The 235,937-nt window shown below is 42.7% G+C and overlaps 3 protein-coding genes across 6 annotated transcripts; 1 reads left to right on the top strand and 2 right to left on the bottom strand.

Moving 5' to 3' along the window:
* Positions 1-17,959: 17,959 nt before the first annotated feature.
* irx1b (iroquois homeobox 1b) lies at positions 17,960-161,673 on the bottom strand. Of its 4 annotated transcripts, none has more exons than XM_049602075.1 (7): positions 161,470-161,673; positions 134,472-134,545; positions 130,321-130,953; positions 20,185-20,427; positions 19,044-19,836; positions 18,818-18,878; positions 17,960-18,267 (listed from the first exon to the last, which is right to left on the bottom strand). In XM_049602075.1, exons 3-7 carry the CDS (start codon positions 130,321-130,323, stop codon positions 18,219-18,221), a joined length of 1,149 nt encoding a protein of 382 aa, XP_049458032.1. In that variant the 5' UTR covers positions 130,324-130,953; positions 134,472-134,545; positions 161,470-161,673; the 3' UTR covers positions 17,960-18,218. The 4 variants fall into 4 exon arrangements, with proteins under 4 accessions (XP_049458032.1, XP_049458033.1, XP_049458031.1 ...); XM_049602076.1 differs by having other exon boundaries at positions 130,321-130,950; XM_049602074.1 differs by lacking the exon at positions 130,321-130,953 and adding an exon at positions 128,331-128,413.
* Positions 161,674-181,669: 19,996 nt separating this feature from the next.
* med10 (mediator complex subunit 10) lies at positions 181,670-188,535 on the bottom strand. Its single transcript, XM_049602190.1, has 4 exons — positions 188,274-188,535; positions 188,102-188,185; positions 185,906-186,008; positions 181,670-182,479 (listed from the first exon to the last, which is right to left on the bottom strand). The coding sequence occupies exons 1-4, from the start codon at positions 188,393-188,395 to the stop codon at positions 182,384-182,386; spliced, it is 405 nt and encodes a 134-aa protein (XP_049458147.1). The 5' UTR covers positions 188,396-188,535; the 3' UTR covers positions 181,670-182,383.
* Positions 188,536-191,481: 2,946 nt separating this feature from the next.
* Positions 191,482-211,931, top strand: ube2ql1 (ubiquitin-conjugating enzyme E2Q family-like 1). The gene is made up of 3 exons (XM_049602150.1): positions 191,482-191,758; positions 192,345-193,253; positions 208,411-211,931. Exons 2-3 carry the CDS (start codon positions 192,549-192,551, stop codon positions 208,540-208,542), a joined length of 837 nt encoding a protein of 278 aa, XP_049458107.1. The 5' UTR covers positions 191,482-191,758; positions 192,345-192,548; the 3' UTR covers positions 208,543-211,931.
* The last annotated feature ends 24,006 nt before the right edge of the window (positions 211,932-235,937 follow it).

Below are 235,937 nucleotides of genomic sequence, written 5' to 3'. Positions count from 1 at the left end.
GGGATCCTTTGGAGGTTTGATGGTGGTGGAAGGAGCATGCTAACATGTTTCCTAACCTGGCAGTGATTGAATGTTTTCACCATCCAGTCAAAGAGACGTCCAATTCAAGAACGGAGAACCAGCTTCATGTGAGGGACTGGAGCCTGGGGGGGTTTGATCAGGGTCGCAGGACTTTTATTACGGGTGTGGCTTTGACTTAGACATAATGACAGGTAACAGGTTGGTTCTGGTACTGAGCTTAACAGGTATGGATGCAGGTTTTCAAAAATGGACCCGTGCAGGACTCTGCTCAGGTGTGATTTGCCAGTGTGGCTTCTTACACCTGGGTGTTCTAGCAATGCTGTAATGTTACCCTTTGTCCACTATCACTTTTGGCCATGCTGAGTCAAACAATAGTGTGCCAATTTGTCTTTGTCTTTCCACACCGCACCAGAGATGGACCTTCTCCAGAGCAGGGCCCAAAGCATACCCGCCTGTATCCAAGTGGGTAGCAAGGATGTCTCGACAACCATAGCCAACTCCCGTTCCCCCTGAACAACACATTCTCACTCCGACCTCGCCACGTATCGACATTTCATCATGGACTTTCCACATCAAGATATGACGTGCAAGGTACCCTGGGTGTGTTGGTTGTTGACGTTCTGTTGTGTTTGACTAGCCAATCTGGTCTCGCTCCGAAGTCGCTGAATACCAGCGCTTGGTCAGTGACTTCATGTCTTGACGTGGAAAGTCACTGACCAAACATTGATATTTGACAGTCGGAGTGAGAATGTGTTGGATTGGCAGTATTATTTTTTTGTAGTCCAGAGAAGATGTTAATAATGTTGGGGACAGTCTCTATTTGTAATAAAATTAAATATCAGAATAAGCCAACCCTCATCACTTCTGTACACTTCCGTTTATTGGAGGAAACAGAGAGGGGAATCAAAATGGGAAATCCGTGAAAGGTTTTAGAGAGAAAGAAGAACTAAGAGACAAAAAGAGAGTCGGGTAAAAAAAACTTTACATGCAAGAAACATAAAGAAATGAATGTGGAGAGGAGGGGAGGCCCACTGAGGCAAACCTGGGGAGCAGAAGGAACAGTTAATAGTCAGGGGATCTGAGATGGAGCAAGGGGATGTGGAGGGGTAAAAGGACAAAATATTCCCAGTGCACCAAGAGTAAGGCTGGAACAACAGAGCTGCATCACCAGAAAGCATCTCGGCCCCACCGGGGAGAAGGCATCTGTGTACCGGCGCTTGATTGACATTCCATTTGTCCCGTGAAAGGTGCTCATATACTGAACATGGACTAACTGTCTCTCCCTCATCTGTGCTCAAAGCTGGGAAATGAAGTTATCTCCCCACGCCGGCGCCGCACGTCTTCACACAAAACACGTGTCACTCACAGAGAATGGCAATTTGTTTAGCCACTGACAACGAACATGACTGTGTTTAATCTTGGTTTCATATAGTTCATGGGGAAAATAACTTGTGAGGTAAAGATGAACGAGCGGAGGAGAGGTTCAACTCCCCAGCTTTTGTTACCCTCCACCCTGGTAGAAAGATTGAATATAAAGTGTGCACTGTACACGGAGGGGCAAAGATTATGTTATTTCTCTCTTTTTGAATATTCAATTCACTAGTTACATATTAATATATGGTGTGTTTATAAATTTATGGCATTCCTCCAGTATATATTTCTTAAGGCTCTGCGTTCGTTAGACCGTGATTATATCCTTCTGATCTCGCTCCCCTAACATCAATCATTCATTCAAGATGCTCCTCTAGAAAAAAAAAAAGAGAAAGGAAACACATTCCTATTCTCTCCTTCCTGCATCCAGCTGCAGCTATTATGCAGTAGGTGGGGCGTGGGGGTTAATGATAGAAGCATGTTAATGTGCGAGGAGGAGGAGGGCGAGGCGGCGCACAAAGTGTTTGGATGAGGGGGCCAAACAACTCCAATCACAAGTTCTTTCAATCACAGTGCGCCGCATTTGAATATTTTCTCCCTTAAAGTCTGAAATCTATGCAACTTTAATCACTGTTTAACATGTAGATGCTTTTTGAGCCTTCGTCTTGGTTTAAGCTATTTTACCTTGAAACAATATCTCAGTGGGCGGTGCTGAAGGGCCCACAGTGGAGCGAGAACGCTTCAACAACCTGAGAGAAAACACAACTTTCTTAAACCTTGTTTGGTCAGAGTGGAGAGAAAATAGTTCCCTGTATATTCTCCTGCTTAAAAATAGAATTAAAGGACAAATTTAAATTTGGGGAAGGACGCTTATTCGCTCTCTTTCACTCTCCAACCCGTTCTCATTCCCATCTTGTCAAATACCACAGTTTTGTCAGTGATTCTGGCGTCAGACATCAATTCAAAAAGGTCGTGCAGCCTGGTATCATACTGCTCTGAAAGGTGTGTAAGGCTGCTTTCACACCTGCCCTGTTTGGTTCAGTTCAATCAAACTCAAGTTCATTTGCCCCCTCAGTGCGGTTTGTTTGTGCAGGTGTGAACACAGCAAAACAACCGGACCAAGACCTTCTTGAAGAGGTGGTCTCAGTCCGGTTCCAAAGGAACTCTGGTGCGGTTGGTTTGTGGTGAGAAGGTGTTGCGACCTGGATGTGAAGCAACTGCAGTCACATGACACATTGTTTGGGTTAAACATGAGCATGTTACAGTCCTGGAGGATTATTAATGTGCACCTCCTCCTGTACTGCCTTAATATGCACATTCAGCACATCCAATGCATCAAAACATTGTTTTCTAGTTGGAGCCGCGTTTGCCTCGTTTTCAAACTGTATGCTTTGACTAAAATGAACAATGACAGCAATATAGTCCACGATGAGCAGCGCTAAAATCAACCTGCGTAGTTGTCCCTCCATTGTGACATTAGAAAGTGTCACATTTATCTTGCAAGTGTACTCTTCTTCAACGTTTGCTTTACTTCCTGGATTTTTCCCACATGGAAATTCTGACCAATCAAGAGCAGCTTTCTCACACAAGGCATTTGATCTGGTCCTCTTGTAAATGCTGCCGTGAGAACACCAACCAACTCTAGGCAATTATACAACTTTGGAACAACATGAGTCCCTGATTCAGACCAGAGGAGACCACTCTAGGGCTGACAGCAGCCTTAGTTTCTAACGGCACAAGATGGTGTCAGTTTGAAACACTGCTGATGATAGCATAATATAGGGACTGGAAAGTCCCTTTCAGGTGTGCAGGAGAGGTGGTGGATGGGTCAAACAAACCTTGGACTTTTATCCGGGAGGTTGCTGTTTGGTTCCTGAGTAAACGTTTAGCCAAACCATGATGTTTTTTTTCTAAACCTAACCACATGCTTCTGTTGCACAAGGAAGAATACGTAAATAAGAGATGTTTTTGTCACGTTTCAGTTCAGAGGACCCAAATGCAGACCAACAAGCAGGCAACTCAAAGTCCACATGAAAGCAGAACAAAAACCAAACTGAAAACCAACTGGGAAAAACATGATGAACAGGGATGAGAACAGGATGAGCATAGAGAAACTGACAAAGGGAAACACACAGGTATATATACACAGAAAGCTAATCAGAAGAACGAGACACAGCTGGAGGAGGAGGACATGGGCAAAGGAAGGAAATGGGGATTGGCTAACAACAAGGGTGGAGCAGACAAGACTAATACAGAACAGGTGTGAAGGGAAAACTCTGGGAACAGGGAGGGACTAACGAGACAGGTGTGACAGAAAACACACAAAGACAGGAAGTAAAACCAGACACGACACATGAGGAGAGAACCTACAAAATAAAACAGGAAGCAAATTAAATATGAATAAAAACATGAAACATGGGAAACAAGCAGAAAACTCAGAAACAAAGTTCATAGGATAACAGAATACAAACAAACCAGGATCATGACAGTTTTATTGACATTGTAAGTCAACCCATCCTCACTGTGACCGCTGATGGCTACTTCCAGCAGGATAACGCACCATGTCACAAAGCTCACATCATCTCAAACATGACAATGAGTTCACTGTACTCCAATGGCCTCCACAGTCACCAGATCTCAGTCCAATAGAGCACCTTTGGGATGTGCTGGAACGGGAGATTCTCATCATGGATCAACTGTGTGATGTCATCATGTCAATATGGACCAACATCTCTGAGGAATGTTTCCAGCACCTTGTTGAATCTGTGACACCAAGAATTAAAAAGGGGGTCCAACCTGGTACCAGCAAGGTGTACCTAATAAAGTGGCCAGTGTGTTACATTTGGACACAGCCAGGCTGTTTCCCGCTGTTTCCAGTCTTTGTGCTAAGCTAAGCTAATCAGCTGCTGGCTGTAGTCTTCTCAACTAACTTTTGATAAGAAAGCCAATTAAAGTATTTTCCAAAATGTTAAACTATTTATCTGCGGACTGGATAAAGTTGTTTGGGTACTATGGGATCCTCTTTTTGAAATGCTGTTAAAACCATTATCTTAAGGTTCTGAAGTAAAGCGAAACAAAATGGTGAGAAAGCTGTTTCCATGAAAGACTTCCTGTCCTCAGAGTGATCTACCATCAGACACATGAACATGGAGGTAACACCAGGTAACTTTCCACCTTTTTTCAGCCTCTGCTGAGATAAAGAAGAGACATTCAGAGAGAAGGAGGAGGACAGAGGAAGACAGGCAATAAATGGATCATGAGGAAAGAAAATAGCCCTTTCTTTCCACCATGAGACACAGCCCTACAGCGGCTGCCTCTTGTTAAGCACAATAGCACCAACCAAGTACAAGCGCAAACCAGGCAGGATCTGATCCACAAACAAGGCTGCCAACACCAAGTGCCTGTCTGACCAGCGAGCAGCAGCCATGCTATCCGCCGCATCCTGTGCTCCTGTCTAATACGAGCCTCATGGAAGATCTGGAGCTGCTGAACTCTGAGTGGGATACTATAAATGCCCTGGTCTTCCTCATCAATGATGTAGGATACGGGAACAGAGACAAGCTAACCCTCTTAGCCGCTGCGCAGTGCGTGTGTGTCAGTGTGTGTGTGAAAGGAAGTGGACGGAGACAGACAGAGGCAGAGAGGGAGACAGGTTTAGGCTACAGGCAGCTCTTAAGAGTGTGCACAGTTTGCGTTGAGCCCTGGGAGGCCAGCCGTATTCCTCCCTATCACTTCCACTTCATTACTCCGGGAGCGGACATACATTATTCAGCTGTTCAAGCCACAGTCCACAGGGACCGATAGAGCCTTTAACAAACACTTTTAACCTGCTTTAACTCTCCCACTGATCCTTTGTCTGGTACTCTTTCTCTTTATTTGGTTTTAATTTCTCTTGATCTGCCGACAATTTAATTTATATCCTCTCTCTGCTCCCAGAACTTGTTTACTTACCAGTGCCTTTTCAGTTTCTTTATCATGTCTGCTAGCTTTCACTTTTCCTCTTAAGATTTATTCTTGCACTTATCATGCACTGTTCATACGAATACCTCAACACGTTCTCATCCCAAGTCGTCACATATCGCAGCTTTGTCGGTGGACTTGCATGTCTACATATTACATGCTAGGTATCCTCTACATTCTGGGACACCGCAACCAACCACAGGACATCAACAAAAACACATGATAAGGTTTAGAAAAAACACACAGTGGTTTGGCTCTACATTCATACAGGAAGTGAACACCGGGCTCCTGAGTGAAAGTCCGGGGTTTGTTGTACCCATCCCAAGCTAATATGTTAGCTATCAGACAAAAAACATTCTACAATTTCAAACACGTTTTCACTCCGACCTCGTCACATGTCCACGTTTGGTCATGGACTTCCCACGTCCACATATGACGTCCAAGGTACCCTGGGTGTGTTGGTTGTTGACGATCTGGGACGCCGTGTCAACTTCAGCCTGTTACATGCATTGTCTGTTTTCAACATACACTTCTGTTTTCACAGGAAATGTACAGTTTGCATACAGTCTCTTTCAAAATAAAACGTGGTTAGGTTTAGGGAAAAAGAACAGGGTTTGGCTTTAGAATCTTATGGGACACGAATACCGCTCTCTCGGGTGAAAGTACTCGGACTTTCACTGCCTTAACTTTCATTCTTGTCCCCCTGATGCTGCTGAGCACCATTAAACTATAATGGCAGCCGGCCACGTATCATGCCAACGTTAAAGAATGTTTTTTTTACATCACTGCCCAAACGCCAGATTTCGAAGATTTCAGAGTGAGACTGGGTTGACAATTTCTACAATCAGGCTTCCACCTCACTATCTGCATCGCCATTTTCCCGTCTCCAAAATGTTCGTACACATGGATCAAAGTTTCTATCATAAAGTCTGTTTTTATAGAGCACAACTTTTTGCGTTGGAAGTGGAGTACACCTCGTTCAGGCCGCGTTTTGTGCGTATGCAATGTTTATAAATGAGACCCCTGGTGTCTGATGCTTTTTCTTTTTTGAATGCAATGCAACAAAAACAAAAACATTATGATGTATTGCTGTAGGTTAAACTGTGAGATTAGACTTTGTTGATCCGAGGGAGGAAATTCACAAAATGGCAATGTAAATGTGCCCCTCCTGCAACATCAGTGATGACAATCCAATAATTATAATCCAATTCTTTCCATTTTTCTGCACAGTGAGGACTTTTACTGAAGTGAGAGTCAAAATTTGGGACTTTTACTTGTAAAAGAGTATTTCTACACTGCGAGTACTTTTACTTAAATGAAATAGTATTTCTTCCACCACTGTCTGACACATGCCGCCAGTCACCAAGTCATACTTACATATTTGTACTCTGAGTTATTGCCTTCTTTGAAAAGACAAAAGATAACCAAGAATTATTTTCATTTCTTCATGTAAGAACTTCAATAAACAGAAAGGAAAGCACAAAGTGAGGACCACGTCTAATCTCAGATCTTTACACCAGAGGCCACTTTAGATTGTTGGATTGGGGAATACCATGAAGAGAGTGAAACGTTTCACATGACCACCTCAGCACCACTGCTTAGACCTCAGCTGCCATCCTCTGGTGGTTCAGGGAACTACAACCTCTCTGTCGTGGTGATTGAGTCTGTGTGAGGCTGCAGTGGGCTCAACTTGCATTTGTCATCGACTGGGGTGAAAAGGTCGCCCACAGTTTTGTGACTAACCAATGACGGTACAGCAGGTCTGCTTGTCTCTGGGTGTGGTCGTCATGTTCCATCTCTGACTGGACCTCCCGGCACTCTTGGCCACCAGCAGCCTAACGTCCCACCCTGTTGATTTTGCACCCTGTGTCTCTGTGTTTGTTGCTACATCTTAATCAGCATGTGATTTTTCTTTGTCACATTCCTGCAGCATTTGCATCAGGACAGACGAGCTGGATGAAATACTATAACGTTCTTTATAGATTATAGGATGATTTTCTCCTTGTAGCACAAAGAACATGGTCTAAAAACGCACAGAGGATCCTCAGCATTGTATCACTCTTCATTCTCCAGTGATTATGTGTCTGTCACTCTCCCAGTAAACGCCGCTGAGCGTCTGATCTCCTGATTCCACATCTAGAGATCCCTTCCGAGCCTTTCATTGTGTGCCATGACTGATCACATATCATCACACGCCATTTCACAGAGTATTAATCCACAGCAAATGCTCAAAAACTCATGCTCTGCGGCTGACAGAGAGTTGCATGTGATAGCAGTCGATTAAGTGCTTCTTTCTGGAGCGCTGACATTCCCCGGAGAGGAGCGGGGCAATAATTTCCTCAGATTGCCCCTGTGGGAACGAAGCTGCTGGTTTTCTATGTCCACTCCAATCACATCACTAATGGAGAGGCGGGTAAGCATCTGTGACAGTGGGAAACTAGATCTCTGCTCCCCCAGTGAGTGAGTGTGTGTGTGTGTGTCCCTTGCAGATAAACAGTTGGCAGGTTTCCCCTTTCCCTGTTCACGTGCATGAACACACACACACACATCTGAGGGAGGGATGCAAGCTGGACAGGGTTAATATACTCCATTAAGCTCTATTACCCTAAACGACTCGGGCAGATGAATGAGGACTCACATTACTCTGCAACTGTGTGTGTAGAGTGATAGTGTGTGTGTGTGTGTGTGTGTGTGTGTGTGTGTGTGTGTGTGTGTGCAGCTCATGTGTAATTACACTGTGAAGATATGTGACCCGTGAGTCATCTATCACCATCAGCAGAGAGAAAGGCAGCGCTGGGTTACTGTACACTGACAGAGCCTTAATCTTATCTTGTAATATGTGTCACTTGTTATCTCTTAATCCCAAAAGTGTCCCTTTAATACAACAAGTGAAAAAAAAAACAGTTTTGTGAGAAATTAAAATTTGTTTCCATTAAAATCTGAAAGAATTTCCATTTTATTTTCATCACTTCAGCGCAGCATCCTGCTTTAATTTGTGTTTGTTAAAGACACCAACACTAATTTCTAAAAATAATTATTTATACAAATCAGTTTGTGTTTGAAATATTTTTCTGCACTGGCAGATTTGTTTTACTTGTTAAAACACAAGACAAAGATTCTCTGTGACAGCCACGCTAACATTCTCACTCCCAGCTTGTCAAATACCGACACAGTGGCCTGTACTGTAAACCCCAATTAGCTCACTCAACTTAATTTTTTCTGGACACAGCTTACACTCAGAACTTTTAGTTTACTTCAATACAGTAACACAAAAGTTTTGAGTACACCAGGACAGGACAGGACTTTCATATCAGCTTTATACAACTGTCATTGTTTAATGTCATATGAACATAAAAACATTGAGCACACATTTTACAACCATTCTTTTTAAATGATTAAACTCTAAAAATATATTCTGGTGAACAAAGGTTTCTCAAATGCAAGAATGAGGCAAAGAGATGAACTCTGATCCAGGAAGTGCTCTATATTTCACCTCAGCACAACTTTATGTCACACACTGATATCCTCACAGGCAGGAGGTCTCTAGCTTAGTGTACGACTTAACTCCTGGTGCAGCATGTCTTTTACCACATTAAGTGTAACCTGTTAGAACCATTGTCAAATACATAAACATGAATCACTGCCTAATGGGTAACGTGAGTGATTTAGAACACATTTAAACACAGTTTTCTTCGGCTTCAGGCTTTAAACACATCGTCTCGCAGCACACTGGGAAACTCTGCTCATTAAGTGTTGTTTATTGGCCATAAATTAATCAGGCTTAACATTAAAATTTTGTGTCATGCATGGATCGGGGTTTACAGTGTACACGTCGAACAATGATGCCCTGGCTGCACCTCCAGCATCAGTTAGGGCTGCTTCACTATGGAAAAACATCATAATCACGATTATTTTGGTCAAAATTGAAATCACAATTATGCAGCGCACATGATGACTTATATTGTTTACATGACAGCATGTCATTTCTGTCTCCACGTGGTCACGTGTTTACAGTTCTCCTCTGCTCTCTGAATATGCACGGTGGAGTTCGGCTCTGATGCACACACACACATAGACACAGACCAACCTCTCTCGCTCTCCCTCAGCCATTTTCCGCACGCTGTTTTTGAAATCTTCTGTGATCGCCTGCCCTTCGCATTATTCGTAGTAAATAAATAGCATCTCCAGACGTCCGTGACCAAAAATTATTTACGCTCGATATAATTAATTTTGAAATCGTTTGACCTCAAAATCGTAATCCCGATCACCAGACGAGTATTTGCACAGCCTTAGCATCAGTTGGACTTTCAGGGACATTTGAGAATTTACGCTTGTGACATGCAATGTGTCTTTTCAAAATAAACTTCAGCCAAACGTAACCATGTGCATTTGTTGTTGAACGGAAAAAAACATCAATACAGACGTAGTGCTTTTATTTTGAAAGAGACTGTATGCAAACTGTACATTTCCTGTGAAAACAGAAGTGTATTTTGAAAACAGACAATGCATGTAACAGGCTGAAGTTGACACGGTGTCCCAGAACGTCAACAACCAACACACCCAGGGTGCCTTGGACGTCATATGTGGCGATAAAATTTGCATAAAAATGGGGGATTTTTTTTTTTCCGTTGGAGTCGAACTGATTTGTATATTAACATGAACTGGCTACAGCAGTACCAGTAGCTGTGTTGTCTGTATTGCCAGTTGCAGAAGTCACACAGGTGTTCTGTTGAAGTCTGTTGCCTCGTCGTATAATGTTAAATAATGTTTCCCACCTGTTAAAATGCAGAACAGCCCCCTTTTGTGGTTATGTGAAGGAAAAGGTTTCATTCAGATGTCGGTACGGGGAAACACCTATTGACGGAGAAACCATCTTAGGCACAACACCGGCATGTCGGGTGCTGTATAACACGGTATGTTAGCCTAACAGATACGTTTGGTTTACTGTTCACCAAAGGCCTGAGCACATTCAGTTAACACACTCTTTCAGCGTCAGCATACACAACACTGGCCCCAGGCTAAACAAGACACTGAGCTTTAATTGTTGGATGCTTCTTTGTTTTGTTTTCCAGACCCAGTAAAACACTGTGAAACTTCAGCTTTTCACCAAGTTTGTGTTAATATGGGTCAGTCAGTATCTACACACTTCAGCAGGCTGCATAATGGATCAAGTTACAAAGCAACAGCCAGCTGGAAGTGATAAAAGAAATACAGAGCGGGTGAACAAGACCCCACAGTGGACGTCCTGTTTGACATAAAGTAACTGGCTAACCTACTTATCAAATACAACTATAAACAAACTGATTTTAAATTACGGTATTTTATTAACTGGTCCAGTGTTGAGTGAGAATGCTGCAGCCGGCAGCAACGAAACAAGCTGCAGTGTAATCCCTGTGGGCATTTCAGCACCATTAATTGAAGTCCATTAACATTGCTTGTTTCTGTCAATGACAGGCTCAGATTGTGCCAATGTTATTGAAGAGATCTCTACAGAAGTCGACCTCCTTGTTGATGAGGGACATCCTTTTTTTAAAACCAGAAACAGCCCCACAATCACTATTGTCAAACACACCAGACTCCATTCAAATAAACACTAATTTTATTATCATAAAACACACTTCATTCAGAGTCAACAGGAGCAAAAGTAAACTCACAAAAGCCGTCTTAGTTCGTCTCTCCACCGTTCCAACAATCACCAACTCAGGTTTGGTAGGAATAAAAACATAATTCACCCAGTTAGATGTGAAAACATGCTGCCTCTATACACGCTAAAATTACTGTTTGTTTAAATGGAGTCTGGTGTTTTTGGTGGTGTGGGCTGTTTCTGGTTGAACAAAAAGGATCTAACTCTTTAACAAAAGGTTAACCTGCGTAGAAATCCTTTGCACAAGTTGTCAGACACTTAGACCAACAGTCTGAGCCTGACAGTGACACTTTTAGTGGAGGTAAATTGACGATGCTCAGTTGCCCACTGGGATTACATTGCAGCCATTTTGCTGCTGCTGGCTGCAGCGCTCTGACTCAATACCCGACCAATGTAAGAAACTGTTGTTCCTTTGAGTCACTTAGACACAAATGCATGAGGAAATAGAGTCCAGGCTGGAAAATGCCGAAGTTACCTTTTAACTTGTTGGTCATTTCTGGTATATTAATAGTTTAACTTAAAACATGTGAGCACTTACAATCAATATCTGTGTAAAAAGGTTGTTTACTGCTTGTGTAAAAAATATAAATGTCTGTATCAAGACTGTAGTCACATTGTTAAGCTCTGTAAAGCCGAGGGAACAGCAGGTTCAGGAGATCATGCTCTGTAGGTTCATCACTTTAACTGACCTCTTTCATCTAAATATAAATTAGAGCTGCTTTAAAGTTACTGACACTATTTTCAGCTCATGAGAGAAGAGGTCTTATAAGAATGCGTTACTTTAGGGGATTACTGATAAAGGACAGTAATTGATAGAGACATATTTCCTGCAGTTGAAATGCCACACTGGTGATTTTGGTCCCTAAAAGTCAAGCTGAGATCTGACTGTCTTCCTCAGGTGCAAACACTGGCTGCATGAACCTACACTGTGACCATGATGAGCACATTCCCAACAACATTTCGCAAATATTTCAAGGCACAAATTTCAGAGATGGCCGAGATCATATATGAATGAATTTAGTGCAGCTCCTCCGCCCCACTCTAACACACCAGCGTGTCTCAATGGACGCTGGACAAAGACGCAGTGAGTCCTCAGCCCCCTCAGGACTCTCACAGCAGTACACTAAGCTAAGTTGCTGCGCTATAACAAACCAGTGGATAAACATTGTTTCAAAATGGCTGAAAGGAGCCAGCGATGCGAACACTCAGCCACGAACCCTCCCTCCGTCCTAATCTGCTTCTTCCCTCAGATTATTGCCCTGAATGGGCAGGCAACAAGAGAAAAGACTTCTCACTCCCACCCTTTCATAGTATTTGTTGTGTGTATTTTCCCTGTATATTAAATTTGTCTCCTTTAAAAGCCATTGACAATGTTTGCTATTTGTCTGTACGCTCCTCGCAGCTGCAACGCCACAATAAACGCAGGCTAAGAAGCAGCGCTCGGTAAACTCCGAATTGTGGAGCTTGTTGAATTACTCATGAGTTTTGATACTTTGCTTTTGTGTTAAACGCTTAATTCCACTAATCCCTGTGGAGGAACAGTGAATGGCGTAAATTCCCTATGATATCTTGTCTCGGCTAAACATTTGCTCACTTACGTATACATTGGGTACAGAAAATTATTCTTTTGAGGACATTACAACAGATTTAACCCAGTGCCCTGCTTATCCTGCAGTGACATGTATTAGCTTCATTGGGAGGTACATTTCCATTTCAAATTACAGCTCAGCCGCGAGCACACACACACCGATCAAACATCTTTTTCTGTTGGCGGTTTGTTCGTGTACATAATGGCGGGTTGTTTTGCTGCGGAGAAATGTTACGTTTCTACATTTTAACTGCATAAAATCTAAATGAAACATTCAGGAAATATTAACTGGCATGTTCATTATTTCTCTAACTGTGTGTCAGGCCTTTTCTTCTCCGAGCCCCTCGAGGTCAAGCTCTGCAAAGCCTATTTGGCAATCAAACACTGTCCCTCCCTAACCCTCTTTTTGCTCCTTTCTCCACACACACCTCTCTTGCCCTCTTTCTCTTCCCTCGGCTCTTTCTCTGCCTCATCATCCCCCCTTCTTTCTCCTCCCCTGCCCGCGTCCCTTTCTGTCCGGCTGGCCCTCTCAGCGGGGCTATAGAGTCCTAACTTGTCTACATTTACCCCCTGCGTTGGCTGACCAATGGGGCCGTTGCGCGGAGAGTCCCTCCTTTAGCGCCCCACCATTCTCCCCGAGTCAGCTCACGCTCTCTGTTTTCCCAACCTCTGACCCCAGGCCATGGCAACAGGGGCAGGAATGTCAGGAGTGATTGGCAGGATAAAGAGCGCAGCCCCTCTCTCCTGCACAAGCGGATTTGAGACACTTTGAGGGGCGAACAATGGCGGATTTGGGCTTGATTGGATCACTGATGAGCTGATGACTGTCAAAAGAGCACGTCGTCTTTACATAAGCCTGATTATCTCTGCGTGGCGGAGGAGCGGAGAGGAGTAGGAGGGGGAACCGCTGAGGTGGGAGGCGGGGGGCGGGGGAGGACACTGGCAGGGAGCTCACCCCCATGCAGAGTGCCTCGAAAGGGGATAGATGTGCACACGAGGGCCAGGCTACGGGGCCCGGGCCTCTCTCATCCACTGGGGGCCTTTAACAAATCCATTCAGGCGACCAGGGGCCCTCACACATGTGGCCATAATCACAGGAGGATGTCTGAGGGTGGGAGTGTGAGGGGGATGACACATGGAGGCAATCATTGTTCAATCCCTGACCATCCCATCAAGACAGACAGAGAAGCAGAGAGAAAGGAAGGAGGGAAGGATATATATAGTGAGAGCGAGGTGCTGACAGAAAAGAGCAGTGGGACAGGCAAATCAAAGACAAATCCCCTCCATAATCTACCTCTTTAATAGGGATTAGAACTCACCAAAGAGCCTATATCAGAATACCAAAGCGCCAATGAAGACTCTATTCACAGTGAGAGTTTGAGAGGCTGATACGACTCGAAAAAACTCCACAGACAGAGCGCCGGCTTGTTTCCCTCTCTCGTGTACCAGCTCTATTTTTAAAAAGTTTTGGGGCGGCTTGGGTGACAAACAACCAACATGAAGCATAAACTTTGAAACTCTGAAGAAGTTTCCGGCAGCACCCGCCAGAAAACACTAATCATATTTTGGATCTGCTCACTTTTTCCCACTCCTTTCATAACGAAACACGTTTTGGACACGCTGTGTAACTGATTAAACAGCCATTTGATGTCATTTTCAGCCCCATCATGCTAAGCTCACTGATATCCAACTTTGAAAGAATAACATATTGTTTGGGGTACTTGGAAGAACAGTAGCGTGATCTGGCTGGGATGAAGTGTGGAAAAAGTGAAGTGTGTATAAGAGAAAGAGTGGCTGATATTCTCCTCAGCGGTGCTGATGGCAGTCTGTCAGAGTTGGCAGAGGAAGTGAAAATGGCCTCAAGTGTCTGGCTTCCTTCCATGCTGTTCTCACATCAATGACAGCTCTCACTGCATCATCTCTCTCCCTCCCTCCCTCTCTCTCATTTGCTCTCTTTACACTCCAGTTTGCTCTTTCTATCTCTTGTTTTCTGACTCTGTCGTTCTCTGTGAAACGGCCGATTGGTGGATGAATTATGAGATACAGATTTTTTTGAGCGATGAGAAAACACCAACAAAGTCGCCACTCTTATTTTCCCACACCTCGCGCACACGTGTCAGCATCTTATCAATTATTTGTTTTCTTGCTGAGCTGATGATTGATGTCTGTGCAGAAGTTACAGCGAGCAGCCCGTTAGCTTACCTCAGTGATACTCAGCTTACAGCCTATGGGCCAAATCTGGCCCGCGATAGGGCGCCGTTTGGCTCGCTGACCATTTTCTAATTCACAATGAAAATAACTTGATTCATGCTGGGATTTGTTTGCACTTTAAATGTAAATAAGGCACCAGAGGGCAGAAATCAAAACATGCTTGTTGGGGCGACCTCCAGCTCACCTGATAGAGCGTGCGCCTCATATAGGCTGAGTCCTTTGAATCCACGCAGTGTTTGATTCCACCCTGCGGCCCCTCGCTACGTGTCATCCCCTTCTCTCTCCCGCCTTTCCTCTCTGTCTTCAGCTGTCCTATCAATGAAGCCAAAACACCCAAAAGATTATCTTAAAAATAAAGTGCCATGGCCTCTGCCGGGGGATCCAGGGATCCTCCCCTGCCACTTCGCCCCCAAGGTCCTCAAATCCTACAAACACCCCTGTGTACACCTGACCTGTGTGGGGCTGCTGCCACTGCTTTACCTCTTGGCAAATATGATTCAGGTGATTTATTTATTCTATATGCTGATAAATATTATAGATGCTTGTTTATTAACTGGCCTCTGGCCTCCTGTCATTTCCCAAGAGCGGCCCCGGGCAAAGCAAGCTGAGGATCCCTGACCTAGCTTAACACAAAGGCTGCAGAAAGCCACCGTGGTTCTGTCTAAAGTTGAAACAAATCTCCTCCTGCCTGCACCTCTAAAGCTCACTAATTAACACTTTATATTCTATATGTTTAATCCATAAAAAAACAAAGTGTAAAGATGGTATTTTGTGTTTTTTTACGGTGCCGCAAGAAAGAAAATGAATGCATTGCCCAAAATGTCAAAATGTTCTTTCCAGGTTGTTTATAGCTACTCAGACTCCAGCGTTACAACAAGAAATAAATTATACTTTAAGAAAAATATTTCAGTAACATATCTAGCATCAGTTTGATCCTGCAGCTGTAACATGCACTGCATATCTGAGTCATGGATCATTTTAGAAGCAGCACGATTTATAGCTCCGAGGTTTTTAAAATCATGATTCACAAATATGAAAGTGGTCAAATGTTGAAGCATATTCGCAGGTGTTTTTAGGGTTTAAAGTTAGAGCAGAAGCACAGTCTGTTGAGTGTATTTTCACACATTTGTAGTGAATGTTTGTCTGATCTTGTATAAAGACACAGATAGTTTGTGGCATGATAACCGCACATTTGTACTAATAAAGCTGAAGTAGGTGGAGCTGGAGCAGGCACTGCAGTGTCTCTTGGTCATATGGGTTCAATTAATCAGTCATAAGTCAGTATGTGTCTCCAAATTGTTGATGTCTCATGAGAAGAAGCAGTTTTGAACTTTCTGATGTTGAATTTTTTAAAAATAATCCGCTAGATTTTTCTTACGTTTTGCTCCTTTTTAAGAAGTGTCTGTGGATTTCAATCCAAAAGAAATCAAATTTAGGTATAAATGGTTTTCAGAATGCAGCGACAACATGCAGTTTTAGCACCGTCTCTGAGCTGGTGTTGATTTTCTCAGCTTTCTAAATTAAGACCAATAAAAAGCCTACAATTTTTTACATTAGCAGCTGTTAAGAGTGTAAACGTGTGCTTGCAGAGAGCGTCAGTGTGTTGTACCTCAGCGGGGACACAGATGGACTCCATCAAGTAAAGTTCTGCTTTACTGTTTCTGAGAGTGAGGTGGCAGCATTGAGTTAATCTGCAGGTCCATGAACTTGGTGGCTCTGATTCTGTCGGTGTGTGTCATGACTGTGTGCTTTACTGAACTGCAGTCTGTTCAGCTGCCCGGCCAAGGCCACACCCAGACAAGCTCGTGCTATATTTAGGCAAGCAAAAATAAGTGAACTCAAAAGTGCACCTAACGAAAAGCTGTTCAACACATTGCTATAAACGTAGTCACTGTGCCGCTGCAGACCGTGTACGTTCACCTAACCTGAGTCAAGATTAACCTGATACAAACCAGTTCACTGGTCTAATCCAAACAGTCTTCAGCAGCACCTGAGACTCAACAAGCACTTTACTCAGAGGCCATCAGGACGCTGACGATCAGCACTGGACTGTCACATTTAGGTGTGAACCTAAAACAGCTGTTTAATGCAACTTTTAAAGATTTCTAGCTTCGTAAATGTGCAACAATAAATCTACATTTTGTCTGCACATGAACCCGAGGCAGCCCAGGCCCTTAAAGAGGCCAGAGGACTCAGATTATATAGCATGCATGACCTGCTGCTAATCCAAGCATGTATATAGGAGCACAGCTTTGAGAAACACTCACTATTAACAGCCCTGAGGCCCCCCACCGCCCACACTCTCTCCCTTTACCCCGTCTTTGGGCCTGTGAACGTCAAGGATGGCTCAGAGTGACACACACACCCCTCCTACCCTCCCATCCACCTCCCCCTGAGCTGCTGCCCCCATACTGGCTGCTGGCCTTTCCTGCCGTCTGATCCATATTTCAGAGGCGGCAGTGGTGGCACTGAGGGGGTATAATCCAACATTAAAGCAAGGAGGCCTGGGCTGAAAGCACAGGCGCAGGTTCATAAGGTCCTGGAAATCTTCAATTTCAATTTCCGCAGCGTTTGCAGTGGCTTCCAAGGCGCTGGCATAAGTCTCCCAGTTTTGGCGAGAGTGCAGATTTCAATAAGGGTGAGAGTTTCCTTGCTATAAAAGGGCTGACAGGGCTCGAGTTAGCTGGCAGGGAGAGTGTGAGACAAATGAGACACGGTGTCGAAGGGGTCAGTGAAAAGGTGGGTACACTGTGATCTTAATTAGACAAGTGGAAATCAATAATATTTTATATATATATAATGTTGTATATTCACATCAGTGTGTCCTGTTCCCCTAAAACACTGTGACTTTAACTTCATTTCTGAGAGGGAAGAAAATAAAATGAGAATTTTAAGCTGGAATTAATTATAATTTTCACATTAAAACCAACGTCTGTCTGACAAAATAATAAACTGTGATAATAAAAAACTAAAAAGGAAGAAAAACAACCTCTGAAAATTTAAAAAAAAATCACTGGCCTCTGAAGCTCAAGTCTTCACTGCACCTTTTTCTCCCTGATTTTCTGGACATTTTTCACACCACATGAACACGTTCCAATTAGAAAAGGAGAAAAAAGTCTCCAATAATAAATGACTATAATGACATTTATTTAGTTCCCCAAAAATATATTCTTTAAAGACAAATTCATATCCTGTATTTACAAATTTTTCAAGGTTTCCATTCACAACAGAAGAGGCGAAGAAGAAACGTAGGACATAAAAGAGAGATACAAGCAAATCTGTGACAAAAAAACAACCATCTCTTTTTGCATGGAGAAGCTAAACAGTAATACTATGACAGGCAGCACTGTCAACAAAAATAGCCTTCGTTAAACTGTTCTCCGTTAAATAAAATTATTTCTTTTTTTTTTTCCCTTTGTCTTCTCATAATGTCGTTGTCAGAACTCGCTGTGGTGCTGTCCCATGGTGAGGTCTGAGGGGAGGAGAGAGGACAGGAGAGGTCAGAGGTGAGATAGGTGCAACAGTGGAGTCCATGTCTTTAAATAAATATGTGTACATGAAATACTTTAAATAACACACCAGTTATAAGTTTCATTTTTACACCTTATCTTAAACAAGTCTATTTATGCAAATTAAAAAACACTATAGGTGAATTATTTTATGTCTCTTCACCCTCCACTTCATCCCTGATGTTGCTATCAGCGTTTCCTTTGACATACATTAGCTGCATTCACTGAGGGGGCGTGAATAAATGGCGGCAGATTATTTAAATGATATAGGAGGTGATAACTCAACGTTTGGGGGGGGGGGGGGGGGTCGCAGGATATATTAGACTGCTGCCTGACGAGGCGTTAAAGTGGAGACTCAATCACATGATTTATGTGCTGAGGTCTGCCTCCCGCCCAGTCAGGTGTGGCAGTGTTTACCTCCGCGTTAAGGTTCATTTAGCGGAAGACATGTGGAAACAAAGTGAGGTTGATAATGTCCTGATGCCAAATTGATTTCAAAACGCACGAGGTTACCTGTCAGTGATCAGCTGGAATGGGGACTTGAGGGAGTCCGGCCTGTGGTCGCTCTCTTCATCTGTGAAAAGGAGAATAAAGCCAAATTAATGTAAATTAGTTAGTTGGATTTATCTTTTAAATTTAAGGTTATCTTGTGTAATTATTTTTGTTGGATCAGTTCTTGTGCATCACAGTGCGGCCTGTTCAGTGAACATATCAATTACAGGCGATTTAAGGTCCATACCATCTCTTTTTGGACTGAAGCTTCCCGACGACTCCGCATCACTGTCATCCTCCGTCCCAGAAGTTCCGGGGCCCGCCGCCGCCGGCCGTGCGTCATGACGCGCAACCGGCACCGCGCCGTGGAGAGGCAGGTGTCCGGCCGGCGCCCCTCCGAGGAGCGACCTCATGTTCAAAAGAGAGTTGGCATTCAGAAAAGCCGCGTTGGCCCAGTTGTGCAGTTTGCCAATCTGGCATGTGTAAATCCCATGACCCGGGAGCAAGGCCGGGTGGCCGGCGGACGCCAAAGCCGGGTGGTGCGCATGGGCCGCGGGGGGAGGTTTGTGAGAGCTGTCGGGGGCCGTGGCGGTCTCAGCCAGAGACCAGATTTTAGGTTTGCTCTGCGGTGGTCTCTGGCACTCCTGTCTGCTGGGAGAATGATCCACTGCGAGTTTGACAACAGGCGATCTGTTGAGAGAAAGAGCCGCGTCCACTCCTCTCAGGCCCTCCAGCGTCCTGCTGCTCTCTGAGCTCTTCGGCTCCGAGGCCTGCTCTCTGTCAGCCAGGCCTGCCTCTGCCTCCGCCTCTCCCTTCCCGGAGCCCTGCTCCCCCGCTCGCTGCTCCTCGGGTCTCTCGATATCGACAGTTTCCAAATCAATTTCCTCCTCTTCGTCTTCGTCGTCGCTGCCGTTCTTGCCGTGCTCGTCCTCGTTGTCGCTGCTGAAGATGCGGCCGTCCCGGTCCTCGGCGCTGCGGCCCCAGGTTACCTTGTTCTCCTTCTTCAGGCGTCTGCGAGCGTTTGCAAACCACGTCGACACCTGGAGACAGGACACAGATTTTTTACTGATTATAAATCATAATAAAATCACACTTTGTTGAACAAAGCACGGCTGCAGAGTGGAAATATAAAGTGATCAAATATGTAAAAACCCTCATTATTCTTCCACATAATTCATTAAACGAGCTTTGAAATCAGAAATATCAGGAGACGTTTCTCCCTCAGGCTGAAAGTGTGACTTCAGATTATCATATTAAGTAATGACCTAATATTCTGACAGGAAGTGACACAACTTTTGATAAACAATCATTATCCTTGTGTATGGAGATGATGATGATGATGATGATGATGATGATGAACAGCAGGCCGCAGCTGCACCACCACCCACCTGTGTGAGTGTCATCCGGGTGATGATCGCCAGCATGATCTTCTCTCCTTTGGTCGGGTACGGGTTCTTCTGGTGCTCCTGCAGCCAGGCCTTCAGGGTGCTGGTGGTCTCCCGGGTGGCCGTCTTTGCCCTCGACGGGTCCCCGTACGGGTACTGGCCGTACGGGTAGAAGCCTTGAGCGGCGTGGACAGGTAGGGAGGCAGGGTGGGAGCCCGGGCTGTCCTTCAGCTCGTACTGCGAGCCCTGAAATGTTGTTGGAGACAGAGAGGTGACAACTTGTTGAGCGGAAATGATTTCTTCTTCTTCAAGTTCAAAGGATGCGTAAAATCATTTGAATTATTTTTGTTCCGCAAAAAAAAAGTTTGTAAAGTTCCAGTGTGGCACAGTTTATCTGGACATCAGGAATTACACATATCCTGAATTAATAAAATTAATATTATTTATTGTTTTATTTTTTAAAGTGGCTGCCTTTTTAAATTATAATTAAATTATAAGCCTAAATAAATTGTTTCGATTTATCACACAAATAAGGAATATAATTAATTTCAGTCTCCAAACATAAATATTTTTACATTATTAATTATTAATTGTTTCTGATTAATAAACATGTTTTTAATACACATAGCCTACAGTGCAGGGCGTCTAAATGAGATGTTTCTCTTCAGATTTCCATAATTTACACACAAAAATCTGAGCTGACAACTGCAAAGTTTAATTTTACGCATTTCTCCTCTGCGTAATGATTCAATATTTTTTACCATACAGAGCCCATACACATATATTAAGCATTAAAGCATAAATATAATAAAATATTAACTGACAATATGAGGTTTAGATTTTTTTTTAAAAAAAATATTAGCGATAATAAAGGCATAAATATCCCAGAAAACAATGATGTGTATTTAGATCTCTTAATGACTTTAACCTGTCGGTAATTGCGCATTAGATTACAATAAAAGGAGCTCAGTAATGACAGTGTGTCATTGCCATGTGAGCTGCTTCAGTCTAAAGTATCAACTCTCACCATCTGGGATATGAGGGCGAGGTCTGTGGCTCCGCTGTACGGCAGAAAGGCACTGTAGTTGTGAGCCGCCCATGGGCTCCCGTACATCCCCAGCATGGAGCCGACAGCCGCGGCGGTGGCGGACGAGCTCACGCCGCCTTCACTGCCTCCTTCCCGGGCAGAGGCCGGCCGCTCGCCCCCGTACACCTCATGGGAGGCACTGAGGAACTGGGGATACCCCAGCTGAGGGAAAGACATGTCCGGAAAAACGCGTACTGTAAATCTCTCTCAAAGCCAAAGTCACACAACAGCAAGAGGAGGCAGGAGGGAAAAAAAAGTAGCAATCCCCAGAAAGAAGTAGAGGAGGATGAAGGGGGTGTCTAAATCACCAGAGTCCCCCTTCAAGAAACTGTCAAGCTTCTCCACTTCCACCGACCCGGAGTTGTATCAGAGCCGCAGTTTGGCACCTCGAGTGCGGAGTGATGCGTGTATCTGGCCGCAGGAGCTTCTGGATGTGGAGCTGACTGACTGATTGGCAGCCTACTTAAGCACCAAGCTCCTCCTATGCCCGGGGCAGGCGATTAGTGCATTGGTTAGCCTAGGTCGTGTGTGTGTGTTGCTGTGTGTGTGTGCGTGCGTGTGTGTGTGTGTGTGTGTGTGTGTGTGTGTGCTGGTGTGTGTGATCTAATTTCTGCAGTCTTCACTGTGTCTATACAGAAAGGAAAACCTGTAAAGTGTGTGCAAGTGTGTACGTGTGAGTGTGCACGCGTGAGCAGTGTATATTTGCCTTTTTGTGGCCAGCATGACTTTAATTAACAAACAGTCCGCACAGACACACAGCTCCTTATTGTTTTACTATAGGCTAATAATAGCTGCACCGTCTAATAATAATAATAATAATAGGTTTAAACAGCTGTTGCAGTTTTAACCCCTAACTCGCATATTTTCGGTGACATTTTTCCGCCCCTCTCTGACAGCTCATCCGCAGGGTATGCCGGGACATTCTGTCCAGCAGATGGGCCGCGAGGCATCGATATGCTCGGCCACATCCGAGAGGAATGTCCGTGATTATCGACGGAAGTCAGCGGAGCATATTTTGAGAGCGAAGATAAAGGAGTCTGAAGGTAATGACAGAGATCGAGGAGGATAAGAGATAGCAGAGATATGGAGCACACAGGGAGCTGTGGAGTGGAAAGTGACAGATGTTTGTGGAGAAGAATGGACTACTGTACTGTGTGAGGGCCTCGGTGTGACATCACTGATGCTGCACAGTCTGTTTGGTTATTTAAAAAGAGGAGATATAAGTCTAAATTAGAGATACGAGATGCAAGGAAGTGTAATGTTTTTGGAAAATTTGGAAAAGTGTAAAAAGTGAAGGATGCATTTTGATGTTTCCTCTTTGACAAGCTTAAAGGGATAGTTCAGATATTTTGAAGTGGGGTTGTATGAGGTGCTTATCCAAAGTCAGTCAGTTAAGTCGAGATGGTTAGGTCATCTAACTGGCCTACTGTCCTTGTCCCAGTACACAAGCACGGGAGGGGAATCCATTTATTGAGCCAAGTATGTGCGACTCCTCTACGATAGGTGGAGATATGCCCCCTTTCAGCTTGTTAGTATTGGACCTTTTTCCTGTTGACCTGTTACGTCACAGACCAAACAATCCATGTGTTCCTAAAAGTATCTTAAAATATTTAACTCTCTCAGCTGACACATCATGAACTGTATGTCCTCGTCCGTCCAAAAAGTCACAGCTCTGGATGTACATTTCTCCATGTTGTTACCTGCTTCTTCTTCTCTTACACATTTAATGCTGTTGGACTTCCAGGTCAAAGCCCGGGGTGGAAACTGTGGAGCATGCTCAGAGCGCCTCGGCCAGTTTGGGTCTGATTGACTGTATACATGCAGGAGGGATTCAACTCCTGCGTTAGTCCAACTTTGAGAAATTCAGTTTAGTACAATTTCAGTTGGAGGAACATGTTTACATGTATTTTAAAAGTCCAGTGTTTATCTGACACACTAAATCGATTTTCTCTGGTGCCGTAAACGTAATGAGTGTATTACATTCAGCAGACGTCAGTCGGCATGCCTTCAGTTTGGAGAAGCAGGCTGAAGTCTGACACTGAAACTAAAACGTATTTTAGCACCTAAAAAAAGTCCCACCTTAAAAAGAATGAATATCATTGTAAGTGTAGGCTATATAAAGAGGATTTTTACCACTTTATGTTTCCATCAGACAGCCTGCTCCGACAGGAAAGCTGTAACGACTTCAGTTCCCCTCTATGCTCTCGTCAAAGCCACCAGACTCCATTGACAAAAACAGCAATTTTAGCTCGCTGAACACGGGAGCTGCTTGTGTACTACAATTCAGTCAGTTGTGTTATTGTGTGACTTTGGTGAATCCGAACGAACCCTTTCAAACAACAAAGTCACACAATAACTCAAACAAATGTACTGATGGAGGCAGCTGTAGACCAGCAGCTCCTGTGTTCAGCAATTTTAAATCAACGTTTTTCTCAATGGAGTCTGGCTTGAATTTAGCGGCTTCATTTTCCTGTTGGAAATCACTGTCTGACATTAAGGTGAAGCATCGAAACCACTCTCAATATAGCGTACACTTACACTGATATTGATGTTTTTAGGTGGCTAAAATATGGTTTTGTGGTTGGACCCCATCCACAACAGCACATATCTTAGCTTCCATGTCAGACTCCAGCCTGTTTCTCCAAAGTGGAGGCATGCAGACCAACATCTACTGTTTGTACTATACTGTCTGTGGAGAAGAAGCTCATGCAACCCGACTTAAAAAAATGTGAACTATCCCTTTAACTATCAAAACAGCAACTCTATTTCAATCTGCTACTTTGAACGCACACACACACACACACACACACACACACACACACACACACATGCACATTCGGGTAGTGCTAATGAGGTTGAGCACCCTGCGCCCTGCTCGGTGGCCCTGTGGCCCTCCTGGGTTCCCTCAGAGGTTAGCTGTGTAATTACTCCATCCCCATAAATACAGATTCATCATTTCACACTGGAGCCCCTGATGAGCTTGGCTGAGCCGAGAGAGAGGAGAGGAGAGGAGAGGAAGGGGAGGTGGGGGGAAGAGGAGGAGGGAGGGAGGAGGGGAGGATCTAATGATTTAATTACAGTGCTTAAAGCCCACTCTGGCTAAGTGATGGTCCTCTCTGTCTCTTTCTCCCGTTCTCTTTCCTCCTCAGCGCTGGCACCTAAAGGGCTTTACTCATGAATCTCAAAGCTGTTTTCCTAAACACATATTATGACGAGCACCGCCGCCGCCACCACCGCCACTGCTGCTGCTGCTGCTGATGTGTGTGTGTGTGTGTGTGTGTGTGAGAGAGTGTGTGTGTGAGAAACAGAGAGAGGGAGAGGATGCTTAATCTCCATGGCATTTTAAATGGCATTCATGGAGAGCGACTCTATCCTCATTGCCAAGGTAAATGGAGCCAGGGGACTCTCCATTTCAGCTCGATAAAAGAGCAATGTTAAAGACCCTCACCATTTCTGCCTCTCTCCATCCCTCTCTCCCTCTCTCCCTCCCTCTGTCTCGTTTCTCACTTAAAATTAATGTTTTTCTCATGACAGGGGAGGGAAACGAGACATATCCACCATCTAATAGGATAATATAGCCCCATTCACCACCACCACCACCACCGCCGCCGCCGCCACCACCCCTCCCTCTTCTCTCCCTCCCTCTCTGCCTCCCTCTCTGCCTTTGTAGCTGCCTGATTTCCATAGTGTCTCTGTGGAGAGGCAGTTAATGAATTCCTCTGAGCTGGAGAAAGGGGGAGAATGGTTTGGCGGTTTAGAGAGAGAAAGAGGCAGGGATAGGGGGAGGAAGGCTTTGAGCTATGCCATTCAACTTCACAGCCTCGGCCTGCTTGTGCATTCACCGTGTGTGTGTGTGTGTGTGTGTGTGTGTGTGTGTGCTGTGTGCGTGTGCGTGTGCGTGTGTGTGTGTGTGTGTGTGTGTGTGTGTGTCTTTTAACATGAACCTGCTAAGACTACCAAATATTTAGACTGGCCTCAGACCTCTTTTTATGGCGACGGTGGATTGAGGGATCTCAGGAGGCAGCTTGACTCTATTTGAATCCCATTCCCTGCTATTAGCTCGGCCCAGACAAAGGAATAACTTACCGCAGGAAACATTCAAATAAAGTCCCACAATCCACTTGCACTGGCCGTTTCCTCCTGGGTAATTTGCAGTGAGGTAAATGAAGAAAACATCATAAAGCCGATTTTTTTGTTTGTTTGCTAACACTTCAACAAAGGAGGGATGATGGCAGTAATGCAATAATGATTAAATAATTGACACTGACTCTGTTACTCTGGTTTAACCTGGATTTAAAAATATAATATGTAACATTTCTGTATTAAAATGACACACTAGTTTATACAGTGTAATGCAGCACAATGCACATATTTGTATATTTCTACACGCTCACATTCAGCCCTGCAAACATATTTTTGTTCTTAATATTTTAAGCACTACACTGTGAATTATTTCCAGAAAATTACAATATGTTCCTGTAATATTTCACAATAAATTACATTATTATTATCACCTTAAAGGCTACAACTGTAATATTTAACTGTATTCAGAATTTAATTTTGAAATTCATGCAGGTAAATGTAGTAATTTTAGAGAAGTACTCAGCTAAATCACAGTAATATATGGAGTTTAATTGTTACAGGAAATACAGTAATTTACAGGAACAGACTATTAGATCACACTAATGTAACGTGCTTTATCTGTGAGCTTACAGTTAAATATGGTCATTTTACAGGAGCATATGGTTATATCACAGTGATATGCAGGCATAACTACTGTGAGATCAGTATACAGCTGTCACTTCACAATAGCTTACTGTAAAAATGACTTACCGTGAAAGAATAGAATAGAATAGAGTAAAATAGAAAACTTTATTGTCTGGAACCAAAAGGCAACAGAAATTTGTCTTCGACAGGGCTCAACACCAGATTTACACACACACACACACACACACACAGAAGACAATTAAAACACATCCAAGACATTTACAGGATCAAAAAACACACAAAAAAGGTACATCAGATGATACAAAACACTCAAAAGAAAAGAAAAGGACCAGCAGCAAGTCATGATCAAGGCAAGTGATACAATTAGCCAGTAATTTACTGTAAATGTACAGACAAATATTTCACAGTGTTGTGTTAGTGCACATTTTTATTTCTAATTTATTTTATTACTATTTATATATGATTATTTGTTCTTTACATCAAGATCAATAAATATTTGATTCTGACAGAACTATGTTGTATATTTTGAGATGTCTACTTACTCTAAATGCAGAGAAATCTGTAATTACATTTAATTTTGTTGCCTGTCAATGGCGTCATATCCTCTTTACTGAGGATGCTTTATATTAATATAAATACTGTGCGAGTAATGTGTGTCAATATATGTGTCAATACCTGTACTCCTGATGAAGGGAAATCCTGATTTGGGTACTTGTGTTTAATGTCTTACTCCTTTGATTAAAAATGACCTGATGCTCAATTTTGACATTGTTGTATGTAAAAACTTTTCTAACAGTTAATTAATATAGCAACTTTTGATCAACACATATCAGTTTCGGTCTGAATATAAAAACATCTGATTAAGTCCAACCCAGTTTCAATTTAAACTCCACCCACTTCTGGTCCAAACGTCGTCCATTTTGAGTACAGATACAAACTAGAAAATCACTCGGAGAGCGCAGACCTCTGCCAAGCAGCTCGGATTTCCCGCCATTTTATTATTTTATCCACTTCGCTTCAGCTGATCACCACCAAAATGTTATCATCTATTCCTTGTCCCATTATCAACCTCTCCTGAAAATTTCATCAAAATCCGTTCAGAACTTTTTGAGTTATTTTGCAGACAAACAGACAAACAGACCAACGCCGGCGAAAACATAACCTCCTTGGTGGAGGTAATAATTTAGTTGGGTAAACAAGTACAGACACAGATACACATAATGGTGTACTTGCACATCCAAGTATTACAGCATTTTTTTTCATTAACTGGGTGTTATTTTCCAACACAGTAATCCAGTAAAAACCTAATTTATTTTTATGATATTTCAAGATCGATCCAGCTCAGTACGATGTGTTGTCATGTGGCTCATGCCAGCCACCAAGCTAACGGTACAGTTATAACCAGAATACATACCCAAACAGAATCTGCACCAGCAGATTTTAGGAATATAGATGCTGCTTATAAAACTCAGAATGTTGCTGTCTCCTCCACCTTCTTGTGCATGTGTGTAAAAATCATATTCAGTTAGCATTAAAATCAAAGTCAGTGGTGTAGTAGAAGAAATGTCACAAATATGATTTAACAGATTGTTAATAGATTGTAAATTAATTGTTGTTCTCTCTGCGCCATATTCAACCTTCCATTTTAATGACCATGTGTCCAACATTTTGTTGATTGACTCTTCCAACAAATGTTTACATTGTTTCCTGAAGTGTTCATGATTAAATAAAACTTATGATTCAAAGTTTCAACTAAAATCTACCAAGTGATTCTTGAAGCCTGCTTGAGATCATTGTTCAAATCATAAATTAATATTGTCTGTCTCGTAATTATTCTGCTAAAATCAGCAGATTTTGAATCACAGCTGAAAATTTAAAACTCTGCTGGTTCCATTTGGGCCTGGTTTTAACGTCACAACAACATTCGACACACAAATGTACTTTTAGTACGACTGCTGTGACCATGGGCTCTGCCGTCACTGAACTCGCCACATGACGTTAGCTACAGTAGCTGCATGCACTGACTCATCTAATGCTAACGGTGTGATAGCAAGTTAATGTTACGTTAGCTAACGTTACTTGTGGCTATTCCATGAGAATAAAATGACTCAATGTGAATTAAGGTGAGTGAATGTAATGTGACAAACTTTTATGCACTACCTCGTCTATGGACATGACTTCAGCCTGAGGGGCGTTAGATAAACTTTTATCAACAGTGGTGTTTGTTCAACAATAAAAACAGCAACTCCCAAGAACCCATGCTACTTCACGACATCCTCATAGCCTGTCTTTTGTTATTGTTTTTATTTGGCTGCCGTTAAACAATAACACCAACCGGTCGTGTATCACATTGATGTGAAAGGATTGCTTTTTTTGACAGTGTCTGATGTCGGAAGTCACTGACCAAGCGCAGGATTTTGACAAATTCAGAGTGAGACTGGGTTAAAACTTCTCATGCAATTGATCCTTTTTGTACCCAGAGCTAGAAAAAAAAGAGACATTGTAAGGGTAGTGTTTTTGGAGGTACCGGCAACAAATTGCTAAAACAGTTGCGGCCAAAAAATGATGATAAATTGTGTTACCGTGATATTGGTAAAACCCACTGAAACACTAATGAAACTCAAAAAAGAAGAAAGTCCTTTGTGGCTCATCATAATAAATCTGCTAATGAAGGCTGGAACACTGTGATGAGTTTCCTCTGAAAACAGTAGTTAATGACGTGTTGTTACCATCAGAGTATAAAGTATAGCAGCACACCTGTAGTGTGTATTACACAGGGAATAGTGACAAGGGAGTGATGTTTATTTACATGTTGCGTCTCTTTAACTGCCTCACTAATATGAGAAGCAGAAGTGAAGTTAATTCATATATTTAAGGGTGAATTACGTTGTGTCCCAGACTTGTTGCTGCACCAGGACATCCCCTAAAAACAAAAGGGTTTCACTCCGGAGTCGTCAAATACCAGCACTTGGTGAGTGACTTTCAGCGTCAGACACCAATGAAAAATACTGTCCTTTCACATCGGCATGATACGGCACTGGTCTCCGTTATTGTTTAACAGTACACGGTGGTGTCAGTGGTTAATGTGGCGGGACAACAATTTAAATACAGCAGGTGGGAGGGGCGGTGGATGGGTCCAACACCCGCTGACTTTCACCTGGCAGGCAGGTGTTCACCTCCCGTAAGACTGTAAAGCCAAACCCTGTTCCTTTGTCCTAAACCCAACTACGTGTGTGTTGGATAACGTATACACGTGCGTTTGTTGTACCAAGGTGGTCAGTGTCAGAAAGTAGCAAGGGCCACAGGCCATTTGACCCACAATTTATCCAAGAATGCCCCCAGAAGCCACGTTCCGGGGGCCAAAATTGCCCCCAAGTTTTCGAAACAACTATATGTATTTATATTTTTAACAGTATTACAATCTGACATTAAAGTATAATTTTATTTTCATTAAATTAATTTACCGTCACGTCTACAACTCATTTTCCAGACATAATCAACGAGATTGCACTGATTACATGAGAGTAATCTGACAGAGAAGGGGAGGAGGCTTTGCTGTACCATAAGTATAAATTAACCATTTCTTGGGTGATCTGTGTCGACACAATGACAAATTGATGAAAAATTAAGGTAGAATGAATGTTAAATTTTAAATTAACTTACTTTCAGGATTGCATCTAAAGAATTTATAGTAATTTGGCCTTTTTAACAGTAAAAGTAACTCTAATGTGGTGAAACATTAGTACTGCTATCAGTAGATTAATGGTTAAATCATCACATTTAAACTGATTGAATTATAGGAAATCTGAGTTATATTTTGCAACCATAACTTTATGTAACCCATTATTTATTTCATTTATAGTGGTTTCTACTGAAGAGTGAAGACACTATCTTAGTTGGTTTTGCTTTTCATGTGCTTATTGTTAGAACATAATTACAATTTTTTGATGGCCCCCAAACATTATGAAAATGCCCCCATTTTTTAGACCGTGGGGGCCAAAATTGCCCCCAGGATATTTTGTTAATTTCATACCCTGAACGTAGTGCTTTTATTTTGAAAGAGACTGTATGCAAACTGTACATTTCCTGTGAAAACAGAAGTGTATTTTGAAAACAGACAATGCATGTAACAGGCTGAAGTTGACACGGCGTCCCAGAACGTCAACAACCAACACACCCAGGGTACCTTGGACGTCATATGTGGACGTGGAAAGTCCATGACCAAACGTGGACATGTGACGAGGTCACAGTGAGGATGTGTTGCTAAAACCCCTAAAAAATATGGCTTTACTTGACGGATGCTAATAGATAAGTTTTCAAACTAATCTAGCTGTAGGTCACTCTGCGTTGAAAGTTACTAATGGTTACAACCTCGTCTACCACATGTTAACATATATGACTTCAACTCAGCAACTTGTGTATAATCATTTTCGCAAATTTTCGAAGTCGTTGCTCTGACTTGAGGGGGCGTTTACGTGAATTTTCCCAAGCGAGAACTCAGGGTTGGAGGTGGAACCTCGTTCATTCCTATGAAAGTTGCTCAGTGGCCCATGAGGCTAAAAATGTTCAACTACCATGTATAAAATTAGCGGGATGATCAGCTCCCACGTCATGGGGCCCATAGTGCAAGTCCAGTGGAAAATTCTGCTGGCCAAGCCGACTATTTATGGTTGAGCGCTCTGCTTACTTGAATAGGGATAAAATGATTTAATTGTGCTGTCACGTTTCAGTTCAGAGGAGGACCCAAATGCAGACTAACAGACAGTTTGAGTTTTAAACAAAAAGCGAGCTTTAATGCAGCTGAAAACATCCAGATACAGGGAGGCAACTCAAAGTCCAAATGAAAGCAGAATAAAAAACTAAACTGGAAACCAACCGGGAAAAACACAATGAACAGGGATGAGCACAGGATGAACAACAGACGAACTGACAAAGGGAAACACACAGGTATATATACACAGAAAACTAATCCCAAGGACGAGACACAGCTGGAGGAGGAGGACATGGGCAAAGGAAGGAAATGGGGATTGGCTAACAACAAGGGTGGAGCAGACAAGACACGACACATGAGGAGAGAACCTACAAAATAAAACAGGAAGCAGATTAAACATGGATGAATAACATGAAACATGGGACACAGTGAAACAAGTAGCCTAATTTTGCAGCTCTAAAAACATGTATCCACTGATTTAAAGACTTCTCTTTCAAAATTTAAGTCTATGGGAGCAAGTCTTTCTGGGCCCAGTGACATCACGTGACGAACCTGGAAGTTGGAATTCTACTGTTTGGCTGCTACAAAAATTGGCTTCAAAGCTCAGCACACTTCCTGAGGGCCTAGTAGAGAAGAGAAAAATGCTGCTCAAGAAAGTTACCTGTCCCTACCAACCACCACATAGCAAACCCTCATGCTACACTAACATTAGCCATGGTTTTGTGGAATAATAGACGACTGAGGCTACGTTTATCACTCTTGTACCTACCGTATGGTCGAGGAGGCCTCAGGTGCCCCAGTCCACTTTGGTATTATTGGGCAGCTCAACTGAAGACTATGATGCATTATTTTACAGATAAGTCCCTCCCACCTTGGATGAATATTGAAAACTGCTCAGTCCCTCTCCCTCTCCCTCAGTACATATACTCAGCAAAAGTCGAAATGCTGAAAAAAAAGACAAAAAATCCTATAGTCAGAAATATGATTATAATTTGGTATCAGGTTAAGAAGTATTTAGGTGAATCCTCCTCTCCGTCATGCTTCAGCCCGATATGGGGTAACCAATTTTTCCCTCCAGGCAGAGCAGACCCTGGTTTTAGGAGGTGGGCTGAAAAAGGTTTGAAGACAATAGGGGATCTCATGGGATCAGATGGTGGGATTTTGATGTCATTTGAGGAGCTGATTGCCAGGTATGACATTCCAAACAAACATCAATTTAAATATCTACAGGTGAGAAACTTTATTAGATCATCTCAAAACCAGTGTTTGTCGATCCCCCCGTTGTCCCCTTTGGAAACGGAAATGAAAAAAGATTGCTTTGGAAAGGGAATTATCTCCAAACTATATAACATGTTAGCAGAGGGTTCCTCTGAGTCTTCTTTACGGAAACTCCTGGAGGGAAGATTTACAGGAGGACTTGCCCTCCGAGGACTGGGAAAAAGCGTGTGCTGAAGCACAAACACAAACTACCAATACTTGCCTCAAAGTACCGCAATATAATTGGCTAATGAGGACATATGTGACGCCAGAAAAGCTTAATAAGTATAATGATGCCATCCCAGACCTGTGTTTCAGGTGTGGAGAGGAGAAGGGGACGTTCTTCCACTGTATCTGGGAATGCAATAAAGTCCAACAGTTCTGGTGGGAGATTAAACAAGCTTTAGAGACTATACTAGGTATAAAACTAGTTTTTGACCCTAAACTATTTATTCTAGGTTTATATCCTGATAGACATCATATGTCTAGAAAAATAATCACTGCCCTGGATTTATGTTTACTGCTTGCAAAAAGACTCATGGCACTCTCATGGAGGAGTACCAGTAAACCAAAATTCATTAACTGGATTAAGGAAATATCCACAACTTTACCTATGGAGAAGATTACTTACATCATAAAGGGGAAACTATCACTATTTCAAAACATTTGGGGTCGTTTTATGGAAGAGTGTGGATTTAAGTAATGTGGGGAATGAAGCGGACGAGGCATAGTTTTCGGTAGTTCTTTGCAGTGTCCTAAAATAATTTATTTTCTTTTGATACTTGATTTCTTTATTCTGTGTGAATTGTACATCTGAGTTTGTATTTTTGAACCATGCACAATAGTGAAATAATTTGGGCTAACTCTTGATAATACAGAGAAATCTTTGTTGTTCTGGTTGTTGTTGCTTTTTTATACTTGTACTTTCACCTAAGTGTTGCTCTGTGTTATCTCATAACCTGACTTGCAAAGAAGGACGATTTGAATGCTGGACAATAATTTAGCTGCTCCTGACGTCCCCTTTGATGTGAGAGCACTCTTATCTCCGTATATTTATGTACTTTTGAAGCATTTTGAAAACTCAGTAAAGATAATGTTGGGAAATATTGGGTCAGGGTGTCTGAAGCCCACAGCTTCATTATGACAACTGGACTTCTGAAGTTCTGCTGTATGCTGTCAGCGGGGCTGTTGTTAAGCTAGCATTGATGGAGATGTGGATATGGAGGATTTGGAGTTCATTAAAGGGACCTGGCTTTAACAGAGTTGGGCCGAGTGACAGAAGTAACATAACAAGCACTGAAACTAATTATATTTGCTGTTAAAGGTTCAGTGTGTAAGATTTAAGGGGATTTAGTGGCATCTAGAAGTGAGGATTGCAGATTTCAAGCAGCCCAAACTTCTCACGATTAAGAGTTTCTTCAGTGTTCATTGTTCAGGAGGTTTTTACTGTGGATATAAATATCCTCAGAGGTCTCCTCCTCTCCAAAACAAACAGACCAGGTGATTAAAACCAGTAATAACACTGAATAAAGCTGTTTCACCTTAAAAAAAAGTTTTCTGACACTGCATGTTGCAGAGAGGCTTCTAGCTGTAGTTGCTGATGTGAAAACGTGAAAATGTGAATACCTACAGTGAGTGTTTGATTTGTCCATTTTGGGCCACTGTAGAAACATGGTGGTGCAACATGGTAATCTTTGTAGATGAGGACCTGCTCCTTATGTAGATATTAGGGGCTCATTCTAAGGTAACAGAAACTCTACGACCTGGTGCCTTTTCCTCTACATTTTGCTGAGCTTCAGCAGCAGTGGCTGCCTGGAGTCTAGGCTGCTAGCTAGGCTGGCTACGAATGCCAAATCCAAAAAAAGGAAATATCTCGTGGGAAAATAAAGGATTTAATAGTGTGTGGACAGATTCATTTGCTTTCACCACCAACACTGCAAATTTGAAGTACTAAATAATTATGAATAGCCCATTCATATTAATGAATGCTCATTAAGACCTGTTAGTGATGTTGATGGGGGCTAATTTAGACTAATTTAGACTGTTACCTTTATTTAAGGCTGCGTCCACACCTGCCCTGTTTGGTTCAGTTCAGTCAGCCTCAACTTCCTTTGTCTTAACTTTGTCTGGATGGACGACAAGGTGGAGTTGCTACAGTGACGCCAGGGCCACACTGCCTGCAAAGCGCAGCACATCGAAATTCTCACGCGAGCCGGAGCACCTCCGTTCACATCAGACATGCATTTCTCCGCGCCGGTCGACAAGCGATTCTGCTCCCAGCTGTTGTTTTTCCATCATGGGTAACTGCCCGGTTTGACACATTCGCTCGCAGCTCGCTCAGAAAATAGACCAGACGCCGAAATGATCGCTGCAGGGCCGGCGGCGGAGCTGCGCGGCGCGGCCGGTGTGGGTGACACAATTGGTTAACATGGGCGCCGAAAGGAAACTGGCTTCACTTCTCGGCGCTTTGAGGCTATATGTGGTGCTTCCGCGGGCGGTGTGGCCCTGGCGTGACAGATCTACACTTCACTTCAAATCAACAGGGTGAGCAGCACAAACAGAGCTCGGCATTGTTGTTGTGACGGTCGGCATGCATAGTGACTGGAACCGTAATGCGCATGTGTGAAAAGTTTCCGTTTTCAGAGGAACTGCATATTGCAAGTTTACATGACAACGGAGACGCTGCCATTTCCAAAACGTTACACTCTGGAACCCGTTTTCAGAACGTTGCGTTTTCAGGCACCCAAAACGCTGCTGTCGTGTAAACGATGGGCCAAACCGCAACTAAAGTTTACTTTTTTCAGTTGAAATTGTTGTCGTATAAACGGGGCCTGAGACCTGAGACCTTCTTGAAGAGGTGGTCTCAGTCTGGTTCCAAAGGAACTCTGGTGCGGTTGGTTTGTGGTGAGAAGGTGTTGCGACCTGGATGTGAAGCAACTGCAGTCACATGACACATTGTTTGTGTTAAACATGAGCATGTTACAGTCCTGGAGGATTATTAATGTGCACCTCCTCCTGTACTGCCTTAATATGCACATTCAGCACATCCAATGCATCAAAACATTGTTTTCTAGTTGGAGCCGCGTTTGCCTCGTTTTCAAACTGTATGCTTTGACTAAAATGAACAATGACAGCAATATAGTCCACGATGAGCAGCGCTAAAATCAACCTGCGTAGTTGTCCCTCCATTGTGACATTAGAAAGTGTCACATTTATCTTGCAAGTGTACTCTTCTTCAACGTTTGCTTTACTTCCTGGATTTTTCCCACATGGAAATTCTGACCAATCAAGAGCAGCTTTCTCACACAAGGCATTTGATCTGGTCCTCTTGTAAATGCTGCCGTGAGAACACCAACCAACTCTAGGCAATTACACAACTTTGGAGCAACATGAGTCCCTGATTCAGACCAGAGGAGACCACTCTAAGGCTGAGAGCACATAATGGCTCTTTTAATAGTAAAAGCTGCTGACCCCTGTCCTAAATCCCACATGCTGGACCTTTAAATAATTATTAATGTTACTTTTTTTCAGTAAATAATAGGTTGAGATTGATTAGTTGCATTACATCACAGCATGTCCAACACTGCTCTCTAGTCTCCAGTAAATTCAGTCTTTGTGAAATCAAAGCAAAATCTTGACAATAAGGTAAAACAAGTTTTTACGGTTGTTTTCCTAAAACAAATGTTAATTTCCTGAAAACCGTCAGTAAATGACACTTGAAGAGCTGACATGCTCTGCAAAGACGCTAAATAATCTCACTTATTTGCTACATTCCTTCCAGTGTTGTTTTATTTGGCTAAATAAATTGTCTTCCACAGGCTTTGTGATCAGTTTCCAAGATGTCAGAGATAGTGTGCAGAGGCAGAAGCAGGGAAGGAAGGACGAGCGGCAGAGATAAAGGAAAGCCTATCCTCACCTACTTGACAGCAGAGATAAGCAGTGATAGATTCAGCTCTGACCTGATGTTAAAACAGATGGATCACTCTGACGCATAACAGATAAGCCTGCCAGCCTGAGGTAATACACTCAGCTACCCAGTGTTTTATTCCCCCTCACACTGAGCTCGCATTTATTTTATCACTCTAACACTTTTTTAATCACGATGATATCTGACATAGAGCACGGACGATGTCATTCATAGTCTTAATGGCTTATATCGCCTGTTATATTGGTGGCAGTGTGACCTGACAGCCACTCGCCTGGAGATGGATCCTTGAACGTTTTGACCCAGAGGGGAAACGCCAGACAAAGAGACTATCATTAGTAATTAACGGGCGTGCCAGTGTTTGTTTGTTAATAGCTGCTTTAGAAGTCCAATGGGACTCATTTACAGTGGATGGGGCTGATAACAACCCCTGACCTCCGCCATGGGGTCTGGGTCACGTTGAATCGCTCAAAATGGTCGCCCGTGCTCGGGAAACTCAAACACGTTGGGTTTTTATTCGCCGACGGCGGCTGAGAGCTGCCATTAAATACAGTTCCATCATTCCCCGTAGAGAGAGCGATGAAAACAAGCGGTGTTCAACAAGACTGCTGACTGAAAAAAAAAGGTGAATTCCCTCCTCCTCCTCTTTACAGAAAGACTTAGCGGGGGGCTTTTCTCATGGTCAGGGATCTGATTGTTTTCTAAACGGATTATTAACTCTTTTGTTACAGTAGGGGTCACTTCAATGCTTCTTAGGGCCCATTAGCATTGCTTTAAAGAGCACACACACACACACACACACACACACACACACACACACACATTGCTGCGTTCTAGGACTTGGTGTTTCTTGTCTTTGTTGTTCACAGTGGGAGCGGAATGATACCGTTATAATGCTGTCAAAGACAATACCTCAACTTAAAAGGGGGAGTGTGAGGGAAGGGATGTGTATGTGTGTGTGTGTGTGTGTGTGTGGGTTGTGATGAAAAGGTGCCCTTAGGAAGACCAGTAAGCTTAATGCAATAGTGCTGACTTCAATGGATACCTCAAAGAGAAGTGGCATTACACAGTCCTCTCCACTGAAAATCCCCTACAAGTCCTTGACTGAGAGAAGGATCAGCTCAGTCTTCAGGACTGGCAGAGATCACCGGGGCGAAGAATCCAATCGAACCTGTGACAAACATTGTGCAACTATGTCTTTAAATGCAGTATTTGTTTCCTGTTCATTTCAGCCATAGTTAAAGCTTCAGATACCCTTGGGAAAATCAAAGACGCCCAGGTCAAAGCACCACGGGGTCTCAGAGCACTGAGGTGTTTGCTCTTCAGCTCATATTGACCACATGAATGTGATGCTGCTGGTGGTGGGGGGCCCCAGGGACCCGTGGAACCTGGCTGGGTGCCTCCCCCAGCTTTGAGTTCTGTTCTGGGGGAAGGATAAAGAGGGTATCCCTTACAGGCCTGACCTCCAGCCACCCCCTCCATCAGAGCTCGGGTCAGAGGTCAGATCAATTGGCTCCCCTCGGCCCACTGTCTGCAACAGGGCTTAATCACCTATTAACTGCTGTGAGAAGGAGAAGGTGACGAGCTGTGTGTCTGAAGCTCCTGCTTTATATAATGTCACATTTTTATTGTGTGTTTCCAAAACTTTATGCCAGTAAAACCTAATTACAGTGTGACTGCAGCTACAGCAGGAGAAACTGAATTATATAAACCAATATTGATTTGCCAATACAGATGGGATACAAGCTAATAGTGTCATCAACTGATGATATGATGACACACATATGTCAAACATACATCTTTCCTGCCACAAATGTCATTTGACCCTGTCCTGACGAGAATCACGTGAAGGTCTCAATGGTCATGTGGAGGTTGTTGAGGTTAAATCAAGCAACAAAATATGGTTTCGTTTTGAATTTCACCCATTCTTGAGAATCGGGAAATAACTGTATTTTGTGGTGGGCGGGGCTTAGCTGGAGGCAAAACAGTTCTCCACAGACGTTAGCTAGCGCTAGCTAACAAGTTCTGTTGTCTTGTTTTAGACGATGGAGGAAGATGATGTGAGTGGTGCGTTCAGAAACACTCATTGTGAGTGTGGGAGCGCACTCTGACACAAACTGGAGCGTTGATAAATTGGGAGCGCTGTCTGAATGTAGCGTTGGGTTATCCAGAGCAGCGCACTCTCAGAGTGGCAGAGCGCACTCTGGACACTCTGTCTGTGGAGACGGAGCAGCAGAGCGCCGAGCGGAGTGAATGTGTGATTAACTTAACCGTTGGTTCATTCATGTAGAAATATAACGCTGCGTTTCTTCCACCAACAGGGCTCTCATTTTAGTGTAGAGCGTCAGACTGAATTTACCAACGCACCATGTCAGATGTCGGCTCTTCAGGTGAGTAAGTTTAATCAGTGGATGTCCACACATGATTTTAAGTTAACGCAGAGGTGGAAGAGGTACAGATCTGTCAGTAAAAGTAGTAATCGCGGGGTGTCGGTGGCTTAGTGGTAGAACAGGCGCTCCATGTACAAGGCTGTTGCCACAGCGGCCCGGGTTCGTGTCCAGCCTGTGGCCCTTTGCTGCATGTCATCCCCTCTCTCTCTCCCTTTCACACTTAACTGTCCTGTCCATTAAAGGCAAAAAATGCCCAAAAAAATATCTTTAAAAAAAAAAAAGTAGTAGTAATAACTTTGTGAGGTCATCTGTTAATAAGCTGCAATGCAACGCGTCCAGTGTGTGCTAGGGACGGCACTCGCGTATCACATGATGCACCACAGTGAGGCGATGTTTCCAGTTTAACAAGTAATTAGCATACCTTAGGGCCCATCATAATAGTGTGCACTGGGGCCTTTGTAACTGTCCTACGCCCCTGACCCAAAACCAATCGCCAGAAAAAATCTTGACATTGTATTTTTCTTCAAACCACGAATACCTCATATGACAGATATGAAACATACATATGTAATGTATTTGTGGTTTGCAGTAACATACAATGCCAAAATATTTGGTGGCTGGGCTGCAGGACTAAAGCGCATAACTTGACAGTAATAGATCACTGTGTATCACTGCTGAGAAGCGTCACAAACGCAGTGCTTTCAATGAGTTGCACGTGAATCAAATCCCGTCCAAGGTCAGACTATAAATCCTGTTGTTTAGTTACCTGGTTCTTACCCCTTTATTACTCTGCACTGTGGAAATGTTGGGTTAAAAAGTCGTCCTCAAAGGGTAAAACAGTTAATCTGTACATCACACGACACCCTTCATCCTTCACCGTTGATCCAGATAAGGAGGAAAAAAAACTCTTTGAAGGGGAAAAAGGAAGAAACTTCAGGAAGATCAACCTGTGAGAAATCCTTCCTCCAGGAGAGACAGGCATGCAGAAGATGTTGAATGAACGGAGCAAACTGAAGTAAAAACAACAAAATGGCAGCACAGAGAAGCAGAATGGGTTAATAAGGTAAATACATTGCAAACATACATGAAGCAGCTTCAGAGGCACATTTATTTAGTTAAAAAGCTAAAAGAGGTCAGATTACACTCACACTGTAATTATTAAGGGTGTAACAATAGGTATTTGTTCGGTACGAGGCTTTTGGTTTGGTACACATTACAAACCAGATGACACACTGAAGTATCCTATTACATTTGGAAAATAAAAAATACAGCTCAGACTGTGTTTAATTAAGGCTGCTTCCACACCTGTGTCAGATTCTGGTGACTGAGGAGTTTCTGCAGCAGCACTTTAATTCTTCTAAAGTATTTATGTTCTCTGGTTTTACAAAGAGCTCAGTGACACACACACAGAGACAGGATGAGAAGAGGGCGTCTCATACAGAAATGATTCAGGGTTTAATACTGTGGGATCACTGTCACACACTTTTTAATGGACTTAATGAACAGACAAAGTACACGGAGTATACCCACACTGATGTGCATATGTGTTACCATGGTTACATGTATGCATTCGCATAAATAGGTTATATACAGGATATACTACGTGGCCTTTATCAGGATCAGTAATGAGATCACAGACAAATCTTACAATCAGCAGATGGATTTATCATTTTAGCTGCTGATATCCTGCTAACATCACATATCTGCATCATGAAATCCTGTGGTTGGTTAGTTTTCTTTCACACAATGAACAAACCGCACCAGAGTCCATCCAGACTGAGGCCCACCTTTTCGAGCGGTCTCGGTTCGTATTTTGGTCTGCACCAGGGTTCAGTTGACAGCTTTCACACCAGCTCAAACGAACTGTACTAACTGCGCAATCACGGACTTGAGTTCATTTTAACCGACCCAAACAGGTTAAATATCAAGCACCCATAATGTTCTCAGTGCCACTGGCAGAACAAGCAACATGCTGTCTGCCCCTCCCGCCGCCAAAACTACAACAGTCTACTCCACTGAGACACACTGGGAGGCAGCTAGCTTGTTACAAGATGGTGAGCACTATTACCAGACCAGAAATAGAAGATCCTCCGATAACCCACAGGTCTGGTGTTAGGAGCCAGACAGACTCTCCTCAGCAGCTAACCCAGTAGCACAGTAACATACATGACCCCCGAGCTGAAGCAAGAGCTGCTGTGCACTTTAGCAGCAAAGCCAGCAGCACAAACCCCCTTAAACCGGGGAACGAGATGCTGTGTGGCTCCAGCATCTCGTTCAGCAGCTAATAACAGTTAACGTTAGCATAAAGCACACACCATCAGCAGTGAGCAGTACCTGTTGGCATGCCAGGTAGCAGACTTGGTCGTAAAGACTGAAAGATACATCAGTGATGGCTGTTAAGCTTCTGTTCATATGACTATGGCATTTAACAGAGATGTTTATTCATGTGTTTATTACAGAAACAGCTCAGAGAGCTTTAAGGTGCTGACACACCAAACCGACATCAAAGAACTAGCGCCGATGAAAGCCAACTGTTGCGTTGTCTACGTCGCCTCACGTCGCCCTGTGTCAGTTGCATTTGAACACACTACACGGACTACATCCGACGGCCAAGTAGCACGTACGTTCTGCGCCTGCGTGAGAGAGAGCGGAGTGAGAGAGTGGTACATCCTGTCAGCCGAGGGGTTTCCTATCTGTGCAGCCGAGCACCGCAGCACCTCCACGGACTATTACATCCAGACGGTCCCGGTGTTTCCTCCGCAGGCTCCACTTCACTCAGCTGCCCGATAAACCCGCTGCTTCTTCCCACTTTAACCTGAATAACAAACCAGGGCTCGGTGCTCCGGTTGGATCCAAACGGAGAGCCAGGGCTAGCTCAGAGACTAGCAGAGGCTAACTGGCTGTGCTTCCCTCCGGTCATGCTGCGGCTAACGCTCCGCTAGCCGCTCCCAGCTAGCTCCGGTTTGTTATTCAGGTTAAAGTGTGAAGAAGCAGCGGGTCTGTGGGGCAGCTGAGTGAAGTGGAGCCTGAGGAGGAAGCACCGGTTAGCCCCGGTTTCACTACAGGCAGATTCACTCGCTACAGGGGCGAGGAAATAAAACCTGAACAGCCAATCAGAGTGATCTCTCTCACCGACAAGCTCCGCCGCCGATTCAACATGCTCAATCAGCTGAAAAGCCGCCGACGCTGAAGGGCCAACAACGCGGGACACACCGCAAAAACTAGGGCGACAGACGCTCACCGACGGCCCGACTTTGGTCGACGGCTGACTGTTGGCTTGGTGTGTCAGGGCCTTAACCCAGACTTCAACGAGCCCATTTCAGCCAGACTGTAATTCCTGCTTCATACAAAAAAGAAAACCCAAATTATGTCAGTTTTCATACATTTAAATTTCTCTGGCATTTCTACTTTTTTGCTGTTGAAAATGTACTGAACCATGAATTCTATGAACCAGTACAACTGTAGTTTTTATAGGTAGATAAATCTATGTGGATTACATACATTGATTTTAGCAGAATATCTTTGACTGCTGGAAATTTCTGTCATGAAAATAGTCAAGTTTGCTCTGAAATTGAATCCAGCACTCATTCCATCTAAAACCCGTTTTAAACAGGTATCGTTATCATCAGAAATCCACCCATGATATCCATATCATTAATATCTTTGTCAGAAATATTTGCACACTCCCTCCATAAACCCATCATACAGGAAAGCAAACAGACACATGAACTTGAACTAACTACAGTGATGTGTTGGAGGATTTTTTTTGGTTCCTTTCAGGCTTTGACCACGAGCCATTTGGGTGTGCTTCCTGTCCTTAAGCTCTATCAACTTCCTCCTAAACCCTACACTCGCTCCAAACATCTCCACCCTGCAACAACGGTGGGTCTGACCCGCAGGAGAAGCCTTTGGGTGAAGCCCTGGCTGCACGAGTAGCCTGAAACACGCCTAAATACTTCAACGTATGAGTCATACCATTATGAGAAGCTTTTGTGTTTCCCAAAAGCTCCATATACGGTGTAAAATTCTAAGATAATAAGAGAAGATGAAACTTTAATGATGCATGTAGGGAGAGTGAGATGGTGCAGCAGCAATATTAATTAGATATAAGAATGCAAATAAACGCTGATGAGGAAATATCTGCAACATTTCATATAAATAAATGTGTGTTTGCAAATAATATAAATCAGCTTACACCAAGTTTATGAATCTTTGCATTCACTAATCTAGACACCTGCTGTCTGGTAGGGCTTTCCTGGGCGAAATCCTCTGGCACACAGGAAGTGATGGGCTTTATTTGTTTGTTTGAAATAAACAGAAGAAGAGAACGGGGTAGTTAGCATCAGTGATAGCCACTGAAGCTAAACACATGAAGAGAAGAGCAGTGAACCTGCAGGAAGTCACTCTATGTGGCTGAAAATCCAAAAAGAAAGACGACATGACACTGGTGGCAGTGTTTGATTGACAGGTGATTCATGGGAAATGAAGTGCAATAAAAAAACTTTAGCTTCAAGCTGTGTTTTGAATAATTTCAGCAATCACATCATATCAAAATGCATTTAAATAAGTAAATAAAGAAAAAACATCAATAGTAATTACAGCGGAAAATGAAATAAATGAAGCAGCAGCCTACAGTGACTCAGTGCATGTATGGATGTACACAGTCACGCCCAACAGAAGGCCAGACTGTCACATATCCGTGCAAAGACTCAATAACAGAGAGTCTGTCTTGCTGCTGTCTGTCAAGCCTTTGAGAAGCAACAGTGGAGGTGGGGAGCGCACATTCCTCACAGCAGCTCCATGCAGCTCGGCCAATTAGCAGCTGAGTGGTTTGTTTAAGTCCAAGTGATGATGAGATGTTGTGCTGGGAGGCAGCCCAGTTCATTAAGCACACTGTTGTCTCTGGTTTACCCAGCTTGCCGGCTTTAACAGCCTCTCAGCGCTTGTTTACCAGCCGCAAATATGACAGACTGTATGTCTATTTGACCGTCTGTTTGTGTGAGTGTGCATGTGTGGAGGTGATGGAGGAGGTGGTGAGTTTGTGTGTATGTGTGTGTGTGTGTGTGTGTGTGTGTGTGTGGAGGGGGTGCGATTTAAGGTACTGTATGTACAGGAGGTGGACACAGTAACACCTGTACAATATATGCAATATAAAAACTCAAACTGAAAAATTACCATAAAGTTGAATCAACACCTGTCTGACTGTTTCAACAAAAATACGTTTTAACTTCACAAATGTAACTGTGGGGCTGTTCTGCACTGGATTGTATAGGGATTCATTTTAATGTGTATGAAGAGTGATAGTGATGCATCTCGACTGAAGACAGATCTTTGAGTTGGATCATTATCATGCCAAATAAATAAATAAATTAGTGTTTTCCACAGTATTTTATTCTTGTTATGGTGAGGGTGCCTTTGAAACAGAACGTAGCGTCCCTATCGCCAGAAAAAGAACATTAATATTGGAAAATTCTGCAAAACCTTGGATTATGTCCAATGTCAATGTTTTAAATTGACCTCCTTCGACAACATCTATGCACTAACTGTGGTGTGGTTAAGGCCAGGAGAAGATCATGGCTATTGCAAATACACTGTGGTTAAAGAAACAGTTTGATATCTGAGAAAATTCCCCTCTTCCCAAGAATTTTATGAAGAGGTCGATATTGTCGCCCCCTGTGTAAGCTTATCGTTATTAAACCTGGAGAGGAGAGTAACAGTTTGGATCAATACAGTACAGTGGTTCTGTACATTTTCGATACAGCAAAAAACTAGAAATACCAGAGAAATTTCCTTGATTTTGAAATGTATGAAAACTAACCCCCAAATTCCACCAGATGTGTGTGCGTTGCATCTGCGCTCTGGAACGGCAGCGGAGCCAATATGTTTCAATTCTAGTCAATGTTTGTGCTTCCACTGGCTGCAGCTGCGGCTGCGTTCCAGCGGCGCTCTGGAGCTCTCCGCAACAGATTCGCACGGATTCGGACTTCTATTTTTGCCAGACGCCGGAGCACAATGCAGCAATTCAGCACAGAGCAGATTGGGCGGGGCAGGAAGTCATGCACAGAAACAAAATAAATCATCCGGTTAATTTTCAAAATAAAATACACAGTGTTCACGGCGGATCATATTTCCCTGCACTACACCTTGAAAACGTCATAATGGGCAGAGGCAGGCCTGAAGTCAACAGGTCAGAGGTTTTCAGATGACATTTCACCCCGTTGACACCATGGACAAGGAGATGTTAATCATGGAGGTGCACCCAGATGTCTTCCTACTACTCCTCTGGTTTTGTGGTTCTGTTTATAGAAACTACATCTTGTCATATCGTGCGATTATGCGTGAATTCGTGAGATCTCGTGGGTCCTCGTGACTCCTGCTGTCCGGCGGAGCTGCACCGCTCCACACAGCAAACGCAGCCAGTGGGTGTTGACGGACGGCGGAGCACGCAGTGGATAACCAGCGCAGCCGTTCTGCAACAGACACGCATCCAGTGGAATTCCGGCGTAATGTAATTTGGGCTGTCTTTCTTGTTCAAAGCAGGAATTACAGTCTGGCAGAAATTAGTTCGTTAAAGTCTGGGTAAAGTAAAATCAGTGATTTCTTTCTCAACACATTATACATGTTAGAAAATACTTGTTGAAAGCATGTGAAAAGACTGCACTGTCGTACTGAACTGTGGAGTTAGACCATAAAACTGTTTTTAAACATTTCTGTGTCCTACTATATGAGTATTACCTTACTCCTGACAGAGCGAATGGTATAGTCGTTTCACCGTGTGTTGGCGGTGAGCTCACTATGTCCCACAAGCTCTCTGAGATCTTTTACTCTAATGAATGAATGAAAACATCTCTGCCACAATCATACAAACACAAGTTAACAGCTGTTACTAACGGCCTATTTCCACCAGATGCGTGTTGGTTGCGTCTCCGCTCCGGCAAGGCAGCGGAGCCGATAGCATGCAATTCTAGTCAATGTGTGTGCTTCCACCGGCTGCGGCTGTGCTGCGTTCCGGTTCCGTCTCAGCTCTGGCACTCCGGAGCCCTCCGCAACAGGATTCAGATATCATTTCACCCCGTTGACATCATGGACGAGGAGATATTAATCATGGCAGCGCACTGAGATGTCTTCCGGCGGAGCTGCACCGCTCCGCACAGCAGACGCAGCCGGTGGGTATTGACGGACGGCGGAGCACGCAGCGGATAACCAGCACTGACGTTCTGCAACGGACACGCATCCAGTGGAAATCCGGCGTAACGTACCTTTTAGTCTGTAGGGCGAATCGGCTACCCTGCTCACTGCTGTGGATGTGTGCTTTATGCTAACGTTAGCTGCTGAATAAGAGGTTGGCTGGTTCAGAGGGTTTGTGCTGTGCAACCATGTGTGTGCTGCGGAGAGTCTGTCGCTGTGCGGTGGTTCGTTCTTTGGCTCGATGTCTTGTTATCCATCAATCTCTCTCACCATCACCATCATAATTCACAGCGAAACCGAAGTGGCTCCAAACACCAGACCTGAGGGTTATCGGAGCATCTTCTATATCTGGTGTGGGATTGGTGCTACTAACCATGCTGCATCGAGCTAGCTTAGCATAGCTGCCTCCCAGTGTGTTTCAGTGGAGTACACTGTCTAGGTTTGGGGGCAGACAGCATGTTGCCTGTTCTGCCCTGTGGACAGTTTTGTTGATAATACAGTGTCATCTGCAAATTTGAGTTATAGTGTATGTTAGTATTTGAAAATATTAATTTGGTTGTTTATATAAAATATTTCAGACGATGTGATACTACCCTGAGAGTTTTATTATATTTCTGTATTTTGCCCCTATTCCACATTAATGCTCAACATCCATCCAGCGTGTGCAGCCATTCAGTGCAGCTCTGTCCAATAATGACTCCTAATCAATGTGACTAATGTCTCTTTTCAGCACTTGGACAAATATTAGTCCAATAGCAGCAGTTAAAGAGCAATTATACCTCCCCTTGCCCCTTTGTTTTCTCATTCAACACCGTGTGTCAACCACGCCAAATAAGCTACAATATAAGACCAGAGGATGTTGACCTAACGAGACCCGAGCTCACTCTACTCTTACTGATAAAACAGAGCCAGAATCAGGCGCTACACACTCGGCAACACTCGCACTCTTTCTCTGCGATGACAAAGAGCGATTATAAACGACGGAGAGGAAGAAGAGAGACGTGCTGTGTGTCCTGCTCCTTTGGTTTTTCTCCCTCCCCCGAAAAAAATTTCGAAGGGCAGTTTATTCAAGATGTCACAGCTGTGTGCGTCTTAGTCGGAGCGTTCAGGAGGGTCACGGCTTTGTGACCGCGTGTGTGTGTATGTGTGTGTGTGTGTGTGTGTGTCAGAGCAGTTCTTAAGGCAGTAATGCAGTGGGCGATGACAGATCACTTCATTCACGCAAGACGAGGGCAATTACTTCAACCATGACAGATTGCCTCAGCAGAACTGAGTTTAGGATAAAACCTTTCACACACACGCACACACATGCACACAAACACACACTCTTGGTGTCTCTCTCGCTCTCTTTTCTCCTCCTTCTCCGTCTATTTTCCCTCTTCTTCCCCCCGTTCAATAAGGAATCTTATGGTTTTCCCAGCTAATGACTTCCTCCTCACTGTTACACTATTGTGTGTGTGTGTGTGTCTGTGTGTGTGTGTGTGTGAGCAGGGGGTGACAGTACCATCTGTCTGGCTGCTGTAGCCCTTGCCCCTGCCCAGCTGGTGGGCACTGAGTAATGGGAGAGGACTTCCTCATCTCGCCCCCCCTGAGAAACACACACATTAGTATGCAACACCTACTGTCAGAGCGAGCGGGAGAATAAGACACAGAGAGGGGTTTTTTTTTTCTATTTGAGCATTGAAACCGGAGCAACTCGGGGTGTCAAGTGATGAGCACCGAATGCTCCGAGTCTTGAAAAACTGGCACATACAGCAACAATTTCTGTGCGAGTGTGTGTGTATTTGTGTGTGTGTTGTGAGTGACAGTTTGAGGAATGTAAATGAGCTTATACGAAACCACTGGATCGCTTATTGAATGGGGAGGTGGAGAAAAGGTGAGGGGAGGTGGAGAAAGAGGCAAAGATGTGAGCTGTGTGGTTTGAAATTTCACATGTGAAAACCACACACGCCTGCATCATGTGAACTTTGTCATGTGTGTAATATCCAAAAACCACACATGCCTAAATATGAGGCAGTCACGCATGAAATGCAGTCGGTTGCAGGACCCTGACTGCACATCACTCCTCTCTGCGCTCAGCTCCTGTCACCTGTTCACTGTTGCTTTTCAGTAAAGGTATAAAGCACCCAAAATAATTAGGACAAACAATGTAATATGAAAATCTTGTGCCTATATCATTTGGAGCGACGGCCCACTGTTAAACTGAAAAATAGTGTAGCTGCAGTTTTTTTGTTTCCCAGAGCCCAAAGTGACGTCTTCAAAGCATTAGTTTTGTCTGACCAGCTGCCTAACACCCCCAAATCCTCAATTTACAATATCATTAACCAGAGGAAAGCAACAAATCCACACATATGGGAAGTCGCCTTCAGCTGCTGAGTTAAACGATTCATAGATAATCAACACTGCTGTCGATTAAAGGGAAGCTTCACCAGTTTTACCTTTCACAACATGGTCAGCATGTGACAGCAGCTGTATAATGAAAAAACAGCCATGTCTCTCAGAAACGATTTGAAACCCTTGGAAACATTTCCAATGAACGTATCTGCCAAATCAAAAACATTCATCCTGTTTCCCACCAATACGGTCCTCTGTCATATAACATGCACTCATGGCCGCTGGAGCATGACTGAACTTTAATGGTTATGTTTAGGCACTCACAGCACCAGAGGTCAGTTCAGCTTACCCAGAATATGTTTTCATTATCTGATTTGACTAACCCGTCACATTGGCCGTCTGGACACCCAGAGCTGGTTATCAGCTAGTTCAGTCAGCTCTGGGTTTTCCTTTCAGCCACGAGTGTGTTCATGTGAAAAAGGCGGGGGTGGTTATTACGAGCGACATCATCAGAACCATGAATGAAGGCTGCTTCAAATCATATGAGATGAAATAATACTGAACATATCTGCAACTGCGAGGGAGAAGTCGTCGAAATCTGGCGCTTGCTCAGTGATTTCCTGCGTCAGACACGGACGAAAAAAGCCGTCCTTTCACATCAACGTGATTTTGGTTGACGGCGTCACGGGGATACATTTGCGGGACAGCAACGAAAGTTAAAGTGACGTAAGTCCCCAGTAGGCTGGGCAGGAGATGAGCTGATGGATGGGTCCAACAACCACCAACTTTCACCCGGGAGGCCGGCGTTCACTTCCTGTAAAGTTTTAAAGCCAAACCCTGTTCTTTTTTTCTAAACCCAACCATGGGTAGTTGTTGAAGGAAAAAAAAAACATCAATTTGCAGTGTTGTACCAACGTAGTGCTTTTATTTTGAAAGAGACTGTATGCAAACTGTACATTTCCTGTGAAAACAGAAGTGTATTTTGAAAACAGACAATGCATGTAACAGGCTGAAGTTGACACGGCGTCCCAGAACGTCAACAACCAACACACCCAGGGTACCTTGGACGTCATATGTGGACGTGGAAAGTCCATGACCAAACGTGGACATGTGACGAGGTCACAGTGAGGACGTGATGTTTTTTTGTCTTTGCTGACATCTTGACTGTAAGGGAGGCAGCTCTCTGCGTTCTGGCTACACGGCGTCACATCGTCGTGGGAGTGAAGCATTTTGCGTGCTTGATTTTGTGAAATTGATATTTGTGCTTCGACCATAGGTACGTAAACAGGCTGTGCAGTGAAACAGTTTCTTATTCGTCTGTTTTCATCATGTTTATCGTTGTTATGTCCGTCTTTGCTGCGCTGTAGCCCACAGACAAAATGAATACCATTAAAAACCCAGTTATAAATGACATGAATCACAGATTTACGGCAGTTTAAGTTATTAAAAATACATCCTCATAATTATATCATGACTTTATTTCACATTCAGTTCTTGTTAACAAGAGATCTCCATCTGCTCTGTGCAAAGCGCCGCAGAGCCGTCAAAAATAGACGAGGCGTGTGTTTTTATTAGTTTCTGGGACGCTGCTGAAACACGCTGCGCCGCGTCTGCTGGATATACAAAGATTGTCAAGAGTGGCTGCATTCAGCTCGGGCAGCGACTCTACTGAGGGAACTTTTATGGTTTTTAAATGTCCCCAAATTTTATGAACATGCGACACAAAATTCATTTTTTTGTCAAGCAACTAATAATGAATCAGTTCAGCCCTACAAACTGGCAGTGAGGGCCAGAATAGATTATCATTTTATTAACATTAACAATGAATAAACATTTATTGTTCAATTGAAGTCTAAAGGTGTGAGTCTAAGTCTGCCTTTGAGCAAGGCACTGAACCCCAGCTGCTCCACTGACTGGCTGTACTGGGTTTCTCCCAGTCTGAGTTTCTCGTCTTGTGATTTGAATCGAGATGCTGCAGAAAAAGACAACAGAAATAAAGGTAAAAGAAGAACTTGAGTTAAACATGTTGGTTTGGCATTTGACAGGAGCCGTCCTGAATTAGACTCCTCCAACATGGCTGATTAATGATGTTTCTTTATCTCCTCGCTGGCTTCAGGCGCTGGGTTGGAGCCGCAGTGTGTTGGCCCACAGAGTGTGATACCATCCCACACTGTGGCAAAAACCTCCTCTCTCTAAATCTATCTCTCTCTGTTTCTCTTTCCCTTCCTCACACTCCGTCCAGCTCTCTCTCTCTCCTCCACCGTTTTTTGTCTCGGTATCTCTATCCCCGTCCTCCCTCCCTCCCTGTCTCTCTGTTTCTTTCTCCTTTCAAGCGTGGAATCATTTAATTATCGCCTATAGCTTTTTTGGCAGGCTGTTGAATGCCCACCTCTCAAAGCCTGGAGGAAACAATTTACCCTGGGATATCACACACACACACACACACACACACACACACACACACACATGCACTCTCACTCACACACGCACATGCACTCTCACTCACATACACTTCAAGGAAAGGATTTATTACAGCAGGTCCATCCGCAGTTCACAGAAATCCATCACCAATTCCAGATTGAAGAAATATTTTCAGGGAAAAAATAAGATATTAGCCGAACCAAAAATGTGTTTGGGCATTTCTCGGATCCTGTAACATTTTTGCATATGTCCTGAATGTATTTGTTCCAGATAAGGGTTGTGTTAGAGGCAACAGTTTGTGTGTGTCCGTGTGTGTGTGTGTGTGTGGGACTGAGCCTGTGTGAGGTAATGATTAAATGTCGTAAGCATTTAGAGCGTTTAACTCCCCATTATAGGAACAGTGGGAGGTGATTCATTTAGGACTCTTGCCTACTCCTTGTGCATGTGTGTGTGTGTGTGTGTGTTTGTGTGTGTGTCAATCGGCCCCCTATGGGATGGAGAAACCCATCCCTATAGAGCTGGAGAGGGCGAACAAAACGGAGCAAGCTGAAGAAAGGATGGAAGACAGGAGAAGAGAGGAAAACAACTGGGATCCATTGAGAGGAAATTAATGGCCCATCTCATATTGTCAGCATTGTTATTGTATAAGGGTCTCCAGAGGGAGGGGAACCCTTTAAAATGATGTCTGTTCAGAAAAAGAGCCCTAAAAATGAAGACAAGGCAAAGAGGGGGATGAAAGGAGAAGGCTGTAAATTTTCGACAGGGCTCTCAGTTCATTACAGGGTGATCAGAGACGAGGCAGGGCCAGACAAAGGGCCTCAGTGTTGTAAGCCAGCTACGTCAGTGTTACACCGGGGTCAGCTCTTTAACTCACGGGCAATGAATAACTGGGCTTTCAGCTGGGACAATGGCAAGCCAGCTCTCCCCAGCTCCGGGTAGGACCTGCCTATTGTCGAGGAGTTGAACCGGGGAAGTCACCAATCTGTAGGAACGCTGAGAAGTTAAAAGACACGACGAATGAGTCGAGGAAAGGGAACTGCGGAGATTTAAGGTGTGTGTGTGAGTGTGGGGGAGATGTGTGTGAGCAAACCTGGAGGTCAAGAGTACTCTATCATCACCATGTCATTAAAGATTGAAGTGCACAGTGCACAGGGGGCCCACAAGAATCCAGCCGCCTCAGTGTGTGTCAGCTGTGGTTTCTTTTACAGGTAGCTGCTCAAAGTCTGAGACAATACAGGAAATAAATGAGTCAGATCCTTTGGTTCAGTCAGCAGACACTCTCTAAGATGCCTCTCAGCACAGTGAAGCAGCAGAGCCACATCAAATTAGTCAAACATCATTAACTTTACAGTGTAGTTTAGGATTTGGCTGTGTGGGCTGCGTCTGAGTGAATGTGAACAGACAGGGTATCATACAGTGAGGCCTGCTGGGGAGATGTTTGCTCAGTGCAGGTGATGTTTGAGTGACAGGTGAACTGTGAACTTACAGGGAAATTTTTCTAGTTTTTTAAACCTGGACCCTATTTGTCCATGTTCTATGAATGCCCATTTACCACCTAAATTAGCATGTGTATGTGGGTTTTTTAAACAAGTGAGCCTGCTACAAACAGGCTACAGACTGCGCTCCATTTGCCAGACACAGACAAGTACACACCTATCTGTGTGTGTGTTTTTCTGGTGTGTCACCACTGATGTCAAAGACAGTTCAGAAAACAATAGGAAGGAGCGTGGAGGCCTGTGGAAACTGGCTGTTGCTTCTTTTAATATAACTCCTCGTCACATGTCCACGTTTGGTCATGGACTTTCCACGTCCACATATGGCGTCCAAGGTACCCTGGGTGTGTTGGTTGTTGACGTTCTGGGACGCCGTGTCAACTTCAGCCTGTTACATGCATTGTCTGTTTTCAAAATACACTTCTGTTTTCACAGGAAATGTACAGTTTGCATACAGTCTCTTTCAAAATAAAAGCACTACGTCAGTCCAACACTGCGAATTAACATTTTTTTCCTTCAACAAAAAACTTGGTTACGTGTAGCAAACACATGCTTGTGGTCTGGTTTAGGACAAAAGAACAGGGTGAAAGTCAGTGCTTGCTGGACTCAGTGACCACCCCTCTCACCCGCCCTACTCTGACTTTCACCCCCTTAAAGGGAAATTTTGCTTTATTTCAACCTGTCTCCTATCGTCCTAAATTTGTTTCAAGTGACTAGTGACATAAAAATAATAGTTAGCATGTTAGCCGTTAGCCTAGATACAGCCGGGGCGCATAGTAGCGTCAGACCTGTTAAAACGTAAGTGAACGGGCAACCTTCAAGTGCAAAGTTAGTCCACTAAACAAGCTTTTTTTCCACAAAGACCGCCTCATATCGTTAGGATAAATGTCAGAGAACATATAGAAAACGACATGTAAACGTGTTGTCTTACCTTACCGGTGTGCTGCCATGTTTGTTTACCATCTAGCTCTGCTTTCCAAAGCGTGCCTGAAATCTTGCGAGAACAAGCAGCGATCTCATACCGTGCCTGAAATCTCGCGAGCTCTAGATAAAGCCCAGCTGGATACTACTCCAGGTGGAAGTGTCTCGTCCTCGGTCACATCCAGACCTTGAAAATATGTCACTAGTCACTTGAAACAAATTTAGGACGATAGGAGACAGGTTGAAATAAACCAAAATTTCCCTTTAACTTACATCGTTGTTCCGCTGTGTTTCCACAAAACAGCCATTAGTATTCAACCTGTTTCCAGTTGACCTGTTATCTGTCACAGATCAAACAATCAACAAACGTTAGCTAGCAGTAAACTGGTACAATCGTGGACAACTTTACAGCTCTGTACATTTCATACGTGCTGTACACTTTACTTTTTGTACAGATGAGATGCGCTCTGGATGTAGATTTCTCCATGTTGTTACCAGCTTCTTCTTCTCTTACACATTTAATGCTATTGGACTTCCGGGTCACTGGAAACAGGAAACTGTGGAGCATGCTCAGAGCACCTCGGCCAGTTTGGGTCTGATTGACTGTATACATGCAGGAGTCACATGATCTGGGTGTTAGTCCCACTGCGACAAATTCACTTTAGCATGATCCCAGTCAGACAAACACCGTAACGTGTTTTAAAAGTCTGGTTTTAGTTGGACTGACACAAACAATCGATTTTCTCTGATGTCATGTTAAAGCACTGATTGACCGACGGCCTTAAAAATACTAAGAAGCATAATTGGTCCCCTTTAAATGAAAACTGAAACATTTCAGCCAGTTTTTGATGATTTGATATTTAAAGGCAAATAATTCCAGTGACATGTAGACCTACTGATTCATCAAATTTCACTAAATCAGACTAGTGATTGCTTTCAGTGTCTTAAAATGGTAGCAGTGGTTCTCCAACCTGGTCTCACTCCAAAGTCATTGAAAACTGGTGCATGGTCAGTGACTTCCAGCATGACACACTGACCAAATAAAACGTCCTTTCATGTCAGCATGATACGCAGCCAGTGGTCCAGTGGCGTCAGGGGGAAACGCAGTGAGACAACAACGAAAGTTAAAGTGGCAGAAGTCTGAGTAGGGTAGATGGGAGGGGTGGTGGATACGTCCAACAACCACGACTTTTACCCAAGAGGGGGCTCTGTTTTTTTCCCCTAAACCCAACCACATGCATTTGTTGTTGAAGGAAAAAAAACATCAATTTATGGTGTTTTATTTTGAAAGAGACTGTATGCAAACTGTGCATTTCCTGTGAAAACAGAAGTGTATTTTGAAGACAGACAATATGGCGTCCCAGAACGTCAACAACCAACACACCCAGGGTACCTTGGACGTCATATGTGGACGTGGAAAGTGATATGTGACGAGGTCACAGTGAGGATGTGTTGGATTCTCTGGAGCTCAGTTAAAAAGTCATCAGTGGTGTCTCCGATTTTGTGGCTGATAGACGGATGAAAACTAAAATAAAAATCAGCAGTAGAATCCTTTGTTAGGAAGCTACTGTCATTTATTTGCAGCCATCATATTTTTGCAAGACGTTAAAGTTTTAGAAAAACAGAAAATATTAGAAAACTTTCCCAACAAAAAGCTCAAATTCTAGAAATATATTTTTCTCTCAAATAGTTTTGTTAATATGTGAAAAATATCTGCACAAACCATAAAAGCTTATTTTTCTCATTATTTATCTCACATGTGTCTCTTGTGTCACCAGTTTTATTTCAGCCTGGTTCTATTTCCTGCAGGTCATTAGATAAAACACTCTGTTCTGGCTGCTTCATTTAAATATGTAAATGAACAGAGCCGACCTGTCACAGTGGAGCCCCGTTTGAACCTGCAGCGTCCCTCACTACATATTATGTTCTCTGGTCTGATGGACACCTGCCTGCTGATGATTACCTGTCAGCCACATGATGATATTTACAGTATATCAGTAGCCAACCCACACACACACACACACACACACACACACACATAGACTTCAATACATTAAATGAAGAAAGGTCCTTTCATACGTCCCTCTGATTGATTGACTGCACACTGCAGTGTTACCTCTTAACACCTGATTTAATCCAGCGTCTTAAACCCTGAGTCTTAAAATCGAGCCATTATTTTTGCCAACAGCTGTGAGATCATTTAATTTGTTTTCTATGCAAATCAAGTCATGTGTGGGATACCACCTGAAAACTGATGCCTGAAACATTTGACGGACGGGTGGCTGCACACACACAATTACCACACCCTCACGGGCGGAGGAATAAAAAATGATTTCTTAAGCTGGGCATCACTCACAGTGACTGCACACACACACACACACACACACACACACACACACACACACACACAGAGCAGCTGTCTGAGGCAGGCAGGGTCAAACGGTGGTTAATTAGTCCCGTCACCTGCTCAGGTCATCACACCTTCAGCTCTGCTCGGCTGAATAATAATCCTGCAATATTAACACTGTCACGTTGGCTGGGGTGTTGGAGTGAACCTGTTGTTGATATAATACATTACATCCCGCTGTCTCGCCTCCCTGACACACACACACACACACACACACACACACTCCTCTGCCTCCCCAGCTGACTGAAGGGCCACCAGAAACTGTCACTTTGCACTAATGACTGCTACAACGATGTGTGTGACAGGTCTCCTCTCCGTCTCTATCCTCGCAGCAGCAGCAGCATCACATGTGATTACTCAGCCTCTCGCTTCCTATCTGTTGCTGCTCTCTGTAAATTATATCAAATGTGAACCACCGGCGTAGTGGTCTGTCAAACTGTGAACCGGTTTTGAAATTTACTCTCTGAAATGTGTCTCATTAGCTCGATCTGTCTGCAAATTCCGGCAATGGGAGTTAATGATGCATTGAGAATATTCTCAGGTTGTGAAAAGGTAGATTTCTGCATCAAAGCGTGTGCCGGGAGGCTGTTTAGTGTTTGTTTCTCAGGGAGAGTCCCTCCGTATGGAAAACAGACAGGTGCTTCACGGACACAGGGAAAAGCGGGAATGATTTCCCATCTGTCTGTTCCGTGGAGAGATAACGGGGCCGTCTTATCCGAGGTGGAGCGCATCTCCCAGCACTGGGAACCTTTTAATGGGGCGGAAAACCTGCCTTCCGCTCCTGAAAATCCACCTTGGAATTCCCATTTCCAGCAGCCTGTGACTACCTGTCTTTCCAGAGCAGTTTTCCCATTGACTTCTGCCCCTTTTTTTAGATTCTCTGCACCCTTATCACTGCATTAATTTGTTTATAGGTGCAGTTTATGTTGATATTTATTTTGATGCAGACAAATATCACAATAAATCTGGCCTGGAGATGCTTAGATTGCTCACACACACACCGACACACACACAGGGGGATAGAGGGCTGGATAAACGCCAGCCAAGCCTCATTAGCTTCTTGCTGCTTTTCTGGAAAGACAGGCAGAGCGAGACAGGAGGGGGAGACAGAGAGGGGGGAGGTTAGATAAGCAGAGGGGAGTTGAAAGAGGAGCGAGAGGAGGCAGAAGGAGAGGAAAACCAGGTTTATGAGGGGCGGCAGAGAGGCAGAGCCCAGCACGGTGACCTGTTGGATTAAGACTATTAGATACCCATCTGGGGCTGCTTGACCACTTCACTGGCGGATCCTCCCCCAGCAGCCGCTCAGCTGACCCCCACTGACACAATGCACCCCTGGGACACACACACTAACACACACCAACACACACACACACACACACACCTTTCCTGATGGAACAGATGAAATGCTTCATGTCAGTCCCGAATTGCTGCATGTGAGTATATCTGTGACAGATGGAGAGGTGACCCACAGTTCAAATATGGCTCATTTTATGATTCTATATAAGAGTGTTAAAATACTGAGCCCACAATACCTCCTCATGTGCACTCACACTGGCTGCATGTGGACATATAGACTCAAACACTGACTCTACTGACAATCAGACTGAATTTCCATTTTGTTCTGCTTCTGTCATTCACTCGAAATAAGTGTGTTCCCTTATGCTGGAAAACTGCAGGTGCAAATACCTTAGACAGGTAAAATATATTACAGTATTTACTGTTTGTGTGTGAGATAATGTATGGCAACTGCAACTGAACTTTGCACACCTAAAGGCAACCCATCCTCACTGCGACCTCGTCACATGTCCACATTTGGTCATGGACTTTCCACGTCCACATATGACGTCCAAGGTACCCTGGGTGTGTTGGTTGTTGACGTTCTGGGACGCCGTGTCAACTTCAGCCTGTTACATGCATTGTCTGTTTTCAAAATACACTTCTGTTTTCACAGGAAATGCACAGTTTGCATACAGTCTCTTTCAAAATAAAAGCACTATGTTGGTACAAGCTTTTTTACAATTATACGGGAAGTGAACACTGGCCTCCTGGATGTAAGTTGATGATTGTTGAACCCACCCCTCCTGCCTGCCCTACTCAGACTTCCACCCTCCCAAATTACGCTGTTGTCCTGCTGCGTTTCCCCGACACCATTGGGTGCCATGTCACAATAACGGTGCCCAGCAGCATCATGCCAACATGAAAGGACGGCTTTTTCGTCACTGTCTGACATCAGAAGTCACTCCGATATTCGGAGTGAGAACAGGTTGCAAAAGCAGTTGAAGAGTCAGTTGAAACCGATGAACTAAAAGGTGTCTGTTTAAGAGCTGAAAGCAGTTGAAGTGTAATCACTGAAAGCAACTGAAAATACAGTCTTAAGTTTCAGTCCTGTTTGCAGGTGAGTTGTCAGGTTGTACAATATGTGAGCACTGACAGTGTTTGACCAGTTGCAGAGTAGCCTAATGCTGCAGTCACACATACAGACACAAAAGCCACATTTAGTCAGTACAGTGGTGTAGCGGTAGTTGATGAGGTGTTTGCTCTACGAGGTGAACCTATTGTCATCCCAACTCGTCACATAATGCTGCTAGGTCGGTACCATTCATGTCTACATATGACCTGACATATGGCCTTAGGCAAAGGTGTTTCTACTGATGATGAAAAAATATCCATACTGTTATACGCAGATGACATTGTTTTGATTTCTGAAACTGAGGAGGGGCTTCAGATGCTCAGTCTCATCCATAGCTGGTGTCAGGACTGGAAACTGAACGTAAATCCTGATAAAACCAAAGTGGTGCATTTTAGAAATCCATCAATGCTCCTGTCTGAGTTTAGTTTCTCCTGTGGCTCGTTTTCTTTGGAAACTAAAGAGTATAAATACCTGGGTTTGATGTTAACAGAATTTCTAGATTATAATGAAACCTGTCAAGCATTTAGTAATGCATGCAAATAGAGCTCTAAGTGCAATCATAGCCAAATGTAGATGTATGGGTGGTTTTCTTTTTAAATGTTACACTAAATTGTTTGAATCCCTGGTCCTACCTATGCTGCTGCTGCACAGATGCTACTGTACTTTATGTATTAATGGCTCCATTAAATCAGAGGCTCATGTTTTACACTGTGACATTTATGTGGACATCCGCTCTGAACTATTTACTACACTTTCTAAGTGTATTGTTAATTTTAATGATCTTGATGATACAAATAAATTGTGTGTATTTTTAGCTGGTAAACATCAATGAATGTGCCAAAGCCTGCCACCTCATCCGTAACGGAAGATTGTCTTTCATGAGTTCCAGTTTATAAAACAACTGTTTTGTGTTTTGTTTTCATGGTACCATAGTGTACATTTTTATAATCTTTTTCATGATGTTTTAGTTGGTGTCTCACAACTCTTTTTTTGAGTGGTCTCCAACACTTTTAATTTTGTCAAGGGGGAGGGGGGTAAATTATTTTGAATATTGTGTTTTTATAAACATATTTCCTCTGTACCCTCATGTATTTTTAATGTGAGTTGTGGAGTGACACTGAAATAAAGTTTATCTGTCTATCTATCCTGCATTTGTTGATGATGTTCCATCACGGTGTGTCAGTTTATGCTTGTTACATGCAAGTCTTTTTCAATATAAACTTATGTTGGTAAGATACCTAGTATTTATGTTTATGTTTATTTCTTTGGACAACAGAAGCGTGTGGTTAGGTTTAGAAATAAATTTCATGGTTTGGCTCAACATATATACAGGAAGTGAACAGTGGGCTCCTGGGTGAAAGTCCAGGGTTCATTGAACCCATCCACCTCCATTCCCACTCACCCTATTTATATTACATTATTACTGGCAGCATTTCAAACCAACGCCATCCAGCAGTGTATCATACTGCAGCGAAAAGTGCCATTAGACGGCGTTATTAACTGACACCACCTGTCAGTGTATCAGAATGCAGCTACAGTGCCGTCTGGCTGACCGGCGGCATATCGTAACACCACAAAAGGTGGCTTTTGGTGTAGATGTCTGACACTGAAATCATCGATAATGTATGGGGATCTGACGACTTCGAAAGGAGAACAGGCTGACTAGATAAGTGTGTGGGTTACTGTCCTATACTCTCCTATATGTTCCAATGGCTTTTTGTCTGATAGGTGGGTATACTGTACATGGGCCGAAAAAGAGGTGGTTACACCCCGTGTACCTGCGAACATCCTCCACTACACCGCCGGTATGATACCCTCAGAACTACTTACTTCTAATGCTATTTTGTGGGAGCTTTATTGTCTTTGTGATTAACTGTGAAATAAAATTAAATAAAAGCTTCCATTCCACTGGGGGAAATGGTTTTCAGTTTATTAAAGTAAACAGGAGGTCTGCGTGCTAACGTCCCTACAGGAAATATCTAAAAGGCTGGGGTGATGTTGTCGTACAGTTTCCACGGCAGCGGATCGCTCTGTGTTCCTATTGGTCAAAGTGACGGCTGTGACGGGAGAAGTCATGAACGACAAAAAGAAAATCAAACGTGCTAGACTTTCTCTACGCCTACGATGACACACTACTTGAGATAAGACGAAGGATTATCACGTAGAACACTCTTTGTTGTTCACAATCCGAGCCGACACCGTACGACACCACGTCAGGCTGTAATTGGGTTAATATTGTGTAGTGTTACCCAGCGTTAGTTTGATAACCATAACTACTTTTCTTAATACGTTTATGCTTCTGATTTGTGTGCGTTGATTAATATGGCTGGTCTCACTGGTTATTGTAGTTAGTCGCAGTTTTACAGCTAGTTGTCATCGTGGGTGATTCTGAAATTAAATGTTTGAACATTCCACTTCTTTTTCAAAGATCTGACGAGATTTCTTTGCAATCTTTGTTTTCTAAAAAGCAGCAAAAATTCAATATGGACTCGCAGCTCCTGACTGTATCTGTCTGCTCATCACTCTGTCTTCTCACTGTCATCTCATTAGCCCATTTTGCGTCGCTGAAGGGTACCATCCCTTTCGGGAAACTTTTGTGGGTGGTTTCTTTGGTTTGAGTTCATCTTCGGCGGCTGTAGAATATTTTCAGCTGGCTTCAGTCTCCGAGTCGTGAAGAGCCTCGCTACATGAGATTATGAGCTGTGGGGCTCAGCGCAGACAGACGAGCTCCCAGCTGAATCACTCCACATCAAACCCTTCAATCACTTACCATTTACTGGGCTAAGCACAGATGAGAGGGCTCCCCGCTGGTCCATGCACACACACACACACACACACACACACACACACACACACACATTTGTGTCCACACAAACCTGCTGCACAAATGCTCATGCACAAGAGAACCAAATTGGGGATGCAGAAATACACTTGTACACACAGACGCGCACATGCACACGCACACGCACAGAATTAGATCAAATGCACTACACACACAAATGAGCCGCCTTTTTAAATATGCACCACGTCTTTGAAAAAAAAATCAAATGCAAAAGAGAAATATTTATTAGGTTGATATCAGTGTTTCTGTGTGAAAGTATAGGCTGTAATAGTGAAAGTGTGTGTGCGTGTGTGTGTGTACGTCCCAATGGTGTCACCATAGGGATGAGGTGATTAGTGATATCTATCCGGCAAATCATGTGCAAGAACATCATTACCATACCTCCCTCTCCCCCCCCCCTCCCTCCTCTCCTCTCATCTCCGACTCTCTCTGGGGTGCGTTCGCTCCCAGCGCTCCTTAAGTGTTTTAACGTGTTAATAATCATTAGGCACTGTGCAGTCAAGTGGGAGAGGAGCGGGCGGTTGTGGTGGCGGTGGGGTGGATTGGGGGGGGGTGTAATGATCGGCTGACCTCTGACCTGTGACCCCCGACTCCCCTCCCCACGTCTCCCCCTCTGTGTTGAGTGGCTGGCCTCTCATCTTGGGGGTCCATCAGGGACCTATTAAGGGCTGTCTCACACTCCGCCACCTCACTTAACTCTGCCTTGTCAATATGCTGCAGCATGTGTGTGAGGGACAGAGAGACAGGGAGTTTGTGTTTATATTCACCTCCCTGTCTAGGAAGCCAGTCTCCTCTCCCCCCGTCTCTCCCCCCTTTTTCTGTCGATCACACTTATTTTTCTCTCTCTCTGTATTTCTCTGTGGCTCTCCCTCACTCTTTCCCTCCCTCCCTCCGTCCCTCTCGCTGCGTCTGTCTTTGGAGATGCTAATTCCTGGTCCAGGGAGACTAGATGAAACAGAGCTGAGTTTCTCTCATTAGCTGACACAGATGCCGAGGCGTGTGGACCTGAATAACAACACTCTGGCAGGCTGCTGCCTCCTCTTCCCTTCCACATGCTCTGTTGACGATCTCACATTCCAGCCATATTCCCCACAAAGCTCAGTGTGTGTGTGTGTGTGTGTGTCTGTGCGTGTCAGTCTGTTTGCTTATCTGTATTGCAAGTTTTCTTGAAAAGTTGCGTGTGCTGTAATATCATTTTTATAAAAGATCTGGGAGATTTCTTTGGGGAGTCTGACTAATTTTTAAAGCACCTTGTGTCGCTATTTAACTTCAACAAGTATTTATATTTTTATTTTGACATCAAGACCGCCACAGAAAATTGGCAGCCCTTATGCAATATTTCACAGCAGCTGTACAACCAGGAAGAGGTCCAATAGAGGTCAAATTATTTCAGAGCAGGATTTTTTTTTTTAAACTGGGAGCAACTGATTTTTCCTTATTGGGAAAATTCAGTTTACCAACTCTTCTGGACGGAAGGACAAAAACCTGACAGTGCAGCACACACAGATTAACGCACCTGTATAACTCATCACCTCGGATGTAACCTCTTCTCTCATCCTGAATTTGTCTTTGTTTGTATGATATCCTACAACTTAACGCCACATGAGTGACGTTACATCCTTAATGTAAAGTTACGGAGGTTAGGTTCAGGGAAAGAAACATGGCTGGCTGTCGTTAGGTTTGGGTTTAAGTAACTGTGGTTGTTTATGAAGAAAAACATGGTGAGGACGTACCTTTACATGACTCAAAGTTGACACAGTTCCAAACTCGCGCCCTGTGTTTTGTGACCCGTCCACCACCCCAACCTGCCTCCGTCTTCACTGCCATCAGCACACTGGTCACATGACCACAGCCTTCAAAATATGTAGGTTATGCACAGAAAACGTATGAACAGTGCGTGAGAGCAGCCTGCCGTGGGACCTCCTGCGCCAACAAATATTAGGGTTTCAGTTACACCAGTTTTTCCCTGTTTCCCTGTAATCTTGTTTTTAGGTGTTGTCCATGTTTTTGTGTTACAGCTTTGACTCTTTCACAGTGTCTTTTCATTTCATAAAAGTTAACTGTAACACTTTGGTCACCTTAAAACGTCTTGTTCCGCATTCGTTTATTTTGTTTGCTTAAGCGTGTTTCGTGAGCCAAAATCAGCACCCAAATTAATATCACAGGTGATGTAAATTAGGGGTGCACCTTGCTAACCAAGCTGGCTAGTTAGCACTAGTGTTAGCTGATAACTTAACATTTGCGAGGGTCCTTTGCCTTTCAGTCAGACCCGCCCCTAGCTCCTCCACAGCTCCACCGTCTTCTCCAAATATGGTCACTTCTGGCTCCAAAAAAACAAGATGTCAATAGCTAAAGCGCCAAGCTCGAGGCTTCAATATGGAAATTCAAAAACTAATGGAATGGGGCAGCACGGTGGTGCAGTGGTGCTCTTGTCTCATAGCAAGAGTGTTCCTGGTCGAACCTGGGTAGCGGGCTTGAACCCAGGGTGTGGGTTTGCATGTTCTCCCCATGTCAGCGTGGGTTTCCTCCAGGTGCTCCAGCTTCCTCCCACAGTCCAAAGACATGCAGGTTAATTGGTGACTCTAAATTGTCCATAGGTGTGAATGTGAGTGTGAATGGTTGTCTGACCCCTGCGACCGCAAACAGAACAAGCGGTTACAGAAAATGAGTGAATGAATGTCAAACCAGTTTTATACAGTTTATAGTTAGCATTAGCAGGTAGCATTAACAGTTAGCATTAGCAGGTAGCAGTGACACAACTTCCTAAATCAAACCACCTGTTGTGTTACTTTTTCCATTGCTCTTGTTTAATTTTTTATCTGAATTTCCCTCACCGTTGATTTTATGCAGCTGTTTCTGCTTATTCTGGGCTAAAATTGTCACCGACTGTTTTAAGGCGGACCCTATTAGCTCCCAGGTGCTGATAGCCCACATGGAATAGCCATGATGCTTCACCCAGGTGTATATGGCTTCATGGGTTGTGTTTGTAGCAGTGGAAAGACTTAGTTTTGCTACCTGCAGCAACAGTGTTCTTGTCATATTTCCACCCCACAAAATCAAAGTGATGGGAATATTTCCAGCCGTTAAGGTGTTTCTGTCTTCAAAATTAGCGACGATTACAAAACTGAGTCAGCTGATGTGATGATTTATTTCAAGTCAGTAGTGATGTGATAACAAAAGTAACGTTGATAAGAGTTGTTTGGTTTTGGAGTAACTGTAACGTTATTACTGAAATTGTATTAGTGATTAGTTACACTACTGGTCACTGGAAACAGTAATATTTTTACTGCCCAACACTGATCAGGTCAGGTCATCCTTTCTTCCAGCACAAACAGAGAAAATCTTCCGACTGGTCATTTCCATTCTGTTCATCCCGCACAGTAAAACCAGAGACTTAAGACACGGTCCTTTATCATGAAATGCCACAGTGTCATTTTTATGCAAATAATCCAGTGTATATGGGAAACATAGCCTCAACTGAGGAAACACCAGCACTAACAATAGCACTGCTGCGTGGAGGCTGTCAGTCATCGTCACCATGGTCTAATGTATTTACAGAACTTAATTAGCACACTTAATTTAGCAATTTTGAAAGTATTGAGTCATCATATTGTCTGGTGTACGACTGACGTTTTTACAGTGTGTCTAATCCAAGCCGTTCTTCTTAGATTTATTTATTTTTAACATGGCATTTTGTGGAGATTCCACATATATATATGATTAAACGATATGTTGGTAATTGATTCTTGTGTCAACCTAGAAATTACTTCAGGGTAACTTCCCAGTAAAACCTGGAAGCTGCTCACAAACCTGATAGAAAAACCCTGAGTTTATAATCTCACAGTGTATAAATGGTGTGTTAGAGGCTCTTCTGTCATGAATAGTGAGTACAAAGCAAAGTAATCCTTTAAGAAATTACTTTAAAATATGACAATAATAGAATCAGACGTTGAATGACGGCACAAACACCATGGGAAGTTTTAATTTGAAGACTTATTGGCATCAGTCTCCCAAACAGCTCAGCCCTAATAAAGAACAGGCCACAGAGAGAAAACACACACACGCTGTACTCGGCACTGAAGACAGAACAAAGAAGACTGAGAAACACAAACAGTGTGTAGCAGCGCTGCGACAGGCGGTAATCCAGTATTAAACCACATCCACATGTTGGCCAGATGATGCTCTCTGGCGTTTGAGGGGTTCTGGGGGGCTTCCCTGAGAGTCAGACATGACCTCACCGGCCAGTGTGTGTCATCGTCACCATCGTGTCCTACCTGATCTCCACCTCTCCAGGAAGGTCTCCCCTCTCACGCACACGCTGCTTTACATAATTCAACACTCATTTATGGAAGACCAGCTCCTACCTCCCTGCATAATGGATCAAAGAATAATCTGGCTTTAGCTGTGAATTTAACTCTATTTCTATTTCTACACACACACACACACACACACACACACACACACACACACACACACCTACACACACAGGACTCTTTAACTGAGAGATTGGTCTGAAGTGACAGTAATGTAATATTAATAGCCAGGGGGGATGACAGTCTGTCCCCATTGTGTTGATACCCGCAGGCTTGACAGAGCTTTGGTCACACATCCCACTGCTGTACATCTGCTAACACTGGTACAATAAGTCCTCTCTGTCTCTTTCAATCTCTCTCTCTCCAACTCTCTTTCTCTCCTTCTGTTGCTGGCTCGCACATTTTAAGATTTGTGGCCTAAATTCTCCGCCCAAGAAATTTCTGCAAAAAAAAAATAAAAAATAAAAATAAATAAATAAAATAAAATAAATCCCCTACTTTAAAATGACCTTAATGCACTGTGGTCACCTGTACACAGAGAACATCTAAACCTCCCCACCCCAATATTTTGGCAAAATATCACACCAGTATTCACCTTTCACTCTGCATTGTTTCTGTGACAGTAGGTGTGATGCTATTCTATAATTTATTTAATTTTGTCAACAAATCATGAAAGCCTCATCACTTAATGTACATTGAATCTATAAGACAGTAGAGTAGTTCCAGCATGGTGTATCTTTTTCCTCTGTGCCCTTTTAGCTCTACCAGTGTCCAGCCACCACCCTGACCTCCATCTTATGTACTGAGTTTTTATTTTGTTGGTTTAGCTAAAGGTGGAGTTATACTTGTGTGTCAGCTCCATGCAGACCCTACGCCGTAACTTACTTATGTGTCATGCTGTTGTGAGCATTTATACTTGTGCAATGGTGTGTCTGTGTCACTCTGCAGTTACACCTCCACAACACTCACTTTCTGTGAAGTGCTGTTAAGTTTAGTTGATTCAAAACACACACTAAACACACATTAAACACACACTAAACACACATTAAACACACACTAAGCATACATTAAACACACATTAAACACACACTAAACACACATTAAACACACACTAAACACACATTAAACACACACTAAACAAACATTAAGCACACATTAAACACACACTAAACACACATTAAACACACACTAAACACACATTAAATACACACTAAACACACATTAAATACACACTAAACAAACATTAAGCACACATTAAACACACATTAAATACACACTAAACAAACATTAAGCACACATTAAACACACACTAAACACACATTAAACACACTAAACACACACTAAACACACATTAAACACATTAAACACACACTAAACACACATTAAACTCACATTAAACACACTAAACACACATTAAACACACACTAAACGCACATTAAACACACACTAAACAAATATTAAGCACACACTAAACACACATTAAACACACATTAAACACACTAAACACACATTAAACACACACTAAACACACATTAAACACACATTAAACATACACTAAACAAACATTAAGCACACATTAAATACACACTAAACAAACATTAAGCACACATTAAGCACACATTAAAAATGGCTTAATTTTCCCCACAAATACAACATGCTAACGTTATTAGCACAAACCTATGGCATTCTACATTGTATAAATTAGCCTAGCAGCTAGCAGACTTTTCTTCTACTCATATGAAGCCAGGGACAACAGCAACATTTAACAAAGGTAACGTTACAATATTTGGCTCCATTACAGCTCACAAGGTTCACTGACAAAACAACTGTCTTATACTAAACATGTTTTCCAAACAAATTCAACATGCTAACGTTATTAGCACAAGCCTATGGCATTCTACATTGTATAAATTACACATTAAACACACACTAGCAAACTTTTCCTCACATTAAACCAGGGACAAACAGCACATTTAACAAAGGTAACACAAAATTCACATTAAATACACACTCAAACAGGTTCACTGACAAAACAACTGTCTTATACTAAACACGTTTTCCAAACAAATACAACATGCTAACGTTATTAGCACAAGCCTATGGCATTTTATATTGTATAAATTAGCCTAGCAGCTAGCAGACTTTTCCTCTACTCATATGAAGCCAGGGACAACAGCAACATTTAACAAAGGTAACGTTACAATATTTGGCTCCATTACAGCTCACAAGGTTCACTGACAAAACAACTGTCTTATACTAAACATGTTTTCCAAACAAATTCAACATGCTAACGTTATTAGCACAAGCCTATGGCATTCTACATTGTATAAATTAGCCCAGCAGCTAGCAGACTTTTCCTCCTCTCATATGAAGCCAGGGACAACAGCAACATTTAACAAAGGTAACGTTACGAAATTCTGTACAAGAGTATGAATTTATTTATAACACGTGTGTTTACATTTTATTAAGGCCCAAAGTTAAGCATAACAGGTGTGGGGTGCTTGAGTGACAGGCCGTCTGCAAACTCAACACAGTCTGTGAGTCAGATTCACCCCACTCTCTTCCATGGCTCCACCCTCTTGTCAAAAAATGGTCAATTCTGGCTCCAAAAACCAACATGGCGACGGCTGATACGTCAGACTTATAGCTTCAAAGTGGGAGTCAATGGGTGACATCATGGTAGCAACATCCGTTATCTATACAGGCTATGGTCACTGCAAATGAATATATATTTAGAAGCTCCTCATAATAAATAATAAATCTTAAGAAACAGTACAGATGCACTTTTAACCCCAGAATATAAAGGCTAGCTGCAATAATAATCACTTGAAGATTGTGTCTTTCTCATGTGACCGCTGCACCAGACTTTGCACAATACTATTGCTTATTTGTTAAAGATGTATGTTCTTCACCATATGGTTGCCTTGTGCGTCACATATTTTAAGTTATGTCATATCCTTTCTATATTCAGACATCTGGCACATGGAAAAAACCCTTTCCAATAAAAACATGACACCACAATATGCATCAAACCAGATCGAGCAAAAGGTCCTGAGAGGGATCGTTTACGGGGTTCTGGTATAGTAGGCAAACACTTTATTTACTGTAGTGTATTTAAAGATAGTGTTGCTGCTAACAGGTCTCACTTTAGTCTTCACTGTACATTATGTGTGCTTGAACTGATATTTACAATACACAGGTTGGTTCAGTGCCATGTTCAGTGCACACGTTACAGTGAGGGGGCCCCAAACCAAGTCCTGCTTTGGTCCCTCAAAGTATAAAATGATGACTAATATTATTTTTTGGAGTGAAAATGGAAATTTATTTCAGTGTAAAAACATTTGCAAACCTCTGGAAACACTGATACTTAATATTGTTTTGTTTTTCTACATGTAATGTTTCCATAAGTGAATCAAGATTCAAGGTGTCCTGTGTTGGGGCCAGTTTTGAGCAGTGTGAATCAAATTGAACTGATTTAATATAGTGAATGTACAGTGAGTTTAACCTGATCATCGTTCTCCCTCAGGTGACATCCTGTGTGCAGGGTTTTAGGTCCTCAGCCTTGATGTGCGTGGCCACAGCGTCCTGGCCTGAAGGAGGAAGACTCTTTCTTATAGAGGACTGAGGAAAGAGAGGCAGCCGTTCTATGTTTGGGACCGAAGAAAGGAGAGGGAGAAAGATGGAGTCTGTCCGGCTTCAATCAGACGAGTACAAGTCAAAATCCCCATCTGAGACACAGATGCAGACGAGTGGTGGTGGAGGGACGAGGGGTGGGGTGGGGGGGTGGGGGGTGAAGAGAGGACGAGGAGAAGAGAGGGAGAGCAGCAGGGGAAGTCATTATCACTTCCCAACCTCACTCGCCGTCTAATGTATTCAAGGGGAAACAGTTAGATTTGGTCCCTTTGGCAGCCGACCGTAAGCAAATCGATTTGAATGGGAGAGATATAAAGAGCTGTTTATAGTGCCCCCGCATCTCTGAGCGCGTGTGTGCGTGCGCATTGTGAATATACATTTGTGTGACACAGTATGGAAATGCCATTATGCACGCTCACTGTTCGGCTTTAGCGTCTGCTGCAGCTTTGAACTGTATATTTCATGAAGAATAACTCATGCAGCACCTACATTCCCGCCCATGCGTGTGTGTGTGTGTGTTTGTGTAAATTCGTGCGCGGCCCTCGTGTGTTTTTTCTTCTTCTATGTGTTTTTCCTTTCTGCAGCACCAGTGGTGGTCTGCTGTCTGCTGCGGCCTCTTGTTTGAGCTGCAGTGAGCCAGCGTCTGGTTTAATCGAAAGTTCGAAGACTCCCAGCTCTGCTTCCAGATCCGGACTGAGGGGGGATATTGTAATGACTTAAGAGGACGCTGGTGTGTGTGTGTGTGTGTGTGTGTGTGTGTGTGTGGGCAGGGGTGTTGTCCCTTGTTGAGTGAAGGTTCAACAGCCTCAAACCCGCACAGGTAGAGGGAGCTTTAGCGGCCAAACATCCGCACAGGGCGCCGCTTGTCCCGATTTGATTTCGGACATATTTGGGGATCCATCAGAAAACTGATGAAAGGAAAATATAGAGCTAATCCTTAAAATTGAGGGTCTTGCAGTACACACACACCCACAGGCATGCAGGCACACACACACACACACACACACGCACACACACATATACATATACAGACACACACACACCCTGTAGGACATGTGTAACCTAAGTCTGTTGTGATTCCTTTCCCGGTGAGGCCTGGAGGAGTCTAGGAGAGGTTAAAGAAACACTGCACAGTGTGAAAACACACTCCTGAGGTGTGCGGCCTGAAACTTGACACACACACACACACACACACACACACACACACACACACTCACAAGGCTTTGATTAATTGCGTCTGCCTGTGTTTGCCAGTGAAACAGTATTCATTCAGGTTAGGGACCCTCTCTTAATAAAAGGTCAGTGGATAAACAGCTCGGTGAGGCGGCCATTTTGGGGATTAATCCTCAGGTTTGGCCTCAGTTACCTCTGAGACGCTGAGGTTCAGAGGTGAGGGTTATGAACTATTACAAGAGAAACACAAAATGGCTGCACACATTCAGTGACTAATGAACAGAGCGGCTTTCGGATTCAGTCTCTGCAGCAGTTTTCAAACTGGGATTCGGGGATAAAGAGCGAGAGGTCACCGAGGGGAAGTCGGGAAAATGATGTTTAAATTCATTATAATTGCATATGTTTAAAATAATCCCACAAGGAAATGAATAATTTCTGAATCACTAAATCACCAAAGTACATGAGGGAAAATAGTCACCAAAATTTCGTCAAATTAGAATCTGTATTTTAAAGGATGAGGCTGGTTATATTTTTTATTTTTTAATTGTCAATAAATTCAATAAAAACAACATAAACCCTGGGTCTTCAACAGGGGGTCCACAATCCCTAGGGGTCCTCAAAGTTACTGCAGGGGGCGCCAATTACTGCTCAATAATTTAAGTCTTTTGTTTTCAAAAATTAAAGTGTGTGTGAAAATAAACATTAACATGAATCCAAGATATTATTGGTGCAGATAAATTAGCCTATTCATAAACCCTATTTACTTTACACTATACAACATTAATGTTAGGCTAACTGTTTTGCACCAATTTTGCAATCATATGAGCTAGCTAACGCTAAATCACTGTGCAGCACTTATCCATAACGGCAAGATGATCTAGTTAGCTAACATTACGTACTATCAGCTGTATTATTATTATTATTATTATTCCACGTTTACAAACAGTCTTGTGAGTCACAGTGGATGGTTTTGTAAATTTTTGGGCAATTGTCCACCTCAGAAACCACCGTCAATATTTCAGAGGGGGAGGCTAACACACCTAGCCATGCTACAACTGCTGCTGACTTAGCAGCTACAGGCAAACGCAAACGACCCAAAAATATTCAGAGAATAATCTGAAGTGCAACTTATTTTTATACAACATATGTAGTAGGAGATTCCAGCTCCTACTTTCCTTCAGCTGAGGCAGGGGGAGGCAACCTGCGGCTCCAGAGCCACACGCGGCTCGTTAGCTCCTCTGAAGTGGCTCCTTGTGGCTTTGTTTGTTTGTTTATTTGTTTGTTTATTTGGATCCCCATTAGCTACCACATTAGTAGCAGCTACCCTTCCTGGGGTCCACACACGAAATTACATTACATAGCATTAAAACACATTACATTACTTTGATAGAAAATTATATGGAAAGGAATAACCGTTGTTTTTTTAATGTTGTCATTTTTTGCTGTAACCCTAAAGTGATTTTTACATTCAAATGTTTTAACATTTCATCAAATAAATGTGCGTCATACGTCTGTGGCCTGAAGCCTTTTCCTCTAAAAACATCATGGGCGATTGCTGCAGTAGGCCTAGTGCTGAGTCTTTGTAGCAAGGCTAACTGTGGATTTTGAATCCCAAAAGGGAAACGACTCTGGGGAAGATAGAGAATTTAATAGTGCATGGACAAATTTGTTTGCTTTCATCGGCAAAAAAAAATAGCCACCTTGTGCTAAAACTATAATATTGATGAATGCTCATTTAGATCTGTTAGTAATGTTGATAGGCTAAAGTCAATTTAAACATCTGTGTTACACATATTAAGAGGTTTAAATATGATTTGCCGCTCCAGACAGATTTCTCTTTTCTTTTTTGTTTGTGAAGGTTGCTGGCCCCTGAGCTAAGGGGTCCTTGAAGACTCCTGCCATATACCAACAATACATTGATCTTACTTACAAGTTCTGTGTTTGTTTCCAGAGCCACATTACGCCTCTGTGCCGCTGAGCTCCACTGTTGTCCAGAAACAACTGAAAACAAGCTAAACTCAGTTTGTGTATTCATCCACTGCTGAAAATAGTTCCAAACATTTACACGATTTACTTCAATTTGAGATGCATTTGCTAAAAACTACAGTGCCCTGCTGGGTCAGATCCTTTGATGGAATTTATTGACAATATGAAAAATAGAGAATAATTTAAGCCTTGTTCTCTTCTTTTGTTTGCTTTCTGTTATGGACAATAAAAAAAAATACATTCGGGAACTCCTGCTGTTCAGTAATGATTCTGATTAAATGGCATTTTACTGGCGCTGATTACAAGAAAATATGAATTTTATTTTTACATTAAAAAGCCTAAATTGTGTGTGTCCGGCTGTAATGGGCGCTCTGTGTGGTATGATATCAGTATAGCTAATAATGGCCACTCCAGCAGGTGTGTGAGCTGCTCCTAAGAGGTTTCTATCTCAGTCTCTTCCTCACCCACACACACACACACACACACACACACACACACACAGCAGGAAGGCTGACGCAAATGTTACTTCTCAATTATTCAACCGCTTTAAATGGCAATCTGCACGAAGGTAGCACTGGAGGAGGAAGCAGCAGAGCCAGTAGAACACCACGCCGTATACATCACACAGATATACATGCACATACTGCACAAACTACTTCTATAGTTTGACTTTCACCACGGGATCAAACAAGCAGAGCTCGACCATAAACAACACGCAGCAGCACATATTTAAACAGTGACAACAACACTGCAGTGCTGTGTCATTAGATTGTCACTTTGTGATTTAAGGAAGCATATTGAACACATTTAGGAAGACACCGGCATCAGCAGATTTCCTGTGTGGACAGCAGTCGTCGCTGGGCGCCTCCACTCTCACATGTTACTGATTCAGAGAGCAATAGGAGAGCTTTTCATATTCCTACCGTATGCATTCTTTTGTTCCACACCACATGTTTATTTAGGATGATAAACAATCAAACCCGGCGACGCTGAGGCATCAACAGATGAATAGTGATGAGGTCAGGGTAAATATTAGTCATGTGCTGATAACAGAGATGATAAACAGGGAGAATACACACACACACACACACACACACACACACACACACACACACACACACACTTTCACTGGGCGCTGCTCTGTAGCTGAGATCACTCTGTGGCTCCGCTGCAGGCCAGCTCAGCTTGGAAGCTGTGGTGACAGTGTCAGCAACGTTTTGGGAACACTTGATTATTGAGTGTCGAGTTCTGACTTTGCTTCATTTAATGTTTTAATATCAACTTTCAACACAGACTGTGCAGATGAGTGTTTTACATTTTATGTGCTGTTGCTTTAAAGAGATTTTGCTTGATTTTTAAGGGGAGAAAACATCAATAAATGCTGTGTTAAAACCATTCAAATGTCCCTGTGATCAGCATCACTTCAGAGCATGATCTCACCATGATTTAATGTTTTTGTCAATAACCTTTAATTAACTCTTGACCTTTGTATTGCCATGAAGATTTTGAACCACTTCGTGAAAAGATGTCATTTATAACGCGTTTATAAATGGTAAAACATGCCTTTATAAATGGTTAACAAATTATTAATTAATGTTTTTTGGATCGGTAATAAACCACATTTAAGGAAAAGCCAAAAGAACTTTGGTTGTTTATATATAACACACAAACACTTGGTAAATTAGAGTTGAGAGTCGTCTATTTTATTTTTTGTTTGGGTTCAACCCCATAAAAATACCACATAAAATTATGCATCCGTCCGTCTCTCAGTACTGTCCTACCTCCCTACCCTGCCTGTGGTTCTTGGCCAAATGACCATTGGTTCCTTTTGAAGAGGTAAATCTACTGGTATTAAAAAAAGTGGTGTGTGTATTTTTTCACTTTTAAAAAATGCCTAATATTTCCTAACAAACCTCGGCACTGTAGTTTCTAGCAAACGCTGCTCAGACTGGAGTTAATAATGGGTTTGTGTGGGACTGTTTTCAACTGTGGATTAATACACGTGGCACTAAAGTGAATATTTGTGTGTGTGGGATTGTTTTAAAATAAACAACAGTGCCCAGTGTGATGAAGGAACATGTTAGGAAGTGTAACAGTGTAACTCACTGAGGTGTTTTAACAGAGCTGTCATGCAGTTAAAAGATTAATCTGATTAATTAATGCTCTGTGATTAATTAATCACATAGATCAACTTTTGCTGTGAAAATATTTTAAAAAATACTTGTTGTAGGAAAGTTGCTGGATTTTGGACACAGTTGTCCTCGACCATGCACACTGGTCTGCAGTCCATTCTGTAAGGGAGTCAGTGAGTCGGTCACAGGTAGACTGACTCAGTGTGGCTTGGCGAGGCTGACTGCTAGCGTTAGCATCAGAGGCTGCGCTAGCTCGGACTCCTGGGTTCACTACTGAATGCTTTGCGTTGAGGTGATGTTTCAGGTGTGTACGAAAATTCCTTCCTGCAGAACCTGCAGAGAACAGTGCTCCTATCAACAGTTTAGTCTGAGTGTTTTTAAATGTAAATGTTTCATTTAAAGGGGCCGAGCAGCGTCGTCTCGTCTGCCTCCATCATGTGACAAAGACGCTGTGGCCTTTAGTGATGCACCGGGTCACATGGCACCACAGAGTGTGATTAATCAGCGTTAGTTTTTTTTTAATGATTTATTTTCTCTGCAAATAATGAATCAAAATGAATGTGTTATTTTGACAGCCCTAATTTTAAATAGTTTTTGGTCAACAACGGCGCTCGCTCTTCAGGTAATACTTGTTGTAGGATCAGTGCATTGATGCTTTGGTCTTTTATTGGATTTGTCCACAAGAAGAAAAACAGAACACGCATTAATAAAACGCCTAAAATACGCCTTATTACAAAGTGGCAGCAAATGATCCGGTGAGGATGCATCGTACTGTTTGCAGCACGGCAGTGAAACCTCACATGATGCAACGACTGTAAAGAGTGACAATCCAGGTTGGCTGTAGGAAAGGTGAAAGGTTGCGGTCGGGGCGGGTGCTGCAGCACCTGGTTAACGGGCCTACCATCCCTGTCTTTGTATTTAATACAGCGCTGATGGGATAATCCTCCCACTTCTACACGATAAAGATGTCTCCATCCTCTAGCCCTTATCACACACACACACATACATGCAGAGACATCTGAGGCACAGTCTGTGTGTTTGAGGTACCAATCTCATAGGAGCAGCTGTAGCCTACAGCCTATATGAAGATGGAGGGGACCCAGTCACCCTGACCCCGTCACCCCGCACACACTGCACAGTTCTCGCAGAACAAGAGGCGAAGGCTGGGGGAGGGCTGCAGTTCACTGGAGCTACTTCAAACGGCTCACTATAGAGACTTAGAGAGCATTATCTGATCTAGGTGTCTGCACACAGAGATGGTGAGACGGCTCTGTCCACCACCGCGTAGGAGGTGGGGATAAAATAGGTGGTTGTTGAGCTCGTTTAGTGTCTGTTGGTTCTTTAAAAAGCTTCATGCTTTGTTTGAATTGTTTTATATGAAGCTTAAATTAATCAGAAGAATAGATTAAATTATTCTGACACCTCAAAGTTAAAGAAATAAGAGCACGAGTCATCCGACTGCTGTAATCTATTGTTGAAACATTTGGTTTGTGTTTTTCAAAATAAAGACCACGTTTCCCAAAAACCTAAAAATTTACTGCAGAACAGAAGATGCATGAAACTGTGTCACCTCCTCCTCTGTGTCGTTTGTTTTCTCAGTATCTGAAGATAGTAAACACCTTGTGTGTTTTTACAGTTCAGTTTAATTTATAAAGCCCAAAATCACAAATCACAATTTGCCTCGGAGACGTTTACAACATCAAGATGTTTTTTTGCTGCTTTTTTCGCTATTGTCTTCTTCACTCTGTCCATCAGCTGCTGACAGAAACTGGACATTTTAGTAAATTTACCCAGAAGGCCAGGGGCGTGGGTTTCATTTTAACATGTTGTGCCTTTTCTGCATCAATTTATGGTGTAAATGTTTTTAATTTTATCAAAACAAATACTACTACTCTACTACTTTCATGTGTTACGGGGGGTGGGGGATGCACATGCACAATCAAAATCTGCACCTATGCATAAAGCACAGCACCACCTTCCTGTTCTATACTGGTTTAAATTTCTTCTGAAGTCTCTGACACAAATTTCTCCATAGTTAATAATGCTGACGTCTCTAACTATCACTGTAATGAATTCTTGCTACAGCACTACGTGTAGCAGCTGACAGTAGCCCTACACACTGGTTTACTGTGGAACAAAAGATGTATGAAATTGTGCCACCTCCTCCCCAGTGGCATTTGTTTTTTCATTTTTACTGATTCAATTCAATGTATAAAGCCCAAAATCACAATTTACCTCAGAGGGTTTACAACATAAAGCTGCTTTTTCGCTTCTTTCGCTATTGTCTTTTTCACTCTTTCCATCAGCTGCTGAGAGAAACTGAACATTTAAGTTCAATTTACACATAAGGCCAGGGGTGTAGGATTTGTTTCAGCATTTTGAGGGTGGAGGACAGAGAACCTATGAAACAGAAAATTTGACCCTCAAACTCTTAATTTCCTGCATTCTGTTTTTTCCTTTTCTTTTTCCATGCTCCTATTTCTACCTTTTCTGCATCAGTTTATGTTGTAAATGTCTTTAATTTGACCAAAATAAATGTCCTCGACTACTGTCATGTGGAGGATGCACATGTTGTAAATACTGAGGGGGATTGTCCCCTGTGACGACCGCCCACCTCCTGAAATCTACACCTATGCATGCAGCACAGCACCATCTTCCCTGTGATGTTTGCAGCACTTGCTATTGGTTTAATTTACTTTTGAAGACTGACACAATTGTTTTAATGCTGACGTCTCAAACTGTCACTGTAATGAATTCTTGCCACAGCGCTACATGTAGCAGCTGAAAGTAGCCCTACACACTGGTTTACTGTTTCTCTAAATAAAGACCACATTTCCCAAAAACCCCCAAATTTACTGTAGAGCAGAAGATGTATGAACTTGTGCCACCTCCTCCTCTTATCTCATTTTTTTCAATTCAATTCAATTTAATTGAAGAGGGGTTTACAACATAAAGCTGTTTCGCTGCTTTTTGCTGCCTTTTCGCTTCTGTCGCTATCGTCTTTTTCACTTTCTCCATCAGCTGCTTCTGAAAGAAATGAACATTTCAGTACATTTACCCAGAAGGCCAGGACTGTGGGTTTCCTTTCAACATTTTATGGGGTGGAACTGGATAGTTTAGGTGTCCTCCACTGGAAAATTTTGAGCAACATGCACCTAATTTCCTGCATTCTGGTTTATTTTTTCTGCATCAATTTATGGTGTAAATGTCTTTAATTTTATCAAAATAAATGTCCTCTAATACTCTCATGTTTTATTGAGTGGGGATGGAACACACATGTTGTACACATGTTGTAAATATTGAGGGGGATTGTCCCCTGTGTCCACCACCCACCTCCTGAAATCTACACCTATGCATGCAGCACAGAACGATCTTCCCTGTGATGTTTGCAAAAACTTAATATTGGTTTAATTTCCGTCTGAAGTCTCTGACACAAATTTCTCCATAATTGTTTTAATGCTGACGACTCAAACTATCACTGTAATGAATTCTTGCTACAGCGCTACATGTAGCAGCTGACAGTAGCCCTACACACTGGTTTCTGTTTGTCTAAACGAAGATCACATTTCCCATTAATCGTTGTTTTTTAACAGGAGACTGCAGCTTTTCAGTCCGTCACCATCAGTCACTGATATGAAAAGAGTTTTGCTCATTTTGCAGAATAAGAGTGACATCTTCCCAATGTTTAGAAATGTTCATTAAAAAGTTGCTATTATTTTGCAGATTTTCCCCCAAATGCCGAGATGTAAGACGTCATATAACGGCCACAACTTTTCTCAGCGATGATCTGGTTTTGATTTTTTATTGTATTTGTTGTGATGTTTCAAATTAAAACTTTAATACAGTCTTGATAAAATTCTGCAAACACAAGCTGTAGGTGACATATGAAGTGTGATTTATCAGAAAGGCCAAATTTAAAGAGAATTATCATAAAAGAAAAATCATAAACCATTGTTGCATGTGAGTGTATTCACTCAGTATCCCATAATGCAATTAAAAGTTATCTGGCCCCCAGTGATGCGTTCAGATTTCAGCTGATTGTCGGTGTGTTCTGGTGCTGGTGGAGGAGCTGATGTTAGCAGCAGGTGCTGGAATCATGTACCTGAGCACAGCTCCAGCTAGTGTGTATCACAGCAGAGCGGTGACTGTTGATTATAAGGCTCTGCAGTAGGGATGCTCATTAATCACCTCGCTACTGATAATCTCATTTAGTGCCGCCAAATTACCTCCGGCTATCGCATGTGTGCGCTCCTTGTGTGTGTGTGTGTGTGTGAGTGTGTAAACATTCACCCCTAATTATGGCCCATTACTCGCAGTCAACCTCCCATACCCTCACTCTCACCATGAACACATCCACGTCCATATGCACACACACACACACACACACACACACACACACACACACACACACACACACACACACACACACACACACACACACACACACACACACACACACAGTATTGATGTACAGATAATAGCGTGGCTCCACAGCTGAGGAGGATGCTTGAGGTTTAATGAATATAATTACTAGCATAAACAGCAGAGGAGATCAGTCCCTGGTGCCACTCACATGATGTCACATGTTGGTCTCTGCTGCCACCTTCCTGTCAGAGTGGACAGTGACTGAATGAAGACCTCACTCCCTCACACAGCCTGCAGAGGGCAACACTGAGGTGACTAAATGTGGCATCAGAGAGGTTAAAGACGTACTGGGTAATAAAGCTGCAGTGTCAAAATACTCTGTTAGAGGTAGTATCAGTAATATATATCCTTATTAGATAGATAGATAGATAGATAGATAGATAGATAGATAGATAGATAGATAGATAGATAGATGGATAGATAGACTACATTTAGATGTGTGACAGTGCAGGTGTTGCAGTGTAAGGTGATTACATTTTTGATTTGATTTCTTTATTTAAGTGTCATGCTTCTTATGGGCTTATAAGACACTTTATCTCAAAAACAGAAATAATGATCAAATACACAAGTTGGAAACAATCAAGATACAAAACAAATGTACAATCATACAGATGTACAATAGCACAACGTAAACACAACAGTCCTCATGATTAGGACAGTGAACCCTAATCTAATCCATTGATATATCTCACTTAAAGAGCAAGGATTGCCTTCTATTCCAGGCTTTGAAAATAAAAAGCTCAGTCTTAAATAACCACTCCAACTTCTGACCGTCATCCGCCCAGAATAAATCAGCTTTTTGTTTTTGCATTTCATCAAACAAGGGAACCCTTAAGTCCTCATACGGTGAACAATAAAACATAAAGTGAAATTCATTTTCAACCTCTTTCAGATCACAGACATTACATATCCTACTGTCTTCGGGCACCGCAGTGAACCGCCCCACTTCAATAGCGAGGAGTAGGATACCAGCTCTCAGCTGAGCACACAGTGACCTCTGGCTTCTGGTTAGAAAGGAAGTAACGTAGGGTTCAGGGCCAAAACTCTGCTTCATTTGAACATATGATCTAAGCTTGGGCTTAGATCATATGTGATTTAACCATTTCTCTTTATACTGGAGAATTAACTTTTGTTTCAACATATTGACGTTGCAACAGAGCATGTTATGAAAAATGTACGCAAGGACAGCCTCCCTAAAAATACTAAGAATTTCCTTTGTCCAGTGGGTGACTGTGAGCCTTATCCCAGTTGAAAGCCCTTTTTGTTAATCTACTCTCTGGCATATTAATAAAGCGATTCCACAGCCATATCATTTCTCCCTTTTGTTTAATTTCCATAGGCTCCCACCCCATATCTCCCTGTATTGCAAGACTGGGGGCAAATGTATGTACCCCGAGGAAACATCTTATTCTTACTCTGTTCTGAATAGAATTTACTTTTTTACCATCCTTGTTACCTCATACTCCAGCTGCATAAATGAGAATTGGACATACACAACATTTAAGTGTAAGAGCAGTGTAGCTGGAGTTAATGGATGATATGAATGCAGTGAAAGATAAATATTTGTACAGGTACCAGTGCAGATACAGATTTTTATTTATGTAGCATGTGGTAAAAATAGGTGTTTATATAAACATTATACAATATATTTATAAAGCATCAGAGACAATCAATAAAATAGAATTATATAAAGGTATAGAAATATAATGTTCATACATATTGTTATGATTATTATTGTTGTTGTTGTGATCAAAGTAATTTTACCTGCTTTATATACTGTTTGGCAGAGGTGGGACCAAGTCATTGTTTAGCAAGTCACAAGAAAATCTCAAGTCTTTGCACTCAAGTCCAAATACGAGACTGACAAGCCCAAAGTCCTAACACCTAACCTCTGAGTTCTGAGTCCTAAACAAGTCATAATGTGCTCTTCACTGAGTGTAGTGCCATGTTAACAACAGAGTAATAATAAATAAATACATTTAGATTGAATTTAAATATAATTTTTTGACCCGGTTTTATGTTTGTTTGTTTGTTTGTTTGTTTGACCAGCCACCATTTTAGAATGCTAACAACATTTTCTTTGGTATAATTTTTTCCATCTGATGCTGAGTACCATAACATTAGTTCTTCTTTTTTGCTGCAACTTGATTTAATGCTGTTACACTGGTTAAAACAAAGTGGATCATTTAGAGAATGAAGTGTCGACTTGCTGGGAATGAATAGTGTTCATGTTAAAACAGGAAATGAACTGACTTGTTTCACACTTTGTAAATAACATACTTTCTTATCTTTGGGTTTAAAAGGAGTCATCAGGTATTTTCAAGTCAAAGTGAGGTCACAAGTTGTTGGTGTTCAAGTCTGAGTTGAGTTTTTTATTTTATTTTCTCAAGTCAAGTCTAAAATCATCAAATTTGTGACTTGAGCCTGACTCGAGTCCAAGTCACATGACTTGAGTCAACACCTCTGCTGTTTGGTAGTTTAATCTACACTGTGTGGAGATGCATCATATTCTCATTCATGTGTTCCGTGAGTTAAATCTGACAGCAGTGAAATAATTGTAGTGAAGTGAAAAGTACTTTATTTCCCACTGAAAAGTAAGGTATTATTGGAATTATGTAGCATAAAATGGTGATGCTAAAGTGAAGACTACAGTACCTGAGTAAAAGTATTTAGTTACTTCTCAGCACTGAGATGTAGTCTGCAGGAGGTACAATTCAATTTCTGTGCAGCTTCATTCTGACTCATCAGTGTATCAGTATCATTTTTGCCCTCATTTCAGTTTTGGGGAAATATTCAAGAACACACATTAACATATTTGTGCCATTATTGTTTACTGAATACACACACAGGAGATATACTTTATTAATCCCTGAGGGGGGATTACATTTTCCACTCTGTTGTCACACACACACACACAAGCCTGAAATACACACACATGCACAAACAGGACCTATACATGCATTGCATGTAGAGATGTCAGAGCGAGGGGGGGGCTGTCCATGGACAGGCACACCGAGCAGTTGGGGATTTTAGTGCCTCCCTTAAAGGCACCTCAGCAGTGCCCAGGAGGTGAACTGGCATCTCTCCAGCTCCCAGTCCACACTCCATGTTTGGGCTGGACAGGAACTTGAGCTGTGACCCTCTGGTTCCCAACCCAAGCCCCCACAGACTGAGCTACTGCTGCCCCAATTTTCCTTCATGTATTCACTGCTCAATAAAAATATTAACCTCATTTTGGAAGATCTTTTAAATCAATTAAATTAAATGATTGTGTAAAAGAGCTCTGGATTAAATGTCATGCACCTACAGTTTAACCTTGTTTGACTGTCAGATCAGTGCAAGAAAATATCAGTATTATTTCCTTTGACTTCTTATTTTGATCACTTGCGGGCCTACAGCTGATTATTGATTAGAGGAAATCCTCCAGCATGTCTCTAGTGTCAGATGCATTCATTTTGCACTTGCTATTATTTGACTTTTGGATGTTATTTTATTTCCGTATCATGTTTTTTATAGGAACAATATTTGTATTTGTTCAGCACAGATTTTATAACCCATCTCTTTCCCCTCTTTATCTTTACAATATGCAAAGGTACATGAAATTCTAAATGTCCCGTATCACAGCCGTATAGTGACATTCCCTTTCAATTCCCCAACCAATCTCAAATCTCACCTTCATTATAATTCTCGCTCGGTGTCATCCAGGTCTGCTGAATATCATTACTGACTTCAAAGCAGCAGACAGAGGAGGACTTTAATCAGAAAGTTCCAGCGATAGTGAGGCTCTGTAACCCCAGGGTAGTCTAGTGCAGCTGATTCCAGCCAAATGAATATGGAGATGAAGTCCTGTACATGTGGGAAGACTTGTGATAAGTGGAGGATGAAGGTGTAACAGAGCCCAGAAAGTGAGTGAGTTTGTGGTGCGCTTCATCGGCTAAACTTGGATGGACAGGAGTTGTAATTCAGAGAGTTTAAAGGGGCAGTTCACCCCAAAATCAAAAGTGTATATGTTTCTCTTACCTGTAGAGCTGTTTGTCAGTCTAGACTGTTTCAGTGTGAGCTCTTTAGTGTCAGAGATATCAGCCATAGAGAGTTGTGCCTTCTCTCTGATATAATGGGACTAGATGGCACTCGGCCTGTGGTGCTCAAAGTGTCAAAAAGATTTACACTCTTTATAAATACTTCAGCTTTATACACATCATGAGTTTACTGTCTGTCCTCACATGTTGTTTCTTGCTTTTGTCATATATTTTACTGCATATTTTTCATTTCCTGTCACTTAGTGTGCAGGTCTGTCACAATATACAACAAATCTTACATCATTTTAACTGTTGTTTCTTTTTATTTGGCACTGAACCTTTCTTCTTGTTGCTGGATATGTAAATTCCTTGTAGTAAACATTTACTTCATTTTCATGTGCATTTTCTTTCAATGTGGTTTTTGTCTAGCGGGGCTCACATGATCCCCACATGAGTTCTTAAATTGCACGTCTGATTCCAGTGCATTTTACACTCTGATGAAGACTCTCTAGTCGATACACGGTGGTTTATCCATGTATTTTGGACTGCCTGTACCATGGACTGCTTCACTGAGTCAGCTGGCCAGTTGTTTTTAATCTTTATCCAAAAAAAAAAAAAAATACAAAAAACTCAGCAGCACTGTCTCTCAGAAATCATAACCCTGTTACTCAAGATGTTCCACAGACCTTGTCAGCACTATCATGTAGGAACTGTTTTCTTTCTATCGAACTACACCCACCAACCGTATCACCACGCAGAAGGAAGTGTGCATCTACTCATGGATGAGAGGCTCAAGCTTGTGACAGCGTCATGGGCTACACTTGATGTATTTTCGAATGTATATTGTGCACCTCTTGTGTCTTCTGTATTGTGTCTCTGTCTTTTGTCGCTGCTGTTCACTACATTGTTACATCAACCTGCCTGTAGGGATAACAGATGGAAATTAGCTGTGGGCTACAATCTGGTGTGTATTTACAGATACTCGTGCATTTGTTCATTATTAATATTAATATTTTACACTGGTATCATGGCATGGAATAGTCTGCCAACTGCTACAAAATGCCTCTCATCACAAGGGATTTTTAAAAGACAGGTTAAGCAGGTTTTATGGAACAAGGTGGATATTTATTGGTGAACTAGATAGTTTTTACAGCTGTTTTGTTTTCTTATTTATTTTTGTCTCTTATTTACTGTATGTATTTTTAGTCTGAGATTGTCTGCTTCTTGTTTATTCGTTTCTTGTGTGTAAACACCAAGGACCATGGTGGAAATAAGTATTTTGCTTTCGCATGTCATCCTTAAGATTACTGTCTTATCGTCTTCCAGAAATAAATCAAATCAAATCAAATCATGCATTGTCCCTAATTCTAAATAATTAATAAATAAATAAATAAATGTAACATCAGACTGTAACCACACACTGTATATGAAGATTGATGACGCCTCTCCTCTCACCCCTACCGTACAAAAACAAAGCCATATCCCAGATACGGCTGCTGCCATCTTGCGCACACAACTTCGTTTGAAAACAGAGTCTGCACGTTAGCGTGACAACATCAGTCTCAAGCAGTCTCGAGTTCCCGCTATTCACCCATCTGACTAGTCGCAAGCAGTGTCACTGACTGCAAGCACACTGATTGTCTCACACAGCTGTCAATCATAATGCCACACCCCCTTTTTTTATAGCATCGAATAACTAATTGACTACCTCAGATTATGGAAACTGTATTTTAGTTTGGCCCTTGTTCACTAACATGGAGAGGTCAGGGTTTATGACCTATAGCAGCCAGCCACCAGGGGGTGATCCAGATGTTTTGGCTTCACCTTCTGGGGAGCTGTCATGTCGTCCATCTTTGCAGTCTATACAGTCTATGGCTGTAACATTAGCTAGCTCAGTGGAGCTATGTGAGCTAGCAGTAGATGCACTCTTCCTTCTGCGCAATGATACAGTTCAGTAGAAAGAAAATAGATCCGACAAGGTCTGTGGATTATCTTGAGTGAACGAGTAATGATTGCTGTAAAGAAACATTGCTGTGGAGTTTTTCAAATGTAGTTTTTTGGCGCTAGTGCCATCTAGTTCAATTATACTGGATACTCAGCAACTCACACTGAAACAATCTCTATTGATAAACAGCAGTACAAGAAAAGGAAAAATATCTGCTTCTAATTTTTGGGTGAACTGTCACTTTAAAGTATGGGGTTGAAATAAATCCCACTTATCATGAACTGAGACAAACATAAAGAAAACAAAAACAGAACACATCAAAACAACCTCCTGTTGTAAGCGACCACCAGGGGGCACTCATGTCACATCTCATAAGCTGTAAACCTGACTTTTCAAGGCCAAAGAAGGACTTATACTTACTGCTTTTTCAGGAGGATTTCAAAACACGGCAAAGAGATTAGACTTCTTAATTAAGAGCATTCAAGCCTGACCTGCAAACCAAGTGTGTAGGTTGCTTGAGAGCATAGACACGTCCAACATGAGTGTTCTCACCACTGCTGTGCATCTCATTAGCTGAAGAGCAACACTGAATATCAAGACGCCCTGACATTTATTAAGACACACTGAATGATCAGAAAAAGAAACAGTGAAACAGTTGGTTGAAGGGCAGCAGCATTTTGGGAGTTCCTCAGTGGCTGCAGAGGGAAGGACATGGAGCGGATAAAGAATTAAAGGAATGAGGGAATAAAGAGACATGAAAGCTAGAGGGAAAGAGAAAGAGCAAGAAAGGGCGAGACAGAGTGATAAGGTGACAAGTTGCCCTTGCATGGTGGACCGTGTCTACAGCGTGTGCCCGTCCCCCTGGCAACTCAAACACAGACCTGATAAAAATGCAACAGGGCATGGTCCTCCCTCCCTCCCCTCTCTCAGCTCTCCTTGCACGCCACGTCCTTCCCCCTTCTTATCTATTTTCACGCTTTACTCTCCAAACACGCACTCGCCCTCCTTCCTCCCTCATCAGCCAGATAAAAAACCCCACAATCCTCCCTCTCTCCCTCTCTCTCTCTCAGAGTCTGAGAACGCTGCAGTTCCTCTCATCCACGCTTTCCTCTCACCCTCCTCTTGAGGAAATGTGACCTCGGGGGCTTCATGAATGATCTCATTTCTGCTATGCAAACAACATCATGTACACTGAGGCACAGAAGCTGCTTTCAAAGAGACTACCTCTCTGTGAGCATGAATACAAGCGTGTGACTGTGTGTGTGTGCATAATGGAGTGACAAATTGGTTATTTTGTTCTAATAATAACATATCGCAATGATTTTCCACACCCATCTGATTGATTACCATGCCAACATTGGCCTGGCAACCACACAACTTCCTTCGGCTGGCTGAAAATCACATGCGACATGATTACGCTTTACTCGGTTAACCTTCATTTAACCACAAACTGACTACAAACACATAAAAAAGCGGTACGTTAAAATCAATCTGAGTGTAAGTCAGTTTAAATAAAGATGTTGCCTTTAATCCTGGAAGTGTTGGAAGTGCTTGATCTCTAGATTAGCAACCACTTCATTAAAAATATTCAACGCGGACTCACACAGAGCGGAAACCTGCTGCTGCAGCGCTCTCGCTGGGCTGAAACTTTCAAGCATGTTGCACTTTTCACCACACCCCAATCAGTGATGTCACAGCGGGGGCTTTCCATCAGCTGTCAAAGGCAAAACACCTGCTGTGACATCACTGATTGGAGACACAAAGTTTCAGTTCACAGGAAATAGAGCAGCAGAACTTTTATGTGTTTAAGTCCTGGTTTGCCCTTCAAAGCTGCACTTATCCATATTATTAGATATGACACTGTGTTTATGTCAAAGGTGGCGCTCATTGTGACAAACCCATCCAGAATTAACACCTGACTCTGCATATGTGTAACATCTTAACATCTAAATCACTGTTATCAAGCTGCAGCTCCTTTTATTTTGAAAGTCAGTGACACCAGTGTAACCTTTGACCCCGTGGTCACATTGGTCACCGACGTGGAGGACTCCAGCCATGACACTTTGCAGCCCGAGGATGAGGTGGCAGCCTACATGGAGTTGGGATCCTTTGGAGGTTTGATGGTGGTGGAAGGAGCATGCTAACTTGTTTCCTAACCTGGCAGTGATTGAATGTTTTCACCATCCAGTCAAAGAGACGTCCAATTCAAGAACGGAGAACCAGCTTCATGTGAGGGACTGGAGCCTGGGGGGGTTTGATCATGGGGCAGCTTTGACTGAGGCACAATGACAGGTAATGTGCAGGACTCTGGCCTGCATCTTTACAGTCTCACCACTCTCATCAACCTTGTTTCTGTCTTCTGTTTTTGGTAAAACAGCCCATCATCACGCTGCAGACAAAGTTAGCGACTAGCTGGTGAACAAAATGGAGCCTCTAGCAGGCTACAGCTCAGAAAGCAAATATTGGAGAATCATCTGGTCATCACAAACCCGATAATGTTGTCCCATGTCTGGTACATCACAGCAATATTTTTCTAAACTCAGAATCAACTTGGTAAGAGCATCATATCTTAAACATTGTCTGATGTGCAGCTTGTTGTGGAGGGGAGAGCCTGAGGTGTGTGTCAGATCACAACGTGAGAGCATTTCTTGGAGACAGTTTAAGGGCTCAATGTGAAATTCAAAGTGTATGAACTGTGGGTGGGAAGTGGGATAATGGCAGGGAAGCAAACTAGGTTGAACTGTTTGGACACGGTTCTTCACATTAGGGTGGCTGAGGCGGCAGCCAGCAGCTAATGGTGCTAAGCAGCGCTAAACAACGACGCAGTGCTGACAGAGCTAATGGTGTTACCCTGGGGGAGCTGAGGACAGTGGGTGCATACAGGGAGGAAATGCACCGATCAGCCAAAACATTAACACCACTGGCAGGTGAAGTGAACAACATTGATCATCTTGTTACAGTGCAGTGTTCTGCTGGGAAACTTTTGGCTCCAGGCATTCATGTGGTACACCCACCCCATTAGCAGCAATGCACCTTGATAGCAGTGGCCCCCCAAGCAGAGCAGTGCGTCCAATCATCACTGCAAAAACTGGTCAGGAGTGGCCCGAAGAATGTTTCAAATGTTTTTATTGTGAAGCAGCTTTTAAATGTACAAGGTACAAACTGTGTTTACATGCTTCTTTTCCAAATGAGAAAATAGAGGTAGAAAAACAGTACAGTCGAACCGCACCCTTGCTCTCGATAACAACAAAGAAAACATGAGAAAAATAAAAATAAAATATAAAACAATAAATGAGCACACACACAAAATAATCCCTCCCAGGGCTGCTAGGGTCCTGTGTCTCCCGCTAAGTGGGAAACCAGAGGATGCCAGATCTTATTAAAATCTTCCAATTTATTATTGATTGCAAATCGGATTCTTTCAAGGTGAAGCGTGTCCATTAGTTCTGTGATCCACATTTTCAGTGTTGGGGTTTCTTTATCATTCCAAAATAGTAGAACTAATTTTTTTGCAGTAATAAGTCCATATGCTACGAATTGTCGTTGGGGAGGCCTTAGCTTCTTTATGTCCTTGGATGATCCAAAAATTATCGAAATTGGATCTGGGTTTATCTTGACTGCAAGTATTTTGGACATCCAGGTGAAAATGTCAGTCCAGAGTCCCTGTAATTTTGTACAGAGAGCATAACTGTGCAGCAGATTCCCTTCTTCCAAACTGCATTTGTCGCACAGCGGGGAGACTTCTGGGAAGATTCTGTGAAGCTTTTCCTTGGAATAGTGTAATCTATGTATTATCTTAAATTGGATGAGACAGTGACGTGCATTTATAGAACAGGTGTGGATGTATGCTAGGCTCTCTTCCCAAATGTCATCTTGGATCTGTGTGCCCAATTCTTTTTCCCACTCACTTTTGATAGCATTTGTCGTTGGACAGCTTATATGCTGTAGCGCATCGTGTAGACGGGATATCACATGGTCAGATCCCAAGACCCCTTCTAAACAACTGTGCAGCCTGTCAGGCTCTGCATTTTCAAACTGGTTAAGATGTGTTTTTACACAACTTCTGACTTGCAAGAATCTAAAGAAGTCATTCTTTGACAGACCAAATTTCTGTTGGAGCTGGTGGAAGGATGCAAATGATCCATTTATGCACAGATCCCCAATATTACGTATGCCAGACTCTCTCCATGTATTGAAGGTTCCATCTAGGGTGGAGGGAACAAAGGAAGGGTTTGCTGATATTGGTAGATTGAATGAAAGTTTTCTAAGATTAAAGTGTTTTGATATTTGTTTCCAAATTCTAATTGTGCTATGTATTACGGGGTTGTTCTTGTAATATGTTTTGTTAAGTGGAGTTGGGGATAGCGCCACTGCACCCATAGAAAACGGCAAGCAATCCTCCCTCTCCATCTCCATCCCACAAGGAAGTAAAGCAGTATCATCTAGCCACGAGCCAACTGAAGATTGACAAGATAGAGGAATTGTGGAAGAAAAATCATTTTGACAACATTCACTCTACCTATTAGAGAGATAGGGAGTGTTCTCCAGAACTGAATGCTGTTTTTAAGTTTTTCTAGCAGAGGAAGGAAGTTTGCATCATATAATGAGTTATAGTTTCTGGTAATCACAATTCCAAGACAAGTAAATTTTTCTAGAGTGATTTTAAAGGGTAGAGTTTGCAGCCAATCATGGTTGTCTAATTTAATGGGAATTAGTTCGCTCTTATTCCAGTGGCCCAAAGAATGTGACAGAGAGAGTTCAACGCATCGACCTGGCCTCCAAATTCCCCACATTCCAATCTCAATCCCAGTGGTCTGCAGCGGTGTTTGGATGAGTGAATTGCTTCAAGTGGCATCCACATGAATGCCAGGACCTGCATAACAAGATGGTCAGTATTGTTCATGTCAGTATTCCTGAGGACCTGAGGGCAGCAGAGAGTGTTGATATTTTTAAAAAGCAAACTTAAAACCGACCTTTTTAATTTGGCTTTCAGTTGAATTTTACTCATTTATTTATCTGCTTTTTGTTTTCTATCTTAGCCTGTCCTGTTGTTTCTTCTTCGTAACCCACCGTTTATGTCTGTTTTACTTCATTACTTTTATTCTTTTACTTCTAATATCTCCGGTTTTACTTGTTTTACTCACTTTATTCTATAGTACTCTTTCCTTTTATATATTTTTATTCTATCCTCTAATGTATTTTTAAATCTTCATTTTATCAGTTATGACGGTGTTTCCTGAGTTCCTATTTTTGATTATTTCCAATGCTTAATGCTTTTTTTTGTTTGCTCTGAATATGTGAAGCACTTTGTGTTAGATTGTGATGTATAAAAAGTGCTAAAGAAATAAAGTTTGATTGATTGATTGATTGATTTATGTATATGTATATATATAATAATAATAATAATAATAATGAACTTCCAACATCCATTTTCACTTTTATGTAACAACAGGTGAACTTCAATACTGAAGCCAACAGTCAGTGTGGGTCAAACTGCCATAACAAACTTTTATTAAATTCAGGGTCCATAACAGCAAAATTATAAAAGCAGTTAAAAGTTAAAGCGTCTTGCTGCAAGGGTGTGGCGCACCAGGCTGATGCACTGGAAGTATGATATACGTCGATTGTTACAATCAACAACGTGAAGCCAAACGCACAACAGAGTCAGAAAGAAAGTGGTAAAAACAGGGGTTTATTGCCAGGATGATGAACGTGGCCGTAGGGAAAAGTCCAGAGGTTTTGAGGCTGAGGAGAGTGGGTTGATGGCAGGGAGGCAAACTAGGTTGGAGGGGTTCAGCTGGCAGAGGAACAAACAGGCAGGCAGGTGGAAAACGCAAGGTAAGTAACCACAAAAAAAAAAAGGTACACAAGCAAAAGTCACAATTCAACAGAGGCCTGAGGTGTGACAGTACCTCAGTGGTAGACTCAACAAAGAGAGGACTGGAGAGGAGAGCTGGTGTTTTATACTGCAGGGCTTATTACTGGATGGATCTCAGGTGAGCAGCAGAGAGCAGGTGAGTTCAATGAATGTAACCAGGAACCCAGGAGAGAGGAGTGTTCACAGAGAAGAAGAATGAGGCTCACACACCTGTGCTCCAGGAGCCTCTAACAGCTCAGGTGCTCTCACCTTGACTGGCCACATTTCACCTGGGTCCTAGTGTCCCCCTGCTTCACATGGTTGAACCCAAAATCTCCAGCAGTCTGGAGCTGAATGAGGGAATACTGTGGTGTGTAGTTAGAGAGGAGTGAGTTTTGGACTCATTAATTGTCTTAATTGGAAAATCATGATGTGGGTAGTTAATACTGTCGGATCCCACTGATCAGCAGATATGGAGAAGTTCCATTTGTGGATGAACCAACTTATGTGACACTGACTGCACTGTGCGGAAGTGAGTGTGTTTAAGTGATGTCACTGAGGGAGTATTTTCAGCCAGCTTGCCCGGTTCACAGCAGCACATGAATATAAAATGCTTTTGCTCTAATTATCTCCGCCGACATCGATCCCAGCCGTACAAATCACCATCATTTCCTTTGCCGGCGTTGCTAATGCAGCTAATCTGTTATGATACCGGAATGGCAGCAGGAGAATGAGAGGGCAGCCGCGAGTGCGTGTCTGAATTAGCCCTTTATTTTTGTCAGCTACACTTGTTTGAGCTAATGTTCTCACGCTAGCCCAGAGCATGTGGAGGAGGGCGAGACTACGCCGGATGGGTGCACACCTAATGGGACACTGAGACCTCGGTTCATCCAGCGGCTTTACTGCCTATTGGCTGTGTGACTCTTATGCCCTTGTGCTCACCGGGAATAAATTGCCCTGCAATGTATCGCGGTCCACAGAGAGCAGAGTAACATTCATTATGTACCTGCCGCAGGGTAAGTCATCAAGGTTGGAGGGAGAGGGCCGAGGCTCAGGTTTGAAACAAGAACTGTAGAAGAAGAGTTTTACATCCTCAGTGTGCAGCGGAGGAGGCGCTCACCCCTTCTCACCTTGTGTTCAGAGCTCTTCTCTCTCCTCACATTTATTTTCTATTACTCTCTCTTCAAGTCTACTGTTTATCTTCACTTCTCCACCAGCGCCTTTCATCTCTTCTTCCACGCTGCCTCCTCCTGCTCTTCTCTTCCTCCCTCCCTCCCTCCCCCACTCTCCTCCTTTGGTTTCTCTTCCCAGACAGACCAGAGACGGAGAGAGAGATCCCCCAGACACACCAGATCAATGGCGGTGATAGGAGCCTCCGAGAGTCAGGAAAGGAAATTACACGGCTGTGCTCACCGCCAGCAGATTTCTTATTTCCAAAAGCCTCTCATTCCAGCCTCTCATCTTGATTTCTAGAGCTCTGATAAGTTCCACTGATGCCGACTTAAAAGGAGAAGCTGGTTGGCAACATGACGCGTCTCTCCCTCTCATTCTCTCCTCTGCTTTGTGCGAACAATATCCACTTAATAAAGCTTTCACTCCCGTCCGTCTGCGGCCGACTGTTATGAAGCATGGATATGAGTCATTGTGGTGCAAAGCAGCCTTGGTGGTGTTTGGAGTGAATGGAGCAGCATTTGGTTTGTGCAGAAGCAAACATACTGTCTCCACCGTGACCTTGTGTGACCTCAGGACAGGGTGTGTGCATGTGTGTTGGGGAGTGGTGTGTGTGTGGGTGTGTGGGGGGGTGTGTTAGGCTGGATGAGTGACAGAAGAGAGCATCTGTCAGAGAAACACACCAGCAGACAACTCATACATTATTCACTAAGTGGAGGCATAATACAGGCAGGAGGCGTGTGCGTACATACTCGTGTGTGTGTGTGTGTGTGTGTGTGTGTGCATGTGTGTGTTTGTGTGTTTGCAGGCTGAGTTGTGTTTTCATGACCCGTGTTCAAGTGAAATGTGAGCTAGAGACCAATGAATGCGGAGACATAATTGACATGAAAACAAAAGATTAACTAACGAGGATAATGCCGACACCAAGACCCAGCTGAGATGAAAAATATTTAATTTTTAAAGGCAGATAAAACATTTGAATCTACTGTGTACTTTTGATTTAATTTTCCAAGAACCATCTGAATGTATGAAAAAATGTAATATTCAACCTGTAGGGGAGAGTGGGGTCAGTTGGGACACTTTTGTATCAACACAAAATAACCCTCCATTATTCAAACAAACAACAATGAAAATAATTTGATCCCTAAACAGACTGTACTCCAGTGGGGTGATGTTTATAAAATGTCTGTCTGACCTATGCATGCCCTCGTAGACAATTATTGTCTTGCTAACCTAAATTACATAAAATAAAGAATATATACAACGGACGTTTTCATAGATTTAAAGTAAGCATTTGACACAAGTGACCACAGACTCTTAATGAGCAAACTGGAGAGATATGGGATTAGAGGAGGAGCACACATTAGCTACCTTGAAAATAGATATCAGTATGTGCAAATGACTTGTCTAGGATTATATATGGGGTCCCACAAGGGTCAGTGCTGGGTCCAAACAAATATGTAAGGGAATGATATTTGTAATGTACCCAAGTTGTTTAATTTTGTTTTGTTTGCTGATTCTATTCTGGTAAAAAACACAAGCAGCTTCTGGATACAGTGGAAACAGAATTAGATCATTTAAAAGGGTTATTCAGCATTAACAAGTTGTCATTGAATGTAAATAAAACTAAATATATAATATTTGGATGTTAAAACACAATAACCAAGTACAAATTTTGACAAATAATATTGGAATAAAGTATATGATGATACATTTTTGGGAGTTGTCATAGATCACAAATCATGCTGGAAACCACATGTTAATCATATTCAAACTAAAATATCAATATCAATCACAATACTGTACAAAACAAAAGACATCCTTAACTTAATTTCATACAGATACTGTATCTGCCTCTCATACTTTCATACATTATTCACTGTCTAGAGGTTTGGGGGAAAACATATGAAACAACCCCAATCCAATTTTCTTGCTTGAAAAGAGAACGATCAGAATCACAAACGGAGCTGATTTTTTTCGTGAACTGACAAATAAATTATTTATAAATTCACTCAAATTTAGTTTGAATTGAACTTGTAGATTTTAAAGTAGCATCACTGATGTACAAAATAAACAACAGCACGTCAGCAGACTGGATCCAGAGGTTGTTTGAAATAAGAGATGTCAGTTTGACCTGAGAGGAAACTGTTTGTTCACAAAATGATAATTTGTGGAATGGGTTAGAAATGTGAGGGAAAATGTTTTATACACGCAAAAGATTTAAATACAAAACTGAAGTATGAACACCAGAGTGTACATGAAATGTGTCTGGCATACTTGGGGAGACAACAGGCCTATATATTTATTTTCTGTTACCTTCTTCTATTGCTTTGTATAATTCAAAGGGAATGTTAAAAGGGTAGATGTGAAAAGCTACAGCTTCAGCTTTCGATCCTATTTTTTTTGTTTATTTTTTGTTTTTGATACTAAAAATGCATTGATTTAATGTTTATTTATTGTCTCTCTACCAATGTATCTAAGTTTTATGAGTTGGAAAATGGCCTACATAAACATAACTAAAATGGAGAAAAACTAACGAGTCGTGCTGAATGGAAAAATTACACAAAACCACCTGAAAACTAAAGTGAAGAAGCATTTTGAAATCGGAGATGGAGAACTCGTAAATAAAGGTAAAGCTGTCAGCTGGACATCCTCATGGTAACATAAGTAAGAATTTAACAATGTAGTTTCATATAAGGCTACATGAGCTGCGTTCATATTATCCCGAACAAATGATGTGTTAATTTAAATTCATTATAACATTTTTCTAACAGCTCTTATATGTTTGAAAATGTTAGCTAACTGTTCTAACTGTTTTTATTCTTCTTAACAGCTTCAGACTTTTACACTTTACACAAAACAGTTTCACAAAAAATGTATCAAACTAAGAAAATGGCTGCTTTAATGAATTCTTGTTTCAAAGTGTAGATTATATTTCACCATCTAGTGATCTGTTTACAAAATCTGAGAGTCTGAACTGGTTCATTTAAAACTGCATTTATCAGGAGCTCCATGATCAGTAGCCTGGAATAAAACACATTTCTACTTCCATTCCTCTTGTAGAAGAAGCAGCATGATACTAACTGTGAGTCCATTATCCAGGTCAGTGTGTTGTGATGCTAACAGGTATGGATAGGTGATGCATCCTCGCCATCTTTAACCGACTGTCCGTTCCATTTCTTCCTCTCCCCAGAGACAGGCTCACAGCCCCTTCCTCAGCATTCCTCAGACATCGTGCGGGGGGTCGTGGTGACATTGTCACACTGACCTTTGACCCCATCCTGTCACTGAACACATCTCCCTTTCTGCAATTTAGAAGAGCTGCTGGTTCGCTTTTCTTCCTCTTAGACCATCCCCCACTTCCCCTCAGCAAGAAGGGAAGTCTGATGTTCTGCCTGTCCGATCTTCTGGGGGGGATTTTATGTGCTGTTAAAGTCTGCGTTTCATTTCTCTCAAGTTTAGTCTAGCTTCCTAACTAACATAATTTACAATCATGTCTTAGTGTTAACGAAGCAGCAACCTCCAATGCTGAAAAATTAACCTAATGCGGAAGTGCTAAAAACTGCAGTTCCTCTAATGTCCACTTGAGGCTGGCTCCAAGAGTGAGTCAGTCCTCACAGACCCCCATGTTAAAATGTCCAACTTTACAGCAGAAATAAACATGTTTACAGCCTGGAGCAAAAATCGGTTTTGGTCTCTTTAAGTAATTTTATCACTCATGACAACTGTTCAGGGGTGAAATTTTTACATAAATCACCTGTTTAAATGTTATTAAGTCTTAAAGTGATGCATTATGAGGGGCATGGACTTTGATTGATAGGTGGGTGCCATCCACTGACAAGTTGCTACCAAGGCAGCAATGCTGGTTAGGTAATGTAACCATGGATTAACCCCATGTGGCTGGCACTGGACATCGATATGACATCAGAAAGACGTCAGACTCTTGTGTAGTACAGACGTTAAATTTTGGTTGGAATGAAAATATGAGTGAAAATATTTTATGTCTAACAACGATACAGTTCCACATTGTTTGGACATCATGCTGTGATGTTTTGCAGATGTTGGGTTTTCTTTTCCATACCTTATGACTGAATGTCGTTATACTATGTCAAGATGACGTTGGCATGTTCGGTAGAGATATTAATAACGTCATCTGTCGTCAGAATTCTTCCTTAAATTGATGACGGCATTAGCTGTCCTGACATTGAATTTTGGTCACGTGACATCACAACCGAATAACCAAAGATCAACATCTAACAACGTTGGTGGGCAGATTTACAAAGTAAAGTCGCAGCTGTATTTCACAAAGGTTAATTGTAATGTTTTGGTCACCTAAAGAAGTCTTGGTTGTAATAAAAGGTCCTCTCAGGGGTCGGATGTTGAGTTTTTCTGGTACGTACATTTTGTATTGAACGATCTCCAAAGCTATAACTCCCCAGGGAACATCTTTTTGGCCATTGTCTTTATATTAACCGGATTGTGAGTTGTTTAGCTCAGGGTATTTCTCGACCTCAACACAAGTCTCTCTTCATCCAGTCTTTGTCGCACATGAGACAGCAACGGCTACAGAGTTCTCTTCATGCATCCATGGTAAGGAGAGGAGTCGAGCTGCCACAGGAGCAGAGAAGAGGATCTGCTAGTATAGCTGGTATATTCACGCAGAGAGTGAGTGGGGGGAAAGTGCATTTAATATCAGGGACGGTGAGGCTGGAAATAGGGCAGTGGTGTGAAGTGCCGTGGGGTGGTGCGTCTAGCCACCACAGGTGTGTGTGTATTTTGACGCATGGCGTTCGTGTGTTCCCGATGTGTTTTGGCCTTAAGTCCACCAATTCAGTGCTTCTCGTAGATTAAAAAATAAAATCTGTGAATCATCACAGCTGCTGTCTGTACGCATGAGTACACCGTCTGTGTACCTCCACTGATAGAAGAACGAAGTGGAGAGAAGCTGGTTCACAGCCGTCAGATCAAAGATGCCAGTCACTCACTTCACTCTGAGCTCTGTGAATATATGTGTGGCATTTTTTAATGTTAGATATGTCTATTACAGACGTGGTTACCATTAAACAGACAGCACTGTAAAAGTCCACACAGATTACAGATCTATGATTCTGTGACTGATTGCAGAGACACCACATTGACTTCAGTGCAGTTAATAGAATTAAAATTAGATTCATCCGCTCCAATACAGTTTCAAAGATCCCGATTATTAACTGATTATCTTTAATTAAGGCAGCAGCTCTGTGGGGTTTCTCCCATGTGATTAAAATAATTGTGTTTTCTGGGGGGTTTTGCCACTAGTAATCAAATATCCTGCTGCTACCGGGTTTCATAATCAATTCTCACCAGTCCATTACACCAGTGATATGTTGGATGTGAGTGGCAGGGAGCGGAAGCCTGTGTCAGTCTGCGATGATTGAAAACATTACAGGGATTTCCATGAAAAAAAAAAAGCTTCCATATTCCCTGATGTCATTCTGGTGTGGGCTAAGCCAGTGTCATTCGGTGGGGGCTAAGCTGTTAATTGAATTTGATGGCGCATCTGCTGCCTTATGAAATGACAGAAGACGCCACGGCCTATTGCCTGGTGCCCTCATACTGTGCGCCGTCTCATTTACCCTCCTCTCCATCCTCTCTGTGTCGGGACATGGAAACAAACCATGTGATGGATTACACAGCAGACAATCACACGGAGCAGTTTGACCCAGGTATGAACTGAGAGTCATTTGCAGCTGGTTATAGAATATGTAAAACACACCCTGGCAGCCACACTGGAGGTCCTCAGCTCTTGGCTTATACAGTGACAGTGAACAGCTGGTTGCATTTTCAGATTTACAAAGACTGTGTCCGAAATCATTCACTATCCATCACATAGAAATTATGTAACGGACTCTATAGGGTCAGATGGTGAATAAAACACTTTTTTTTTTTGACTTCATCAGATCATACCTCTAATCTACCTGTTCAAAATTAATCCTCTTTCCTCTAATTCTTATTAGAAGGTAAAATTTGGGATCTATACAAATATAGAGAGTATAATAATGTTCATAGGCACACCTGTATTTATATCTGTGCACAATAGACTGTGTGTTATCCTCTTACCACAACATAAATATTTGTTTTTATTTACTTAAATCAGATACGATTTGACAACCAACTATGACTCGTGAAATATTTATTAACAAATTATTCAAGAATTCATTTTTAACTTTTTAAAATGACACCAAAGCACCAATAACACATCCATTCAAATGGCAAATAATGTGCACACCTATAATTCCCATGTCCGAATGGTGAAAAATAGGTTTCCTGTGAAGGTTTAAATAAAACAAAATAAAATAAAATAAAATACAATTAAACTAATTAAATAAAATGACACAAAATTAAATTAAATTAAATTAAATTAAACTAAATTTTAAAAAAAATAGGTAGAAAAAATAGGTAGAGTTTGCCTCTTTATTAGGAAATGGGTGCTCAAAACATACTGATTAAAAATTAAAATAAAATAAATAATTCATCCATAACTTTTTGTTTAGGCCCAGTTGAATATTGAAATAATAATGTGTGGTTATAAAAATCCCACAACACACCTGGATTTGCATCATGACACACCAGTGCACCATTTGAGAACCACTGCTTTAGACGTTCAGACAACACTTCAAAATGATAAACACAGTAAACAAGAGGATAGTGAATGATTCTGGAAACATACACTGCAGGAAAAATGGTCCTTTCACAAAACGACGCTGCCTACTACAACTACCAGAATGCACCGCACCGCACTAATGAACGCTCCTGCTGGTGGGTGATGTAATGCTTGTTGGCTCTTCTGAAACAATATTGCAGCTGGATGATGGTCTCAGCGTTTTCAATGGATGTATAAACAGAGCTGGATACAGCGACGGAGGCTGAGCCCAGTTCACTCTTATAAAAGTTGCTGCTGTATGAAATGACGCCAGTCCTGCATGTCGTGGGGCCCATAGAGAATGCAAACTAACCTTTGGTTCAACCGTCCACTGACCTGAATGGGATGAAATAATTTAAAGAGGCAACAGACAGCATCTTTTCCTAAATATATCATTATGAAAATAATGTGGGTTGCACAGGGTAGTGTCCACAGTGAAATCAGACTATCAGCGTTTACATAGGTTACTTAGTGGCTGTGCAATCTTTGCAATAAGCTTCTGCCACCGGTGCTGAAATTTCTCTGAAAAATACGGTGCAATGCACCGACTTTGCACTGCAAAGACCACAACACAGCACATTGAAAAAAGCGATGCAAAGACCACAACACAACACATTACAAAAACGCGCTGCAAATAGGCTGCAACACAACGGAAGTGTTTCCAGGGGACACTTAAATGTGATGCACACGTCTGGACAGGCTTGTTGTTGACGCGGATTTCGAGTCACAGCTCAGTCACCGTGTCTTTCCATCAGTGGTGTTGGAAAATGAGATAAAAAGTAAGTGTTTTTTCATTTATTTTAACATCGTGATCGCATGATTCAGCCTATTGCAGTGATCTGCTGCTAAACTATCGTTAGCCTTTTGCTTGTAATTAGCCTGCCAATTCTAATAACCTGATAAAATAAATACACACAGTTAATTCATTGTCAAACCATAGACTAACAGTGTGTTTCACACTATTATACAGTCTATGGTTTGACAATGAATTACAGCAGGAATAATATTTATTTTATCAGGTTCTATAAAGGCAGGCTAATTACAAGCAAAAGGCTAACGATAGTTTAGCAGCAGATCACTGCAATAGGCTGAATCATGCGATCACGATGTTAAAATAAATGAAAAAACACTTACTTTTTATCTCATTTTCCAACACCACTGATGGAAAGACACGGTGACTGAGCTGTGACTCGAAATCCGCGTCAACAACAAGCCTGTCCAGACGTGTGCATCACATTTAAATGTCCCCTGGAAACACTTCCGTTGTGTTGCGGCCTATTTGCAGTGCGTTTTCTAAATGCTGCGCACGTGTTGTCAAATAGATGAAAATGTTTTCTCAATTTGCTTGTGTTTTTTCTTTTTGCATGTGTTTTCTTAAGTTGCAGTGCTGTGACCTTTCAGGGCCACCGTAGAAAAAATCTGCTTTACGGCAGGAAACACGTCATGTATTGTGAAACTGGTCGGTCAGCCAATCAGGGACTGGAGCTGGTCCTTATGAGGAGTTGGGCATGAGTTAGTTGAGTCACGAGCACAATGGCAGACGGACAAAGTTTGGAGACAAGTGAAAAACGGCCTAGCGAAAGAAAAGGAGCTCCTCTGTGTGAGGAGGCAAAGAAGAGCAAAAAGGAGAGTGATAAAAGAAGAGGAAAAACAAGAGTAAACCTCAGTCAGGCGTTCAAGAGATGGAGGGAGCTCCGTGACCAAAGAGGCTTCAAAACCCATGTCCAGCTAGCTTTCTTTCTAATGGATCAGTAAGTAACACGGCTAAATGTTAGCTAGACCAGAGAGGACTGGACTGTACTGGCTGCTAGTTCATTCCTAGCTGGCCAGCATCGCAAATCGCCGCAACCAGGGAGCGGGTAGCGAGTGTTGGTCGGCTGACATCCTGGTTGCCATTCTACGGCAGCCCTCGGACAGTGATACCCCCCTCCCTTCCTTCTGTTCTCTTCTCACGGAGGCAGCTATCCACGGACATCGCCCAGCTAAGTTACGCCCAGCTAAGTGAACACTGGACTTTGTTTCCCATTCAATTTGAGCTCAACCGGCCGCATGGTTTCCATACGGTAGCGTTTATTCTAGAATGGGGACTGTTTACATGTGCATATTGGTATAATTCCACTGTGTCTACTGTTGTTTGTACTGGTACTGTACATATTGGTGTCATTTACTGTGAGCTGTTTGTACTGGTACTGTACATATTGGTGTCATTTACTGTGAGCTGTTTGTACTGGTACTGTACATATTGGTGTCATTTACTGTGAGCTGTTTGTACTGGTACTGTACATATTGGTGTCATTTACTGTGAGCTGTTTGTACTGGTACTGTACATATTGGTATCATTTACTGTGAGCTGTTTGTACTGGTACTGTACATATTGGTATCATTTACTGTGAGCTGTTTGTACTGGTACTGTACATATTGGTGTCATTTACTGTGAGCTGTTTGTACTGGTACTGTACATATTGGTATCATTTACTGTGAGCTGTTTGTACTGGTACTGTACATATTGGTGTCATTTACTGTGAGCTGTTTGTACTGGTACTGTACATATTGGTATCATTTACTGTGAGCTGTTTGTACTGGTACTGTACATATTGGTGTCATTTACTGTGAGCTGTTTGTACTGGTACTGTACATATTGGTGTCATTTACTGTGAGCTGTTTGTACTGGTACTGTACATATTGGTGTCATTTACTGTGAGCTGTTTGTACTGGTACTGTACATATTGGTGTCATTTACTGTGAGCTGTTTGTACTGGTACTGTACATATTGGTGTCATTTACTGTGAGCTGTTTGTACTGGTACTGTACATATTGGTATCATTCCACTGTGTCTACTGTTGTTTGTACTGGTACTGTACATATTGGTATCATTTACTGTGAGCTGTTTGTACTGGTACTGTACATATTGGTATCATTTACTGTGAGCTGTTTGTACTGGTACTGTACATATTGGTATCATTTACTGTGAGCTGTTTGTACTGGTACTGTACATATTGGTATCATTCACTGTGAGCTGTTTGTACTGGTACTGTACATATAGGTCACATGAACTGTGAGCTGTTTGTACTGGTACTGTACATATTGGTGTCATTTACTGTGAGCTGTTTGTACTGGTACTGTACATATTGGTATCATTTACTGTGAGCTGTTTGTACTGGTACTGTACATATTGGTGTCATTTACTGTGAGCTGTTTGTACTGGTACTGTGCATATTGGTATCATTCACTGTGAGCTGTTTGTACTGGTACTGTACATATTGGTGTCATTTACTGTGAGCTGTTTGTACTGGTACTGTACATATTGGTGTCATTTACTGTGAGCTGTTTGTACTGGTACTGTACATATTGGTGTCATTCACTGTGAGCTGTTTGTACTGGTACTGTACATATTGGTGTCATTTACTGTGAGCTGTTTGTACTGGTACTGTACATATTGGTATCATTTACTGTGAGCTGTTTGTACTGGTACTGTACATATTGGTGTCATTTACTGTGAGCTGTTTGTACTGGTACTGTACATATTGGTATCATTCACTGTGAGCTGTTTGTACTGGTACTGTACATATTGGTATCATTCACTGTGAGCTGTTTGTACTGGTACTGTGCATTCTGCTATAATTATCAAAATTATTTGAAGATTTAAATGCAGCAAAGAACTCGGTGCAACTTTCAATATCGACATTAGCATCAGCCTTTAAAAACCTGTGTAAGATGAGAGATGAGAGATAGCCGCCTGCCTGTCTGTGTGGATGGATTGATGTGAGGGAGGTCAAAGGCAGCAGCACAGGGGAAAAGACCAGGATGTAGAGAGGAGACGAATGAGGCCGAGAGATCGAGATAGAGCAGGAAGGAGGGAGAGATGCAGAGAGATGCGGGCGCTTTGCCGTGGTTCAGCGAGTATTGATCTGGTGTCAGGTGCTAGAAGATGGATCATGAACCCTCCTTCTGTCTTCTCCTCCACCTTCCCCCATGTCTGCTCCTTCTTCCTCCTCCTCCTCCTCCTCCTCCTCTCCTTCTTCATGCACCCATTCATTTCAGTGCTCTTTACCCAGCTCTGGCTGTCAGCAGAGCTTAAAGAGGTAAAGATTTTCATTCCTGGGCTCCTTTGTCTCCTCCCGATCCTCCTCAAGTCCCTGATCGTCTCTCCATCTCTGTCCATTTACATCATGCCACAACTATCCATCTCTCACATCCTGTCCCACCTCGCCGGCTCCATCCCAGCCTCGCGTCAGCCTTTCTTTTCTCACCTTTTCTCATGACAAAAGCAAATCACTACACACGCACGCATACACACACACACACACACACACACACACACACACTGAAATGAAAGACGACAGTCAAGGAAAAACAGGCCCATTTATCATGAGGGCGTGTGAAAAACAGAATAGAGCAATATGTCACTCTGTGGTTGCCATGGTAACCAAACACATCTAGAGTCAGACAGTACGTTTGTTTCCATTTTTCGTTCACAACACTGCCTCGTTGTGGACAAACTGCCATCCACGTCTCTGTCTTGTTACCTGTGTCTCTCCCCCGGCCTCATGTTCATCACGCTCTGACACTTACAGTGAAGTACTAATGAATGATGATTATGTCTGCCCTGTCCTCCCTCGCTGTCCCTCTCTCCCCCGCCTCATTTTCTCAGGACTCTCTCTTTATGACCCTGGTCGTGCAGCCGGGGCTTGCTCCTGTTATCGACCGGCCGCAGGACGAGGAATCTCCTCAGAGGATGCTGACTGGCTGCAGCCCCGCCGCTCCCAGCTACCCCTGCTGCACTCACGTACGGTTAAGGTCACAAATGGACTCTGACAGAGACAGATGGACCTGAGGGTGAGATGGAGGCATAACCAGCAGAGGCAAAGTCAAATTACTAATGCTTACAAACTGAAAATTGAAGGTGGACACATATTTGAAACAGGCAGTGATGTGAGTCTTACTGTCTCTAAGTCGCAGCTTGATATAATCAAAGACAAATTAATTTTCCATACGCTCTTATCCTGTTGGGGGTCACAGGGGGTGGAGCCTATCCCAGCTGACATTGGTTGAGAGGCAGGGTTCACCCTGGACAGGTCACCAGACTATCACAGGGCTGACACATAGAGACAGACAACCATTCACACTCACATTCACACCTACGGACAATTAGCAACGCACCACACGTCTGAATCTGACACTGATTTGGTCAATACGTTTGTCGATCAGTAAGAGTTGTTATCAAGGTATGACGCTTGTGACTCTTTCTGACAACTGCACACACTGCACACAAGTTTTTCTCTTGGTCATGCATGGTTTGAAATGCCCAACCCGGTCTGACTCCGAAGTCGTTGAAATCCGGTGCTTGGTCAGGGACTTCTTTGACGTTGGCATGATACTCTGCCAGTCGCCGTTATTGTTTAACAGCGCCCAGCGGTGTCACTCAAGGCAGCGGAAGTCCAAGTAAGGTGGGCAGGAGGGGTGGTGGATGGGTCCAACAACCACCGACTTTCACCTGGGAGGCCGGTGTTCACTTCCTGTAACTTTGTTCAGCCAAACCCTGTTCTTTTTTCCTAAATTGAACCATGTGTGTGTTGGCTAAACGTAACCACGTGTGTTTGTTGTTGAAGTAAAAAAAACATCAATTAGCGGTGTTGTACAAATGCAGTGCTTTTATTTTGAAAGAGACTGAATGCAAACTGTACATTTCCTGTGAAAACAGAAGTGTATTTTTAAGGTCAACAACCAACACACTCTGGGTACCTTGCACGTCAGTTCTTGTGGTAGGAAGTCCATGATGAAATGTGGATATGTGACGAGGTCACAGTCAGAATGTCTTAAAATACCAATAGTAAGACGACCACACAGAAGCAGTGGCTACACGCAGGAAGTGAAACCATTGCGACCTACCTCAGTGAGGCAAATGCCATGCCATGTGAAATGGGCAGCTCAGTAAGGCCCTGTGTGTACTATCTGCCAAAACACAGCCAGAATTTTTGATCTATGGACTATTTTATTAAACAGTTTCAAATATTCTTTGTTTTGCTGGATTTTGGGAGTCAAAACATAATTTTTCCTCTGCTGAGGCACCGTCCATGGTGTTGAAACGTGTGTTCAGTAGGTGTGCTAAACGCTGAAGTAACTGTCACTCATCTTGGTGGAAACATCTGCTTGCATTGGGGCAATCATGCGTGCATGCATGGATGTACGGTACATTTTAGGGTTCCTACGCCACAGTCACAGTTTGACAGTAGCATCCCAGAGATCTGTCAGTTAGTGTTCCTTGACCTTGGAAGTAACGATTTGTTAGGTTAGTAATAAACTAACTGGCCAGACATGTTAATGTTTGCAGTGTTTATCAGAGCAGATTAACACGACGCAGTGTAATCCATTCATTACACTTTTGCTCTTGTGTTTTTGGTGTTGGAAAAAAAAGAAACCACCCACCTCTCTTTGCATAGCAACTATCACTCTTACTACACTCCCACACACACACACCACTTCATACATCCAAAGCTTGACAAGCTGCCTGCAATTTACAGTTGCTAAGCTATTATTAGATAGTAGATGTGTGTGGGGGAGGGGCCCAGCGAGCACGCAATTCACATGCACGCTCATATACATACATACATACCCTCAAAATAAAATATAATCCAGCTGTCACGGGGTATTTTGCATCTGTATGTCTGTGTGTCTGCCAGTAATCCCACGGGAGACAGTGCTGATATGAGAAATTACAACATACGTGTAACCTTCAAGAGATCTGCAAAGTCAGAGTGACAGAGAAAGAAAGAAAGAAAGAAAGAAAGAAAGAAAGGGCTCTGTGGAGATAAGGCAAAGAACACAACACACACATATGGATGCAGATACACAAACAAACAAAGTCAAAGCTCAGACCCTGAGCACACGTTGTGTCCTGCAGAGGAGGCTCAGCTCCAGATGACACGGGGGGAGGAGGTGTATGGAGAGAACTAAAAAAGGAAAGAGAAGATGTGAGTCTGTGCAGTTCTGCCCACACAACAGACTGCTCTGCATGGCTGCATGTGTAACAGGACGAACAGGAGGGAAGAGAGGAGAGGAAGAAGAGCAGGTGGAGGGAGGGCGAAGAGGAAGAGACGTCCTCTGGATGTTAGGACATAAAGGCAGCATCTGTGCATGTGTGTGTGTGTGTGTGTGTGTGTGTGTGTGCCTGACATTATCAGTTACAGAGTGTTTGGTTGACATTCAAGCAGTATTTCATCAATTTGCGTGTGTTGTTTCCTGTTAATAAAAGTGTCCGTCATAATCAGCTGTGCCGGCTCACAGTGGCAGCAGGAGGAAAAAGATCGTTTATGGACTGGTGACATAAGACGGTGTGACACGAGCGCCCTTTGTCACGTTCATATCCACAGCACGAGTTAATAAAAGGCATGTGTGCAAGTGTGTGCTCGACTCTGCTCGTTCATTTACACCACTCTTTGGACTCCATCCACTTCCTGTGTGGTGGTGGATCCGGACGTGCAATATGCCACATTCATGTCATATAGAAAAATTATATGAAAATTCTGCCACCAGTGTTAACTTTGACAACTATTTTAGATTTAGTCGAGATGAAAATGTTTATATATGTCATTTTTAACCTTCAGAGTTTTAGTCGACGAAATTCAAAATGTTTTAGTCAACTTATACTCATTATGTTTTCTACGTGTTTTTTTTCTACAACTCCAAATAATTTCTGCACACTTCCAACACTGTCAGTGTTAAGCCCCGTCTCCACCAAACCCTTTCAGTCCAGTCCCTTTGGAACCAGCAGTAAGCCTTCAGACATGGTACCTAGACCCTCGGTGTGTTCAGACAGTCCTCTTAAATGTGGGCGGGGTTGTTGTCACTCACTGCTCCGTCCAGCACTCGCTGTATTTCCTCATCAGCGGTGACACAGATGGAAGTCTGCACCTGGTCTATCGTCCACAGAACGAGGCTGCACGCCCACATTTTCACAACAAAATAGAACAGGCTGCAGTGAGAGTCTCTCTCCATGGGATATTTCAAAATAGCAGCTTTGTGCATTTAGTCCTTCTCAGGCAAGCTCAGGGGTTTAGTGTTGCTGTAGCCCACAGGAAGTGAGGATTAGAATATATGACCTTCACATAATCCGCTCCAAATGAATCTATATTTTTAAAGTCATTACTAAAAGTGTGTGTCATATAAAAACTAAAGTGATGGTCAAAGTTGTCACAGTGAAATTTAAGGTGTGCTGATGGATTCACGTCATCAACTCATGCATTGAGTAACATTACAAGTTAACGTTCCACCTTAAAAGTTGCCGGCAGTCGGCCCAGTGAATGAAGTTATTTTTTTCTCTTTCATTTTATAGTTGTAGTTTACTGATGTATGAACAGAGGTTACATAAAACCAGAGTGAGCGTCCTCTACTGACCAATCAGACTGCAGTGTTCACAGCTCCACCTTTTAGTACCAGATCTGTGTGCTAGGTACCCCAACAGAGGGGGGACCAAACATGGGGACGCTAAGGAACGCTTCTGTTGGGACCATCCACAACTTTTCACTGTGGAGACGGAAACAAAGCGTGCCGAACTGAACTGAACTGAACTGAACTGAATCGTACCACTCAGAGCTTTTGACAGGTTTAAGGACTAATTTACGAGCACACACTTACTGCAACATCTCTCTATTTTTGCTCTTCAAAACTTTTACAGCACTACTGATGCATCTAGGAGACACACCAATCGTCAGTTTACTGCGTCCTTCTCGATTTTACGCAGAACGTGTACTTAGCAACATCACTGCAAGAAGCCTGGTCGCTAATTCTTTATTTAACATTATTTCCGAACTTCACTGATGCACATATACAAAACATCCACCAACCAGATGAATAACAATGTAAGTGTTTTATATTTGTGCACAATAAAGGCACGTGCTGTTGAACATTTGGTGTCGGCTCATATTTTGCATGTTTGTTTTTCCGTGCATGTTTATGCTGTGTTTGTCACTGAACGTCACAGCCATGCGTTCTATACGCACACACACACAGAAGGTTGAGTTTGAGCTCGTATTAGTGTTTCTATATGTGGAGCGACAGTATTTGGACAAAAAAGCTCAGCTGCTCTCTGTGGAGTTAACATGATAACAGTCAACATGCCTTCAGTGAAAGCACACTGATGTTTATATTCTGTGCGCACACACACGGAGAGATTTAGTTTTAGGCAAAATGACGCACATTGGCAGAATCATATGTACAGCGTGAGCACACATCGTTCATATGGTCATATGTGTCACATGTTATGCAATAGTTCTTCAGTGACAGCATCACACATGAGAACTGAGTTTTGTATATTTGAATGGTTGCATGTGCTTGTTGTGCTTATTTTAAAACAAGCTAGTTTGATAAAGAAAACAACTTGTTTATCAGCTGAAAAAGTCCAAATCCCTCAGTGATCCATCTACTGAAGGCAATTTTGGAAAAGAAAGCCAAATCCACAGCTATCTGCTTTGTTGCATTTGTCTCTGTTACACCTAATCGTGCTCATCCATCTTCCTGACGTTAAGACAGGAAATTAATTATGAGGCCAACTTCCTGTTTAATGAATCTGCAGACACACAAACACACACATGCATTATCGCCAGGCGAGGGACAAAAATGCTCGGCCCACGTGCTCGGCACATTAACACACAGCACGCTGCACACGCCGCAGACAGATTCAAAGCCCATTTAGCCACATTGTGACGGAGCTTTTATGTGCAACAGGAAGGCACGAGGTGGAGGGCTTGATGGGGGCACATGTGCCGACACATCAACAAGAAAAGGCGACAGCGAGACAGCAGACATGTGCACGCAGAGAGAGAACGGGAGGGAGACAGAGAGCCTTACATAATGACACATCAAACTATGAATAATGGAGGATCTGTTTTTACTGTTTTTATGAATAATGCACCGTGTGTGCGTCTTTGTGAGTTTGTGAGTGAATGTGTGCTCTTCTGAGTGGTGTCCCCTTGAGTTGGTGGATATTTGGGCATGTGTTTAAGTGTGTGTGTGAGTGTGTGTGTGTGTAACAGAGATCAAACAAACCCAGACAGACACTAGTGAGGCAGGGTTCTTAGGATTCGCTTTGAACTGGCAAAGTAAAGGAGAGCGAGCCGTAGAAAGAGGAGCGTGAGTGAGACAGAGACAGAGAGAGAGAGAGAGAGAGAGAGAGAGAGAGAGAGAGAGAGAGGTGAATCAAAGAGCCGTCCTTCACTTTCCATATTTCATTTTCTCCCCCTGTGATCTTTCTCTTCCCTTGTTAAAACTCCTCATTTCAGGGTCACACCTCCAGGAATCTGCACCCTATAGGTTTTCGTAATTAGAGCTGCTCCACAAGCTGCTCTGCATAAAGACGACAACACTGAGAAAATGAGGCTAACCCTGTATTTTCCAAATAAAATCAACATTAAAGCATCTTGTCCAATAAAGGCTCTGTTTCTATTGTGGCTCATTCAACTGTGAAACTGGAACTGGGTCAAACCTTCACTGACTGACACATAAAATCGTCCACGAATAGAATCGATCACCCAGTGGACAACAGAGTGGCTCATATTTGTCAGTGAGGTGTCCAAACAACTCTCTGACTGAAACTGGATGTTTTGATTCTGCACCTGAGCAACTGAGCACGGCAGAAACACCTGGGCTGCTCCAACGTCACGGTTGTGTGGTTTCGAAGTTGCACCATGAAAAAACGTTTGTTTTTTTTTTCAAATCAAGAAATGACAAAAGAGAGTAATGTTGTCCCAGCTGTTGATTTACTTCATTCTGAAGAGAAGCCAGTCTGTTGTCCTTTTGATTGTTTCCACGTTTCTCTCTGTCAACTCATACGTTCACACCAAAAGCTGCAAAATAGCTGAATTCGCTCTAGCAGCACCGCTGGTAAAATATCTGTGGCAGCCAAAGCAGCTCAAGTCGCTCATGGCGTCAAATTCTGAATGTTCGATTATACTTCTCAGTTTAAAGGAGCCAAAGCAGGTTACTGGCTGGAGCACTGAAATGTGACTTTGTGCATTTGCCTGAGTACAGAAACTTTCACGTTTGGACAATGAAAACAGAATAAAAGTCTAAACAGGTCTGACATTAAACATTAAACACTCACAGCCTGTGTTGCGTTCAGGCGTTGTCACGTAAATAACAAATTCCAGTACTTGAATCCGCCGTAGCACAACACAGCAGCATGTCAAGTGGGCCGAACCCGAACCAAATATGAGCAACATTTTTAGATGTTATTCCTCCCCAAAGCTGTGAACCCAGGGGAAACACTGTCAGTGGTTTGGGTTCAAGTGCCTACAGTGTGATTAGTTAAACTGGCGGTAAGGAGAGCAAATGAATTACATTCCCGCTGATAACAAGCGCTCCAGAACACAAAGAAATTGTCCACACTTGTGTATCGATTCAACGTGGAAGAAGACACACACGATATTCTCCAGGGCCGTGAACAGCACAGGGAATATCATCAACATATCAGTTTGACAGCTTGCTGCTTGTTTTGAAGTAGGAATGAACATGTGGTAGGAACTAAAAGTTTCCGAGGATGTTCTCTGTGTTCCACACAAGCGATGGACATCTACTTTTCGATTGGTGCCTGGTCATTTGCAGCTCAAACGCGTCATAGCTAATTTGCATAAAGTTAACCAGTGTTCAACTTTCAACAACTCAACAACTCAACGATGCTGCTCATCGCCTTTGCAGCTCTGGCAGCTTTTGGTGTGAACGCACAGTAAGTTTACCTCCTCTGGCAGAATTTGTATGTGTACAAATCTAAAATTCACATTTCAATTTGTCGCTGTTCTTCAACTGTAAAAATGTGCAGCCTATACATCAAATTAAAATAAGTTTTAATGTTTCACCAACTATAACGTGTGTCATACGTCGACGACCTGCTGCTTTTTCCTCTAAGTTTTGCTCAACTTCAGTAGACATGGCGACATGGTCTGGAGTCTCTCCAGCAAAGCTAGCGATGGACTCCAAATCCGAAAAAGGAAAAGTCTTGGAGGAAAAAAGAGGATTTAATAGTGTGTGGACAGATTCATTTGCTTTCACCACCAACACTGCAAAGATAAAGTACTAAATAATTATAAACAGCCCACTGCAGAGGAGCCAGCTCGTAGTGAATCATATTAACGAATGCTCATTTAGACCTGTTCATAATGCTGATGGGCTCATTTAGACTTAATGCCTGTTACCTTTATTCAAATATGTTTTGCAGCTCCAGACAGATTTCATTGTCTGACCAGTAATGGCTCTTTTAATAGGAAAGGTTGCCGACCTCTGAGCTATGGTGACAGACTCTCATTGTGGGCCCAACAGTGACCAACAGCCAATCATTGTCTTGATGTGTCAGAGCTTTAAGGCTCACAACTCAACACTTCCTGTTAACATTTTAATTTGAAAAGAAGGAGGAAGTGTGGACTTTGCATCAACAGCAACACAAAACATATGAAATATGAAATATATAATAGATATGGTAATGGATCAGGCCTCAAACTACAATATAACCACTGATTATAAAACTGAACAATTAGACATAAAGGCGTGTCACAAGCATGAAGAAGAAGAAAACCCGACTCATCGATTGGCCAGGACCAAAAACAGAAACATCCCCATCTCTGCTTCTCCTGGTCAGCACTGTTGGCTTTGTTTGTTTTTTTCTACCCAAAACGCACTGCGTTCCATGTCACTTCCTCTCTTTGGTTCACTTCCTCCCTTTGGTTTGCTGGATAGTCCGTTTGCATTTCCCACTGTAAGCGAACCGCACCAGGGTTCACTTGCAAGTGAACCGAGACCCCCAGTTTTCAAGCGCACCAGGGTTCGCTCGTTTGGTTCGAATGGGCGTTCATACCACTCCAGACGAACCAAACTATCCATGGAAGTGGACCAGGGTTTGTTTAAAGCGGACCAAATAGCACCAGTGTGAATGCGTCCTTAATTTCTCCGTAGCTGATGGACTTACACAGTTGCACAGAATCCCTTAAAGGGTTTCCTTAGTTAAGGAGAAACATTAACTCATTTACTGTGTTGAAAGAGATTTTACAGCGGTAAAAGTTTCCATGGAGATTGTTTGTTTGTTTGGACCCAAGATAGTGAAAAAATGGCAGAAGAAAAGAAGACAAGTAAAACCATACTGGTCAGAGGAGGACAAGATTAAACTTCTGGAGGAACGAAAACGAATTCAGTCAAATCTTAAGTGTAAAATTAAAGCGTATCTGTTGGGTTCTCCAGGTCGCAGAACACTCCTCTCGGTGTGTGTTAATTTTTGCATTCATCACCATAAACTCGGTCATGTTGCAGTTAAGATTGAGTCAGAGATACCTTAAGTTTTTTTAACCTTGCTTTGGTTGTTAAGGTCTTTTGTGCAACGGTTCAGGGATTCCTTAAGTATAAGACCAAGACAAGTGGAAAGTCATAAACACTTAAGTGAACATTTTAACCTTAAGGAGAAGGCCTAAAGGTGTTTTGTGCAACCAATTTGAGGATATCTTAATTAGGACTTAAGGGAAATCTTAACTTGTGTTTTGTGCAACCGCCCCTGGTCCTCTCTGTAGTTGATATATAAACCCAACCACCATTCAATGATTTCAGAACTGCATGGTAATAAATATATTCTAGATTTTTTTTCTGTTAACATCAGTCTGTGGCTCTATGAACAAACCCTTCATCTCAGGACATTACACATTACTCCTACATCTTCAGCACGTATGGTAATCATACATACAGTTGTATATCACATATCAAATCAAATAAAAGTGGTGCAGGCTGCTATGGTAACAGACAGTCTACACACGCATCAGAGTCATTACATGTGATCCTAAGCCCTCACAGACACACACAGAGCTCACACATACGCATATATATATATATATATATATATTAAGGAGCACACATGTTCGTCCTCCCACACGTGCAGCAACAGACGCACAAAACACACACGAGAGATGAGCAATGCTCGTCCATCTGGACCGCAGACTGCTGTGAGTTGTAATGATCACGGGACGATGACGTGGACACAGAGGGACACAGGGAGAGACAAAAGGGACAAGGCAAACGGAGATTAAGGTGAGAGAGCAGAGATGTGTCTTGGCATGAGGAATCTTCTCGCTCCATCCAAAGGCATATTTAATCTCTCTCTCAGCTCGTTCCACAGCAGGTGCAGAAACATGTTTTTTTCTCCTCCCTTCCTTTGTTTCGTTTGCCCTTGTTCTATCATTTCTTTTATTGCTGACCTCCCTTGTTTCCACGCTCTCAGATGCTCTGGCCGTGCTGAAAGCAGAGAACAGACACATCTGCGGAGCTTTTTCCCTTTTTCTTTTTCTCTCGCTCTGCTCTGCTGAAAAATACAAAGACACAGACCTCAGATTCGCTCTGCGCCGTCACCGCTCAGCTTTTACTCTCACTCAGAGCTACCGTTGAAGGTCTTGCAGTATGAGGTGTTTTATAGAGGCTGTAATGATGAGCTAGTGAGTGCTTCAGCTTCACTACCTGCTCCATCAAAATGGGGACAAAAAGGAAAAACCCACACATGCACATAAATAGAGAAAATAGTCCCACTGTGACCTTTATGTGCCCCGACAGTACAAGTGTGGATTGCAGATGGGGGCATTTTTCACGCTGCATGAGCACATAAAACCAAACACACACACACACACTGACACACACACACACACACACACACACACACACTGGGTTCACGCTCAGTAGGAGAGCTGGTGGTTGAATACGTCCAGCTGAGGAAGTCACCCCAACGCCATATGTCACACCCAAACCCCCGATAACAGATTCTCATTAGTCACCCAGCCTCCCCCGTCCCTCACCTGACATCACCCTCATTCGCAAAACCATCTCGTGCCACTCTCGCTCTTGCCTCATAAAACTATTCACTGATGTGGTGACATCATCTTCATGCAACCTCATGCTGCACCGCAGTATGACTACTGTGCATAAGCAACCTGAGAGTCTGACTGTTGCTGACACTGAAAACAGGAGTCGACCTCTGATTCAACTTCCCATTTACTCACTGTTGGTGAGGAGGGGACCTCAAATACAGAAATGTGACTTTTCTCAAATTTAGCAGAAGTGAAAAGGTCAAAAGGTCATTAAATAAGGCTGACTTAGAGTTAAATATTAAAACCAAATGCCAGTTGAGAGTGGCTGGAGTTGTAATGTTGGAGGCTTTTGTTTTAATCCAGAGTAAAGGCCAGAGAGAGTGTTTTAACAGCCAGGAGTCAGTCATGTCAAGGGTTGGATTAACTACAGACAAACAAATGGGTAGATGTTTGTTTATTAGTAAGTAATAACAGTAAGTAATAACAAGGTCTTTTAGTACGACTAAATGTGAACAAGACTTTTTTTAAGCAACTAAAACGTTAGCATAGATGTCGTCCTCTGGAAGCACTCCTTTGTTGTTAAGAGTCAGATAAGCATGATGTGTGCTCATTCTTCAGGGCAATATCCACGAGACTGTTTGATTCATAAGATCAGAGACTCAACAGTGTTCCATACAGGCAGAAATGCTGTTCGGAGTGCATATGACATGATTTCAATGGCAAAAATGTCAGAAAACACATGACATATGATCTGTTGTCTATAATGTATTTAATTTAAATGATTGCTCACAGGATGACACGCAAAACTACACAGGAGGATTTAGGGTCACGTTAAAGAAAAAAAAGTAGATTTCTTGAATAAAGTCATAAATCTACAAGAATAAAGTTGAAATATTACAAGACTAAACTAGAAGATTGGAAAGTTAGTAACATGGTGTAAAAAGTGTGTACAAACAATGTTGGGGGTGACAGTAATATATACGTTTTAGCAGCAGCAATAGATTTACGACTATTCTCCTAGATTTACGACTTTATTTTCTTAGATTTCTGACTTTATTCTCGTAGATTCATGACTTTATTCTCGTAAAGTTAGGACTTTATTTTCGTAGATTTACGACTTTATTCTCATAATATGACTTTATTCTCGTTGATTCACGACTTTATTTTTGTAGATTCATGACTTTATTCTCGTAAAGTTAGGACTTTATTTTCATAGATTTACGACTATATTCTTGTAATATGACTTTATTCTCGTAGATTCAGGACTTTATTTTCATAGATTTACGACTATATTCTCGTAATATGACTTTATTCTCGTAGATTCAGGACTTTATTTTCGTAGATTCAGGACTTTATTTTCGTAGATTCATGACTTTATTCTCGTAAAGTTAGGACTTTATTTTTGTAGATTTACGAGTTTATTCTCCTAATATGACTTTATTCTTGGAATAATATGACTTTATTCTTGTAGTTTTATAACTTAATTCTCGGAATATTATGACTTTATTCTCATAGATTTATGATTTTATTCTTGTAGATTCAAGACTTAGTTCTCGTAAAATTAGGACTTTATTTTCGTAGAGTTACGACTTAATTCTCGTAATATGACTTTATTCTCGTAGATTTATGACTTTATGCTTGTCGATTAGCGACTTTATTCTCGGAATAATACAACTTTATTCTTGTAGTTTTATAACTTAGTTCTTGGAATATTACGACTTTATTCTCAAAATGCAAGATTTTTTTCCTCTAACATGGCCCTTATCCTCCTTTCTACAATACAACGTCTGTTTCATAGATTTATAATAATACTGGTCTTTTTTCACAGACTTGCAGCTACAGTTTAGTGAAGTTTCACAGAAACAAATGTTGTGTAATTGTCTTGCTGATTAAATGAAACACACATTTTATTTATGATCTGGAAGTATTAGCTCACCTTGAGTTCAGGTTGTTGACGTTCTGGGACGCGGCCGTGTTTCAACTTCAGCCTGTTACATGTATTGTCTGTTTTCAAAATACCCTCCTCTCTTTCACAGGAAATGTACGCTAACAGTCCTGTCAAATTAAAAGCACTACATCCTAAAAATATCTTAAGCCTAAAGTCTAAATCAAGTCAAAATGTGCACCTTCATTGCTCCTAGGAAAAAGAACAGGGTTTGGCTTTAGAATCTGAGGTCGAGGCTGGAGTCTCTTTTTGTCCTTGTCCTGTCTCATTACCAGACGCTGTGGGTGCTGGTAAAGAAGTTTCACAGAAACAAATGGCGTGGAGGTGTCTTGCTTGGTTGGAAATGAAACACGTACATTTTATTTATGATCTGGAAGTATTTACAGTTGAGTTCAGGTTGTTGACGTTCTGGGACGCCATGTCAACTTCAGCCTGTTACATGCATTGTCTGTTTTCAAAATACACTTCTGTTTTCACAGGAAATGTACAGTTTGCATACAGTCTCTTTCAAAATAAAAGCACTACATCAGTACAACACTGCAAATTGTCATTTTTTTTTCCTCCAACAACAAACACTGTCTGTGGGGATGGACCTGCTCTGGGAGCCTCGAGTGGCCATTAGATTAGATTGGCTTCAACTTTAGATGTTGCCACTGATGTCTACACTGTGTTCTGCTCATCTGTACATCATCATTTTAATTTAATACTCCCATTTTAAAAAAAGTACAAGACTAATTAGGTAATAGCTGACGATCCGTATGTAGGTCTCTGTACAGGAAGGGTTCAGCAGGCTAATCTAGTGAAGGCCAGTGAAGTGTGGCATTGATGGGGCTAAAGTGAACATTTAGAAGTAGCTGGCAGAGTGGAGCCTCAAGTGCCGTACTTGCTTTCTTCTCTCTTTTTGTCCCATTTATGACCATAATTCATTTCAGCATCACTATGGAAACTGAGAGGCCATAATCAGCGAGTGGCGCCCTAAGTGGTGCCTGAACAAAAAGACAGTAATGAAAGTAAAGGCTGGAAAAACACTGTTGACTTTGGTGTGAGAGGGAGAACGAAGGGAATAAAGCAAGCAATGATTTTCTATTGTTCATAGTGAAAGATGGGATAAATTAAGTATTGAATTTAAGTGCAATTTAAGTCCTTGATAATTTGAGAGTTATTATCCTGGAGACAATAAATATGAGGCAATCAGTCATCCCTAATGAGCGAGTGATTGGAAGCACTTTAGTGAATAAACGCTAAAGCAGCTTCGCTCCAATGTCTTTTCATTGGTCGGGGTGATTTCAGGGCCAGTGTCGCTTTGTGTACGGCTTTTACAGCACGCTGTGTATTGTGAAGACAAAACCTGTCGGCAATTAGACTCACACACACACCAACACTTAAACACTGCCTTCATCGCTAGGCTTTCACCTCTCAGACAGAAAGAGGCTGGATACACATCATGTAGTGTGAGGAGGAGGAGGAGGAGGAGGAGGAGGAGGAGGGCGTTTTCAGGTAATGAGGCATCAGCTGGTGTTGAATTAATGCATTCTTTTGGCATTCAGGTCTTTCAGATTAGATTATTCAGATAAATGTCATTTACTATCTGAATTATTAGTTTAAACCAATGTGTTATTCAGACATGAACAGACACTAACGAGCTGTAAACAGATATTAAATGTTTGCAGTAGTATTTTTTCCCTGTCAAAAGATTGACACGCTTCTAGTTTTTCTTTAGATATTCACCAATATTAATCCTCAGTAACGTTTCATCAGGTTTGACGACATTTGTTGTGACATGCAGGATAAAGTTTGACTGATGATTCTTGATTTGATCTTAAATCTGGTAACTTGTTCAACTTGACTTTAAAACAGTTCATAAACAGCTCAGACCAACTTCATCCGACCTCCTACCATTGTATAGACACCACCAGCTTTTTTCCCAGATAATGCAGTGTAGCCCACTGAGATATTATGGACTGGTTTTAGCCATACTAGCAGGATGGCAATGTCAGTCTGTCCAGCCAGCTCTCACTCCCAACTCAACAACAAATACCACCGCTTTGTCAGTGATCTCAGCTTTAGATATCCATTCACCTTTTGCAGCCGTCACAGCTCTGCACTCCTGTTCACCTGCTCTTTTCTGCATGTCCACTCGCTTAGCTTCCAGCCAGCGATTTTTATTTCACCCTGGTTTTTCTTGCCTCAGCACTAGTTCATGCCCACCTCATCAAGGCAACTCAGTTCACCTGTTCCTCATTACTCTCAGCCAGTATATACACTCATTACCTGATTGTTCTTCGCCACTCCTGCAATACTCACCAGCAGATGTGGGTAGAGTAGCCAAATATTGTACTCAAGTAAGAGTACTGATACTTTAGAACAATATTACTCAAGTAAAAGTAAAAAGTAGTCATCCAAATAATTACTTGAGTAAGAGTAAAATAGTATTTGGTGAAAAAACTACTCAAGTACTGAGTAACTGTTGAGTAACGTCTGATTTATTTGTAAAATAAGAACATGAATGTAATCAATCAATCAAAAATTATAATCTGCAAATTCATGTATTTTAAACAATACCCTAAATCAAGGCACAAGAAACACAAATATATTCTTATATATCCTGCTGTACATACATACATATATATATATATATATATATATATATGTATATATTTATATAGATATAGATAGATATATGTAATTATGAGGTGGGTAGAGTAGCCGAATATTGTACTCAAGTAAGAGTATTGTTGCTTTAAAACAATATAACTCAAGTAAAAGTAAAAAGTATTTTGCATTAAAACTACTCTGAAAAGTACAATTCATCCAAAAAGTTACTCAAGTAAATGTAACTGAGTAAATGTAACTAGTTACTACCCACCTCTGCTCACCAGCACTTTGCCGATCCTGCCTGCTTCATCTGATTCCCGGTAAACGACTCAGCCTTCCATCTCCGACCACAAGACCTGCTTTTGCGTCCTTGGGTTCTGTTTGCTTGTGCCAGTTTTTGGTGGGTATTAAAGCAGTGTTAAGGTGGAGGGTATATTCAGGTATACGAGATATACTCACCTCTTTTTTTTGGTTGTTTGCAGTATACCCACCTATCACCAGTCCTGCACCAGGTTGGGTACCCACGGTTAACCCACAAAAAGCTGTGTAATGGTTATGTACATCTATATATAAAATCACGGGAATGGTTAAAAATGAACTACACGCAGGCGGGCAGTGAGTGAGAACAAAAATATATTTTTTATTTTTCAGAATAAAACGCAGTAAAAAGCTGTGCAGTATATGTGTAATATTCTAACATCTAAATCACTGTTATCAAGCTGCAGTTGCTTTTATTTTGAAAGTCAATGACACCAGTGTAACCTTTGACCCCGTGGTCACATTGGTCACCGACGTGGAGGACTCCAGCCATGAAACTTTGCAGCCCGAGGATGAGGTGGCAGCCTACATGGAGTTGGGATCCTTTGGAGGTTTGATGGTGGTGGAAGGAGCATGCTAACATGTTTCCTAACCTGGCAGTGATTGAATGTTTTCACCATCCAGTCAAAGAGACGTCCAATTCAAGAACGGAGAACCAGCTTCATGTGAGGGACTGGAGCCTGGAGGGGTTTGATCACAGGTGGAGGACTTTTATTAACAGGTGCAGCTTTGACTGAGACATAATGACTGGTAACAGGTCGGTTCTGGGACTGAAAAATGGATCTTTGCAGGACTCTGCTTCATGGTTGCTACGCATATTATTTTATACAGTCTTTGCTTATTAATAATGATATAAGTGATGACATTTTCCTCATCTTCAGCTGCACTGTGTGTTTAGCACTAACTAGCATGATGGAAAAATAAACTGAGATGGTGATCATAGTCACCAGATCGGCTACGATTCTACACCATTGTTTGGAATTACTGTTGGTACATTTTTGCATTAGAGATTATCAGCTTAATCTTTCATATCATTTACAACAGAGGTAATGACCACACCCTAACCCAGGTCAACAGTGGGTTGCCAGATACCCAGAACCTCACCCTCTCAGCTGAGTGGGCAGAGTGATGAAACATGGACAGACGCCCCCTCACCTTGGTGAGCAGATCGGTACCACAGCAGGACAGAGGGATGTCCAGCGCACCCTGGGGAGGTGTGTGTGTGTGTGCTGTGAGTTCATGTTCGGGCATGTGTGTGTGTGTGTGCACTCACTAGCAAGACAGACTGGCAGCTTTGAGCCCCCTATAGAGAAAGGAGATGGAAGAAAGTGCCAGAGAGAGAAGTAACAGTGGGTGAGGGGCTCAAACAGTACAGTATAGAGACAGAGAGCCCCAGAGAGGAGGAGGAGGAGGAGGAGGAGAGAGATGGATGAACCTTGATGATGAAGGAGGGGGGATAAATCCTCGATGAGGCAGGGTCTGAGGTGAAGAAGAAGCAGATGACAACAGAATTAGGGCGAAGGGTTAGAGAAAGATGAAAGAAAGATGAAAGAGGAGCTGTACTGTTGGGAGGAGGGAAAGAAACGGGAAGGGGGAGGTGTAAAGTGTGCGGACGGCTGGATGAGGGGGTTTAGTTATGGGGAAGCCTCTGAAGGAGATGACTCCCCCTCGTCTGCGCTTTTGTCTGGGTTAGAACATCATCGCTGAAGAACTCCTTGTTGAATTATGAATCCAGACACCGGCCAGGCACAAAGTCAGTTTGCCCACCTTTTTAGGCCTGGAGTGAATCTTTGATGATTTAAATCACAAGACGCAGACGCAGCAGTCTTTTAAAGGAACATAAAATATATCAGAGTATATTAGGTCTTTTTTTCATACTAAAAGGTTTGTGCCTCGCAATGACACCAAAGTTACATGTACACACACACGCACAGTCATCCCTCTGAACTAACAAGGCCGCTGAGGGACAATGACCTTATGTTCATATCACACACCCTTTAGGTCTAGATAGCCTTTATGGCCAAATGTCATTTTTCTTGCTTCCTGTGTGTGTTTAGTTTTGCTGCTCTGACCTTCTGTGACCGTGTTTGTTCACTTTCCACATCAGTGTTGACTCTGAGATTAATATTATTATCCTGACACCACGCTCCACGCTTTGGGCTTCACCACCAGGACTCTTGTCTTTGTTGTGTTTACAATCTTATAGTCTTATTAACCAGTCAGTCAGTTAATGAGTCATTTATTTGTCACATGGAATCACACAAGGAACAACTCCAGTGAAACGTGACCCCATCAGCTCCTTTACTTTCGTCATTTTATGCATCGTCTGACGTTGTTGGCTGCTGCTTGGTTGTGGTAATCTATGGTTTCTGGTTGTGGAATGATTGATCTGTAGTTGTGGGTTCAGTTGCTTCTGCTCTTTTACACATTACAATCCACCTCAGACTCAGTGAATCCATTGGTGTCATCGGTAAAGTCGACCTTGGTGTTCTTGGCTTCAGTGTCACCGGGGGATGCATCGTCGTCTGTCCACACACCTCGACCCCAGCAAGACAGCCGCATGGTTGCTTCTCCTGAATAGGTAGAGTACCGCTCTACGCCCACCTCTGCGTGGCATACATCTCCACTGTCACACCAGTCCCCACCCACCACTAAGCACACGCCTCCTCCACCTCCTCTGCCAGAGTCCCCGCTCTGCTGGACCAGGACACAGAAACAGAGCCGCCTGGTTGAACAGGATCCAGCCAAGCCCAGGTGAAACAAAGGACACTACAGTTACTGGCATCCTGCTGGAAACCGATGCATCGGGGAGGCCACCCAACCCATTATCCAACACCTGTACAGTGTCTAGCAGGGTGCTGGTTCACCTGGTGCCTCTCCTTTTTATCCCCTCGATGTTTACTGATGTATTTGAGCAAGATACTGAACCCCAAATTGCTCCTGATGGCTGCTCCATCTGTGTGTGAGTGGGTTAAAAACTGAGTAGCAGGTGGCACCTTGTATGGCAGCCTCGGCCACTAGTGTGTGCATGTGTGTGTGTGAATAGGTGAATGTGACTCGTAGTGTAAAAAGTACTTTGAGTGGTCGGAAGTCTAGAAAGGCACTATACAAGTGCAGGTCACTTTATCAATCTTCTCCTGTCTTCTCAAGCATCCTGATTTATGTACAGGTCCGAGCATAGCAAGGAAATTCAGTCAGCTTTCCCCTCTGCACCTCTGTGGATGTTTGCTGGTGAAACTGCATCACAACTGAGCCAGTGTGACGCGCTGCATTGTGTAAAATCAAACCAGATCCAGATAAATCCTGTCTCAGCTCTGTCCACCTCGTTACATGTGAAACTGTGGCAGCACGTGTGAGTGTATGTGTGACTGATGTATTTTGGATTGGTAGTGATTAACAGGCAAAGCAAGCACAGTATCTGTGATCAAATTGCTCCTGAAGCCAATCACCTCCCACCACACTGGCAGGAGTTCCTCCACTGTGGCTGGGCAGCAATTAAAATAATACACACACACACTGACACTGATGGTGTTTTCACATGGCGAGCAGCATGACTCATACTGTGTTCTGACCAGTTATGGACAGTGTGAAAGGCTATTATTGCCTCTATGTTGTGATCTGCAGCTGCAACATTTGGACCTAGAATAGCAAGTATTTGTTCTAGGAAAGTATCATTTAGCCGATCGTTATGTTAACCTCGCTACCAAGTATTAAAAGATAAGTTTTCTCAAACCAGAAAAGAAGTTAAACTTTAAGATCTCAGCGTAAGGTCCACTTACTAGAAACTTTCCAGAACTTTTAGCCTCATCTCATGGTCATCATTAGCAGGTAGAGTTTGCGCAGCTTACACGGAGATCTTGGTTATAACGTGACCAAAATTCCAATAAGAGTCGAGGAATACACTTTGTTGGAAACATTCATTCACTCATTTTCCATAACCACCCCAGCTGACACTGGGTGAGAGGCAGGGTTCACCCTGGACAGGTCACCAGACTATCACAGGGCTGACACATAGAGACAGACAACCATTCACACTCACATTCACACCTACAGACAATTTAGAGTCACCAGTTAACCTGCATGTCTTTGGACTGTGGGAGGACTTTCTCATGTTATTGCAAAACAGTCGCTAAAATATGTTTCTGAAAACATTTGAGGTGAGAAATTGGCAACACGGTAAGAGAATCTTGATTCATATTTAATCAGTAGGGATGCACGATATTGGATTTTTTGCCAATATCCAATCCGATATGTCGATATACTGTATAGCGACTCATTTGATCAATAACAGATACCAATATTGATATATCCACTTCAGAACAACAAAGACACACATCAGGAGCAGAGTCCTCAGCACCAAACATAACTGTATTTCCATTTGTTGCAATAAAACGGTTAAATCTATGACAAAAGTGTTCCTGAGTGAAGTGTACGTTAATTTGTGGGGGGAAAAAATTTAAGGTACGTGGTCACCATGTTTCTTTTCCTAAACCTAACCACAGTAACTTTTATTGCCTAAACCTAACCTCCAGAACTTTACGTCAATTACTAAACTGTACGTTAAGGATGTAAAGTCATTCGTGGGGCGAACATACAAACTTTTGTGCATGCATTTTTTTACAAGCCGCTGCTCCTCCACATTGAGAGGAGCCAGTTGAGGTGATTCGGGCATCTGGTAAGGATGCCTTCCGGACGCCTCCCTTGGGAGGTGTTTTGGGCATGTCCAACCAGGAGGAGACCTCGGGGCTGCACCAGGACACGCTGGAGGGATTACATCGCCCAGCTGGCCTGGGAATGCCTTGGGGTTCCCTCGGAAGAGCTGACGGAAGTGGCTGGGAAGAGGACTGTCTGGGCTTCTTTGCTGAGGCTGCTGTCCTCGCAACCCGGACCCGGATAAGCGGAGGACGATGAGTACGAGTACGAGATCCCATAAGAACCGTTCTATGAGAGTACGTTGCACAGTTTGACAGTTTGTATGAAGTTCACGAGTGGTGATTGACGAAGCTCCTTGGCTCTGATTGGTTGTTTTCCATGAGCTGTGGTTGATAGCAAATGCTATTCGAAACACAAGGGATGGAGGAACCTGATCTTTTTCACAGATTATCTGTCTCATGAACTTCTGTGTTGGATGTAGAGACAATTTCAGCAAAATTATTTTTATGAAAGTTACCAACTGTACCTTTAATTCAGTCGCATTGCTCAAAAGGAAACATGACTTCACCCATAGTGGGAGATACTTAAATTACCCATCCATCATGTTTGTTTTGTTTTTGGGTGGTATTCCTTTGAGTTACATCCGATCTAAAATGCTTTGACCGCCAGATATCATCTTCTCATCTTGGCAGACCGAACCATCACAAACACAATCAGAAGTTGTTGATGGCTGACGACCAGGAAAAGTTTAGAAACAACAGCTGACGGGCTTGGTGACTGTCCAGATATCACTGAAGTTTCCTTGTTCTCTCAGCCAGTGCTGCCAACTGTTTCTCTTGTAAAGTAGCTATTGGCTGCTGACAGAGCTGGAAGTATTCAGACCCTTTACTCTGGAGGAAGTGGCAATACTTAACACCTCACTGCAAGGAAATCAAATCAAACAGCAAATGGTTGTTGTAGTATTATGAGGGCCTATTACATTAGTGGATGCACACACATGCAGGGGGGTGACTGACAGCTGATGAGAGGAACGTCATGAAAAGTTGTTTTGGTGCCTGAAAGCAATGGATGGAAAAACAGGTGGATAGTTTTACAAAGTACCTGACAGCTCACACTGTTGCTGTGTGTAATGGCATCTGAATGAACTGTGCAAACATTTGTCAGGCTCTGTGATCAGTGCTGATCGCTTTGACATGGAAGTAGAGTTTGAGCGTGTGACCTGACAGCTGATTGAGGCAGCGACTCATGGCTTTGGATAGAAAATGCATCATATTTCTGCTTGGACTTTTTCACAGAAAAAAGTAAAGCAGTCATGCACAGTCTCTTCCTGATCTTTGGGCTGGATGACACTTCTTGTTTTTATAGTTAAGTTTTGCTTGTTTACAGTGCAGTTTGGCTCTAATGTACATCGGTGTCTGGCACACATGCTGATATTATTCCTGCAGAGGACAGGAGGTCGTGTGCTTTGAAGTTTTGCGGCAGACAAAACAGCAGAAGTTTTATATAGTTTATACTGAGGTTATTTTTTTATGCTAACGTTATGCCTCCTTGTTTCGTTATTGGTACTTTTTTAACGCTAACATAACTTTTTTTATGCTACTGTTACTATTTTAACAATGTTAACGTTAATATTTTTAAACTCTAATGTCATTTGTGTGAAGGGGGTTTCTTTGCTTTCAATCCCGTGTTGCTGGTCGGTGTTTCGGGACACTCACAGTTCATTTGTCACTGCTTGCGGAGCTAAATTCATGTGGTCCTGGTTAACATCATCATTATCGTGAGCTGCTGTTTCTCACTGGAATCCCGAAGCCAGGCCTCCAGGAAGTGCACTGGGCTTTGAAGCCAATTTTCATAGTGGCCAAACAGTGGAATTACAACTGACAGGTCCAGGGATGCCATTGGACCCAAAAGACTTAAATTGTGACAAGGAGATCTGTTATTCAGTAGATGCATTTTTTTAGAGCGTCACAACCTGCAAAAAATGATTGTTTTATTTTTTTTTTTACAATCAGAATTTGATCCATTCAGTCCGCCAACACTTCATAAGTCTAGAAGAGCTGGACGATTAAATCATTTAATCCTCATTTAAGTTAGCAGAGTTCCAAACTGGAGGAAGCTATCAGGAGTATCTAGTGTGCTTGCTCTATGGGCCCAACGATCTGTAAGCAGCAGCAATCATCCGGGTAAATTTACACTTGGCAGTTGAATATTTTTGGTTTCACTGAGCAACTTTTATAGGAATGAAAAGGGTCCTACCACCAACGCTGGTATTATGCCTTATATATCCATAGTCTGAGCCACAGACTGTATAATAAAGATTGATGACATGACAGCTCCCCAAAAACAAAGCCAAAACATCTTGATTGCCCCCTGGTGGCTGGCTGCAGTATAGCTCATAAACCCTGCTCCCGATCATGTCCCATTCAAACATGGAAAAAGGTTCGGTTTTAATTTGCTAATAGATGCCATAAAAAGGGGGTTTGATGTCATGATTGACAGCCGTGTGTGACATCAATGTGCTTGTGATCAGTTGCTCTGCTCACGATCGGGTCCGATGGCAGGAACTTGAAATCGCGGAGATCCCCACTGTGCAGACTCTGGCTCCAAATGACGTCACTGGCTCAAGATAGCAGTAGCAGCAGTAGCCAAATATTCTTGCCTCACTTTTGTACAATGGGAGGAAGTGGAGGCGCTTTGTCCATCTTTACAGGCAGTCATTGGTCTGAGCTGACTCAGGCTGAGACTGGTGTGTGAGGTAAGTTTTGAAAAGACAAGGACAAGTGCCACGTCGGGAGCTCATGTTCTCATGTTCCCAGCCCATTGTCCTCTTAATAGAACTTATTATAAAGACTTTTCAAAAGGTTTTTTGTTCTCAACATTTTTTCAAGGCCTGTTTGTTGAAATCACCCACTTCAAGCTAACTCCTTGAAGCCTACGCCTACAACTCTTTTTTACTTCAGACACTCACTACTACTGTCCTTGTCCCAGTATACAAGCACAGGAGGGGGTCGATATACTGACCCAAGTATGTCAGACTCCAGTACGATAGGTGGAGATATGCCTCCTTTCAGCCTGTTAGTATTGGACCTTTTTCCTGTTGACCTATTACGTCACAGACCAAACAACTGAGTGTCGTCCAGCTGTTCTGTCACTTTTGTGAAAAGGTTGCTGTTCCATGTTTTCCTCCCATCCATGTATTTTAAAATATTGAACTCTTTCAGCTGACACAGCGTGATCTGTGTCTGTTCGTCCGTCCAAAAATGCACGGTTCTGGATGTAGATTTCCGCAGGTTGTCACTGGCAACATGGCGAAACCGTCATTTAATGCTTTCGATTTCCAGGGTGAAAACTTTGGAGCATGTCCAGAGCTCCTCGGCCAATTTGGGTCTGATTGACTGTATACATGGGGGAGTAATGCGATTCCCAATCACATTATCTGGGTGTGTTAGTTCCACTTTGAGAAATTCGATTTAGTACAATTTCAGTCGGACTAACATGTTTACATGGATTTTAAAAGCCTGGCTTTTGTCGGACTGATACAATAAATCCATTTTCTCTGATGTCATGTAAACGCACTGACTGATATCTCCAAAGGGGCTGAATGGATTTTTACTATTTCACTAACAAAGACCACGCCAACGTAGATTGCATATAAACAGTTTATTGGTTATGATGGATTAAGGAGAGCTTGGATGTTGAAGTAGCGGTCTGGAAGAGGGATGCAGGTAATGAGGGAAGGGGTTAGGGTTTGAGGGATGGTGGGATGAGGGTTGTTGGATGAGGGATGCATGGAATGGGAGAAAGTGGTGGGGAGGATGTGGGGTTTAAGTCTGGATGGATGGATTGGTTTGGTGTAATCGGCTGGTGGCTGCAAGACTGGGAGGAACCAGGTGGGGTTGAGACTCTGGGTGGGGGAACTGTCTCTCACAAGCTCCTGGTGTGCGAAGCCCCCCGTTTCTTGTATTCAGACAAGGACAGAAGTAGAAAATAGTGGGTCAGGGAGGGAGGGATGTGGAAACAGAGTCAAAGGATGAGGTGGGCTTACGTACTCGTAGAACAGAAATGAATCCGTCAGAGGCATGGTCTTTGTTCCTGAAACATCATTTAAACTGCGTTTGAAATGACCATTTCTTTTCAGTCTTTTTTTTTTTGGGTTTGTTTGTTTTTAGTTATTTGAACTGCATAGATAGCCTTGGCCAATCTCTTACAATTTTAATATTACAATATTAAAAATAGGTGTGTGCGAACTGTAAAAAATATTTAGGGGCACATGTGCGCATAAAAAAAATCAGCCGAAGCAGCCTATATTTTTGTCAGTAAAAAAAATATGATAATCTAACCGCAAATGTTGGAGGAACACCAGCAGCCTTCCCTCTTCCCCGTGTGACATGGTTATGGGCGGTTTTCCAAGCCACTGTCGGCACAATGAATATAAGTCCCACTGTCTGCAGCGTGGAAATAAGTCAAAGTGTGGCGGAGACAAGGGACTGGGAAAAGCGGCGGACCTCCGGGGAAGCCTGCTCCGTTCTCCCCGCAGTTAGGGACCGTTGGCCACGGTACCGCTGCTGGGCAGGGTGGAAATAAGTCCTGCAGTCCTGAGTTTCAGAGGACCTGGAGAATGTTTTAGGACAGTAATAACATTATATAAGATAATCATATTGCAAAGATAATATATATAAGATAATAACATTAACGACAAAATTAAATTGCAATGCTTTTTCAAAACTTGATGATTTTACCTTTCTGTACATTTTGTATACAAATACATTAAATAATTTTTGCATCACGTTTATTATGGAAAACACATTATTTGATCAATTTACATTGTGCCCCTAAAGTTCTTTGTGCGCTCCTTACTTTTTCAACTTAGGAGCACGTGCTCCTTGGGAAAAAGGTTAGCGTCAAGCCCTGAGAAACATGCTCAAGACTAGGGTCTTGGGAACACCCTGTGAACACAAGGATGACCCTGCCACACCCAGTACAATGCCTGCCACATGGATGTAATGACAACAGGAATGCAGTAATGTATAAATATAAAATAGCATCAAATTTAAGTACAGTTTGTTGCAAATGTCACTTTTCACCAGCTCAAAAACTGTCTTCAACAGTTGTCACATGATGTCTGCAATTATTACTGACGCAACTGTCGAAGCCCCTTCTTGACAAAACCAGCAACAACAGAAAAGAAGAAAAACTGCTCCCCATCATCCAAAAAAGCATCCAAAGTCAGAAAATACTGCAAAATACACCAGTGTCTGTGTCACAGTAAAATGCTGCTCACTGGTTCACCTGAAATAAAACACTCTTTCAGCCATTTCATTACGAACAAGATGAAATTGATTTTCTCGCCTTCAGGAAACGTTTGAAGCAGACCTGGATGTAATATAGTGTTGAATTATAGACATCCGTCTATAAGGTGCAGTTTCTTGCTTACACACACACACACACACAAAATGGTGGGATGGTGTTACGCTGTACGAACCTTTTACACCTTTTTCCCTTTCTCAGCTCAGTTAATGGTCTTATCTAACAGAAATCAAGACAGGCAGGAGGGAGGGTGATTCAAACCTCTCTGAGAGTGTGTGCTACCGTCACAAGGTTGAGTCTGCTTAGATTGCTCTGATCAATAATGCAGAGAGGGAGAGCACCGTCTCTGATTCAGATGACTCACATGGATACACTGGAACAAAAGACAGACTAGGAGACAGAGAACGAGGACAGGAAAAGACGAGAGATCAAAAGTGAGCAGACCGAGCGAACAGGAAGCAGAGAAACTAGTGTGACGAAGAATCACTGAAACACACAAAGATAGTTTCAACATAATTAGTATTCCATTAGGACACAATGAGCTGAATATTAATGACTCTGTTATCACTGTGTGAACTCACTAGGGCGACCCACATGCTGCTAAATGGTAAATATTCACTTTATTGTTTCTCTGTTGGGTTTTCATCCCGACACACACACTCACACACATCATTTTGATACAGCATTGCATGGCCACATTGGGACACATCATGTAGAGACAAGAAAGGAGTCTGCTACAACTTTGAATTCCTACCAGAATATTGCTTCATGCCCACAAGAACATGAAGCAACATAAGGGTCATTTGAAGAACTCAAACTTGCTCACCTTTTGTCATCTAGGCTACATTCACACACACACACACACACACACACACGCAACAGGGCTAACTGCTAGCATCACACGGCTAATGCTACCTATCGATAATTGACAGAATTGACAACAGAGTCGAGTCCTTTCAGTGTCTGGGTGAGTTTGTTGGAACCGTTTAACGGCTCAGTGTTGGAAGTTAGCTGCTGCTGCTGTGTTGGGTTTTGCTCACTGGGCAGCTGTTGAACTGACCTTTCTCCAGGCGGAAGGCGGTGCCGAAGACATCTGCAACAGATCTGATCTGGCAGGAGTCGGGACAGCCCGGGATAAGACCCCTGGTGCAAAATGGATCGAATGCAGGCATTGTTACTGCTCGGCTGATATTTTAAAGGTTGCAAATACCAATACCCAGCTCTAAGCACATGGCTAAATATTATGCTGATAATGAAGGTCTGATGACATCATTCTTCGTAATTATTGTCATGCGCTTCTGTTAGGGAGAGTGCTGCCAAATAAACCCTTCGTAACAATGGGCAGTCCCCTTCTTGACGTGACAAAGATTCATCCAACTTCTGTAGCAAATCATTCAGGAGGTGAATGTTTGCACCGTTATGTCATTCTTCCTTTTTACCCAAAAGTCTGTGTCTCAAAAATGTGACCTTACATTGTTGTTAATGTGCATGTATGTGTGATGTTTTTGGTTGCACGTGAAGCGTTTCAGTGCAGAGATCTGCTCACACTGCTGTCACACATGGGTCACTCCAAATATGACTGAACAGTTTGGGCAAAAAGATCGGAGCTCAAGAAAAAATTGGTCATGTGAACGTAGCCTCAGTCAAAAGGCAGAATGATCTGCAGCTAATAACTTGAAGTTGCCCAAATTCTTACTTTCTTTATGATGTTACTGCGCCCAAAATGTGAGTATGAACTATTCACAAAAGCAGTTTAAATATCAACTTGATGGAGTTGATAGTTTTGTTGCACTCCTCCTTCTCTGCAGCCCCCTCTGTTAATTTTCTTCAAGGATTTAAAAGTAATTCTTCACCCAAATTTCCCAAAACACTCCTTCCCGTCGGCTGGCAGGTGGCTCTAAAATGTTTTCTCACTGACAACAAACAGCAGCTGAAGTCAGCCCAGATTCGTGACAGTCTTCATGCACGGTTCAATGATGATGTCAAACATGCAGAGCAGGTGCACTGGCTCGCTCACAGCAGAGCACCAGAGCTTTTCATCAACATTTCATCATTTATTTGTATGAATTATTATATTAGTAGAGCTCCCAGGTAGGTCACCAAAACAATTACATTCTCTGTTAATGAAAATAAAGTGGCTGTGGCTCAGGAGGCAGAGGGTTTGCCTATCAGTCCCTGTTCCCTTCAGTCAAAGTGTCTCGGGCAAGATAGAGAACCCCCAAAACACCTGATGGCTGTGCAAGCTGAGTGTGCACCTGATGAGCAGGTGGCACCTTGTATGGTAGCCTCAGCCACCAGTGTATGAATGTGTGTGTGAATGGGTGAATGGCAGAGGTGGGACCATGACATTGTTTTGCAAGTCGAAAGTAAGTCTCAGACTTTGCTCTGAAATCCCAAGTCAAGCCCGAACACAAGACTGACAAGTCCCAAATCCTAAACTTTGAGTCCTAAACATGTCATGATGCGCTCTTCGCTAATGAGTAATTATAAATTAAATTTACAAAAATCACAAATATTCATTCATCTTCTAACCGCTTCATCCTCTTGAGGGTTGCGGGGGGGCTGGAGCCTATCCCAGCTGACATCGGGCGAGAGGCAGGGTTCACCCTGGACAGGTCGCCAGACTATCACAGGGCTGACACATAGAGACAAACAACCATTCACGCTCACATTCACACCTATGGACAAATTAACCTAGTCCCCAATCTGCATGTCTTTGGACTGTGGGAGGAAGCCGGAGTGCCCGGAGAGAACCCACACTGACATGGGGAGAACATGCAAACTCCGCACAGAAGGGCTCCCACGCCCGGGATCGAACCGGCAACCCTCTTGCTGTGAGGCGAGAGTGCTAACCACCACACCACCATGCCGCCCAAAAATCACAAATAGGTTTTTAAAATTAATATTTATATGCCAAAACATGTTTGTTGGAAATTGTTGCATCTCCATTTCTAATTTTTGACCCACATGTTTTGCATGCTGTAGATTTTATACACCAGTGAAATATTTTTGATATCATTTTTACCATCTGGCACTCAGTAACGTCATACCATGAGGGAGCAGACAGGAGGCGATGTCAGATGAGCAGAAGGTCCAGTACCAGGCGAACACACAAGGTAAGCCAACACACCTGTGAGGAGCCGGCTGTAGGTAGGTCTGAACTGGCGAGGAGTCGAGGAACCAACGATGATGATGAGTCAATCCCGCGGTGCACACACAAAGGCAGAATGTGCAGCCACGCGGCGAGGTAATCCTGGCACAGGAAAGCAGCAGAGCAGGTAAACTCACAACGGAGAGCTGACTGGCTGTTCCCTCCACACAGCTGAAGGGAACAGGGGAACAGAAACCAAGAACGTAGAAGCAGAGCTCTTAGTCAGGAACAGAAGGCCGAGTGGTTTACTGGGGAGCAGACGAAGCAGGAGAGTCAGAGACAGGCGAGGTCGGCAACAAGGAAGCAGTCCGGGAATAAACTCTGGAAAGTCTTGCTTGAAGTGACAAAGAACAATCTGGCGACAAGAGTCTGTGGAGCTGGAGTCTTAATAGTAACAGGGAGTAATGAGGCACAGGTGAGCAGAGTTGGCTTGATGAGGTGGGTGTGGTGGACCGGCAGGAGCGGGAGATGTGTGGACGGGTGATAGGCTGGCAGGTAGGCGTGTTGGAGAGGCAGGGAGAGTGGAAATCTACTGGGAGAACTGAGAGAGAGGCGCACTGTGACATTTGTGTTGTAAAGCACTTTAAATGGTTGATAAGGCTAGAAAAGTGCTTTACAAATGCAGTCCATTTAAAGTGTTTATCACTTCACTTCCCTTCATTTATTGTCACACGTGTGTAGGAGTCACAGTCGTGGTTTGAAAAGTATCTATGAACTTGAAAACCTTGGAAAGCCTTGAATAAAAGACTTTATTGTACCCAGCAGTGAATCTGAGCCGGCCACAGCCACTCTTGTGCAGGAAGAATGGAACTACAAATCTTTCAAGCCTTCAGGAATAAGTGTTTCATTCTCCAGTGATAGATTTGGGGTGATGCATCACTTTAAAACCATAAAAAAAAAAAATACTCAGCAGGATTTTGACAGAGGTGGATGTGAAGGAGGCAGAGGCGTTCACCTTCAGTGCACCACAGCACAAAATATTCAAATATTCCAACAATGGAAAGTTGATATTTGAACAGCCTTGGGAAAAGTTTTCATTTGCTTTCAAAGTAATTTTTAGGTTCTAATGAGACGAGGAAAGCAGCTGTGGTTTCAACTTTCATTTTGGTGTGCAGCTACCGTATCTCTGTATGCAGGTAATCATAGCAACTGTTCAAGAGGTTAAGCTGGTATCTGTCACAGCGGGACATCACTGTGTTATTGATGAACACTGCTGGTTGCTAGACATCTTACCGAGCACTGTCTTTTGATCCATAAGCCAAAGGTTTTGTGAAATATGTTTAGAACAAACACACAGTGGATTCAGACACAGAGTTTGCGGCTCAAATCCTGATGGACCTCTGCAGACGAGCCACTCATCCTTAGAGGACAGGGACTGAGAAAGAAATAGTTTTCTAGAAGAAGTGTGTCACAGGAGCAGTGAGCTCTGTCCAGCCTGCCAGGCCAGCGGTGGGCAGTTACACAGACACATACATTTACACACAAACACCAAAAACACTTGTGAGTCACCGTGCCTCCTCACTGTCTGTCTATCGCCCTGACCCAGATACAGTAGCTGAAGGAACAGAGGGGGCGGGGGAGCCCTGCATCCACACAACAGGAACGAGAATCTCTCTGGGTCGTGTACATTATCATGGTGCCTGAATTTAATTTCAGGAGCAGCTGCATCGACACTTGTCTCCTTTCACTGAAGCCGCCTCTCAGTCGTAGATTTTTCACACTGCAGAGTGAATGTATGTCTCTGTGTGTCATCGTCTTTTTTACACCAAACCTGATTTGAAGTTTTAACCAGACGCTGACTTGTCCGGGTTTCTCAGCAGCTGGGGAACATGCAGTAGGGATGAATACAAGCAAACGTAACAGGCTCATCTAAGGACTATTTGTAGGGCGAAGTTGGCACACAAATGTGAACTGCTAAGAGCGGTTTCTGGTGCTTCTGAGCAAGAAGGTCCCTCTATTTCCTCTGATGTGGACTCCCTCCTGGGATTTTGTTATTAGACCTGTGCATCATTTCATTTAATAAAGAGTAACTGAAGATTAAAAAAAGCAGTTTGTCTCCAGTCTCATACTTCTGTTCTAGACAATTAATATTTTGAGTGCACAAGTGCACAGCACACTGCATAGTACAGGAAAATGCACTGTGCTAGTGGTGCACTCAAAACGGTCCAAAAGTTAAGTGTGGAATGATGAACATTTCTCATCCTCAACAGATGGTATCTTTGTGTTGACATGGCGGCTGGGGACAACAAGAAGCCTGAGTTTGCTACAGTGAACACCGCCGCGTTACACAGATGTTATTTATACGTGTGTTTTGCTCTAAGTACCAACACTGTTGTCGAATAGAAGCTGATAGGTCAAATGTTGCGATAATGCTCCACCGTCCAATTGCAATTTGCTGTTTCAAAAAGAGGACAAAGAAGATGTGGCTGAAATTAAAGAGAAAAAAAAAGCCATCATCACTGCCAGTGAGTGCAAAATGACAGTGTGCGATTCGAGACAACACTACCTTGTTGAAATTAGTGCATCACACAAGAACTACGTAGTGTACGTATATTACAGGGTCAGTCATACAGCAGTAACATGTGTAACACAGTCAAATGTACATTTGTAATACTAAGTATTATAGTTACACAGAATTAGTTTCAGTTGTTATTACCTGACCCTCTCAGGCCTCTGTAGTCAATATGTGGAACGTCTGATACTCAATTTCTGTACGTCTGCGCTCACCTTTGGAGGTACCCCACCTATACAGGGGTGTCTCCCTCTTTACCTCTCCTCTTTTGCTGTTGTGCTCTGTGGGAGACGTAGGCAACATTGCTCCTGTATTTTAGTGCTGTTAAGCTGTTTATAAATTAATTTTAAGCTAACATAATCCCGTGTCACTTAATCTGTGTAGGGACTCGAGTTTATATGGTTGTAATAGACGGAGGATTTTGTTTTTACCTCTTGTTGTCAGGAATAAACGGAGATCGCCTCCAAAGAAATCCACGGTCTGGGCCTCTTCATGTCAACACAATGCAGACAACACTAGAGTCCACTGGTTACACATTGTGCGCTACGTTGAAGTGTACTAACAGAAGTATGCGATTTGAGACACACTCAATCTCTCAGAGCTAGCTGTCTGTTAACTGCGCGAGCTTGGTCAATACATGCACGCAAACCACAGTTGAAAATGTTTTACTGGGGGCTGGGTTATGCACTGGACTTTATCTTGGTCACAGCATGGATGTATTAAGAGACCTGGATACATCGCTGATGTTAGGATCCCATTCATTCCTAAGAAAGTTGCTCAGTTTCACATGAAGCCTAAAAAGCTCTATCTCCATAGTATGAAATTACTTGCACAATCGACTGTCACATTAGTGGGACCACAGAGCAAGCACACTAGTGACCTCCACTGGAAGAACTGGCTGCTTCGGATTTAGTGCTCTGCTAACTTGAATGGGGATAAAATGATTTAATCTAGACTTAAGAAATGTTAATAGATTGAATTGATTAAGTCCTGAGTGTGAAACAAGACATTTTATGGGGGTTGTGACGCTGCAAAAAAATGTACTCACTGATTTATAGACATTTTATTCCCAAGGTAAGTCTATGGGAAAATGTCTTTATGGGCCCAATGGCATCACATGATGGACCTGGGAGTTGTAATTCAATGATGTGGCCACTAAGTTCATACAGACACTTTTACTTCCTCAGGTTTTATACACCAAAGTTTTTATCAGTTCTTTTGAAAGTTGTTAAAGCACTTTTTAGCACTTTATAAATAAAGATTATTATTATTATATTATTATTATCATAGCCAATGAGGTTTGAGATTGCATTTTGGCCAATACATTCTGCCTATTGTCATGTCCACACAGACTGTTCACCTGCAGGCTCAAACGTGATTGGTCGATACTACTCAGACTACAAACTGAAACAAGAACACTTTCAGTACCAAATCTTGTACTGTTGCTACTGATCCTACGCAGATATCTGTTTAAAGAGATTAGCCAACATTTAACACACAGATATGAAAGATATTGAAAAATATGAGAATAAACTTACCGAAAACGTTAAAGTTTTGCTTCAACACACTCACACACATTTCCCAGTTGCTGCAGACCGAGTGGAGAATCCACCTGTTCAAACAAGACGAGATGTCAAAACAGGTGAGTGGCAACCTCTTCCCCTCTAAATCCCCTCCCATCCACTCCTTGTATCTCAGTCTGGCCTGTCTTCCACCTGCTGGCTGCTGTGTTGCTCCAAAATACAGTTAGAGGGGTTTAAACAGCCAGGCGTGAGATTAGGTTCAGAGGGATGATTATTGCGCGCCCTTGTTTCCGTAGTCTCCATGTTCTCACTGGCCCTGGGGGTCAGGGGTCACCGGTAACCCACGGCAGTATTGTGACACCTCATTACTCTTCCCCCCCTGCAGCCTGGTCACCACGTTGCGTTGCTATGGCAACAACAAGACAGAAAGCTTATCTAGATGCTGAGAAAATTGCACCTAAGCACTGAACCCTAGGGTGTAGCATGTGTGTGTGTGTGTGTGTGTGTGTGTGTGTGTACGTGGCATATGGTGTCCGCTGCATGGGGAGGTTGTGGGCAGAGATGAGAGGAGAGTTCCTCTCATGCTGTGTAATGTTCATACGCCCCCACAGTGATGGAGGTTTCCCAAATTATGGGGGTGAGGCGGAGGAGCAGAAGGCAAAGCCTGGGCATCAAAAAAAAAAAAAAAAAAGAATATTCATGACCTGAGGGCAAAGAGATTTGGAAAGGTGAAAAGTCGTCTTATCATAATCAATTTCTGTGAGGTGTGTGCCATTAAATATCTGTCCACCTGGTGCCATGGTATACTATTAAATTTACGACGATTTAAGACACATCTCCACCATCAGCAGTGCAGTAGTGGTAGTAGTGCATAGACTAGTATTATTGAAACCAATTAACTGTATCCAGTGAGGTCACTGACTGAACGTCTTTGACACACACTGACGCCAGGACTCAGGACAACCCTTCATTTGCCGTCGGTATGAAAGGGTCAACACTGCTTTATACAACCTGGCTCCACAGCTCTGCTCCCATCCTGGGTTCAGTGACACTGGTCAGCTTTGGTATGAAGCAGAGACCTCAGGGAGCAACTGCTGGGAAATTGCAGCTGTCGCTCATGAAGGTGTTTGAACAGGACCGCAGAAAACAGGTTGTAATAAGGTTTTAAGGTGCTACCAATCTGCAGTGGGCTGCGTTGAATCTCACAACAGACACACTGCAAAAATACAGTTATACAATCTGATAATTATTTTTGTTGTGGTGTGTGACATGGTAACATCCAGATGTTTATCTGTGACCTATGATCTGTTAAAAAAGGAGAAGTCAGGTGACATAGCAAAGCAAACACAGGCCTTTGACTCAGGAGGCTGGTGTTTGTGTCCCTTTTAAATCCAAAAGTTGAGTCAAAGTTGAGTAAATATAACTACATAATGTGGAGTATGCACAGGAGCCGAGAACAGCTGTGCTTCCAATTATTTTTTTAATCTCAGAATAATGAGTTAAATATTCTGTCAGCCACCGCTAATTTAGGGAACACTCCCGTGGGTAATATTAGAGTGTAGGAACAAACAACTTATACTGCATGAATGGAGGACTTGTTGAAATAATTTATTCGTTATCCTATGTACATTGTTTTGGGGTTTTCTGCTTGTGTTATTCAGTCATGTTTAATCTGTTTCCTGTTTTATTTTGTAGATTCTCTCCTCATGTGTTGCGTCTGGTTTTACTTCCTGTCTTTGTGTGTTTTCCCGCCTGTTTTCGATCAATCCCCATTTCCCTCCTTATGCCTGTGTCTTCCTCCTCCAGCTGTGTCTCAGTCTTGTGATTAGTGTTCTGTGTATACCTGTGTTTCCCTTTGTTCTTTGTCAGATTGCCTTGTGCTCATCCCTGTGTTCTTGGTGTCGTTCCCTGCTCGTTACCTGCCTGGTATTTCAACACATCCTCACTGTGACCTCGTCACATGTCCACGTTTGGTCATGGACTTTCCACGTCCACATATGACGTCCAAGGTACCCTGGGTGTGTTGGTTGTTGACGTTCTGGGACGCCGTGTCAACTTCAGCCTGTTACATGCATTGTCTGTTTTCAAAATACACTTCTGTTTTCACAGGAAATGTACAGTTTGATACAGTATACAAATTGACTTTTTCCTCCTTAAACGTTAAACTACGATGGCAACCGGCCTTGTATCATGCAGATGTTAAAGGATGCCCTTTTTTGGTTTCTGAAGATGCAAGCCACTGCCCACGTGCCAGATTTTGACAACTTCAGAGTGAGACCGGGCTCGGTATCTTGTGTTCGGATTTTTTAACCTGAGTTTGTCGTATTATCCTGGTGTATCAATATCATAACCGATAAAACTGATGGCCTGACTGACCAAAATAAAACCAGTTCTTTGATTTCATTTAAACTGTCTTTGGTCAACTAATAATGAACAATCATAGTAATTACTCAAGAAATGTAGTTATTATGACCAATCAAGCATATTAGAACTAATCCAAAAATAACTGACTCTACAAATCAAGATGTAGGTCGACTCTCATCACTTATTTCATGTCCTGTAGTCTCATTAGTCGACACAGAACGTAGCCCATCTCTCCCCGACCTTGTAGACAAACACACGTGATGGTAGTGACGCTCCTTTTATAGCAAATCCTTGTGTGTCTGACACTCTAATACATCCTCTCCCTTCAGCTGTGTGATTTCTAAACAGAAACACTTTTGGATGGTCGGTCACAGATAAGGAGCGGGGCAGCCGAGAGCGTCCACCTGTCTTTGTCTCCCTGTCCCTCCCTCCGTCTCGCTGTGTGACAGTCCTCTTAATGTGCAAGCTGATAACTGATTGTTGAGGTAGACAGTTTAAGGAATCAATGTTCATTTACAAGTCTGTAAACACCCATCGCGCACACACACACACACACACACACACACACACACACACACACACACACACACACACACACACACAAAGCACATGCTCAGTGTGATGTAGATCTAGATGTGAGTCAGACCCAATGGATAGCTATTCCTGTAAGGACTATTGACTCTGCTCTATTTCCCCGCTGAGGAGATAAGACACGCCCACCCAGAATAGTTTGGCCTGGGGACGAAATCAGCTGATAGCGCCAACGACCTGTCCGTCAAACTCTAATGTACCAGTCAAGCCTCTATTGAACCAAAACCAATCAGTCAGACAGATTGAAACACAGCTGGCATGAGGAGAGGGACTGAGTCACTCCTCTGCAATATCTTTCCATCTCTTATCCCTCCCCCTCCTCCTCCTCCTCCTCCTCCTCCTCCTCCTGTCTGCTTTCTTTCACTTTTCATTATTTCATCAGGTGGTTTCATTCAGATTGCGATCCTTGTCTCGGGAGGAACATGAACACAAAAAAATCCATAAAAATGATAATCAAAATAAACAAAACAAAGCAGCAGCCAAACAGCCAGGCAGGGATGTGTTTTATGAAAAACAAATTCACACCTCAGAGAAAATGTGAGATGTGAGTTAATTTAAAGTGATTTTGTTTCCATTTATAAGACGCAGAGCACAAGAGGCCTGTCTCGCCACGCTGAGAACTTAGGTGTGTAGTGTTTGAATCTGACTGTCAGTGAGATCTGAAACTATGAATAATGGAATCTGGAGCAATACAGTCGTTTGAAAACAGTCAAGGCTGCTGGATACTTTGAATCTGATGCAATTCATTTCCCTTCTGGAGCCCTTAGTTTTTGATAAAAATCTCCATGGTGACTGTGAAAAGCTTTGCCTCTAATAAAAGACAAGGCACTGAAGGAAACTTCCTCCACTGTCTTCAGACTGCAGAGCAGCATGTGAACAGAAATAATCAAAATCAGGGATGTTGCCTTTTTTCTTGACATGAAAGAAAAAAAATCATCATTTTGGAAACAAGAATTAAAGCCTCATGGTTGAATACTGGATCGAAGGTCACAGTGATCTTGACATCTGACCAGCAAATTCTCATCAATTCATCCTTGAGTCGAAGTGAACACAATTTGTAAACATTTTCTCAAGATGCTCTGGAGATACTGCAGTCACAAAAATGAGACAGAAGAGGTCACAGTTACCTTGACCTTTGACCTGTGACCAAAGTCTATTCAGTTTATTGTAGGGTCCAAGTGGATGGATGGATGGATGGATGGATGGATCTGGTTAGCTTAGCTTAGCTTAGCTTAGCTTAGTATAAAGACTAGAAACAAAGAGAAACAGAAATATCCTTTAAATAAACTCTTGTAAAGCTGCAAATTTTGTGCTTATTTTATGTTTGTACTTAAATCTGAGCCAGAACACAGTGTTGTTATTGTTCACAACTGATGGAGCTGTGACCCCAATGAAAAGTGGGGCAATTTGACCCCTCCCAAACAGTCCTTGCTCACTTTTTACTCTTTTTACTCTTTTATATACATGCATTAAATTTTATATACATGCATTAAAAGTAAAAATATTAAATGTGAATTCGTGGGTATTCAGAGGTGCTGATGGGCAGATTTGGTTACCTGTGGACGGAACAAGTCTAGCTTCTCTGCCTGTTTAGACTCTTTTTGCTAAGCTAAGCTAAAATCTGCTGGCTGCAGCCACATTCCATTTCTAATTTTGACCACTACTTCTCTTTTCTGATTGCACATTTTTGCCCCACATAAAAAGTTACAGGGTGCAGTGGTTGAGGACAACCATTCAAAACCATGATATCGTCAGTAGTTGCTGGTGGCATTTATGTAAATGGACACGACTATGACAATAATGGTGTTACCATAATGACATTTGGCATTTGTCTGATAAAGATAAAAAAAACCACGTTTGCTTGCAATCCATTCACAACTTTAAGTTTCACACTACTGATCGATAAAACAGGTCATCAAATAAAAAAGAGCACTGCATCATTACCAGGCCACCAGTGATGCTCTGTAGGCTAACGTTAGCAACTCATGCTACTACCCTGCATATTGATGACATCATCATACATTAATGGAAGCATTAAAACTGTGCTGAATTACATTATATAGCCCATCATCGACAAAACATTTGAATGACATGAGCGCTATGGCACATACGTATACGATAGTGCACCGTGTTCTCGTGCTTCCAGTCCAGAGAGCAGCAGCATCACAAACAATAGAAACTCACTACAGCTGAACTCCCACGGCAAATGGCATCTCCTCTCCTCCTGCCTGCCCCATACCCACTGCACCAACGCTGATGGCAGAAGAGCTGTGGACTGCGATTACTCTGAGCAGCATGCTTTTTGCCCCTGATGGTCTAAATAGCCAAGTTAGCAACACTGCTTGCCGTGGAAATATGTCAAAACATGGGACAGTCATGCACAAATCAGCTGTGACAATGTAACGTTAGCCAACTACCTAGTTAGCTAATGAGTCATCAGCATACTACCTACAGTGTTTTTGTTATGCTTGTCATAATGAAAAAGGACTGTAATACATTGAAACAACATTAAGATAATACGATGGGTCATCATCATTTTTTAATTTTTATAATGAATACATTTCAGGGTTTCATTTGTTGCTTGTGCGGCCATCTTGCAGGTGATTTCTCATAACACTTGGTTTGGATTGGCTTCTAAAGAACCTCCATTTGGAGGGCAACAAACACTTTGCCCTACTCCTCTATCCGGACTAGAGTCAGGATACACTCCCTACACTTGTAAAAACAGAAGGTAGGGGCTAAGCGTTGGGGGCAAGAGGTGTATTGAGATTGAGCCTTATGCTGTGTTCGAAACCGCATACTACATACTACATACTGCCATACTACATACTACATACTGTCATACTACATACTACATACTGCCATACTACATACTACATACTGCCATACTACATACTCCATACTGCCATACTACATACTACATACTGCCATACTACATACTCCATACTCAATCTACAGACAGTATGCAGACCGTTTACACTGTAGCATACTACAAGATAACCCACAATGCATTTTGCTCCTGCCCGAGCCGAAATCAGCCGGCCTTAAGCTGATTTTGCTTAAGCTCTAAACTATGTAAATATATAACTTTAGCAACATTTGAAACATTTTTAGGCGAGAAAGTAGCCGTTTAGATCCACAACGTGTTGAACATCTGACCAAATACCAGCTGTTTACAATTTTGTTTGGACGATTTCGGAGATTTCGGCGCTACTCAAGCTAGCCGTAGTGAGCAACGCACTTCCGGTTATTTTCACAAAATAAAACATCCGTTGCCCTTTCTTATACAGAAAACCATAATGATAAAATTTGTGCTTTTACTTTGAAAACGGGAGGCGAACCTACCCTTGATGTAGCTAGCTTGAAACCGCCGTTTTGACCGATCTCGTCCCGTTAATGGAATTTGACCGTTGAAAATGCCTCACCGGAGAGTCTTGTCTGCTCTGAGAAGAAGATCGGCCCGCCGTCTTCGGTACATCATGCTCGCAATCAACTTGGGATTGTTCTCAGATGTAAGTTTCCTTTTTAATCAACTATAAATCTAATCATAATATACAATGCAATATAACATACCTCACAGCCAAAAATTGGAGGGAAAAATGTACATCATTGAACAACAAAGTCATTGTGAATTGAATGATTTCATAAAGTTTCATAAGTTATAATATACAGTAGCAATAAATAAAAATAAATAAAATAACTTCTTCTTCTTCTTTCTTTTGTCCTGTTCGCGGCAAGGAGGTGACAATCGATGACGTCACGTTACATTGCATCTTGGGTAATTTGAGTGTGAGTAGTAAACTCATGATGTATACGAATCTGGCGAATCTAGTATGCATCCGGGAACTTCTCGCATACTCAAAATCGCATACTGCGCGGTGTAAACACACTACATACTCAAAGAGTTAGTATGAGTAGTAGGTAAGTATGCGGTTTCGAACAGACCCTTAGTCTACAAACATGAGATTGTTATCGATCTTCTCATTAAACTCATTTAATGACAAGAAGATCACGTCTAAGCCGTTTCTCTGTTCCACACCTCACCCACCTCTCTGTGCAAAGTCTTGACAGCGTTTCTCCTTCACCAGGAAGCACTGGCTCATTGTCCTCTGCTGTGCGTGATGCTCATTAGCCTCTCCTGAAGCAGACTGACCATAGTTGCCATGGAAGCGAGTACAGATGGAAAGAGAGTGATACATACAGAAGCTACAGGTGCAACACGCTGAGATGTAATTGCATTATGTCGGTGTCAGTAGATACTTTAACAGCGCACTGCACTGCGGTCCTGATTTTACTGTAAGAGAGGCTTCGTGTCGAATTTGAGTCACGCTCAAAAGTGGTGGATTTCTTTTTTTCTAACTGGGGAGCGAGGCAGAGTGAGGAGTCAGGCCTTGAGAGCTAAATAAATATTTTATCATCTCCAATCCTGTCACATTATTTTGACTCAGCCAAAAAACAGAGCAGCACTGCACCGGCAGCCACAGCCAATGCACTTTACTGCTAAATTGAACATTTTCACTTTCATTCCAGGTTCTCCACAGCACTACAGGCTTATCCCTGAGGTCATCAGGGATGTCAATAGCCTGAGTAGATAGAAATCTTTCATTAACCTTTCATTTCGTTGCACCCTCCACGAATATTCAACAGAATGCAAAACTGCAGCATCCAATTTGTCCTTCAGGGAAAGAGAAAATGGGAAAAATATAATGTATTGGAACACGATTATGCTGTTTGAGCTGTCATGATGTTTGAGGGGGTTTGAAAAAGGTACTGTGACAACATTATTGCTTTATTTAAAAGCAGCACAAGGTACTCTATAGGGCCTGGAGGCCCTTGGAGTGGGCAAACAGAGACTATGAATCATGCTGTTACAGTGAGTACAACAAATTGGTGCATTGCATCTTTCTCCAGTGAAGCCTGTAGTGCTGATGTACTGTAGAGCCAGTGATTATTACCAAGGCCAGAGTGGGGAAAGCAAGGTAGGTGGTTTTCACACACAAGGAATTTATCTTTGGTGTTTTGCTGCATTGACCAAACACATAGAAATATAGGAAAATAGAAAACATCACAATAAAAATGTTTTTAAAAATATTTTTTTATCTGCAGCGTAACTGTTTAAAATGACAGAGCTCGGCAGGATTGTGCAAAACTACAGTATATTCTATAGGAGATGTGCAAATATATAATAGTTTATAATATCGAGAATGAAAGGAATTTGCAAAGATGTGCATTAACCTCCTGAGACCTCACTTTCTGTTTGGGATCGATTTTTAATGTCTCCGAGCTATCTGGGCTCAGTAGGACCTGATAAGGATAAAAAACTAAGGATTGTCTTTGAATAGGAACTAGTTTTGGAGAAAAAGAAATGATGTCCTCATTTAGGGACGATGGGTTTGTCTTAACAGTCACAAGTGTGTAATAAAGTATAAAACTGTTCACCTGAAGAATGCTGTGCACCTGATTGGTCCCTCTGTCCTCAAACGAGACGATTATAAAATCTTGCTGCTGTTTTTAAAATTGGTCAAATTTGTTGCCATATCAAACTCCAAACATTATTAATCATAAATAAACAAGTTTCAGCCATAAAATTTGATCAGGTTTTGGACCTTGTCCATTTTTGTGTCGGGATCCAGACTGGCCAGGCAGAGATGGCCGCCATCTTGTTTTTACATGGATCAGAGTATTGTCCTTATGCTTCTATTAGATGGCACAAAAAAAGTGTCCACGATCGAGGACAACAGGTTAAGTTGTTGCAGTATACGGTGCAACAAACCAAGAATGTGACGTCCTTATATGAGGACACATGTAACACACTGGGTGCATTGGTTGTTGTTGTGTCAACTTCAGCCAACTCATCCTCACTGTGACCTCGTCACATGTCCACGTTTGGTCATGGACTTTCCACGTCCACATATGACGTCCAAGGTACCCTGGGTGTGTTGGTTGTTAACGTTCTGGGACGCCGTGTCAACTTCAGCCTGTTACATGCATTGTCTGTTTTCAAAATACACTTCTGTTTTCACACGTACAACACTACGAATTGACCTTTTTTTTCCTTCACCAACAAACACATGTGGTTAGGTTTAGGAAAAAAGAACAGGGTTACAGAACGCGAACACCGCGCTCTTGGGTGAGTGTTTGTTGGACCCATCCACCACCCCTCCTGCCCCACTCACCACCTTAACTTTTGTCCTTCTCCCACCATGTTTCCCCCCTGACGCCACCGGGCGCCGTTAAACTATAACTGCAACCAGCCACGTATCATGCCGATGTTAAAGGACGGCTTTTTTCATTGGTTTCTGATGCTGGAAGTCACTGTCCAAGTGCTGGATTTCGACAACTTTGGAGTGAGACCATGCTCACGTGGGATATGTGCGAATACTGAGGCATTACTTTTTGTAGGAAAACATGCAAACAGTTTATGAGAACAGCCCGTATGAAGACGTGTGCCAGGACCTTAATGTGGCGTGAAGTGTAGTCTATGGGCGGCGGGGTTAAGAGTCTGTGTTAGTGGGTCCTGTGCCTTATTGATGAGCTGCAGATGGGAAGGAACTGTTTTTGTGGCGTGAGGTTTAGAACCACAGGGGAATGTGTCAAAGAGTTCGTGTCCGAGGTGGGAGGGGTCGTCCACAGTCTTTCCTGCCCACCCCAGGGTCCTGGAGGTGGTCAGGTCCTGGAGGGACAGCAGATTGCAGCCAATCACCTAATCTCCAGAGCGAATAATGCGCTGCAGTCTGCCCTCGTCCTTGGCAGTGGCAGCAGCGTACCAGATGGTGATGGAGGAGGTGAAGCTGGGCTCGGTGTAGAAGTGCACCATCACTGTCTTTGACAAGCTGAACTTTTTTCAGCTGCCTTCAGGAAGCACATCCTCTGCTGTGCTGCTCTGACGGAACTGAGAGGCTTTGAACGCTCCGACAACAAAATAACAACAACATCATAAATAGCCAATATGTGGTATATTTTATTCACTAGCTCTCAGTGAATCCATTAAATCACTGGGGGTCGGAGCATCCATTGTGTTGCAGAGATGAGAGCAGGGTGTGCATTGCTGTTCCCCAAAACGACTGTCCGGATAATATTTACAGTAACACAGAAAACACAGCAGCAGACGTGATTTTTCTGGTTCAGACTTGAATGATTTCCACTGAGTTTTGACCCAGACTGTGAAATAATCTCAGGGCAACTTCTACTCGCAGGTCATGAAATATTCACCTCGTATCAAATGAATTATATATCCAGTATTACTCACTTTTACTCAAATGCTGTTCCAGTGCTTTGTCCCCCCCCATGGTCTATTGTCACAACAGGACAAGAAATGAAATGCATCTAATAATATATGCTGCTGACTTGTGAGTTATATAAGCAATAATGCTGATCAGGGCAGATGGTATAGTTTTTTATTAACAGCATGAAGTGATGATGACATACTCTGACACTGAGCATGTATTCTTGACGTTTTAGATGAAAGCTCACTGTTTCCAAACCAGTGCCCAACACGGCTTCTCTCCCAGTTCCTCTGCCAACCAATGACAGCATGCTGATTTGATTAAATTTCCTCTCCTTTACTCTGCGTGATTTTGAAATAATTTCAATATTGAGTGCTATAAATGGATAACCTTAGTAGAGAACATATAAAACGCTGCACTCAGCCCCCCTCACCTCCGCGTGGATCCCCCTCTTTGCTCCCTCCACTTTCATTCCCCCTAACACAACCTCTATCTCATCTGTCAGTCACCACAGCGAGCAGCAATTTTTTCTCCCTTCATGCCTTCACTCATCCGTCCTTCTCTCCATCCATACAGGTGCCATCGATTTAGAGAGAGCATTAGTGGGAGACTCACGCAAGGGAATCCAACCTTGGCTTCATCTGACACAAAGCATTATAACAGACGCAACGACGAGCACAGTTGGAGATTGAATTGCTCCAGGAGCAGGAAGTGTTACAGTAGGAACATCATGAAGGCTGTGGGCTCTACTTGCGGGTAGATGATTTTGGTGCTCTCTGTACCAGTGTTAATTTCGACAGCTATTTTAAATTTAGTCTTCAGTTTAAGTCTTGAAATGAAAATGCTTATCATGGTCACATTTTTATCCTTCATAGATTTGGTTGAGAAATTCAAAATGTTGCACACACTTACTGATCATCATCTGAAAAGCTCAACATGTCTCTATTTATGCTCTCAACAAATAACTAATGTGAGCCAACTAGGATTTGTCCCCAGGTTCATTGTAAACTCTGACTTATCCATGTGACTGTTAAGAAGCAGAAACATAACTTGTTTCTTCATGTGCAACATGTTAGTCTGGAGGTTTAAACTGGTGTCCTCTCACAGAGTTGGTGATTCAAACTAAACTTTCATCTGAGTTCAGACTGTTTACTTACAGCACAGCTACACTCACAGATAACTGAGCCTCCTACCTGCCTGTCAAACACCATCAACCCACAAACCTTCTCCAGTCCGGACTGAGTGGAGTCCTGCGGGGTGAAGCTGTGAAGGCTGCGAGCGGAGCTAGCTGCTAACTGCAACTAACAAACTCCACAAATCCATTCAGCAGCTCCACCATCCACAGTCAGACACACACGGCTGATTATTTACTGCTGAATTACAGCTCACAACTCGCACCACCGGCTGATGTTGCTCCGCTCTCAGTGTTTCTGCTGGCTACTGAAACAAAATGGCGCAGACCATTTACTGACTCATTACAAACATGACTGTTCTTGGCTTTCAATGTCCGTTAGGCCACCACTGACATTTTTGTCACGTCACATCAAAAAAATGAAACATGGATTCTGTCTTAGTTTTTATTATCAAGATCTATTTTATACTCGTCATTGTCTCATTTGCATTATAGAAAAAAGGTCGCTGACAAACAAATGACCACCTGTGGGTCCTGGGAACCCACTAGATTGAAAACCTACCTGCATCACTGACAACGTTATAATATCCTATTGTGTGTTCATCACAGTTCAGTGTGCTGCTGCCAAGGGACCAGTAGGACCAAATGGATCAATGCTGTCATATCATATCACAAGAAAATTTTGAAAATTGGAATTTACACTAGGACAAAGTACCTCAGAAACCAGCCTCTTTTAGAAGTACTTAAACTAAGGCCATGTTTACATGAAAACGATCCACTGAAAACAGAATCGTTTCTCATTTTCGTTTTGAAAAAAGTTCCATGTTTAGACAACAACATTTTGATAACAATCGCCGTGCACACAGATCCGCAAAAATGACACTTATGGTTTTTTCTACAGAGCGGCGATGTATAAACAAACAAAATGGCAACTGCACGAACGTTTGTCTGGACGGACGACGAGGTGGAGTTGCTACAGTAAATCTACACTATGATGGGGAAGCGCTGATAAATTCAACAGGGTGAGCAGCACAAGCAGAGCTCGGGAGGCCGCCATTGTTGTTGTGATGGTCGACTTTCTCACACATGCCTAGTGACTGGCAGCGTAATGAGCATGTGTGAAGTCTTCGTTTTCAGAGGAACTGCATATTGCAAGTTTACATGACAACGGAGACGGTGCTGTTCCCAAAAAATTGCACTCTGGAACCCGTTTTCAAAACGTTGCATTTTCAGGCACCCAAGCGCTCCTGTCGTGTAAACGATCGGCCAAAATGCAAGTTGACCGTTTTCAGTTGAAATCATTGTTGTATAAACAGGACCTAAATATCATATGCCTGTACCTATAGCAGTGCATCCAGTGACTCAGTGAGGCCATGCTGTGGGACATTCCCACACCTTCCCCTGCCCCACTGGTCCCCTGGGTCCCCTGGTAGGTTATATAACTGGTCCTGTCCTCTGCTGTTTCATCCCATCTCACCCTGTTCCACATCCCATCCTTTCCTGTCCTGTCTATTTCCATTTCCTCTTTGCTGCCTCCTTCGCCCACTCTCTCTGTCTCCTGTCTCCACAACACCCCCACAGATATCTTGCATCATTTAGTGTAATCATGGGCGGAGTCTTGTCGGGGGATGGTGGCGCTCCATATGGCCCATTAAGAGTTAAAAGACCTGACAGGTATTTGCCAGAGTGTTTTTTCCTCTAATTAACGCACTCCTCCCTCACGTCCCTCTCCTCCCTCCCCCCTTCTCCTCCTCTTTATTGTTTCTCCGCCCTTCTTTTTTGTCCCTGTTTTCCTTGTTCATTCCTAAACAATCGAACACATTAATTCCTCCAAGGACCCTGACAGCGTGGCAGGAGTTCACTGTATGACAGCCAATCAAATGTTAATCGCTGTCTCCGAGGAATGCTTCTCTCCCCGGCCCGCCATTTCCTCCCTCTCTTAGTCCCTTTATTAAGCCATCCTTTTCTTCTCCTCCAAGGGTGCGCTTTCAGACTCCCTTTGTTCACTTATATTAACGCTGTGCATCACAGTGGGCACGAACGCCGCGGCCCTCCTCTGACAGGTTGAGTGGTTTTTGACAGTCAAGGATGGTGCGAGCGTGTCATTGCGCCACTTTAATTCTCAAATAATTCACATCTTCCAAACAGCACTGGAGCTTTATTCGTGCTTTTAATTCACCAGAACAAGGTGGCGTTTAATTCTAAGACACAGTTTTGTGGTCGCTCAATCACAACTCTCCCAGTTTGTGAAGGGTTTTATCTGCAAGATGCTCATTTGGATGTTGTTTATTTTGTTCATATTTGTGCTGGGCTCGTGGTGTTTTCGCACGGAGCTTCACAGAGATCATCTGCACATCAAATACTCTGTGTGAATGCATCAGCACACGAGCACCAAAAAACTTTTCCCATGAAAGACGAGCCAAACACTGACAGACCAGACAGCAAATTACTTTCTGAACGGCTACAGATAGGAAACACAGAGTTAGATTTGAAAATAACAAATGGCCTCATAGCTCATGTTTTACCAGCAATTAATTGTTGATTTGACCATAAAGTCCTCCGAGTGTTGTCACAGCAGCAGTGTGAATCCCCCGAGGTCAAACCAGAGGGAGGGAAAACATGATTCACAGTTTACAGCGTCATAACAACAAAGTCAGAAACCACAGATATTAGTTTTTGTTTGTTCTCTGTGTCACTTTCTCTTTCTCTTCCTGTCTCTCTCTTGTTTTTCCCCTTAATGCTTTACTGAAATGAAACCAAGGTCTAGATAGATAGATAGATGGATGGATGGATGGGTGGATGGATGGATGGGTGGATGGGTGGATGGATGGGTGGATGGATGGGTGGATATGCAGACGGTGTGTCTGGCAGCACCATGTCTTCCACTCCCCTGGGTGCAGTGTAGACTAAATGGAGTCCACGGCAGCCGCGGAGCAGAGCTATGATAATGATATGATAATTGGGAGTAAAATGGGGTTGAAACTGAACATCCGGCTGATGCACAATCACTGAGGAGTCTCAGACTGTTTGATCTGATGTATGCTAATTCAGGACATGTGAAGCATGGTAATTTGATAGCATTTCATATTCGGCAGGCCCGCCTCCCACCCCCAACGTCTTAACCTTTCCTTTTTGCATACCTCAGCACTGTCAGGATGTCAGGACTATTGTTTGCTCAGGACTGCACAAAAAAACAAAGGCAGTTACTTCTGATCTTCTGGAGAAGATGGGAAATGAAAATAAGAATGTAAATGAAAAGGAAAATGCAGAATTTGATCATTTTTCATATGAATCAGTATCAACACACTCTGAGATACTGCGATGATTTTTGGTCTCTTTATTCTGACCGACTGAGGCTGATCTTAGAGACTTTGGATGCATCAATGTGTAGTGACTAACAGACAAACAACAGGAGAATCAGGAGATCATGTGTTTTGTGCTGCCTTGATACTGGTTTTTATAATTATTTTAATGAGCAGCGAGCAATAATTGGGTTGGGCTGTTCTGTGTTTTACAGGATTATTGTCAACTCCGAATAGGAACTCATTCTCCACGCTCCCTTTCAGAGGTGTTCTTTGTTTCCATGAGATCCAGAAAACGTGGCTGTGATGAACTGATTGTCCATTTTGAATCCTTACAGACATATTGGTATATTTAGTTGGCACAAAGAGTTGTGCAGTAAGATTCTGTCATCAGCTCACTGTGGCTGTTACTGCTCGTATTATTCCTCATAAAGATATTTAAAAACTGATCCTTGGACTAAATAATGCTGAATATTTTGATGTTTTGTTGTCTCACCAATTTTCCTGTTTAAGAACAGCTTTGCTAATAAAGTTCTGGTCATTCTGTGATAAATAATCCCAGTTGCCAGGAGAAATTATTGACATTGTACATCTCTACTAACTATGGACTTTGTCATCTGAAGGAGGAGGGGATGGTGGATGGCGTGGCACCAAGGTGAGACGCCTGCCAAGCTGCAGACAACTGTTTGAGATCAACAAACAACAAAACAGTTGTGATTTAGCAAATAACTTTTGCTGTCTTTCCAGCAACATTCTAGCCATCAAACAAGCATGTTTGGTGACCTGTAGCTATGTGTTTCCACTGAGGATAGTTTCATGAATTTGTTGTTGTTTTTTTTACAGATAAAGTTTTTGTTTTCTACTGCGATACTGCTGCATTAACAAACAGGATAGTGCCACAAAAGAATTTGTTTTGTCCCAAAGCATCACTGTGTTTCCAGCCAGGATAGTGCTAGCATCTTTTTTATTTGATTTGATTTTGTTTTATTTCGTTTCATTTCATTTATCTTATTTTATTTAATTGTCACAGATAAAGTGGTTGTTTTTTACTGAGTAAATCTGCAACTGAGATAGTGCCACAAAAAGTGTTTTTTTGTTTTGTTTTGTTTGGTTGTTTGGTTGGTTGTTTTGGTGGTTGGTTGTTAGGTGGTTGGTTGTTAGGTGGTTGGTTGGTTGGTGGTTGGCTGATATTTTAAGCCAAAACATGACCTTTTTCAAACCAAACTCAAGTGTTTTTTTGTGCCTCAACCTAACTATTAAATACTGCCAATATGAAGTTTTAACATAATAACATAAAATGTAACAAATCTGTGGTTTGCAGAAATGTGCAGTGCCAGTACTTATTCGGGTGATTAGGTTGGATGAATACAATATATCGCATGTATCTGCATCTCTTTCACGGCTTTTATTTTGAAGCAGCAGGAACAGGAAATACTGGGTCTGCACCAACAGTTACTCAGCTCTGATGACTGATTATGAAACAGTACATATCTATGATATGTGCTGATATCTGAAGGTGTGAACAGACACATTGGAACAAAACTGAACTCAAAAATTCAAACAATTTAGTTAGAAGCTAAAATATTGGCAGAGAGAGTTGTAAAACAGGAGCATCATAGTGTTGTCATGTTGTCGCAGCCTTTGCAGAGTGTTCAATCTAGATAACCAAATGGAAACCTCCAGGGCTGAAGAGTGATGCCAACGTGGAAGTGCCAAAAACTGCAGTTCCTCTAATGACCACTTGAGGCTGGCTCCAGAAGCCAGTCAGTCCTCACAGACCTCCATGTTAAAATGCTCAACCTTACAGCAGAAATAAACATGTTTACAGCCTGGTACAAAAACAGTTTGGGTGTTTATAGTTAATTTCAACATTCATGACAACTGTATGTGGGTGTATTTTTATTTAACTCGTCTGTTTACATTTTATTAAGGCTAAGTTATGTACATAAGGGCAGCGCAGCTTTGTGTGACCGGCTGTTTGTGAGGTCAGATCCACCCCTCGCTCCTCCGCAGCTCCAACCTCTCTCCAAATATGGTCACATCTGGCTCCAAAAATGATGTTGAAGCCAAACTTGAGGCTTCAAAATGGGAGTCTACAAACCAGTGGGTGTTATCAGTCTGTGATAATTACACTAAAAGTCTTGTCAGGATTTGCTATGAGTCTCAAATATTTCTACAATGTTAACATTTTCCTTCACAGATGGAGGGGTGTGGTCAGGGTGACGCCTGCGCTTGAAATCTGATTGGCCGCCACTAAAAGTAATGTTGTTGATGAACCATCAAGCCAGTAGGTTTTCCAGGACACATGTCCTTGCAGCCATGGAAAGTAAAAGCCTAACTCACTGCTCCTGTAATGTGACAGACTCCACACACTCAGAGCTCTGATGCCTCTCTGTTACAACGTGTGCTGCCTGGACCTGTCTGTTCACAGAGCTGCATGATCAGTTGTCTCTGTTTACATCTCCCCTCTAACTCACATGCACCCCCAAACTGCACAAACAGCACAAAGCCACAGTGATGTCTGCCTTTTCACACTCGCATACAGACATTTATTAAACTCTGGTTCACTTGTGAAGCTTTTTACTCGCCGGGGCCTGCACAGAAACACAGATTAAGCAGCTATAAACAGATAAGGAGGCAGACAGGCACTCTCACTATGAAAAACACACAGGCGCCTCACGAGGAGCCAAGTGAGGATGTAATCTTAAAATAGCCAATGCAATGACACGGCATGGCAACAGTAGTTTTTTGCTGTGTCACCCTCAGCCGTTTGCCAAATAAGGGGAGAATCACCGGCGACTCATAAAGTCCATTACATAAGAGCTGCCCTGGGGAGGACTGTACCAGAGCAGAGGCAGGTCACTCTAACATTTCACCGGCTGCCACAAGCCGCTGTTTCATAGTTATTCATTTGATTGAACTGTGTGTTTTCTGTTATGTAAGGGGAAATCTAATTAACCCCACTAAGGAGTTTTTAATGTTTCTATTCAGAGAAATAAAATCATTAGGATCACTCGCAGAAACAAGATCGTTGATGACTCTGTCTCATGGGAAAAAAAGCTTAGCCCCATTCAAAGATCTGGAACTCTGTGTGTGTGTGTGTGTGTGTGTGTGTGTGTGTGTGTGTGTGTGTGTGTGTGTGTGTTAAGCCCCTTATTAGGTCTATTCCTGTCTGTGCCGACTGTAGCACACAGGTGCTTACATAAGCTTAAGGAGCTCTGAGTGACCAAAACATTGTGTGTGTAGTGACCTCACACAGTGACAGTCAAACAGAGCAGAAAGCCAGATGACGCTCACATTACGAAGTCATTTATACGCTCCAAACCTGCACCCGCCCATACCTGTAAAGCTCAGCACCAGAACCAACCTGTTACCCGTCATTGTGTCTCAGTCAAAGCTGCCCTCATGATCAACCCCCCCAGGCTCCAGTCCCTCACATGAAGCTGGTTCTCCGTTCTTGAATTGGACGTCTCTTTGACTGGATGGTGAAAACATTCAATCACTGCCAGGTTAGGAAACATGTTAGCATGCTCCTTCCACCACCATCAAACCTCCAAAGGATCCCAACTCCATGTAGGCTGCCACCTCATCCTCGGGCTGCACAGTTTCATGGCTGGAGTCCTCCACGTCGGTGACCAATGTGACCACGGGGTCAAAGGTCACACTGGTGTCACTGGCTTTCAAAATAAAAGCAACTGCAGCTTGATAATAGTGGTTTAGATGTTGAGATGTTACACATATACTGCACAGCTTTTTACTTTGTTTTAGTTTGAATGAAAAATATATTTTTGTTGGGTCTCACTCTGAAGTCGTCGAAATCCGGCGCTTGGGCAGTGACTTGTGGCATCAGAAACCAATGAATAAAGGCGTCCTTTAACGTCGGCATGATACGCGGCAGGTTGTGTTATAGTTTAACGGCACGCAGTGGCATCGGGGGGAACGTGGTGGGACAAGAACGAAAGTTAAGGCGACAAAAGTCCAAGGGCTGGGCAGGAGGGGCGGTGGATGGGTCCAACAAACACTGACTTTCACCCGTGAGAGCAGTGTCCACGTCTCGTAGGACTGTAAAGCCAAACCCTGTTCTTTTTTACTAAACCCAACCATGAAGGCAAAAAAACGTCAATTGCCGATGTACCGACGTAGTGCTTGTATTTTGAAAACAGACAATGCATGTAACAGGCTGAAGTTGACACAGCGTCCCAGAACATCAACAACCAACACACCCAGGGTACCTTGGACGTCATATGTGGACGTGGAAAGTCCATGACCAAACGTGGACATGTGACGAGGTCACAGTGAGGATGGGTTGGTTTGTTCTTGTTGCCCACCTGTGTGTACTTCATTTGTACCTGTGCTTGTGAATTTTCTCCACACAGTCTGACTTCACTGCACTCCATCTGCGTCATCACACACACACACACATGTTCATTAGGTGGAAATTATAGGCGAGGGTGTATACATGCGTACATACAGGCCTGCTCTGCAGATGGAGTGTGACTGGCGATCATGGATTAATTAACACATATAGCAGGCATGTGCACACAAGCCCATCAATCAGCATGCAAATGATCCCAGCAACACTCACTGGGTGGAGTGATATGGCGCTCATATTCACAAACACACACACACACACACACACACACACACACACAAAACTAATCATGCAGAAATTATAGTCAATTGAGAGGCTCTCTATGAGTGTGAGAGCCATTATCATGAACCGAAGAGTGCAAATGTGTGTGTGTGTGTTTGTGTGTGTGTGTGTGTGTGTGTGTGTGTGTGTGTGTGAGACAGATGTATTGCAGTATTTATCATGCCCCATCTCCACCCCAGCGGCATCTGTAAGGCCTAACTCTGTTAACCTCCATTACAGAGCAAACTCCCAGCGGCGCTTTTCCCGAAAACACACTCATTGGAAATGTGATTTGGGCACACACACACACACGCACACACATATCAAGTGAAATGGTCCACAAACTCAATGTGTCCAGTCACTGGCTCCCAAAGTGAAAGACAGCAGGTGGTCCATTATTTTTTAGGTGGCTGAGTTCAAAAGCACCGAGGGAGTCTGAGGTTCACAGCAGAGGCTGCAGTCGAGCTGGGGACCCTCACATGTCTCACTTTAATGTTGCCACATCAGTTGCAACCAGATGGCTGTATGTGGTCCGTTTGTTCTGTATTTTTGTCTGTCTGTGGCATTCAAACCATCCTCTTTTTTATCGCAGTGTCAGCATCCGTACCTGAGTTTCTATCCACTGTGTACAGTTTAGCTCACAACATTTTGGGAAACCCGCTTATTTGCTTTCATGATGAAAGTTAGATGAGAGGACTGAGACCAATCTCATATCTGTGCATGAAATAGGACGCTATAGTCAGCAGACGCTTAGCTTATCTTAGCATACAGACTGGGTAAAGACTTTCTCCAAGAAATGCTTCATCACATGAACCTCCATAAAACCACGACTTTTTACACTTTTTTTTTTTGTTTTTGAACTGATCAAACAAAGAAGACATTTTAATTTGTGAGCTTTAGAGGTGTTTGTGCAGATCCTCATGAGATTTCCTTCAGCACCACCATAAGCTTAAAGGGACAGTTCACCCAAAATCAAAAATGCAAATGCACCATACGCCCGCCGCAAGCCGTTCAGCACCGCGGACAGTCGCACTAATGGGATGTCAAACCAATGACACGGACCCATCTTGAGTAACCGAGTCATGATTTCTGGAAAGAGACATTGATGTTGAGTTTTTCAAATGTTTTTATCTGGCCATTTTAAGCACCACAAGCCAAGTGCCATCTTTCATGATAGCATGATACATGGCCAGTATTATTGCTTAACAGTGTCCAGTGGCATCAGAGGGAAATGCAGTGGGACAACAACAAAAGTTAAAGGGAAATTTCGGTTTATTTCAACCTGTCTCCTATCGTCCTAAATTTGTTTCAAGTGACAAGTGACATAAAAATAATAGTTAGCATGTTAGCCGTTAGCCTAGATACAGCCGGGGCGCATAGTAGCGTCAGACCTGTTAAAACGTAAGTGAACGGGCAACCTTCAAGTGCAAAGTTAGTCCACTAAACAAGCTTTTTCTCCACAAAGACCACCTCATATCGTTAGGATAAATGTCAGAGAACATATAGAAAACCACATGTAAACGTGTTGTCTTACCTTACCGGTGTGCTGCCATGTTTGTTTACCATTTAGCTCTGCTTTCCAAAGCACGGCCGAAATCTCGCGAGAACAAGCAGCAACAGCTGGAAGGCAGAACCGGACAGTAGCCTGAAAAGTTCATTCATTTATTTTATGAAAGATTTATAGAATAATGGCTGACTTTTTGCCAGACTTTGACTTTGTGGAGGAGGAATTTGATTTTGCACAGTTTGATGGCCGCCCTTATTTATTTAAGCCAGAATACACTGACGAAGAGCTTCGTGAAATTGAAGAACGGAGGAGGAGAGAGAGAGAGAGACGCAACAGGTAGAGGACGAGAGAGGAGGAATGGCTGCTGCAAGGGCTAGCTCTGGAGATTGGTGGTGTACCTGTGAATGCTGTGCCCCAGTGCCCACAGAAGAGGAATGCCTCTGTTGCAAGGAATGGGACCGGTTGCAGCCTTATTTTCAAGGTCTGGATGTGACCGAGGACGAGACACCTCCACCTGGAGTAGTATCCAGCTGGGCTTTATCTAGAGCTCGCCAGATTTCAGGCACAGTATGAGATCGCTGCTTGTTCTCGCGATATTTCGGCCGTGCTTTGGAAAGCAGAGCTAAATGGTAAACAAACATGGCAGCACACCGGTAAGGTAAGACAACACGTTTACATGTCGTTTTCTATATGTTCTCTGACATTTATCCTAACGATATGAGGCGGTCTTTGTGGAAAAAAAGCTTGTTTAGTGGACTAACTTTGCACTTGAAGGTTGCCCGTTCACTTACGTTTTAACAGGTCTGACGCTACTATGCGCCCCGGCTGTATCTAGGCTAACGGCTAACATGCTAACTATTATTTTTATGTCACTAGTCACTTGAATCAAATTTAGGACGATAGGAGACAGGTTGAAATAAACCGAAATTTCCCTTTAAGGCAGCGGAGGTCCGAGTAGGGTGGCCAAGAATTGTGGTGGATGAGTCCAACAGTCATGGACATTCACCTTCCGTAAGATTGTAAAGCCAAACCCTGTTCTTTTTTCCTAAACCTAACCACATGCATGTGCTGTACCGATGTAGTGCTTTTATTTTGAAAGATACTGTATGCAAACTGTACATTTCCTGTGAAAACAGAAGTGTATTTTGAAAACAGACAATGCATGTAACAGGCTGAAGTTGACACGACGTCCCAGAACGTCAACAACCAACACACCCAGGGTACCTTGGACGTCATATGTCAATGTTTCCACGTCGAGATATGATGACGTCGGAATGAGAATGTGTTGTTAAGTTCAAGGTGAGGAATGGGTTCTCTCCTCTCTCTGTAGCCACAGTCGAGGTGCCCTTGTGTAAAACACCTCCATCATTCTGTGGTAGAAGTAGAAGACAGTAACAGCACTACAGAGCTGCTAATGTGGACGAGAATAACTTTGAGAAGACGTCTGTTGGAGAGCAGCGTGCCAGCCAAGTCTTCCTCTGTGACTCTGGAGAGTTGTCCGTCTTAGCCTCAGAAATCCCAGAAACAACAACACAGGAGTTCTGGTCATTACAATTAGCACAAGTCTCCCACTGATGCCAGTGCCAACAATGCTAGTGAGACTAATGCTAGAATGAGCTGAAGAGGGTTTGGTTTAATTAATAAAGATTAGCCTACTTTTCTGGCCCAGACACAAGGCCATCCAGTTCGAGGCGTTTGACTTCAGCTTTATTATTCCAGGAACCTCATGGTAAACTTTTCACGGGGGCTGACATTTTCCCAGAGCATGAATTCATGACATCACCATCTAATCCATCTTCATCCCATCCTATTCCTGTCAGGTGAAAGGCATGGAGTGAAGGAGCGAGGGTGACCTATGCTTCCAAATAAAGATGCAGAACCTTTGACGGCTCTTTACATAGACCTCATGGCGGCACATGTTGTTTGTTAGGACGTCTCTGTGAATGTCTTACTCATGTCAGAGATATTTGCAGGTCTGTGCTGCTTTAGCACCTCAGAGAGACACTGCTGATGTTTTATTTGGAGGCTGATGAGAAACAGAAGCCAACACATCAGATCAGAAAAAGCAGCAACGGGTTTATATGAATATTTTTTATTGCTAGTGTTGAATATGTATGATGAAGATGTGTTTGTGCCAAGTGCATGCATGCCCTTTGTGTCTGTGTGTGGGTGTGAATGCACATGTGATGTGAGAGAGGATTACAGTGGGCTAAAGTAGGCAGAGAGTCAGATATGAACAACAAATACAAAATGAACATCCTGAGAAAATCACCTGCATCCACTGTAGTACAGTCTCCACTCTGTGGGAATTAAAAGCTGTAAACCCAGACAGATTAATTGTCTTAAATAAGCTTACGGACATGGATAAGAAAAGCCAGAGACATTCTTACTACAGCACTGCTCTTGCTTTGCATTGTGTGGCGGCATGAGGAGGGAGAAAGTGGGTTAGGGGGAAAGAAAGATGAAGGCAGAGGGGCTGAAAAATTAAATGCAAAGCTGCTCGGTCTTTGGTAAGGGATTAGTCTATAGTCCCTGCACATTCACAAATGATCCACAACGCCATTTAAGTCCAAGCTATCACACGAGAGTTATTACAGGGATGAATAGATTGATGTACAAAGGGCTCTGATAAATTTTTGCTGCTGACTACGTTAAAGGGGAGTGATTGCTGATCTGACATGTCCAGCCTTGACCTCAGCAGCTCACTAATGTGTCAGATGAACATTTAAAGGGATAATGACAATTTTTACTGGGATAATAATCCTGCACTTACACTATATCATAGCAAATCACTTCACTAACCTTTATGTTCTACCAAATTAAAGTTTTGGTCTTTGCAATCAAGGACCACATGCTGAGTAGCTCCTCCGCTGGACTCTTAAAGGGGCGTCCAGAGATGTTTCACAGGATAAAATAAAATACTGAGCTGATAATGGCGTTGGATGAAAAGTTAAGGAGTTACCGAAGTCATTAAGGTTCAGCCTCTGGGTCCAATAGATATCTGTACCAAATTTCAAATGTGTGAAATGTGTCATGAGCTGTTGAGACCAAGTGGCAAGCTCAGGGGCTGAAAAATGGAGCCAACGCCTGAAGCCTAGTTCACATTACACGATTTTCACCCTGATTTTGTGTCGCAGAGACTGTCATAATCTTTTGAGTGTTCATACCCAGCGACGTGTGTTTCTGTCAGCGAGAGTCTCGCCAACTGTGTTACGACCTGTGTGTGCACACCACAGGATTTCTCCACCGAGCCCTCGCCAACAGAGCCCCTGATAATGCGGTGACATCACCAAACTTGGAGACAACACATCGTAAAGGCATGGATATTCTTTATTTTCCTGGGTCCAAACACAACACGCTCCCAGTAATCCTGTGGACGCCGCCATTGTTGTTGCTTGCCGGCCGGCTTGTCAGTGTTGCCAGATCTTGGGAAAGAAACAAGCAACCAGGGCTGTGGAAACAAGCCCAAAAGAAGCAACTATCATCATGCGTTTAAATAACTAGACGGATATATATAGAGGAAGGCGACATTTAGAAACAAGCCCAAAGCCGCAGTTAATAAGCGGACCTGGCAAACCTGCGGCTTGTCCTCCTCACATTTCTCCCGTCCTCCTGCGTGCTGACGTGGGACGTATCCCGCCTCTCATTGGCTGATGCTCTTTGTCAGTCGTGTCACACTTCTCCAGTTTTCTAGCATGCCAGATATCCAGTCCCAGTCACAGACGAGGGGGCGACTTGCTCGTAGGCTTGTTCACACATGAGGACTCGTCGTGGCAGACTATCTGCCGACTCACCTCCGACCCAAGGTGGCTCTCAAGATCCTCTGCGACGTCAAAATTGTGGTGAAAATCTCATAATGTGAACTAGGCCAAAGTGCCAAAAACTGCAGTTCCTCTAATGTCCACTTGAGGCTGGCTCCAAGAGTGAGTCATTGCCCATAGTCCCTCATGTTAAAATGTCCAACCTTACAGCAGAAATACATGTTTACGGGGCGCCTGATGTCTTAGTGAGAAGAGCAGGCATCCCATATACGAAGGCACTGTCCTTGCTGCAGCGGCCGTGGGTTGGATTCCTGCCTGTGGCCCTTTGCTGTCATCCCCTCTCCCTTTCCCCTCCTCATGCTTAAACTGTTCTATCCAATTAAAGCAAAACTACAGAAATGCAAAAAGAAATAAACATATTTATAGCCTAGTACAAAAATGGTTTTGATCTCTATAATCTCGTGTCTTAGTCGTCCTGTAAGATTCACCTGAAACACCTGTCCAAGGTATTCCCAAAGTAAACTGAAAGCTGTTCCATTTTTGGTACACGACAATAAAAAGGCCAGGAGCATGTTTAGTAAAGTTAAGTATAATCAAAGGCAGGCCACTTTGAGTGACACGCTGCCTGCTGATAGTGTCCTTGGGCTCTTTGTCAGATCCACCTCTCGCCCCTCCATAGCTCCTCCCTGTTCTCCAAATAGGGTCACCACTTGCTCCAAAAAAACAAGACAGCGATGGCAAAAATACCAAACTCGAGTTGACAAATCCATGGGTGAAATCATGGTAGCTATTTTATACAGTCTATGCTTGAGACCTCATGGAGCCTGTTTATTCTCGGTATTAACATGCGTCTAGTTTGATCTGATCACAAGTGGCGTACAAATATAAACCAGTACCAAGATGCATCATGATGCAATCGCTCAAACCACTGTCCGAGGTGGACTGGGACAAATTTGACCTTGTATTTTTAATGGCGTAAACGCTAATGCACCCTGATGTGTCACTGACAAGTACGTAACAGGAGAATACGTCATCAGCGCAGGACGTGGAGGTGGTTTGGTGACAACATGCTAAAACTCGCCCACTGTAACTTGCCCATTTTACAGTGAGTTGAATGAAGTGTTGCAGGACTGCACAGCATTTTGCCCTATGGAGAGAGACATGTTGGATTCTGCTGGCAGCGATATCCCCAGCTGTAACATCAGTAGCGAGCATGCTAACCAGCAGCTAGCAAGAGTGTGAATGTAATAACTGTATGTGGGGCCCTTTGTCTTATAGTGTAAAAGAGTGGAGATGCACTGAAGACACAGGTGTGAACGGCAATGTGTCTCAGCTGCGTACTTGCGTTCAGATCACCACAACACATGTTACCATATACCAGGTGTAAGATGGCTGATTGTCTGGACCAAGCCGCCATGGACCAACCGACCGACCAACATCACAAGTCATGCTGCTAGAATGGCCAAAAAATTATGGTCAGAATCAAAGCAACAAACATACGTGCTGGATCCTACATTTCCCATGATGCAAACAACAGTATTTTGATTAGACTCTCCTGGTAATCGCCCACCTTCATGTCCCCAGTTTGTGATTCAGGCTTTCTGTTATAAATTAGATAATGTAATGATGTCATCAGGGTTATTTTTTCAGACTTGACAAAACTCCTCCAGAGCCACAGAAGACTTAACACAACTGTTGGCAGGTTGAGTCGTTCTCCTCGTGACCAGTGAGCTGTGTAAAATCCGTGAAGTGTAATTTTCTCCAGCACAGAGCGATAACGGGAGGATCTTTGCTGATTACGACGAGCTTGACGAGGTTTCTTTCTAAAAACTGCTTTTTCCTCAGATCTCTTAATTTCTCGGCGTGTGTCTGCCCTGAACGGACAAATCGCTGACGCTGAAGGAAAGTCAGCAGTTTGCCGCCAGTCTAAATTTGGCCGGCTTCAGGACTGCGCACTTTAAAATAACCCCCTCCTCTCCTCTCCGCCTCCCCCCACCCCAACACTCTGGAGACTGAAGCCCAGGCAAGGCAATTATAAATTTCCTCTCTTGTAATTTCTAAACGACACACAGGTAGAGCTGTCAGTCACACATGCATGTCCACAGATGGACGAACACACACAAACACACACACACAGTCCCTGATTTTACTGCACTGTGGTGTTCTGTGTGCAGCAGGCATGTGAGGCAGCATGAGGCCCACTTTCAGCTTGTCTGGAAGGATTGTTTTGGGCATGCATCATTACTGTAAGCAGGTGTTGTTCCCTCTCTGCTGCTTTGCTAATTTACAGTCATTGCTTTCTCTAAAAACCTGCAGGAGACACTTTCACAGCCACAGCTATAACCATACATCGAGGAAGCAGCAAAGATAGATGTCCTTTTAACCATTTCCAATCCTCAGCCCGCACAAACATAACTTATTCATGAAGCTGACTGAGTGCATTCTCTCTTAAAAGTGTTTGGTTTGAGGCTTGAAAGGTGAAAATAATCCAACTTACATGAGATAATCTTAAATATTTGACGACGCTGCCTTTGCAGGTTTTTCTCAGGTCTAATGAGTGAGGCTGTGATTCACCACGACGCTCGCAGAGGTTCCCCTGAGGACAGCACAAATCTTCCTTTCAGATTAACTTGTCCAAAGGCTGAATGCTGCCATAACATTAGAATTATGTCTCATGGTTCCAGGAACAGTCGTCTCCCAGCTGTGAGCCACACAGAAAGGCCACGTCCAGTTCCATGACGTAGTGTTATGTAACTCTGAGCCAGTGTTGCCACTGACAGCGTGCCAGTCAGGACAAGCCATTAAGCTGTTCGCCCTGTGAGCACAAGTTAACTGGGTCTAAATTTGACAGTTTAGGCTTAGCCAGGCGGCGATGCACTGACTGACTGAAGGTCTGAGGGATCACCGGAGACTCTGTGTTTTCCTCCGGGCACGAGCTCGCTCTGGCTGCAGCCGCAGTGTGAAAGTGTGCGCTGTGTGTTTGGTGAACAGCAGGTGTGGAGGGCGAAGCTCAGCAGCCGTGAAGGTAGCACGCAGCAGGGTTTAGGCGTTTGGCACTGAGGCCTGTTGGACGCAGCCAGTGAAACTATTATGTGACATGCTGATACCAGCAGCGTTTCCTCCCTAAGCTGCGACCGTTCTGGCTGGCTTGGTGTGATTCCAGACTAAGCTCTCCTCGGTCATGTCCCACCAAAAACACTCCAGTGCCTTCCAAGAGGCTATTTCTACAGCAGTAACTAATAACAACTCAGACAGCGCTGACCGGCTGTTAAATAACTATTAAAGCTTCTTCTATGTTCTCGAGGGCTGAAGAATTCATTCAGCCAGAGGAGGAGACACAGCTAAGTGTTTAAATGGGATTACTAATTGTATTTAAATTATCAAACACTGTGAATGGATTCATTTACTTTCTGCAGTTGGCTACTAATGAAATACATGTTTTAATCAGTCAGCAGCACTTTACAACCCCTCACATACCCGTGCAGATCATCAGCTTAGGGTTAAAGGAATGTGTCAGCTTGTAGGGGGAAAAAAAGTGGTAACTAGACCTTCACCTGGTTTGCCCAGTTTGCCAGGGTTTCCCCTGTGTGTGGGAGTTTTTCTGCAAGTTGTGTTCTGCTCGTTCCTCTTGTACGTACCTGTTTGAAGACAGATTTGTGAAGGAATCCTTTGTTTTAAAGGAATACATCACCCACAAGATGACAGTCTCAATTACTCAGAAATATTATTTGCAAAAGAACAGATTTGAAATTCTCAAGGGGAGGTTTTCACTGTATGCCCCTTTGGGTTTCTTACCTCACCTGCACAATCCCTGTCATCCCCTATTTCTATATAGTTTTTTTAGTCACATCTTGTTCAAATTCAAAATTACTCACAACGTGTTACAACTTTGCTTTTCTCACATCCATGGTGAACGGAGAATTCAAAAAATGCAAAACTTCCTCATGAATCAAAGTAAAGGGGAGCAACATTTAACTACAGCAAAACTGTATCAAAGCATCAGTTTACAAACTCTCACACAACTCCTGCAGGATAATCCAAGTCTGATTTATCCAGCTGTATGTTCAGCACGTTCCAAACACAATCAGTACAGACAGGTGAATGAAGTAAAGATAGTTGTTTAGTACAGATTACAGGTGTCGCAGCTGTGTGTGTTCTCTGCTGCTGTCCCTTTCCCCTCCACTGCAGATCTGCCCAGGTGTGCTGCATTACTTAACGAGGTGTGGTGCACCTGGCATGGAGGAGATGCTCCGAAGGAGAGAGGTCCTGCTGCCTCTCAGCCTGCTGTTGTCTTGTTTGCTTGTTTTATTTGTAATAAATGGATTTGAGTGTTTAAAGGTGTTCATGTGGTTATTTTGTCAGTGCTGAAGTTAAGGGTGGGGCATAACAACGGGTGTACAGATTAATAGATGATGTGATGATTGAGATTTAATAGAAAGTCTTGGCGCTTGGACTCCTGAGGCAGGTTTATAAACAAGGGGCATCTGAGCAGCAGAAACATAAATCCCCCCATGGAGTCCAGACACTGGCGGTGGTGGTGGTGGCTGATGACTCTGAGACTGATGGCTGATGAGACTGATGAATCTGCAAAGACTAGGCGGTGATGGGGAGGTGGAGGGTGTGCACAACCGCAGCATCAAAGAACTTCAGGCAGAAAAAGAACCATATTTAAAACAAGAAGCAGTGAGATGAAAGGCTGACGGAGAAGGTGTGTCACTGTGCTGTTGGTTCACTGTGATCAGCCAGCAGAACAGCTGATGTCTCAACTGACAGCACCTCATAGAGACAGCAAGAAATTATGAGTGAGCACACGTTCAGTGAGTGAATGGCAGATTGTAAGAGGAAAGAAATTGCAGACTTAAGCATACAAACGTACAGTCCTCCTAACTGAATTTCTCTGTTCGCCATGGAGGCATATAAGAAATACAGATGGTCATTTTGCAGATGAACAACTCCTTTAAGGCGTGCCTGAGTTTAGACCTCTGGTAGAAACATCCAAAAAGTCATTGCAGATCAAAAACACTAATGACATGTGGAGGATCAAAATTTGAACTGAGAAGAAAACTGATTCTGCCCACTGTGCTCTTATACTCACTTTATTTACTTTAAACTGCCAGGACACTATTGTAATCCTAGGTATTCTTCTTCTTCTTCTTCTTCTTCTTCTTCTTCTTCTTCTTCTTCTTCTTCCGAGGAAATCATTCTTCCCATGGGTGAAAACTCACCAAACTTTGCACAAAGGTCCAGTCTCATGCCAGATATCCTCAGCTGTAAACTCAAGCCAATAGTCCTGATGGTGGCGCTACAGCAAGCGTCTAAAGTTCAAAACTTTGAAAATTCATCACAAATCAACCATACGTGCTACAACTTCACAACTTTCATCAAACGGTAGCCCCAATACTGAAGAAACTTTTGTACATTTAAACCTATTAAAAATGATGAAGTTCATCACTCTGTTTTTTTCAAAAACTGTAAAACTTCTTAAACCTATCTCCTCCCACAATTTGTGCTCAGTTGACACCAAACTTGCTACAGAGCATCTTCAGACTGTCCTACACAAACTATGTTTCTCAGATTTTTGATTTATCAAAAATTGAGCCTACAGTGCATCAAAATGTTTGACTGTAAACGGTACTGTAAACATATACATGCAAATTCTTGCTAAATGAATCTTCAGTGTTCATGAAAAAATGACAAAATTCTAGAGTCATGGTAGATGATGTGTGGCAAATTTCAGAATTTTATCTCAAAAACTGAATTTTTGACAGCATTTTGAATTTTGCTCTAATGTGAACAATTGGAGTCAATGTAAAAATGACAACGTTAAACATCAGTTTTTCACTTATGAAGCAAATCAATCATTGTTACAAACAAATTACCAACATCTCTATGCTGTCTAGATGCAATATGTGTATTTTCAGATTTTTGTTTCGTTAACTGAATTTTTTTACAGTGGTTTGAAATCGGCTTTTCCATGCATGGACGACTGCTAAACCTGCACGTCTGGCTTAAGCACTATTCGGACGGGATTAGTTTTAAATGGGCACGTGGGGTAATGTCACTTTACCACAGGACGTCAGTAATATTAATGGCCGATTCGCATGGGATAAGAAATATCAGTAAAACTACCACAAGTGGGAGGGGTAAATCTATTCACGCACCGCCGTCCCCTCCTGTCGTCATGTGCGTATGATAGAACTGTCAAAAGCACCATGAAATTGAGTTCGAATATTTTCAAATTAATTTAGTAGAGTTCGAATAATATTAGAATTTATTATTATTATTTTTTTTTTTTTTTTTTTTTTTAACAAAAAAACCCACAAAAAATAAGATGCTTATTGCTGACGCAATATGAACGTGACACTCGGATGAAAACACCCGTTCTGACCTCACTGAAGTGCCAGGTATGACCAACTTCTGCCTCGCTATCTGAGCAATGTTTGGATACTTCAGTGCGTAGTTTTCCACCATAAGAGTGGATCATGGTCGGCTCGTAGTGGTGTCTCATTCTGGTAACATTTCATCTCTTCTTCAAAAAGGGTAGGCAGGGAGGCAGCAGGTGCAACACTCTCCCTGTATGTCTCCCCGAACAGGTCACACATCACGGACAGCGCAGTGGGTGGTGTTGGTGCAGCGGGCTCCTCCGTCGGCGCCTCTCCCTCCCTCTGCGTCCCGAACGGGATTCGCCGTGATATACAACATTATTGATAGTATTAATTAATTATTAATGATATTCGTATTATCAAATTTAGGTTCGAACTTATAAAAAAATATAGGTATATATTCGAATATATTTCTAACTTCGATTTTTTTTTTTTGACAGCCCTAACACACATGTTTACTGCTGGTCTATTCACACGGGATTAGTATTACCTGAGGTCCCTATGTAAAACTAATCCCGTTTTTTAGGGCTTTAGTCAGTTTGTGAAGCTACACATGAATTGTCACTGACTAGCTCAGTGAGATAGAAACTGATTCTTAGTCTCAGAAGTTGTGAGTTCAAGCCTCAGCTGATGCAAAAGGCAGATTGTGTTGCTAAATTCCTAAATGTCTTCCAATTCTTCTGCTTGTTGCTCAGAATTGCCTAAAAATGCCCGGACCCGACCCATCGCTGCGCAGCAGCTATAATGTAGTTATGACATTTCAGCTGATGGACCTTTATCTGATAAGATTTTCATCTCATCAAGTCAAGAATTTTACCTGATAGCAATCTGCCAACTGAAATGTCAGAAAGTGGGAGTTCAGACTGGAAAAACTGTGGAAAAAAATAGAAATAAATAACAACAGGGCTGCACTAGTGGAGGAGCATTGTTTGAGATATCGGTGAGACGATGAGATATGATCCAGAGAGTCATTTTGGAGTAAAAGGTTCACTAGTTTGAGGTGTTATCACATCAGTTGGAACTAGGAAAATCTCCCCCACACCATTACACCACCAGCAGCAGCCTGAAGCGTTGATACAAGGCAGGATGGACCCATGTCTTCATGGTGTTACACCAAAATCTGACCCTACTATCTGAGTGTCGCAGCAGAAATCCAGGTGTCGCTGCTACCAGCTAATGAGTCATTGCCACCAACTACTCAGGTGTGACGTCAGTGCCGACCCTGCCTCCTCCCACCTGCCTAAGCCACACCCACATCTACACACTCACACTCACTAAAGTACCACTAAAACTATCATAAAAGTGAGAGGAATCGTGACCTTGAGCGATATTTACAGCCCAAAATGAACAACATCATTCAACACAACTCTCCCATTCATTCCCATGGAATGTGAGGACAGCATTAGACATCCAGGGTGGAAATTAAACTCGTCCATTTTGCTGTGAAGTTGAGCTACTGAGCCCGTAAGCCAACATCTGGACCTCCTCCAGAACCATTAAGACTTTGATGAATTCTGCTGGAACATCTTGATCAAAAGTCATTAAGCAGGCCGTGGGCAAACATCAGCGCGATCCTCCCACTTTGGACGAGGACAGAAAGCCGATGCCGATGAAAAACACAAGTTAGAGGAGAGGAAGAAAAAAATGGAGTGGGAGACAGAAAGAGACAGATGAGGGATGACTGTTTCTTTTGTCCATTCACTACTTCAGAATAATTCAAGTGTAGGCAGCAGGTGGGTTCAGGCCGTGTGGGTTTGAGTCATCCGCGAGGAGGTGTGTGTATTTGTGTGTGTAGGCAACACAACACGGCGTCCTCTGACCTGATCAAATATCACACCGAATTAATGGGAGGATGCAGAGAAACAGAACAAAGTGAATTGTGTTTATCAGATTACCACAGGTCGATCTGCACCTTCTACCGGCTGCAAATAAAGAAGTGTGTGTGTGTGTGTGTGTGTGTGTGTGTGTGTGTGTGTGTGTGTGTGTGTGTGTGTAGAAGCAGAATCAGAGAGTAGAGATAGCTGCTACTACAGTTTTATGATGTTGGTGTCACATAATCGCCCCCCAGCTAGACTTTAAATTAAACTACGATGAGGACCCACCCTGTCCTCACACACTCACACACACACTCACACACCTGGGAGTTAACACACTGCTTCACACTTACGTTCTTTATGCCGCTATGGGATCAAACTGTACGCACAAGTGGCTGTGCTTGCAAATATTCACGCACAAGCACACACACACACATACACACACTGAAGACAGACAGAAAAAAATATGCAAACATGCAAAACAGCCGAGCAGAACAAGAATCCACACACACAGACACACACACGCTGCAGACAGTGATTAATGAGCTTTTGTTGTTGCTGTGTAACACCACATCTGCTGCCACGGGGACTTCAGCACGAGCCGGAAACAATATGGCCCACTTGGCCCATTATACAGTGGCCGGTCAGATTGAAACACACACACACACACACACACACACACACTTCTGCCCTCATTATGCTGGTGGTAAGCTCATTTTGTCCCAAACCACCTCCTCCTTCTCACACACATGACCCCTGCTAACACACACATATCCCCCCACAGACCAGGGCGACCTGCAACCCTAAGAACTCCCAGAATGCCTCATTCAGGGTTTTTACAATGGCTCCCCTCTGACTGTGGCCTGCAGACATCAGACCTAACACACTGCAGATCACACCACAGACAATACCAAACAATAAGACTTGTCACTTTTCATGGTGAATTTTTTGTAAGGAAGGATTTTTGTAGGAAATTCTGAGCTGACACCAATGTTTTAAATTAAAATTTGTCCGATAGCTAATAACAATGTTTTTTGATGTTGTTTATTTAGGTGTTTTTTGTTTTTCTTTTGGTTATTTAGTCCCTCTTTTGTCCCAGGGAAACAAAGACATCTTCATTCTGAATAAATAACTGAACTGCAGCATCATTCATACACATTTAGGGAACTCTAAAATAACCTTTTACATGGAAAACATTCTATAAAATAGCTGCTCTAAAAGCCTTTTCACTATAGAAATATCATTATTTCCTCTCTAATATCTACTTTATATTGCTTTGAAAACAACAAATTCCTCCTTCAAACAGCTGTATTTATTCAAGTTTTTTGCTAAAACCTACATTTTACAAGATTACATTGAGCACATCACGAAAACGTTGTAATTTACCTTTGCCCAGTCCTCATTTTTACTTGGTAGAGATTGAAGTCATCATAATTTAACTCAGTGCAACCTCCATTAGCAGTTAGTCCTGGCAGTGATTTTGCCTTTCCTGGGATAGTGAAGTTATGACCTGCCCTACACTGACTTAAGGCCCAGACATACCAAACCAACTTTAGACAGCTAGCAGTGACCAAGGCCCCCTGATGCGACGCCTGACGTTACAGTGCCTTGGCCAAAAAGTTGCAAATGAACGCACCACAAAGACTACAGCCGACAGCCAACCAGCACGTACGTACATGTTGCACCTGCGTGAGAAGAAATAACTCTCCACACCAGCAGGAGGTGGTCATCTGTATTCGTCATTCGAAAAGGGAAACTAGAAGACTGTCATGATGCTAGTTAGCCAGTTAGCACATTAACAACACAATCCAATGTCGAGACAACAGAACATATTTCCTATGCGCCGGTGAACAATAACACAAACCATCAGGAAACTTTCTTTCTGCCAAAGAGCTCAGCAGATAAAGAAAAATAATCTGACCTTATGTAACAACTTTGTTTTGGTCTCACTGCTCTTGACTTTAGCTCTTTGTTTACTTTCCTCACTTCTTTTTCTCTTCTTGTGCGCTGAACTGAACTGCCAATCAGAGTGATTTCATTCATCGACGGGCTCATCGGCACACCAACGGAGGCCAAAGGTGCAGGACATGCTACACGAACTGGGGTGACAGATGCTCACCAGTGGCCCAACACTGGCCAGTGGCCGACCGTTGGCTCGGTGTGTCAGGACCTTACTCTGCCTGTGATTGGCTTACCCAGTGTTCCCAGGATCAAAACCAAACAAGGTGAAGCAGCCTTTAGTTTCTATGCTCCCCGCCTGTGGAACAAACTTCCAGAATATCTGAGGTCGGCTGAAACTGTCAACTCATTTAAATCAGGGCTTAAAACATTACTATTTACTGCAGCTTACCAGTGAACTAGATATGTAACTTATTGTTAGAATAATCTGTAGCTATTGTTTTTATATTTGTCTGCTGTTGTTGTTGCTTTATGTTTGCTTTTTAAATGCATTTTCTGCACTGTTTTTAACTATTTATTTTCTTGCTTTTAGCTCTTGTTTTTAATGATCTATTGTTTTTAATGTATTTCTCTTGTAAAGCACATTGAATTGCCTTGTGTATGAATGGTGCTATATAAATAAAATTGCCTTGCCTTGCCCTGATGTTCTTACCTGAGCCCTAACCAGTCTCAATCCTCTTGCCTAAACCTCACTGTTCCAACCAATGAAGGCAACAAGTACAAGCCAATCTAAGGAAGAATGGGGCGGGTCTTTCTTTCACTATCTTTGGAAATGAAAATTTGCGTCCTGGCCACTGGCTGCTAACAGCTAACAGCTAATGTTCACTAGGTCTCCTCCTGTTGACGTCAACACAGATTTATTGTGCACAATGTAGTATTGTCAGGGAAACGATAAGGTGCGTCCAGTGACCTGCCAACGTTGAGTTTACTGCGTCCTTTCATCTCAACTGCATCCACATCTCAAACACATTTACTATTGTCCCCGGGATGACGGGCTGCATTAGTCTCAAGCTCTGCTTTTTATTCAATTCAGTTTTATTACAAGCCCAATATCACAAATCACAATTTGCCTCACAGGGCTTTACAACATTCGACATCCCTCTGTCCTTAGGACCCTCACAGCTGATAAAGAATAACTCCCCAAAATAACCCCTGTAACAGGTAGAAACCTCAGGAAGAGCAATTGAGGAGGGATCCCTCTTCCAGGACGGACAGATGTGCAATAGATGTTGTACAGAACAGATCAACATAATACATTTATGGTAATTCATATGACAAAATTGATGAAACAACATAAATCGTCGGGCTCTATAATCATAAACTAAAAAACAAATCAACAGAGAAAGCAGTAAAAGTGAGGAAAGGATGACAAAGGCTGGACAAAAACACAAGGCTGACCCACAGACCACCTCTTGTTTGTAACTGAGGAACTGCTGCTCCTGTGTGTCTCTGTCTGGATCCTCTGGAGATACAATCAGTTTCAGTAGCAGAGAGTTTCTCCTCTCCTTCTTTTCTTTCTTCGTCTTTCTTTTCCTGGCTTCCCTGCAGCCCTCTTGATGTGTAGGGCTGGCTCATGGTCAGATGTGTGTGGGTGGGTGGAAGTTTGTGTGATGTGCATGTGGCCAGGTCACCTTGTGTGTGGTGGGGTGTGTGCTGCATGTTTGTTGTGTGGGGGGGTTCGACCAGCTTGGCATTTATGTGATGGCCTCTGTGGGGGTCACATCAGAAGGCAGAAGTTGAAGCCAAATGGCGAAACAAAGGCAAGGCGTGGCTGTCAGTTTTATGGAGCCTGGCGTGTGTGTGCGTGTGTGTGTGTGTGTGTGTGTGTGTGTGTGTGTGTGTGTGTGTGTGTGTGTGTCCATAGGGATAAAAGAGACACCCTGAGGACAATAGAGGTTGTGTGTAGCAGCTGACTGTAGGGGAAATTATTCAAGAAACAAATTAACATTTCACTCGACCACTTGGGACACCGCCTATTAATCTCACACAGCTATCTTAAAACAATCTGCAGCATTTTCCTTTAAATACATTCTGTTTCACTCATTCAGACTGTTACGATTCAGCTGTGATTCAACCTGGTTCAATTAAAATATGGCATTCATAATTTTACTTGGAAGAGAGTGATGCTGATTTTTATTATTTTAATTTCACAGTTAATCATCTGGTGTACAAAATGTCAGAAATTAATGAAAAATGCCCATGACGATTTCAAAGAGCCCGACATGAGATCTTGAGCTGCTTGTTTGTCCGACCAACAATCCAAAACCCAAAGCTATGAAAGACAAATAAAAGCAGTACATTTTACACATTTGATAAACGTAAATTAAATCATGTTTGCATTTTGAAAAAATGACATAAATAATGACTTTATTATCAAAACAGTTGCTAACATCTTATACGTTGTTGGATAGTTACACAAATATGTTTTGTGCGTATCATAGGCACGTGATTTTTGGTGTCACTGAACAAAAATCCCATAATTAACTCTGAGAGAAAAACTAGACTTATGCAGCTCCTCTTGGCTGTTTTCAGACTTTAGAAAATCTAGCCCGTGACGGGAGACTTTGGCCAACCACAGATCATTTTAGAGAGAGGGTGCTTCAGTAAAGGCTTGATTAAACGGAGGAGAGTCCTGCAGAGAAAGTCACTATTACAGCATTGGCAACCACTGCCTACACTGTAAAGCAACACAAAAAAAGGAAGACACACTTATCACAAAGAGAATCTAAAGCTCAGTTCAGACCAAAGATTCACGACGAGACGAAACCCTTTTATAACGTTGCAGAGAAAAGTAGCAGCAGTTTGAACTGGCCGGTCTGAGCTCGACTTAAGCCGGCTGATGGTGTCACCTGCAGCTCAGCTGGTAAAATCACTGGCAACTGGTTTTAAAGCACGTCACCTGTTTCAACAGCCAATCAGCTTGTAGTGAAGTCCGCTGGTCGAGTCAAAATGACACGAGCTGTCTCGTCGCAAATCTTCGGTCTGAACTGGGCTTTAAAGAGAGTCTGATAATAAACCAAATAAAACCAGTATCTGTAGAGTGTTTCAGAGATGGAGAGAAAATGTTGCTAATAGCTTAGCCTTCTGCTAACTGGAGAAGCTCACGGCTTAATGTGGCTAACACTAGCTAGAGCCTCGCATTACATTAGCCCCTTTTACACTGCCTGTTCAAGGGAAGAATGTCAAACCATTGTCCTGCCTCACTGTTCTGTATAAAGGTACGATTCCAGAATGGAGGGACAGAGCTGTCTGGCCTTTACGCTGGCAGCGAAGGTATTAACAGCCCTGTATTGGATGGACGAGGGAGACGTTATGACATGTCATGTGTGTGACCCACTGTGGGGAGATTTAAAAAGCAGCTAGAAGCAGTTAGCAGCTAACTCAAAGAAGAGGATCAGCAACTGAAATGTTCACAAATTGGGAAAACAATGAGGTCCAGGAGCTCCTTACCCTCCGAGCAGAGGACGACATCAGCCGCTATATAACAGGGGCAGTAAATGATTTTTGTTTTGCCATGTCATGACGTTGTTAATGTTTATAAAGTGCTGTTGACATGTATTTTTTAATCACACTAGAGGCCGACCACTGTTGTGTTACGTCATGCTCGTCACACCTGGGATGTCGGCACGCTGTCTAAAATCACACACTGGAGCGGCATGATGTTTGCTGTTGTTTGGTTCTGTGGGTGCATAAAGAATGGACTTTGTAGCGGCCCTGTAGCACCATCTTTGTGTGAAAAGGGCCAGTAACTCCTCCACCTCACCCCCCACTGCCACCGACCACCTCACTGGGAGGATAGCAGGCAGCAGCTCTGCAGACAGACCCTCAGTCAGCGGCCGCAGCAGTCTGAATCCAGCCAGCAGAAAACCCCAGCTCTTGGGGCCCGGACACCTCCTGCTAGATCAGCAAACTTTCTGTTGCTGCTGTTACACAGGTTAGACCTAGTGCTACTGCTAGCCACCAGCCCACTGTGACACTCTGGGGGTGTTTGTGGTCTGATAAACAAAGATAGAGAGCAGGGCAATCATGGGCTGAGTGAATGTGCACCTCTCCAGTAATTTAAGATTAAATAAATCAACGTGTAGGAAACACTGAGTTACTGTATGAAGCACGTGCACATGCCCATGGCTGTCTGGTGGGAGCTGCTTTGGCCTGTAGAATAAAATCAACTATGAGACATACATTATGTGAAACAAAGAGAACAATAACAGCAAATATAGAATGAGGAATTCCCCCAGCGCTCGTCTTCATATCCTGGAAACACACGGCCTCAGGCCAAAACAGCCTCTGGCGAACACCAATATCACAATAACAGTTGTAAGAAATGTGAGAATCTCCGCTGATTGTCTTCCCATGCATTGTTTAAAGAGGCAGAATCATTTACAGGTCTGAATCATACACGGTGTACCGGAGCGAGCACTGCACACATGTACAGTAAATCCTAACTATGGATATGATGGCTCATTGACTTGTGGAATCACACGGCGACAGCAGGTGATGAAAATGATCGATTTCCTCTTTTCACTGTGTAATGAGCAAGGTTTAGACATTACAGCCGGTGAGGGTATTCCCTGCCCGCCACTGCTGCTTTGTTGTGCATGCCATTAACACGCACAGGGAAAAGGATAGCTCATACACAGATACACACACAGGCGGCTCACATTCTCACCTCTAACATTTCACGACAAGAGAGAAAGAGTGGGGCTGTCTGCAGGCTCAGATAATTAAACCAGAGGGAAATTATAACAACTCTTCCCCTCCTCCCCCCCGGCTCCATCTCTTTTCGCTCACTTTCTGTCTTGTTCACTCCCACTCTTACTGCTTGTCAGCAAATCAGCCTGGCTGCAGATGAAAATGGCAACACAAAAAAGGAGCAAGAAGAGAGAAGAGGAGGGAAGCACACATGCCGGCATTTGGGCCACAAAGCGGAGATGAAAATAATATTTTCCATCTATTAACTTCCATCTGTGGTGGGGTTTTTTTTTTTAGCTCAATAATTCAACTGCTGCTGTTGACGGGTGCTTTGCAGCGGCAGGTGGAGGAGCATCATGCAGCAGACATCATTTGGCTAATTTATAGCTTTCATTTAGCGTCTTTATCACCCCATTACTGCCCAGCACACACACACAGACACACACATTGAAACAGACACCGTCACTCCTGACAGGGTCCAAAAGGTATAATAGTCGTGCTCCTCTTGCCTTTGTGTTGTGTGTCTCATTACTGTTTGCAACACAATCAGGCCCTGCTCACCTCCACAGCAGGGCGCTTTGACTTCACACTGTGTGTGCCTGTGCCTGCATACATGTGTGTGTGTGTGTGTGTGTGTGTGTGTGTGTGTGGGGTGTGTGTGTGTGTGGAGTTAATAGATGTGCAGAGAGCAGTGCGTAGGAGTGAATCTCCCAGTCTGATGTGTTTTACAATTCATATCTGAGCCCTGAATACTGTACAATCACTGACACAAATCAGCAGTGATGAGACAGGGCCTATTACCCAATACACACACACACACACACACACACACACCCCTAACATAAAGCACTTAGACACACACACATAGCAAAGGCCATTGTCCAGAGAGGGGAGGGAAAGGGTGGGTGACGGCGATTGGGAGGGGTGTTTCCATGGTGACCAGGGCGACAGAAGGAAGAGGGGGTCCGCCTCCTGACCTTCATTGAGGTGAATGACTGTCGCTAAGCTGAGGCAAGACGGCCAGTGGTCACAATGCTGGAGACGAGAGCGAGTTAGAGCGCGATCAGCAGCCGTGTAAGACCGTGGTGGCTGTGGGCCGTGTGAGCTGCAGCGGTCAGTCGGAGGCTCTTAGCATTAGCATCAGAAAGACATTATGCTAATAGCATCAAAGGCAGCAGCCCCCGCCTTTGTGTTTCCTGGGCCGACCCAAGGGCAACGGGGGGATTTTACATTTCAACCGCCGTTCCAGATCCTAAACTCCCACAAGCATTTGCATGAAGATAAAATAAAAAAGGGGGGAAATGTGATACATTACACAAACGATGAAGCACGGCCGAGCTTCTTAAGGTCCACAGAAGAGGAGAGGCTTCAAGGCTGGAGGGTAAAACAAGATGAACTCAGAACACCGTGCACAGAAGAGAGTTTAATAACCCGTCTGCACCAAAATTAGCATGTATGTTTGGTAAAGATGGTTTATAAACGTGGAAAAATGCTACAAATAGGCAATAGAGTCTGTTTCCAATTCCTGTAGACCGAAGCTGTGTTATATTATCTTTCCTTACCTCTCTAAACATATTTCAGCTCTGTCTTCTACAAACTATGTTTGTATGTTACTGAAACACTTTCTTAATCACGTTGTTGTCGCAATGTAATCGCTGCCTATATTCAGTTCAGAGACCATGTTTCTTTCAGGTTACAAAACACTACCACATAGGCTTCAGATAGAGGTGCCGGGGGAGGACAGTGTACACTGCAAATCACTTCCAGAAAGTCACAATATATAACTGTAATATTTCACAATAAATTACATTATTATCACATTAAAGGCTACAGCTGTGATATTTAACCACAATCAGTATTTTATCATGAAATTCATGCAGGTACATATAATACTTTCACAGACTGTTAAATCACAGTAATATGTGGAGTTCAACTGTGAGGTTACAGTGAAATACAGTAATTCTGCTAAATCACATTAATCCAATGTACATTCACTGTGAAGTTACAGTAAAATATAGTAATTTTACAGGAGCTTGCTGTTAAATCACAGTAATATGCAGGTATAACTACTGTGAGATCAGAATATACAGCTGTCATTTCACTACCTGATCGATTTGAGGTCCTCCTCACCGACCTGAAACCTCATCCATTTAATAACACTGATAAGATAATAAAGTAGCTACATTTGGCTAACTATATTGCTATGAGCCTAAAATGTGTCATCTGCCCATTTTTCACCAATAAAGAGTGATTGCAGCATGTCAGTGCCCTTTCCATTTGATTCCCAGTGTCCACATTATATGAAAAAGTGGCTTAATTTGTCTTTGTATGTTGTCTGGTTTAGGAGTTGGCGAGGACATCAATTCAAGATGGCCGTCAAATGAACCCCATGGGCCATGAGTTGACTTTGGCAACAAGAGATATTCTTAACTAGACACCATTAGGGTCCTAAAAACCAGGTTACAAAAAATGCCATTAAAAGCTCTCTCAGCTAAGCAAAAAATAAATGCCTGAAATAAATCAGATTTCTTAAACGTCTTGTGATGATCCCTCGCTGCATGCTCATTTTTAAGTCTTTCTTTGACCCAAATTCATGTTTTCAGGGAACTGAATTAACTATTTAGAGGCTGCAGAGGCACCAGATAACCTGACACTACACCAAACACTCCTTCACAATGTGATACCTGCAGGACAAAGACAGCGGTGCACTGCGCTCGTGCAATTTGTCAAGTGTCCCTTTTACAGCATGAAATTGGAGAATGGAGTGAAATATCACAGGATCTGGCTATTACAGTATTTACTCTACCCAGAGTGTTATATGAACTCTGTCCCTCTGCGTTACAGCACCCTTCAAGCCGATGAGAACAACTAACAGCAAAGAGGAAGAGAGTCCACCTCCACATGAATCATGTCAGTCAACATGGCTGACTTTGTTCCAACACACGACTGCTCCTCTGCTACACAGAGAGAGATGCCACAGAGGAAGAGAAAGCGTTGGCCACTGACAAAGAGAGAAGAGGGTAAAGGAATATGATGCTGGCCTGAACGCACAAGAAGATAAGAGGAGAAAGACTCAGTCACCTTGGATGAGTCATGCAGCACACCTCAGCACTTCATACTGAGACATATTTACAGCACAGTGCGCTCTCCCTCTCCTTCTGCGGTTAGTCAGGCATCACGACACACGTCCCCACACACAGTCAGAGTGTCACCCCGTGAAAGAAATGTCATGGTGAGCAGACACAGTCACAAACTGGATAAAAACAGCATTTAATTTGATTTCTCGTCCCTCTGAATTGGCTTGTGATTGGATTGAAAGGGTGCCCTTGACCACCGCCGCTGTGGCTGGATGCAGCGAGGATGTTCGTCATCCAGAGACAGAGGAGCGTGGTCAAATGGTAAAAATAGGCTAGAAATGAAGAGCAGAGAAATAGAGGTGGCTGACGGCATCTGATAAATGATGCTGAGGGTGAGTAAAACACAGGAACGTTTGCAACCTTACTGAAGGACAGATGCTGTGAGGTAATTGCCACTTTAAGTACAATGACTTTATCCTGCTGATGGCGTCATGGGTTTCCTGTTTCCTGGCTGAAGATGCTAGTTAATTAGTGTGTCTCTTTCTGGGTCTGTTCAGGTTGACCACATCCGGGACTGGGTCTAATTTTCCCTGGGTCACTGGGACCAGGTCTGACTGTCCTGTGGGCATTTGCTGCCAGGTCATCAAAATTATTCACAGGTTGTCAAATACTAACACTTTGTCACACCCCTTTGTGTGCGGTATCTATGCCAAAGGCACACTTTGGTGTCTTTATGAGACACATCAGGCTTTTAGATACCTCTAATTTAAACCCATCTGTGGTGATACTAGATGCTGAGAGCAACTGACGTGATATAAAGAGCAAGAAAGTCTGCATGGGTAGGGAGGGAAGATGGATGGGTCAAACTAGGGCTGCACCCTGAAAGTTGGCGACCCCTCGGTCCACTGAGATTACTTCAAGTCAAGAAGTCAGTGTGCTGTACAGTCTACTTCTGGGTTTGTTTTGGTCCCCAGATTTTGCTGCAGAGTGAGTGTTCTTGACTTTCACGCTACTCTTTGGTGATGCAGTGGCACAGAGGAGGAAAAACTTTCCACGATAAGGCTCTGAGATAACATTGTCATCTCTTCTCTGTCACAGATACCTAACGACACAGTCTCTGGTTTTTGTTTGATATCTAGTGTCGGTGAAAAATGTTGCACATTTCTGATTCGTCTTTAGCGCCATTAGCTTAGCAGAATGTCCCACTGAGCCCTGTTAAAACTTCATTCATTCATTCATTCATCTTCTAACCGCTTCATCCTCTTGAGGGTCGCGGGGGGGCTGGAGCCTATCCCAGCTGACATCAGGTGAGAGGCAGGGTACGGGCACCTACGGACAATTTAGAGTTATCAATTAACCTAGTCCCCAAATCTTTGGACTGTGGGAGGAAGCCGGAGTGCCTGGAGAGAACCCACGCTGACACGGGGAGAACATGCAAACTCCGCACAGAAGGGCTCCCACGCCCGGGATCGAACCGGCAACCCTCTTGCTGTGAAGCGAGAGTGCTAACCACCACACCACCGTGCCGCCCCTGTTAAAACTTTATATGGAAAAAAAAAAACAAATCGACGAATATTCATCCATCCATCCATTTTCTAACAGCATATCTTCTTGAGGGTCACGGGGGGGCTGGAGCCTATCCCAGCTGACACTGGGCAAGAGGCAGGGTACACCCTGGACAGGTCGCCAGACTATCACAGGGCTCGAATATTCATTAAATGATATTAAATCTGATGTGACTGACAAAATTCTGAGTCGGATACAGTTCAAGGTCAAACAGATCAGGACTTTCACCCAAGAGACTGCAGTTCATGTCCAATATGAAACCAAAAGTCACTGTTGTAAATAATTTACAGTACATTGTTGCGCACTAACATCACTCACCTGACATATTTATAGGTCGGGAGCCAGGTCAAAGCCCTCGTGATGTTTTTACTACATTTTTTTCATTATTATTTCCTGTTAGCCTGTGTATACCTTGGGCCATCACAAGATGATAACAAGTACATCCAACTTGGGGCCATTTAGTCACAGGGGGCCCAAATGGGGCAAAATGATGTAAATGCAAATATTAGGGCCCTACGATGGAATAAATAGTCATATGAAAGTAGTCGTATGAAATTTGGCAACAAGTATTCTGACAAAAAGGGGAAAGTAGCAAAGCTGCCATTTCATTTCAAAATATCACAAACAACATCCCCCAAAAAACAAAAAAAATGACTGTCCGTTTGACAAATTCTCATCAAAAGTGACAAGTTTTCATCACTTATGTTTAATATCATTGCTTCACTTGTACATAGAAAACTTCCCAAGCTGTTGACCTTTCTATTATTTTAACCCATAACATGATCTTTTTTCTAAATCTAACCACAACCGTTTCACAACATTAGCCACATGTTACAAGAATCAAGACACTAAATGGTGCTCTGTGCGTCGCTATCAGTCACGGGCCTGGGAATAAGAACCAGCTGTAAATACACATCATCTGGGCAGTGCCCCCTGCCTCACTATATTGATGCTGGTGCACCCTTTAGCATCGGTGTGAGACGCACCGGGCTTTCAACCAGTCCCAATGTAAACCCTTACACGTCATTATTAGATATTCAGAGCAACGGATGAGTATAAAAGCATAAAAGTCGAGGTGGAGTCGAGGTGGATGGGTCTCACAAGCACAGGACTTTGACCCACGAGACTGGTGTTTGTGTCACATGTGAAACTAAAAGTCAACGCTGAATTTTGTGTCATCGTTTATTAGTCACGTGAGTCACTGGTCACTTGTTAGTCAGTAAATATCAACCACAATCTCTTACTAACCCCAACCAAGCAGTTTTGTTGCCTAAACTTAACTGCCAACCCTTTCCTAGTCACGTGAGTTGACTCACCACCAACCCCTTCTGCGTTATGGTAAAACGTAAAAGGCTGCCCCCAGCATTATTTTAATGATGCCTTAATGTCAAAATATAACATGTAGGGATGAGATCATGTTGTATTTTGGATCAGCTCTTTTGTTGTAGAATGAATTAAATGGACTCAATCTATACAGAGCATTTAAAGATACTGTATTAATAGCACCACATGAGCATGCTCACGAATGATGAATACAAAAGAAAGGTTCCTGCATGTTTGAATCATGTGTCACTTAAGCTTTTTGAGCAAACTGAATAACGCTGTCTTTTATATTCTCGTTTTTTGTACCTCTCCCATTCAGGCTTTGTGGCTGTGCACACAACTGTCCTTGCCAAAAGAATTCAACTGAGAAAGTGTGTGCTAATTGCGTATCATACAGGGAAGTGTGCCCATAGTTCTGAATAGTTTAATATTTTGGGAAATGTGCTACATGAGGAGATTGGTTCCACTCTCCTGACACGTGTTTGGAAGCCCTCAGGGATGAGTGACAGCGAGGGAGGAAGGCTGTCTGTATGACTTCGCTGCATAGATCACAAACCAATAACAGGGCTCATTTCCCTCCTCCTGTCCCAGAGGATCGGCCTCCAGGGTCAGAGGGGCGTGTCATTGTGGTTAAGCCTGAACAGGCGGAGGCGTGGTGGGCCATAACCTGCCTGATGACTCAGCCCTGTCTGCCTCCAGAGCATCTGTCCCTTTCTTAGAGACACGCAGACACACTTACACAGGCTGTGTACTGTAAACTTACACTGCGAGACGCTTGAGCTGTGACACTTGAGGGACCCTGGACGTGTCACTGATCCGTCCTCGTGTTCATGCGTGTCTGCAGGCAGCCCACTGACACATTTCCCATGTCGCAGTTCTTTATTTTGACAATCATCTTGAGTCGTGGGCTTTTGAAAGAATTGCATATAATAACCATTTTTAAACTTAATATAAATATCAGCACTAGTTTGATTTGGGATATTTTACAGTATTTTTTCCATCCCTGAAAATAATATTTTAGGGGGAGACATAATTAATAAAAGGACTCTAGTAGGAAGTATAGTAGTAGTATTAGTATTTTTTAACCTGGACCCTATTTTGCCTCGTTTTTATGTCCAGTGGACTCATGGAGACAATTTTGTTTTTGATTGGTCCAACATTGAAAACAGCGAAACCAACTGCAATGTAATCCCTGCGAGCAATTGTGCATCCTCAATTTACATCCACTAAAAGCACTTGTTTTTGCCACTGACGGGCTCAGATTGTGACTATAATAAATAATAATAATAATCTCAACCTACTGTACATGTACACTCACCGGCCACTTTATTAGGTGTTAATGCAAATAGCTAATCAGCCAATCACATGGCAGCAGCTCATTAACACTTAGTCATGTGGACATGGTGAAGACGAGCTGCTGAAGTTCAAACGGAGCATCAGAATGATGAAGAAAGGTGATTGAAGTGACTTTGAACGTGGCATGGTTGTTGGTGCCAGACGGGCTGGTCTGAGTATTTACTGGGATTTTCAGCACAACCATCTCTAGGGTTTACAGAGGATGGTCCCAAAAAGAGAAAATATCCAGTGAACCAAAATGCCTTGTTGATGCCAGAGGTCAGAGGAGAATGGCCAGACTGGTTCAAGATGATAGAAAGGCAACAGGAAGTCAAATAAGCACTGGTTCCAACCAAGGTGTGCAGAAGAGCATCTCTGAAGCAACAACACCTTGTCCAACCTTGAAGCAGATGGGCTACAGCAGCAGAAGACCACACTAGATCATTCTGTCATCAAAGAATTCAAACACCAGAATTACTTATTTGATTCAATCTGTTGCTAAAACATTGTCTTTACATCAGTGTAATAAAACAAAATTAAAACGCATCATCAGTCCAACAAGGATCATTTATTAACAAAAATTCTTATAATATAAACAAGTTACAAATAAAGAATGGACTCATTTCTGACCATGTCGAGCGATCAGGCACAGAATTATCGAGAGCAGATAGCGTTTGCATTCAATAATCATGGAGATTAGAAACCTGAGCTTGATACAAAATGTCATGTGTGGTACAAATGCATGTTGCACAATGACAGGAAGCCTTACAAAAGGTAGAGAGTATAAATATACTGTATGTACAACTGATGGAGTCCTTAATGCAGAATCAGACAGGTGCCTCGCAGCTCTTGAATATTTTCTTCTGTACAGTTGGGAGTTGTAGAAACTGCTTCTGCTGCGAGCTGAGTGGATGCATCAAAAGGGACGTTAAACACAAATGTGTCTCCTGGTAACAAGCAGCTGAAAGTGATGTGCTTCCTCTCTGCTCCTCCCAAACACCTGCTAATAATCTGGATTCCTTAAAATGAAGTTGAAATGTAGAGGAAGGACAGGATTGGCTGAGTCAGCACATTGAGCAGGAACAAAACCTTCCCCCTCAGGGTACCAGTCAGCAACAGCATCACGATATTTAACAAAAATAATAATGGGTTATTATCATATTCCGCGGGCGACCACAGAGGAACCTGCTTGATCAAACTCCACTCAGGCTTTCATTTCAAGGGTCACAGGTTGGAGGTCAGGGGTCATGGTGCAGCAGTCACTAGGAGGGGGCATCCTCTCCATGAATCGCCTTATACTTCACCATCTCCTCTGGAAACACTTTGCTGAGCTCGGAGATTAGAAGGCTCTTAAATTTCTGTAACAAAACACAACAGCAGAGGTTGGTTTATTATTTATTCACTGCTTCTCATTTTATGTGGAAGATAATTAACAGGGGCTCCTAAACATTTTAACTGATGCATCTTTAAAACTTTTCAACAACACCTTACCCCATCTCCATAACTTCATTTAAGACATTTAAAATGCGGAGGTCTTTAAAGACATACACCATTTAAGACACACTTCCAGAATTTGCAGATAAGCAAACTGCTAGCACTTGCTAACTTTACTCGTTCGTTACACATTCCCACCACCAACGGCATGCTGCATGTGCCAATTGACCCTTTGTTAAGTCCCACCCCTCGAACACAGATTGGCCAATCATAGTGCAGCATCAGCCAGCTCCAACAACACAGCTGATCTCCATGAACTCTTTCAGATTTCCTTCATTTTCAGGCTGGTTTTGTGGATGTGGAGCTAAATGTTGTGCCTGGGGCACGTCGTGTATTAATGATACTCGTTACCTGGAGAGGTTGGAAAAAGATATACGTTTCTTCCCTGTTCCAAAACCAAAATCAAACCCTGAAAAGTGTAGGGTTAGCTAGCTAGCTACTGAAGATATAGCCTACTGAATGTATACACATGCTGCTTTTGCTTTGTAATGATTATAACAGTGAAACAAAGAGCGACCCTGCTGTACAGGAACCAGTGAAGGGAAGCAGGGAGACTTTCCCTTTATATTCATTGTGTTGTGTGGCGATCAGCAGTGATGTGGTGGTTCACTTTTACACTGTGATCTGTAGCCTATAGTTCGGCTTCAGCTTCTAACTATCTTTGTCTTTTTATCCTGTTGTTGCTGCTGAGTCAGTTTGACATCCTGGATATATCCTTCAAACACAGACTGTAGACCCCTCTGTCTGCTGCTCTGTCTGCTTCTCTCTGACATCACTCTTTCATTTGTCCAAAAATATGATAATATTTCTTCAGGGAGTGCAGTTAGTTACAGTGTGGGCTCCGTGCTTACTCTGACAGCTTGTGGGACCATCACAAAGGGGCGGGGCTTAGTGAAAGGTCAATAGATTGCACCAGCACATACTGGTACTTGACGGAAAGTCAAAGCTGCGCCCCTTTTAGGAAGACAGAAAACCAAAGATCCTGACGATGTCGATGCAATTTGACCTGTATGTCGATTAAAATTTGTACACATTTATTTCTTGTTAACAACCGTTTGTTTTACAGATATGTCTAATGATTGTTTTGCAACCTTACCTGAACCTGGGCGTTAACATAACTTTAATCAATCACAACTTCATTCACCATTAATGAATGAATGTCCAGCTCATGATACTGTTGATTTAATCAAATGTGTATATTTGATTAAATCAACAGTATTGTCGGGCTAACTGTTGTCTGTAAGCAGAGCCACAGTCACCTACTTGTCATTGGGGGGCATTTTCAAACAACACCCTGTGCAACCAAAAGCCTCCAGGGGAGTTGGTGGGAATTTCCCCCATGAGAAATCTTTGGAAATGTAAACGTTAAACAGGCCATTTTAGAGTTTTCTTTAAACAAAGATCACAGATCAGAGGTTCTCAAAGTTTTGATGACTGAGAGGCACGGTAAAGAGCCAGCCAGCCACACAGGAAAAGTGTCCACGACTGTTTTATGACTCCTTTACGATATATTATACTGGGACATTTTCATTGACTTTATTATGACATCCTATATTAGGATGTCATAATAAAGGACATCCTATATTAGGACTTTATTATGGCCTTTTTTATCACAAACTGCCACTTTACAAAAACTTGAACAGTCAACAGTGATAAAGTCCACACGACACTTAAAAAATACTCTAGTTTTCCACTTTTTTAATACATTTAAAGGTGTTGAAATAGACAGTATGGTGTTTGACACTAAATCTACCTACATAGCAGTGGAGCAATGTCTTCTGCTGGGCTACAGCGACACAAGTACTAGGGCATGCATGTCCAAATTTCGGCTCAGGGGCCAATCGTGGCCGATCCACAGCTCGTCTTTCAACATATGTGGCCCACCACACACTATTGGTCCGTTCACCACACAATGGCAAGGCTGTCATGAAGTTTGTAGACATGCACCAGGTAGGAACTACGCACCTGGAGCTAATGTTTTTACATAAACTGACAGTAAACAAGTAAACAAACAGTTCCCAAACAGCAGACATTTCCTGCAGCTGTAGGTAGCCGACAAGGCCACTGCACAGAAGGGGAAAGTCGACGGCAACAGACACTGCTTTCAGGAGTGGTGGAAAATTTTTTCAATAATCCATATGATGAAAGAAGCAGCTGGCTCTCAAGTATTTTACATTTACATCATCTAATCTGGCCCCCATTCAGAAAACTTCAGACACCCCTGTACTTTGTCCAGTGGTAATAATACTGGCTGTTAAGTGTATTTATGATAATGATCACATTTGCTAATGATTATTTTGGATGCCGGTGTATGTTCACACTTCGTAGCATAGCAATCTTTTTTTCTTTAAAGCCTTAACAATATATATATATATATATATATTGTAATTACAGGCTAGTCTGTAAATTACCAACCTGTTAATTGCCGACAGTTTACAGGCTGAGAATTAGTCAGAGACAACAGTCTGATGCTGCAATTCAGTATGACTGTACTGCAGCAGCTTACCACTCAAGCTAACGTTAGCTATCCATCAGTAGTAACATCATTTAGACATTTACCACACTGACAGTGAATATTCATGCATCTTATGTGCCTCAGATCTCAGTGTGAAAGCCTTGGTTAACCTGCTACACAACAAACTTTTGGCATTTCCCTGTTTCTCTCCTGATGTGACAGCGCTAGTTCTTCCAGGGCCTTGGCGACGCCACAGTGCTGGTGAGGTCTATGTGTATCACGTGACACTGGTGGCATTTCAGTGGTCACTCAATGCAGCCCTAGATTTTAAATTAGTGATACAAGGATTGTGTGACACGTAACGCTGGACATTTTACACATTAGATAAAACGATGTTTATTCACAAAACATTCTGCTCATTCCAGACCATTTCCAGGCCTGGAAAACTGTTTTTCTAATTCCATAAATTCTTCAGGAATTTCATGGCCATGGCGGCGGTGATAAACTTGCATGTCATTATAACACTAGACACGTCTGAATATAATAAATATATCAAACAACTGATTTATGGAGCAGAGCTTCTCCTGAACAACAGAAAGATTTGTCCAAGGACAATTAATTCATCATCAATAAACGAGGCCACTTTAACAGAGAGGGCTGACTCGAGTACATGGCTCTCTGTATAATGACGATGATCCTTGAAAGAGACATTTTTATCTTTTAAGAAATTCCTAAGTATGCTCGGGAGCATTTAATCAGTGAAGGAGTCTGTTGGCTCTTTGTTTTCGCGGTCGCATTGGTGGGAAATCTCAGTGACCCTGGAACTATCTCTTACCGTCATAGTGTCGATCTTCCCTTTGACCTGCTCGTTCCTCGCCAAGGCTCTCTCCAGACATTCCTTGGTATACAGCTGAGGGTTTCGACCTTGGTCGATGTATCTACAAACACAAGGCTTAGTATCAGTCAAGGGAACAGTGAAGCTGTAAAGCACATATAAGGTATTATGAATTCCAGCACCTACATTTGGTAAGCCAGCCTTGTTTCCTGGCAAAAACACTCCATAGTTTATAATGTGTCTGACCGAGGACACTAAATGCTGGAAATGTCTTAGAGAAATTGGTACATGTCTCCATGCTCTGTGGGTCTGTCCCATGGTGTTGGCTTTTTAGAAGGTGGCACTGAAAACTCTCAACCAACCTCTACCAGAATCCCTAAAAATATGTCTATAAGGAGATTAATCTGTTGTGCCAGCAGGTCTTACTTAAAGAGAGTTTGGATCGACAGTAACAGGTCTTATTGTAGCGTTGGCTTGTTCAACACAACTGGAAGAGTCCACATGAGCCGGAGTTTACAGAGAAACTTAAACTCATAACAGAGACTGCTGCCTTTGGAAACATGACTGCCCGGGGAAATAATTCCCCAAACAAGACTATCGCAGATATTTCTGGCTCACATTGGAGGTGCAACATCTTACACGTGGTGGAGGGTACCAGGTGACAGAATGTACATGATGAATGGTAAATGGACTGCAGTTGTATAGTGCCTCTCTAGTCTTCTAACCACTCAAAGCGCTTTTAAACTACGAGTCACATTCACCCATTCACACACACTCACACACCGATGGAACGGCCACCCAGAGCAATTTGGGGTTCAGTATCTTGCCCAATTATACCTGGTCCAATTAGTGGACGACCCGCTCTACTTCTGAGTCACAAGCCCCTTTTACACTGCCAGATTTTCAGCGAATGTTGGGCCATTTTGCCGGCAAGCTGCGAGCGTTTAGACACACAGAGCCGGACTGGCGAGTTGATCCAAGGTGCCCAATTTTACGCCGTGTAGGGTAGACATATTGGTGGAACCTTTTTGGTTTAAAAAGAACGAGGCAACCTTCCGCCACGGGAGGGGCTGCTGAAGACTTGTGGGAAAACAAATTTGTTTAATTTTATTGTAATTATTGGAATAATTATTATTATTGACTCTGACTCCTCTTGTATCATCTGAATTTTTGTATAAAATCAGCGTGTTAGAATGATTATGTTAATATAAATAAAAATGTAAACTACAATGGATATTCCAAAGTTATTCCAAATCATTTAGGGTCACTTTTTGATTTGCTGTGTGATATTTCAAGTTTTGATTGCAAAATAATGAGACAGAATATGTTGAAACACAGGCACCAGTGGAACATTATTTAATGTCAAAATGATGTGCATATATATGATTGTATGTATGATATTTGTTTGTTTTTGTTTTTATCCCCCTCTCTTAAGCCACTAACTCGCTTGTTCTGACATGAACTAAAAACTGATGTCTTTCCTTTGTTGGTGTTATTCTATAAAGCCGAGAGTTGCTTGTTGTTTGTACTGTGGGATGAAGTGCAAAGAGGAGAGAAGGATCATGATGGCGATTGAGACCAACACTGCTTGAAGAGTACTTTGATTAAGGACAGAGGATGAGGGCAGGGTTTGGATGTGGAGGTTAGACTTGAAGGGTTAAGGGATTATGGGATTTTTCTTTATGTATTTTTTTAATTGTCCAATTTGTATGTACCTTGTTTGTTTTGTTTGTATTCTGTCTGTTCATTTGTAAATAAATGTCTTCAAAATTAAAAACTGAATTAAAAAAATAAAGTTTTGGTTGCTTATTTCTTATCATTATTTCAGCAATCCTCCCCCCTCCAAAGTACACTTAAAAAAGTGTCAAGACAAAGGGTGAACAAAATTTGGAGACGTTTAAAATGTAATTTTTATGATTTGTGTTTGCCGAATTTTAAAGTGGGTCTGAGCTATGCAGAACAACAGTAAAATGTAGCATGAAACATCACCAGAGGAGGGGACGAGGACTCAAACTATAAAATCATCAGATTCTCGATTGAGGTATGGTGTTGCTTTAACGGAAAGCGACATTTATTGTCTTAACACAACAAATACATTAACAGAAATAACAGACAACAACACAGGTGTAAAGAAAACATTATATTCATGTTATAAAGCCAGACAGGTATGATAATATAACAGCTAATGTTACTCACTCAAAGACCTCCAGCGGCACATTGATCTCATGCAGTTGCTGACGGCACTTCTCGATGTCTTGCAGACCGGATATCATGAAGTTTCTGAGACAAACAACAACAAAACATGTAAACACGGTCATTATTTACAGATTCGTGTCGTTATATCGACCTCAGTAAAAACCTGACTCACAGTTTCTGGTTGAGTCCTGCTTGGCTGCTCGGCTGGAAGTCGCTGACGATGATTCCCAACTGTCGAATATTCTCGATGAATTTCTCCAGGTGCTCCTCCAGGTTGTCAAACTTTTCCGCCATCTTGATTAACAGCTACTAAACTGTTAAAATAAATAGAAACGTCTCCGTTTACCAGAATCCTTCTGTCAAATAACCGTTGACTATTAGCCACCGACTCCACGACAGTCACAACGCCGAAGTGCTTTGCGGCAATGGCATAGCCAATCGCTGTGGGCGCTGTTGCGTTACCTCGGTAACAACCTGTAACAGCCAATGACAGATTGCCGTTAACCAACTCTGAAGTGTCGTGCTTCCGGACAGGAAGATGCTCTTTGTCAAGACGAAGAACTGTCTTCAACACTGCAGAGAAATGAAACCAGTAATAAAGAGTTAAAATAGTAAATGTTAATGTTTATAGTTATTGAAATCATATTAAGAATATATGTTTTATTTCATGTTTAAGTATGTGCCATAAATCCAAGACTAAAAAAAACATTAACACACTGTTTGTGTCAAAGCTAGAATTTCTCCAGCTAGACTGAATGACTAAATATACAGAGCACAGTATTTATTTAATGCTGATTTACAAATATGTTTGAATGTTGTATGCTCTATGTTATAAAGCATACACCTCATATAAAAATATAACCCTAGGTCTGACAAATGTAGAGATACTGGCCTACTTTAGTCTGGCACTTGGGTTATTAGGCTCTCTATCTCTTATTATCTTATTGAGGCAAAGGCTTTAATACATCCTGTATTTCCCAACAGACACAGTATAGGGCCCTGTTACCCAGCCTGGGGTCCAGACCCTGATTACAAGTCACCAAAGGAAGGCCCTCTTTATTTTCAGAAAAATGTTTTGACATATACATTAAGTATTTCATCCATTACCTTAAAGAAAACCAAAAGAAAATATTATTTAAATTTAGATTATTATACAAGATATAAACTTAGGAATGAATGCAGTTAAAACAACCAGTGCGCTGGTAGAACAATGGCCGAGCATCAGGGAGATGGAAACACTGAATTTATCCAAAAAAAAGAAGCATATAAAGTGTGTGTGATTGTCAGAAATTAAAAAAAAAAACACAACAGAGACAGAGAATTGTATAAAAAGTTCCTCAAAACTCATCTCTTGAGACACATTCACAGGATATAATCAGCTCAAAATGAATCCAAATCACTCACTTCCTGCAATTTCATGCAGTTATTGCATTCTGTGTTTGGGTCATAACGTTTATCAGTTCTTCTGTGCTGTTACTGATGTGTATTAAATATAAAATAATGTTAAAATATGTCACTTAGTTGTGGGTTGTCAGTTGACTCAGTCATGAGGGATCTCTTCGGAAAACCTTTCCTGTGTGTACATACATGTGCTGACTGCAAATGTGTGACTAAAAGTGAAAGTGACGTGAGATTACATTCTGCTGGCAGCTTCCTTCTTCTTTTAGGTAGACACAGGAACACAAAGCTGCAGAGAGTTGGAATTAAACAGGAAATATACCACGAACCTTCAAAATAAAAGTAATGTTATATTGCTTATATGACACCATGCACAAGCCAAGAATGATGTGGTCTCTAAATCTAAATATTTAGGTACTACAACAACGTTTTGCATGTGGGATAGAGTTTTAAAATGACTTCTGGCCTTTTAATATGTAGTCTATGTTTCTGAGAGTCATTATAGATTAAAAGTGATGTTTTTTCTGTGGCACTGCTCTCAGTGTTGTAACACATTCATGCTTCCATTCTTTTTCTTGCAGCACTGATATTATTGGTTGTATGATGTGTATACTGTAAACCCTGCATTTTATTATCAGCAGGGTGTATGTTGTAATATTTAAGGGGCCTACCAGGCACAGGCCCAGGGGCCCAAAGTCTTAGGCCCTCACCCTGGCCTTCAGCTGCCAAGTATCACTCAAATTAACATGTACCAACCAGGAAGAGACTCAAAATGACCGCAAAAATACAAATAAAGGCCACAAAGAGATGACTGCAAAGAGACACAAAATAACTACAAAGTGAGGCAAAACAACACAAAGAGACATAAAACGACCAAAACAGACACACAGTTACCCGCAAAATGGCTGCAAAAAGACACAAAACCACATCAATCGAGGCAGAACAACACAAAGAGACAGAAAATTATTGTCTATTTTCATCAGGATATACACCCAATAATTATGAAGTTGCTAGTGACTTTTTTTTAAAATTATTTTTACTGTTAAGCTGAGCTGTCATGGTCCTAATTGTAACTGTCATATGCTGTAAGGGACTGTTTGTTATTTTTGAGGGGAGGGGTGGTGCAAAACAGATGATGCATGTCAAATCATTTTTTATGCACTGGGGAGGGACTTGGGTTTTTTATTGCGGCTTAAAAATAAATAAAATTGGGACGTCTGGTAGCTCACCTGGTAGAGCAGGTGTCCCATGTACAAAGGCTACGTCCTTGCCGCAGTGGACAAAGGCTTGATTCTAATGTCATTCCCTCTCTCCCCTCTTTCCCACTATAGCTGTTCTGTATAATAAAGGCCATGAAGCCATAAAAATGTCAAAATTAAACACAGCCAGAAACTGTAAAAACAGAAATTATTGTTGGATTTTCACATTTCTGACAGTCCTTGGACACATCCTGTACGATGAACACCTCAATCAGAAAAAACTCATAAATGTGAAACACTATATTCTGTACTATGTTGTAAAGTGTACCTTTTTTAGCTGCAGCATGGGCGAAGAGCCCAGGACAAATTTCCCACGATAAACTTAATCTTGATTCCTGTAATCTACATCTCATTTAGAATTTGGCCCAAAACAAACCGTTTACACAAACAAACCAGCATGCACAACAATGAAAACATGAAGGATTTTGTCTTCAACTTTTAACTTATAACTTTTGAACATGAAATGGGAAGTTTTAAAAATCTAATCACTAATTTACGGTGGTGATTCATTTTCTGCTGGTCCCTCAGGGAGGCTTGAGGAAAAATATTTGCAGCGTCAGCAGGGAGGATCCAAAAAACCCCAACCCCCCTCCACTGATAAATAAAGAACAGTCCCTGATTTCACACAGCATATTTCCACATGAATGTCCCCGCTGTGGTGCTTGGTTTGCTTTTAACATAACCTAACTCCAGGGCTTTTATTTTGAAAGGGCGTCTCCGTTGCAGCTCCACCGGTGACAACAGCCTGGCTGAGGAGGATTACCGGGGGCTGGCTCGTCCTCGGCTGCATTAAAGCTGGAGCTGCCGCAGCTGCACACACATCAAAGGCTCTCCTCCTCCTCCTCCACCTCCTCCTCCTCCTCCTCCTCACTGCAGCTCCTACCGACGGAGGCTCTCCTGGATGGTGGAGCCATTTCTTCTTTCACACACAGAGGGATCGGTGTCCGGTCTTCACAACGGGATATATAAACGGACATACGGTGGATTTCAGCCGTCTACGGTAGGCACCGGGCTGCTGTCGGTGTGCTGCTGTAACACCGGGCTGTGTGGGCGGGAGAGGAACATGTATGATGGGTTTATGATCAGGACTCAGTGTGGGTTAGAGTGTGTTTGAGATACATATTGATCTGATCGTGACTGTGTGGTAATTTAATCCTCTATAATGATATAATCCTTCAGTTTATCCTGTATTTATTACATGTTTTATTCTCCCATAGCCTTCTCTGTATGAGTCAGTGTGTCTTGTATCATTAGAGATAATTTGTTATCATAACCCTGTGATGCATTGTGGTGTTTATCCTTCAGTCATCATCCATCATGGCTCCTTCTATATTTTTTGTTCTATATTCCTGTAACCTGTGTCTCCGCTGTGAGAACACGTAACGCAGCCTTGTGTTAAAATGTATTATAACATCATCAGCTCTGCGTAACGCATCGTCCTATCATTGGACCACTGCAGTCACAGTCATCATGTCGGTCAGAGAAATGACTGGATTCCATCGATGTGTTTTAAATAAACTGTTTAGTGTTGTGTGAAGATGAATATTAATCTGAACTGGCATTAATGTGATGTTTTTTGTCTCCAGTCGAGACGATGCACTGAGGAGAAGACTGCACAGGCTCCCCGGTTGTGTTGATCCTGAGGCTGCAGTGAGCGGAGGGGGGATTGCGGTACAAGGTTAATAATCGGCATCGGTGCAGGTCCTCTGTGTGAGCGGGGACCGGCTGTAGAGGGTGATTCTTGCCCCTGTGCGGGGGGATCGGCGGAGAAATATAGATCTGTGAAAATTATGGCCACTCTACTGCGGAAGATCGGTCTGATCCGCCTGCACGACCGAGACACCGAAGACCCAAAGCACCATCAGGGCTCACTAAAGGGGACCAAAGGGAACCAGAAAAACAACGCCAACAAACACTGTCAGACCGCCAACGAAACCAACATCCTGAGCACCCCGGAGATTAAGGCGAGGAAGCTGGACCAGCTCGGCAAGGACAAGCCGTCCGGCAAGGATAAGCAGGGCAAGGATGCAAAGGAGAAGCAGCAGACGGGAGGAGGCGGGAGTAAAGCGACCAGTGCCTCCTCCATACCACCGCTGGCGCCTCACCGGCAACACTGCACCCAGGTCCGGACGCGGAGGCTGATGAAGGAGCTACAGGAGATCAGGAGGTTAGGGGACAACTTCATCACGGTGGAGCTGGTGGAGGACAACCTGTATGACTGGAACGTCAAGCTGCACCAGGTGGACAAGGACTCGGCGCTGTGGCAGGACATGAAGGAGACCAGCACCGAGTTCATTCTGCTCAACGTCACCTTTCCCGATAATTTCCCCTTCTCGCCGCCGTTTATGCGGGTCCTGACGCCACGGTTGGAGAACGGCTACGTGCTGGACGGCGGGGCCATATGCATGGAGCTGTTGACCCCCCGCGGATGGTCCAGCGCCTACACGGTGGAGGCGGTCATGAGGCAGTTTGCGGCCAGCCTCGTAAAAGGACAGGTGAGGGGAGGAAGGGCTGGTGGGTGAGGGTCCGTGCATGGAATATCATCAACCATACGGCATGTTAATCATCTCTAGTACATTTAGTTTCAGCCATGACACGCACTGGATGTGAGCAATCCCATTAGGCATCCATGCGTCATGCGTAATTAACGCGTAAAACTGCTTTTACGCATGTAAAACACATGTCAGCCATGGCGAGGCTTTTAGTGTAATGTGGGTGTTTGAGCCAGGATTTAATTTGATATATTCCAGAAAAAAATTATGAAAATATGCTTTTGTTAATTTCATCTATTTCCAATGATAATCAAGTAGCAATTACCATGTCCTTTATATAAGCGTCAGTTTTGGACACTAGTGGAGTGATCTCTTCCTTCCTTCTCTCCTTCCTGTTTTTAGGAAAATTCATGAAACAAGTGTTTAGGAAATATTCCCCAATAGGAGGCAGTTTTACTCTTTATGGTGTAAAAACAAATATCACAACAGTGCCAAATTATTCAGTAAAATTGATGTATTCCTTTATGTTGAGTCTATTTATAGCCTTCACCAAGCTCTGTGTGAGCCATAGCTGCTGTAGCCATATCTCAGGCCTGTACTCACCCCCCTCCTGTCTGCTGAGAGCAAACCCATGATTGTGAATATTATTAATCTTTATGTGACTTTACGGCAGCCATTTCATGCAGTGCAAAGCTCAGTATCTCCTTGATGCCAGCTCCTCTCTGCAGTCCCGGTTTGCTCTCCTTTTATTGCTCCCATAAATCAGCATCCTTTGACAACAAAGACCTGCTGCCATGCAATGGAACAGTCCCTGCACGGGCTCTGATGGAGTCTCACAATATATCTGCACTCCCACTAGATTGTTCCAAAGGAGGAATGACACAGTTACTCAACATGTGTGGTGATGGATAGAAAGGCAGATGAATAATGGAGACAGCAGGTAGCCTACCTACCAGCAGTCCTCGCTGACTTAGACTGACTGGATTATGTAATCCTGTCAAATCTGTTTTTCACATCCTCAGTGCACTGCAGCAGCAGCAGCAGCAGCAGCATGGAAATGGCTGCATCTCCAAATGCACTGCAGGCTATAATCATTTCAACTCAGAATAGATTTTCTATTTTCCACCCAGATCAGAATTTCTAATAGTGTTTTCAAATGCTCACTCTTGTGTCCGGCTCTTTTCATTCCACCCGTACACTCTGCATCTCCCTCCTCACCGACTCTCAGTCTGACGTCAGCAGCATGACAGCGCTGTGGCAGGAGACCTTACGTAAACTGTCACTGGGTTCTCCCGCCCTGCCCCCAACACTTGGTGCTTTTTTTGTCTTTGATGATATAACTGAACATTATTCCTGAGTCCTCTGTGGTCATTAAGCATCTGTTGCCAAGAGAGGTCATGCAAAAAATGTACCCACAGCAAAGACACAGGGAGAAATGTGTGTGTGTGTGTGTGTGTGTGTGTGTGTGTGTGTGTGTGTGTGGGTTTATCTTGATTTGCTGCTTGAGGAGATGAGCTAGCAGCTCCGCAGTGCTCCCTAATTATGGTGCAGTGTCTTCCCTCTCCAGTTTGCTAATGGAAACAATATTGATTAATTATTCCTGTGTGTGTGTGTGCACCCATCTTTATCTCTTTGTTTGCCTCCTCTGTGGATATGTGCCCACACAGGCGCTTGCATGCTTATGTCCTCATTTTTTCCGGGAGATGTACCCGTCTCTAACGCATCATGACAAACACACAACTATATATAACCCTTCGCACACAGGATGTATAATTATCAGTCCTTGGGCACCAGTTTGCTGTGACAATAGTGATGCGGCTTGTTTAGAAGCTTCCTACCTATTCTTAGTGCGAGAGGATACACACAGTGACGGAGTGATGAGGTGAAAGTCAACAGAGCTGCACATGTCTTCACCAGCAGATGTGAGGGAACACACACACACAGAGTCACACACAGGCTGAGGTGAGGTGATACCAGTCTGGTCGTCAGATACTTAACTTCCAGTTTTAGGACAGTCACTGGCACAGAGTCATCTGTCTTGTGTAACAGTGAGTTAAGCCTCACAGCGCTGTGCAGGAGGTGGAAACAGTTGTCGAGTGGAGACAAACTCTGCATCATGTGCAGTAGGTGCATCTGTGGTGTGAGCAGATTTGGTAATCGATCTGTACTGCTGTATTGTTGTCTGTACAGCAGTATCATTTAGGTTTATACTCCTGGCTTTAACCTGTTCTCCATTTGCACAGCTGATTAGATTTCTTTGCAAACATTTCTTCGCTATTCATTACTGTAAACTGTCAATCACTGGTGCTCACGCTGACGCTCCAGTCGTCAGCCCTTCGCTGAGTTAAATATAGCTCTGTTAAATGTTAGCTGTTCATCATTCATTTGAAAATACAGACGTGTTAAATGTAGCTTGAAATTAACTGACAATAGTTTTGATAATTAATTATTCCTTACGAGTCATTTATTAACAGAGTGTCTGCAGGCTCTCAAAAAGTCTTAAAATGTCTTAAATTCAAATGTATAAATATTAGTCCTTAAACATCATAAATAGTCTGCCACAAACTGTTTATCTAATGTCATGTATCCATCTTTTAACTTCTTTTCTTCAAACTAAGTCAAGCTCTTCTGTGCGAAAGTCCAAATTCCTGGTGTTACACATCTTTAAACCTCCCACTGACCCTAACACTGTCTCTTTACTTTACACCTGCACTTATCTGTTGGCAAAATATTTATCCGAACTGACTCTAATATAAATAATAAACTAGTAATAAACCATAATCACACAGAAAACCTGCCTCTGCACAGGACCACATTACTTACCTTTACACGCACCTGCATAGGAAAAAGATGATTTGTCCAAAAAGCAGTCTTAAATTTGGTTCAAAATTATTTTGAAAAGGATTTTAAAGTCAAGTCAACACCTGAAGACACCCTCATTAAGCAAAAGTGCACATTTGCTGGTTCCTCCCTCTCAAATGTAATAACCAGCTGCTTTTCTTAATAATTGAGACTAAAATATATATATCTATATATATATAGATATATATATTGTCATGAAGTTGTTTTGGACTTCAGAAACTTGAGTTGGACATTTTTACCTTAATTTATTTCATTTTATGCTGAGCAGTCTGTTGATTATTAAAACTATCATTGACAGATTCATGGTAATGAAAATAGTCATCAGTTGCAGTTCTGTACATTTACATTATTAAATAAGGATCAAACCTGACCAAACCAAATTAAAGGGGAATTCCAGAGGCTTAGTATCACTTTCATTATGTTTGGAGATTCACAAGAGACAGATTAAAACAAAAATGGTCAAAATGAAAGCAGCAGAGGCCGAGATATTCAGATGTTTAGTCTCCACTGTGGGTTAAGACTCACTCGCACTAGAACCTACATTTCCCATAATGCACCTGGATAATGTTTTACAGTACGCTGCGTTCCTTAGACTGAGTTGCGCTAAAAACAACAGTCACTTCCAGGTAGATAACTGGCAGCTGATTACAACTGTGGAGACGTGTAAAACTGTCGAACTTGCTGATTTCTGTTGTTTAAATATAACATTTAAATATTTATAGTTCAACAGAACGGTGCGACCTTATCTGACTTTTCTGCTGTGCTTATTTTATGTAGTTCCTTGCTTTGCTGGCATCTTTGATAAACCAAATCTGCTGGCATACTGGTAGACCAGTTCCCATTTGGAAAAGGCTTTCTGACAGTAAGGAAGAGTGGCGAAAATATTCTAAATAAAACGCACACTTTAACTGATACTGAGTATTTTTGTGGGTCTTTTTCAGGCTGCTAAAACGTACTATTCAAGCGTTTGCTCAGTGCCATTTGATTTCATTTAAGTGACACAGGGAGTTTTTACCTGGAAGTTATTGTGAAAGAAAACATTGTGATTCGGTTTCTTTACCTTGGAAGTCGGAGCTGGGAATGATGTCACACCTGAGTTGACCAGATTCCAGTAAACAAGTTGGAAAACCAACACATTGTCAGCAATACCAGTTGACAACAGCGCTTTACGCTATATTTTGCACTTCAGCCACCGTAGAAACGTGACCACAGGTAGAAGTTGGACAGTGCTGTGTGCTGAAGTGCTAATAAACAGTGTCTCACTACAGCTTTCACTGTTGTTGATGTGCAGAGCAGCCATGTTGGATTTTGAGGTCAGAGTTGGTGAGATATTCCCCTGACTTTCAGGGTAGAAAATCTGACTTCAGTGGGTATTTCAGTTAAAATTTCCAACAGGGACCTTGTAAATTTCAGTTTCCCAGTGCTTATGAAACACGCCATTTAACCCACAGTGCTCTGACGTGCCCACTTCTCTGCAAACCCACAACTCGTGGGTTAAATGTGTATTTCTCCAAATATTTTTGTCACAATTTTGGACCGTTCCTTCAGAGGACGTACTGTTTAACTTACACAGAGCGTATCGTGGGGAATGTGGATTTCCCCTCTAAGTTTCCTGTTATCTGTGACAGATTATTGTTCTACTGAGTTCATCTTTATAAGCATGATTGGCTGTGTGCCGACGGAGGAACCTAAACTGACACTAACTTTAAAAAAAAAAGCGTGGCATTACCCTGTGATGACCCCGCCGCCAGTCCCACAGGGCTCTCCTTAATGATCTGATGAGGATGATGATGACATTGATCCCTGTTTGTTTATCCCGACCCCGTTAAGCACATGTCTGCGTTATGCAATCCCACCCCCCCTTGCCCCCAGAGCTGCTTCCCAACATGCACTGGGGCCTTCCCTCCTCTGCCCATTGACTGATCTCCATTCACACGATTACCCAGCAGCCACTTTACACGAGTGTGTACCTCTCAACGAGCGAGCGCTTAGCTGAAATAGATAAACACTGACATGGCACTGTATAAGCCCGGGGCGCTCACTCAGCTGAACCGCAACACACACACTTACACACACACACACACACACACACACACACTCTTTTGTTTGCCCATTCTTTTTCTCACGATCTGATATTTTAACTCTCTTGGCCCATCTTTGGACGCATCGCACTGAGACACTCTTGATGACTGCGCTAATTAATGTTCAGTTTCACCCTGTCATGCTCGTCGTGCATCGATACACATGCATGTTCTCACTCTTTCACTGACACACTCACTTCCTCTTTCCTCCTTTCTTACTGTCACACACAGCTACTGTTTCCAGTGTAGCCTCATGCAAACAGCCTAATTTGTCTGCACACACACACTCGCACACACAGCTCCATGATTCCCTCACAGGGACCAAACCAATGTCAACTGCTATTGTGTGTAGAAACATGTACCCGACGCCCACAGTGATTCGTTTAATGACAACAAGATGAGGCTACATTCCTCCCTGTCATCTATCACCATGGTAATCACACCTCTTTAATGGCCAATTGCCACAACGATATCCAAGGCAGCCGCCGCCATTTTGAGGTGGTGACAGCAGCCATATGGCAGCATGTGAAGATATGCGTTTTTATGAGGTTGCTGGTGATGTGAAAAGAGAACAACAGCACATCCCGGTGTTCCACCGGTGCTGTGACGGTCGCCAGCCTGACGCATTATCTGTGTTTGTCAGCCTGGGTAATCTGTATTACAGGCCTGCGGCGTCACATAGAGGCAGAGCAGGTTTCAGGCGGCGCTGCTTAGGTGACACTCGGTTTGTTTTGTGTTTTAAAGGCTGCGCAGATCAAAGCAAGTCCCCGAGGAAGGCTGCCTTTAATATCTCTCTGAATGAGTCACTGGTTGCGTCATGCTTTGAGTTTCTCTAAACAAGAGACAAACTCTTACAACAGAGGGAAAGTTTTCTTGTTTCCAGCACAAAACAACTTCCACAGTCGAGTCACTGTCTTCAGTTTCACTTGTCTGGCTTTATTTGAAGTGTTTCATGCGTCACATTTAATAACCCGTCATGGTGGACATTTATAGCAGGGGTTGATTTCAATATTGATTAAAATACAAGTCGTGACAATGGGACAAGCTCTTCAAAATGTGTCTGTCTGAGAGAGACAAATTGAGAGTGCGAGTGTCGCTAAGCCCCGTGGTGAAATGAGGCCAGTGTTGCTACAGGAATGGAAACTGTAACCCTAATCTCCAGATCATTCAGCGTTATCACCTCATCTCCCTTTATCCCCTGCATCACTTTTGACCCAAAATAGCCGAGCAAGTACGCAATAGGACACGCTGATCATCCATCAGCTGTCGCGGGAGCAGAGAATTAACTCCGGAGTGTTTGATGCGTCTCATTGCAGGGCAGAGCGTGCGGTTTGAAACTGTGGTCCCAAAATCCACTGCTTGTTAAAGGAGCTGACAGCTTTAAACAATTTAGCACTGGTGTTCTCCCTGGGCTAATGTCACTGATATGAGATGAATTGTTGTCTTGTTTAATCTCTCTCGTCCTCATCTGAGTCTTGTGTTTGTTGCTCTTCTTTCCTGGTGTCGAGACAAAGGTTGTGAAAAACACTGTGAGCTCTAATGCATGCTGCAAAATACCCCATTTTTGTTATGCTTTTTCCTTTATTACAACTCAAACAACACCAGTGGCCACAAGAACTAAACATTCAATTCACATGCAAAGCACAACACTGCTAAAGCTCCTCTCTCACCTCATAAAAACCCAATAACACCTGCTAACATCTGGCGTTTGTGGGAAGGTTACCATCAAAGACTCTGCAGCAGTCACGGATGTTTATCAGCTATCAGCTCTGATGAGCATTAATGGAAACACAACACCCATGTGAACACACTAAGTTTAGCCTCTTAACTGGCAAGATACAATGACGCGCTGCCACAGAACACAGTCTGTTCCCGCCCAAGCAGCACTCAGACATCGCTCCAGAATGAGTCTGCGTAGAGTTAGAAAGACAGACTGAATAAGTTAAATAAAAGTAACCATCGTAACATTTTCACTGGCCCTCTGTGCTGCTTCAATTGTTCACTTACCTGTTCTCTGGCCTGTCTGTGACATTGGACGTGATGCACCAGTAAAAACACAGAGAGGCATCCTTATCTGCAGCAGAGCCGTCTAAACTGCTGCACTCTGCTGGCAATGGGAAAGGAGTCCATCGTATATTTTTAGCAGGTGTACCCGAGTTTAAAAAACCCATGTAGAAAGGCAAAGGGTGGCAAAGAGGTATAATGTGTACATATAGTACACAGGGCCCATGTACAGACTCACACAGAAGCTTTGCTGAGGCATAGATATGAAAGTACTGTAACACTGTTAACCAGCGAGAAACAAACAGAAAAAGGCAAATACAAGTCCCACAATTCTACATCCTTAAAGGAGCTCTATGTGAAATTCAGTGCATGAGTACTCTGGACACAGGTCTCAGCATAATGGTGCTAACACCATAAACAGCGCTAAAAAAATGGCAACAGTGCTGACAGAGTTAACATTGGTAAACTGAGGGAACTTGCAACCCGTTTTCGTTCCAAACTCGTCAAATACCACCACTTTATCAGTGATCTGGACGTTAGATACAGATGCACAAAGGCACCTTTTGTGACGGTGTAATACGTCATCAAATACCGGTGCTATAGGTCCGTTTCCACCGCAGGGACTTCGGGGTAATTTTACAGGGCCGGGGCTGTTGGTGCGTGTCTCCACCGCAGGAACCACCCCCGAAGGACAGAGTTTCGTAACTTTTACAGGGGCTAAACAAGTCCCTGCCTTGGGTACGTACTCAGAACGGCCCCGAAAAACTCCTGGCTGGGGCTTGGGGTTTACTTGGTGCTGAGTTGGATATAAGAAATGGAAGACAAATCATACGACAAATATTTGTTGTTGTTCTTCTTTGTTTCTTTGCCGCGTCGCCCCGGTCAAAATGGTCATGCAATGATTACATCACATCCAGAGCCCAGTAACTTTACAGGAACCTTGCTCCTACTCCGCCCTCTCAGTGGAGACACGGTGGTTGAGAGGGCCGAGCGAGAGGGCGTTTCTGTAAAGTTCCTGGCCCCCAAATAGTACCAGGAACATCTTCAGTGGAAACGGGCCTTATGTCAGTGGACGTCCATGTAAGATGCCAATGTGCGGGGGCACCTGTGGCAGTGTCATGAAACGCACCAGCCTACAGCTGTGCATTGCCAACAAACCCCAAACTTTCACCCGGGAGCTCGTTGCTCACTTCCTGTGTGCATGTTGAGCTAAACCATGATGTTGTATTCTAAGCTAACCACGTGCTTTTGTTGCACAAGGAAATTAACGTAACTACGAGGCGTTTTACCGACGTTGTAAGTTTATTTTGAAAAGGTTGTATCCATCTAACGAGCAGAAACTGTACATTCAAAAATGGAAGTGTATTTTAAAAAGACATAATGCATGTAACAAGCGTAAATTTACGTTGTCTCGGAACGTCAACCACAGGCGCTGGAGGACACCTAGTGCATCATATGTGGACGTGAAAGTCCACAGACAAAGAGGCGGTATTTGATGAGTTGGGATGAGAAGGCATTGGAACTAGAGGGTGGACGCTACGCTTCCACGACGACACAATCCTGATGTCAGTGGTAACTGACGTGTGAGAACAGTAAAAAGTAGCGGCAACCAGTAAGCCAGAAGGATACACACATGCTCTAACATGCACATGCCAATAGACTGGTGTTCTGTTGATGTGTGTTACCTATCGAGTTGTCTTGCTTAGCGGTTTTGTGCATTGTTACAGTATCATGGAGTAGAGGAGGCAACATTTGAATTGGAATATGTGGTCTATTGAAATATGCTCCTCCTTAAATCTCAAGAGGCATAAAAACATGTAGTTAAACACGTACATGTATGTTCCTACACATCCATTGTGTCATTTAGGTATGAGAGAGTGTTGCTTTGGACAGAGCCAGGCTAAGTGTTTCCACCTGTTCCAGTTGTTATGCTAAGCTAAGCTAACTGGCTAAAGTGTTATATTTACAGTACAAACTGATATGAGAGAGAAAGCTGATCATCGTTGCCCTGTGTATCAAATATTGTGTCCGTAGATACCAATGCCCAACCTTGTAAAGATAAAGGCTCCATTTACGCAGCATTTTCCTCCTAAAAATGTGTACAGGAGCATGTAGCTGCAGCATCAAGGTGCAGACCATGGATGTCGAACAACGTGAGGGTATTTGTCTGCACTGCAGCATGCAGAGGAGCTAAAAGAATTTCATTAGTATTGGTTTCAGTGGAGTGGAGTGGCCTCAGTGCCATTTTCTCCCTGCCAAGAAACGCTCTGGGTAGAGGGAAGTGGTGCAGTGTTACAGAACATGTACAAACAAATACAGTAAGGTACCTGACGTATTACACAGCAGCAGGCTGGTGTCCGGTGAGTCGACTACAACAGAGACCTCAGTACAGCTGCAGTGTGACCAGCAGATAGAGATTTACTGTGCAGACGCAACCTTCCATTATGTCTCTAAAAACTGCGGCAGGAAGCACTATGTTTTCGGGTTGTCCATCCATGCCATACTTGCGAACATGTTTCTTTGAACTGGGCACAAACGTCCAATTCAACGCAATGATTCCTTGATTAGATTTTGGTGGTCAAAGGTCACTGTGACCTTGCATCGTCTCATGCTCATGAATGCAATATCTTAAAAAGGCCTCAATGGAGTTTCCTCAAATTTGGCACAAACGTCCACTTGGACTCAACGATGTACTGATTAGAATTTCATGGTTGAAGGTCAAAGGTCACTGTGACGTCACAAAACATGTTTTTGGCCGTAACTCAAAAATCCATACACTGATTGTGACAAACTTTGACACAAATGTCGAACAGGATAAAATGATGACATGAGTGATGACATTTTATATCCAAAAGGTCAAAGGTCAGCTTAACTGTGAACAGAAGGGGAGACATTTGAGGACTCTAATCTTGTGTGTCCATCTTGAAACTGTGCTGATTGTTCAGATCTCTGTGCTGCCGGGTTAAGATGTGTGTGAAGCGTCCATCTTTTCACAGACATGGACGTAAACGTTAGCAGAAGCACCTAACTGCAAGGCAGAGGCTCCAGTTATAAACAAAATGATTCACTCAAACAGTAGTGACATTCGTATGTACCACAGCGTTGTTATGGCGGTGTTGTCATGGCTGCATATCTATCAAAGTTGTTGCTTTTTTTATTCCTCCTCCCACGCATTCTTCTTTAGGGGAGACTTAGCACCGCTGCCAACGACAGAATAAGCAGTTTTATTGTCACGCCCACACCTCTTTTCTCCAGTTTTTTCTTTTTCTCCCCTGTGACATCCCACACTTATTATTAGCTCCGGTGTGTGAAGGAGGGAGGGCTTCAGCGAGGTGGTGCCTGGGTGAAAATGTCTTCTGCGTGATGTCACGGCGCTCTGAGTGAGATGCTTTTCACACCGAGCACAAGAGGGTTACATGCTCATATATTTATCTTCTGTCATATTTACAACCCTTTCATCATTCGGTGCAGTTGTTGGTGCTCGTCCTCACTTAGCCCCCCGTCGCCCGGTGTAGTGGAGGGTGTATTTTTTCACTTGTGATCAAACCTGACGTCTTAAAAGCCCTTCCCCTGCCTTTAAACGTTGATCTAATGTTGGTCAACCTGCAGTCGGACCACTTGGCCTGTCAACATGTCCCCAGCAGCGTTCACCGGCGAGTTCATCCATGTGCACGCGTGGGCTGTGTCTCTGTCGTTCTATAGTTTGTCTGGAGAGACTTGAAAGCATTTTTTCTAAAATGAGCTTGACAAGACGACTGACAGTGGTGAGCAGGGGAGCCATCTTTCTTTTGATCTGACAACACATATCCAGATCTGACAAATAATATTTTGACATAAGCTGTTTTTTGTGTAATTTCCCAGAATGATATTCTTCTTGTGACCCAGAAAGCAAAATCAATCAACATGCAACAAGACATTTCTTTCCTCCTACTGATGTGTCAGATTTTAAAAATGCAGCGTCTTTAGTGTCTTGAAGCTTTACTCTGTTCTATATGATCATAAACTGATTATCTTTGGTTTTAAACTGTTAATCAGACTAAATTAGATATTTGAAGACGTCACTGTGACCTTTAGATAACTGTTACGGCCATTTTCCTTTTTTATTTAATAGACTTTCCAAGATAATGATCATAAGATTGATCAATAATTGTATGTCTAAACAGAAGCTGCAGTCATAAAGAGTCTGCACATAGTAGCTTTATATTTTTGTAGGCTGGTAAACACAACAACAACAGGACAGCAGGACGCCTCTGTCTCCATTAATTTCATAGTTATGCCGAAAAAAAGCTCATGAATCACCTAATGGCGGAGGTCCTACACTGACATCATCGCCAACATCTAATCAATTGTTCTCTGGCTCAGGTCCTGCTTGTCTGTCCAGTTTTGTGAAAATTCATTTATGATTTGGGGGTTTTCCGTCTGACTGACTGACAGACAAATATATTGTGTGGAAATAGCAGCTTTGGCAGACAGTGTAACTTTATGCAGGGCTGCAGCCAAGAGGTTTGAAATACTGAGGTCATGAGTCCAACTTTCTGCAGCACAACACCTCTCTACCAACGTCTTTGATCAGACACACAAAAACAACATTTGAATGTTTAATATTTCAACATATTTATTGACCTGTTTAGTTATATTGTCTTTATCTACTTGGACTTTTTTGTTAATACTTTTGTAAATCACTTCCTCTAACATACATGACAGGATTGATATGGCTACGGTTAGCAAGCAGTTAGCTTAGCTTCCAAGCTAGCTGGCACCATACTTCAATAGGATGTCAGTCCATCCATCCATCCATCCCATTCTTGTGAACATGTTTCTGCAAATTGGGCACAAACATCCAATTCGACCAATGATTAATTGATTAGATTTTGGTGGTCAAAGGTCACTGTGACCTTGCCTCCGTCTTATGCTAGTAAATGCAATATCTTAAGAAGAACTTGAGGGAACTTCCTAAAATTTGGCACAAACGTCCACTTGGACTCAACAATGAACTGGTAAGAATTTCATGGTTGAAGGTCAAAGGTCGCTGTAACGTCACAAAACATGTCTTTTTTTTTCTTTGTTACACTTTTATTTAATGTCAGTCTTTTTTTTTTTTTTAAAGATTTGTTTATTCAAAAAAAAATATCCTACAGCATTGCTCATAGTAGAGTACAATACAAATATCTTTTTTCTTTTTTATAACCCAACCAAAATATAATATATATACTAACATATTATAGAGCAAGTAAAAAACAGTAATAAACAGTATTATACATAAAAATACGAACATTCACATAGGGAAGTGAATGCAATGATTTGTTTTTGTTTAGGGTTAAGCGCAACCTTAACAGAGGGGGTTCCAAAAATTGCTATAAGTGGACATGGTTGCAAAACAAAGTCAAGGACTGAAGACAAAGTGGTAAAAAAACTGCCCCAGTAAGTTTGGAGTGCCGGACACATATAAAACATATGGCTCAAGTCGCAAGGAGCTGCATTTATCCTCCACCTCCGTATAGAACTCGGAAAGCCTGGATTTGGAGAGATGGGCTCTGTGCAGTACTTTAAGTTGTATGAGGCTAAAGCGAGCACAGGCCATAACTAAAGAATTCATACACTGATTATGACAAACTTTCCCACAAATGTCGAACAGGATAAAATGATGATATGAGTGATGACTGACTACATTTTATACCCAGAAGGTCAAAGGTCAGCTCAGAAAGACGTTGCACTCTTTAAGTTGATATGAAAATCAGGTTGACGACATTTTAAATGTCTAATAACATTAGAATTTCACGTTGTGTGGATGTTAACATTATAATATTTTGCAGACGTTGGATTTTGGTTACTTAGCAACACAACTCAAAAACAACAAAACCAGATGTCAAATTTACATTGGCATTAGACGTTGTTATATAATTTTGGTCTCCCAGTGTCACAAACTAAATTCAATCAAACATCAGTATCTAACGATGTTGGTAGTCAGCTAGGTTTGCACAGATTGGGAAAATCTAGCAGAACAGGCTACTAGCACCTTTTACTTTATATCCCGTTTTTTAATCCATACAAAAGCTAAAGTGGATAAACATGTTATAAATTTTCATTTAAAACCCTCATTCGACCAACATATTTAACACATGAGGACGAGATACTGGGGCACCTGGGAACCCCAAGAATAAACTACTGTAAGAAACAACCATCAATAAATCTGTCCTCTTCGAACATTATTTATTATGTGTATTTATTTATAATGTCATCTGATTATAGGAAACTTGCAGTTAATTCACATATTGTGTGAAACAAAAATATGTTCTTTTATAAACTACATATTGAAGCTTTTATCCCAAGAACATTCACATTAGTAATCACCATTCTTTGATTCTAGTTTCATTTAGTTTGTAGTAATTTAATGTAAATTTGACTTGTGTTGATTTTTTTCCTTGATATAAAATAACTGAAATAAATCCAAAGGCATTCTTTGTCTTTCAAACAAAAGTAGATAGAGACCTTGTTCTGAGTATGGTCCGCTGTCAGAGTTAAGGTTTATTAAATCTAATTCAGATTGTTCAAGTTGTACATACTGTAAAATGAATGTTGTTTACATAGAACGATAAATACCTCACACTACAGGCTGTTACAGCACATGATGTGGCTCATGTTATGTTCAGGACAAACTGTCACATGTGACAGGAGGAGCAACGGTTCACAAACAAGAATTTTCCTTGACTTGATCAATTACATTTAATAGCCGTAAAACATTTTATTACGACTTTGAACATCATCTTATGGTGAAGAACAGTATTTACAGAGCACCTGAAGAAATCTGTCTCTGTTACAAATGTGTCTGACCTGACCTGACTGATGAGTGTGTGATGGTTAAAATCAGGACTCATGGCAAACATGAACTCAATAAAAGCTCTGTTATTAAACTGTGGGACTGGGTGCATTTGGGGCTCTCCTAAAACCCCAATGAATTAGTACTGTTAAAAATCACTAATTAAAACAGAAACAGGAAACAAAGATATGATGTCATTGGGAACAAATTGATTTATAAACTTCAGCGCCTCTGAGACATGACAAAAATGACACCCTCTGGAGTATGTGGGCAAACCTCGGACAGTGTGAAGGTTAACTCTCGGCCAGAAAGTGAATAAGCTTTTTAAAATGTAGACCTCCCGCTTTGAAAACCCACATTTGTGGAATGTAAACTTCTCTTCAACTCTTTGAAACACCCAAATCCCCAGAGACTTCATGACAGACATGACACCTCTGTCTTGGTGAAAATGTTGGCATTGTACATTTCTGCAAACCCACACTTCAAGACCAGGTGTTTTAAGCCAAAAAAACTATCACCAAGTGTTTTTTGTGTCTAAAGCTAACCTCATATTAACCACAGCATTGTTTGAACATAAAGTTTCAATATATCTGCTGCACAGTTACGTACCAATGTAACATATCGGTGGTTTGCAGAAATGTACAATGCCAACATTTTTCTGGTGATTAGTTTGGTATGAATGTCTGCAGAACCACTAAGAACCCTAAGCCCTTTTTACTCTCTTAGATTGCACTACAGAGCTGCTAAGTAGTCCCGTCTTTATGCCTGCTTTGCATTTTTACACAGAACTAAACGATGGCAGCATCATCCCATTCCAGTGAGTGATTTTAGACAGTATGCCGGCATCGCAGAATCAACAGAGGCATAACGAGCATGATGTGTAACAACAGCGTCAGCCTCTAGTGTGACATATAACACATGCGTCGGCAGAGCTTTATAAACATTAATAATGTCTTAACATGTCATTTAGCATCCCTGTTTTATGGCAGTTAGTCTTGTCCTCTGCTCGGAGGGTAAGAACCTCCCAATCTCATTGTTGTCCCAAATTGCGGACACTTTCGTCCACTGCAATTCTTCTTTGAGTTAGCTGCTAACTGCTATCAGCTGCTTTTTAAATCTCTCAGTTGTGGGTCGGACACATAATATGTCGTCAAATCGTCACCTCTGTCCTGTCAGCTGTCCCTTTTTACACAGAGGTCGTTTTGGCACCATTACTACCTCCGATGCCAGCTTAAAAGTCCCCCGATTCTGCAATCGTACCTTTTATACAGAACAGCAAGGTGGCAGAAGTGCGTGAAAGTAAAGAATGACTTGATTCCTCCAGTGAGACTGTTTCTGTGTTTTGTATCTCTCCACAGAGTCCTGACCTTGTTCCCTCTCTGTCTGTGTCTCACAGGGGCGTATATGTAGGAAAGCAGGGAAGTCCAAGAAAGCTTTCAGCCGTAAGGAAGCCGAGGCCACCTTCAAGTCCCTGGTGAAGACCCACGAGAAGTACGGCTGGGTGTCCCCGCCCGTGTCCGACGGCTGAGCGCCGGGCCGCCGGCCCTCCGACCCCCACGCTAGCCGGACAAACCCCAGCTAGCCCCGACACGCAAAACGACACACCACGCTAACTCAACAATCTCCCATCTTCACCTTTTGCTGTTTCACTCAGAGTTTTTTTTCTTTTTTGTTTTGTGTGTCTGTGTTATTATATTTTGGATTTTTTTTTTTTTTTTTTTTTTTGTCCTCACCTCCACCAAAACTCTCGGAGAGCAGACACGCCGCCATCATCGTCTCTCCCCCACCAAGAAGTGACTTTGGTTCCCCTCCCTCTCGCCCAGGGAGATTCTTTCCCCCATTTTGGAAAGACCTGAGAGGGAGGTGTATGTGTGTTTGTTGTCACTCCATCGGACATCAGCTGGGAGTGTGTGTATGTGCGTTTGTGTGTTACTGTCGGTGGATTTTTTTTTTTGTCTTAACACACACCCATGCACGTACAGGATCAATCGGACAGTGTGGACTTTTCCACCCGTGTGAAAGACTACTGAATGAAGGAGACTCATCCCCCTCTCCTCTGCTGTCCTCGCCATCCCATCCTCCCCTCCCTCTCCGTCCCTCCTTCTCCTTCTTCTCTACGGCACTGAACTGGCGTCACTCCCACCGTCTCTCTCTGTAGCTGTCGGGTCATTTACATATAAATGAAGCTGTTAATGTTTAATAGACGGGCAGCGCACTGGCGTTTATACTCACTCATTCACTCCTTCATTTCCTCTTTCTTTCGACTGTGCCGTTGCTCACAGTTCAATGCAACATGAAGATTGTAATTTACATGGAGCTGTGCTCTCTCTGTCTCTTTACTCGATCTCTTTCTTTAGCTCGCTCGTTCACTTTGTTTCTCTGTCCTTCTCTCCGTCTCTTGTGGCTAAATTTAGAGCTCACTGTTGCGTAGATGGATATTGAGTTCTAATGGAGGAATACAACGTCACATGTTGATGCAGAGACTATGTATGAAACATAGAATGACAGTCAGTCACCTCTTTTTCTCTCTCTACTCTCATGTTATCGTGTGTGTGTGTGAGAGAGTGTGTGTGTGTGTGTGTGTAGGAGAGGAAGAAGACTGTAATTCCCATGATTTAGATGCCAGATGGTACAGCTGAAGGCCAGGCCTCAGTGTGTGTGTGTGTGTGTGTGTATGTGTCTGCGTGTATGTGTGTGCGTGTGAACAAGGGAGACAACCCTTTAAACAGAGAAGAATATGATTTACTGTGAATGACACTAAAGCCTAAAGGGAGTGCTGTTTTGTTTTGTTTTGTTTTTCCGCTGAATTACTCGTCGCCGTCTTGTTCCACTCTCTCTGTCAGCTCCTGATTATTAGTACTGTAAACACACGTGTGGTTGTGACTGAATATCTCGTCTGTCTCTCTCCGATCCATGTGAAAAACTAAAGGTCAGTAGAATATACGCTTCGGACGTTTAGCTAAGCTCCAGACGCACACACACACACATGTAAGCTCGCCCACACACTTGTGCGTACACCTGCAGCCTTGACGCCTGCGGTAACACCCAGAAATGAAGACAGAAAGGGGCTCGAGCGCCGCCCTAGATGGAGCGGTGCTTTAAATACGCCTCAGAGCTCTCCTGATTGATGTCTGCTGAGAGAGGAGGCAGTAGGGAGAGGAGAAGAAGAATAGAGGGAGAGGAGGGAGGCTTTGATCACTACCGACTGCTTTCTGGAAATGTCAGGTGGCTTGCAAAATGGCCGAAGACATATTATTTGCTCTGCCCGCTGCGATTACTTAAGAGACACACACTTCCTGAGTTCCAACCTTTAAAAGGACTTTATGAATATCTAATATTAAGTCTGCAGCCGCAGCAGCGTCAGTGTCAATCAATCAGACGCCTGCTAGCCACAGACTATCTGTCCGTCCAATCCAGCGGGCTCCTTGTGTGTTTGTTTTGCTATCTGCCAGCTGAATGTCAGAGGGAAAGCTGCTAATTGGTCTGACATTTCAGCGGAGCGTCGTTAGAGAAGAGCAGCTGAGAGCAGAAGGATGGAGGACGTCAAACCTCCCGCTCGGCGCTGACATTTTGTCACTTTCCGCTCCTGGTCTGTGTTTCGGGGGGAGGAGGGAAGGGCAAACAGGGGGGTTAGGTGAGGAGAGACAGGGGCGTAGGAGCATCTCGATGCCAGTCAGCTCTCTACAGGCCCCACCCGTGATCCTGGAGCAGGATGTTTAAACCGCTGAGCTGAAGCCGAGCCGCTGCCAGCATGCCGCGTTTGGACTCCGATAACAAATGCCCGTCTGTGTGTGAGTGCACGTGTGAGCAAATATGTACACTCCCATCATAAAAAAAGGCAAAAGAGTAAAAAAGTAAAACAACACACCATCTGGTATGTGATCATGTACGAAAACGTCTTTGAATTTGGCTCATCATTTCAGGGTGGATGGTTTAGTGATTTCTCGGCTCGTCAGCGGAGAAAACTGTAAACTGAATTATTACTAAGACAAAATATCTCAAACGCTGAGTGTTTGCTGGTTTCAAGAGAATAATTTTGTGATATAGTTTAGATTGGTAGTTTGCAGACACTAACTGGGTGAACTGATTATGTTGTATTATATCTGCATGTGATATGTGATTGGTAGCTAGCTACTGTATATCTTTTTTCAAGAAAAGCAAGAAAAAACATGGGAAAAACAACAATGCAAATGCTTCTCTTTTCTTGGTCTTTTACTTTTCTCTCTTTCTTTCGGGGTTCTGTATTGTACGTATATTTCTTTTTCTTTCGAAGCGTCCTAAAAAGAAAATGTCACATTGTGTTATATGAATGTTTGTGTTTTAATTTATTTGTGGTTTGCCAAAATGAAGATTTGAAGCATGTTGCAGGTATTGTCACAAGAAAATGAGAAGAAAAAAACAAACAAACTAAGAATGATAGCCTATGTATTTGTGTGACGGGGGAAGGTGTGTTTATTTGGGGGGATTTCAGGGAGTAAAGATGGACAGAAGGTTGCAAAGCCTCAAGATTATAAAAGGGAGTTTTCTTCATTGGGAGTGCATCAAAGTGGAATTGAGAAAATTCCTGCGCTCCCTTGAACACTTCCTAGTCCCCTCCATGATGTCACTACTGTCCCTTCCCCATTGGTCCCGCTCTAAGACAGTGAATTGGCTTATGGGTAATGCAGTCAACACAAAGATCTGGACTGAAGTGTTCCCCAGTCGCAGATCAAGGATCAGTATGACCTCCCTATGCTTCAAATCTCACTCGTAAAGGGAATGTGCACATCTGACCTGTGATCAGTTACTCTGGGCGACTTATCCCACTCCTGACTTGAGTGTTTGGTCGAGACCGAGGTCTTAAAAGTTCAAAAGGTGAAAGGTCGTTGCAAGACCAAACAGGAATGTGCAATAAAAGTTACAGCTTATTCAAACTCTGCTGATTGGACTGTGGTTTTGTTTCACACCTGCATTATGAGCTCACGTCACACCTGGGAGCTTCTGGTGCTGCTGCTGCACTTAAATGTGTTTTAATGACCTACTTCAGGCTGCTGTGTCCTCGGCGTGGCCCCTGCACTGTCCTACTTTCACTTACTGCAGTCAATAAGACACTGGCTCTAACATCCTCGGTAAGGACAGACTGTAATCACCCGTCCTCCACTCTGGGACTTTTATCAGTCGGCCTCCGGCTTTATGGAAACACAGTGTTCCCTCTCTGAGTGTGGAGTGCTCTCCCGAATCTGACACAGGTGCCTGTAAGTGTTAAACAGAGTGTGTGCAGGGGTCATGCAGAGAGATGAAGGCTGGACTCCTACTGAACAGCAAGCAGTTTTATGAAGGTTAAATTATGTGCGCTGTAAAGACCACACACTTCATCATGTCTACACTGTCTTTCACCACCCTAAATGGTGGGATTTGGGAACACATGAGCGAAAAAGACGAGCAGACTTGTTCCAGACCTCCAGTTTATCTTTTAACTTTAAAACCCTGACCTGCTGTAAATACCAGCTAGGCTCTGACCATGTGCAGCTGTGGCGTACAGGATTATAACACTCCTATTGTGTTCACTTTAAAGTCATTCTCAGACCAAAGATTCACAACAAGACGAAACCATTTTAGAACGTTGCAGAGAAAAGTTGCAGCAGTGTGAACTGACCTGCAACTCACACGCCAAGAGGTGTGACAAAGTGTATCTGAAGACCTGGGGATGAAAATGGCCGGGCGTAAACCAGAGGGTCTTTACAACATGTCTGTTCCTGTCACGCTGGACAGCAACAGATGATGTGTCATCATGATCAATACTGTGTAACTCCAGGGTTGCTCCGCCCACCTCCAACCTGAGTGGACATCTGATCAAACTGTGTGGGAGTGCAGGGCGTTTAAGACGACCTGATTTTCTTCCAGTGAAAATCAATTTGTTCCTGTGTTTCATCATATCTGATGAAAGTGACAGATTAATGATGATTTTCATTTAAAGTTCCTGAACTGATCTCCGCCCAGATACAAATGATGTCTTTTTCGGAACAGGCTTTTCTCACTGGAGACATCTTGACATGTCACCACAGTAACACAGGAGCAAACAGCAGAATGAATTTAACTGTTTAGTTTCAGGGCCCTGGTTCAATGACTGCTGGAACACTTGAATATAGTGGAGCCATCGTTAACATGATTAGTAACACCTGCAATGTCCCTACTGATGACGAAGGTGGTAACAGCAGTCACACAGTGAGATGGTCACCTATGTGAGGATGTGTCGTGTTGCTGTCGAATAAGCTACCGGATGCCTTAATTTCCTTCGGGATGAATAAAGTATCTATCTATCTATCTATCTAAAACCATGACCTCAGTTGCTGCGCCCCCCTGATATCAATCGTTTGGTGTAATGTGATCAGAAAACTCAGTCAGTCTTTTTCTGGTCTTGACGTTCCGACAAAATCAAACATGTTTAACATTATCAAAGGTTTATAGTCCTGGCTCATGCAAATGAGAGTTTGATTTGATAGCTGCGCTCTCTCCAGCAACAAACAGGAAGCAGCAAACTGGGTAGACAGTAGAGGTGGAGGAAAAAATTGATGGCAGTATCGTATCCTCACACAGTGCCAAGTACTGATTTTTTGATTACATAAATTATTGATATTACAAATAGAAATTAAACTTTAGGTAGCCTGCTAGAATAATATAATCAGTTGCTTCTTCAGTCCACTAGAGACAATTTGCTGTAAAAAAAAAAAAAAAAAATGACTGCAGTGAGATCAGCAGGCTTGAAACTTTATCCTATTAGGTAAAACAGATGTTGACACAGTTTCCCCCGTGAACATAATTTACAGTTGTAAACAGGTAATAAATCGTAACATATTGTAATATATTTTATCCCAGTACACACATTTAAAATCACAATAATATCGTTTCATGGAGCCTCTGGTGATTCCCACCCCTAGTAATCAGTAAAAACATTGAGGGAACAAGGCGCAAGAAAGTGAACACGTCTCAGTTCTCCTGTACCATGGAAAAGGAGGTGAAACTAGTGGAGCTAAAATAAGTTCTGGTTGGAGCCACCACAGTGAAAAATCTTAATTTTTAAAACAGTTCTCCTCTCATTCTCATGATCTCCTTCATCTAAAATAGCACAGCTAACAAACCGGAGGCTGGAAGTGGGCTGAGGAGACAAACTTTACATTTTGTACACAAATACAGTTTATCTTTATAGATTATATTGATGCCGAATTGGTAAGAACACTGTTGACATGTGACGCCTTTTATCTTGTGTTTCCAGAGTTATGTGTTCTTGTGGCAGCCCCCTCACTCTGACATCTCTCCACTTTGTGCATGTATAGGTCCTGTTTGTGCATGTGTGTGTCTTTCGGACTGAGTGAAAAAATTGAATTTCCCCTCAGGGGGATTAATAAAGTATATAAAATGAAATAAAATAAAAATAAAAAATGTAAGGAATTGTTAAAATGTCACGTTTCTTAAAGGGAGTTTGGTGTAATATTTTCCACCAGAATCTCTAAAGGAATCTGGTTGTAATCTTGCAAATGGTGACCCTGCAGGATCTCCAGTCTATGCAAGATCTTATAGTCTGTGACTGAGAGGCTGTTTACACGTACACGGTGATTTTGATAAACTGAGACATCTTCCTTCGTTTGTGCCCTTCGTTTACACGCAAACGGAGATTTCTCCTCTGAAAACGAGCCTTTCTAAAAAACTCCGGCCAGAGTGGAGATTTTGGAAAACTCCGGTTGCGCGTTTGCATGTAAACTGAGATAAACAGAGATAGACGGAGTTATAGGCAGCCGACGTCACATATGCGCCGGAACTTGCGCCTGTGTCAAAAGTGCAACCTGTTGCTATGGTGACAGTGGATACATGGAAGGCTTGAGCTTCTCGTTACACTGCCACCTACAGGTTTGGCATGCTCTTGTGTATATATACACGGGTAAGTGTAAATGAAGATCTTTTTGAAAACGGAGACGGTGAAATGTCCGTTTATGAAAATAGCTGGCAACGTGTAAACGGCCTCTGAGTGGACTGGGAGACGTGGGCACATGCTTGGGACTGATTGTGTTTTGTTGTGTGCTGGGCAGTAGTTAATAAAAGTATAGCATATAGACGGAGTGCTGAATCTGTGTGTCTGTGCTGGGAACTCACAGAGGTAGCAGGATGACAACACTCTCACATCTTACTTAAGTCTTTTAAAAGCGTCTTCAAAGTCCTCTTAGGTGTTTCAGATCCAGGACCATAACACTGGGCATGCTTGCTCACTCAGACAATTCGTTGATGTGATTAATTACACCTGTGCATTTCTTGCTAGAGTCAAAATGTCTGCTGTGAAAGCTAATGTTTGTTTGGTAAATATAAGGCTCCAGCATAAGTTTAAGTTTATTTACTTTATTAATCCCTCTGAGGGGAAATTCAATGTTTTCACTCTTGCTTGTCAATTACACACAGGTCTAAAAGACACACACATGCACAAACAGGACCTATACATGCACAAAGTGGAGAGATGTCAGAGTGAGGGGGCTGCCCTTTGGTCAGGCGCCCCAAGTGGTTGGGGGGTTCGGTGCCTTGCTCAAGGGCACCTCGGCAGTGCCCAGGAGGTGAACTGGCACCTCTCCAGCCACCAGTCCACGCTCCATATTTTGGTCCGGACAGGGACTCGAATGCGCGACCCTCTGGTTCCCAACCCAAGTCCCTATGGGCTGAGCTACTGCCGCCCCAAAAAATAAAGACTGGAAACAGCTCAGCTGGCTCTGTCCTGAGGAAACATAATCTGACTACCAGCACCTCTAAAACTCACTCATCAACACATTACAGGTTGTTCCTTCACACAAAGTGAAGAGTAACAACTTTGTCTTACAGGAGGTAAAGTAAGGTCATGGAAGCTGACAAGGAGACACGCTCTGATGCCAAAACTTGTCTGTCAGCAGGTGTTAAACAAGTCAAATCTGCTGAACTATGCAAATTTGCAAAAACTAAGTGAACAAACACCCATCCTTATACACACACACACACACACACACACACACACACACACACACATCGCTATCATCATTGCTGACATATCCCAATTAATTGATCCCTGAGCACTCTTGTTTTTGTCTAGTTGATATTTCCCCGCAGCTCATTAGGGCGGGCGAGAGACCGAGCAGATCAGACAGAGCAAGCGAGGTATTGATGACACCGTGCCGAATACTCCGAGGACACTGAGGCAAGAAAAGCAGCTTAATTTTCCTGATTAGCCAACACAGTGAGCATACAGAAAATCTGCGCGTATGTGTTTGCGCTCCTGCTCGAGTGGAAGCAACAAACAAAAACATTCATTATTCAGTTGTGAGATAACAAGACACAATCCCCTGAAGGTTGCCTTGGCACACAGAAAGAACCCCGGCAAAGAGACAGAAAGAGAAACAGGAGGTAGAGTGAGATGAGACAGCGAGCTCAGAGGAAGGCGACCAGCACTGTGTACATATTCAAGTTAACAGCCCCCCCGTCCAACAACCCCCTCCTGGAGGAAGCTGTGTATGTGATTTGTTTAAGCAACACGCAGCGTGATGAGAGAGCGCCATGACAGTGTGAGAGATGTGAACATATGGCAGCTGCTGTCACGGGACAAGCTGAGGAAGAATGAGGTTTTAATGGGGATGAAGACACAGTGATGAGCTGCTTTTCTGTGGGTGGTGTCGCACCTGGAGAACTGTTTGATTCAGAGTTATGGATGTAGTGGAGGGTGAAACCTCTTGAACTCAGTCCAGCCACGTTTACATCTGTAGAACAGTTTAACGTTAAACTTTTAATCAGTAGTCTGGGCTATTATCTGCTTAAAGCAGCTGTGCGGAACTTTCCGTTTTCGTTGATTATAGCACCCCGTTTGGTCGAAGCGGTATGACACCCACAGCCTGGTGTCGTAAAATTGTGACTGCAGCCTTCGGCTTCATTCCTAAAATCTCGACTGCAACCGGCAATTACCGCATGCATTTGTTTTGGAGAGCGAGAGGAAACTCATAAATGTTCTGGTGTAGCTCTGAATTTCTTATAAACTGAGGACAACTGCCTGCTGTATATTTGTGTTCATGGTCACAGTCACAGATCATTTTGTGGCGTTTGTTGTAACGTTACGAGACAAAAGTGGTTCACATCAGCTACATTTAGCTTGCTTATAACTTCCATGTCGTCATATATTGAAGTGAAACAACATCTAACAAGTTGCGGTATATTCTCTAAATAAAAACAAAATTACATACCTGTCGATTATGAAAAGGGCCAACTCGGGATCAGTTTTAAAACCTTTCAAATCTCTCAGCTCTCTCCACTTGGTGAATGCCTGACCGAGGTTTACACTCGTTTGGGCTCGAGCCCTATCACTGTCCCGTTTAGCCTTCTTCTGTTCTTCTGTTCTTTTTCTTTTAGATGGTGCTCCTTCTTTATCCGCCATGACATCAAAAGTACAACCAAGTCCTTATAGATACATCTGGTAAAACTGTTATGTGTTCAGCAATGCCCGTTGCGTACCGCTTACGCGAAGAACACTCTCTGTAAACACGGCTCCTTCTTCTTCTCTCAGTTTATTGGCGGATCGCAAACAACTTCCAGGTGCATACCACCACCTACTGTACAAGAGACTACTCCCTACTACATGTCATTTAGCCTGTTTCTTCAATCCTACTCGTAAACACAGTTCCTTCTTCTTCTGTGGTTTAATGGCTGCGGGCCGCTGCGGGCGTGCAGACTAACTTCCGCCTCGGGTGCCGTATTCTGGTTTGCTGACTTCCGCTGTGTGTCCGACCCGACCAAGGCTACGCTAAATAGCCATATAGAGAAAGGCTTTTTTGTTGCTGTTGGGTTCAAATAAATATGCGGATCTTCAAGGGGGGGTGATATGAACTAGGGACAGTTTTATAAACGGTAATAAGTTCCGCACAGCTGCTTTAAATCACTGAACTCAACAGGCCTGTATTTGGGACAGGCCCTTAATTCCTTTTAAACAAAACTGTTGTGCAGCAAAGATGGAAAATATGATCATATTGTTTATTTGAACCAGTATGTTACTAATATAAAAATTAAGCTTCGAATAACACATCAATTACATGCAATGTCATGACACTTGTTTCATGGCACCTGACACACCGACACACACAACTTTTTCCTGTAAAAATAATACTCACTTCTTGGATTAATTTTTATGAAAAACCCCTTAATTCTTTTGATCTGTGGACTAAAGGAATGTAAATATCTTACCGAATAATTGAAGAATTGACACATATTCTGACTTTACGACAGCTTCAGAAGAAGGGAGTCACCACTTGTTTTTACGTCATGCCGGTTAACCTGACTGAAGCACAGTCTTCTCTGGTGCTCATGGTTTCAGTAAAATGCTAACAATGTGTAGCGTCTCCATATTGACAAAAAGTTTAAACATTTATATTGGTATGTGCAATCAAAGCACGTAACTAATGTTAGCTAAAGTTGGTAGCCAACAACCTGGTTTATACATCTGAAGTTCTGAAAGAGAAAACACGTGAGCACACTCAGATAGAAAAAATGAATGAGGTGCATGGCCACAAAAAACTAAAAAGGATCGAAGGAGGCCAGCACTCACAAATGTCCTTTTAAAGATCTTATCTAGGCAGCAGAGCAAAAAACAACCAACATGTTTCAGCCTTAAGCCTTCATCAGCGTTGTGACCACAGGTGGCAATGACACATAAGATGATATATAATATATATGTGTCATTGCTGCCTGTGGTCACAACACTGATGAAGGCTTACGGCTGAAACATGTCCGTTGTTTTTTGCTCTGCTGCCTAGATAAGATCTTTAAAAGGACATTTGTGAGTGCTGGCCTCCTTTGATATTTTTCATACATCTGAAGAACTTCTTTAAAAAAATGAACTGCTTGGCAACCAGACCAGGCCTCTAATGGAGACAGGCCTTTATTAAATGTGCAGCTACACCAGGCTAATAAAAGGGACCATGTATGTAATTTAAGTTTTACGGTACCTTCCTTTTCAGAGTGAATGTAAATCTTCATGATAAAGTCAGAGAATATAACACTGCAGCTAGTAGCACACTGGGGTGTCAGAAAGAAATATGTTGGGTTTTTTTTTTTTTGTTAAGATAAATAGTTTCTTTACAGTGGCCTGTAGTTTTCTTTATAAGAGGTGGCTGTTAACTCACTTTTATATTTACCAGTCATTACTGGAGAACTGTGATCTTTATTAAATAATCTGCTGTTTATTTTATTTATTAATTTTACAGGAATCACTCAACTATTTGTATCATAGGCTGTTATTGTGTAAAATTGTGGATAAATATTTGTGGGCCTATGATATGAAACACAATAAACACATGTCAAGGTTAGCAAAACAAACATAATAGCGTGCAATTAAGTCACTATGATGAGCACAAATTCATACACCGGAGCAAGAGGACCCACCTGCCAGTTCCTGGTGTGTGATGGTCAGCTACAGCAGCATTGGAGAGAGAGTTCTGCATCTGGCTTCACTCTGCAGCTGTAGGAGATGTGAATGGAAACACATGCAACATATACTGACATCACCCAGATGTGCTGATCACTGGGATGAGGAACAACAAACTGGATGCCAGCTCTGTGTTCCCGCTGCTTTCAGGCAGCCTCAGGACGTGAATGCAGAACAGGATATGTTGTAGGTGTATGAATGGAAACACACCGGACATGATAACCAACACTATGACAAGCAACCTTCTATAAGGTAGCGTGTAATAAATGATATAACAAAACACAACATGGGATATTTTTTTCTGGTGGTGAACTGGCAGAGGTGGAGCAGTGTGGATAAATGAAACATGAAAACAATTAACAGTTTATTTCGGGTGGTTTATTTCACCTCTATAGCAAAGGCAGAAATAATGTCAGTTGCACAAGGTCTTAGAAAAAGTTGATCAAATGTCAGATTTGGCAATAGGAAGGACTCCATATAAAGAGTTGTTTTTGTAAATTGAGTAATTCTTGTGCAATCAAGTTCTTGGAAATCAAACGGGGCAGAACATTTGGGTTTAGGTGACCTGACTGTTGGGACGGTTAGGTTAGGTTTCGCAATAGGAAAGAGTCCTCATAAGAAGTTGTTTTTGAGTTAAGTGACTTTTGGAATACCGGGGAGATTCTGTTAAAGGAGCTGTTTTGGTAATCTGAGGTTCTTGGCTGTCCAGTTCTTGGAAATCAAATGGGACAGAAAACATTTAGGTTTCCCAAGAAATCAAACCTATAGGGAGAATTAGATCATAAGCCCAGACCTGTCTGCAAACACACACACACACACACACACACACACACACAAACGAACAGATGCCCATTCACCCAAATAGTATAAAGGCATTTGAAAGTTGGATAAGCGGGGCTGTTTCTACTGTTCTACAACCTGTGTGCTGAGTTGTATTCTGCAATTAAAGTAACCCCGTTGGCTGTAACTTTTCTCCGTGGTTCTCCGAGTCTCTTCATTTCAGTGTTTGCTGAAGTTGAGCATTTTCCGTACATTACATGACATTGTAAATGTAACAGTATTACCCAAAATCCTGTTGGTAACATGTTGTATTACTTTGTTACTGCTAAAACGTAACATATTACTGTAACATGTTACCTTTGTGACACATTACCCCGACACTGAAAGCTAAAATATATTAAATAAAGTCATGTTTATGTAACAGTGAAGTAACATGTGTAACAAAGTCAAATGAACATTTGTAACATTAGTATTATAGTTACACAGTATTAGTTTTAGTTGTTATTACCTGACCCTCTCAGGCCTCCGTAGTCAATATGTGGAACGTCTGGTACTCAGTGTCTGTTCCCCTACGTTCACCTTTGGGGGTACCCCACCTATAAAGGGGGGGGTCTCCTTCCTTACCTTTCCCCTTCTGCTGTACCTCTCCATGGGAGAGACATCGCTCTCATAGTAATTTCCGTCTTTTAGCGCTGTCAAGCTGTTTATAAATTCATTTTAATCTAACATATTCCTGTGTCACTTAACCCTATTGCCCCGAACGACGCGTAGTACATCCAAATTCACACCTGTTCTTCTCTATTGATTTTCTCCGCGACCGTGCGTCATAGCGAGAAGCCATGCATATCAGCGGAAACAGCGGAATTGTAGCTTTCCGACAAGACCAAGCACTTGCTGGTAGTCCGATGTTTTCACGGCAAAAAAAGATAAAAGTACACTAAAATTATGTATAACAGAGCTTTCATACAGCTCTGCACACACATTACTCTTGGATGGATTACTCGCGAACGCAGGCTCGCACAGAAATGCCACGCATATCACATGAAAGCGCAGGACTAGAGCTTTCCACTGATACCACACACACCATTGTGCTGTCATCCCATCACGCTATAAATCCAGATTAATTGTCTACAAAATAAAAACCTGACGAATTTCTTTACAATCCATGATACAGATCTTGTTATCAGTCACTTCATATAGTGAGGAATATCGTATCTTACCACGTCTTAGGCTTGCGTGTGTTTCTCCCTGTCTATCCACATTTGTAGTCCGGCTTTCAAGATGCAAATATCTCCATATTGTCCAGTTGACACTCCATCAAACTTTGTATGACAAGACCAGCCACTTCACCTTTGCGCACCCAGACAACTGCAGCCTAATTATGCATGCTGACAGGGCCGTAGTCACCATATACACTGAGGGGAACACGTGCCCCCCCACCAATGCCCAAAATGCCCCCCAATATATAACTGAAACTGAAAAACAACAACAAACTTTGTTTACTGCAAACAAAGTGGTAAATATTATCTTGGAGGACATCATTGCACTTGGCTGACTACTTTTCTATGATCTTAGATGTAAATATTGCATGTTTCTTTCAGATGAAACACATTTTTGACTTGTGAATGAGTCAATGGAATTTCTTGCAATAATGAAAAAATACTGGCAATCATGTCCGCTTGGCACAAACCACATGTTTTGGACAACTGTGAAGTGACAGAATGTCCCACCATCATGGTTCTTATATTGCCAGATTCCAGAGAGTCTCCCCTCTTCATATATGGCAGAATATGTCTTCTTCCAACTTGCTATGGTGAGATACATGTAAAAATGTAAGAATTTAGTCACACGGATTTGTTTTTTTCATTGATATAAAAATTAATATAAAATACAGGCACATAGAAGGACATGGAATGATGGCAAATCTGGTTAGCCCACATTGTCCTGAAAAAAAAAACAAGATATAGCATGTGTATGTAGCCTTTATAATGACTGTGATATGAGCTTAGAAGTAAAGGCAGTAAAAATACCCCAAAAACGCCTAGGGCCCATAGGGTTAATGTGTGTAGGGGCCAGAGTTTATATGTGGTTGTGTTTGATGAAGCATTTTGTTTTTACCTTTTGCTGTCAGAGCTGTGAGGAATAACCAGAGATGGCCTCCAAAGATTTCCACAGTCGGAGCCTTTTTACGTCAACACAGCGCAGACATCAATCATCAGCTGTTGGTCGTCAGACAAGTAACTTCAAGTAAAATCATGCACATACTGACTGTCCTCTCTCAGAGGAGGACATCGTTATAATGCAGCAAAAACTCGCATTAAGCTCCCTGTTTTTTGTTTGGCTATGACGCCCAGTTGGAGTCATCCATTTGCAGTATTTTTGTTCATTTATTTTCTGTCAGTCGATCGTCTGATTAATTGATCAATCATTTTAGCACTGCAGGAGAACACAAAGGGATAATGACCCTCTGTGACACAAGCAGAGACAAAGGAAGAGGGGGATTGTGACAAACAAAAAGAGATGTAACAAGACAGTGAAATAAGGCCACGCAGGCTGAGGAGCAGGGGGTTAGCTTCTCCTCTCCGTCTGAATTATATTAGCTTCATTAGATAAGATGTGATTTGTGAGTCTCCCATTTCCTCTGCCCCGTCCTCGCTGACATACACGATGCCAAGGAGATTTCCCGGAATGTCTCTGTACGAGATCAGCCATGTCGAGAGCTGCCGAGAGGACACAACATTGGACACACACACACACACACACACACACACACACGGAGCACTCTCACGCACAGAAAACACTTGGTGTTCAATTGGTGACAGAGCTAATGTCAAGAGGCTCAGTGGAGGCGGAGAGCGGCTGTAAAAGGGTCAGAGGAGAAAAATCCAGAGGCAGAAATCTCCGGGGAGAATCCATCAAAAAGCCTGTGTTGAATTATAGATCCCCTCCTTCCTCCTCATACATGAGTCGATCCATGATGTATGTAGGTGTTCTTTAAAATGACTAAAACACTGGAGGTGCTCTTGCATCGATGATGTATGGATCACATGTAATACATCATCTGCTGGTCGTGCTAATTCCCACAGGATGACACACAGTCATCAGAGCAGCAGCTGAAGCTCTACTCCTCAGCAGGAAGAGAAATACTATGAAACATTGTGTGAATACGTAATGCCTGCGCTACAGCCGGGGATGAGATCCAGCTTTACTGTGCAGAGTGAGGGACGCTGGAGATGAGTTTCCTGCTGTACAGGCAGCATGTATTATGCATCTGTGCCCAATACACTGGTGTCTCACTTGGAAATATGCTGTTAAATAATGAATCTGTTTTCCCTGTTGATACACAGATGTATGGATGAGATGGACCGTGTGTGTGTGTGTGTGTGTGTGTGTGTGTGGCTCTCTGCACATTGATCATACACTGTGCATGTGTGTGAAGGACTGGGACCATCCACGCTTCATGAGCAAACAGATGCCTGATGAATTAGAGGACATTTGCAGCAGTTTGAAGAATGGAAGCTGTTTGCAGCGATTAGACTAAGTGTGGCTCTGGAGCTGGGTTAGCATCGCTGCTGCTGCTGCTGCTGCTGCTGCTGCTCATTAGTATCTCTGTGACATTTACCAAGCTAGGTGGCTAACTTCTGTGTATGTCATGACCTCTAAATGATGCTCATACAGTTTTCTCTCATACACAGTTTTCTGCTCAGCATACAGATGTCTGATTACAGTGACTTCAGGGAGGGCAAAGGAAACAACAGAAAACTGAAAGAGAATGAAGATGTGTTTTATATTTCCCATTTCTGTATTTGGTATTGTTGTGTTGAAAGAAAGAACCAGGGACCAGGGAAGGTAATTTCTTATTAGCTCGGGGACTTACCCAGTTGCACGGATTCCCTGAAAATGTTTCCTTACTTAAGAAAAACATGTGTTGATGAGATTTTACAGTGGTAAAAGTTTCCATGAAGATTGTTTGTTTGCTTGGACTCACGCTTGTGACGCCTGTTATCGTCTCACAGAGTTGTCTTATATAAGATGTGCAAAAAAGGCAGAAGAAAAGAAGACAAGAAAACCATCGTGGTCAGAGGAGGAACAGATTAAACTTCTGGAGGAATAAAAGAAAGCACAAACTACAAAGTGAATTTGATTCACAAAAACCAGAAAATAGAAAACAATTGTGATGAAAATGAATTCAGTCAAATTTAAAGTGTAAAATCAAAAGTGTATCCACTGGGTGCTCCTGGTTGCAGAGCACTCTTCTCAGGGTGTAATAGTTTTTTCATAGATCATTATGAACCCAGTCATGTTGCAGTTAAGATAAAGTCAAAGGTAACTTAAGTTTTTTTTACCTTGCTTTGGTTGCTAAGGTCTTTTGTGCAACGGTATAGGGATTCCTTAAGTATAAGACCAAGACAAGGAGAAAACCATAAATACTTAAGTAAACATTCTCAGGAAACCTTAAGGAGAAGACCAGCGAAGAGCACGTGAACACACATGAAGGCAGTGCCCATGTTTCACGGTCTCGCGCAAGCGCGCACACGTGAGCGCGGTGCCCAGAGAGGCAGTCAGAGCTACAGGCTACAATGAGGCTAAAAACAGAGTTCAGATGACATTTTTCCAAACAACTTTTTATGTCGGGGCTTCAGGACACTTGGATCACTACGGACGAGCAGTATGGAGATATTTTGTGGTTTCAATGATGTGTTTTTGGACGTTTGAATCTGGGGCGCCGTCAGCCTCCATTAGGTGGAGTTGTGTTGCTACCTCCTCTCCCCTTGGATCTCTGCAAGTGATGTGAGGACTCTAAAACTTCACCTGAGCCTCCCTCGGCATATGGGTGAGTAGATAATGGCTGGATTTTCATTTTTGGGTGCACTATCCCTTTAAGGGTGTTTTGTGCAACCAATTTTTATTTTAAGGAAACCTTAACTAGAACTTTAATGAAAATCTTAACTCAAGGTGTTTTGTGCAACCGCCCCCAGCTGATGTGTCGTCCTGTGCAGTTTCATAATTTCTCTTTATGCACCAACAGACCTCTTACTCCAACACGTGAATATAAAGTTCTCTGTGGATTTAAAATATTCTGCAGGTGTTATTCATGGAAAGCCACTTTGTCTCACAATGACATTATCGATCACAAGATCGGGTCTTCCCAGACTACACAGCCAGACACAGTTGCAGGTGAAGGTCAGTGTCAGCTCAAATTGTTTTATGCAATTATGGCGCAGGATCAAAATCAGATGAGAGCATTGTTGTTAACAGTGTGGTCCGTGGGCCACTGACGGCCCTTTAGAAACAGGTTGTGCAACCTCAGAACGTGACATGAAATGCATGCATTATATTTGTTTATTATAATCATTTGTGGCCCATTTCAGTTCCTCCAGGATTTTGCAGGCTGTTTTGGGGATTGTTGCATAGCTTTCAAGTCTCCCGTTTTGGCCAGGAAACTATCGTATTTTACCCCTCTTTCCTGCCATCCTCCCATATTAGTATTTTCCTGTAAATCTCCCGTATTATAATAACATAATAACCCTGCATTATAACGTAGGAATGTTCACAGCATTTCAATGCCTACAAAGGTAGGCCTATTAGATTCTGATCACCTAATTGTAGTTAGTAAGTGGTTGACAAGTGGTTATTTTAGATTTCCTGTACACCTGTCTTAAAATGTAAGGGATACTGGAGCTTGGTTGGGGTGGTGGGACGGCTCGCGGCGGGCGCCGGAAAATTTCCCTTATTTTCAAATCCAAAACTTGACAGGTATGGATTGTTGTGCCCTAAAGTCCAGTACAGACCAAAGATCAGTGACAAGATTAGTCGATCCTCCAGCCTAGTCGTCCCTAGATCGAGGTTGGTAACTAAAGATATCTGCATTTTTGCCATCGAGGCCCAAAGCTCTGGAATTCTCTGCCTGAGGAGATTAGACACATTATCAGTTTTTAAATCATTACTTAAAACATATTTTATAGCAAAACTTTGCCTTTCAGTGCCTGATTTGTACCTTTTGATTCGTAACCTTTGTGTTTTATTTCTTTTTTTGTTCTATTTTTGCCTCTATACACACTGATTTTCTCTGCTCTTAATTTTCTTTTTAAATATTGTATTGTTTTGTCTCATTTTCATGCACTTTGTGAAGCACTTTGTAACCTTGTTTAGATAAGTGCTATACAAATAAAATGATCATTATTAATTTTACAGTGAGGTTAGTGATGACAGCTTGTAGAAAACTACCAAAACATGCTGTTTGAAGAACATGTCGCTCATGATTCTTCCACCTCAGAAACCTTGCAAAACTCAGGTCCATCGTCTCACACTCAGAACTGGAAATGGCCATCCATGCATTTATTTCATCCTGGCTTGACTACTGCAATTCACTGTTCACCTGCCTCAGTAAAACATCTCTGGACCGTTTACAACTTGCCCAAAATGCCGCTGCCGGGTTGCTCACTCGGTCACATAAGTCTTGCCATATCACCTCATCCTGGCGTCCCTGCACCGGCTTCCTGTTCACTTTAGATTCCAATTCAAGGTCCTGGTCCTGACATACAGAGCCCTCCACAAAGTAGCCCCCGCTTACATTTGCTCCTCAACCCTTACATCTCCAACCGGTCACTGAGGTCTTCTAACCAGGGGCTCCTGGTTGTGCCTCAGACAAGGCTGAAAACTCGAGGTGACCGAGCTTTTCAATCTGTGGCCCCAAAGCTTTGGAACTCCTTACCCTTGGACCTGAGATCCTCAGCCTCTGTCCACATTTTTAAGATGCAGTTGAAGACTCACCTTTTTAGGCAGGCGTTTGGACAATTGGAAGTAATTATATAGATTGTATATAGATCGTGTTTCAGTTGCACTGTATTTTTTGCTGTTTGTACTTGCTGTGTTTTCTATTTATTTAACTGTTTGTATATTTATTGTGAAGCACTTTCTGACTTCAAGCTGTGAAAGGTGATATATAAATAAAGATTTACTTACTTACTTACTTATAACTGGTTTTGAATGGCAACTAGTGGCACTTTATAAGCATCGTGGAAATCATGTTCTGTCATCAATGTGCTGTTAGCTAAAGTTTGTGTTTTCAGTGGACGACACACGTCCTTTGTGGCCCTCAATCATGATGGACCCCTAAATTAGCCACCAGCCATTGAAACCGACTATATTAGCTATGGATGTTTCAATCATGATGGCTTTGCAAGGGTTTTAAATGTGGTGCATATTAATATCTAACCAGAGGGAGTAAACATGTTTTCATCCACAACATTTTTCAGAACATTTATAATATTTTTTCTCTTTCATCTCTGTCCAAGCTGAAAAAACAAACATTATTTGTACCTGTAAAATCTGTTTACTGTGTCAACAGACTGCATTATTAAATGAAAAGATCATCTCTTCAGTGACAACATACATTTCTATTTGCTCTGTGCCTCTCACCAAACCAACATGCATATTAAATCCTTATTTGCTCATCCCAAACGGTTAAATGTTTTTGTTGAACAGATTCTTCGACATTGAAAGGTCAGAGCATTTTTCCCTCTTTGAGGAAGGAAGTCTGTCAGCGTCATCGTCCTGTGTGAAAGTGGTGATGTAACCGACTGTGAACTGACTTGTAAATGTGCTGCTGAGAAAACCTGGTGCTCTTATCAGGGAACTGTGGTGAGAGTCCACAAGTTTCCACAGAGAGGAAGTGAGTTTCCCTGGTACAAATATCATCCGTTCAAAGACGAATGCCACTGAAGTGAAGCTTTTAAAAAGGGTATTTCCTCTCTGACAGTTTCATGACAAGTGAGAAGTGATCTTTGACGTGTGCTGGAAACCCCTGATAGTCCCGAGTCTGGACAGACTAACAGTCAGATAGCTTTGTCTTTGTCTTTGTCTATCTAGAGCTGCAAAACATATCTGAGCCTTATAATGAAGGTAGCAGCCTATTAGTCTAAGTGTAGTGGGCTCTCAACAGTTAGCATGTTAGCCTGTTAGCCTGTGGCCTCGTGCATGTGACATGATGAGAAACGCAGCACGACCTGCAGTGTGATATTGCTTAATTATTTTGTTCTTTAACAAACCAGAGTTGGTGATAAAATCAAGCAAATCTGTCCATGCACTGTTAAATTCTCTTTTTCCTCTGGAGAAGACTCAAGACTAGTCGCCACGATTAAAGTTCAGCTAAATTTAGGGGAAAACGCATCAGGCCGTAGACGTATGACGCACATTTTACTTCACGAAATGTTAGAAGGTTTTTTTTTTAATTTGGTGTGTTATATAAGAGTTTCTTTAGGCCTACAGCTATAATAAATGAAAATTATTCATTCATTTCCATAAATATTTTTGTCAAAGCCACAGGAAGCCACTGCAGCAACCTGGTGTCACTCCAAAGTCGTCGAAATCTGGCGCTTACAGCAACACTTACCTTTCTGAAAGTTTTACGCTTTTCTTTGTTTAGGTTAAAATGCTATTAATACGCTGATGGCACACTGAAATGTAAGGGAATTCCACCAGAAATAAAAACTTGTAATTATATCATTCTCATATGGTTCTAAGAAAACTCCAACCGAATGCAACAATTGGTCGGAGTTTTCTCCTGTCCTGTCTGTCTTCTCCACGTGGAGGCCTCCGACTGACGTAACCACTCGCGTAACATAGTCATCACTGACCCCAGAGAAAACTCCGGGGTTGCGTTTGACTGTGCAGGACAGGTAACGTTACATTTAGTTTGCTTATAATATAACAGATAACGTTATATCACAACACAGCATCCAGTTGCTAATGGCTAACGTTAGCCTACTGAAGCGTAGCCTTGTGCGTTTCCACTTCCTAGTAACGTTAGCTACTATCTAACGTTAGCACTAGCTACGTTTCCATCCAAAAGTGATTTGAATCATTGGGAAATGAGCATTAAAAGAAATACAAATCCTGTGTGTTTCCATTAAATGTACGGACTTTGGTGAAAACTACGAACTCGTGCGAGTTTTCCGCAGAACCGGAAACAAAACAAGTCTCACATTCTTCTTCTTGTACGTTTTCTGGCGGTTGGCAACCAGCTTGTAAATGCATTACCGCCTTCCTGACCCAGAGTGTGGATATCACCATGGAGAGAGGTGCGCTACGTCAGACTTAATTTGAACATAACTGTTTCCATCCCGTTTTGCGAATCAACATTTTTTCAAATCAACCAAAACTCTAAAGCGAGCGTATTTTAGTTTTAATTTTGAAGTTTCCATCATAATTTTCCAATGCAATACTTCTTGATGCGCATCTAAACAGGCTGATGGAAACATGGCTACTGTAACCTTATTCTAAAACAGTCATCACTGACTCCGGTTGAGTTTTAAAACTGCGGGGTTGTGTTAGACTATCTTGGTTGTAACATTACACTCGCTCTCCTCTTCCGTGTATCTAACGTTACTTTGCCAACATAATGAGGAAGTAATGGAGGAGGGGGATGGGACTTTGGAGGGAGGTGGAGTTGTGGATGTTCAAATTTTTTCTAAGTGCTGTGTGAAATGCAAGAAAGGTAAGAGTAGCTTTAAAGACCCAGACACTGAAATAAAGTTGTCTTTTTACGTTGGCATGACACGTGGCCGGTCGCCATCTAAAGCCAAACCCTGTTCAATGCATGTAACAGGCTGAAGCTGACACGGCGTCCCAGAACGTCAACAACCAACACACCCAGGGTACCTTGGACGTCATATGTGGACGTGGAAAGTCCATGACCAAACGTGGACATGTGACGAGGTCACAGTGAGGATGTGATGACTAGAGAGGGGCTAAAGAGCCGCACATGGCTTCAGACTGGTGTATAGTATACCTGTGCAGATCATGTAATAGTGATGCAATCCAAATCCTAATTGTATGTTCTTCCCTCACATGTTTTGGCCGTGAATAATCAGAAACTCCCACAACTGTAAGCTTGTTAAAATCAGGACATGTGTAGTAACGAGTTGTAGAGTATAAAAAGAGACGATAAATTTAGATCTGTGGAGAAAAGAACACACTGTAGAGTCTCTCTCTTTCTCTGTCACTCTGTGTTTGAGCCTATGTGTGTGTGTGTGTGTGTGTGTTAAATAAAGATAGAGTGTAAAGCTCTGTACTGCTCTCTTTCAAACTGCAGTTAGCTCTTATGTAAGCTCTGGCACTGGGATGGAGGCTACTGCGAGCTTTGGCAGCCACTTCTCTTTCTCTCTGTCTCTCTGTAGCATCTTTGCCATTCTTAGCAGACTGGGGCTCACTATAAATATTTTATATGGCACAGTGCATGTGGGAAAAATGTATTTTTAGCCTCTTTCAGTGGAAGCCAGTTCTCTGTGAAGCCAGACAGCTTTTTGGTGTGGATTAACTCTCCCTGTCTGTGCATGTGTACACGCGTGTGCATCCGGGTCGGCCTTGATTAATCAATCAATAGATTCTGACTGTTGTCCACTGGCAACGGCTACAGCATTGATTCTGAATGAGCTCTTCTAAGGTAGGATAAGCTACCAGTTCAATAAGGTTCCAGTTTTAAGCACCTGTGTGGCTTTTACACAAGGTGATCCCTCTCTCCCAAAGGACAATTAGAAAGATAGAGACACTGATAGCACAAGACGGAGACTGGAAGGGGAAAATCAAAGAATAGGAAGAGAGAGAAGCCTCTGCAGACGTCGCCAGCGAGGGCTGGGATGTTAAAATGCAAAGCACGCCCTTCCCCCGGCCACCAAGACATGCATGCATGAACATGAGCAGCAGACAGCGGTCACACACTCACAGGCGCAGAGCTGCAAACACACCAGGATGTTGCCTTTTGCTTAGACGCAGGAGATAATAGAAAGATTAAAAGGAAGAACACTGAGATACTCAATGGTAGTCCAGGCATTAGACACATCCTGGGATCATTAGCCACATCAGTGGTGCAATTTGAGTGTTTCCATGCACGGACAGAGGATCACACGACATCATCATGGAGATTCTGAGCGTGTTAACATCACAGATACAGTGTGATTATCTGTCTGTGTCTCATACACTCCTGATCTTTTTGCTGCTGTATGTTTTAACAAGGCTGCAGGTAACTGGGTCGATTACACACACACACACACACACACACACACACACACACACACACACACTCAGAGTGCCCTCAATCTAACCTTGATCAGCGCTACAAAGGGTCATGATTGGATGGAGGCTACAACAGCACATCGAGTGCTTTATTGAGCTGCCTCCTTACTGGTTTTATAAGCCCTCCGGTAAGACGCTGAATATAAATCAGACTCATTAAAGCCATCATGTCGGTCTGATGTGCGCTGTTTGCTCAAACTGCAGAATACTCCTCCAAAACACTCACAGCAAAGCGATGAGAAAGTGTAACAGAGCAACAAATGCTATGGCAACAACCTTGGCGGATGTTTTCATACAGGAAGATTTTATTGCATTCTCTCTCCTCCTGTCTGTGTTTCCTCCTTAATTCATCTCTCTCCTCCTGCCTCTCCTTGCCCTCCTTTCCTTGTCTTCTTCCTGACACGAGGACAGCAGCCATCCTGACTGCTAATGAGGGACAGGGCTTTTTGTAATGTGTGTATGTGTGTGTGTGTGTGTGTGTGTGTGACAGAGTCTGAGGGAGAAAGACACAGAGAGAGTGTCTTTGTTTGTGTGTGTGCATGCCTGTGTTGGGATTTTGGAGGAGTGTTGGGCCAGGAGCAGAGAGAGAAAGAGTGAAAAGATAAAGGGAGATGTGCTCTCCAGCTCTCTTCCCTCGATCTGTTTCCTCTCTGTTACTAGGCAACACCTGCAGGCATGCACTAAATAAAGCCTTGTACCTACCCACTATTCAACCCCACCCCCCACCCCCCCGCCTCTGACTCCAACTCTCACTCTCTCTCCTCATCAGCCTCATCCATCTCTCCATCTCCCATTCATCCCTTAACTCTCCAGGACCCTTAGCCTTCACCCCATCATCCCAGCACCCATTAATTCCCCCTAACACATCCTGTTCGTTCCTGTGGCGTACTCTCCCTCCTCTATCATCCTCTCCACACACCGGAAAGACGGGCTTTTTGTGTGTGTGTGTGTGTGTGTGTGTGTGTGTGGTTTGGGTTCTGGTTTGACACTGAACAGGAACAACAGCACTCCGTGGTTTGAAAAAGACAAAAAAAGGGTTAATCAGATCACAGGATCCAGCGCTGTGTTGCATTGTAGCAACACTCACAATCAACAGTAATAATTTACTTCTGTCACCACTGATGAAGAAACCTGTTGATAGATGTGAAGTAGAAGAAGCAACGAAGACATGAGGTCATCATCTGGATTGTGCTGCGCAACCTATTCGTGCATTCTTACTAGCTATTTTAATCTAGCTAGCCCTTTGATGGATGAATTATTACGACCTCAGTCAAGATTTTTGTGTTGCGGAGCGTCGTTCCTGTGGGCTACAGCAACACTAAACCCCTGAGCTTGCCTGAGAAGAACTAAATGCACAAAGCTGCTATTTTGAAATATCCCATGGAGAGAGACTCTCACTGCAGCCTGTTCTATTTTGTTGTGAAAATGTGGGCGTGCAGCCTCGTTCTGTGGACGATAAACCAGGTGCAGACTTCCATCTGTGTCACCGCTGATGAGGAAATACAGCGAGTGCTGGACGGAGCAGTGAGTGACAACAACCCCGCCCACATTTAAGAGGACTGTCTGAACACACCGAGGGTCTAGGTACCATGTCTGAAGGCTTACTGCTGGTTCTGAAGGGACTGGACTGAAAGGGTTTGGTGGAGACGGGGGAGATACAGACTTATAAACACATACCTAAAATAGGCGGAAGTGTAAAAGATGGGCCTCTATGTAGAATGCTCTCAGTTACTTTGCAATATCTCTGCCATGTATTGTCATGGCAACACATATGAGGGCTTGTTGGAAAGGTGTGGTTGTATTGAATCCAGCCATAAAACTGTAAAGTTAGCTTGCATATTCAAGGAGTCAGTCCACTAAACATATGAGGTGTCCCAAATGAAAGAAAACAAAACGGTAGCTTTTGACTTCAGTTGATTTGCAGAGATCCCTTATGGAATTATTTAACAATTATTGGCCTGTTGTTTATGTTGGAGAAGTCAATAAAAACCCTCAGGCACATGTAATCACATGGATTTTAATAATAATATTGTGAATCCTAACATAGAGGGTGCTGTACGTTGTACAATCAGAGTCCAATGAAGCGTCCATTTTGGGGTTTTGGGGTTGAACGCACTGGGGGAGATCAATCAACCAAATCTGGGGTCCTGGCTCAAGACTAACACACATGCCACCTGGAAAGCGTGAGGTCGGGTGCTGGGTGCTACTCCTGTGCCTTTTCTGTGCCAGCTTTGAGGAGTGCTGCGGCAGGTTGCGTTTGAGGTTGCTAAGCAACTTTAACAAGCATCATATAGCCTGTTTACCTGAAATCCTGAGTGCAGAGCTGATCTTCATCCAGGAGCTGTTTATAAGTGTGTAGGCCTATCGTCCGTGGGACAGATGTAAAGCTCTGGGTAGCGCTGCACTAACATGATCAACTTTTCCGTGTTTACCACAGACTGATATTCATGGAGGAATGGAGAGATATCTGTCATCTGTGATTGGTTGCATGGCATGCGGTGCATGCTGCTGCGTTGCAAAAGTTGAACTCAGTGTATCTTGGGGGTGCAGCCATCGTGCCCTGAAAAATAGGCGCTCAGGAACACATGCGTCCCTGCAACGGTGTCGCTCTGGTGTTTGAGTGCACCTGCTGCATGTCCACATTGAAAACAATGAATTTGAGGACGCAAAAAACGTGGCATATGTTCGGCCTCTAACAAAGACAGTTTATAACAAGGTTTGTGGTGCCAGTAATGCCTGAATGGGGTTTTAGGCTGTCGAACGTTTCTGGCAGTTACTGGGTGTAAATATAGCAACCATCTCTAATGTATCGATGCATAAATCCACACTTAGTCAACACTTGTTATAAATAGGCTGAAGTCAAGAAGCGCTGATGCAACCGGCTGCAGGTCTATAGAGGTTATTATCAGTTCTGATAATAACCTAAGCATTTCAGACATGGCACTCCCACAAGGACTTAATGAAAATCCTACAGTCTCTGACTCACACAAGCACATTTTAGTTTGCCTCTGGGAAGCTGCAGTAAGTGCTTCAAGGCACTTTTAAAGCATGAACCACAAAATGCTTTATTGAATGGCTAATACAAAAGAAAAGTGAAAGTGGTCTTCATCACGGAGGACCAATGAAAGGAACGTGGGCAGAGGCGGGTTGATTTCAAATAAAAGTCTACAAGTTATTCTTTTGTAATTAGGACATGTAATGGAGGCTTTTTGTTCTGCTCGTTAAATGTTTTTCTTTTTTGTATTATTTATAAAGATTTTTATTAGTTTTCATGCAAAGTGCCTCAGAACTCAGAAACCAGCATCAACAAACCGCCTCCGCAGACATCAACAGAAACACTCTCCATCCTCTTAATACATCTGCTGTGTGGAGCATCTCATGCATTCTTAAAGGGCTCCGCCACGGTAAAAGCCTCCAGAACTATTTTCTGGTACTGTACTTGTTGAAGTTTGTATTCTCCACTTTTTGAGCAGCGAAGTGCAGAAAAGTTGAGTGACTCATGACTCATAACGTACAAGCTTTATCTGCTGAGATAAATGGACCTGAATGGAGACTGACAACTTAACGCTGGGGAATCTCATGTGCAGGGCGAGCAGGTGACCCAGCCCTCACCTGGATTCAGCCCTGAACCTTCAATTCATTTACACTGAGAATATTATTATTTCTCTTCAGGTGATTTGTCAGCGGTGACAGGATGAGGGCTGAGGTTACAGAGACGCTGAGACAGAGACGGATGGACACAGAGAGGCAGTAGTTAAAGACAGCACACTTGGGGGAACAGGCTGGTAAAACTAACCCCAAACTGTCACCCTGACATACTACCCCATCTTTCTCTCTGTGCTGCTGAGGAGGATAAGTCTTTGGACCTTATTTGGGATCAGTCAGCCTGACAGGCAGCAGGTAAGTACAGTTGGTAAGCAATGAACCTGGACTGTGCCGTGATCTTGGGTTTGACCGACACGAAAAGCTTTTGTGTTCTTACAGGTACACTGTGCAGGAATTGTGCTCCAGTTTGGAAACAGTATCGCCAGTGAAAGTGAACGCCAACCCCAGCTTTGTCCACTTGGCATTTCGCCTTGCTTTATTTGCAGTTTTCTGGCGCTGTGTCCGGGATTTTTGTAGCTTCCTCTTGGATGTGTGCTGCTCATGGTTTGGCACCAGGACCTTTTATAAAGTCCAGATCTCTCCTGCACGCTGTGCCCAGGAACGTCCTGAACACAACAAAATATGAAGAAAATAGCCAAATCCAGGCAGAGGGCAGATCTGCAGATAAACACGCCGCCACACAGTGAGAGTGGGTCAGAAGAGGTGACTGAGAGGGATTACTCTTTGATGAGTCTATAGACTGTTTTTTAGGAAAATCCTGCAGGGGTGGGCATCACCAGAGGCCCTGCAATATGATGTTATCACCATACTTTAGTCAGGATACAACATTTTTGTGATTTTGCAATAACATATACTGCGATTGATTATTTCTTTCAACTGCACATTATGTCCCCAAAGGAAAAAGATAAAGTTTTAAAGGTGAAGTTTCTCATTTCAGTTATTTTTCTTGCAGCAAAATGTATCTGATGAATTGAAAAGCAGTTGATTTTTATTGTTCTAGCAGTGGC

Source organism: Epinephelus fuscoguttatus, linkage group LG17 (genome assembly GCF_011397635.1).
Source record: "Epinephelus fuscoguttatus linkage group LG17, E.fuscoguttatus.final_Chr_v1".
NCBI classification, from domain to species: Eukaryota; Metazoa; Chordata; class Actinopteri; order Perciformes; family Serranidae; genus Epinephelus; species Epinephelus fuscoguttatus.
The sequence above is the reverse complement of the archived record's forward strand: the minus strand, read 5'-3'. Positions and strand labels throughout refer to the sequence as shown.

What these genes read in the sequence shown, in the direction of transcription:
- ube2ql1 (XM_049602150.1), top strand. Translation starts at nt 192,549, where the DNA reads ATGGCCACTCTACTGCGGAAGATCGGTCTGATCCGCCTGCACGACCGA. An exon ending in CCAGCCTCGTAAAAGGACAG is followed by an intron (nt 193,254 to 208,410) that starts GTGAGGGGAGGA and finishes TGTGTCTCACAG; the next exon opens with GGGCGTATATGTAGGAAAGC.
- med10 (XM_049602190.1), bottom strand. Translation starts at nt 188,395, where the DNA reads ATGGCGGAAAAGTTTGACAACCTGGAGGAGCACCTGGAGAAATTCATC. An exon ending in GCAGGACTCAACCAGAAACT is followed by an intron (nt 188,186 to 188,273) that starts GTGAGTCAGGTT and finishes TGTTTGTCTCAG; the next exon opens with AAACTTCATGATATCCGGTC. An exon ending in GTGCCGCTGGAGGTCTTTGA is followed by an intron (nt 186,009 to 188,101) that starts GTGAGTAACATT and finishes TTGTGTTTGTAG; the next exon opens with ATACATCGACCAAGGTCGAA.
- irx1b (XM_049602073.1), bottom strand. Translation starts at nt 21,445, where the DNA reads ATGTCTTTCCCTCAGCTGGGGTATCCCCAGTTCCTCAGTGCCTCCCAT. An exon ending in TCGCCCTCATATCCCAGATG is followed by an intron (nt 20,428 to 21,208) that starts GTGAGAGTTGAT and finishes ACAACATTTCAG; the next exon opens with GGCTCGCAGTACGAGCTGAA. An exon ending in TTCCAGCTGATCACTGACAG is followed by an intron (nt 18,268 to 18,817) that starts GTAACCTCGTGC and finishes TCCTCCCCTCAG; the next exon opens with ACCTCACCATGGGACAGCAC.